The 276,242-nt window shown below is 38.7% G+C and overlaps 8 protein-coding genes and 1 long non-coding RNA gene across 12 annotated transcripts in view; 4 read left to right on the top strand and 5 right to left on the bottom strand.

The window, feature by feature from the left end:
- Positions 1-16,567: 16,567 nt before the first annotated feature.
- On the bottom strand, positions 16,568-24,463 carry LOC137082576 (leukocyte elastase inhibitor-like). Its single transcript, XM_067447841.1, has 7 exons — positions 24,408-24,463; positions 24,072-24,248; positions 20,818-20,991; positions 20,614-20,731; positions 18,980-19,122; positions 18,729-18,896; positions 16,568-17,035 (listed from the first exon to the last, which is right to left on the bottom strand). The coding sequence occupies exons 2-7, from the start codon at positions 24,237-24,239 to the stop codon at positions 16,628-16,630; spliced, it is 1,179 nt and encodes a 392-aa protein (XP_067303942.1). The 5' UTR covers positions 24,240-24,248; positions 24,408-24,463; the 3' UTR covers positions 16,568-16,627.
- An 11,630-nt stretch (positions 24,464-36,093) lies between these two features.
- Positions 36,094-43,138, bottom strand: LOC137082574 (leukocyte elastase inhibitor-like). Its single transcript, XM_067447837.1, has 7 exons — positions 43,105-43,138; positions 41,971-42,147; positions 39,374-39,547; positions 39,170-39,287; positions 38,420-38,562; positions 38,169-38,336; positions 36,094-36,564 (listed from the first exon to the last, which is right to left on the bottom strand). The coding sequence occupies exons 2-7, from the start codon at positions 42,136-42,138 to the stop codon at positions 36,148-36,150; spliced, it is 1,188 nt and encodes a 395-aa protein (XP_067303938.1). The 5' UTR covers positions 42,139-42,147; positions 43,105-43,138; the 3' UTR covers positions 36,094-36,147.
- A 4,446-nt stretch (positions 43,139-47,584) lies between these two features.
- LOC137083487 (uncharacterized) lies at positions 47,585-50,434 on the bottom strand. Its single transcript, XM_067449437.1, has 2 exons — positions 50,287-50,434; positions 47,585-50,196 (listed from the first exon to the last, which is right to left on the bottom strand). Exons 1-2 carry the CDS (start codon positions 50,432-50,434, stop codon positions 47,585-47,587), a joined length of 2,760 nt encoding a protein of 919 aa, XP_067305538.1.
- A 6,806-nt stretch (positions 50,435-57,240) lies between these two features.
- On the bottom strand, positions 57,241-60,397 carry LOC137082575 (leukocyte elastase inhibitor-like). 2 transcript variants are annotated; one of them, XM_067447839.1, is made up of 8 exons: positions 60,302-60,397; positions 59,960-60,136; positions 59,372-59,485; positions 58,779-58,928; positions 58,575-58,692; positions 58,271-58,413; positions 57,997-58,164; positions 57,241-57,713 (listed from the first exon to the last, which is right to left on the bottom strand). In XM_067447839.1, exons 2-8 carry the CDS (start codon positions 60,125-60,127, stop codon positions 57,315-57,317), a joined length of 1,260 nt encoding a protein of 419 aa, XP_067303940.1. In that variant the 5' UTR covers positions 60,128-60,136; positions 60,302-60,397; the 3' UTR covers positions 57,241-57,314. The 2 variants fall into 2 exon arrangements, with proteins under 2 accessions (XP_067303940.1, XP_067303939.1); XM_067447838.1 differs by having other exon boundaries at positions 58,779-58,931.
- A 6,513-nt stretch (positions 60,398-66,910) lies between these two features.
- On the top strand, positions 66,911-73,242 carry LOC137083548 (uncharacterized protein C1orf232). Of its 2 annotated transcripts, XM_067449506.1 has the most exons (5): positions 66,911-67,031; positions 67,331-67,513; positions 70,384-70,461; positions 70,785-70,888; positions 72,209-73,242. In XM_067449506.1, exons 2-5 carry the CDS (start codon positions 67,433-67,435, stop codon positions 72,558-72,560), a joined length of 615 nt encoding a protein of 204 aa, XP_067305607.1. In that variant the 5' UTR covers positions 66,911-67,031; positions 67,331-67,432; the 3' UTR covers positions 72,561-73,242. The 2 variants fall into 2 exon arrangements, with proteins under 2 accessions (XP_067305607.1, XP_067305608.1); XM_067449507.1 differs by lacking the exon at positions 66,911-67,031 and having other exon boundaries at positions 67,290-67,513.
- A 1,035-nt stretch (positions 73,243-74,277) lies between these two features.
- On the top strand, positions 74,278-141,861 carry LOC137083551 (uncharacterized). The gene is made up of 7 exons (XR_010906517.1): positions 74,278-74,470; positions 88,416-88,610; positions 93,377-93,541; positions 96,460-96,581; positions 96,694-96,771; positions 134,268-134,327; positions 141,622-141,861. It is a non-coding gene; the product is annotated as an uncharacterized lncRNA (long non-coding RNA).
- fam110d (family with sequence similarity 110 member D) lies at positions 97,861-117,871 on the bottom strand. The gene is made up of 2 exons (XM_067449508.1): positions 117,721-117,871; positions 97,861-101,997 (listed from the first exon to the last, which is right to left on the bottom strand). The coding sequence occupies exon 2, from the start codon at positions 101,352-101,354 to the stop codon at positions 100,074-100,076; it is 1,281 nt and encodes a 426-aa protein (XP_067305609.1). The 5' UTR covers positions 101,355-101,997; positions 117,721-117,871; the 3' UTR covers positions 97,861-100,073.
- A 24,571-nt stretch (positions 141,862-166,432) lies between the features above and the next one.
- slc9a1a (solute carrier family 9 member A1a) lies at positions 166,433-239,190 on the top strand. The gene is made up of 12 exons (XM_067447842.1): positions 166,433-167,451; positions 204,127-204,587; positions 209,026-209,276; positions 222,972-223,189; positions 223,541-223,743; positions 228,411-228,500; positions 229,644-229,714; positions 230,292-230,468; positions 232,523-232,637; positions 233,633-233,731; positions 233,952-234,030; positions 235,224-239,190. The coding sequence occupies exons 1-12, from the start codon at positions 167,184-167,186 to the stop codon at positions 235,529-235,531; spliced, it is 2,340 nt and encodes a 779-aa protein (XP_067303943.1). The 5' UTR covers positions 166,433-167,183; the 3' UTR covers positions 235,532-239,190.
- A 12,198-nt stretch (positions 239,191-251,388) lies between these two features.
- LOC137082578 (mannosyl-oligosaccharide 1,2-alpha-mannosidase IA) overlaps positions 251,389-276,242 on the top strand; it is a 312,430-nt gene continuing 287,576 nt past the window's right edge. The window contains exon 1 of one of the 2 annotated variants that reach the window (XM_067447843.1): positions 251,389-253,367. In XM_067447843.1, coding sequence (XP_067303944.1) covers positions 252,819-253,367 — 549 coding nt within the window. In that variant the 5' untranslated portion in view covers positions 251,389-252,818. The remainder of the gene's footprint in view (positions 253,368-276,242) is intronic. The other variant, XM_067447844.1, reaches the window with a different exon arrangement.

The raw sequence follows: 276,242 nt of genomic DNA on the forward strand, positions 1-276,242 counted from the left end.
ATTATTAACTTTTAATGTGCTATTTCTATTTTATTTATTTATTTTTATTTATTTGGTGTAACTTAGTTTTATATCAAATAATTATTTAAGCCGTTAATTCAAAAGTGTCTGCATTGAGCACATTTTAGTCTTTTTTTACAGTGCCATCTTATTAAAGCCTTATTTACCAAGAAATACTATTACAAGGACAGTTAAATTCTTTAATATAATATAATATAATATAATATAATATAATATAATATAATATAATATAATATAATATAATATAATATAATATGAAAAAAAGCAGTTACACTGAGATGTTTTTGTACAGTCAATTATTGGCGACAGGCAGCATTAACCCATCAAATTTAAATGTTTGTTTGTTGCTTATGAATTTCTAAGATTTTCAAAGGGGTTTTTCAAACTTTTTAATAGCAAGGATCCCTAAAAAGTACATTTGTGAGATCAATTCTTTATTAGGCTTACAATATAATATAATTACTTTAGCCTATAATGATGATTGACAGGACTGAATGTTTTAGGCTCTTCCTGAACCTTGACTCCATTATGTGATCAGGGCAGCAGAGAGGAAATGGCATAAATCTAAAAACAATACTGACCTTGCTTTTTATAAGTCTCTTCTCTCTTCTTTCTCTACAAATGTCTCCACTGCTAAAACAACATACTACCACAACAAAATCAACAATTGCTCTGACTCTCGCCAACTCTTTAAAACATTCTCCTCTCTCCTTTGTCCTCCTCCTCCCCCTCCTTCATCAACTCTTACAGCTGATGACTTTGCATCATTTTTCACCAACAAAACAGCTCTCATTAGCAAACAGTTCTCCTCATCACTAACTGACACGCACATCTCAACAACTAACACGAACACGCTTCCATCCTTCTCTCCACTCTCCGAGGCAGATATTTCTAAACTCATCCTTTCCAATCACCCTACTACCTGTCCACTTGATCCTATTCCCACTCACCTCCTTCAGGCTATTTCTTCTTCAATCACTCCTGCACTCACTCACATTGTCAACACTTCTCTTCACACGGGCACCTTTCCCACAGCATTTAAGCAGGCTCGGGTGACCCCACTGCTTAAGAAACCCTCTCTGAATCCAGCACTTTTAGAAAACTACCGACCGGTATCCCTTCTGCCTGCAAAGACCCTTGAGCGAGTTGTGTTCAATCAACTCTCTATGTTTCTTGAACGGGACAACCTCCTAGACAACAACCAATCCGGCTTCAAAAGCGGCCATTCGACCGAGACTGCCTTGCTCTCGGTAACTGAGGCACTGAGACTGGCAAAAGCAGCTTCCAAATCCTCAGTGCTCATTTTGCTGGATCTGTCTGCTGCTTTTGACACAGTTAACCACCAGATCCTCCTGTCAACACTTAAGAGGACGGGGATCTCAGGATCTGCTCTCCAGTGGTTCAGGTCTTACCTCTCTGGTAGGTCCTACAGGGTGTCATGGAGAGGTGTAGTGTCTAAGTCACATCATCTAGCTACTGGGGTTCCACAGGGCTCAGTCCTTGGACCACTTCTCTTCTCCATCTACATGTCATCATTAGATTCTGTCATTCAGAAACACGGCTTCTCCTATCACTGCAATGCTGATGACACTCAACTCTACTTCTCATTTCAACCAGATGATCCTACAGTCAGTGTTCGTATCGCTGCCTGTCTGACAGACATTTCTGACTGGATGAAAGAGCATCACCTTAAACTCAATCTTGCAAAGACAGAATTACTTGTTTTCTCAACCAACCCAGCACTTCATCAAAATTTCTCCATTCAGCTTGGTTCATCGACCATAACTCCATCAAGGACAGCAAGAAACCTTGGAGTTGTGATTGATGACCAGTTAAACTTCACTGACCACATTACTGCAACAGCCCGGTCCTGCAGATTTGCTTTATACAACATTAGAAAGATTAGACCCTTCCTATCAGAACAGGCTGCACAACTCCTGGTTCAAGCTCTTGTTCTCTCCAGACTGGATTATTGTAATGCTCTTCTGGCTGGGCTTCCAGCATGCACTATCAAACCCTTGCAGCTGATCCAGAATGCAGCGGCGAGAGTGGTCTTTAATGAGCCGAAGAGAGCGCATGTTACGCCTCTCTTCATCAAACTGCACTGGTTGCCAATGGCTGCTCGCATCAAATTCAAGGCACTAGTTCTCGCCTACAAAACAACCACTGGCTCTGCACCAATATACCTAAATTCACTTGTCCAGACTTACACACCCTCCAGAAGCTTGCGTTCTGCGAGCGAGCGGCGCCTCGTGGTTCCATCCCAAAGAGGCATGAAATCGCTCTCACGGACATTTTCCTGGGCCGTTCCCACCTGGTGGAATGACCTGCCGATCTCAATTCGTGCTGCCGAGTCTGTAGCCATTCTTAAAAAACATCTTAAGACACATCTTTTCCAATTGCACTTGACCAATACAGAATAGCACTTACTGATCACCACAGCAACGACCAAAAGCGCACACTCCTGGATCATATCGACGTCTCTCATCCAGATTTGTGCCTTCAGGCGGGTATGTTACATAGTTATCATAACTATCAGAATCCAGTGTTCTGTATATTGCGTACGTGAGTTTTTGTTGTAGATGGCTATTGCTGCGCGTTTAGCTAGAATACAAAACCAACCCATTTGGCCACTGAATCTGCATTAACGACAACAGCTGGGGCAACAGCCTTAGTCCTAATGGGTTGTTATCATAGCTATCAAAATCCAGTGTTCGGCACTTTGCGGACGTGAGTTTTTGTTGTAGATGTCTGTCTTTAAAAAAAAAAAAAAAAAAAAAAAAAAAAAAAAAAAAAAAAAAATGTTGTGTATTGTGCTAATTAATTGAGATTTCTTACAGCTCTTACAGGTTTTTGGCCTTGTCTGTTCCGTTGCTTCTATTACTCTCCCCTTTTTTGTAAGTCGCTTTGGATAAAAGCGTCTGCTAAATGATTAAATGTAAATGTAAATGTAAATGTGATGAGTGATTTTTTGGATATGTGAAGAGCAGGAGAAAAACGAAGCAAGTGTCTCACAGCAAGACGGAACTTGCTGAAGTGAAATGCATTGATCTAACAGCATCTGATGAATGGCATTGTGAGTGGAAGGAGTACAGTGAGAAGTGTCTGGTCCCCGCTTACCCCTTTTCCACCAGAATGGTTCACGTTCTGGATCCAGAGCCTGTTCTCGGCCAGACAAACTGGAGCCTGTTGTATGTTTACACAGACTTGAGCAATGAATGTTGACGTAATGCTGCCAGTGCACATGTTGTTTACCTGACTATAATATAACCAGTTTAAAATCAAACCGTTCATGTGCTGGTTCTGTTTTGCTGTTCCGCGAGTGATTCTAGCGTACTAGCGTCTTGTATAATCTCCTTTTACTCTTCAGAGATACTGTTATTTTTGAGTGGCACTAAAATCTGATATGGTGCAAGAATTCGTTTTACTGCTAAGACAAAAAACTGAGCATAAAAAATAAATTAAACTAATCTGGAGAGAAGATCTCACAGGATGAGTGTAGGACACGACCTGCCCAAACTTCTCCCTCCTCCCTTCTCTTCCCCTGACGATTTGGGATCACAAGCCATATCAGCTTTAAGTGTATACAGAACAAGCCAATGCACATTGGAGTGTGAGATTTGCATCTTGCACTCCGCCCCGCAATACGGGTAATATGGAAGCAGATGCAGCGCACATTTGTCATTCACTTCAGAGACGAATGTTTGCGCTGCTGAAGAGTGTTGCTGTTAAGAGAGAGAGAGAGAGAGAGAGAGAGAGAGAGAGGAGAAGAATTTGAGTGTTGTGAGGAAGAGCATGATCAGCGAGGACTGCAATCTCACTGAGAGATATAAAACCGTTTTCACATCATTCTCTGTTGCTTTAGTGAGGGTGTTCCTGTTCAGTGAGTGCATACACAGGGCTGCACTATCTCCCTGTTTTGCCACAGTAATCTCTCTGGGTGCTTCAGCACATTTAAAAGAGTTTTTTTCCCTAAAAGAGTACCCGGGTGTGACACTACGTATTTTTCAAGATGTCATTTCACCTGTGTGTTTCTGGATGCGGTCTTTGTCCCCAGCTGACAGTCACAATCTCTGTCTTATGATGGGCATTCAGCATGCTGAGGCAGCGTTTGTGGATACACTGTAAAAAAAATAGGGCACAATGTACTGTATATATATATATATATATATATATATATATATATATATATATATATATATATATATATATATATATATATATATATATATGAATTTTCTGTATTTTTTTTTTTTTTTTTAACAGGTGTTTTTTACAGGTTTTACTTATTGTATTTTGAATTATACGTTGCATTAGTTTGCGTTTTAAGGGTTAATGGAAATTTCTTTAAAATTACTTGATAATGTACTGGCAGAAAATTACCAGTACATTTTCCGTTTTTATTTTTTACAGTGTAGTTCATGTACCCACTTTGGAAACATGACTATCTCTGCGTTTAGTTGAGGTCGAGACTCACCTACCTCCGGGAAGGCGGAGTCCCCTTACCTATACCCCGATCTAGAGCTATTCCTTCTGGAAGGCAGAATATAGCTACTTCAGCGAATTGCCAGGGTGACCTGAGGATCACGGTTAGGGCTACCCCGCCGAGGCAATCTCCATGGGCCGCTAATCCCTCTGACACGCCGCAGCCGGTTGAGTTACTGAAAGTGCGCGCTTGGCCCCACCCATGGGGCTCCAGTGGTAACTTTCTGAGCTCCAGCAGATGACAGCATCGGAGCGGGAGCTTCAGTCATCTGGGGATGAAGACTCGGTTGCGTTGCCTCCCTCTGAGAGAATGCCATTGCCCAAGCCGGACCCAGAATTTGCGGCTATGCTTTCCCGGGGCACCGAAAAAGTCAGGCTCGTGTGGAATCTGCCACCATGTCCCAAACATTCTAGGTTGGATGATTGGTATCTCAGGGTGGCCTGCACTGGTTCTCATTGCCCCGCCCCAGTCACCACTCGATCTGTCATGCGATGTCCACTATAGTGGTCCTGGAGTGCCATCTCTGGCTCAACCTGGCCGATATGAAGTAGGCTGATAAATATTGGTTCCCAGGTTGCGGTATATAGCAAAACCGTTAAGAGCTTCACCCAACAGTTTTCGGCCGCCCAGAAGCAAACAGAGGCCATCAAACATATCCTGCCCCGGCAGGCTGCTGCTGTCTCCCTCCACCCTCAAAGTGAATGTTGCCGCTATCGCTACACATCATGATATAGTTGATGGTAAATCCTTGGTGAAGCTTAATCTGATCGTATGGTTCCTGAGGGGAGCGTGGAGACAAAATCCAGCTTGCTCTTGCTATATTCTATAGGGACTTGCCTGAGCTTGTGTTATTGATCTGCACTAGTTTATATGTCTTAACTCTCATACGGACAAGCTATATTTTAGTCATTTTTTGGTTTTGGGGTGTATAACAATATCTGTTAATTTAACAATCTTTCACTGTAAAAAAAAATTATTTAGAAAAAAAGTTACCTGGTTGCCTTATAATTTTGAGTTCATTGAAATAAATTTTTTTAGTAAATACAATGAACATTTTTTGAGATTAAACAACATTTATTAAAATATTATTAAACGATTTTGTAAGCATATTGGGTAATTGTGTGTGTTTTATTTCTGATGACGCAGTGAAACATGCCAAATAGTGCATTTTTTATGTGGTTCAGATACAAAAATATTTTGAGTTTCTATTTATTAAGCAAATTTCCTTCATTGTATCAACTCAAATGTTTAATTTCAATAAACTCAAAATTATTTTAAGGCAACCAGGTTACTTACTTTTTTAACTTAAACCAACAAAACCCAACATTTTTTTTTACAGTGTAGGAGTAAAATATTTTTAGCCAAGAATCCATTTCATATATGTGACACCTTAAAAATGAGGAAAAACATTGCTGGGTTTAGTTATACCTCCGGTAAGGGTATCTCACAAATCTGGGGGCATTTTCACTAGGCTAGTGGTGCTTATTGCACTGCAGGGAGTCCTTTGAACCATTGCAGTCAACAGACTTGAACATTTTACTTATGCAGGGGGCACTTGAAGTGGCATAAGCCGTGGCGTTTTCCATTGGGATCCCAATTCGTTGTGATGTCCAATATACGTTGAATGTGACCAACTGAAAGGTAACGTCTCTGTTTGGTATGTAACCCCCATTCCGTAAAGGAGGGATGTACTTCCCATCGTCACAGTTGCTGTACCATCACTGCACAGCGGAGTCACTAGATCGGCTCCTCAGTGAAACACAAATGTGCGCTGCATCCACCTGCGTATTTATACCCGTGCTGTGGGGTGGAGCGCAGGCTGTACATTTTGCACACCATTGGCTTGTTCTGTATACACCTAAAGCTCATAGGGCTCAGAGAAGTGATCTCAATTCCTTCAGGGAAAGAGGGTTACATACATAACAAGACATTTTTTCCCTTTAATGTTTGCTGTCTGTTTAAATGTCTGCGATTGGTAAAACGTCTAACGTTCTGTTCTCCCTTTTGAGTGGTCTCTCATCTAAGATATCCTCTCCCCCAAAACCAGGTGTTTGTGTAGCAAATATTTACAATCCTTTTGTTTTTTGTCTAGTTATTTAAGAAGGGGAGCAGAGCTGCCATTTGGTAAATTTTGTAGCCAGAAACACCCATGTAGTGCTCACACACTGCGTGTACTGTGCCTTTTCAAGCTGGATAATAAGAAGAGACAGATTTTTAAATGCTTAGTTTTATGATCAAATTTGTTAAAGCAGATTAAAGCTTTGACTTTAATTCTAAATAATTTTCAGTAAAACGATAACATTTTAGTATGTTATTGATAAGGGGTTATTGAGCCTTATTGATGGGCCTGTGGAGGTTGGGAAACACTTGAGCAAAAAAAAAAGCAACAAATGAAAGATGACATGAAAAATCACACCAGAGTAGCACATGCATTTTATAAGATACATTTGTGGAGGTTTATGTTAGTCTATTTTAAACTGTTCAAATTAAAGCCTCAAGTTGTTTCTCTTTTTAAAGCACAAACACATCAACGAGTCATATTCAATTGTATTTATTATCCTAGCCTGTAAAGGCTCAGTTGATGTACCATAATGCACCAATGGTTTTGAAAATTATCTTATAGGCCCCACACCGCAAGCCTTAATGCTCAATTCTGTTTTTTTGCTCAGATCTGATTTTTTGTTTGGCTGTTCACATTACCTTTTAAAATGTGGCCTAAATCTGATTCCAGTGTGAACTGTTTGAGGTAACCCGCATGTGCAGAAGAACAATATCAATGACATCAGACGCAGCATGCTGTTGCACTAAAGTTCGAGAGGTTATGGAGGAAGTAAGCATTTACGCTTTTATTTCAAAATGTTTGTGTAATGGAAGCCATAACATTAATGAGCATGTGATGAAGAGGGGAAGAACGAAAAGAAAGAGCAAAATTGGTTATTTTGGCCTTTTGTCTCCTTCCTTTGGCACTGATGCCACATTTTTCTGTGTCCCCGTTCTTCCATTTTGTGTGCTATTTTTTTTTTTAAACGGAGCGGTTACGGTAGGATACTTCTAGTTTAGCTTGAACTGAAGAATCTCCCCATATGCTAATTAGGTCTAACACCTCACTCTCCCTCCATTGACTCGCTCCATCGCTGTTCTCCATATCAAGTTTTTAATGTTACTGTCTGTGTCTGTTGTGTCTACAGCAAACTCACCGGTGCATAATTGTGACAAATGTTGACATAGATTGACGTAAAAGTCGCATCAAATCTGCCTTGAGTGTTCACACTGTGGCCGCATTGAAAAAAATCAGATCTGGGTCTGATTCAGGACCACATATGTATGTGGTGTAAATCTGATTTGAAAAAATCAGATCTGGGCTAGATTTGAGTGTTCACACTACCTCTGAAGAAGTCTGACCTGGTCACTTGACCCCCCAAAAAATCAGATTTGGGCCACTTTGTCGTATATGGGTGCAAAGGGTAAATTAAATTAAATCGCTAGTTAATACCACTATCAAGGCTCAAAATAGCCTCACACTAACACGGTAGCATTATGAGGGTCTCTGCATGCAAACCGAAGGATTGAGAACTTTGTAAATGTACAAACAGTTAGAGAACGATCTACTCGGTAACCATCTGTTAATTACCCCTAGGTTAATTTCTCAACGGAATTGTCCTTTAATACTAGTTACAACATGAAATAAACATGAACGAACCTCTGAAGGTATGTTAAAAGATACAGTACAACTTACCGAAATCAGTATCATGTCTCATGTAATCGCTCAATCAGTGTTTCAACCGCGGAAAGACATCAGTAAAACAGCTTTTTAACACGTCACATAACGTCACATTTACCTCAGAAAAAAATATTCATTGACCATATACTTGAAATTCAGCTATTAAATTAATTTTAGATAGGAGCATTTTGCTAAATATATGAACCATATAACATATTCAATATAATTTTGAATATTCTTCATTGTATAATGCATGTTTGAATAAGTCTGTCACCATTTAAATGTTTAGGCCTATATTTAAAAAAAACAAAAAACTAATTGGAGTATAGAAATATACTATGTAGGCTAATTGTAAAGATAGTATATTAACTTTATTATTTATATAAATGTCCTTGAGTGTAATTTAAGTGTTTGTATACAAATCAGTTAATATTACTCATTAATATTATAGTAATTTAGTAGTAGGCTAACGGACTCCCATGTATAGCTCACAACAATAGTTTTGCAATAGTAGTGCAAAAAATCTGGCATGCTGTATCTGAGATACAGTATATACAAAATAATCAATATCGAATCGAAAGCTGGGATCGAAATCAAATTAGATCATGAAATTTGTGTCAATACCCAGCCCTAAGTTGCTTCAGTCAAGTAAGTGTTAATCAAAATAATATAAAAGTTATTCTATACTCAGTGACAGTTCAAAGACACTGCACAAAGTTTTATTTATATATTTATTTATTTATTTATTTACTTTTTACAAAAATGCCTTTTATTTACTAATACATTTATAATCTATCAATCATATGATAGTTTGCATATAGCAGATTGTGTGCAACACATTTTTCAGCTATTTTAAATTTAGCTCATCTGGTGGCTTCCTTTGGGAATTTCTTCTCCCAGTTTGCCTTGAAGTAGATGGCGTTCACCAAGACCAGTTTTGTCAATCCAATGACGCCTCCTGGGGGCAGCAAGTCCTTGATCTTCTCTAAAATACAAATGACGTTGTTCACTTTGAGCAGTGATTTAAATTGATTTGCATATGCCTAAATGTACTAATTGAATCTACACTAATAGTTGTTTTGTAAAAAAAAGAAAAAAAAAGTTAATGGTCAAATAAAAAATGTATTGATTAAAGTCCAAACTTTATAGCTCAACTCAAGAACCCATTTTGCTGAACTTAAAAAGCAGCAAAACCACGAAGAATACGTTTATGCTGGTTTTCACCTTGTGTTTTTTTCTCCACCCATGTGTTGATGTTGACGCGAGCAGCCTCTGATTTGTTCTTGAAGTCCACCTTCTCCAGTCCGGCTTCATAGTATATTTTTGCGTCATTAAGGAATTTCTGTAACATAGCAAACCGATTGAGGTGAAAATGATATTAGATCTGAGAACATTTCCAGAACCTTCAGTGAATAAACCGAGTCTTACCTCAACAAACTGGTAGGATTGCTCTCCGTAGAGGCGGTTGGCGGTACTCAACGCATACGGGACTCCTGGTTTGTTCAGCTCACTCATAAACTTCTTGAAGCTGGAATGAATTTCGTCCACATGATGTTCTGGTGTTGCGATGTTGGGTTTGGGAGGGTTTTTAAAACCCAAGTTTGGGTCAAATATTGACTAACCGTAACCATTGGTTTACATTTTTTTTATGACATTTTTTAACCCAACAGTTAACCCAAACATAGGTTGAAATAACCCAGAATTTTCAGTGTATTATTAAAATATGTTTAGGCAATCCTTAAAAATATTTTGGTTTGCAGTAACAGTAAAACATTTTTTAAAAAAAGGGTCGGTAGGTAGGTCAAATTTTTTTTTTTTACATTTTAATGAAAAAAAAAAAAAGTACATTTTTGGTGATGGTGATTACGTAGGTATGAATTTAAACTGACTGGGTCTTCAAGCCGTGCCTTCGGGCGTATAGGCTAGTTGCAGGCTATATAGACAACAAACAAATTGAAATATTTGTCAAAAACATGTTTATTGCATAAATTTCAGGTGCATTCATTAAGAAAAGGTTCCAACCACCGCTAGCTGTCATTGACTCAAAGTCTTCCAACCCTCCCTTTTTTTCCGGGTTTCTTGGGTATTTTAGCTCTTTTCCCGCTGTCTTCCTGTTTTAGTATTTTCCAGTGATATGTAATGTATATGATATGTATAAGTATTCATATTTTTACGCTCGATTGTGTTATCTCAGAACACGCAACTATCTGTGTCTCTGAAGTGGCTTGCACTTGTTGCTAAACAAACGCATCTGGTGATATAGACTAGTGTATTTGAATATTAAAAAGATTTTTTTATTTTTATGAATTCAATTAATTAAAGGTGCACTATGTAGCTTTCTGTCCACTAGAGGGCGCCTATTCAAAACAAAGGCGTAGTTTGATGACGCAAAGTGTGAGCGCAGCATCTTGGGAGATGTGGTCTTCTTATCACAGCCGGTGGAAAATAGGACTCGGGCAGAAATCACGTTCATGCATGCGGTTATTAACGTTACTGTAGTGTAAAGCAGAGCAGGACCGAGTATTATGGACCTGAGCACAGCTGCTGGAGAGATTGTTAAACAAATATGCGCCTCGCGAATACCGGGACTTTTATTATGAAGGGACGGGACACATTCGCTGGGCGCCTGCACTGATCCGCTCTTCCGGTTATGATTTTGAGGTAATGTAGCTCTGTTTATCATATTAGATACATTTAAGAGTGTTTAAAACGATGTTATGACTTTACTCCGTGCGCTCACTTGTTCACACTGCTAAGAGTAAAGCGCTTCTGCCAAATAAAAGCCGAAACCGAGGGTAACGCAGATATGACGCGATTGACAGGCGACTCCGTCAAATGCAATGCTGACACGTCCCGGTCCTTAGTTAAAATAGCAATTTTCTCACAATTTACAAATAGTTGGAAACATCTGGGATATTGTAGGTACTCAACTGAACAAAATATATAACACTGGCCTAGTGATTTTTGGATATTTTACTGCAAAAAAACTACATAGTGCACCTTTAAGTAGCTATAACCTACTGTTTACTGGTAAATATTACAGTAAACAAACATCACAGACAATGGCAGACCATTTTTTTTCAGACGTTATTTTATTTTTGTAATATTATGTATTCTCTCAGTTTTTTTGAAGAGACACTGCCCCTCTTTCCTCCTTCTTGACAGCCTACATTTAGAATAATAGCTTTGATTAACATTAATGATGAAAAAGGTTTAAAAATCGTGATTGATTGGATTGTTTTTCCTGCCGTCGAGCCACAGCCATTCACTAAATCAGTGTTTTCCAACCTTTTTTCAGTCATGGCACCCTTTGAAAATGTTCTAATTTTGTGACACCCCCATACATATGTTACACTAGAGGTGTAATTGCTCACGGCTCGGTTTGTATCACGGTTTTAGGTTCACGATTTCAGTAAGGTTTGGTATTTGGTGGTGGTGGCTGAGGAGATTCCCCCCTTCTATATGTGAAGCGCTTTGGGTGTCTAGAAAAGCGCTAAAAAAAATAATTAATTATTGTTATTTGCCATGCTTAGGGAAAGAAAGAACTACTGTCAAATAAAAATAAAGAAAATAAGAACAAAAAACTTAAATACAAGCAGCAAAGATACTAATAAAATATACAATGCTTTTCAGATTTTTTCAGGCAGGTCTAACATTAGTTTTTAGGTAGAGAAATTGAATAAATGAATGTGTAAAGCAATATTTAAGTATGACTTGACGGTATATTTTTTAATATAAATCAAAAATATAAAAGATGTGCATGATAGACGACACCTGGATGATCACTGTACAGTTGGATTTATGACTGTAAATTATTCCATTCAAATGTTATTGAGCTCTAAATTATGACATATTTATGTATAAGCCAATATATAGTAGTGAAAAACAGCAATATTTAAGTATGATTTGACAGTGTATTTTAATATAAATCAAAAATATAAAAGATGTGCATGATAGCCGACACCTGGATGAACACTGTACAGTTGGATTTATGACTGTAAATTATTCCATTCAAATGTTATTGAAGTTTGAAACGTGCATACCAATGCCGTATGCAACTTTAGAGACGGTCCCTAAATTTGCGAATATCAAACGTCTAACGTCAAACCAACTTCATGCCAGTCCTGACTCCTGTCACAAAATGCGGCGAAAGCTCCGACAGGGCTTTAATAGTCTAACATTACAGTGAATGAGAGAATGAGCCGAAACGAACGCACGTGCAGGCCATAGACATCCGTTAACCTTAGTGTAAACATAGATGACGTCACGGGTTTTTCTATAAAATAAAGAACGTAGCCTTCGTTTGTATGTAGACCCAGGCAATTTATATATTTATAATACTTACTAAAATATATTTCATATTATTTTATTACTTTTGTATTAGTTGTTTGAAGAGTAAAAAAGAAATTGGTCGGTCTTAATGCAAATTTTCAACCGGCAAGTCGGTCGGACTAAAAGGAAAAAAAAAAAAAAAAAAATTCAGTCGACCCTAAATTGACAGGGTCGGTCGGGTTACGGCAAACAAGAATATTTTTAAGGATGGCCTTATGGGAATTTCTGACCATTATTCTCAAAGCGCATTTGTGAGGTCAGGCACTGATGTTGGACGAGAAGGCCTGGCTTGCAGTCTCCGCTCTAATTCATCCCAAAGCTGTTTTATCAGGTTGAGGTGCAGACCAGTCAAGTTCCTCCACACCAAACTCAAGCATTCATGTCTTTATTGACCAACGTTTTGTGCACTGGTGCGCAGTCATGTTGGTATGGAAGGGAGTGATCGCGCGTTGAAGGCTGTTTGACATACATAGTGAGCAGATAAACATAAAATGTTCATTTTTGGGTGAACTATGCCTTTAAGAGTTCATTTCACTGGAACTAAGGGGCCAAGCTCAACCCCAGAAAAACAACCCCACACCAGAATCCCCCCTCCACCAAACTTTACACTAGGCACAATGCAGTCAGGGAAGTACCATTCTCCTGGCAACCACCAAACCAGACTCATCCATCGGATTGCCAGACAGAGAATTGATTGTGATTTTTCACTCCAGAAACCCATTCCATGAAGCTGTACTGTTTTTGAGCTAATATGAAGGCCACACGAAGTTTGGAGGTCTTTAGCTATTGACTCTGTAGAAAGTTGGTGAATTCTGGGCACTGTGACCCTCAGCATGTGCTGGCTCTGCTCTGAAAAATGTTACGTGGCCTATCACTTAGTGGCTGAGTTGCTGTTGCTCTCAATTGCTTCCACTTTGTTATAATCCCACTAACAGTTGAGCGTGGAATATTTAGTAGTGAGGAAATTTCACGAATGGATTTATTGCACAGGTGGCAACCTATCACGGTACCACGCTTGAGTTCACTGAGCTCCTGAGAGCGACCCATTCTTTCACTAATGTGTGTAGAAGTGTCTGCATGCCTAGTGCTTGATTTATACACCTGTGGCCATGAAGTGATTGAACACCTGAATTCAATGGTTTGGAGGGGTGTCCCAATACTTTTGGCAATATAGTGTATTTTATAATATGTCCATTGTTTTGTATCAAGATGCACATCAGCAATGTTTATTTTTTAAGGCATGTTTATAAAAGCTTTTTAGATGTACTATTTAAACTAAGGCCTAAGCCCTCTGTGAAACCAGACCATAATTAGTCATTCTCTTAATCATAATGTGTGTACAACCCAATAATAGATTAACTAGTGACAGTTGAAAGTACGTGTCGCTGTGAAACCTTTACAAAACAATAAAACATAATAAAAGAAATGATCCTCATCACCACACACCCAAACTACAAATGCTTGTCTAAAAAATGTTTAAAATACAATTAAGATACTGATTAAGACGAGGTCAAGACAAGGTCATATGTTGTGCATACGTGTATTATGAAATGCCTTTTCATACGTGATATAATGATATCATAAACTGAACAATTTATAAATGCAGCAATTTTGTTTTTGCCCCCATTTTCATGAGCTGAACTCAAAGATAAAACTTTTTCTATGTACACAAAAAAATGCCAATTTCTCTCAAATATTGTTCACAAATCTGTCTAAAACTGTTAGTGAGAACTTCTCCTTTGCTGAGATAATCCACCTCACAGGTGTGGCATATCAAGATGCTGATTAGACAGCATGATTATTGCACAGATGTGCCTAAAGCCGGGTGCACACTGTGCGATTTTGGCCACAATTTGGCCGTCTGAGACAAATTTAGCAAATCCTAAAAGATTCCTCTGATCCTAGGCTAAAATCTGACGTCTTTGGTTGTTAGTTTGACATGTTCACCAGCAGACGATTAATGAGCGCTGCGATCAAATTTTACCTCAGACGAAATTCTGGCAGTGTCAGAAGATTTGGCACACAATCCTGCAGTGTGACTTCTCCTACGACAACAGTCAAATATCTCCGTTTTTCAAGACAAACTATGACCAAAACGAGAGCTAGAGATTTCTTTGTAGCCAGCATTTCAGTCCCGCGTGTAATGCAGCTCACTGTTACCGAACGCGTCATTCATTGATGATATAAAACTCCGGGTGAGTTTTCTTGCTCGCGTCCGTTTTTAGCACGCCTTCACTATCGTGCAGTCTGACATTAATGTCAACTGAGATTTTACAGTGTGACATGGTGATCATGTTCGTACAGTCTGACAAGGGACATTGGCAAAGGATTTTGAAAAATCGCACAGTGTGCAGGACCCATAAGGCTGGCCACAATCAAAGGCCACTCTAAATTGTGCAGTTTTATCACTCAGGAAGAATGGGCAAGTTTAAGGATTTAAGTGAGTTTGACAAGAGCCAAATTGTGATGGCTAGATGCATCTTCAAAACTGCAGTTCTTGCTGGTTCTGACAGAAAGGTGTCAGAATACACAGAGCATCTCAGTTTGTTGCGTATGGGGCTGCATGGCCGCAGACCAATCAGGGTGCCCATGCTGACCCCTGTCCACCACCGGCAATGTGCATGTGAGCATCAGAACTGGACGACAGAGCAATGGAAGAAGGTGGCCTGGTCTGATGAATCATGCTTTCTTTTACATCACATGGATGGCCGGGTGTGTGCGCGTTGCTGGGGAACACAAACCATAAGGATGCACTATGGAAAGAAGGTAAGTTGGCGGAGGCAGTGTTTCTGCTGGGAAACCGTGGGTTTTGCCATCCATGTGGATGTTACTTTGACATGTACCACCTACCTGAGCAATGTTGCCGACATGTTCAGCCTTTCATGGAAACAGTATTCCCTGGTGGCTGTGGCCTCTTTCAGCTGGATAATGCTCCTGCCACAAAGAAAAAATGGTTCAGGAATAGTTTGAGGAGCACACCAATGAGTTTGAGGTGTTGACTTGGCCTCCAAATTCCCCAGATCTCAATCCAATCGAGCATCTGTGGGATGTGCTGAACAAATAAATCTGATCTATGGAGGCCACACCATACAACTTACAGGACTTAAAGGATCTGCGGCCATCATCTTGGTGCCAGGTACCACAGCACGCCTTCTTGGGTCTAGAGGAGTCCATGCCTTGACAGGTCAGGACTGTTTTTGGCAGCATATGTGTGACCAAGACAATGTTAGGAAGGTGGTCATAATACTTCAATATCAAAAGTGAAATGCATTGATCTAACAGCATCTGATGTATGGCATTGTGAGGGGAAGGAGTACAGTGAGAAGTGTTTGGTCCCCGCTTACCCCTTTTCCACCATGGAAAAGGGGTTCACGTTCTGGATCCAGAGCCTGTTCTTGGCCAGAGGAACTGGACCCTGACGTGCATTTCCACAGACTTGAGCAAGGTTTGCGTCTAGGTTATTTTGCTGTTCACACACACTACAGGGAGTGATTCTAGCATACTGGCAGCTTGCATAAACTCCCAGTACTGTCATAGCTCCTTTTCAGAGATATTTACATTTTTCAGTGGTGACAAAAAATATTATAGGGACAAATAATGCTGAATTAGTGAGAGAGTTTTGCTTAATATTTCATGAATTCACACACCATTGTGTGATGTAGGCTAATACAAAATCTTATATTAACTCTATACATTGTCCCATGGTCAAAATCTTTCAGTCGACAAGTATTTCATCTGACTGTAACACTTTTTGTGGGGGATTTTGTGTAAATAAAGTCATCATCCAAGAGTTAAACAGAATATATGTGAAAATGTGTTGTGAACTCAATGCCAAGTACGGTCATTATACTTAAAGTTATGGAGGACAGAACCATACACAAGTATAGCATACAGAAAACTAACTGTTAAACAGATAAATCGAAAAATAATCTTTGTGCTCTGTTCCATCAGGAATCTTAAATTACTTTGTTAAAATAAATGCACACAGACAATTTAACTACTTATTAGTGATTTTATTAATCAGAGGAACACAGTCGTCTAGAATAATCACTTCATCATCACTATCTTCAAGGAGAACAGAAGCGTCCATTAAACAGAATGACATTGGAGGGATTATGCCGGATGAAGAAAAGGAACGGGTGGTCTGCGTTAAAGGTTTTTGGGGGTGAGGTTGAAGGCATTGCGGTTAATGACATGATGGCGGCGGTGGCTGCAGCCGCTTCGGTTCCTTCCTCGTTGACTTCAACAAAGGCTTTATGAATCACCTTTGACACCACCAGGTCTTTGGTGGAGGTCATGCCTGAAAGGTTCACCTTCTTTGGGTCAAAGACATCCTCCATTCCCATGCTGATCAGAAGAGTCTTCATGTCGTATTTTTCCTCCATCTTGAATCTGGGCAGAGACACTTGAACCTCTTGTTCAAGCATATTTTTGGTCCACTGCATGAGCATCTCATTTGTCAGTGCCTTTTCAAGCTGGATAATAAAGAGAGACATGTTAAGTGTGTCTATTTGCATAAACTGGGGTCAATTTGTACAGCATCATTGATGTGATGATTTTTTGTGTGTGTGTGTTTGAATCGGATCAAGACATGAAGACAGTAGGTGTTTCTCAATGTCAAGGATGCTTCCTTGGAAGGACTGATCCTTCCAAGTCACTTCCTTCAGAGGCTAGGCGAGGCTCCTCATTAGGATTCGAAGAACACGCAAATGGAACAGGCTAGCAAGTGCACGTCATTGCGTCATTACGTCAGTGAAAAGGTCCGTTGGCCATCAATAACATTATGTGTAACGTTATTTGTATATATTTTTATATCAATAAAGTAGTAATTTGTACTGGCATTTAAACGTTAAACTTTACGTATATTTACTACGGTTATAACAAATGTTTGGTAACGTAAATAAAAGCATTGTGGCAATCAGCGAGGTGAGGGACCGTGAGAGCCGGCTGATGGAGTGATAATGAGCGGCAGCTGATCGCCGCCACACCGGTCTCGGCTCACGGCAAAGTGATTGGAGTATAAATGTGGAGCGTGGAAGACGAGAGAGGACTAGGCCTGGAGTTTATGTTATTATGTTTGTTTATGTTTTATTATGTGTGTGCGGGCAGTCGCCCGTGAGGGTTTTCCCCGTGTTACTTTCGTTTTGTTTATTATTTATAATAAAGTTGTTGAACGTTCGCCTGTTCCCGCCTCCTTCCTTCCCATCTACAAACTCCGATACAAGCATATTTGCCCCGTTCACGCTCCGACTCGGGGAACGTCAGAAGATAGCGAAGCTGCGCGCATAGGATTGTGGGTGATTTGAGAACGCGAAGTGCGCGAAGGCTACTCATATGCATCCTTTTCTGTATATGACATATTTTTCGAACGAAGGACTCAGTCCTTGGTTGAAATTCGAGGATCCTCGACATTGGAACAGTCCTTCGTCGGATGTCGATGACGTAGCATCCTTAGAATTCTGGCTTCCGAGGATCCTTCCTTGACATTGAGAAACGCCTAGTAACTTGAATACACTTCCTCTTCGGTGGCATAGATGTATGTAGTATTAACCCTGTAAAACCTGATACATTTAAATGGAACAGTTTATTTACATTTAGACAAAAAAAATGCATCTAAAAATCTAAAAAGTGCAATGCATACGTGTTGAGTATCATATTTGATACATCAGATGTTTAGGGTTATATAGTATATGAGAATATGAAGGAAAAACAGCTAAAAAAGTTTATTCACAGGCCCAAACTGAGCAAAAATATGCTATTTGGGGCAGATGCTGAAATTTATAAGGCCAAAAAGATGAAATTCTGATATCTTGGAATGTTAATCAATGAGATCTTTATAACAATATAACAGACTACTGACATAAAATGCATGTAAATATATGTCACTACTCTATATCTGCCAATAATATGTCTTTTTAAGTTGATATTTAAATGCTTTGTTTTATGATCAAAGCTCTGTAGCTTTAAAACATAATGCAATGCTAAAAATAAATGCTCATCAAAAGCCTAAGCCTAATGGATCATATTTTAATACGTTTGATATACAATATATATATATATATATATATATATATATATATATATATATATATATATATATATATATATATATATATATGTACTGTATGATATATATATTGTAAAAACTATCAATCTGTGCAGTCTCACCTTCTGAAGGCCAGTGGTGCTGTCTTCAATCTTATTAGGAAGGATGATCAACATACTGAGATTCTTCTTTTCATACGGTAGCTCCAGAACCTGACTGTTCATCTCTGGGATGAAGGCGAGAGGAAAGTGGTCTGTTTGATGCATCATCTTCACTGGTTTAGTTTGAGTCTTCAAAACATCAGTGGAAACACTTTATAACTGCTATTTTCTAGACTGTTAAAAATATTTTTAAAAAGAGCATGAAATCACACCTTGTTCAGCTTAAACTGATCATCTCTGGTGGCTTCCTTTAGGAATTTCTTCTCCCAGTTTCCCTTGAAGTAGATGGCGTTCACCAAGACCAGTCTCGTCGTCGCATCGACGACTCCCTGTGGCAGCAAGTCCTTGATCTTCTCTAAAATACAAATGGACATTGTTTACTTTGAGCAGTGATTTAAATTGATTCTCATAGTCCTAATTAATTTATTGAATCTCTAAATTATGTTTAATTAAGTTCGAGAGGAGTATTTTCAGATTTTTTTTTCAATCTACCCAATCAGCGTGAGAGGAGGCTTATATATAAAGCCAAATTACCTCTCTCCATGACACACTGATTTTCCAGCATTTTTCTCCTCTACCCCAACTCCTCTCTACCTCTAATTATTCCCATCCCAGCCATGGATAGGAAGGAGTGCTCTGAGTTTGGGCCAATTTGTAAACTTCCAAAAATATGCCACACATGCATATTTTATACTAAATCTGATTATATGTTAGTGTCAACACTATATTGGCACTTAAGTATAAAGAAAATGTCTCAAAGTCCAAAGTTCGTATGTCTGAAAACCGGGGGGATGGGGGGGGGGGGGGGGAAATGCTTTTTCATGCATACTGAGCTTTTTACACTGTTAAAGACTTGGATTCCCATCCTAAACATAGACAAAGTTTCAAAAACTGCATTTGAACCGATTTGAACGCAGAAATGACGGGAAGCTTCACAACATCGCTTCAGTCGCGTCGCAAAGTGGATTTCCATGGTCACTGCTGTCAGGACTTCACCAAATCATACCAAAGAAGTGTGTTTTTGACGGAGCGGTCCCAGCGATAAAGGTTCACGGTCGGTGAGTAAAACTCCTTCAAATGTCTGTGCTGTCGGCTATCGTTGCGTGAGTAAACATCAGTAAACGACACGATTGCGTGCTTCGTCATTCAAATGCGCTAACGGTTAGTCCATTGTTGTTCTATGTATAACGTTACACTAGTCTGACGTGCAAAAACGTTTTGCTTGCTACTGCTAATGTTTAGTCGCATACAATAGTCCATAAACCGAATCATGTCCTCATAAACTGCGAGTAAAGACACACAAATGTTGACAGGCCACTAAATACAGTCCATACCAGAGAGACGGACGTCCTGCTGTTGCTGTTTCTCCTGTTCAGTTTATTTCAGCCTCCGAATTTGATTCTGGATCATTATATCTATTAGCTGAGAATCGATAGCCAAGGGTTTCTCCACGCTTGAGGACGTCACCGCTTTGTGCTCGTCATTCTTTAGCTCCGCCCACACGATACGCCTCCAGGCACTCGGTTTTTTCCGGAAAGACTTGGTACAGCCTATATTTATTTTATAAATATAATAAAACTAAAGACTTTTCGAAGATATGAAGGATGCAATACTACTCTATAGGTACTCAAGATTGACATGAGATTGACTGAAACTGAGTGTTTCACTCCCCCCTTTAAAGTTCTTATGGAAAAACTTAATGGCCAAATAAAAAGTGCATTAAAGTCAAAACTTTAACCTCCAAAGAGCTTTATAGCTCAACTCAAGAACCCTTAAAGCTGAACATGGCCCTTGATAAAAAAGATGCAAATAATTATTTATGGAATAAGTTTATGCTGGTTTTCACCTTGTGTTTTTTTCTCCACCCATTTGTTGATGTTGACGCGAGCAGCCTCTGATTTGTTCTTGAAGTCCACCTTCTCCAGTCCGGCTTCATAGTATATTTTTGCGTCATTGAGGAATTTCTGTAACATAGCAAACCGATTGAGGTGCAAATGATATTAGAGCTGAGAACATTTCCAGAACCTCCAGTGAATAAACCGAGTCTTACCTCAACAAACTGGTAGGATTGCTCTCCATAGAGGCGGTTGGCAATACTCAACGCATACGGGACTCCTCGTTTGTTCAGCTCACTCATAAACTTCTTAAAGTTGGAATGAATTTCGTCCAAATGATGCTCTGCAGTCACGGAGTGGGGTTTGCTAGGGCCTCTAAAGCCCAAGACCTACACAGCATTATCGTGGGTAGAATTAATAAAGTAATAAAGTTCAATGATAGTCTTAAAATACAGAATATAATATTTTAAAATACTGAACATGATGTGAAATATACACATAGATTATAAACAATACAGGACAATAGTGTTGTCACGATACCAAAATTATGACTTTGATACGATACCAGACTAAAATATCGATATACCGATACTAAATCGATACCACAGTAAAAAAAAAAAAAAAAAAAAAAAAAAGATAAGATGCTTAATATGACAACTGACAATTGTTATTATTCATTGTCATTTTTTACTAAAAATTAATGTGGCCAGCATGTTTCTTAGGGTTGGGCATCGTTTTGATTTGAACAATTATTGATCAATTGATCAATTACTATTAAAATTATCTCATACATTTTTGCTATCTCAATGTATTTTTTACAAGGGGTAATTGTGTTGCAATAGCTTACACACAGCACAAGAAAGCTTGATTTCAAATGGTAAATTGAATTTAAAAAGACGAGTAAACAGTAATAAAATAAGAACAAATAAACAGATTACAAACAATAGCACAAATAAATGCAATAGAATAGAAGATACAAATTAAATAGACTGCTTTATTTTTAAAGTAGGTCTAACATTCAGATAAGAAACTGAATAAAAAAATGCATAGTAATTACATTAAAAAAAAACATTGGATAATGTTCTTTGTAAAAAATTCAATAGCGTACAGATGAAACTATTAAAACTACACAAGTTGATCAGTCAAGAGCAGTGTGTGATCGTTTGTCTTTTTGTAGTTTGAATAACAAATGACTGCGGTCCCTTTAAGACTAACAAACGCATGGATCCTAAACACTGTTCCTGTTACTCATTCTTCATTTCTTCCTGTACTTTTTGCGACTGTGTTTACGTTAATACTCTTCCAGATTATTACAGCACTGATAATTCTTTGAGTGTATTTGACCAATAATAAGCTGGAAAAAGAAGCAAATGTTTGCACTTGTATCATGTCAGAGGGGGCTTTATTACGGTACACTGTAAAAAATTATTTAGAAAAAACGTTACCTGGTTGCCTTAAAATTTTGAGTTAATACAATGAATATTTTTTGAGATTCGACAACCTTTATTAAAATATTATTAAAAGATTTTGTAACCATATTGGGTAATTATGTGTGTGTTATTTCTGATGATGCAGTGAAACATGCCAAATAGTGCTATTTTCATGATTTATCACATTTTTTATCCAGGTTACTTACTTTTTTAAGTTAAACCAACAAAAACCACCACAATTTTTTTTACAGTGTAGGCTATGTGTGTGCGCTTCAGATGTGAGCAAGAAATCTGCGGGGATTAGTAGAATTAATTTATGTGAACTTCACTCACTGGAACGGACTCTGGGATTTCACTCACTGGAACAGGCTCTGGGATTTCACTCACTGAAACGGACTCTGGGATTTCACTCACTGGAACAGACTCTGGGATTTCACTCACTGGAACAGACTCTGGGATTTCACTCACTGAAACGGACTCTGGGATTTCACTCACTGGAACAGACTCTGGAATTTCACTCACTGGAACAGACTCTGGGATTTCACTCACTGGAACGGATTTGGGAATTTCACTCACTGGAACAGACTCTGGGATTTCACTCAATGGAACAGATTTGGGAATTTCCCTCACTAGAACGGACTATGGGATTTCACTCACTAGAACGGACTCGGGAGTGGACTCTGGAGAGGAGCTCCTGATGGTAAGGTCCGTGGAAAGGTTTGAACGCAGGCTAGGGGTTATCTGGATTGCCCAAATGTTTTTGGGATGGGACTGGATGATGACAGGTAATGTCCTCATTAATTTCCTCATTAACAAAATCAGAACCTTTATCCAGATAACAGTTAATATAATCAACCAATGATTCACTGCATTTACCATGAGAAAGAAACTATTGTTGATATAATTCATCATCCAGTCCCTCCTGAAAACAGGCCTTAAGCATATGAGTGCTCACCAGATGGTAGTAGGGGAGAGCAGGGCACAACACTTTTTTAACTTTCTTAGTTTGTTTAAATCCATTTGGAGTATTTTTTTTTCTCACATTAATTTCACACGTCTAGTACAATTATGTGGTTTTGTTTCATTAATACAGTGTATACTTTATCTTGATTTACCCTGAAAGAATGGAAGTGGTATGTGACAACATGCCCCATAGGTGTGATACATTGTAACATGTGAGCGGCACATTGTAACATTGCCATATGCCAGCTAAAAATATTATCTGTTATAATAAAAAAAAATATTCGAGACAAACTAAAATATTTTGTCAATAAAATACGTTTATTAACGTTTTCAAATAAAATAATTGCATTTTTATCATTAAAACTGCAAATGTTTAAGTTTGACAACAAACACACTACAAAACACAGCTATAAAGCATAGTTAAAAACATAATAATAATGAATTATTTCTGAACATTGACTCTCACTGTTTTTTCACCTTTTTCTCATGGTTTACTTCACCGTATCTCTAATAGGGGCTCATTGTAACGCTGTGTGACAGCTTGTGTGTTCTTCTGTTAGATCAGCATTAAATGACTGTATCAGCTGTTAAATAACAGATGTAAGATTACAATTTTTTTTATTTGTCTAGTAAACATAAAACAAAGATGAAAATAAACTTCAGTAATATATTTACTTTTGCTGTGGTTAAATAAATGTTCATTGATATCTTCCAAAGAATATTTTTTCTTTAAATAATGTTAATATGGCAATGAGTAAATACACTAAGTTTCGTTACCCTGGCATGTGTGGAAAGTTTTAAACCATGTTACAACTATCCCCGTGTTAGGTTGTGTCCCGCTCACCCTTACTGCCTAAACTCCTCCACAGTTAGGAGCTAACAAATGGACAAGGTAACAGATGAATGGGACGAATCAATGAAACACACAGGAAACTATAGGTCAAAGGAAAACATTAACTGAGCACAATGAAAACGAAGATAAACCAGAACATAACTCTGTATACATATAGCCTATGTATGCATTTTGAATTGAGAACTACTGATAATAAAACATAACTACATAAGTATGAGCTCACCTTAATCATCTGATCTGCGGTGTTTCCTTTTGCACCGAGCGAGACCATGGCCAGAGCCGAGGAGATGCTGACAGGAGAGTAGAACACATTTCCTGATGCATTTCCTCCGCTGATCTTCTTGAACAGGTTGAGGGAGAACTGTGTGTTTGCTGCAGACAAATGCTCCATTTTCACAAGCTGAACAAGAAATAGAAGTTTGAATAACAGCAGATTTGAAGATCTTCTTCATCATGACACACAATCTAGTTCTATTAGATCTGTTTTAATCAATAAATAATATTACTGTGTAGGTTACCATTTAAACTGCATCGATAAAACTACATCTAAACTCATTACCTAAAGTAGTCGACAGAAATGATGAAGTTTTCCAGCGTGTCTGAGGCGAATGAATCTCTGGTCATGGGTGTCGCTCTAATAAATGCTGCCTCGCCCTCAAACACACCCATGCTTTAAGCCAATCAGCAAATCATCTTGTAACATACCCTGTAATTATTAAACTGATGTCTATCAACCTGATCATGATTCATTCGGCATTTGTTTTTCAGAAGTTAAAAATAAATGTAACTAAATAAAGTAACCTGAACTCAAGATAGCTATTGATAATTATATTAAACATAATGTTATTACAACCCAATAATGGAATAACCGATGCCGGTTGGAAGTTAGTGTCACTGTGAGAGTTTTACAAAACAATAAAACCATAATGAAAATAATGATCCTTATCACACACACCCAAAGGACAAAGGCTTGTCTGAACAACGTTTGAGTTACAATAATTGGCACTTCATAGTGATTGTTGTCTGTAGTTTTTACTAAGGTATTTGTGTCAGTTGGTTACTAAAAAAACTCAGTCATGTGTTTGTGTATTATGAAATGCGAGATATTACACAACATAAAAATAACCCAATAATGATGTATAAGAAATACAGTATGAGGTTGTTTGTTTAAAGTAAATTCGGTTTTACTATACTGTCAACTCACAGGAAAACATTCTACTATGGAATTACTATATAATGCAACTATTAACCTGGGATGTAGTCAAGTCACCTTTATTTATAAAAAATTTTTTACAATAGAGATTGTTTCAAAGCAACTGTACTGTAATTCCACACTAAAATGTTTATCTATCTATCTATCTATCTATCTATCTATCTATCTATCTATCTATCTATCTATCTATCTATCTATCTATCTATCTATCTATCTATCTATCTATCTATCTATCTATCTATCTATCCGTGCGATCTGACCGTCCGTCCGTCCGTCTGTGTCCGTCCGTCCGTCCGTAAATCAGCCATGCTTTAAGCCAATCAGTAAATCAGCTTGTAACAAAACCTATTATTACTAAACTGATGTTTATCCACCTGGAACAGCATCAAATTGCACAATTCAATAACTGTGTTAAGCAATTGACCTAAACTCAAGAAAGGTAAATGATTATTGTATTACAGTTTTTCTCAGTCGCTTTGGTGCATTTCTCACATCACTATTTACATTTGCACAACACTTAGTTCAACCTCCACAACATTTAGTCATTTGTGCACTTTCTCATTCTTTCCAACAAATTGCAAATGCTTTTGGACATGCATCAATTGCTTTCATATTGTTGTTGTTGTTGCTTTTCATAGTCCTCATTTCATTGCTTGAGTCATTACATACAAAACAATCTGTCAAGTTAATTTTACACATTTTTTAAATCTTTGTTCCCTTTCGAAAGGGAACTCGCGCTGGGTCAGCTGACGCTACGGGGGGAACGCCTTCAGCGTGACAGGTGTCTGAAATCGCTATCAAATCACAATCCTACTGACCGTCGGCAGCTGGTGATGTCATCACCGTGCGACCAGGAAGTATAAAAAGGCACCGTGCCGACATGACAACATCCTTTCGTCTTCAGGGACTGTTTTGTCTGGTTCGCTAGAAAGTCTTTCTAAAGTGAAATTAAGTGCACACGTAAATCCAAGGGAGCGTACCGGAAGTGCGCTGATCCGTGTCCCAGGTTTCTCACGCCTGGGGACACGCACACCCTTTGTGTGCTCTGCCTGGGGGAAGAGCACGCGCGGGAGGTTCTCAAGGGGGCTTCCTGCGCAAACTGCGAGCGTTTTCCGACTGAGGACGCTCCGCTCTTGCTTGGCCTTCTTCTCGAGGGAAGAAGAGCCAGCATTTGGGAGCGGTCCCGCTCATGCCGAGGCTGAGCGGCGCCGTTTGTCCTGGGGCTCCCAGATGGATCTGGCTCATCGTCTGGAGAACACAGTGCTCACGGACGATCAGCCAGGTCGCGAGAGCAGGCGGACGGAAGAGGAGTCGGATGGAGACTCCTCCTCTTCGTCAGCCCGTGCTTTTCCAGTCGATCAGAGGATGGCTGTGGATGAGGAGGAAAATAAGGCTGAGGCCAAATCCTCCCAGCCATCCTGCCCCGTGTATGGGGAGCTGCTGGATGTGAAGCTCCAGCCCTGCCATTGAAACCATTAAAGACGACTTCACGTCTTAATGGCAGGGCATACACATCAGCGGGTCAGGCGGCGGCCTTGCACACTATGCTGTGTTGCAGGCTTATCAAGCTGGCCTGCTGAGGGACCTCGATCGGGGGGAGGGCCTACCCCCTGATGCAATGGCTGAGTGGCGCACCACGGATCTCTCTCTCCGGGCGGCCAAACACATAGCAGTCGCCATCGGGCAGTCGATGGCGGCTATGGTCGCCACGGAGAGGCATCGGTGGCTAAACTTGGTGGGCATCAGGGGGGAAAGAAAAGGAAAGAACTTTTCTCCTCGATGCCCCGGTCTCGCCCTCTGGGCTTTCGGCACCTCCGTCGAGGCGGTGGTGGGAAAGTTCAGAGAGGCGAGGGCGCGCTCAGCGGCGTATAGAACGTGTATTCCGCTGAGGTCTGGGGCGGCGCCCAGGCAGGAGGGTGTCCCTGGCCCATCAAGATCCGAGGATCATCAAAAAAAAAAAAAAAAACATGGGCCAACGCAGTAGCGTGGCCTCTCGTGCGCCCCCTCCGTGGAGGAGTAGGACGTGGAAGAGGCGGGACACCCGCAACAGGAGGAGGGACATCGGGGAGAAAAACCCGCTTCCAGCGCCGGAAGCAAAAATGGTGAGTCTCCGCCCCCGAGGGCGCGGAAGTGATGTTGTGTCCCCTCCTTTGTTTTTCTGTTGTTTTTCTTTTTTCTCCCCGGGCGCGCTTTACACCAGGCCGCGCGGGCTGATGATGAGCGGAGGTGAGACTCTGACGAAAGCCTGCCAGGCCGGTGTGTGCTCTGCCCGCACACAGTGCATCGATCTCTGGGAAAAGCGGGATTTCGCGGCCGCCTCCTCGGCCTTACATGTGAGAATAAAGCGCCCCGCCCTCAGGTTAGTGCGCCGAAGCATGCATGTTACATGAAGCGATGAGGCACTGAAGACAGCGGGTGAGTCCCCTTTTAGGGCAAACATTCTTCTTTTCAATGCCGTATGTTTGGACTCTATGCTTCCCTGAGGGATATTTTGTCTACAAAAGATGAAGAAAAGTGTAACAGTTGGAGAAGTGGGCCTGTAGTTCCCCGGTAAAGGTGGCTAGAACGATGTTTGTATAAACACAGTGTGTTTATGTAGGCTGTTTGTTTGCTAGTGTAGCAACAGTTGTTTATAAGGCTGTTTTCTCTTCTGGATATGTGTAATATGAGCAGTAGAGGCCACCGCACATGCCGCGGGCATGTAGCGGCGATATAAACTGATGTATGTTCTCCTGGCGAACTTTTTAGCTGTAGCCACCTCTGGGTAAGCGTTGGCACCTCTGCTAGTGAAATATCTAGATGAATATGTGAGGTTAGGCTAGCGCATGAACTACAGTAAGGTCTGTCCCAGTCCTTTTTAGGGCCGTTGTTTGTGGGATTATCGGACCGATGCTAGTGCATCAAGTTGGCCTAGGCTGTTGATGGGATGACGGTGGCGTCTCGCGGTGGCATACCGGCCTGGCAGTTGCCCCGGGCTCCTGTCGGTATCCCCGCAGGAGCTTTGTATCCCTACCCGGCTTCCCCGCAGTAGGGTCGTCCGGCCAATGCCCACCCCCCTTCTGCATTTGGGGGTTGTTATTAATGCAAAAAGGTGTATAGCAGAATGAATCGCGACTCAGCCAGTGGTCGTGGGGACGGGGTAGGCGTCTCTTTGCGGTGCGCAGTCAGACTGGTTGTGCTAGCCCCGCCCCCCAGAGCTACTACGGCCGCCACTTCTGGGCGCCCCCCCCGGCTTGGTTCAGGAAATGGCCGGTTGTGTGTGTTCAATATCTTTCACTTTTGCTCTGTGTCTTCTGCTTCACCTTTTAGGCTCGGGTCGAGCTGTACTTCGCAACCATCTGAAAGCATCGGTTGGTAGGATGCTCCCCTGGAGTCGAAACACTGTCATGGCTGACGCCCTTGCGCGGACGGCGGACCGCTGGACAACCAGACGGCCGCCCTGGAGGCAGGTGGCGTAAGTTGTACTCCCTTTGCTTTAGAGGGTTCAAGGCGTTTTATGCTGAGTGCACTGCTGTGGGCATTGTGTTTTAGGTCCACGCTGGTAGGCGCTGCCTGAGAGACTGCGCCGTCGCAGAAGGCTGCTATGGGCCGCTGGGGCGGACCGACTATAGAGGGCTGGCTGGCGGGAGACGCCAGCCGAGGCAGTCCGGGCAGTTAACTCTGGGCAGGTGGTAGGCCCCAGTAGGCCTCCCTGCGGGTGAGTCCCCAGGTAGTGACTGGATACCCAGTCCTCATCAGCCAGCAGACAGCCACTGTCAGCCCGACTTTAAGGGCTCGCTGAGTTTCAGCACGCCTCACATGGCGTCCCCTGAGGGGGTGACCTAGGGTTCCGACCATTGGTCGACAGGACCTAGGCCGCTTTAGGCCTCCTGTAGGGTGAGCCCTGGTTCCCAGGTCTTACAACAGTGTGCGTGGGTGCTAGCCAGGCGGCTAGCATAGTCTGCTATCAGGGACGGGCCGCTTCAGGCCGTCCTATGGTCGTTTCCCGGCCCTGCGGGGTTTCCGGTGGGATTTGCCATCGGATAAGCACCGTATGTCACCAATCTAATAGGGAACTGCCATTCGGCAATAGGCCTCTCCGGGCCGCCCTAAAAAGACCGGACTGTACGTAGGCGTCAAACAGGCCTCCCTGGAGGTGAGCCCCGGGGACACAACAGCTCCTGACAGTTTGCACGTTAGCTGGCAGGAAGTAGGCCGCTCTAGGCCGCCTGAGGGTGAGCCCCCGAGCTGGGACGCTCGGTAGGCCAGTGTATTATGCTGTCAGGCCTTTTTGGGCCTTTTGGGAGGGATTCCCGGACCAGGTCTCGGTGACAAGCTAGCTATTAGCATGGGTGGCTTCTGGCGTTATAGCCTCATGAGCCCCTTGAGGAACCAGTAAAGCCATCTGCCTGCAGGCCGCCTGAGGGTGAGCCCCGAGCTGGGACGCTCGTTAGGCCAGTGTATTATGCTGTCAGGCCTCTTTGGGCCTTTTTGGGAGTGGATTCCCGGACCAAAGGTCTCGGTGACAAGCTAGCCATTAGCGTGGGTGGCTTCTGGCATTATAGCCTCATGAGCCCCCTGAGGAACCAGTAAAGCCACCTTCCTGCGGCTCTTAACAGCTAACAGCTAACACTAACGGTGCCGGGTGGAGGCGCCTCATGGCCTCCCTGGAGGGGAAACGGTTCCTTGGAACGGAACGTATAACTGGCTTTGGGCTGACAGCTAGCGGCTGCCCGCCGGTGGGTCCCGGCCTGGGCCGGTATAACTCAAGGGCGGGCTCATGCCCTAGCACAACGAGACTCCGTTTCTGCTGCGCAGTCCCTTCAGGACAGGGGACTGGCTAGCCTACAGCATGGGTTACCTACCAAGATGGCTTAAGAGCTCCCCTCATTGAGGGTCGTCTGCGAGCTTACGGCCGCTTGAGTCTGATCAGACGGGCAGGCCCCCCTCGGGGCCTCCCGGGTAAATCAGTCCATAGGCCTTGTTTAGGCCTCCTGAGCACCCCTGTAATAAATGTGCTCAGTAGATCCTAGGATCGAGCAGAAGAGACTCCCCTCGATGGCAAGGGTAAGAAGCACTAAGCTCAGTACTGCTCTCCAGGATTCCCGTCTCCGAGTTCCGGTCTGAGGAGGACATTGCCAGTTTGCAGTCCCTCAGTCTGGATGCTCATGAGTAAGAGCGATGTCCGGAGGCTCTGTTTTGACAGACAGGGTTGGCCAAGCTGGGGTGTCCCACAGAAGTGATGCCAGGTGAGGCCTCCCTGGTGGCGTTCGGTGAAGGTTTTCCCGAATAAAGTGACGGGCTGGGGCGCCCTCGGGTCCCCTATCCACATTCCCTTAAGGGACTCCTTCCTTCGAAGTAGTAGGTCCCAGGCCCTCGAACAAGCCGAGAGTAGGAAACCTCAGTTAAAACTTGTTTAGGTTCTCTCTTAGGCATATAGCTTTGGCTATGACCGTAGGGAATGATGTCACTGGCAGCCTGTGTGGCTAGAGGGGGAGTGGTTCAGACTTTCCGCGAACACTCGTCCAGGCAGTTCTCACTGCCAGTAAGGGGCGTGCACTCCCCTCAGCATGGCGGCGTGGGTATATCGTTCCCCGTAGCGTCAGCTGACGCAGCGCGAATTCCCTTTTGAAAGGGAACATCCCCGGTTATGTATGTAACCTTAGTTCCCTGAGAACAGGGAACGAGATGCTGCGTCACATGGCCATGCTTCAAGGTGTGCCTGCCCACAGTCCCTTCAGATAGAGCGGATTATGTCATGTTGGCACGGTGCTTTTTTATACTTCCTGGTTGCACGGTGATAACATCACCAGCTGCCGACAGTCAGTAGGACTGTGATTTGATAGCGATTTCAGACACCTGTCACGCTGAAGGCGTTCCCCCCGTAGCGTCAGCTGACGCAGCGTCTCGTTCCCTGTTCTCAGGGAACTAAGGTTACATACGTAACCGGGGACGTTTTCCTGAAAATGTCTCCTGATTTAAAAAAATGTCTCTCAGCTGAATCTCAACTTTCACTGATAAGAAGAGCTGTGTGAAGCATTAGTTCTATGTTTGTTCTGTTCCAATATGTACTACAATATTGTTCACAGTTGTGTGCAGCTCTACCCAAAGGGAGGTTATGTTTGTTGTAAATAAGTTTATATTTCTTCTTTTGCACAATGCTGTGAACAAATTGAAACTGCAAAGAGCATTTGCTGTAGAAATGTGAAACATAAACATATTCAGTGTCTTTTACTCAGTTACCCCACTAAATACAGTAATGTGTAACTTTACTGTATTTTTCAAAATGGCTGTGCAAATAGTATATAGTGAGCATTTTCAGGTAGTGTCACCAAGATCTGACTTTTTTGCATTGGAAAACATTCACAGAGTAAACTGTCATAATGAAAACATGACAAAGCCATTTGACTATCTTCATAAACAATGGTGTCAACACTTTTCATCTGGATGACACTGACACATTCATTGACGTGAATTCTTGCTTTTGAGGAATGAGTGATCCATTTTAAGAAAGTGACACGCCTTTGCAGGTTATCAACTAGGTTTTGCAGTTTGTATTAATTGTTCTTGAGAACTGTATTAACTGTGTGCAAATGTAAATAGTGATGTGAGAAATGCACTAAAGCGACTGAGAAAAACTGTAATCATAATGCGTGTACAACCCAATAATGGATTAGCCAATGACAGTTGGAAGTCACTGTGAGACAACAACAACAACAACAACAACAAAAACAATTAAAAAAGTAATTTAAAATAACTGCCCAGACTACATGCCTCATGGAGGAAATACCTTCAGAGTTGCAGAATGGAAGAACGTGACCCAGAGCTGAGCTCAGGGCTTGGAAACTACAAACCTATTATTTAAGGCAGATTCCTCTAAGGGAGTGTACAAGGCCCTAGGGACCCTAGTCTGTTACTTTCAAGGGGGACCTCATGTCAAACCCAAGCAAATTGCTCTATTTAGCTTTAGCCAACAACCTGCTTGTTCTTTCTACAGTCTGTATAATTAGCCTCCATCGGAGGTCTCCAATGAGAGGGTATTGAAAAATAACAATCACAAACACAACATATTGGATCCCAGAGACAGGCATTTCGGGGAGCAAAAAAAAAATCAACGCATCAAGCCTTTAGCAAGAGGAGTGATATCGCTCATCCCGGGCAGGATCCTCTGGACCCTAAAGAACGTAGTAGTTCTGTTAAAGCTGACCCGTTTGATGGGAACCCTATGAGGGGAGTATTAGCTTTTAACTACAGTAGGTCTCATTGGATGGGTCGAGAAACATTCAACATGATACTATCTTACTTGGCCATATTCTTAGGAGGCCTACTATAATTCAGGCCCAGAGAGCAAAGTTTTCTGCACAATGACCCTCCCCAAATGAGGGGAGTACTAAATAGGCTCAACCAGCCTTTTTCAAAGAAGTGGAGTAATCTTGCACAGAAGTACCCTCTCAAACAAGGGGCGTACTAGCTGCACTCTTGGAAGTAATATTATGGAGGCTCCTACCAAGCCTCACCACATGATACCGATTTGCAGGGTTCTAGGGAGCTGTTAGCACAATTTTTTCAGTTCTTCACTAAGGGAACTAAGCCCGCTCAACCTGAAGCGCTCGCTTTTAAGGAGACGCTGAGAGGGCCAACCACTCAAATAGCGCATCTAGACTCTATCAAGAAGTCCATAAAGTAGACTTCCTATACCAAGCTAACAGCTTGTCACCTATCTCTCTAAAATTAAAATCCTATCTGTCTAAAATTAAAAACTTTCTCTCCCCGAAAACTCTAGAAATGGCTGTTCATGCGTTTGTTACATCGCGTCTAGATTACTGCAATTCTTTATATTGCGGTATATCTAAATCACAAATTGCACGACTTCAGCTTGTCCAAAATGCTGCTGCCAGATTTCTTTTAAAGCGTCGTAAATATGAACATGTCACTCCTATTCTCAGATCACTTCATTGGCTGCCGATTTGTCAGAGAATAGATTTTAAAATTCTCCTCTTCGTCTATAAATCCCTTCATAACATAGCGCCTGTCTATCTATCAGAACTCCTTCACTCCTATACTCCTTCCAGAAGACTCCGTTCTTGTGATCATGCTTTGCTGGTCGTTCCACGCGCTAGACTGAAGCGTAGAGGTGAGCGTGCATTTGCGGTAGCAGGGCCACGACTCTGGAATACCCTGCCTTTAGAGATCAGGCTGGCCCCTACCCTGTCTATTTTTAAGTCACTGTTAAAAACTTTTCTATTTACTTTAGCGTACTGATTACCCTGATGTGTTTGACTTTTAAAAGTTGTGCTTTTTATTTTTTTACTCTCTTCTGGTTTAATTTTTATGTATGTATGCTATTCTTTACCTTCTGTAAAGAATAGCATACATGTATATGACACGCTCTTGGATGGGGTTGGGGGGTTTGTGCGTATAATACGCGTATCATATGCACGCGAAAAACTGCATACCATATGCACGCCAAATACATTCCACGACGCTAAGTTAGGACGATTCTAACAGAGAAACCGCCTCACTAATGAACATCTTGCATGCCTCACAAGGATTGCAACGACAAGCTACAAATACAACATGAAGAAAGTCAAGGAAATGCATGCATGCTTCCGCTCATCCCAGCATTAATGTAATGCTGCTTTTTTGGATGGCGTGAGGCTTCGGCTTCGTCCCGTTTTTTTAATTCTGCGTGTTCTTCAATCCGCAGCTGCGCGGAGCAGAGTGCACGTCAGAAGCAGAGGTGTGTGTGTGTGTGTGTGTGTGTGTATACATCTGAGCCTCTGTAGCAGATATATGCACCTTTTGTAAAAATGAAAGTTAAGACATCTGTCATTTATTTTTCTCTTGTATTGTATATTCAATTTTCTTTTTGCGGCCCAGTTTTATTATCACAAAAATATACAGGAAAATTAATAGGCTAAACTTTTGTCTACTCTAATTTCACAATTTTTAACTGAAAATATGTCTATGTGATTCATAATGTAGGCCTAATTAACAAACAAGAAATATTAACAAAGCCATTTTCATCAGATTAGGCATTTTTAGTGCTATTGTTATCTAATTTTTTGGCCTTCAGATCATCTTAAAATGCACATATGTTGATCATAGAAATCAAAATTTTCTCGGGGGAGCGAGAAATTATGTGTATGTGATGATACAGAGAAGGCCAGGAGCTTGACCTCTTCAACGTCAATCAGTTGAAATCTTTAAGTAGAACTAAATCTCTCCATGTCCGGGAACTTATGTTTGCCGACGACATCGCCTTTGTTGCTCACTTGCATGAGAATATACAGGAAATTATCACTTGTTTTGCCACAGCGGCAACAACCTATGGACTCAAGATAAGTAAAAAAAAAGAAAATAAATAATGTTCCAGCCACCTCCAGGCACCTTTGAAAGTAGCCAGAACATCCAGATTGGAGGTGAAAATCTAGCCAAAGTCAAAGAGTTCAAATAACTTGGGGCAATAGTCACCTACAATAACAAATTAGATGCCAAATTATTCGACTAAAAGAAAGAGTCTGGTCCAACAAAGACCTCACCATAAATACAAAATGTTCAGTGTATCGCGCAATTGTTTTCCCAGCTCTTCCATATGGGGCAGAATCTTGGACAGTTTATATGACCCAAGCACACAACCTAAACACCTTCATAATGAGACACCTGAGACAAATTTTAGGCATTAAATGGTGGCACCATATATCCAACAAAGCGTTACTAGACAAAACCAACACACTTCGTATGTACGAAACATTAATACAGCGCAATCTGAGATGGGCTGGCCATCTATGCAGACTGGACAATAGTCGACTACCAAAGCAGATTATCTACTCCCAGCTCAAAGAGGGGCATTGTGGCATAGGCAGGCCAAAGTTGCGCTTTATAGACACAGTGAGACAAAATCTCAAGCATAAACAGATCCCATTAGGCAGCTGAGATTTGCAAGCAAAAAATAGGACTCTGTGGAGAAATCTAATTCGAAGGAAGTTGTCATCGGACACGATGGACAGCAGTTGAAACTTTTTTAAATGGCTACCTTCAAATGGCCACAACTTCTCAAAATTTAATCTGATTTCCATGTGTTAAACATCGTCGGAAAGCGTGGCGACTACACTTTCAGAATCTTTGACATAACTCCAAATGCCCCAGAACCAACTCATGTCCCTACTTTCCGTGTTTGGTCACATATGACAGATAGATTGTGTGGTTTAGGTATTCTCTACATTATTTTCAATATCGAAAGTGAAATGCATTGATCTAACAGCATCTGATGTATGGCATTGTGAGTGGAAGAAGTACAGTGAGAAGTGTCTGGTCCCCGCTTACCCCTTTTCCACCAGAATGGTTCATGTTCCGGATCCAGAGCCTGTTCTCAGCCAAACGAACTGGACCCTGACGTGCATTTCCACAGACTTGAGCAATGAATGTTGACGTAATGCTGCCAGTGCACATGTTGTTTACCTGACTATAATATAACCAGTTTAAGTTCAAAAGGTTATTTTGCTGTTCACACACTACAGGGAGTGATTCTAGCATACTGGCAGCTTGCATAATCTCCCAGTACCGTCATATGTCCTTTACAGAGATATTTACATTTTTCAATGGTAGCAAAAATTCTAATAGGGACAAATAATGCTGAAGTAGTGAGAGAGTTTTGCTTAATATTTCATGAATTCACACACCATTATGTTATGTAGGATAATACTAATTATAATAATAACTCTATACATTGTCTCATGGTCACAATCCTTCAGTCGACATCTGACCGTAACACTTTTTGTGCGGGATTTTGTGTAAATAAGGTCATCATTCAAGAGTTAAACAGAATATATGTGAAAATGTGTTGTGAACTCAATGCCAAGTACGGTCATTATACTTAAAGTTATGAAGGAGAGAACCATACACAAGTATAGCATACAGAAAATTAAATGTTGAACAGATCAATCCAAAAAATTGTTTTAGATTATTTTTGCTCTGTTGCATCAGGAAACTTAAATTACTCAGTTAAAGTAAATGCACACAGACAATTTCACTCAATTATTTATTAGTGATTTTATTCATCAAAGGAACACAGTCATCTAGTATTATCACTTCATCATCACTATCTTCAAGGAGAACAGAAGCGTCCATTAAACAGAATGACATTGGAGGGATTATGCCGGATGAAGAAAAGGAACGGGTGGTCTGCGTTAAAGATTTTTGGGGTTGGTGGTGGGAGCCTTGCGCAACATTTTTTCATGAAGACGCCGGTGGCTGCAGCCGCTTCGGTTCCTTCCTCATTGAGTTCAACAAAGGCTTTATGAATCACCTTTGACACCACCAGGTCTTTGGTGGAGGTCATGCCTGAAAGGTTCACCTTCTTCGGGTCAAAGACATCCTCCATTCCCATGCTGATCAGAAGAGTCTTCATGTCGTATTTTTCCTCCATCTTGAATCTGGGTAGAGACACTTCAACCTCTTGTTCAAGCATGACTTCTTTCTTGGTCCACTGCATGAGCTTCTCATTCGTCAGTGCTTTTTCAAGCTGGATAATAAAGAGATACATGTTAAGTGTGTCTGTTTGCATAAACTGGGGTCTGTTTGTACAGCAACTGTAACAATAGTTTTTTGTGTTTAATTGGATTAAGTCATGGAGACAGTAACTTGAATACACTGCCTCTTCAGTGACATAGATATATGCAGTATTAACCCTGTAAAACATCATACAGTTAAATAGAACAGTTTATTAACATTTACACACACACACACACACACACACACACACACACACATATGAGTGTATATCTGTAATATACACTCACCTAAAGGATTATTAGGAACACTTGTTAAGTTTCTCATTAGTGCAATTATCTAATCAAGCAATCACATCACAGTTGCTTTAATGCATTTAGGAGTGTGGTCCTGGTTAAGACAATCTCCTGAACTCCAAACTGAATCTCAGAATGGGAAAGAAAGGTGATTTAAGCAATTTTGAGCATGGCATGGTTGTTAGTTCCAGATGGGCCGGTCTGAGTATTTCACAATCTGCTCAGTTACTGTGATTTTCACGCACAACCATTTATAGGGTTTGCAAAGAATGGTGTGAAAAAAGGGAAAATCATCCAGTATGCGGCAGTCCTGTGGGGGAAAATGCCTTGTTGATGCTAGAGGTCAAAGGAGAGTGGGCCGACTGATTCAAGCTGATAGAAGAGCAACTTTGACTGAAATAAACACACATTACAACCGAGATTTGCAGCAAAGCATTTGTGAAGCCACAACACGCACAACCTTGAGGCGGATGGGCTACAACAGCAGAAGACCCCACCGGCTACCACTCATCTCCACTACAAATAGGAAAAAGACGCTACAATTTGCACAAGCTCACCAAAATTGAACAGTTGAAGACTGGAAAATTTTTGCCTGGTCTGATAAGTCTTGATTTCTGTTGAGACATTCAGATGGTAGAGTCAGAATTTGGCGTAAACAGAATGAGAACATGGATCCATCATGCCTTGTGCAGGCTGTGCAGGCTGGTGGTGGTGGTGTAATGATGTGGGGGATGTTTTCTTGGCACACTTTAGGCCCTTAGTGCCAATTGGGCCTCATTTAAATGCCACAGCCTACCTGAGCATTGTTTCTGACCATGTCCATCTCTTTATGACCACCATGTACCCATCCTCTCATGGCTACTTCCAGCAGGATAATGCACCATGTCACAAAGCTCAAATCATTTCAAATTGGTTTGAAACTAAACTGTACTAAAATAGACCCCACAGTCACCAGATCTCAACCCAATAGAGCATCTTTGGGATGTGGTGGAACGGGAGCTTCGTGCCCTGGATGTGCATCCCACAAATCTCCATCAACTGCAAGATGCTATCCTAACATTTCTAAAGAATGCTTTCAGCACCTTGTTGAATCAATGCCATGTAGAATTAAAGCAGTTCTGAAGGCGAAAGGGGGTCAAACACAGTATTAGTAATGGTGTTCCTTATAATCCTTTAGGTGAGCGTATTCAAGTAAACCTAAGTGGCTTCAGTCCAGAAAGTGTTCATCAAAATAATATATAAGTTATACTTCAATTTACTTGATATAAATATGTTTTGATATAAGTGTTTTTGTAGAAACTATCAATCTGTGCAGTCTCACCTTCTGAAGGCCAGTGGTGTCGTCTTCCATCTCATTAGGAAGGATGATCAACATACTGAGATTCTTCCCGACATACGGCAGCTTCAGAACCTGACTGTTCATCTCTGGGATGAAGGCCAGAGGAAACTGCTCTTTTTGATGCATCATTTTCACTGGTTTAGTTTGAGTCTGCAAAATATCAGTGGAAAAACTTTAGAACTGCTCTTTTCAAGACCGTAATTTTTTTTTTTTTAAAGAGCATTAAATCACACCTTGTTCAGCTTAAACTGCTCATCTCTGGTGGCTTCCCTTAGGAATTTCTTCTCCCATTTTCCCTTAAAGTAGATGGCGTTCACCAAGACCAGTCTCGTCGTCGCACAGACGACTCCCTGTGGTATTAAGTCCTTGATCTTATCTAAAATACAAATGGACGTGGTCTATTTTGAGCAGTGATTTGAATTGATTCTCATAAGCCTAATGAATTTATTGAATCTCTTAATTATGTTTAATTAAGTTTGAGAGGAGTATGTTCAGATAATCTACCCAAACAGCACAAGAGGAGGCTTATATATAAAGCCAACTTACCTCTCTCCATGACACACTGATTTTCCAGCATTTTTCTCCTCTACCCCAACTCCTCTTTACCAATTATTCCCATCCCAGTCATGGATAGGAAGGAGTGCTCTGAGTTTGGGCCAAATTCTAAACTTCCAAAAATATGCCACACATGCATATTTTATACTATATCTGATTATATGTAAGTGTGAACACTATATTGTTACTTTAGTATCAATAAAAAAACTGTGTTAAAGCATATGTCTCAAAGTTCTTATGGAAATGTAAACTTAACAGCCAAATAAAAAGTGCATTAAAGTCAAAACTTTAACCTTTTGCTATATATAAAGAACTTTATAGTTCAAGAAACCATAAAGCTGAACGTGGCCCTTGATAAATCATTTTGCTTAAAGAACAGCAAATAATGCAAATAATTATTTATGGAATAAATTTATGTGGGTTTTCACCTTGTGTTTGTTTCTCCACCCATTTGTTGATGTTGACGCGAAGTGCCTCTGATTTGGTCTTGAAGTCCACCTTCTCCAGTCTGGCTTCATAGTATATTTTTGCATCATTAAGGAATTTCTGTAACATAGCAAACCGATTGAGGTGAAAATGATATTAGAGCTGAGAACATTTCCAGAACCTCCAGTGAATAAACTGAGTCTTACCTCAACAAACTGGTAGGATTGCTCTCCATAGAGGCGGTTGGCAATACTCAATGTATACGGGACTCCTGGTTTGTTCAGCTCACTCATAAACTTCTTGAAGTTGGAATGAATTTCGTCCACATGATGCTCTGCAGTCACAGAGTGGGCTTTGGGAGGGCCTCTAAAGCCCAAGACCTACACAGCATTATTGGGGGTAGAATTAATAAAGATAACCGCACTATTCTGATAAGTTCAACGTATAGTCTTAAAATACAGATATAGTTTAAAATATGATGTTGCATCAAACACACAAATTGTCACTTTTGGAGATACTCGAACAGACTTTAATCTAATAAATCAACACCAAACAAGAAAATCTAGGTGAATATACAACTATGTTACACATTGACGATAAACAATACAGGACAATGGACTGACTAAAACTGAGGGCTTAAGTACAAAAAGCAAACAAAAGAGCTAACGAGTTCGATGAACTTCACTCACTGGAACGGATTTGGGAATTTCACTCACTGGAGCAGGCTCTGGTATTTCACTCACTGGAATGGATTTAGGAATTTCCCTCACTGGAACGGACTATGGGATTTCACTCACTAGAACGGACTCGGGAATGGACTCTGGAGAGGAGCTCCTGATGGTAAGGTCCGTGGAAAGGCTTGAACACAGGCTCTGGGTTAGCTGGATTGCCCAAATGTTTATGGAATGAGATTGAATGACGACAGGTAATGTCTTAATTAATTTCCTCAAGAACAAAATCAAAACCTTTATCCAGATAACATAGTTAATATAATCAACCAATGATCAACTGCATTTACCATGAGAAAGAAACTATTGTTGATATAAAGCATCATCTAGTATCATCTAGTCCCAGAGAGACTGCAGGGCTGACACAGCCAGAGATCTTCTGCAGGTAATCTCTGGTTTTAGGCCCCCATTGTCTGTCACTATGGATCCCAGATACACAAAGTTCTTGACAGGCTTTACAGTGTCATTGCCAAGCCGCAGGGAAGGTGGATGCAGTTTGCCACCGACGTACATGAACTTGGTTTTTGTCCAGCTCAACTGGAGGCCAAGCTTCTCAGCCTCTTCACTGTATATGCCCAGAGCATCTCTCAGCTGGCTGTAGGACGTGCTGAGCAGGATGATACCATCAGCATACTCCAGGTCAGTCAGGGTGTAACTGCCGAAGGACACTCCGAGAACCCGCTCACAAACCCTGGGCATCAGATGGTCAATGATGCAGTTGAAGAGGTCGGGAGCAGCCACACAGCCCTGGCGAATGCCACTGGAGATGGGAAGTCAGTCTGAGTCTCTGCCATTGATGTAGACACAGCTCTGAGCATTGCTATAAAGCAACTTGAACAGGGAAATGATCTTGGGTGGTGCTACTAGGATGTGTAGGATACTCCACAGTGAAGTGTGGCAAACGGTGTCAAAGGTAGCCTTCAGATCTATGAACCCGATGTAAAGATTGCAACGGAATTCATAGGTCTTCTCTATCAGCAAGCGAACGGCAGAGATTTGGTCTGTTGAGCTGTTTGGCATGAAGCCAGCCTGCTGGGGATGGCGCCTGCTCGACAATGCTTTCACCGCCTGATTTTAAGCATCTCAGCGATTGAGTTTTCCTGTTGTTAAGTTTTTCCAGAGCGGCTGTCACTTCTTCAGGTGTGACAGGGTCTGTACTGCAGACAGCACTGGGGACTGCAGCGTTAATGGCCGATGAGATGGCGTGATCAGCCGGGGAGGTACCGTGCTGCAGAAGGAGGCTGACGAGTCGAAAGCATCCGAAGACATTGTGGGCGGACTCGATGACACTTTCCTTGAAGGTCTGCCAGTCATTCACCTTGTCGGTAGCCAGGTTATCAAAGGTGGTGTGGATGGCGCAACTGAAGTCTGTGGCGATGTTTGGGTCACTGAGTAGGGAGGAGTCCAGGCGAGGCTGTGTCTTGCTGTGCTGGTTAGCTTGCAGCTTTAACTTGAGCTGGGTCACCAGCAGGCAATGGTCTGTTTTGCCGAGCTCTGCTCCTCTGTACACATGGCAGTTGGTGACAAACTGCATCCAGCGTCGAGAGATGAGGATATGGTCTAACACTTTCCTGGTTCTGCCATCTGGGCTGTACCATGTCCAGTGATGGTTAAGCTTCCGGGGAAACCAGGTATCAGCAATGCAGAGGTTGTTATGGTGACAGAGAAGGAGTAGGCGGTTACCGTTGTCATTTGTGGACCTGTTAGCAAAGGTTGTGGCAACAGGCCAGCCTGTGGACCGATCACTACTAGACAGGGTGGCGTTGGGATCGGTGAGGATGATGGTGATGTTGTGTGGTGAGGCTTGGGCAACACCCTGATAGAGTTAGGCATCCTTCGCATCCTCATCAGCGACATTGGTAGGGGCATAAGCTACAATTACTGCCTTACTGCCTAAACTCCCCACAGTTAGGAGCTAACAAATTAACAAGGTAACAGATGAATGGGACGAATCAATGAAACACACAGGAAAACTATAGGTCAAAGGAAAACAGTAACCGGGCAGAATGAAAATGAATATAAAACAGAACATAACTCTGTATACATATAGCCTATTAGTATAAGTGTGAGCTCACCTTAATTATCTGAGCCGATGTGTTTCCTCTAGCACCAAGCAAGACCATGGCCAGAGCCGAGGAGATGCTGACAGGAGAGTAGAACACATTTCCTGATGCGTTTCCTCCGCTGATCTTCTTAAACAGGTTGAGGGAGAACTGTGTGTTTGCTGCAGACAACGGCTCCATTTTCACAAGCTGAACAAGAAATAGAAGTTTGAATAACAGCAGATTTGAAGATCTTCTTCATCATAACACACAATCTAGTTCAATAAATAACTGATAGTAAATTAATCAATAAATGTTATTACTGTGTGGGTTACCATTTAACCCTCTGGGGTTCTTCGGTCATTTCTGACCCGAATTTTTTTTTGAAAGAAATGTTAAAAATCGTAGCTTCATCTGAATGGTACGAAACTTGGTGAGGGTATTGGTACTTGGTATATGGACAGAAAAAAAAATTGGGGACAGGATTGGAAAAGTCTAAGTGGTCGTAAAAAAAATAGTCACACTCGGGGCCTTCGGGTCAAAAAAGACCCCCATAGGAAATGAATGGGAAATTGGCAAAAATATGAAAATACAGAGTTTTTTGTGCATATAATCTACAAATCAGCCAGGATGCAGAAAAAAAGGACTCAACAGTGAAGGGGTGAATCTCTAAAACATCAAGAGTGCAAAACAGACAAACAAAAACTCACACACACACACACACACACACACAGGTTCTGTAATGCACTATAGTGGTAAAAATGTGCTATTGCGTGATAAAAATGCTCACTGTGTCCACCAGATGGCACCAATCAAATAAAAAAAATGCTTTCATGAGGCCTAGGCTTGACTCTAAAATGAAATACAGCTTTAATAAAAAAAGGAAAAAATAAATAAAATAAAATTCTATTATATTCAATGGGAAAAAATGGGTCATAATTATTGCATAAATATTATTTATAAATCATAAAATTATCTCAAAACACCAAAAAAGAAAAGAAAAAATATTATTGAACAAAAATATATTTCATTGATTTTACTCAATTTTTTTTTTTTTGATTCCCGACCTCCGGGTCCTTTTAGACCCGAAGGTCCTGAGTGTGACCCATAAATGAAGAACCCCAGAGGGTTAAACTGCATACATAAAACTTCATCTAAAAGCATTACCTAGAGTAGTCGACAGAAATGATGAAGTTTTCCAGCGTGTCTGAGGCGAATGAATCTCTGGTCATGGGTGTCGCTCTAATAAATGCTGCCTCGCCCTAAAACACCCATGCTTTAAGCCAATCAGCAAATCAGCTTGTAACATACCCTGTAATTATTAAACTGATGTCTCTCAACCTGGAACAGCATCAAATTGCATGATTCATTCTGCATTTTTTATCATAAAAAAATAAATAACTAAAGAAAGTAACCTCAACTCAAGAAAGATAAATGATAATTATATTAAACATAATGTTATTACAACTTAATAATGGAATAACCGATGCCGGTTGGAAGTTAGTATCACTGTGAGAGTTTTACAAAATAATAAAACCATAATGAAAATAATGATCCTTATCACACATACTCAAAGGATAAATGCTTGTCTAAACAATGTTTGAGTTACAATAATTGGCACTTCATAGTGATTGTTATCTGTAGTTTTTACTAAGGTATTTGTGTCAGTTGGTTGCATAAAAAACTCATGTCATGTGCATGTCAAAGTCATGTGTTTATGTGTTTATTGAAATGCTTTTTCATACTTGATATTATACAATATAAAAATAATTCAATAATTATTTATAAGAAATACAGTATGAGGTTGTTTGTTTAAAGTAAATTGTGTTTTACTATACTGTCAACTCAGTAAAAAATCCTACTGTGGAATTACGATGTAATAATGCAACTATTAACCTGGGATGTAGTCAAGTCACCTTTATTTATAAATCACTTTTTACAATAGCGATTGTTTAAAAGCAGCTGTACCGTAATTCCACACTAAAATGTTTAACAGTAAAAATCTATATATCCGTCCGTCCGTCCATAAATCAGCAGAAATGATTCCATTGTGTCTGAGGTGAATGAATCGACAGTTATGGGGGTCATTGTAATAAATGCTTCCTCACCCTAAACTACCCTGGCTTTAAGCCAATCAATAAATCAGCTTGTAACAAAACCGGTTATTACTAAACTGATGTTTATCCACCTGGAACAGCATCAAATTGCACAATTCAATAATTGTGTTAAGCAATTAACCTAAACAACAAGAAAGGTAAATGATTAAATAAAATATATTTTTTTGCAATGATTATTTCTCATTTTGACTATTGCTTGACTACCTGGTCTCTTGCATGCCCAGCAACACTCCAAACCATAGAAAGTCTCTACAAAAAGGCATTAAAAATATTTGATAAAAAATCAGTATCACATCACTTCTGTCATGTTTTGAAAAAACATAGACTATTGGGTTTTCATAATATGATTAATTTGAAAATGGCCTGTCAGATTTACAAAGTTTTACATTCCCTCGCTCCTTCACCTCTGAAGGATTTTATCAAAACTAAAGATTCTTCACAAAGGACCACGCGAGCCTCCACCAGAGGAGACTTGATAATACCCCACAGGTATACCACCTTTGGACAGACAGTCCTGTCTGTCCCAGGTGGGAACATGTGGAATAGTCTTCCTCTAACATTGAGAGAATGCCCTACATACAGCTTGTTCAAAGTCCAATTAAAAAAATGGTTATGGGCAAACCAAAGTTGCACACATTAGTGAGTATGTTGCGTCGTATTTTAACTTTTGTATTTCGTCATGTGCATATGGATGTATTTCTGATGACTAATTAATTTTTGATTCTTATGTAAATATAGTTTATAGGACATTTGATAACGGTTGTTTTTGTGAGCTATGTGACCTTAGCTCGTGGGACTACGGATGGAAATTAGCCCTCGGCTACAATCCGGCATGTTTACATGCATGTATTCCATGTTGTGTTCATTAACATGCACTGTCCCAATCAAATAAAAACTAAATAAATAAATGATTATTGTATTACAGTTTTTCTCAGTTGCTTTGGTGCATTTCTCACATCACTATTTACATTTGCACAACAGTAAGTTCAACCTCCACAACATTTAGTAATTTGTGCACATCATAGTAGCAGTTACTTAGCCTGACGTGGTCATACTCAATTCTAGTCAGAATATGAGTCTTATGCTCCATTGGGCTGTGATTATGGGGCGTGTTTCAACCGAACCAAGAAAGACCTCATTTGGATAGACCTACAACCAATCAGAGCAACGAAGCGACGCCTTACGTTAGTTGTCAAATGTCAACAGAACTCAACTACACCGTGTTGCCAAGTCCGCGTTTTTGTCCGCGGGTTGTTTTCCATGTCCGCTTGTTGAAGCGACTATTATGGTGATATATAGACCCATGAGTGCGAATTTTAGCCGGCAACCTTGCCAAAACAACACAATTTACCCTAAACAGATTTTTTTTGGAGAGGGTTATTGGGTTATTAAAGGTTATTGATAACATTACTTATAGGCAACTAGTCATCATATCTTCCGCTTCAGGAAACATGTTAATGCTCAGCAGTAGACATATGGTATATTTCCATTGTACTAAAATGCATTCATTTACAATGGGTATATATGTGGCTGAAACAGGTAGCCAGTGCCTCCCAAATTTTTCAGCATTAACATTTGATTAAAACATTATAGTCATTATGGCCTGTAGAAAAATGTTTTTTTGAGGAGGTGGGGTAGTGCACTGGCCCCTGTGGTGTGGCCTAAGCTTTTGTCTTTAATGGCATTTTTTTTCCCTTACATTACTTTTACTTTTATACTTTAAGTAGTTTTGAAAACCAGTACTTTTACACTTTTACTTAAGCAAAAAGCTTGAGTTGATACTTCAACTTCTACAGAAGTATATTTAAACCCTAGTATCTATACTTCCACTTGAGTAATGAATGCGAGTACTTTTGACACCTCTGCCTGCTGCCACGAATGCCCTTCCATTCTTGTGAGATGTAGTCTTTAGTGTCTTAGATGGCTTAGATGGCAGTGTCGGAGCTTTGAGCCTTGATGCTACTCCTAATGAGAGATAGCTTGCAAACATCTCATCAACACAAGCATTGACACATAACCATGCTCAAATATCCTCTTGACATCTGCATAGTTTGCATGCTTATGGTGATGGATGTGAGCAGAGTATGGATTCTACCATGCCTTCTCGATCTTAAAATGGAGATCAGGAAGGAATGAAAGCCTCACGGGAGTGTGTGTGTGTGTGTGTGTGAAAATACGGTTTGTACAGTATAAAAACCATTACGCCTATGGAGAGTCCCTGTAAACCACATAGACCAACATGTGTGTGTGTGTGTGTGTGTGTGTGTGTGTGTGTGTGTGTGTGTGTGTGTGTGTGTGTGTGTGTGTGTGTGTGTGTGTGTGTGTGTGTGTGTGTGTGTGTGTGTACTTCATCAGCACTGGTGGCTGGTAAAAAAAAAAATGTAAGAAAAACGTTAACAGAAGGAAACCATAAAGATTTAAAATAGTTTTTTAAACACATTTTACAGAAAGATCAGGATTAAGTTAATCAAATTCACACTTTATGTATACAGTGCAACAGCAAAACTAAAAAAAAAATTATATTTGTTTACAGTATTTGTTCTTTTTTTATACAAATAAATAACTACAAGTCATTCTGCAATACCAAACAGGACCACATGGAGATGCCAAGAACACTACCAGCCTTGACCTTACAGCAGATATTTACAGATCCATTTTAAAGAATGTTGGTATTCAAATATATCCATAGCAGGGAGAAGAAAAATACAGTGGAAGTCAATGGATGCCGTCAACTGTCTGGTTACCAATATTCTTTTAAATCTATTCTTTTGTGTTCAACAGAATAAAGAAACTCGTACAGGTTTGGAACAACATTAGGGTGAGTAAATAATGACAGAATTTTCATTTTTGGATAAACTATCCCTTTAAAAACAAACATTACACCAACTGTGAACATACTTTTGTCACCATAATCATTAAGACTGCTGTTCTTAAAATACACAACAAGCTCCTACAAGTGCTTTCAACCTTTTTTCGTATTTATTTCTGGGTTCCTTTGTAACGAATTATGTTTTTTTAGTAAACACTTCTACAAAATCCATCAACTTATTTAAAAAGCCATGAGTCAAACTGCCCAACTAAAGGAAACGCTGATCACCATAATGGTAACCAAAATATTTAATTAAACCTTAAACATCTAAACCTCTGTTAATTCTCAATAAGAGCTTCTACATACACCTGGCATAAATAAAGTCAATCTGGTTAGTAATAAGTGAAGCTGGTAATGCTGTTTGTGGAATTGTTTAATCCTCCTCTGCTGAGCTCTTGAGAGATTTAATGTCTTCTTTTCTTCAGTGATTCTGCTCATTATCCACAGGTGTCACCACTAATGATCAAGCATAATTTAATTAATCACTTAATTATATCATTATCTTTAACACTGTTTCAGTACACTGGGGATTTGGCTGTGAACCCCTGTAGTTTTGTTTCATAACATGTCACATTAGAACAGCAAATCTAGTTTAAAGAGAATACAAGCCATATATTCTGTTTCAGCATGTCACATTGTAGAACCTGAAGAGTTGCTGGTTTCAGTGCAGCAGGAAGTAGGAGAGCAGAGAACAGCAGAGGAACAGGAAGCTCTGGGTGACACTCTGCACCCTGTTATATGTGGAGCTCGGGGTGATAGTTTTAGGACTGTTATATGTGGAGCTCGGGGTGATAGTTTTAGGACTGTTATATGTGGAGCTCGGGGTGATAGTTTTAGGACTGTTATATGTGGAGCTCGGGGTGATAGTTTTAGGACTGTTATATGTGGAGCTCGGGGTGATAGTGTTAGGACTGTTATATGTGGAGCTCAGGGTGACACTGTTATTACCGTTATACGTGGAGCTCGGGGTGACACTGATATTACCGTTATACGTGGAGCTCGGGGTGACACTGATATTACCGTTATACGTGGAGCTCGGGGTGACACTAATATTACCGTTATTCGTGGAGCTCGGGGTGACACTGATATTACCGTTATACGTGGAGCTCGGGGTGACACTGATATTACCGTTATACGTGGAGCTCGGCGTGACACTGATATTACCATTATACGTGGAGCTCGGGGTGACACTGATAGTACCGTTATACGTGGCGCTCGGGGTGACACTGATATTACCGTTATACGTGGAACTCGGGGTGACACTGATATTACCGTTATACATGGAGCTCGGCGTGACACTGATATTACCATTATACGTGGAGCTCGGGGTGACACTGATATTACCATTGTACGTGGAGCTCGGGGTGACACTGATATTACCGTTATATGTGGAGCTCGGGGTGACACTGATATTACCGTTATATGTGGAGCTCGGGGTGACACTGATATTACCGTTATATGTGGAGCTCGGGGGGACACTGATATTACCGTTATATGTGGAGCTCGGGGTGACACTGATATTACCGTTATATGTGGAGCTCGGGGTGACACTGATATTACCGTTATATGTGGAGCTCGGGGTGACACTGATTGTTTCGTTATATGTGGAGCTCGGGGTGACACTGATATTACCGTTATACGTGGAGCTTGGGGTGACACTGATATTACCGTTGTACGTGGAGCTCGGCGTGACACTGTTAGTACCGTTATACGTGGAGCTCGGGGTGACACTGATATTACTGTTATATGTGGAGCTCGGCGTGACACTGATATTTACGTTATACGTGGAGCTCGGGGTGACACTGATATTACTGTTATACGTAAAGCTTGGCGTGACACTGATATTACCGTTATACGTGGCGCTCGGGGGGACACTGATATTACCGTTATACGTGGAGCTCGGGGTGACACTGATATTACCGTTATACGTGGAGCTCGGGGTGACACTGATATTACCGTTATACGTGGAGCTCGGGGTGACACTGATAGTACCGTTATACGTGGAGCTCGGCGTAACACTGATATTACCGTTATACGTGGAGCTCGGGGTGACACTGATATTACCGTTATACGTGGAGCTCGGGGTGACACTGATAGTACCGTTATACGTGGAGCTCGGGGTGACACTGATATTACCGTTATACGTGGAGCTCGGGGTCACACTGATATTACCGTTATACGTGGAGCTCGGGGTGACACTGATAGTTTCGTTATATGTGGAGCTCGGGGTGACACTGATATTACCGTTATACGTGGAGCTCGGGGTGACACTGATATTACCGTTATACGTGGAGCTCGGGGGGACACTGATATTACCGTTATACGTGCCGCTCGGGGTGACACTGATATTACCGTTATACGTGGCGCTCGGGGGGACACTGATACTACCGTTATACATGGAGCTCGGGGTGACACTGATATTACCGTTATATGTGGAGCTCGGGGTGACACTGATATTACCGTTATACGTGGCGCTCGGGGTGACACTGATATTACCGTTATACGTGGCGCTCGGGGGGACACTGATACTACCGTTATACGTGGAGCTCGGGGTGACACTGATATTACCGTTATACGTGGCGCTCGGGGGGACACTGATAGTACCGTTATACGTGGCGCTCGGGGGGACACTGATACTATCGTTATCCGTGGAGCTCGGGGTTACACTGATATTATCGTTATACGTGGAGCTCGGGGTTACACTGATATTACCGTTATACGTGGAGCTCGGGGTGACACTGATATTACCGTTATACGTGGAGCTCGGGGGGACACTGAAAGTACCGTTATACGTTGAGCTCGGGGTGACACTGATATTACCGTTATACGTGGAGCTCGGGGTGACACTGATATTACCGTTATACGTGGAGCTCGGGATGACACTGATATTACCGTTATACGTGGAGCTCGGGGTGACATGGATATTACCGTTATACGTGGAGCTCGGGGTGACACTGATAGTACCGTTATACGTGGAGCTCGGGGTGACACTGATATTACTGTTATACGTGGAGCTCGGGGTGACACTGATATTACCATTATACGTGGAGCTCGGGGTGACACTGATATTACCGTTATACGTGGCGCTCAGGGGGACACTGATATTACCGTTATATGTGGCGCTCGGGGGGACACTGATATTACCGTTATACGTGGAGCTCGGGGTTACACTGACACTGATGTTGGCAGCACCGTTACACAGGTTCCCTTCACAACATCTAAAAAATGTTGTGGAATCACAAACCGATTTAGAGACACATCCTTTTGATGACTCTGATAAAAACAAAACAAAAAAAACAAAGGTTAGTTTAAGCTTTACTCTTCTTCCTTCTTCCAATCTTCTTCCTTTTTTCAACTTCTCACCTGCTATGATGCAGTAGTTTTCACTCCCTGAACAGTTCAGTATGTTTGTGCAGTTCTGCCCATCACAAGAGAAACATGTTTTTCCATTGGGGATGGGGACATTAGAGGGATCTACAGGAGAGAGTGGCGAGGGGTATACTTTAATCATATTTTCTGTACAAAATACAAAATATATCTATTGAAATGCCACTCCTTCAGCTGCCTGCACCATTCAATCAATACATGGCAAACAAGCCACACTCTGCATTTTATTTCCTTAAGTGTTGACTTTTTTTAAGGAAGATAGTTTTTTGTTTATGAAAGCACAATACCTGGAGCATCTTGGACGTTACACTGGTCTGTGTTACAGCAGGAGGTATTGATCTTTCCATTGCCTAAGTTCATAGACCAACTTTGACAGTCAACAGCACAACGTCTAAGCATCAATGTGGAAGTAATATCACCTAAAACATAAATAATACAGGAAAGACTAGTTCAACTGCATATTATTTTGATGGAAAATATATTTGTAAGAATCCAAAATAATCAAAGATCTTTGATATTTGACTTTGAACAAAGACATTTGTTTTACTGTGTTCCACCCCCCTCTCTCTTATCAGTGGGGCCGTTTGGGATTCCTAAAGACAAAGAGATGCTGAGGGCCTGTAGGCCAAATGGTGCCACACCTGTAGTACAGTGGGGGGAGTTTGGTCTGATTGGTCAGTTTGAATGTCTCAGGGTTTCAGTCACATGGTCAAGGGATAGATAAAAGAAGATTGCAACTGTTTTCTCTGGCTGTCTCTTCTAGGGGCCTTCTTTGGCTCTTCTCTTTGCTCTCTTTGTCTCTCTTTCTATCTTTTTATCTCTCTCTATCTCTCCCTATCTCTCTGGTAACATTCTATACATCCTGGGTACAATTAATGGTATAAGTTTTTATCATCTCATTCATCTATTTAGTAACTATTTTAAGTGAAACCATAACCGGATTTTGTCATTAAATTCTTTCAATTATAAATGATTTGCTAACTAGTTTTGATTTGGTATTGACTTTGAAGTGTTACCTATTGCAATACAATATAGTCACATTAAAGCAACGCTCTCCCACATATTTTGCTATTGTAACTGCGCTTATTTCCGTCGTTGGTATAAGTTGCAGTGGGTTAGTTGATTATAGACCAGAAATGTACAGTTTTCTACCATCACGCTGATAACGTTTCTTTAGTCGTTCGGCAACCCTGCAGTCAGAACCACTGTAGGTGATCCACCCTTACATATTTATATATACACTAGGGAAGAAAAAAAAACTGGTAAATCCAACAGCCTTTTTCTGCTGAATTAGCAGGGCCACATGGCTACTAATATATATATTTTGTACTTTCGTAATGTACTGACATCCACCATAATAACAAAAGATGCAACTTTGACAAATCAGTTTCGCAAAGTGCTGCTTCAGTATTTTTATATTAATTTTTCACATGTTTTTAGTGGTATACTGGAAAACAATGAGCATTTTATAAGTTTTAAAAGTAAATCAGAGCACATGTCTACAGAGCAGTTTCTCCCATCATATTACTAATACATTTACATTTTTGCATTTTCAACATGAAACCTAGTAGTGTTTCAACAAAAAGTCATTAAAGAGTTTTAAACGCATTGTGCTCAGAAATAAATTTGAATTACTGTATTATTTAGATATGTCAATAACAGATAAACAGAATGATTCTAAATGCCACAAACCAAGTTAATGAAAAGTCACAACAAAACAATAATAATACAATTCAGCTGCATAATTTATTCATTATTTTTTTGCATGCTGTTATCTCAGCCGGTCTCAAAAGATCCTTTTCTGCTCGACTGGCACTTCCAACAACACAACCTTGTTTCTGCAACAACTTTCAGCATGTTTTGTGTATACCAGCGTCTGACGTGTTAATGTTTTAAGTGGCGTGAGAAAGTAACTGGCTATACCACGCAAAATCCAATCTCAGCGATCAGACTGAAACGTATTTCCAGATATTAAATTTGAATAGGATTTCAAATCACAAATCAATGTAGCTCAAAAAGTATGTGTCAAAATCTAATTTCATATGATTTTTGCCGTTCACACTTGCTAAATATGATCGGGGTCCAATGGGATTTGCACAAAAAACGAATTTGGACCAAAAGTGTGAACAAGGCCTTTAACACTGTAGTTTAAAACTGAGGATTTTGATGTGGGGCTGAAGGCACAGATTTTAATATCAGCGAGGCATTTAATGAGTCAAGAGGAAAACCGGAAATGGACCAAGCAGATAAAACAACGATTGCTGAGACCATGACAGTGGATAATGTGACCAAGGGGTAACAAATAAATAATGGAAAGAAGAGGTCCAAGCACAGAGCCTCAATGGACACTCTGAGAGAGAGAACAAGTGGAAGAATTGAATTGTCTATCAGTGAGATGGGATGTAAACCAAGAAAGAACACTACCTGTGATCCTATAGATGAAATCAAGCAAGATAAGAACAGTATGACCGCAAGTATCAGCAGACAGGACAATATATATGAAGTCAAAACTGATCAGGTTTTAGCACAAGGGGATATAGAGTAGATCTTCTAGTGTTTAATGTTCTGTTGGTATTTAAATGGTTTCCATTGTCTGAGTTCTGTGGGTCACCATTGTGCTGAAAAGTAGAGCCTGCATGTGCTTAGGCTGAGGAAAAAAACTGCATGTTGCTTTATTTAAAGGCAATATTACACATTAAGTATTTATTTTAATTATTATTAGTGCAATTTTATATTTAAGACATATGCTCAGTTAGTGGACTCAAAGGAAATAAGTTCACAGTACTAACACTCTAAACATATATAATTTTTAACTCTTTTATGGTTAAAATAATAATAAAAAAGTATTATAAATATATACATTTAATATTGGGATACTTTTTAACACAAATATTGCTGTTAACATAATCAGTCATCTTTACAGAATAATCTGATATTGAATTGGTCAATTCTGCCAGGAGTTACTGTGTGACAAGTTCAATTTCCACAGTTTCAGCACCAGTAAATAATACCAGTATCTCCATCAGTCAACTATAACAGTAGATTTGAATCCATCATACTGGACTTACCATCTTGTAACACAGCTGTAGAGCTCAAGCAATGAGTTGTTCCATTGGAGCATGTTTTCACAATTTGATTTTCACAAGATCCGTTCTGACTCGTGCACTCATAACATCTGAGAGAGTGTCCTTTAGTAATAAAACAGAGAGACCATGAGAGACATCAATGCTCTGCATTACTTCAAAAACATTACAAACACCATTAGTCTTTGTACCTGCAGTGAAAATAATGAACAGAAGAAAAACTGAGATTTGCAAATCCATCTTTGATCAGGAAGTGTGTGAAATAACCTGCCTGTTTCATTTTATAGCTAATCAAAAGGGGAGGTTCTTCATGAGAAAGGTAGACATTTTTTTAAGCAGAAACTTTAGCTTACATCATTTTCTTGCCAGTTAATGATACATAAAGGTTGAATAAGGAAATTACATGTCCAACCTTCTTAAAGTGATAGTTCACCCAAAACACTGTTGACAACTCCGTCTATTGACAACTATCATCTTAATGCTTTTTAAAAGTTCATAAAGAGACCGTAAAACTAATCCATATGAATTGAGCCTGTTTAGTTCAAATATCCTGAAGAGAAATGATTGCTTTATATGATGAACAGATTGAATTTAGGCTCTTATTCACATACATCAACATTAATCAACGAACACATCCGTTGTGGTAAACGGAAGCTCAAGCATGCTCACTTGATGTGCGAGAACCAATGAGGTTCATTCTCGTGTTGGATAAAATTAAACACATTAAATCCATCATTTAAATCTATCACATTAAACAAACTCAAAATCTGCATTACTGTACCAGTTTCACTTATTAGTAACCAATATGAATTATTTCTGACTCTCCTCGTGGATGCATTACCACCTCGCGTGTGCATTATTATCGAATTATTCATTGGCAAATGTCATGTTGTTTTCAGACACAAAACTATTTTACTGATGTCAAAGGCACTGCTGACTACAAGTTTCCATAAGCATGTATTACTCCATGTGTGTTTCTGTACTGTAAGTGGGTTTGTATTGGAGATATGCATGGGCTACATCTTTTAAGTTTGCAGCCTGAAGAATTCCTGTAAGATTGTGTAACATCCTAAAATATTGAAATAAATGTTCATGATTTCAAAGAAAATAAATCCCTGTTTGGGTAAGTTTTAATAATTTAACAATCAACACTACAATACTGATGTGCAAATAGACTGAAAAGATCTTGGCCCTTCTTCTGAAGAACTCCAGAAGTTAGCATGCAACGTTACGTGGGCTGTAAAGTTTACACTGTAAATATGTATACATTCCTTTATAAAAAGAAATACTAATTCCCTTGTCAATAACTGGTTAGTGAATTATGCAGTGTAAATTATGCTAGCTAGCTAGTCTAAACTTCTATTTCAGGAAAGATTTACTAGTTTTAATGAAATGGTTTCCTGTTAAACGTTTCTCTGTTAAAGGTTGGAGGTTTGCATTGTTTTTACTTGCCATTGTTTTTATCCACTCACATCAACATTCAGGTTAATTCAAAATTAATTTGTCACATACATTGATTTACACAATTAGTTTTCACCCATATTGCAATATCATTTGTATTAAAAATGGTTTAAAATAAGCTACATTTGGTGTTTTCGTTGCCTCTTTAAAGCTGTGAGATGAGTTATATGTTTGTTTTTCTCTCTCAGCTGCTGCTTCCTTCTTCGTTATTTTAAGAATTACATTTTCCATCAAAACAATTGGTTGAACTGGACTTACCTGTATCATTCATATATTTTAAGTGATGTTAGTACTACTAAGGCTAAAATTTGTGCTGTTGACTGTCAAATTAGTTCCATGAACTTGGACACCAAAGATGCTCCAGGTATTGTACTTTACTGACCATGCGCAAATGACTATATTTAAAGTCGACACTCGTTTTGTGAAGTTCTAAACGTAATATGAGCGAGCCCATCTAATCTTCCAATCAACACCAGAGTATATAAACAGCTACTTACCTCTCCTCAGTGTCAGATGTTCCAGCATCCCACCACCTCCACAAACTCCACCTTTATCTTAGGTACCTTGCTCTACATAATCATTTAGTCACTGTGGGGGTATATCACAGTTGAAGCCCCTCATCACTGGACAGCACGCCTAATAAGCCTAACCTAAATATTTTAAGATTGTATCCGCAAACAAACTCGATAACATTCAATTGGTGATAGACAAAAAATATATTTATTAAGCTGTGCAGGAAGTGAAGACCACTGCATTACAGCAACAGGTGAGAATCTGGAAAAGGAAGAAGAAGGAGGTTAAAAGTTGTATTTCTATCACAGTGGGTCATATTTGTGAGCATTTGATTCAGTTCACATTTACAGAGCCTTGCAAAAGTACCCCCCCCCCCCCCCTTAGTTTTCACTCACAACTTTCAATTTACACCACACAATGACAAATCAAGGGCCATATTTTTAATAATGTGCAAATGTATTAAAAAGTAAAAAGCTATATAATTAAATTGCATGTGTGAACCCTTAATTGAAACTCTATATGTGTTTTTTGGGGTAAGCTTTGCACATCTGGATTTGGGGATTTTCTGCCATTATTCTCTAAAGATCCTTCTAATCTCAGGTATGTTATGATGGGAAACGTAGGTGGACAAGCATTCTTAGGCTTCTCCAGGGATCAACAAACTAACTGGGGTAGCGCCACCTTGTGGCCAAAAGTAATGATGACATTTCCAAAAATGCTACTAACATTCAATGGGTCATGCAGAGAACATTAGCCATTTCATTCTGATTGAGGTGTTTATATGGAGCATTTTCATTTGGATTGGACTTTTAAACCAATTACAGTGCTCCATGTGAAGGCACCTACAGATACCAATTTTGCCATTGTTCATCAAACTCCGTAACTCCCTTTTCAAACTCCTCCTAGACTGTTTTTCTTATTTTCACCAAAAAACGAATCAAATCATCTTCAGTCCATGCCGGCAAAAAGTTATGGATTTTGTGTATATAGACGAAACCGTTTTCGTATACCCCATCAATAAATTTGATGGCATGATGCCAAAATGACTCTGAGGCTGTATCTATGCAATGCTTTGACATTTTGACACCAAACTTTGCATGTGTCATTGTCACCTCACTCTGACCACAACACATCAATTTGGTCACAGCGCCACCTATTGGTTGAACTTGATTAACTATCAAATCATGGTACTAGCCATTTTGCCTAAAATCATCTTAATATGTCTTTAACTGCTCATTGTTGCAGTTGGTCTGATGCTTCCAGATGCTTCCGTGATGGCATGACTTATTATGCCTTTGTGCTTTGCTCCTTAATTGCTGTTTGCACTGAATCCAGCAACTCTTTGGATTCTACCATCTGAATGTTGTTATATTGGTAAATTGTCTGTTAACAGCGTATATATGTTTGGGTTTGAACCCTCTCTACAAGTAAATAAGGCAAATATTATAAATCTTAACCAAAGGCTACAAGAGGGAGATAGGTGCATACAGTCTTTCCCATGCAATATGGACTTTTTCTCATTGTGTTCCACATTTATGTTTGTTTGCATCAGACAGCTAGCATCAGTAACTCCAACAATACTTTTCAATTGTTTTGCCACTACAAACAGTATCTGAATTTATTGAAAAATTTGATATCACTGTTGGTTGGATGGTAAGTGCCCTTCTGCTTTGAATTAGATTTTTCAAAATAAACTTTTGTCACTTTCTTCCATACAATAAATGTTGCTTTATCCAAATTTAATGATACCTTCTTACTAAATATAACCCTGAGCATGCCCATGACATTTAACATTATATGTAAAAATGTCTATATGCAATTATTATATATATAATATGTATATATGAAAGTAAATACACACAGACAGTTTCACTCAATTATTTACTAATGACTTTATTTATCAGAGGAACACACTCATCTAGAATTATTACTTCATCATCACTATCTTCAAGGAGAACAGAAGCGTCCATAGAACAGAATGGCATTGGAGGGATTGTGCCGGATGAAGAAAAGGAACGGGTGGTCTGCGTTAAACATCTGTGGAAAGGAACGTATTGCGACGATGGCGCCGGTGGCTGCAGCCGCTTCGGTTCCTTCCTCGTTGACTTCAACAAAGGCTTTATGAATCACCTTTGATAGCACCAGGTCTTTGGTGGAGGTCATGCCTGAAAGGTTCACCTTCGTCTCGTCAAAAACATCCTCCATTCCCATGCTGATCAGAAGAGTCTTCATGTCGTATTTTTCCTCCATCTTGAATCTGGGCAGAGACACTTGAAGCTCTTGCTGGCGCATGTTGCTGGGTTTGGTCCACTGCATGAGCTTCTCGTAGGTCAGTGCCTTTTCAAGCTGGGTAAGACAGTCATGTTAATGTATGTTTTACACAACAATGGGTTTATTAAAACCATATGAAACTACATGAATACAAATAACTTTTTTGCCATTAACCAATAATGCATCAACACACCATTTCCCCCCCTAGATATAGGCTCATTTTTGGCATTGGTTCTGTGATAACCTTTATCATCCAAAGTATCTTTCTTTAAAGAACCCAAAACCGCTCTTTTATTGCATTGCTGCAAAAACTCCCTTTTGGAACTCATGTTTAATAGCAGAATCTGTGCAGTCTCACCTTCTGAAGGCCAGTGGTGCTGTCTTCCATCTCATTAGGAAGGATGATCAACATACTGAGATTCTTCCCGACATACGGCAGCTCCAGAACCTGACTGTTAATCTCTGGGATGAAGGCCAGAGGAAACTGTGCCTTTTGATGCATCATCTTCACTGGTTTAGTTTGATTCTGCCAAACATCAATGGAAACATTTTATACCACATCAGATTTCATGACAGTTATTGCACAAACTATTTTGAAATACTGTAGAAAAAGCAAGAGCATGAAAACTCACCTTGTTCAGCTTAAACTGCCCATCTTTGGTGGCTTCTTTTGGGAATTGTTTCTCCCAGTTTCCCTTAAAGTAGATGGCGTTCACCAAGACCAGTCTCGTCATTGCATTGACGGCTCCCTGTGGTACCAAGTCCTTGATCTTCTCTAAAATACAAATGGACATTGTTCACTCTGAGCAGAGATTTAAAGTGATTGGTTTGATATGTTTACTAAATAGGTCAACTCAAGAACCCATGAAGACAAACGTGGCACTTGAAAATCCAATTTTTCTTTTAAAACAAGAATACGTTTATGCTGGTTTTCACCTTGTGTTTTTTTCTCCACCCATTTGTTGATGTTGACGCGAGCAGCCTCTGATTTGGTCTTGAAGTCCACCTTCTCCAGTCCGGCTTCATAGTATATTTTTGCATCATTAAGGAATTTCTGTAACATAGCAAACCGATTGAGGTGCAAATGATATTAGAGCTGAGAACATTTCCAGAACCTCCAGTGAATAAACCGAGTCTTACCTCAACAAACTGGTAGGATTGCTCTCCGTAGAGGCGGTTGGCAATACTCAACGCATACGGGACTCCTGGTTTGTTCAGCTCACTCATAAACTTCTTGAAGCTGGAATGAATTTCGTCCTCAGTTTTTAGTCCAGGTAGAGTAGGACATTTCTGCTGCATTAAAAATAGCAAGATCAACCTAAAACCCCAAAGGATACATGAACCACTACAGCAAATACCAGGGTATTCTCACAAAAATGCGTATAAATAGTACGAGTGTGCAATGTCGTGGAATGTATACGCCAAAACTCATTTTGGAGTGTGTATGGCACGCTGTTTTTCGCGTGCATATGATGCGCATTTTATGGCGTATTATACATACGAACCCCCCACCCCACCACCCTAAACCTACCCAAGCACGTGTCATATATACGCCATAAAGTGCGTATCATATGCACACGAAAAACAGCGTATCATACACACGCCAAAATGAGTTTTGGCGTATACATTCCACGACATTGCACATTCGTACTATTTATACGCATTTATGTGTGATCGGGTTGTACAGCTGTTATTGCCATCATAAAGTTATGAGGTTAAAGTTTTTCATGTACCTTTAGTTCGGCAGGTATCTCAGACTTCTTGGTTTGTTGCGTCATTGAGGGCATCTGGGTTGGATGCGCTGGAGTAGCTGCGTCCGGTTTGTGAGGGTTGGTAAAGCCCAAGACCTACACAGCATTATTGTGGTAGAATTATTTAAAAAACAAATATGCTTTGGCAGTTTAAAATACTGAACATGTTGTATCACAGCCACGCCTCAATTTACTCCATTCACATTTACTCCATTCACATTGGTTATTTATCAAATTAAAATAACAGACTGAGTGTTAAGTCACAACTAAATCCGTAACAACCCAAACAGCCCAACCCATAATGCCTGGCAAGTGAAACTGCATCTTGTCTCTACATGTACAAAACTCATCATCACAGGAAAAAAAATCACACAAAAGTCACACCTCAAAACAGAATTTTGTCAACATTCTAAATGGAGTCGAGAATCCTACCTTGAATTCCATTTGATTAATGCATAATTCCAACACAACAAATATTAAACATCAGTGTTTGATACATTCCATTTATAGAAATCAGTTTTTTTGATTAAAGGAAAAACTGACGATAAAAACATGCATAAGTGAGCTCACCTTAATCATCTGAGCCGCTGTGTTTCCTCTAGCACCGAGCGCCACCATGGCCAGAGCCGAGGAGATGCTGACAGGAGAGTAGAACACATTTCCTGATGCGTTTCCTCCGCTGATCTTCTTGAACAGGTTGAGGGAGAACTGTGTGTTTGCTGCAGACAACGGCTCCATTTTCACAAGCTGAACAAGAAATAGAAGTTTGAATAACAGCAGATTTGAAGGTGGGTGTGTCTTCTTCATCACGATGCACAATCTTGTTCTATTAAATCTGTTTTAATCAATAAATGTTATTACTGTGAGTTACCATTTAAAATCCATACATACAACTACATCTACAAGCATTACCTAGAGTAGTCGAGAGAAATTATGAAGTTTCCCAGCGTGTCTGAGGCGAATGAATCTCTGGTCATGGGTGTCGCTCTAATAAATGCTGCCTCGCCCGTAAACGCCCAGGCTTTAAGCCAAATCCAGACCTGTTGTAAGATTGAAACAGTTTCTGTTATTAATATATTCATACACATGAACACTGACAAATTGAGTGACATGCTATAATTTACACTTCAAGACAATCTTACCAATGCCTATAGCACATCCTCACTGTTATAGCCAAAGGTGTGAATTTTGTAGACTACTGTTTATACAGTACAGATCATTTGTGTTCATTTCACTGGCTCTACTGTCATTGCATATAGTTATCATAAAACAGAGCAATTATTTCACACTTTTTGTATTATCTGACGCGATTAGAAATGATGCATAGTTAAATATTCTTGCACACAAGTGACATTTACCTTGATCACAATCAGAAGCTTTTCATTGACAGTTAGTTGGTAAACAAACAAACAAAACAAAAAACAAAAATTCAAAAAATGTTTAGGTGGAAAGGACACCAAACCTACAGCTTAATGGCATTTGAAAAATAAAATAGTAAGAAATAAATGATGGTATGTTTTCAGGAGAGTTATAATCTATAATAGTTTAAATCTGTTGCTATAAATATGAATCGACCCTGATAAATGTATTCATAACCCACGTATGAGCTGTTGAGACTTCAACTAATTAATGGAAGTCAGCCACAGGGTCACTATGAAACCAAACCAAAATAAATTATAATATTAATCAGCACACACAAAGCACTCTATGAAGTGATCTGTGGTTTTCTCTAAGCTGGTCAGATGTTTTGTTGTTGTTGCGTAAAGCATGTGTTGTGCATATGTGTGTAATTAAATAATTTATAAAGAATTATTTTGAAAGATTTATGTGTGATATGATTACAACAATTATATATTATGATCCACATATTATGATTCTTATGGTGTACATAAGAATTTACTTAAAATATACTTTCCTCTGTGTCTCTTTCCTCGCCACTGACGGTAATTTTCTGGCTATCCGTGTTTTCACTGGTATATGGCAGGGGGCACTATTACACATTTTCTGAAAGAGTTCAGAATCTCCAGATCAAAACACAGTCGAAGAAGAAGCAAAAACAAGTGATAGAAGAATGCTTATGCAAATGTAAAATAATGCAATTACAGAATTATTGAAACATTATAATTACAAGTATGCTTCTAGTAAACTTATATTAGTATACTTACATAAAGTATACTTACAAATATTATTGAACTTTACTTAATTATACTTCCTAAAATGAACTTGAAATGTAGGCCCTATTTGTTTTTTAAGGGATTTTTGTGATTGATCCATTGTTGCTAATGCACTGCAGAAAGGTGGTTATTGTAAAACATCATTACAGGTATTTATTAACAACAGCAGAGCATATATCTGTCTGACATTACTTGTAATGTTATTTAAAGATACTTTGCTTTTTACACATGTGCAGCATTTCAGCCATAAATACAATATTAATGTTATAAATGTTAAATGTTAGCGTATAGTGAGCATCGATGCACCCTGGGTTTTGCATTGCATTGTGGGACTTTTTAGATAGCGAGCATTTCAGGCCCTGTCCCAAATGGTACCCTAAACCCTCAAGGTCTTCCTCTGAGTCCGCATTTTCACTACGTAATGCCGCTTTGACTGCCAGGAAGAAGTCCTCAGCGTACCCCACACCAGCGCGGGCTCGGCAGAAGTGCCCATATTGACCTCAAAGGGGGCGCTCAGGAGCACCCTTCACGTGCACGCTGCATCCAGAGGCCATTGCAAGTCCACAAGACCGAAAGTGCACATGAAGTATACCATTTGATGATTAGAACATTTATCAACAAATTCAACAAATGTTATATATCATTTTCTTTCTAAAATGTGGGAGGATTTCTGTCTCCTTGTGGAAAACAAACACTTTTAACATGAAAATTAGCAGAGGAGCACTCATTAGCTCATTTGCCATTTTCAATTAATTTACAATCCATTTACAATCTCCCTTTTATCAATCAATCAATCAAATTTTATTTATAGTGCCTTACAACAACCTAAAGTAGCACAAGACACTTTCCAGTAAAAACAGCAATAGACAACAGAATGTAACAACATAATTGTACATAAAATAGCAGGCAAGTCCGAGGCTACATGTTAAAAGCTTGTGTGAATCTGTTTTCAACTGTGATTTAAAAATAATCAACACAGTGATGCTTCGTAGGTCTGCTGGAAGTGTGTTCCACAGCTTTGGTCCCAGGACGGCAAATTGACCGTCCTCCAAACTTTTTATACTTCAACTTAGGAGTAACTAGAGAGTTAGCGGAGAATGTAGGCCCTATTTGTTTGAATTCAGAGGAGCGGAGAGTTCTGGCTGGCTGGTAGACCGTTATTATTTCGGCGAGGTACGCTGGGGCCAGACCATAGATGGCCTTGAACACGAACAGCAAATACCTTATACTCCACCCTAAGCCACACCGGGAGCCAGTGAAGCGAGCAGAGTACAGAGGTGTGAACGTTTGGGGGTGTTGGAGAGAAGAAATGCTGCTGCGTTTTATAGTTCTTTACACATGCGTTTGGACTTATTATAAAATTAATAATGTATTTTTTTATTGCACTTAAATATAGCAAACAAAAGAAAAATCACAAAGTCTCATGTCATTTAGATGAAAGTGTAGTAGTAATAAAGTAGCAGTTATAAAAAATTTATAAATTAAATGTGAATTATTTGGATAGGAAACCATCTTGAATTGCTCCTGCATCATGTTATGCAAACCGCATTCATGACAAAGAAGTACACCGATATCATAAAAACCTATCAATAAATGCACACAGGTTGAACTCTGCTTTTGACGCTGGCGCTGGACTGCTATGGAATGAAGAACACACTGGATAATGCAAACTAAAATACAGAGGTGAAGCCTGTGGCCGGTTTCATGTGAGTTTTAAAGGGGATGAAGGCGATCATGAATTAGTGTAGAAATTACAGAGATAATGGCAAATTTTTAGGGGGCTGAGTGGAAATGTAGCCCTTCTAAAATGGACCTGGTGAAGCCCCTGCTTATGGTAGTCCTTTTAGCCAGAAAACAAGTTATATTTAATCTATTTTCTTCTCTTTTAATCCAGTCAGCTAGTGGTTGAATGAGTTTTAAACATCTGGGTGTTTTGCTCACTTCGAGCTTATTTTGATCATTGCCGCAGAAGGATTCACTCTTTGCTTTCAGTTTTTTCCCTGGACATCAAGTGGCAAACCAACACAGAACAATGGTCATGTTACATGTATACCCTGTCTGCTGTGTTTCTTTGTGTTTTCAGTTCAGCTCCTCTCCCGTGAACTAGTTTTTCCTGATTAGTTATTCCCCTTTACCTGTGTCTTGTCAATAACCTCATTTAGCTCTGTGTATTTAGTTCTCAGTTTCCCCTCAGTGTTTGTCCGTCGACGTTCTTGTATTGTGGTGTGTCTGGATGTTCCTGTGATGTTTCAATGAAATGTTTCCTGTTCCAAGTCCTCCTTTGCCTTCGTGAGTTTGACCTACGCATCAAATTTGTAACAGGTCATTAACTTTAGTTAACTACATTAGTTAACATGAACTAATAATGAACTGCATTTATTTATCTTTGTGAATTTGAATTTCAACATTTACTAATGCATTATTAAAATCTTTTTAACATTAGTTAATGCACTGTGAACTAATATTAACAAACTATGAACAAAAAGTGTCTAAAGTGTTACCCACAGTATACTTTAATTGTTTAATGTACAAAAAAGCATTTAAAGTTTATTATTTGTATTTAGCATTCCCACTATAACCCTGGACAACAGACCTGCGGTCCAATTTGCTGTCATGAATCACTATAAATAGTACAAATCATGGATTAAAGCAATGTTTACTCATGAATATCAATCTCTCCAGTTTCGACAGCACTTTTCCCACATTTACACAGCATTTTTAGCCAGGGTGTCATAAATAAAAATCTTCTTGTTTAAATAAAGGTGAAATAATCATCTTGGGTGTTGCTAAGGTGTGCAAATATGAAGTTGTCATTGCTTGATGGGATGTGTGTGCACATAGCTTTGACTCACATTTTGACTTTACAACCCATTCTTTAATATAGTTTCAGGTTTTTTAAGTGCTCCTTTAGTCGCTTTAGTTAATTTTTCCACTCTCCTTAGCTCTTGGTAAAACCATAACTCATCAGAAAGTTGTAGCGGATAACATTAACATCATTCAGAGACAATAAGGATTGGGTTCAAACGGGATGTCAAGGCTGTCAAATGTAACTCTTTTGATATATGTGGAACCTGTGTGGGTGCATATCAACCAAATCATGTTGAATCCTGTCAGTGAAAGGTTTTAATTCACACAGTGTGCACACTTATGTCTGCCCTTGGGTTTGTAGGGCCCCACCTGTAAACTGTCAGACAATGACACTTATTTTACACACACCCCAGTCTAAGGACTTAAATAATGACTGCACTGTATGTTAGAGGCTTCTTTGCAACCACTTCAACCTAATGTTAACAGAATTGTCATGTTTGGGTATAAAACTTATCTAAAGCAGTGAAGCTGGTTTGAAACGACATGCAGATTAAAGTTTGCATGCTTATTTGATTATTGGATGTTCACAGTTGCCTGGGCTGTTGTTGTGATTGGTTGATCTGGTTGCGACAGGAGGAGGATTTGGTTCCCAGGCATGAATAGCCGTGCCAGAGCCCTCTGAATAATGGAAACCAGCGAAACTCAATGCAGCACATCAAAAGCGCATGTTCTCAGAGAGATCTGCCAGTTTTGCATGTGACACGAGTCGCTCCGAGCTACTTAAAAGTTACAGCCACAATGGTTTTCAAAGCCTTGAAGATTCTGGTTTGCATTTTAAAAAAAATGTGGAAGCCACGTAATGGTTTGAGACTTTAGCTTCATGTTCAAATATACTGTCTCAGATGTTATGTGTGAGTAAATGTAAAGCATGCGCATCTATAAACAGTGAAATGAAAAGCTATAAATCGTCCTCCAGTATAAAGTGATCGGCAGCTCTGTCCCAAAGGTAAGTGACACCTCAAAAGCATACATTTTTAATAATGTCTGTCTCCATATATTGCGTTGGATACTCAAGATCAGGTTAACAAGAAACAAGCTACAGGAAACTAATGTGTCAGGTGAAATTACACAACAAACATTATCATTCGGGTAGGTGGATTCTATGCGAAGGCCCTTATCGTAATTATGAAAAAGCAGGTTAGCGACCCCGTCTATCTGAAAACACACCGGGGGTGAGGGTCAACTTTAAACACTCCTCGTTTCAATCTCCGCTTACTTTCCCCCCCTGAAGATTGACTATTGATCTGTGACCATTAATATTTTTTAAATTAAAAGGAGCGAATGGCATGTCCAGGTCACATTACATCACATATAGAAATGTTAATACAAAAAGAGAGAATGAAATAAAGTATTTTGCATAGTGAAGAGGGACAGTTTTTTAGGACCATTAAGATTGTAACATTATTTTAAAGACATAATTTACCCCAAATTCTCTTTATTGTAACGTGAAAAACAACAATAGTGAAATTTATGATATTTTATTTATATGTTTAATATTTATAGATCATGTTACATTTGTTATACTGTCTTTAATTTGATTAAGATAAATCATGTTATTATAATAAAATAATTGGTTTTTATTTTTGTATTATTATTATTTGTATTTGTTTTAATTTAGATTTTATTTATTTTTATTTTATTATTATTATTCTTCACAACTTTACTACTTTAACTCAAACTTATTCCAGTTAGTTTCTAATTAATGCAACATTTCCTTTTTTTTTGTTTAAGTTTTTTATTTTAAGTTTTTCATCTAATATATGTTGCTGTATTTCAGCTTTATTTCAATTAATGAAAAATATCAGGGATTACAATAAACTCTCAAAAGAAAAAATGTGTGCATATGAGAATTTGGGGTAAAATACATCTTTAAAATAAAGTCTGTTCTGATGCATTACAGACAGCAGGAAAAAAATATAATAATATATAATTAATATATTATAATTTAATATAGCATTATATTATATTATATTATATTATATTATATTATATTATATTATATTATATTATATTATATTATATTATATTATATTATATTATATTATATTATATTATAATGCAACTAACATCATGCATAGTTAGCATAGCAAAGTAAATATTAGGTTGTAAAAGTGAGGAATCTCTCATCTTACTGTTCGTTGTTGATGTCACTTCTGCTGCTGTGTATGGATTCACAAATCCAACATATTTCTGATAAATGTACAATAAACCGTGTTAGTGATGTTGGGTCAGAACTGCTGCATTTACAATTATTATATTTATAGGGAGAATGTGTCATAATTCTTTTGCTTAAGCTATATTCTCTTTTTTTATAGGGGGAAACATAACCCAGGCATGTTCACCGGTCAAAGATTGTCTCTAAAACCGCATGCCATTTTGTTGATTGTAAAGATCAATGATTGAATACTTATAGTAATATATTAATATTAATATAATATTTATATCATAACCAAAGATCTGCCCTTATTGCTGTCTATATAGGCTCGTTCTGCAGGGTTAATGTTACACGGCCTGCTCTTCTTCAAACAGCCAACAATGAAGGCTCAACTATTAGCGGAGCTGCCTGAAATATTCAGTAGGAAACCCACACCTGTTTCCAGGTAACCGATGCTGGGCTTCTGAGCCGTGTCACAGTGTGTGTGTGTGTGTGTGTGTGTGTGTGTGTGTGTGTGTGTGTGTGTGTGTGTGTGTGTGTGTGTGTGTGTGTGTGTGTGTGTGTGTGTGTGTGTGTGTGTGTGTGTGTGTGTGTGTGTTCACCGCTGCCCCTTTCATCTACTTCACACTGAACTCAAGGACTCGACTAGCAGCCCGAATGTTCTTATCATTCAAAGTGTCAGCATAAAGACGATGAGGAGAAGCTTGTGTTCATTTTGCACTGAAAACTGACTCTCTCTCACAGATGGAACAGGAATATTGTTAAAGATTTAGATCTAAACTAAGGCCCGGAGGATTGTTTTATGAGTTTTTGCACACATCTGAGGAGTTTTTGAAGGTGTCCGCCATGAATCCCATGTGGAAAGTCTATAAGAGTAAAGTCATGAAGACCCTCAACCCAGATATGGAGGAGGAACCAGTGGAAGAGGTAACTCCCAGAACAGCAGAAACTGGCAATATGGTCGTCAGATATGGGTGAACATGCACTCGAAAAATATTTAAGCCTACTTTCAAGATTTGTACTATGTATTTGCATTGCATATAAGATCTCCATCCATTTGCATTAGAGTGTTTTAACATAATCTAGTACACTTAATGTGATACACTTAGTACACTTAATTTGCAAACTGCATTTATTCATGTTGCTTATTAATTGTGAAAACACTTTTGTATTCAGTTAAAAAGTATGAACATAGTTAAAATACGGCTGTGGAACAAGCAATAGTTGTTTAGTATGAGATTGGAAGAATTTAGATGTATTGAAGACCAATATAAACTGTAGGCTATTATTGTGTGTTTAAAGCGCATTGCAGAAATATTAGCCGTTTCATACATGTATGCCTGACAAATATGCATGACATTAAGTTTATTAGTTTATGTAAAAAATGTGTAGTCCAAACGGGAATTCGGATACATAAATCTTGAATTTAGGCCTAAATATTTTTGAATGTGTTTATTTGGCAACACGGTCACATCCCTTTATTTCAAGTGACCTTAACTTCTATGTACTAACATTGAAATTAATAATTTGATACAATACAGGTAATTGTGTACATACATGTTTAACAAATAAAGTAAAATACCTGCTTGTAATTACATCTATAATGACCTTCCCTTACACCTCCTCAACCCTACCCTTAAACCACCAAACATGTCCCACCTTTGCCGTGCCCCACCTTAATATTAGAAAAAGTGTTTTGCAATACAATATGAACACAATAAGTGCATTGTACTTATGTTTTGATGTAAGTGCATCTTATGTAAGGACACTTAATTAAAAAAATGGGACCGGCAACACTTTATAGTAAATCAAATGAGAGAGAAAAAAATATTAAAATAATTAATCGACAAACATTTAAATGAGAAAAGAACAAAATCCTAAGTTTCACTGAATATTTATGCAGTTTTTCAATGACCAAACCGATATCTAGAAAAGCTAGATTCCCAGTTGTGGATTCATATACATAATACAATTGTATGTATAATACATCAGCCGGTCAGTAAATCAGTCTATTGCTAACACTGGGCCTCCGAGCATGTGATGAATGCATGTTATTACTCAACTTTAGATTTCTCCCAACTTTACCAAAGAAAAAATGTCACAAAATGTCTTAATCAAGCATTTTAAGGAGATTAAGTCACATCAAAAGAAGAGAAATTACATCAATTATCAGTTTATTCTTGTGGATATTTGATCTGTTAGAGTTGATTAGGGTGCATTATAGTCCTTTTTTTCCTCTGTTCCTGTACTCTATGTTGAGTGGCTAGAACATGTGTTTTTAATGCGCTAATGCATGCATTTCTGAGTTTCAGGATGCATTCAAATATTTGAAACATTCTTTGGAGTATCTGATCAAGGGAAACCTTGACCCACTTTTCAAAGGCCCTGTAACTGGATCCACCGGAGTCTGTGAGAGGAGTAGGATGGCATTCCAGTGGTTGATTGGAGACGGATAACAAACTCTAGGGCGTGCTGGACTCGTTGGCAGATTCCCACCAGTTCTCGCCTGTCTGTGCGACCTCTCGCTTACCAGTGAACTTGCATAGTTTCCACAGCCTGCTACAACACACGACAATGCCAAGAGATTACAACATCTTATCCAAGATACAAATCGGACGTGTGCTTTTATTGTCTTTTAGAGCTGATGCATACAGTAAATGCATGACTGGGCATGCTCCATATTCATTGCAGTAATTTAAAATTAAATTTATTTTATTTATGTTTTGCATTGATTCATTAAGGTGCTTTGCTGGCCATCAGGCAGGTTTCCACTGGTTAAGCAGGAGTTTGATGGTTTTACACTGGCAATGATAGTATTATTTGACATGTTTATTGGAAATCACACTTGCATTAAGTTCAGCATGAAGCGGAAATTTCAATACCGGTAATCTGTTCTTCTCTATTATGACTTATTTCCAAGTGAACGCTTCTCAGGCAAGAACAAATGTAGGGCGGGGCTTGATTTAGTCTGTGGGGAATTGATTGGATGCTTGTAATTTGCTATTGGTGTATCTCATGTGAGTGACAGGTTGCCCCGCCCTCGTTATCAGAGAAGAGATGAGATGTTGCTGCAAGAGGAGTCATTTTGTGGAGCACATTCATTAAAAAAAAAAAAAAAAAGCTAAATCATTTACAATAAATACTGCAATATTCCATACAATTTTTTATTTTGACTTCATGGAATTTAAAAGGACCTTGGTGTAGTTTCACTAAACCCCACAATAGTACATGCATGTACTATATATTAGCACTGTAAGAAGTGTGAATTGCAATTGTTTCTTTAAAAAGCTATTCTATCTGATTTAATGCATAAAATTAGTTTTGATGGTATAAATTAATGTAATTAGGTACATTCAGTAATGATAAGTAATAATTTTTACTCAAATAAAACCATTTTGGTCAGTGTACAAATGTTGTAATTATGTAATTCCACCCTGTGAAACTCCCGTTATCCATTATTTATTTTTACCTCACCTTTATTTCTATAGTACTTTATAATCCAGATCATTTCAAAGCAGCTTTATAGTGATGACAGGAAATGATTCGATGATGCAAACGTTTGATTTGGGCTGTACAGCAGCTCTAAAAGAATACAGTCATTGTTCAGTGTTGATTCTGTTCCGTTGTAAAGATCATCAATTATTAAATTTAATCTATAAAGCAGTTGTTGATGTCAAAGCGGCGATGTCATCATCCAGCTCAGTTTAGTTCTCATACAATAGTGTCAGTGCAGTCAAATCAATAATGTTATTAAGTGTCTCCATTATAACTTGGTTTTGAAATATTTGTCTGTGAAGGTCTGTGATGCGGCTGAAGATATAACACCTATCCCGTCTGATGAAGGACCCAGTGCGATGACACAGCTGGCCAAGAGAGTAACTGATATATTATTAATAATTATTTTATTAAATAAATTAAAACATCTACTGCAAACTGTAAGAATGTGCTTCAAACACAGGGGTAGTTAATATTTGTACACAAGCTGTTATACATTTTTTTTTTTTTTAAGAATTATAGTGGACATTTCATGTCAACAGCATAGACACACTGATGTTTGTTGACCTGAGTGTGTGATTGTGTGTGTGTGTGTGTGTGTGTGTGTGTGTGTGTGTGTGTGTGTGTGTGTGTGTGTGTGTGTGTGTGTGTGTGTGTGTGTGTGTGTGTGTGTGTGTGTGTGTGTGTGTGTATTCCTCCTCAGATGCAGGGAGCCGGAGCGAAAGGTTGGAAAAGTGTTTCGACTCTATTCACCAAAGATGATGAACACCAACTTCTGGAGGCAGAGACACAGCCGGCAGCAGATCAGTGAGTGTTGTGATGCTTTCCCTTCAGCTTGGAAAGCCAAGTTTCCAGCTTCCTACTTGAAAAGCCTGTTTTATTCACTAACTGTCCTTTTAAAACTTGCAGCAGAAAGGGAAAAATAGAAGTGCCATTTCACAGTTAGGCTACACAAGAGCTAAAAATGGTCAAGCATCTTTTATTGTTTGTGATTTATGCTGCTGTTCAAAATGTAGCACGATTTTATTAAACAAACATGTTTTCAAAGAAGTCTCTTCTGCTCACCAAAGCTGCATTTCAAAACACAGTACATTTTTGAAATATTACAATTTAAAGTAGCTGTATTTTATTTAAATTTGTTTTAAAATGTAATTTATTCCTGTGATGCAAAACTGAATTTTTTAGCTTCAGTTTTTCACATGACCCTTCAGAAATCCTAATATGATAATTTGCTGATTTGTTCTTAATGTCAGTGTTGAAAACACTTCATCATTTTTGTGGAAACTGTGATACATTGTCCTTTAGGATTCTTTGATAAATGGAAAGTTCAAAAGAACCGTGCTTGCTAGAAATATAGGCCTACATACTTTGTAATCTTATAAATGCCTTTACTGTCACTTTTGATTTACTTAAACGGTTAGTGCACACAAAAATGAAAATTATTTCATTAATTACTCACCCTCGTGTCGTTGGACACCTGTAAGACCTTCGTTCATCTTCAGAACACAAATGAAGATATTTTTGTTAAAAGCTGATGGCTGAGAAAGGCTTCAGAAAGGCCTCCATTGGCATTCAGTACATTCCCACTCATAAGACCCATAAAGGCACTAAACACATCGATACAAAAAAATCAAGATAATGATTTTTGTCTTTCGTGTAGGTCTCGGAGGTGAACTCACGCGATAGCGGCGCTCCTCCTCTTCCAGGTCATGAATCGAACGGCGGATCTGCGTCATATTCTCGTGCATACGTCAATAACTTGGTGGATAAAGTCGTTATTTTTATTTTTGTGCGCACAAAAACTATTTTCGTCGCATTGTAAAATGATTGTACAGCCACTGTAGTGAGATGGACTTTGTATCGACGTCTTTAGTGCCTTTATGGGTCTTGTGAGTGAGAATGTACTGAATGCCAATGGAGGCCTTTCTGAAGCCTTTCTCAACCATCAGCTTTCAACAAAAATATCTTCATTTGTGTTCTGAAAATGAACGAAGGGTGTCCAACGACATGAGGGTGAGTAATTAATTAAATAATTTTCATTTTTGGGCGAACTAACCCTTTAATGCATCCTCTCTGAACAGTAGTTGTTATGATTTTAGCATGTTGATGCCTTTATCGTCCATACAGTCCATTGGCAGTGAAGCCGGAGGAGCCTCCACGACCCAACAAGCGCAACACAGGATTTTGGGATAACTTTGCGACTAAATGGCACCAAGCAGCAGCGATGAAGCAAGCGGAGTCTGCGGAAGCAGGAGAGGATGGTCAAGATGTGGAGAACGAGAGCGGGGCGAGAGCCGACGAGGGTGACCACCAGGTCGGGCAGGAGGCCGAGGAGGGCGACGGTGGTGGCGCAGGTAACAGCTTCTCCAAGTACGCCACACTCGGAGGAGGAAGTGAGGACACGCCGGCCTTCAAGTGGAACTTTGTCACCAGCAAACTGGCTGAGCTGAAGACCAAAAGCATGGCCAAGAGCAACTAGCCAACCGCGGTAGAGAACTAGAGAAGGGTTATCACAGTTCAGACCACAGGGGCCACAGTGCTTCATATGAGCCTTATCGCACAGATGTGATCGCATTTCACCCGTTTAAAAGCATCGACCGTGACCGACACTGTGGCCTCCTCTGGCCTGGACTGGGTGGCATTCACATGGGAACCTCCGGTTACGGGAAACTCGCACAAACGTGTTATTAAAGGTAATGTGTGTTATTTCACAAAACACTGAATCTGAATTTGGGGCAGCAGAAATTGAATGCTTCACCTTTAACAAACACTGTAGAACATCAGGAAATTATGAGAATTAAGTATTAATATCTGAAGCATGTAGAGGAACAGTTTATAGGCTATAGGCTAACTCGATGAAAAAAAAGGGTTACACTTTATTTTAAGGTGTCATTGTTACAGTGTAATTGTATATTTAAGTACTGAGTAATATTAGTTAACTACATACTTACTATAGGGATAGTTGCATGTAATTATGCAAAAGTTACTGTTATTTCTATGGTATGTAGATGTAACGTGTAACAAGGACACTGTAAAAACGTGTTATAGCCCAAGAATATTTGTGATGCAAATTATGCAAGTAAAGGTGAAGCTTATTTAACGACTATTTTCTTTTTGTCAAGTTAAATCAGTTCCCTACAAGCACGTTTAAGCACAATATTAACACCCTAAACAATTTGTAATTAAATTATTTTTTGGCAATTCCATGTGGTTACACTTCAATGTAAAACATCTGGTAATTATGAGAATGAAGAATTAATATCGGAATTTAAAAAAAAAATTGTAGCCTAGAATATGTCAAAACTTTTTTTTTTTTTTTTTTTTTTTTGTCTTTTGAAATCAGTTCCCTAACAGCAAGGTTAAGCTTTATAATACCGTATAGCAATAGCCTAGCAACACCCCATCAACCCTTGAACACCCTAGCAACATCCCAACGACTGCAACTAGCCATGTGATCAGAGAATGACGTCATAATGATGTAAAGAAAAATACTCAGATATAATTTCATTGATTTATTTAATAGGCATAGAAATTGAACATTAAGCCCAACATGTGATCTGAAAAACCTTAAGAAGCGAGCATTCAGATAAATGATTTTGCTATTTTATATAATGTATATCGTATATGTACAATGCTTTTTATGTATTGTATATTTAGCAATGCAATTGGGTAATTTATTGTTTAATTTAATTTTATAGATTTTATGTTATTTTATTGGGTGAAGGTTTACAGAATATGTGTCCGGTGTAGTTCATGCAGTGTTCTGTCTGTTTCATAAAGTTGTTTTGTGTCTAACTCCTGAAGTCTAATGTGATAAATATATTTACACAGTATCTCAAAGGTGCTTTGTGCTTTTCTGCTGTCTGTTCATAGTTTGCTCTGTCAGAATCACACTGATTGATTGAGTTTTCCTGCTTTGATGTTATATTGTATGATATAATAAAGTTATGTTGCACAAACATGTTGTTATGAGATTTGAAGATTTTTGGCTTCTAGCCATTGAGATGACGTTGATGTCCCAATCACCTATTTATCTACCTATTTATGACAGGTGAGTGGTGTGTTTCCCTGCTACTACCACTAGTGAACAGCAGGTGTCAGTGCAGGCCTTAGAAACTAAAGTGTTCATCCAGCTCACTAAAAGAACCGGTTCAAAAGAACGATTCACGCACGAACCGAACATCATCAAAGCTATAGTTACTGGGCTAGTTTAAGCTATAAACAAAACAGCAGCTGTTATATTTTACCAGAAAGCATGTGTTTTATTCACATACTCACAAGATCTGCACAAAGTCTTTTTTAAATAACATCACCATTGTACAGCTCATTTGACCTGGTCAAACGCCTTAAAAATCACAATAAATGTATTGGGCCTCCTTCAAACCGTAGGTAAGTAAACCGAATCTTTCTATCAGTTGGTTTATGACAGCGTTTCCTTAGTTTTATTGTACAAACAATAAACACCTAATATTTTTTAAACTATGGTAAATATCCAGCAGCACATGATAATTTCTCAAATATAATGCCCTCCCTTACAAAAAAGCTTCAAGTAAATTTTATGAAGTAAAGTTCAAGTATATTTTTAAGTATACCTTGTGTAGTAAGTCTATTAATATCAATATACTAGTTGTAAACTTGTATGTGTAGTATTTCAATACTGTTTGGGACTAAATTGACTCACTTTTTAGTGTATGAAAGCATACGTGTAACAGTAGGAAACCTTAAACCTTATGTATGCATGTATGTATGTATGTATGTTAGTAGACTTCTCAGTAAACAACTAGTTTAGTAGTTGTATATGATACATTTTCTTTAATATAAAGACCATAAAAAATATACTTTTATATTTTTTGCACTTTAGGTATACTTCTATGTTCCTATTTAGGTATTATTAGTTTAATTGTGGACTAGCCTACACAAAAATTCAGATGCTCAGAATTATGAACAAATCGGTTTTCTTTATAAATCCAAATTTTCAAGCACTGTAAGTTTAAAAGACTGTATGTAAAACTGTGTATAAAAAGTGTTTAATTTTAAACTTTGTACTTTTAAGTATATATCGGTCAAACGATTGAGTACATATATAGTCCAAACATACTTTATGTCAGTAATCAGCATAAGTCAAGTATACTTTCATAAGAGTTGTGCTTCATGAAGAAGCTCGTCACTTATTGTCTTTAAATCTGAGGCTGATTAAGGCAGAGCCATGAGATGAGACAGACTTGAACTCCTGTTTTTATTGTCTCACAGTAATATAACCCGCTCTAAGACTGTCATAACATACGGCTCCATGCAGGATCTGTAGTTAATGGCCTACAGGTATGTTTTCTCATGCAGGTGTTGTAAGAAGAGGTTGCTGCCGTGCACCAATAACTCATTACAGCAGACACAGATAGTGCTAACCGAATGATATGAGTCTGGATGTCTTGACTTTCAGTTTTACTGAAATTGCCCTTTCAATTTCAAATGTGCTCATGGTAACACTTAGCACTTTGTGTCTAATGCAACCAGTATATCAACAAAATGTGATTTTATGAATTCAGTAATTTTATAGCATAAAACTGATTTGTATAAAACGTACAACCAAAGATTATCACCTGTTTTATAATAAATCATTCACAGGGTATTCTGCACTGCATTTTGGAACTGAAATCACAAATTTTTATCAGCTTTTATGCCAAAAAAAAATCCTATAATATATTATTAAAATGTTATTTGTTGTACTACATTTATGCAGATTGATTAAATGAGCATAATGAAGAATAATGCAAATCACACAGACACACACACACTCACACTCTCTCACACACACACTCACACTCTCACACACACACACACACACACACACACACACACACACACACACACACACACACACACACACACACACACACACACACATGTTGGTCTATGTGGTTTACAGGGACTCTCCATAGGCGTAATGGTTTTTATACTGTACAAACCGTATTTTCCATCCCCTTACACTGCCCCTGCCCTAAACCTACCCATCACAGGAAACATTCTGCATTTTTACTTTCTCAAAAAAAACATCATTTAGTATGTTTTTAAGGCAATTTGAATTATGAGGACATTTGATAAGTCCTCATAAACCACATTTATAGGGTAATACCAGTGTAATACCCATAGTTATACAAATTTGTGTCCTCATAAACCACATAAACAGGCTCACACACACACACACAAAGCCCCTCAGTGGTAAAATGTTTTCATTTGGGGGTTGAATGTGCTTAATTGCCATGAACATATCACAATGCATCATCATTTGTGTTTGCCTACGACTATCATTGTCTACATATTATTATACCACTATTGTAAAGTATATCTTTGAGCTCTGGGAAATAAATTATATTATTTATCTTAAACATATTGCTATTAAAAATAAACTTTATGTTTATCCAAAACAGTGCATTCCTTGCAATATATGCATTTGATATTTTGATTTTAGATTAAATAGGCATGCATTTCATTTTCTTTCAGACTAGAGTTTGTTGATGTCTCTTCTTTTTGTGAGGTAAGGCATCACCACGAGTGAAATAAGAAAACCATAATAAAACGCATACCAGCTCAGCCCAGACTTTAGTCATCCGCACGTAAAACCGCCCTCCGCTGCAGACAGACATGCCTGCCAGCACCTGTGGGTGACAGCGGCCCGTCTGCGAGGGGCTCGTGACTCATCTGTGCAGTAACAGGTCCATCTGGAAGATCTCTGTCTGAGCAGCACCGCATAAACACATGCGTTTGCCTTTTACCTTACACACACAGAGCCTCCCGCCTGAGGCCAGGTGTTGTTTCCCATGATACAAGACACACGCAGACACAAATACAATTACTGCGGAGTACTACGGTGAACAAATGTTAGCTGTGGCTGAGGGAAGTGTTGACCTCCTCACCTGCGTTTCTTCTCTGATGTGGCGCAATTGCCCATTTGTTATCGTTTGATGTCTGAGTGAAAGGCAACTGGACTAAACATGCAGGTCACTCTTTAGAGTCGTTCCTTTCAACTAAGCTGTAGCTGTGATTTTTAGGCAATATCTGAACGTGGGAAGAAAATGTGTTGGTTATTTAGCCTAGCCTGCAGGCCACAGGAGATGTTTCCTGAGAAACTTTCAACTACTTTATTGCTTGTTCATAGATTTCCAGAGATTACCGGCACTTTCATCCCCCCCACATGCTGTAATATACAAGCATAATGCTTATAGAAATTTTAGAAGTGTTGGAAAAGTAAAATAGCCCGGAGGAGCTTATGCATAGTACTTTCCCATGAGTCAAAAATAAATTGAGATTTTCTTATTAAAAGAAAGTGAACCACAAAAGGGAAAATGGATTGTGGGAATGAATGTTCAGCAAATTTTAATATTATTACATGAACTTGTTCATTAGCTGTAAAATATAGTTCTGATTCCAGAGATGGGTGTGGTTCCTTTATCGTTAGCCTAGTTTTGTGGACTCTTTTTAGAACAATATACACTACATTGCCAAAAGTTTTGAGACGCCTGTCTTTCCATGCACATGAACTTTAATGACATCCCATTCTTAATCTGTAGGGTTTAATATGGAGTTGGCCCACCCTTTGCAGCTCTAACAGCTTCAACTCTTCTGGGAAGGCTTTCCTCAAGGTTTAGGAGTGTGTTTATGGAAATTTTTGACCATTCTTCTAGAAGCAATTTGTGAGGTCAGGCACTGATGTTGGACGAGAAGGCCTGGCTCTCAGTCTCCGCTCTAATTCATCCCAAAGCTGTTCTTTTGGCCATCCATTCTGGCCCTGAAGGAGTTTTGTGGCCTTGCCACTATCGTCTTTGACTTTTGGCTTTTTCAGTTGGGGATACCTAAATTTCAGCTATTTTACCAATCTGTCCACATTGATACTATATGATAATTGAAATTGATAGCATCACTTTTCTCCAAAGCAAATGTTGCATTATTTTCCTCTTAACACAGTGACGATGCTTTGAAACAATTGGCATTGTAAAAAGCGCTACTTGATGACTTTTAGGTTGAGGTCAGGAATGTGTGCAGGCCAGTCAAGTTTCTCCACAGCAAACTCCCTCATCCATGTCTTTATGGACCGGCGCTTTGTGCACTGGAGTGCAGTCATGTTGGGACAGGAAGGGGCCATCCCCAAACTGTTCCCACAAAGATGGGAGGATGAAATTGTCTAAAATGTATTGGTTCCATTCACTGGAACTAAGGGGCCAATCCAACCCCTGAAAAACAACCCCACACCATAATCCCCCTCCACCAAACTTTACACTTGGCACAATGCAGTCAGACACGTCCAGTGGCGGCTGCTTTACTCCACTGCATCCTACACTTTGCATTGCACTTGGTGATGCAAGGCTTGGATGAGCTGCTCGGCCATGGAAACCCATTCCATGAAGTCCTCTTGTCCTCATGTTGAGAGAAATCGGGAGTAAGTACAGTGTAAATATGATGGTTGTTGTAGTTCTAGACTAAATGTGAGAGTGCATTTACTCATCTCACAGGCACAAAAAAGATTCAGTATTCCTTAACATGAATAAAATAAAGCAATGCAAAATCGGAGTTCTACGCAAACCTCCAATAGTTAAATATGGTAAATAAAACAAATAATTGTATGCATTTAATCTCACTTTATTGACCAATGTACTTGCTACTGTACTGACCTTTGATTATTCAGTTAAACCACAAGCAGATTTTTTTTTTTGTAATTTTTTTTTTTTGTTGGTGGTGTTAAACTTTCTTCTCCTAGATCCTATTCTTCTGCAATCAAGAAATGCAGGACAGCTGAAGGTTTAGTTTGAGCGCCGCCCTCTACTGTTAACACATTTCCTTTTGATGTAAAAGGGCCTTTACATTTGCAAAAATACAACTTTTATCTTATATAAAACAAACAAGCCCAGCCCGGATGAGAAAAAGTAACGAAATGCATTATAATTTTTTTTTTTAAAAGTCACTTAGTAATGCAATATTATTATGCATTAATTAAAGTAACTTTCCCCAACATTGCTTATAGTTATTGACCTGGGTGAGGTCAATAACTATATATTGAGCCTTAAAGGGTTAGTTCACTTTAAAATAAAAATGATTGCCTGATTTACTCACCCTTAAGCCATCCTAGATGTACTGTATATGACTTTCTTCTTTCTGATGAACACAATCAGAGTTATACACTCTAAAAAATGCTGGGTTAAAAACAACCCAAGTTGGGTTGAAAATGCACTAACCCAACAATTAGGTTGTTTAAACCCAATGATTGAGTTGTTTTAACCCAGCAATTGGGTTGTCTTAAGCAACATTTAACCCAACTGCTGGGTTAAAACAACTCAACCATATGGTTAAAACAACCCAATTGTTGGGTTAGTGCATTTTCAACCCAACTTGGGTTGTTTTTAACCCAGCATTTTTTAGAGTGAATTAATAAATATCCTGACGGTTCCAAACTTTATGCAGAAAGTGGACGTCTGACGTCGTATGACATGCCAGTTATGCTTTATTCGTAAGTTAAATACAGAAGGCAGTCTGGTGGAGGCTAGATATTTTACTTTATGAAGTTTTAAATATGGATATTTTTTTTACAGAACCCCATTGATTCACTGCAGAAGGCCTTTATTATTAAATGCCTGTTCACACCATGGATGATAATGATGATACGGTATAATGATAACAATAAAGAAATTATAAAAATCTTTATAAATTAATAGCAGTCCACACACCACAACTGCAGTAAAATGGGCACAGCGAAATTTTATAATTTAAATATCTTTCTGAATTAATTTTTCCAGCTGACTGATAGCCAATCAGAATCCATCCTGCTTAAAGAAGCTTAAGCATTTAAAATGGCAGACGACAAAACTGTGCGCGCTGAATGGATAAACAACAATATTGTGTATTTTTTCGTGGACACTAATATTGGTATCGTTAGTTATCTTTATTGTTATCATTCTTTACATAAATGAAGAGAGGAAAGTTATAGACTGAAGAACAACTTGCGCAAGTGTGAAGTGGCACAAACATATCCTGGAAAAACTCTTTTAAAGCCTCTGCTTCTCTGTATATGTGACCTAGTTTACATGGAAGGGAGCGACAACGCTTCAAATAGATTTTTTTGGTATGTTATTACTCAGTGTTACTGTCATGGATGATGCTTGAAGGGAAGTGAATGGGAATCATGGGAGGCCAGCTATTTTTCCCATGACACTCATTCACAAATCAATATTGATTTTGTTATTTGTGCATTGCCCATGAACATGAATATTGATGTGCTCTTATAGTTACATGTTCGCTGAGACCTGAAATGTGAAAAATGTCAGTGTTGTTTTTGTTAACTACATTTAAAACTATTTTTAAAAATCTGACTAAAATAAAGCTGAAATAAAATACAATTATATTAGTTTAAAAACTCAAATAAAATATAAAATAAATCTGTTTAAGTTGAAGTTCTAAAATTACTAAAACTAAAATGAATTGAAGATATATTACATGTATAGAACATGTGAACACAAGCTTAAAGCTACGAGATATTCTGCGTGATCTGAATTGTGTTGCATTCTCTGCATTACCTGAAGGGGCGCTATAGTGGGCTTTAAAGCAAACGCTCTTCTTCCATAGTATGTTCTCTTTTTCAGGTCAACTCCTGTCATAGCAGAACAACAGTAGAGCAGAAGGATCGTGCTGATGGCATTTGCACACTTGTGCAAAGTATGTTTACATGTGACCATTGTTTTGTCATGCACTAGTGTAGTGAGCAGGTACAGGAAATGTTGCATGTGTTGAAGTTTGTTGTGTGTTTGTTTATTGTATTTCAGGATGAGAGTGTGTTTTTGACCCTTCTCCCCACTGCTTCAAATCCATGCTGGTGTCCGTTTACTGTTTCTACAGCTGTTTGGGATGTTGTCTTTACTTTGCACCCGTGCTGCCAATATAGCTTCAAATCCCCTTCCCCCTCCTTTCCTACAATCCTCTAAGGCCAGCCTAGAGTCAAAATGAGACCTAGTAGCATGAGTTACACTAGTGACAATGCTAAGATGGCCATTTATATTGCCGCGTTTCCACCGCGGGAGATTTCCCATGCCCGAGGAACTATGGACTTTGGGGTGGTACCCTATATGAAGTTCTGAGTAAAAATGTCCCCCTCAGAAAGTCCCCTGAGGTAGTAGGCTACTTTTTCAATGTTCAGTAACTTTCGGGGTGGGACTTGTGCACTGAACATGCTGATAGTTTGAGTTCATGCAGCATATTTTTTCATCCACCATTTTTTAAAGTGGCCTGACGACGAGGTTCAGGCTTTATTAATTTTATATGCAGAGGACGAAATCCAGTGGGAACTGGAAAGTTATGTTCAGTACATGGCATTGGGCTAATCTTCACTGTACTTTAGACCATGATGGAAATGCAGACAGCAACAGGTCTAGGGGGGAAAAAGTTCCTGGGATAAATTGCTCTGGGTAATTTAGGTGGAAACACTTGACTGTTTCAAAAACTCATTCAGAAACGAAACGATTGGAGACCTAACGGTTCTGTTTCGGCTTTGTTTGGTATTATTAATATTTGGCAAAACATTCTAAATGTAAGTAATTTAATATAAACTTGAACAATATTTATTGCCATTGGTTAAAACTAGATATAAAATAGTGATGAGCCTAAAAGTAGGACAAATGAGCGTCCAGCTCAAGCCTGCACTGGTAGGTAGACATGGCATTTCCAAGACGAGACGAATGGCTATCCTAGACAGGACTAAAAGATTTCTTGATGCTTATATACACCGTACTTGGCAGTGCATGCCTTTAAACAGAGGGAAGATCTCAACTATCAGCCTCTATTTTCACCTATGGCGATCTGTTTAGGGTCAAACATTCCCTCCTGTCCGGACTGTCAGCAACAAGTCATTACAAACAGAGGTCCTCATGAAATTCCTCTGGACATAAGCTCCTGTGTTTCTATTTGAGGTGCCAGCCTGTGCGTGTTTGCGCACTTAGCAGTGAATTAGGGTTACTTTGATATGAAAATCACCTATTGAACAAGTCAGAAGGCAGTTCACATGTGATATACTCACTAGAAATCGCCATAATTAGCTGTTTATGTCCAGGTGTCTGACAAAGCCCCCGCTCAGCGCCTCAGGTGACAGAAGCCTGTTGTATTGGTGCCGTAGACAGATTAGATTGAGATAACAGGTCTTTTTTTTCAATGTGGCTGCTGCCTGCCAGTATGATTGACTTTGAGCTTTTAAGTGTTTGTGGTGTTTTCCCCCACAGGGTAACTGACCCTGAAGTAATACACTCAGAGCTCAGTTTAGCTGTTCAAAGGCGGCTCATTTTACTTGATTACTTGATACTTAGAGACCAAATGCATTGATTATATTTTTTTCTCTCTAATTTTCTCTAACAACATATATTCGGACAATCATACCTCAAATGTACATTTGAAGCTAGTAAATTATTTAAAAACATACACCTACCACAAGGATGTAAATGTATGTGCTTGATGAATTAGACATGCAGCCTACCTTACATTTGAACTATACCGCAGCTTAGAAATTCATGTTTGAGGTTAAAACAACATGAAAGTGTCTTCAAATAATGTTAACCTGAGAAATAGTCAGCTCTGTAAGTAGGCTATAACATTTCTCAGTGAAGTTAAATGAACAAATTCTGTAAAATGGGTCGCATCGCTTCTGGTTCATTTTGTGCTAAAGTTTTTTAGCTTTTAGTGTGGATATTTTAGACTTACTGTTATCTGTGTCCTCCAAAACAGTGACAAAATTCGCATTTAGAAGATATAAGCATTCAAAACTTACTATTTCAATTTTGCCATCTTAAAAGAAGAAAAATAAAAATTACACAACAGCACAGAGCGGATCATGTGATCGAGTCGGTCCAGAGACACGACAGCACAGAGCGGATCATGTGATCGAGTCGGTCCAGAGACACGACAGCACAGAGCGGATCATGTGATCGAGTCGGTCCAGAGACACGACAGCACAGAGCGGATCATGTGATCGAGTCGGTCCAGAGTCACAACAGGACAGAGCGGATCATGTGATCGAGTCGGTCCAGAGTCACGACAGCACAGAGCGGATCATGTGATCGAGTCGGTCCAGAGACACGACAGCACAGAGCGGATCATGTGATCGAGTCGGTCCAGAGTCACGACAGCAGAGAGCGGATCATGTGATCGAGTCATCCAGAGTCACGACAGCGCAGAGCGGATCATGTGATCGAGTCGGTCCAGAGTCACGAGAGCTCAGAGCGGATCATGTGATCGAGTCGGTCCAGAGTCACGACAGCACAGAGCGGATCATGTGATCGAGTCGGTCCAGAGACACAACAGCTCAGAGCGGATCATGTGATCGAGTCGGTCCAGAGACACGACAGCTCAGAGCGGATCATGTGATCGAGTCGGTCCAGAGACACGACAGCACAGAGCGGATCATGTGATCGAGTCGGTCCAGAGTCACGACAGCACAGAGCGGATCATGTGATCGAGACGGTCCAGAGTCACGACAGCACAGAGCGGATCATGTGATCGAGTCGGTCCAGAGTCACGACAGCACAGAGCGGATCATGTGATCGAGTCGGTCCAGAGTCAAGACAGCACAGAGCGGATCATGTGATCGAGTCGGTCCAGAGTCAAGACAGCACAGAGCGGATCATGTGATCGAGTCGGTCCAGAGTCACGACAGCTCAGAGCGGATCATGTGATCGAGTCGGTCCAGAGTCAAAACAGCACAGAGCGGATCATGTGATCGAGTCGGTCCAGAGTCATGACAGCTCAGAGCGGATCATGTGATCGAGTCGGTCCAGAGTCACGACAGCACAGAGCGGATCATGTGATCGAGTCAGTCCAGAGTCACGACAGCACAGAGTGGATCATGTGATCGAGTCGGTCCAGAGTCACGACAGCACAGAGCGGATCATGTGATCGAGTCGGTCCAGAGTCACGACAGCACAGAGCGGATCATGTGATCGAGTCAGTCCAGAGTCACGACAGCACAGAGTGGATCATGTGATCGAGTCGGTCCAGAGTCACGACAGCGCAGAGCGGATCATGTGATCGAGTCGGTCCAGAGACACGACAGCACAGAGCGGATCATGTGATCGAGTCGGTCCAGAGTCACGACAGCACAGAGTGGATCATGTGATCGAGTTGGTCCAGAGTCACGACAGCGCAGAGCGGATCATGTGATCGAGTCGGTCCAGAGACACGACAGCACAGAGCGGATCATGTGATCGAGACGGTCCAGAGTCACGACAGCACAGAGCGGATCATGTGATCGAGTCGGTCCAGAGTCACGACAGCACAGAGCGGATCATGTGATCGAGTCGGTCCAGAGTCAAGACAGCACAGAGCGGATCATGTGATCGAGTCGGTCCAGAGTCAAGACAGCACAGAGCGGATCATGTGATCGAGTCGGTCCAGAGTCACGACAGCTCAGAGCGGATCATGTGATCGAGTCGGTCCAGAGTCAAAACAGCACAGAGCGGATCATGTGATCGAGTCGGTCCAGAGTCATGACAGCTCAGAGCGGATCATGTGATCGAGTCGGTCCAGAGTCACGACAGCACAGAGCGGATCATGTGATCGAGTCAGTCCAGAGTCACGACAGCACAGAGTGGATCATGTGATCGAGTCGGTCCAGAGTCACGACAGCACAGAGCGGATCATGTGATCGAGTCGGTCCAGAGTCACGACAGCACAGAGCGGATCATGTGATCGAGTCAGTCCAGAGTCACGACAGCACAGAGTGGATCATGTGATCGAGTCGGTCCAGAGTCACGACAGCGCAGAGCGGATCATGTGATCGAGTCGGTCCAGAGACACGACAGCACAGAGCGGATCATGTGATCGAGTCGGTCCAGAGTCACGACAGCACAGAGTGGATCATGTGATCGAGTTGGTCCAGAGTCACGACAGCGCAGAGCGGATCATGTGATCGAGTCGGTCCAGAGACACGACAGCACAGAGCGGATCATGTGATCGAGTCGGTCCAGAGTCACGACAGCACAGAGCGGATCATGTGATCGAGTCGGTCCAGAGACACGAACACACAGAGCGGATCATGTGATCGAGTCGGTCCAGAGACACGAACACACAGAGCGGATCATGTGATTCAGTCGGTCCAGAGTCACGACAGCCAGTGCCGTTTCTAGGCATAGGCAAACTAGGCGGTCGCCTAGGGCGCCAACAGCTGGGGGGCGCCAATGAGCCCCCGCCCCAACAAGATTTTTTAGTTATTTCATATATATTTTATTATTAATATTTCGTACTTTTGCTATTTCAAGGCATTATGATTAGTTGCGATTATTGGAGTGAAGTCGCCATGGTAATAGTGGCGCTACTGTAATGAAATGAGATCATGTAGAGGGCGGCAGGGAACGTCGTCATCCGTGGCGTTGTAACGCTTGTGTCCGAGTGAAAATGCGGATAGCTCACTTAATGTAACTGGAGTGGATGCAAACACGGAGGCGATTAACATCAAACAGATCGCACTTTATTCCCCGCTGAACTCTCATCACAAACTCCCTTTCCGTCCACAGCATTACTTAATAAAACAAAATAACTGACTGTTAGCGACAGAAAACAGAAAATAATCCCCACACATGGGAGCTCAAGACTCAGTGCGCACATACACAAAATGCAGACTTCGTTTGCAGGGAGCGCGTGCAACTCTTAAAGGGGCCACACTATATTTCTACTCGTTACAGCGTGCTTTAGTTTCATCATCATGAAAAGGTCAAAGCCATCAGGGGCTCAGTATCGTAAAAAGTAAAAGAGGAAATATAAAAAAAGAAAGCGAAATATACAGGTATGTTAGCCTACTTATTGGTTACTTGTTCTCTACTAAGCTGGTCGCTCTATCATAACGTTGAACAAAACATTACACTGAGTATTAGTACTGGACGGACCACACGCCATGCTCATTTCAGGTGCAGAACATTACAGCAGTTCATTTGAATATATATATTTTTTTTACATCAGAGATAGCTGTTTAGTGTAAATTGATCAAGTAGGCTAATACTGTCATAACCATGGGCGTCACTAGGCCCTTTTTTATGAACTTATGCCTTAGCCCCCCCTAAAAAAAAATGTGATTAACCTTTAAAACATATGTTATATGAAACCGGCGTGAGGCTTCGGCTACGGCTTCGTCCCGTCTTTTAGTCTTTGTGTGACTGTGTTCTTCAATCTGCAGCGGCACCGAGTGACATCGTTTTCAAGCTATTGTTATCTCATTTTTTGGCCTTCAGAACATCTTAAAATACACACATGTAGATCATAGAAATCAAAATTTTCTCGGGGGAGCATGCCCCCGAACCCCCCAACATCTGTGATCTCAGTGATAATAAACCTAGCTACATTATTCGATTAATGCATGTACAATATGCCCATGAAATAAGGAAGTCATATTTACTTAATAAGTTGTAGTTTAAAAAAAAAAAAGGGGGGGGGGGGGCATATGAATCTCGCCTAGGGTGCCAGAAAGGCTAGAAACGGCCCTGACGACAGCACAGAGCGGATCATGTGATCGAGTCGGTCCAGAGTCACGACAGCGCAGATCGGATCATGTGATCGAGTCGGTCCAGAGTCACGACAGCACAGAGCGGATCATGTGATCGAGTCGGTCCAGAGTCACGACAGCACAGAGCGGATCATGTGATCGAGTCGGTCCAGAGTCACGACAGCACAGAGCGGATCATGTGATCGAGTCGGTCCAGAGTCACGACAGCACAGAGCGGATCATGTGATTGAGTCGGTCCAGAGTCACGACAGCACAGAGCGGATCATGTGATCGATTCGGTCCAGAGTCACGACAGCACAGAGTGGATCATGTGATCGAGTCGGTCAAGAGTCACGACAGCACAGAGCGGATCATGTGATCGAGTCGGTCCAGAGTCACGACAGCACAGAGCGGATCATGTGATTGAGTCGGTCCAGAGTCACGACAGCACAGAGCGGATCTTGTGATCGAGTCGGTCCAGAGTCACGACAGCACAGAGCGGATCATGTGATCGAGTCGGTCCAGAGACACGACAGCCCAGAGCGGATCATGTGATTGAGTCGGTCCAGAGTCACGACAGCACAGAGCGGATCATGTGATCGAATCGGTCCAGAGTCACGACAGCACAGAGCGGATCATGTGATCGAATCGGTCCAGAGTCACGACAGCACAGAGCGGATCATGTGATCGAATCAGTTCGGTTCGCAATTCATTTGAAATTGATATTTCGATAGCACTGAATTAATGCTGGATGGAGTGAATATTTACTCTGGATGGAGTGAAAACCTGCAAATGCACCTTATTGTTTCCCGTATTTCTAAACCTATGAATGACTTTAATCTAGGTAAAATATATTTATACTACAATATAGAAAAACAAACAGTGCATGTATCCAAAACACTAAAAGTATCCAGAAGTTTTTAGTTTTTTGCCAAATTGGCTCCTGTGATACATTTAAGATTTTAACCTGCTCTTGAATGTAGTTTTAAACACAATATTTTACATAATTATTAATAATAATACGGTATTATTTAGCTTATTTGTTTATGACTTTGCTACAGTAGCCCTGTGATAAGTTAAAGACAGCTGGTTCTCAGACATACGCAATAATGTACATATTTGCATTTAGACTATTGCCTAAGGTGTGTTGAGCAAATGATGGGTTTTTGTGAAACTAAATTCGAAATTATGACAAAAGCAAAGCCTCATTTCTCCACAGGATATTGTATATTCTTACTCCGACTGCTAATGAATTTCCAAAGGCTTGTGTCTACATTAAGGCTGGACTCAAATGAACTGTTTATATTTAACTGTATATTTAAATGGAAGCATGCATTGACCTGTGATTTTCAAAATGATGCTTCTTAAAAGTACTCAAGTTTGAAGAGCAAGTCACCTGTTTAACCCTGAAGTTTCCATCGTTGAAAGTTAAAATGTCATTCATCATAGCCCAAATGGCACCATGACTCCATAATACAATCATAAGCACGTCCGGATTGTGTTGAAGTGTATTGCTCTAGCTGTCTGCCCTCAGGGGGTTTGTTTGAAGCTCTGCGCTGTGGCGGAGGGACGTACTTCTGTGTCACGCTGACCAGGGTTAAATCCAGAACTGCTCACCCCAAAAACTGTGGGCGAGGTCACACCCCTAACGAGTCTTTGATGCGTCTCTTTTCTCATTTGAGCGCAACAGACGCCGGGAGTGCAAGCAGAGACACACATGTGCACACAAACAAACACAGATGGTATTTTCCCTTAGAAAACATATGGACTTTTTCCAGCTCTTGGAGCTAAACTGGCTAATTCCCCCTATCTCCTGTTCATCTGATTTAACCTTTCCAGAAGTACCTGATCCCAGGAGAAATTCCCTTAAAGCCCAGCAGGACCGGCCTCTAGACTGTGGGAACTGCACTGTTGACTCTTGCCCCATAAAAACTGCTTGCAATTACAGAGAGAAGGACAGCCAGACATAAATTAGACGGAAATCCAGCTGCCCATCACTGCACAGTGCTTTATAATCAAGCTCATCAGACTGAGGTCAGTAAGAAGTGGCGATGCCACTTATTTTCTGTTTCATCCCATACCAGGAGCCATTCTAGGATTTCAATATTAGGGGGGCTCAGCCCTCAATGAGGGTATGATTTAAGAATAATATATTGTTTGTATACTCGGGTAAGCATGATCAGTACAGGAGGTACACAACATATTAAGTCAAGTTAAATGAATTTGTAATCATAAATAACCAGCTAATATTCATTAAGAATATAAACAATTTTAAAATATTTTTATATTTGTTCAACACATTTACTATTTTAAACACTGCTATTGTTACCTACATTTGTGAAGTAAAATTTACTTTAAAGATCTACATTTATAATTTTCATTCATGGAGATAACATGGAAAACGTGCCATGCTTTAGTGGAGTATTTCTGTCAACTGGTGAAAAACAAACACTTTTAACATAAATTACATGAAATGACCACTATAACCAGTAGATGGCAGCAGAGGAGCACTCATTAGCTCATTTGCACTCCCTTTTATAGTTCTTTTTGTGTTTTATTATAACAAATCTTTGCAATTATATTTTACTGAAGTATGATATTAGCCTGGATTCCAGCCGAACTTAGCCCCGCCCACCACATTTTTAGGTCGGGCGGTTCGGTCTGGCCTCGCTCCATAGAGGAGTAATTATCTCCGAAAAAACTGTTCGGACCAATGAAATCATCAGGGCGGGCTTTAGACGATGATGGACAGATGATCAACGGCATCAAAGGGGCTTGGATTATATTTGTTCAAATCCTAAACGGAGAGCTTGTTTGTATCTGCATTCACCTTCACAATTTCTCTCAGTAATGATGATCATGTTGGGTAAGTACTCTGTGTATCATTAAATTCTTTTATTTTTTTACAACACCGGCAAAGATCGTGTATTCCAGCCTGATTTCAGCGTGAGTGCAGACAGGGTTTCCAAGTTACAATAACTTCTTGGGGGGTTCTCCGGAAGAAAAAAAATGGTGTTTGGGGGGTAAAATGTGTTATTTTTGCAAGGTTGCCTGCTAATATTCGCACACATGGGTCTATATATCACATAATAGTCGCTTCAACCCGCGGACATAGAAAACAACCCGCGGGGGAAAAAATGCGGACTTGTCAACACAGTGCAGTTGAGCTCTGTTGACGTTGCTTCGTTGCTCTGATTGGTTGTAGCTCTATCCAATTGAGGTCTTTCCAGGTTTGGTTGAAATGCGAGCCCATAATCACAGCCCAATGGAGCAGTTTCAGACTCAAATTCTGACTAGAATTGAGTATGACCACGTCAGGCTAGTATGATATAGGAAAAGTTACATTCTCATGCCATTTAAATTGAAGGAATTTATAAAAATAAATAAGCCCAGATATACAGTGAATGGGAAACCATCTTAAATTGCTCCCTTATCCAATTATGTAAACTTTATGACAAAGAATACACTGATCTCGGATTGAAGAACATGCTGAATAATGCAGACTGAAATACAAGGAGGAGCCGAAGCTTTTCGCCGGTCATATGAGTTTTAAAGAGGGCCGAGGCGATCATGAATTAGTGTACAGATTACAGAGGTAATCGCAACTGTTAAGTGGGGTTTGTGTCGAACTTTATGGGGGCTAAATTCCTCCTAAAATGGAATTACCCCTGTCCCATACCGATATCACTTTATGTAATATTGAATAAGGATTGATACTTATTTTCTGAATGCTCTTTTACCAAGATGCCCGTGTTGAATCATCACAATTAACATGAAACAATTGCACATATGTTTTGAGAAATCTGACCTGAAACAGTTTGGAAAAGAAGACGACATTTGAAATAGTATGTTCATGGTTCAGTTCACTTGAACACGTATAGTGCGTTGAACACGGAATAAACACGGCACAGCTGTTGTCCTGATGTTCCTCCTGTTTGCCATAGTGTAATTCGATCAGTCTCTAAATCTCCAGCGACGGCCGCGCTCGATCGCAGACCTGCATGTTCATCTGCCTGGTAGCTGAGATCACTTCTTTCTTTTTCTTTTTTCAATCCGGGATCGTATTGATTCACACAAAACATGGAACATAGTAATGTGATGGATTTATTTGTAATGAAATTCCCTTGTTAATTTGCATGGAGAGCTTACACAAACTGTAACAAGATGGCGGTGGGTCACTTGTACAGAGACGTTGAGCATCACGTTACTCTCCGTAACATCAGAGTCTGACTCCAACACGTCTCTCATCTCGTCCAGACTCACACAGCTCTAAACTCTCCAAACTTATGCTGATACCATTATTGCTTTGCTGGTCCTTTTGGTGTTTGTGCCTCCGCAACATGTTGTAAATCAGTTTTTTTGATAAGTAACATTTTGCTTATATATTGTATATTGTATTGGAATAGCTTATTTATACTTATACTTATATATATATATATATATATATATATATATATATATATATATATATATATATATATATATATATATATATATATATATATATATATATATATATAATATAAGTACATGCCTCACAACATATGCCTCTGCAACATATATATATAATATACAGTGCCCAATTATTGGCAACCCTGTTTAAGATGTGGTCGTAAAAAATTCTCCTTTTTTTTAAACAACATAGAACCAAAATGCAAAATAAGAGAAAAATCCTACTTTTCGTTTAAGTATATTACTTTGGTGGTTAAAAAAAATCACAGATTTGGAAAGAAAAAAAAACCTTGAAATCATGTGTCCCACAATTATTGGCACCCCTGATGTTAATACCCCTTTTGCCAACAAGAGATCACTTAATCTTCTCCTATAACATTTCACAAGATTGAAGAACACAGAGAGAGGGATCTTTGACTATTCTTCTTTGCACAATCTTTCTAGATCATAGTGTCATGGGTCCTCTCTCATGCACTCTCTTCTTTAGCTCGCCCCACAGGTTTTCGATTGGGTTGAGGTCTGGGGACTGAGATGGCCATGGGAGGACCTTGAGTTTGTGACTGCTGAACCATTTTTGTGTAGATTTTGCCACATGTTTTGGATCATTATCCTGGTGATGACCACCCATCTTCAGCTTTCTGGCGGAGGCCATCAGGTTTTTATTTAAAATGTCTTGGTAGTTCAAAGCATTCATAATGCCATGCAACCTAACAAGGTTCCCAGGGCCTTTGGAAGAGAAACAGGCCCACAGCATCACAGATCCTCCACCATACTTCACGGTGGGCATGAGGTGCTTTTTGGCATACTAATCTTTTGTTTTACGCCAGACACACTTAGAGTGTTTGTTGCCAAAAAGCTCAATCTTAGTCTCATCTGACCAAAGCACACGATCCCAGTTGAAGTCCCAGTACCGCTTAGCAAATTCCAGACGTTTACGCTTGTGAGTGTTAGTGAGAAAAGGCTTTTTCCTTACATGCCTCCCAAACAGCTTGTTGGCATGTAGAGACCGTCTGATGGTTGTTTTGGAGACTTTGTGACCCCAAGATTCCACTCTTTGATGCAATTCTGTGACAGTGAGCTAAGGACATTTTTTTACTTCACTTACCATCTTCTTACTATGCGTAAGATAAACTTGGGACCTCTTCCAGCCTTGTTTGTCACTGTTTATTTGTTTTAAACTTCTTAATGATTCCTCTGACTATAGATCGGGGAAAGTTAAGGCAAGTGGCTATTTTCTTGTAGCCATTGCCTAACTTATGAAGGTCGACACTCATCTGCCTTTCTTGAATGGTGTGTTTTCTTGTCTTTGCCATGTTGACAAATGGGTAAGAGAAATAGGCCTCTGTGTCACATCATATTTATACCCCAGGGAAGCAGGAACTCATGAATTACTAATTAACATTTCCTAGATACCCTAACCAACTTTAGCAACTACAGAAAAATATATTTAGAAAAAAATAAATTACATTTTTCAGAGGAATTGTTAGGGGTGCCAATAATTGTGTGACACATGATTTCAAGTTTTTTTTCCCCTAAATGTGTGATTTTTTTTTTTTTACCACCAAAGTAAAAAACTTAAATGAAAAGTTGGATTTTTCTCTTTTTTGCAACATATTTTTTGCACGTGTGTGTGTGTGTGTGTGTGTGTGTGTGTACACATTTGGAGCATTTGTAATATAAATAAATATGAAATAAATAAAATTTAAATAAATACAAATTCAATTATAATAATACATATTTAAATTTTTTTATTTATTATTATTATTATAGTGCTAAGTGTCAGATTTAATAAATCTTGATAGGAAGATTTATTTTTACTGTTATTCAAAGTTTTTATTTAAATATAGACAGTAAATTATTTGAAGTTTTAAATCTTAAAATATTGTTTTTAAAAACACCTTTGTCAGGTTTATATGTGAATATTTTTAATTTTGAAACATTTTCTACAGTGAGATTGAGGGTTAAAGACAATTAGCAAAATAAGTCTGTATTATATTATGAATATTTGTATTCTAATTATAGATTATATAAATATTAAAATATGAAATAAATAAATAAAATTGTAGTATTGATATATACCATTATTAAAAAATAAGTACTATAATAGTGCATTATATTACCAATGTCAGATTGATTAACTAAATCATAGATAGACACACAGACAGACATTGGGAGCTGCAAAACTTAAAGTAGAAAAAAGCTTAACTTCTGTCAGGTTTTCCTGTGCTTTTCCACCAAACACTTTCTGACCTTCATTCTCAGGTCTGTCCTGATGTCAGGAGGTCATAAAAAGAGCCGTAATTCACATGCCATGTTCCCACAGCGCCTCTCTCTCTCTGACCCCACAGAAGGGAGGTTACGCCTGAGAGGCTGAAGTGAAAAGGCCTGTCCTCTGATTTATGACCTTCTGCTGCCATCGGATCTTCTCCTGCACCGGGACGGGGTTTTGTGAAGCACCGAAACAGACCCTCCCAGAAACCCCCAAGAGTTTTAGGTTTCCAAAGCCCATCGAAGTAAGTTGTGAAGCTTTCGCACATGTGCAACGATTATCATGATTTCAGGAACTTAATGTTACCCTGAAAAATCATTTGAATATGGGCATTTTAATAACAAGATTTAAATATGTTACAAGAGATATCAGATAAATGCTGTTCCTTTGAACTTTAAATTCATCAAAGAATCCTGAAAAAAGTAAACATTGATAATAATCATAAATGTAAATTATCATATTAGACTGATTTCTGAAGGATCATGTGGCACTGAAGACTGGAGTAATGATGATAAATTCAGCTTTGATCACAGGAATAAACTACACTTTACTATATATTCACATAAATTGGAATAATATTTAACAATATGACTAATTTGACTGTATTTTTGATCAAATAAATGCAGCATTGGTGAACATTTAAATGTAATCTTACCCTCTTATGTTATATATGAATAGTCAACAGTGTCATTTATTCAGTTCTTATGTCAAAAGTCAATAATATAATGTGTCCAAAACAATATTAAACGCTAAATCTCCCTTTGGTTCATGTCTGAGGATGCTTTCTATATAAAACACCTATTTTTAGGTTTCTTTTGCAGGTGCATGTCTCGATTTCTTCCTGTTGTAATTCTGTGCTCTGTTTAGTGTTGTTATTTTACTCCTCCAGCCTTCCTCCACACACTACAACACCATTATCATGCATTATTTTCATCTGGATTATTTTAGTTCTCTTCCGTCCACGGTCTCCCCTTTTCTGACTGCGGTCCACGTCATGTTGTGTAATGTTTATGCCAGATCAGATCATTCTGGCCTGTTATCCGTCCTGACTCATGCACGGCACTGGCATATTGGAGCTGCTGGCCCAGAAGAATTAGGCCAGATTTGCCACACTTCACAACCCCAGCCGGCCCTGATGCACATTCCCTCCAAATGCACGAGGGCGATTGTGAACAGAGTCTCATTATACCACCGTGGCACAATGAGAGTGGAAATCTTGGCACGCTCCTTCTTCAGCAACCCCAATCCTTCTCAGACAGAGTTCAGATGTGTGGTGCTCTTTGTCTGATGAATGCTTTGTAGGCTTCTCAGACTGTATAATTGTGCTTTTACAGTGCTTACAAGACCACCCACGGCACCACAGCATCAAACACCAACCTACCCAAAACCTGATCACTGCTCTCCTGCTGCATGCATCAAACACAAAAGAGATGATTCCTTCAGGAAATGCAAATCTATATTTTCCTCTGCTTTAGTTTTGTTGTTGTTGAGAGAAACACATTTAATCTGCTTTGAAACAAAGGAATGCATGAATGTAAGTGCGTCAGCAGTGTGTGTGCACTACAGTACAAGCATTGGTTTTACTTTAGGAAGTTTCCTACAGGTGTATTTGATAAAATAGATAGGTAGACGGACAGATGGATGGATGAGAGATGATGGACAGATGGATAGATTGATGGATGGATAGATAGATAGATAGATAGATAGATAGATAGATAGATAGATAGATAGATAGATAGATAGATAGATAGATAGATAGATAGATAGATAGATAGATAGATAGATAGATAGATAGATAGAGACGGACGAATGGATAGGCGGATGAATGGATGGACAAATGGATGGATGGACTTTAGGAAGTTTCATACAGGCTTTTGATCAAATAAATAGATTTGATTAGACTGGACGGACGGACGGAGGGAGGGAGGGAGGGAGGGAGGGAGGGATGGATGGATGGATGGATGGATGGATGGATGGATGGATGGATGGATGGATGGATGGATGGATGGATAGATAGATAGATAGATAGATAGATAGATAGATAGATAGATAGATAGATAGATAGATAGATAGATAGATAGATAGATAGATAGATAGATAGATAGATAGATAGATAGATAGATAGACAGACGGATGCATGATAGATGATGGACGGACAGATGGATGGATAGACAGATGGACCGATGGAGACAGATGGATTTAGTATATAAAAAGAAGTGTTGAGTCAATCTCTCAGGGCTAAATCAGTGAATGCACCGCTGACATCCTCACACACAGAAATAAAGTTGGGTAAGACTGAGACAAGCACTGCGAACCTGATCTCTCGACCCGTCCTCCCCGCAGGAGCTGCCCGAGGGGGATGTCAGTGTGCGAGGGAGGACAGGAGCAGCTTGATAACCAAACGTGTAAAAAAAACGATATAGACAGGACCAAAAACAGGATGTCACAGCAGGCTACTGCGTTTGGGAGGCAGGAAGACGACTGCTGTTTCATTCACATGTGCATCTGAACGAAGAGAGGAAAGACAGAGGTGGGGAGGAAGAGGATAACCTGATCAGCCCGGCAAAATGGACGGTGCTTTTTGTAGGATTTAACCCTCAGAAATCCCAACACAGATGATCTATTTAATGCCCTTAAAGTGTTTTTTTTAAGGAGCTAATGGTTGTGCTAATCTTATTCATATCTTCTGAGGGTTCAAATCAACATGTTTACTTCAACACATTCCTGGTGTTACTGTGCACAATTTATTGGTGTATTTTATATAATAATAATTAAGAAAAACAAAAAGAAGTCTTCTTAAGCTTCCATTGAATTTTTTACTTTATTTATATATAGCGGTTTTACAGTGACGATTGTTTCAAAGCAGCTTCACAGTGTTAAACAGGACAATATTGCAACAAAATTTGATTTTGCTGTACAGTCGTTCTGGAGAAAACAGTGATGTTATCAGCTTATTTTAATTTATCATAGAGCGACAATGTTGGCAGATCAGTATCATAGTTTATACAATTAATTAAGACCTAATAAATTAATTTTATTTGTATATTTAGTTGAATAACTTACATCGAAATTTTAGTGTCCCCAAATGAGCAAGCCAAGCCAAAGGCGACATGTAAAAAATGAACAAAATTGTGAATCTCTGAAATGACTTTTCCTTTTTAGTTCTCAGCTCATCTCCTCCAACCACCTGAGTCCAATCCTATATGTAATGACCACTTTTGACCATCCAATCCTGTTGGATCAAAGCCCTGCCCTACATTTCCCACTTGGAAATTTCACATCATGTAAGTAAAATTAGTTGCAAAGACTTTTTTTGTGTGTTCATTTTGTTCATGTGGATGAGGTGCATTGGTGCATTTCACTGAAGTGATTTACATGTTGTGCGGATGCTTTCAGAATAACAGGCACTTGAGCTTCAGCGAGTAATGAGCTGTGTGCTGGAATGAGACAAGAAAATGGCAGGATTTCACTGAGGTGAGGCTCAAATGTACATTTATTGTTTCCCCATTTTGCAAAAAAGTTGTTTAGCAACCGTACCAACACTGAAGACCAGAGATAAATCTAAGACTGACAAGTGTGCAATCATCAGCTCTGTACGAGCATGCAGCTCTCACTTCACAGTGCTTTGATTTATAGCATTACACATTTGGACCGTACAATCATTTTTATTTCCACTGACATCATCGACAGGGTTTCCTCACCTTCCACACTTATCTGGTTTGGGAAATATGACGCAATCCATGCAGGCTTTTGTCTGTGGTCATTACTGAATAATGATTAAAAATATTCGTTTTACAAACGGCACTCTACAAGAGCAATTTCTAAGAACCAAAAGTTTTGAGGGTCAGTAAAACTTTTCAATTTTAATTGATAATAATATTCAATCAAAAAATCTATTTTAATATTCAATCAAAGTAATCCATTACTATATGTAACGACCACTTGTGATGTCCAATCAAATCCGCTTGAATAAAAAAAAAAAAAAAAAGCCCTGCCCTACAATTTTCACACTGAATATCCTGTTTCTCTTGGAAATGTCACATTATGTATGTAAAATGTGTTGCTAAGAGTTTTTTTCCCCATGTTGCATTACAAAAAATATATTTTAATGAAATGCTGTTCTTTTGAATCTTCAATTCGTCTGAGAATTCTGAAAAAAATGTATTGCAGTGTTCAAAAATATATACATTTTCAACGTTGATAATAATCAGAAATGTTTCCTGAGCAGGATTATGTGACACTGAAGACTGGAGTAATAATGCTGCTTAAAAACTCAGCTTTGATCACAAAAAGAAATTATCATTTAAAACATATTCAAATAGAACACAGTTCTTTTAAAACATAATATTTTACAATAGTTTATTTTGATCAAATAAACACAGCCTTGGTAAGCATGAGACTACTTTTAAAAATATAGTTTTTACAATATAGTCATCTTTAATGTAGACTTTTAGACTTGGAAATATATCTTAAAATTCCCAGATATTTATCCTGCACACAGCAGAACATAATTCCCTAAAACAAAACACAACCAACTATAGTCATTCAGAAATAGGACTTTATTTGGATTTTATCTGTAATAACTCTTTGGGTTGAAATCTAAATTCTTCTTTATAAACACATACAAACTTATATGGCGTGTAAACATGCAAGAGAGAGATTTCGGGTGCTCAGGAAGACGTTGGGGATGAAAAAGTTGAGGAATTCTGGGCAAAGTTGTTTCTCTGCTGGCCGCAGTGTGACCTGTGCATGCCGCAGCGGACCTCAGCTTCATTTATCAGTGGTATCATAGAGACTGATTCATTACCACAAAGCAGAATCAGTGTCTGATTGATGGTTAGACGGGGAGGCGTGTTCAAAGGTCTCCGTCCATATGAGAAGCACATCTGGGAGTGAAAGTCCACCCGGCTGACCTCATGCTGTCATGTCTTCCTCTTCTTTGCAAAACACTGAACTTTTTTGAGTTAAACACCAAAGCAGCATGACCAAGTGCACACTGAGGAATGCTTTGCCACAGGAACAATTAGTCATTTGCATTGAAAATATGAGGCAAATGTGCAACCAACCACAATTTATCATCACAGTAATCAAAGTAACACCAATATTTACCAAACATGGGAATGAAATTGAGCAATTTACATGTTTTAGTTCTCGGTGAAAGACCGTAAGGGGTAAAATAATGGCTGTTCCAAACCATAGTGAGCTGCCTACCTAGAGATTGCTGTTTTTTAGTGTCTGATTCTGATCTTACAATCAGTGCATTTGGTCCCCCTTAATAATGAATATTTAGAGCTTGTTTCCGCCACAGAATGAAAATAAAAAACTTTTTATCTCGCAATTTAGACTTTTTTAATCTCAGAATTGCATGATATAAAGTCAGAATTACGAGATATAATTCTGGATTAATCAATCAGGGTAATGCTGACATTACAACACGCAATATGTTATGTTGTAAATATCTGGGAATTTTAAGATAGAGTGCCAAGCCTGATCAAGTCTAAAAGTCTCCTTAAAAAATATGAATGTTAACAAGATTTTTTAAAAGTGATCAAAACTGATTTTTTAAGCAGCATTACTTATTAGAGTTTGTGAGATGTAAACACACAGTTCTTAGATAAAACTCACAAGTATCTTTTAAAATATTTTATTCTGTGACGGAAAAACAAACTTCCATAGTTTAGAGCAAAAAGACAATGCTTTGCAAAAATCTGATTATCACAACATGCATCCTTTTCAAATAAGGTAATTGCATTTGGATGAGAACAGGGAAAAAAAATTAATCTATCTAAATATATAAATATATTGTGTACTATAAAAAGCCATTTCAACCAGTATTTACAAACTTATTAGATTAGCGACATGCTAATGCCAAACTCATGATTCTCTCTAAGTAGCTCGATAGGGTTTGGAACATATCGTACATCAGTACGCAGCATTTCTTTGGCATACATTAATGAAACTCAAAATCAGGTTGTGTAAGGCCCTGCTTATTTATTTGCATACACTCAGACAGTGTTAAAAATACGTTTCATAGCAGTATATATAGCTCTCGCTCCATCTCTCTTTCTCCAAATCAGTGCATTAATATCCCCACAGGGGTGCTCTGCTCTGTGTGTTTGTTCCAACGCCTGCGTTTAAGGAAAAAAGGCAAACACAGAAACTAAACTGGGACAGTTGGGAAATGAGGTACACATGGTTCATTTAACACTCATGCATTGGGTTTCCCAGCCCCAGAGAAAAGCTTAGTGGTTTTCAATGTTAAATTATTCATTAGATGACACGTTCTTTAAGTTACGCTCAACAAAAAATTCAGTCTGAACTGAAGTAACAGGACGGACTCATGTCTTTCTATATACAGAGAACAAGAGATGACATCACTATCGCTCTTATATCCTTATACAGTGCACTAAAAGATCAGAAACCATAGTGGACACTATTGAGTGCACTCATTCAATCCCACAATGCACTGCAATACCAAGTGTACAACCGATATACACTTAACGGCTAGAGATGAAATGCAAAGTAGTCCTTCAAGTGGACTATATCAGTGAGCTAATAGTGAATGAGGGTATAAGGGGGCGATTTCGGACATAGCCACAGTGTAGGTCATGACAATAAGTGTCAGTATGTGGCTGACACAAAGTAACATGAATGTTCTCATACTGGCTGTGAAAAGCAAAACAAATCTCTTAAATACAAATGTCCCACATAAAATAAATACAGCATAGTTTTCCGTATTGGAACACGGCTCCAAAACGTCTCAGTTACTGTGATAATCAAACAGTAGACTCTTTAGGGCCCTCCTGGGCTGCGTTCTTGCAACCGTAGAGCCACTTTATGACACGTGCGTTTCTCTCGATAATTGAGACACCTGTAGGGATCTGCTCGGCTAGTTCCTCCTGGAAAAGCCCCTCCCCGGAGTGTCGGGAAAACTCGCTGGGCTCCGAGCCGCCGCCTCCGACGCTCCTCAGCAGCAGCGAGAGCGTGTCGATTGAACTGGCCCCTTTTAGAAAGTTCTCCGGTCCGAGCCTCTCCACCATATCCAAGTCCAATCCACAGTAGTCGAAGAAGCGTTCCTGCTCGGACATGGCTACCGAGCAACGTAATCGCAATTCTGACTTGGAGCGTTTCAAATCGGCCCGCATCCGAGGAACGACGGGCTTCCACGGATCCATGTCATTATTGTTGGGGTTCCCCATGCTGTTTCGTAAGCTGTTTATAATGCTGTTCTTCTCCTTAAATCCAGCGTTGTTGTTTTGTGTCTCCGGCGTTGAGTGCTCTCGTTCAGATTTGCTCGATCGCCTGGTCTCGTTTCCACCGTCCACAGTCTCTTTGTCATTGGACCAGGACATTCGCGAATCCCCATCTCGAGAGGAAGACGCCTTCTCTTCATTAATCACCATTTTTTGAGCCTCGTTCCTACTGTTCTTTTCACGCATGGATCCCTGGAAGAGCCGTCGCACGAAACCGTAGCCCTTGACCTCCATGTTGGTGTTGTTTTCGCCCCCACTGTCGGGACTCTTGCACTCTTTCTTTTGTCTGTAAATGACCAGGGAGTCTGGACGCAACAAGCGCTTGCCGTTGCTCCTGCGCATTATTGGAGCACTACGTGGGGCGACTAATGGAGCAATGATTGGAGTTCTTGGGGATGGGACGGGAGGCTTATTCGCATTGTTGCGATTGTTGGTTTCCACATCGGTTTCATTCTGACAGTTCTCTTTCCTGGAGTCATCCTCATTTTCATCCCTCACGAACTGCGGTGCAGAAAAAGGTGCCATTTGATTTCGCGGGGGGAGGATGGGTGTTGAAGGAGTGGACACTGTGAAGTTTCGACGGGGCACCGGAGGAGGGGTTGCACAGGGCACTAACACGGGCTCCTGTTTGGTGTTTATGACCTGTTGACTCTTGACGTACTTCGCCTTGTCTGCTTCCAGCCGCTCTACAGCGCTAATGGAGCGACCCCTACTTCCGGCATCCATCTGCCTGCGAAGGTAATCGGGCCCCTTGTTTAGGAGCCGGAGCGGAGAAGGTGAACCAACGGGAGTTAAGGGCTTCATTTTAGAGTTCTGGAAAACTGCATCCAAACAGAAAGGACAAAGCAATCACTTTGCCCTACAAAGAGAAGGAAACCCTCTGAGAAACGACCGTTTCAATGCTTCTTCAAAATCTGACGTGTCTCAGAATAGTAGCAGGATTTTGATCCATTTATAGGACCCCTATAAATGTAGATTTTTAGGCATTTTGAGAATCTGAGAGATTTAAGCGACAGAGTTGGCTGTTGGGCTTCTCTATAATTAGTCTCTTTACTGGGCGCTTTTGGAAAAGGGACAAATCTCCATGCAGGATTTACACAAATGGGCAGGGCATGGGGAAATCCTTTTACTGCAATCCAAAATCTCAAATCCCAAATGAGATGTTCCCTTCACCACAGAGTATCAGAAATATCCACCGGTCCTCGTTCTCCCTCCCTTGTTTCGTCCTTAACTTCCTCTCTTCTGTTGATCTTTTCAGAGAAGGTCGTCTTTGGGGAAGAGCGCTAATGAGCTTGATTATTTGCTTTTTGATAGCCGTCTAAGGTCTTTGGGTTGGGCTCCTATTGTCCTTCGATGTTACGGTTGGGTTGACCTATACAGCTGGCACCGGGGCACTTCAGAGTTTGATAGACGGAGGTCCTGTGCTTCTCCCTCTATACCTGGAGCCCTGTGAAAACAAAAACAGTAGAGACACAGTTTAGTCTTTTTCGCATTTCTCAAGAGAGATCTGATCTCCTGAGGCGAGGGCCATATGGCAGTCCCTGTAGCTTTTTGTGATTTGATGCAGTTGGCAGAAATGCATGTCTGGGGCCGAGGCAGTGCCATTAGCTCATGCATGGACTAAGTTGACTTCCCAATGCTTGAACTAGTCCTAAATAACCGTTCACTCGTATAAATCTGCCGTCCCACACAAATTTAGCACATTTAGCTCTAAATGACTATGCATAATACATGACATTGACATTATAATTTTGCTAGTGGAATTTTACCATTACCATCAGATGCATTTAGAAAGTCTATTAAAGGAAACCGTGACCATGTGCATACAGACTGCAGAGGTAATGGCCTTCACCATCAGCATTAGCTTAACCCACATGCCACATTTGCATTCCTTGAGGGCTTTGCTAAATAATGCATGACTGTCCATATTTCAGAGACCCCAAAATCAGCTTAAAAACATTTCCTTTAAAGATGTAGTGGGGCCATTTACTGCATTTAATTTTGAACACACTGCAGTGCCTTTTACATCTCTTCAAAACTCTACATTCCTGCTTACTAATAGAACAGCAGACTATGATTGCAAAGCAAGAATTCTAGCTTAAATAAATTTTAACTGCTTGGTTGGTTTTGAAAGGGAAGACATGATGCATCAAAGTGCTATTTTTGTACCCTCTTGCAGAAAAAAACAGCATTCTCAAGTGAATAAGTCCTTGTGACCTAATAAATGGGAAATAACTGAAGAACTCTCTTTGTTTGCCAGTTTCACTATGATGAAAAGTCATTTACTGCAACTAAAAACAGGTGTGCGTGAACTATTTTTCAGACTTAGGGAAAACGAAAATCCACTACAAAGACAAAAATCTGAAGTGGAAAAAAAGTCCCTAAGATAAAAGAGACCTCATGCACTTAAGATTACTTTCTACCATATAAATATAGCACCTCTCATGTACCTCGAACCCCCCCCTGTAGCCCTTCACCATAAATCCAGTCAAAAGGGGAACTGCAACATTTTCCAGATGTCAGACAGTCCGGGAAAAGCAGCCATTGTTTGGGAAAGTTCCGGGAAAGAATTCTGAACAGGTGTTGAGAATGAGATGGATCTAGATTTAGGGACTTTCAGAAAGTGGCAAGCAACAGGGGGTCTAAACTCAGAAAACGGCACTTGTTTAGTCAGTTGGGCTGAGCAATACAGCTTAAACAGCATCAATATTTTTCACCCTTTTGATTTTATGACATTCAAATATATATTTGCTCTAAAATGGCTTAAAACTGATTTTATTATATGAACCTTTAGTCAAACAGACTCAAAATGTTTAATGCAAAAACGTAATCTAAACTAACTTGTAATTTATATACATAAATGCATTTTTAATGCAAAATGTATAATAACAACCAGCATTTTAATGCATGCTTTTAATGCATAATAACAACCAGCAATATTTACCATCCTATATTTTTCCTAAAACATTCTAATACTTTAAAAAAGTCACAGGCAGTGACAACCGTGAACATATTTAAGCGTTAAGAACATATTTAAGAACATTACGTTTTTGAATGTATTCAGTAAAACAGATATGTTTTAACCAATTCATGGGAATTGATTAAACTTACAAACTCTACTTGTTCTTGCTGAAATTTAAATGAGACTGTATTCCCCTCCTGGGACCCAAGAGAAATTATATTTGAGAGGAAAGCATGATATGACATTAGTTATTATTATGACTCCCAATTATTACTCCCATTATCACACTTATTTACATGTTACTGACACGTTTCCCCAAGAACACATTAATTTAAAAAAATTAGATACAGGGATACATTGTATTGAATGGAAACCCCAATTGCATAACCCAATATTGCAAAAAGTAAAAGCAAAATGGTATATCTATTCATTCCATGTCTTTTCATAAGATAGTTAAGAATCACCTTAACATTGATCCCATTGCATACAATCTACTTTGTTTTCCATTTGTTTCTTATGCTCTATCAATCTAACAACATGAAAAATACTAAATTCAAAACACTTTTCAGGAGGTTAAAATATCTGTCTTATATACTTACAGGTCAAAAGAGTGTGAGATACATTGTGAATATTAGATATAATGCACAGCCCATTATGAGTTGCACATGGTTAATCATCAGGATAACCCATCAGGTCATTGTAATCGAAACACCGTGCACAAACTACTACTCAGTAGTATGTCTCATAATTATCACGCACTATTATTAGCCGAGTCTATATCACTCTCCACTCAAGGCCATTATTGGCTTGTTAATGCATTACATCAGTAATATAGATCTTTCCAAACCAGCGTGACGGCTATTTGAGTGCTGGATCGCCGTGTTTAGGACAGAAACAGGGCTAATAATAGCCGAGCAGAGGCTTATGCTATCTCTGTGAGATTTACTGACAGATAGAATAAATCGCTGGGAAATTCTCTTTCAGGCACCAAAACAAATAATAAAAGCGGGCATCCAACAACTTTCCAAACAATGGAACAAGGTTTTAATGATTCATGACTCAATCGGTTCAATTGATTCATTAAAAAGAATCACATTAATCATTCTATTTGTTCATGATCTGCATTACATATTCACATCTCAAGCTCATAACTCACCTTAAACAGTGTGAGACTAACTGAAAATATGAAAATAAACTAAGTTGCATGAGTTTGGACATTTAAAAGAAAGTTTCTGATCTACCGAAGGTCAAAACATCAGTTGCTTCACACCATCACCCAGAGCGTCCGCTCCTTTACAATGGCCTCGATTACTCTCTAAAGAGGCAAATTAGTGCCCTGAACCTTGGTCTGTGCTCCTCTCTCTTTTGAGGGCTGAACTTTGGCTCGGCTCGCGATGGCTTGTAATTAACCCCTGCTAATCCAGCCTCAATGGCTTTCCTTGCGTCTCAGTGAAGCTGGTGGGCAGGTCGTCTGCCTGCAGGGGTGGCGATAACAGCCGTCCAACAAGGTCAAAGAGAAACCAGATGTTTTCTGTCAAGCTGCATCTGAGCTATGATCAACTAAAGACTTCACGCAAAGCAGGAACGCAACCATGAAAAGGCCTCATGTCTGTTCTAGTTGAAGATTATTTAAGGGCAGGAGTTTGTTAATGTGTTGTTTGGTACAGTTTGGTGTAAACCAACCCTTAAATGATGTTCATTATATAGGGCTGCTCAATTGTGGCAAAATATAGGCCAAATTTAAAATTATGATTATTTAACAGGTTCACTCTGTGGCAATGGGGGGAAAAAAACATGCATTTACTGTTAAATCATCTTTTCCTTCAAATGAATATAACGACTAATAAACAAACAAAAAATGAATAAATGTAACAAAAAGAGTTTATGAACCCTCTGTAAACTTATCCAAAATATTTCATAAGTTTCAATGACGACAATTTAGGACAGGACTTTTTTTATTCATCTGAAAATGATTGGATAATGAATATATATATATATATATATATATATATATATATATATATATATATATATATATATATATTAAAAAGGAGAAATCACTTGACTGTTTGTATAATAAAAATAAATATTGAGATACTATTATGTTTATATATATTTTCAATTGGTTAATATTTTTCAGTTGAAGTAAAAATTGCAGTAAAAATTCTTAGTTTTTGTATTTTTTATTATTGTTTTTTTAAAGTCTGTATAGTTTTTTTTACTTCAGTTTTAGTTATTTAAGTACATTTTTTTATTTTTTTTATTTCAAGTAACAAAACGTGTTTTTTTGTTGTTAACTATAATTAGTCGGATATTTATAATAAACAATAACAATAATAATATGCAAAACTTTTTAAAAATTTTCTTCTTCCGACAGAACATATTAATCTCAGTGCCTGTATGGATTACATTAAAATGTTTTGTGAATAATGTAGTTCCAGACTATATATGAAGCCTCTGCTGTGAATTGAAATGGAAAGTTATTGCATCCAGTAGATAAAACTTTAAAGCTTGTAATCAAAAGTTTCCCCAAACGCGCCTGTCCCACCCAGTCTGAGCAGCCCAATTACACACAAACGTCCCGTGTTGGATATGAAACTACAAAAGGTCCAGGACGTCCATCACGGACCAGATCCTGCATTATTTATGGCTGTAGACAATAGACCCCTCTGGCTCTGGAGATGAGAGGCTGGACTGAATGCCGTGGCTCATTAGTAAGAAAAACAGAGCGAAAGAAAACACACGACAATAAAACTCAACAGACACAAACACTCTTCACAACACAAAGGCAGAGCTAGCATATATCTCCTCACACAGACCGCTCTTGAGAGCCATTATGTGGTTGATGTATGATGGGTGGGGTGATGGACTGGCATACAGGCCACAGGAGGGTCACAAGGGAGATCTTTAAAACATAACAGACCCCCCTAAACCCTCTCCAAATGATGTGGTGGACACTTAACTGACCCTATTGTCATTCAAACGTGGCCAATGAGTCGTGGATTGCCGGAGACTTTCGTGGGCTTGTCAAATGATCACTGTTTACACCTGGCATTAACGCCCGTCTCGGCTGATCCGATCACAATTGCTCCGCGGTGAATACAGGTGTAAATGGGCCCTGCCTGGGACGTCCTGAGATCCAATCACTCAAACTGTGTTATTTTAGTTTCAGGCCTAAAAATAAAAATCGATTCATCGCACGGCCCTAGATCATTCCAACATTTTTTAGAAATTATTGGATAATGAAAACTGTGTGACATTATTATATTATTATTATGATATCCCCCCCCCCCCCTTGATTTTCTTCGGGACAAATATAAATTGTATTTTTATTTATTTTATTCCAATGGAAAACAATGACACCTCACTGTTATATATGCTTTATATTTTAGTGTCATTGAAATATTATCACTTTATTATATTATAAATTTCTATTGTTTTTACTAATTTGAATTTATTTATTTATTTTAGTACAGTTCAACTAAGTGAAACTAAGTTCATTTTGGTTACTACCTAAAATAAAAAAAGAAAGAATAAAATAAGTTTACGTTTTTATTTAGAATTTTATTTCAAGTATAATTTTTAATCTCAAAAGCCATAGCCTATAATAATAATTATAATAATAATAATAATAATAATAATAATAATAATAATAATAATAATAATAATATATATATTTAAATATTTTTAAATGATCATAAATTAAACTTGAGCACCTATACTTTAACTTTTCATAAATGAAACAAATTCCCCTCCAAAGTTTTTATTATTGTAAAAAAAATATTCCCATTATATGTAAATCCATAGTTAAAATGCAAATGTATTTTAAAGGTGTTTTGACCTATAAAGTAACCATTGAGCTAAAACAGTTTCTTTGGTCTTGTAACTGAAAATATCTGCGAATCCTCAAATCATTAACACAGAGCTCAATGTGAATGTGTGAATGAATTACAGGTGTGTAGTTCTCAAACTTATCATCTATTCAGACGCTCACACCAGGAGAAAATCAATTTAAGATAAACACTACTGTAAAAATCTGTGTGTAGGAAAAACATGCTCCTGTTGTGTGTGGTGCATTTGTTCAGCACGCTCGCCTTCTGCCGATGTGTCCGCTCTATCTTATCACATTTACTTGCTTTAATTAGTCGTCTGTTAATGCAGCACTTTCCATCTCTCCTCACTTAAGTCGGATTCAACAACCGTAACAAGCCAAATGTAGGTTCTCACGGTCATTTACCACTCTCACTTTGACACTTTGAATTTTTTGATTTAAATAATGTAATGTAAATAAAAGTATTGAATCCTTAATTTTCCAGAAGAGTCTTTAGTTTTATCAGCTGTATAAAAGACAGATATGCTGTACCGATTCTTTCAGAAAACAACAGAGAAAACACACACACACACACACACACACACACACACACACACACACACACACTGATGTTTTCGTAGTCTAAAAACAAAATGACAGCGCCGATGGTGGCTCCCCTAAACCGAACAAAGCTCTCTGATGGACAGCTCTCGTTCTCGCTCAAGGAATCCCGCCCTTCATGACGTCATACAGGGCCATACTAAAAAAAACAACTTTCAGAAACTTATACGAATCCTGAAAGAGTGTTTTTGGCACAGAAATACTCATTCGTCCAACTCGTTTTTTAAAATATTGCCATATTTAGCATGAGAATCAACTCTTCAACCGTGTAAATAAGGCAGAATACTAGCCTAGAAATCTAGACGCACCCTAGCGGCAGCAAATTTAATTTGCCCGCGAGTGTCGTCTAGGAACTCTCAATACCCTTCTGAGCTGTATTCCTCACAATCTGGACGGGCCAATCACATCGTGTATAGAGGGCGGGGCCATAATGACGACGGCCGAGTTGCGTTTGCGTGCTTCTAGTAAACACAGAAACTGGCGAACGGCGGTCTTTCGAATCAGCTCTGACCGCGACTCTGGAAGACTTGGAGTTAAGCTTTTCTCTGAGAAAAGAACAAAGAACGGCACTGAAGTCATTCTTAAAAAGGGAAGATGTGTTCGGAGTTTTGCCGACCGGATACGGCGAATGTTTAATCTGTCAACGAGCGCCGCTTCACCTTCGTTGCTCTGGTTGGTGTAGCGCTATCCTATCGCGTGCAGAGGGAGTTTGAAAGACAACCGTTTATCCGCCCCTCAGATTGAGCTGTCTATGGTGAGTTTCCAGACCAAACATCTTGATGTGGGTCTGGCTTGTCAGGCTAGCAGAATACATGAAATGGCATTAGACCCCCATTTAACTCACTTTGGATGAAAGTGTGGCTCACGTCTTTTTGCTGTGAAATCTTTACTGATTTAGATCCAGTAAATATCGCTTTTATATTGGTAGTAATATAGCAATGGACATTTATTGGACTGAAGCAGCTCAGGTTTACTTGATTATCCATACATATGTATATTTTTGTAAAAAACCTGTATCAAATATGATCGTTTGGTTTTTGAGGAGCATTTATTTGTTCATCTCAATCATCATTGTATTGCATTGCATTATATGTTATATGATTTATCATAAAACTAAGAATTTAAATATCATTTTACTAAGACATGATTGGTAGATGTAGAGTGACGACTGATAATTGATATGATTTTATGCGAGTAGTTTTTGTCCATATGAATATCAGCATCTGCACCAAATTGCGTGTTTGTTCAGTTTAGGACTCTGAATTAAATCTGTTTTTCCCTCCATATTCTCACTATATCATATGACTCCAGCCAATATCAATTATGACATACAAAACATATGCAGATCATTTTTTTAAATGGAAAAAATATTTAATGAACTGTTTAATTCCATTTGGACTATTATCTCGTATTTCAGGCATTACAGGGTTAAGATGCAGCGTAAAGGCGTTAACGCATCACATCAGTGGACTTTACCCTGCTTTTCCATTAGTTACGTCATAAACAGCTTTGGGTCTGTTTTTTATGCCACACAAGCCTGATAAAGGCGCTATATATTTCCCCAGTGTAACACAAAAAACTCCTCTGAGTCTTCAATAGGAGCATGAGACCTGGACTCCATCCAGCTCAGTGCCGGAAAGTTAAGGCAGGAAGTGAAGGAGTTGCCTTGAGCCATGAGTGAGGTGCTAAAGGTTGTGCACGTCTATTACAGCCCAGGAAAAACACAGAGGCATGGGCACGTCTTGCTTTTCCTGAGAGAAAAGCACAAGTTTTGTGTGTGCAAAATGAAAGGAAAGGCGAGGTTAATGGCTGCACGATATTAAAATGAAACGGACTGCAATATTCTGTTCTTCTGAGATATATATTGCAATATATCAAACAAATGATTTTGTTTAAGAGTGCATCTGCACAGAACATACAAAATAATTTCATAATAAGAACCAAAAAAGAAGATGTTTCTGAAGCACAAAACACTTAATGAATGCTTTGGGGGGAAATGTGGGTTTTCATACTTGGGTTTACTCTTTACACGAACCAACTCAAACTATAAAGTTAACAGTTTTTAATTTTACATTTTAAACTCTTTCCATTTGAGTTTTCATAGGCCACATTCACAGTTTTTAACCAGTTTAATATGACTCAAATAATAATTGTTATGATTTTACTGTATATTAAAAAATAAATATATTGTATTGATACTACTGTACTATAAAATAAAAATGGATTCATATATATTCTTTATTTTATGGATAAAATTACAATATTAATATTTATACCATACTTTATTTTCAAAATGTACTTTCTTTAATTTATTATGTATTATATATATAATGTTATATACGCTATATATAACCTTTTTATTTTACTGTAAAATTACAATAATACATTTTCTAAAAAAATCTATTTTTTTAAACGTATACAGTGAAGCTTTTATTTTAGTGAAGCCAGCAAACAAATAAATGCGCTGCCCGTTTGTCGTATGTTCATTTACACGCGTGCCGCTAACAGCTTCCCAGAACGACTGAAAATGATAAACTGTATGATTACATGTAAATGTAACATTGTAACGCGCTTCACTCTGAAACCAGTAGCATATATATTTACAATCAAACCAAAATGCATTCAGACACCTTCAACGTTTTCTCACATTATTACTGTTTATTTGTTTAAAAAATGGTAATAAAATATGACAAAAACTCAGTTAAACTGTGTCAAAACAAATGTATCTTGATAATATCAGATCACTGATAGATAGTTATGTAATGGATTACAATCAACCAATCAGCTGTTAAATTTCAGATGATACCAATTCAGGTCAACCAATGAACAAGCAATGCTTCATTTTGTTCAGTCTGTGGTGTAAAAGGTCGCATTAGCAATTAAAGAAAAAACACTTCAGTAAAACATGGTCACCTCTAAGTGTCGAAATGATTTTGGTCCCAAATTATTATCAGTTTTACTGATAGTCACTGTACGAGGTATTTTTAGGTATAACATGTCACAGTTTACTTTATTTTGCAATCCTCACTTACACACTTTAAAAAATGCTGGGTTAAAACAACCCAAGTTTGGTTGAAAATGGACAAACCCAGAAATGGGGTTGTTTGAATGGGTCCATTCAATGGGTTCAAACAACCCAATTTCTGGGTTTGTCCATTTTCAACCCAACTTGGGATGTTTTAACCCAGCATTTTTTTGAGTGCACAAATGAACTATAGTGTCCTGCAAACACTTTAAAAAATGATATCTGGTGTCTTGAATCATTTTTGGTTTGACTGTACTTCTAAAGTATTTGATATATAGCTAATGCATACTTTTTTCATGTCTAAGTCAGCGGTTTGTGGCTAGAATAAGATAGACATTGTGCTGCAAGAGACTAACTTTATCCAAACTAAAGCTAGAGAGTCTCTGCAAAGGACTGCTGTCGGAGATTGTCTAAATTATTAATATCTGAATCCAGTCCAAATATTCACTGCAGAATTGTAAATCTGCCTAATATTACTATGCATATAAAGTTTACACAGGGAGTTTGGTTCACTTACTGTGCCCATAACAAAGGTTTGCCATATGAAAGTTCTCTTATAAAAAGCACCTGACGTAAAATACTAAGTTAATATATTCTGGGCATGTAAAGGTGAAGCCATTTGATCACAGGCTGCCTTTTACAGACTGTCAGTGAAGCAAGGGGTAAAAAAAGAGCTATTTAAATGCAGTATTTCAGCTGATCAGATTACATTACGGATAAGTCTTAACTTGATTGACATGATCCAGAAAAAACTGCTCTCATGGGATAAACGTGATAAAAGTTGTTCAGTTTATTCCTCCAGAGCCTTGTTTTCTCAGATAAACTGGCTGTGTTTTCACAGCACTTGCCAGACACATGTTAAAGTCACCGCAGACCCAAGTGTTAACAGCAAAGGTTCAAACAAACGTGACTTGTGATGGGGTCAGATGGTGATGGGCTGATGGGGGAGGGATCCAGTCCTCCTGTCTAACAACAAGCCATCAAATGGGACACAACAATTCTGAACCCTATTATCGCTCAATGACAGCAAACACAAAACACAACCAGTGATATTGCATTGATTACCCATTGTGTTTACAAGAGTGACCTGAATCTAACCTATAAAAACTCTAAACAAATCAACAGATGCACTATATTGCCAAAAGTTTTGAGACGCCTGCCTTTACATGCACATGAACTTTAATGCCATCCCATTCTTAATCTGTAGGGTTTAATCTGGAGTTGGTCCACCCTTTGCAGCTATAACAGCTTCAACTCTTCTGGGAAGGCTTTCCTCAAGGTTTAGGAGTGTGTTTATGGGGATATTTGACCATTCTTCTAGAAGCTCATTTGTGAGGTCAGGCACTGATGTTGGACGAGAAGGCCTGGCTCTCAGTCTCCGCTCTAATTCATCCCAAAGGTGTTCTATCAGGTTGAGGTGCAGGCCAGTCAAGTTCCTCCACACCAAACTCACTCATCCATGTCTTTATGGACCGGCGCTTTGTGCACTGGTGCGCAGTCTTGTTAGAACACGAGGGGGCCGTCCCCAAACCGTTCCCACAAAGTTGGGAGCATGAAATTGTCCAAAATGTATTGGTTAGCTGAAGCAATATGAGTTATTTTCACTGGAACTAAGGGGCCAAGCCCAACCCCACACTATAATCTCCCCATCACCAAACTTTACACTTGGCACAATGCAGTCAGGAAACCCATTCCATGAAGCTCTCTACACACTGTTCTTGAACCAATCTGAAGGCCACACAAAGTGTGGAGGTCTGTAGCTATTGACTTTGTTGAAAGTTGGTGACTTCTGCACACTGTGACCCTCAGCATGTGCTGATCCCAGTCTGTGATTTTACGTGGCCGTACACTTCATGACTGAGTTGCTGATGTTCCCAACTGCTTCCACTTTGTTATAATGCCATTACCAGTTGAGCAAGGAATATTTAGTAGTGAGGAAATGTCAGGAATGGACTTATTGCACAGGTGGCAGCCTATCACGGTCCCACGCTTGAGTTCACTGAGCTCCTGAGAGCGACCCATTCTTTCACTAATGTGTGTAGAAGTGTCTGCACGCCTAGTGCTTGATTTATACACCTGTGGCCATGAAGGGACTATACACCTGAATTCAATGATTTGGAGAGGTGTCTCAATACTTCTGGCAATATAGTGTGTGTGTGGGAGAGTTAATATTCAAATAAAAGCAATTCTATCTATACCTATACTTCTCAGACTTTGCTCTTTCATACCTTAGAAACTACATGAAGTAATGAGTTTTAAGTTTGGTATGAATTTCTCCTCTACTAAAAATAAATCGAAATCCAAGCTCTCAATCACTCACAAAGGCCATGTGATTCACTGCCATTTCTTCTTGCTTCATAACCTCCACCGAACCTGTCAGCTGTCTTTTCTCATTAGCCGCTAGTCTGGCTCGTTGGCCACAAACAGGCCCAAAGTGCCACAGAAATAGCCCCTAATCTCCCCTCAAGCCCCCCCACCACATCAGCAAAGCCAGCGTTGAGTTGAGGGAAAGATCATTGGTTACCGGCCCTGTCAGAACAATGTCTTGTGAGCGTGACAAAGGATACAAGCCCCTTCATGTGCGATGAAGGATCCGGGCGGCAGCGCTAGGTCTGATTGGACCTGGCAGGACGGCCGTGCGACCTAGCCGAGCCGAGGACAATTAACGAGATGTGCGACTATGAGCGACCCGCTCACACAGCTGTCGGTTGGACCGGCGGGGATGTCCCATGAGCATCGGGATTCATCCATTTAATATTTATTCTAAAGGGAGTAAATAAATCATGAAGGGAAAAAAGAATAGATGACTATAGGGAGTGAAATGCATCAGACAGCCCATTAAACACACATAAATATGGAAGATTGTTACCACCACAGAATAAAACATTTTAAAAGATAATTGCAACTTTTTATCTCACAATTCTGACATTTTCTCAGAATTGCAACAACTTGCAATTGTGAGTTTAAAGTCCAATTCTAAGGGGAGGTTTTTCGCAGAATTTTGACTTTATATCTCAGAATATTTATTTGATATCTCACAATTCTGACTTCATAACTTGCAATTGCAATTTTGTATTTTTGTATTTTATTTTTTTATTCTGTGGCGGAAACAACCTTCTATATATTTCCGCCATGGAATAAAACATTTAAGAATAATTTGACTAAATCTCACAATTTATATTCAGGAGAAAAAATAACTCAGATATGCGAGATATAAACGAAACAAAAAGTTGCAATTACCTTAATAGGTTACCACTAGGGATGAACCGATATGAACATTTTGGCGACAACCGATAATTCTTTATATTTGAAAGTCGATAACCGATACAATGGCTAATAAATCGAAATCCAGATTTGTATATATTTTTCTGAGAGCCTGATTATAAAAACAAAAGTCTCTCCATTAAAAGCCATGTCCCAGGCAGACAATATTTTTGTTATAATTTTATTTATCCTATATGACAGATTTGCGCTGCACGTTACATTGAACTTTTTTTTTTCTTTTTGAAGTGATTAAAATCATATCTCAAGCAATTAAAAACCATCATGGTGAACAGTGCGCATCGGAAGTGTCTCAGCTGAAGGAAATAATACATACTTTATTGGCTTTTATATATCGGCCAAATGTTCTTATTAGGCTGATAACAATAATATTAAAAATAAACGTATATCGGCCGATACCGATATGGTGGCCAATATATTGTGCATCCCTATTTATAACTTATAAAAGTCTGATTTATGAGATATAAACTTTTTGTTTTAGTTCTGTGGAGCAGATATACAAATATAAAAGGTGATGTCAAAATCTGCAGGACCTTCAGCCTCTAATTGGTAACCTGAGCTTCACGCTGTTAACACACAGCCACACATTAGCGCTACAAATGCGAAGTTTCCTTTTGGGGAAATGACTGTTTACGTGATTGCACTCAAATGGCTGAAAGAAGAGCATTTGGCTTTATGGAGTTAAAAACATAAAACAAAACAGCTGCTGCCTTTCCGTCCTGGACCCATAAAAGACATTTGCGGGATACAGTATCACAGGAATTGAGACTGATGTGGTCACACTGGTATGATTATGTGTTTTTTTGTGGAATCTCTGAGAAGGAAAAGGCCAGGAAAACAACTGGTCAGAAGTGTGTTCTCTACATAGGGTTCACTTCCAGTCAGTAGGGGTTTACCGCATCAGCCGGAGTGGCTCAGCACTCGCATACAATCTGACAAAGGTCATTGTACGTGGCCCGTGGGCTTCTCTTCTGTGTTTTGAGCGTCCGCCCCAATGGTGATCTAAGTCCTTTCACATTTATTCATCTCAAAGTGGTTGTCAGCACCTCAGATGAGATGCAGCCAGCTCAGATATGCTACTATATATAGTAAAAATATATAAAAAATGTACATGTATATAAAAAAAACAGTCATAGTGAACATTAAGATCTGCGGTGGTGCTGCCACTAAGCCAAAGAGTATGGAAGCTTTTTCCACCACAGAATAAAATATAAAAAAGGTAATTGCATCTTTTTATCGCACAATTCTCATAATTGAGTTTGTATCTCATAATTCTGACTTTATAACATGCGTTTGATAAATATAAAGTCAGAATTGTGAAACGTAAACTTGCAAAGGCAGTAATCTTTTCCCTCTGAATTGGATTTATATCTCATAATTGTGAGAAAAGAAGTCATTGCGAGATATTAATTCAAAATTGTGAGATAAAAAGTCAGAATTACAAGAGATAAAGTCAGAATTGCGAGATAAAAAGTCACGATTATCTTTTCATTTACGTTTTAATACGTGGCGGAAACAAGCTTCCATAAGAGAGAGCCGTTGACATGAAACAGCTTCACAAACAGTCTTTTTAACCACAGAGGATTATTATTTCTGTGTTACAGTAATTTAAATGATCCCAGAAGTACTGTGATAAAAGTTTGGATTTAAACACTGATGTCTACCGTGAATCCTGTCTCTGATCATAAAAAGCATGTATTCAGTGCACTTCTGGGCATGGTTTGGATCTAATGCATTCAGCAACACTGCAAAGAGTTTGTGTTAGTTTGCCAGTAGATACTGGACGGCAGTGCACCCTACACCATCACAAAACATCTGCAGAGGAGCGTCGTAGCCCTCAGCATCATGCTGGTGTTTACATTTTGCATGCATCTGCACATCACAGAGATGACACTGCCTTAGACACGTGTTGATCCTATTTTGGGCTTTAGAAGACAATACACCAGTATGAAGAGACCTCACTTATGGTTCAAGGACAGGTGAAATCCCTGCGTTTGGTCTACTTCGTTTGAGTGTTTAGACTGCTTGTGAGTGGTTAATACTGCTGACCTTGTGGAAAGTTAGTGCATGGTCTGTGCACGTAACCCAAGTAAAACCCTTTGGTGGGGTAGGGTTACGAGCATTACCATATCCATTTACACGTAACAATGCATTAAAGCCTCTTAATTACTAGGAAAATTGGATTTGTGTCCATTTTATTAGGCTACTGCGTCAGCCATTTCCAAGAAACACATGTGGTCACCTCACTTTCCTCTACCTGAAGTAAGTTCATTCTTTTGTTTAAAGCTTGTCCTACAACACCAACTCCCCCTCATAACTCTCTTGCGATGTGCAAATCTAAGGTAATAAACTTACATAATTTCCCATTTAGTCTACATGAAAGCAGAGGTCATACTCCAGAATGCAGAGACAGTTCCCTCTCTAAAAATTATGTATTTCTGAATTTCCAAAAGATAGAACTTTCTCCAGTATTACTTTCTTTTTTCTCTCTGTTTAATGCGCAGAAATAACCGTGGCTCTGTTTCAAAACCTAATGAGCGGTTTTGGTGCCTTATAATTGCATCCTCGCCGACTGTATGAGTGGACCTCAGAACCTACAGTCATGAAACACTTCCTTCTTTTTCCAATGCAGTAGATGACGGTATGGGAATTTAGTATCAGCTAGTCATTATTATTGCAGTTAGGTTTGGTCCCGCTAGAGGCGCAGGAATTGTTAGCTTTAAAGGGATAGTTTACCCCAAAATCATTATTTACTCACTCTCAAGTTGTTCTAAAACCTGTATTAATTTCATTCTTCAGGCCAGGGAGAGTAAATGATGACAGAATTTTCATTTTAGGGTAAACTATCCCTTTAAGAATAAAAATGTAGCCTATTCTAGAACACGTTTACATAAATACATTTATATTGAGTAAATTATCAACCAGACTAACGAAGCTATAACAGAGATTAATATTCATTCATTTGCAGACTAAATAAAAATCAGTCATTAAAATGTACAGCCTATAGTTAATTATAATGTAAACGCGTTCTACTTTACATATGCAAATTACATTAAAGCACCAAAACATTTCGTTTTCTAAACTGTCAATATTATTAAACTCATGCACTAAATAGTTTCTGTAAACTAGCTATATCTCATATGGTAGCCTATGAGAAAAAAACGGACCTATTAATTTATTTATCTTTCTTATCCACTTAAACCTCAACGAAAGCTGCAGTGACATCAATTATTTATAGAAAACAAAAACAACAATTCATACCTCAAACTGGACTTAAAATATGTTTTAAGATCAATGTCCGTTTATATTGAATAAACACAAACTCCGCTGTTTGTTTACACAGACTCCTGACGAACACGCATTTATGCCAAAATGACTCTGTGAATTAAAGTCGCAATAAATGCTGCATGAACATTATCTGATCGGATATTTAGTCACTACTCATACATTCAGGATTATTTGCGCTCACCGTGTGTTGTGATCCGTATCCACATGTGAAAGCTCCGGTAATCTCCGTGTACTGTCCAGCACGAGCGGTGTCGAGCGCGGCTCATTGGTCTGTGAATCTGAACTGAATGCCGGAGGAGCGTTTGTGAGCCTCGTGGATGTACCGGGATCATCCCACTGTGGGCGGGCAGGTATGAGTGTAAACTGACCCCACCACAAACACGACAGCAGAGAGATTGTTTGGTGGATTGATCTGCACTAAAACGCAACATTCTTGAGACATCAGTGTTTAAATAGATTTAGATCTGAATACTGGCGACAAGCACTGTCATTGCATTAGATATCAAGCCACAATATCAAGTTTTCACAGTATTTCTCAGGATGAGGTTCACAAACCTTAAAAGCAACTACAAATGTGTTTCTGAACCTTTCCCTGCTGAAAAACAAACAAATAGCTAAAACCAGCCTCAGCTGGTTGGGTGGTTTTTAGCTGGTCAAACTGGGAGACCAGTTAAACACCAGTTTGGCAAGCCAATTTAAACCAGCTATTTTTTAGCTTAAACCAAATAAGACCAGCCTAGGCTGGTTTTAGCTGTTCTCCCCACCCCCAACAGTTCACAAAAAAAGGTACACTAATTGCAAGCAATTGTAAAAAAAAAAAAAAAAACGTTTGTATCTCAAAAGTTTGTATCACTGAGAAAATAAGTCAGTATTGTGTGATATAAATTCACAATTGCAAGAAAAGTCAGAATAGGGAGTTTACAACTCATACCTTTTCTGACTTTAGTTTATATCTCACATCTGACATTACATCAGACAATTCTGACTTTATACCTTGCAATTCTTACTTTATAACCTGTCAGTTTTTTTTCTGTGGTGGAAACAAGCTTCCATACTACCATACTTGTCCTTAAAAAAGACAGAGGTTAAAAGATAGGCTACAAGCTCATGTTTTTGTAAATAGCTATTATTGGGTTTATAAAATGGAATGATTAGCCTAGTTTGTGGGCAGAATTCTCTGAAATCTGATTTTGAAATGCTAAAACAAAACATCTAGAGTTGAAAATGATGGCAAAATGTATTCCACCACTTTGTGTTTGTGGTGTTTTTGCGAAAAAAAGAAAAAAGAAAAAAAAATAGTAAGTTTATGCAGGCATCCTCCTAGAACTTGAAGGGGAGCAGACTTCATATATCCTATATTACGAAGATAATCAATTACACTCAGCAAAATTTCATCTATCATCTAAATACTGTTTTGTTTTGCAAAACAGTATAACTGGTAGATAACTGGATGGTGAATAGATAACTGCAGATAAATGGATAACCATGATAAGCTATCAGCAACGGCTCCTCCTCCAGAAAACATTACTCAGAAGAAGCTCAGCGCTGGGTGTCCGTCTACGTCTGAGCATGCTGTTCACACAGTAATGAAGAGAAACGTTAAGATTAGATTAGTCTTCAGTGTTTGCTGAACCTTGCTCCATAATGTTTTTGGGAATGAGATTGCATAAAGGTACCCTGCAGGGATCGTCAGGATTATCAGTGGTGGGAGACAGACAGGTCAAAGTGGGAGAGGACAGAGACTCAGAGAGTGCATTTACACATTTATAATTTCATAATTCATTCCTAATGGAGGATACACGGGTTATAGTAACTATAACCATAAAAGCATTTGCGTTATTTGAAATAAAATAAACATTAACTGCGCTCCATCCACACAGAAACTCTTAAAGGCACAGTATGTAATTTTCGCTAATAGAGGTCGTTATTCAAAATAAAGGCATAGCTTGATGACACCTTGATTTCACGGGATTATGAGAGATGTTGTCTTCACCTCTACAGCTGGTGGAAAAGAATCCGATGGGATTCGGGCAGAAATCAAATACATGGATGAGCTAATATATTGCAGATTTATTAACGTTACTGGGGCTGGAGAGATTGCTAATGAGAGACTAATGTGAGCCTTCCCGAAAGATGTCACAGACCAGCGCTTCCACTTCTTCCGCTTGTGTATGTGGGGTAACGGTTTTATCAGATTATATACATTTGAGTGTGTTGAAAGATATGTTTTAGTGCTACTCTGTGCATTCGCTCTGCACTACGAGACTGTTCTCACTGCAGTTAGAGATCGATATTCGGCATGGTAAAACATGGTACTCGCGGTTAATCAAGAAACAATAAGATTACCTGTTTTGAGCTGTATAACAATGATTCGTTTTCTGTCGATAAATGATCCAAACAGTTGCTCACCTGTCTAATAAAACACATCACATATTAAAGCAGCTTTGGTGTTTTCATGGTTTCTACAAAATAAAACCATGGAAGTATGGCACTCATGTCTTTTGAACATGATCAAGCGTTCTAAAAACACACACTCAATTAGTATTTCTGTCATGACGACTCTTGAAGTGTTTGGCATGGAAATGGATATGATAATGTTAATATGTTTGGCTTTGATGGAATAACCTTCTGTTGGCATGCAGATATGCTGATTCAATACAAACCCAACAGATCACTCAGATCAGCAGGATCAAGTCAGTTAGAAATACCAAGAGTTCACTCAAAGCAAGGAGAGTCTGCCTTTAGCTATTATGCCAGCCGTAGTTGAACCAGCTTCCTGAACAGATCAGATGTGCTCCAACAGTAGCCACATTCAAATCCAGACTCAAAACGCACTGTGCCACTGTACGTCCGACTGATGGCACCCTATCTTATCTGTTTATTATTTTATAATTCTTTTATTCTTTTATAATTGCTTTAGTTTACCTTTGTTCTTATCTTTGGTTATTGTTATTTTATATGATCATTTGAGTTAAATATGATGAGTGAAAACTGGGTTTGATGGAAATAGTAAGTTAAGGTCTGAGTATGTGTAAATCTGAGGAGGGTATGATGAGCGAAAATGGGTTTAACATGAAGGTTCCTAAGTAAAAATCAGGGTAAAGTGATTAAAATGGATGTTATGAACGTGTTTGAGAAAGAAATGAAGGATAGGTGTTCATGTACATGTATGTAGGCTGTAAACTGAAGGATGTTTTATTTTTATTTCAGACCACTATTGTGGATCTGACCTTTGTTTTATTTATTTATTAAAGGGTTACTTCAGCGATTAGCATATGGCTTTGTATCAGTAGAAACCCTGGAGAATATTCAAATTATTGTGCTTTCCCCCCTCATATCTCCCTGAGATAAGAGATTTATGCATTTTATTTCTGGAAAAATTCCTCCTATGATGCAAAATGACGATTTTTGCATCATAGGAGGAATGTTTGCCCAGAGGCTAAAGACTACAGCCAGCAGAGGGAGCCATTTCTGCATGTTTTGAATCCAGCATTGGGGGATGGGAGATAACACTCAGCTTGCAGGGAGAGCTCAGCTTGCAGACAGGATCATTTAAACGGAGCTATGGTGAGCAATGTAAGTCTTTTAACTTCTCAAATTCATTTCTATTAAAGTTAAGCTTGCAAAGGCATGAACTGAAACGCGCCAGATTGAACTCGAGTTGTGAATGTATGCCGCGAGTGTAGTCGCGATTACCTCAGCTCTCATCACTCGTGCAGTTAGTGCTCAGTGCTGTGAGACTCGCGCGGTGACTCATTATATTGAACAGACACGTTCAGTTTTTAATTGTAGTGTCTTCTCTAACTCAGTCACTGTAATGAAGTTGGTGGTGTTGGGAATGGCCTCACAGGGCAGCGAAGCATTCTGGGAATTGTAGTCTTTCATCCCCATGGGACAAAAATACATTTTCTGTCTTTTCTCAGTCTAGAAGACACCAAATTCAAAAATAATTTCACATTTCTACTGCATTGATGACCCAGTTTAAATACAGATTCATCTTCCCAGCGCTGAAGTACCCCTTTAATTATATTTACAGCTGTTTTAACTATCCTTGTTTTTAATTTTTAATTCTTACACATTGTATTCTTTTTTTCTCATGCATATTTTACCACTATTTTAATGTAAAGCACTTTGAATTGCCATTGGGTATGAAATGTGCTAAACTTGCCTTGCCTTGGTTGCCTTGGTAAGTACTACACTGTAAAAAATTTGTGGGGTTTTTTGTTGGTTTAACTTAAAAAAGTAAGTAACCTGGTTGCCTTAACATTTTGAGTTTATTGAAATAAAAAATTTGAGTTGATACAATGAAGGAAATTTGTTTAATAAATAGAAACTCAAAATATTTTTCTATCTGAACCACATAAAAAATTTGATAAATCATGAAAAAAGCACAATTTGGCATGTTTCACTGCGTCATCAGAAATAACACACACATAATTTCCCAATATGCTTACAAAATATTTTAATAATCTTTTAATAAAGGTTGTCGAATCTCAAAAAATGTTCATTGTATTTACTCAATTTTAATTTCAATGAACTCAAAATTTTAAGGCAACCAGGTAACTTTTTTTCTAAATAATTTTTTACAGTGTAGGGTTGAACAACTTCAGATGTTTTAAAATATTTCATAACTAAAACTCGTTTTGTGTTCACCGGCCCTTACCATACATGCTTGCAACTTAATAAAAGCTCACTGAGATGAAACAGAGACCAGATATCTTTACCAACTATCTGAAAGTGAAAAGCACATAACAGGCATAATACCGGTATTTAATTTTAGTTCAATATGCATCACATGACTAAACATGCATCGTCGTTTTCAAATACCTCCGTTTTCAGTCCACACTACAGAGCGAAAACGGCATTTTCAGGAAAAAAACAGTCTCAGTGTGGAAGGCCAAAACTGAGAGAAAAAGATGCGTAAAAACGCATTAGGGTATGTTTACATGATAAAAATGTACTAAAAACAAACATTGTCAAAACTATCCCCGCTCATACAGATCTGCAAAAATGACTAAAAAGGCTGTATTATGCATGCCAGGCCAGTAGTTGACGATGTTACTTTAAGAAACACCCCGCGATTATGTAATACACATGCGCATGACGTCACTGTTTTCACATATTCCCGTTTTTGTTTTCATGGAAATGCAGTTTTCAAAAACTTGTGTTTTCATGCCCCCAAAATGCCATTGTCGTGTAAATTAACTGCCAAAACGCATATTTTTTTTCCCATTTTTAGTTAAAAACAGCGTTTTGTAAAGGAAGTCTGAACTCTTTACAATATGCATCACATGGCTAAACATGCATTGTCATTTACAAATACCTACATTATTAAACAGTCTACACTACAATGTGAAAACAGTGTTTTCAAAATTATCCACTTGGGGAGAGCGTCTTCAAAAGCTCAGTGTGGACGGACATAACATAACTTATGTTATGTAGACTGTAGGGATGGTCAAAACGCATATGCCATTTTCACAACACCTCTCGTTGTTCAGATCAGAGGTCCAGTTTCTCTGCAGCATCTCAGTGCATCTGACAGAGAAACCCAACACCGTTTAACCCAGGTCCTGATACCACTGACCCTTGGCCTAAACCCGGGGGACCCTGGAAACCAGACTTCCTGTAGGCCACCGTGTGTGTGGGGTGCCAAGGCCCTGACCTGTTTGACGCCATCACTGGCGTCCCTCCCTAAGGGATTGAGTAATCTTTTTAACGTCAGTCTTACACAGCAGGTGACGAAATGCTAACGTAATTTGTGGTGCCAGACAGCTGTTTGGTCTCTTATTATCGAGCGGTGTTAATCTCTTAGACTCTGTCGTGATTACGTAGGGAGGACGGGCCGGTCCTGAAGTCTCAGAGAGTGGCCTGACAAGCCAGACCCACATTAAGATGTTTGGTCTGGAAACTCAGCATTGGCAGCTCAATCCGAGGGGCGGGATAAACGGTTGACTTTCAAACTCCCTCTGGATCCGATAGAATAGAGATACAACCAACCAGAGCAACAAAGGTGAAGCGGAGCTCGTTGATAGATTCAACTTTTGCTGTATCCGGTCGGCAAAACTCCGAACACATCTTCCCTTTTTAAGAATGACTTCAGTGCCGTTCTTTGTTCTTTTCTCAGAGAAAAGCTTAACTCAAAATCTTCCAGAGTCTCAGTCAAAGCTGATTCGAAAGACCGCCGTTCGCCAGTTTCTGTGTTTACTAAAAGCACACAAGCACAACTCGGCCGTCATTATGTTAAGCCCCGCCCACTGACTCTATACACGATGTGATTGGCCCGACCAGAGTTTGGCGTTTACAGCTCAGAAGTGTATTCAGAGTTGCTAGACGACACTCGAGGCAGATTAGATTCGCTGCTGCTAGGGTGCGTCTAGATTTCTAGGCTACTCAGAGACTCGTTTCAGAATAATGTTTGACTTTTGAGTGGACACAATTAGCTGATAAAGTGGTAACTGCACTCTGTTTTCTCGTTATATCCCAATAGGCAGATATTGATAAGATTATTAGTCAAACAATATGATATTTTCAATGGCTGATAGTGATAATTATATCTAGGGCTGTTTACACCTGGCATTAAGATGCGTTTTGGTCAATCAGATCATAAGTAGACGAGGCAGACACATTTCCGTTTACACCTGGTGTTTTACTACGTCTTTTTTGTCCACTTTTAATCACTTCTGTCCTGATTTCATCGAGGGGAGGGTAAATGGCAGGTAAATGTATGGGCTTTTTTCAAACCTTTTGATCTAATGAGCAAAATAAGCTTATGCAAATTACATATGACCGGGATCGGAGATGACGAATTAAAACACGAACATTGTTCTTGGGACGTTTTTCGTCTTCAAACCAAACTTGGTTCTCCATCCGACAAAGTTTAAATCTGGCTAGCGCACTTCCAATAATGTCTACGCATTCGGTCAGTAGGCAGAGAGTATTCGTATTTTAGTGGCTGTTCGAACACATGAGCGTTTACACTATGAAAGCAATCCGGTTGAATGTGTTTTTAACTACCTCTGGAAGTGGTCAAAAATGGACAAGCTCAAAATGTTTTAGACATTTACTGCTGTATTTAGCGTCGTGTACTTGTGATCCGATCGACCAAAACGCATCTTAACATCAGGTGTAAACGGCTTAGAGAGCAAGGTGCCTGATGGCTGTTATAATGCAGTGAAGTGCTTTTATTTAGCATTTTTAATGCACTTTTTTGTTGCACATAAGAGCAGATGCGGCCATTTGTAACTTGAATGTATCCAATGTATAAAACATTCTGATAGAATGCAGTATAAAATGATCATATTATCTTGGTTCAAGAAATCGAGAAATAATAATTATTTTTTACCTATCCCTATTTGATTATTGGTTATTGGTTTACATTATTGATTTGTAACACAAAGAATTTTACTGTTAAGTGCACTTTGTTATTCTTACTTCTTTCAAAGAAAATTATAGAAACTTTTTTTCCACCACAGAAAGCAATTCTGACTTTATAACACACAATTGTGAGATACAAATCAGAATAGGGAAATATGAACTTGCAATTGTGAGACAAAAAGTTGCAATTACCTTAAAAAATGTTTTATTATGTAGTGGAAACAAGCTTCCAAAGAAAATCGCTTGCTTCCACTAATACCAAAATGTTGGATAGTTTCAGTAAAATCATTTGAGTGACAGTGAAATGAACATGAATTTGAGAATGTCTTTGTGCCTGTTTTGAATTTCTAAATTGAAATTGAGATGATTTGAGATGACCCAAGAGCTTCAGTGGAGCTCTGTATAATACAAGTTAATAATGAGAAATTTGCTGAATAGAAAGCCTAATTTCCAATGTCTTTACATGAAGGTTTGCAGTATATTGACATGGTTGTTGGTTGATATTGTTTGCAAGATTTGTTGGCTAATTGAATGATCTCAAAATGGCCAAACGTGTGATTTATCTACTTCAATAATATATCAGTCTGTCACTCGATTAGGCAAGACAATTATATGAATAATGTACACTTTTGTGGATTTGTGCTGTGAACATGCACGCATGCACACACTCCGTTCAGGTCAAGATTAATGACACACCTCCAGGGTAGGAAGTCACAGTAAACCCAGCTGCCTGTCTGAGCGCTGGGGCCATTTACATCTTTGCATTTGAGGCCCCGTACGTTTGAAGCTTGGGATGGTTATTAGAGGATCGAGCATGTGATCACACAGACCGATTGATGATGTCCGGATGGGGCTCATTTACTTCTGCTAAACAGCCTTTTAATCAGCCAAACTGACTGTCTTACCTGAGCCTGTACCCGCTGCTCCGGATCTGTGCTTACACCATCTGTAACTTTATAGATTTGGTTTGGAAATGTGCCAGCTAACTTGAAAAATGAATGACTTTTTCTTTCTAACGGCAAAGTTCTCCTACAGAAAGGTGGAAACATGCATTCTGTCAGATTCAATGTGTTTTAGATGAGGGGAATGAACGGAAACCATGTCACATTTCACTCCAAAAAAAGAAATGTTTTCTGCACATATTCTTATTTTGTTCTTTTGATTTTAAGCTCAGTTTTGTGAGATTTACCTGGACAGTACTATAACATTTATAATATTTACTGGTTGGACTCTGGACTCTTTGACCTTTCCCTTTGCCCTGACCTTTGACCTCCCACACTCCCTACCGACCCCACCATGACTCTTTTGTCTAGAGTCTACATCTGGTCTGGAGCTTCGCATGCCCTCACGTTTTGTTTAGCGCTCGTAGTAATCTCTCAAATGAGACACGCAACCAGAAGACAATCCTTCCTCCATCTATCTATCTATCTATCTATCTATCTATCTATCTATCTATCTATCTATCTATCTATCTATCTATCTATCTATCTATCTATCTATCTATCTATCTATCTATCTATCTATCTATCTATCTATCTATCTATCTATCTATCTGTCTGTCTGTCTGTCTGTCTGTCTGTCTGTCTGTCTGTCTGTCTGTCTGTCTGTCTGTCTGTCTGTCTGTCTGTCTGTCTGTCTGTCTGTCTGTCTGTCTTGAGTATGACCCTGTATGACATCATGAAGGGCGGGATTCCTTGAGCGAGAGCGAGAGCTGTCCATCAGCGAGCTTTGTTCGGTTTAGGGGAGCCACCATCATTTTATTTTTAGACCACAAAAACATCAATGTCACTAAAGAAGTGTGTTTGGTTGTGAGGGAGAGAGAAACTTGTTCAGCTTCCCAAATAACCCAGCGTTATTTGGGAACAAGGAAACAGTGGATGCAGTTTGTTTTCCCGGAACTCTGCAAGTGTGTTTGTTTGTTCCCGGTCACTAGGCCAAACCGCAGGCGGAGAGTGAAACTGCATTAATTCTGCAACTGCAGTCCATTGTTGGCAATCTAATTATTTGATGTGTGTATACACTTATAAGTGCAAATAATATGAACAACACCAATGTACAGTAATTCAAAAGTTTTACATGGATAATGCCATGATGTATTGTGTGTGTGTGTGTGTGTGTGTGTGTGTGTGTGTGTGTGTGTGTGTGTGTGTGTGTGTGTGTGTGTGTGTGTGTGTGTGTGTGTGTGTGTGTGTGTGCGTACCATGATTTTTTTATCTCCGCTTTTCCTCATTTGTAAGTTGCTTTGGATACCAGCATCTGCTAAATTATTATATGTAAAACTGTATCTTGCGTTTGTCTACACTTCACCTCAAGATCATTACTTTTTGTTTTTGAAATAAGTTTTTTTATGGTCAACAAGACTGCATTTATTTGATCAAAAATACAGTACAAACTGTAATATTGTGAACTATCATTACAATTAAAAATGTAAGCCTTCTATTTTAATATATAGTGAAGTGTAATTTATTCTCAAAGCTGAATTTATCATCATTACTCCAGTCTTCACATGATCCTTTACTAATCATTCTCATATGAGGATTTACTGCTCAAGAAACATTTATGATTATTATCAATGTTGAAAATGTGTTGTTGCATCAAAAACATTTTTTTGTGGAAACTGCAATATTTTCCCCCCAGGATTCTTTGATACGTATATAAAGTAGAAATCTTTTGTAACATTTTACATTTCTTTCCTGTCACTTTTTATCAATTTAATGTGTCCTTGCTGAACAAAACAATCAATTTCTTTAAAACTAAATGAATGAATAGGCCCATTTGTCACACTTTTACTTCAGTGTTTCTTAGTGCAGGTTTATTGTTAAACTCAATTTCGTTTTATTCACACACTACACACAACACTTTTTTAGAATGGACTAAAATACATTATATATGTTTTGTTAAAACCAAATATTTTTTAGGTTGCTTTATTATTGCCATTCTCTGCTCTTTTTATAGGGCACATATTGTTTTCTAAAAGAATTGCTACAACTTTGCCAACTCAAAGTCTGCATCTGAGCTGTAAACTTTGATAAACTGAGCACGCTTGGCAACACATAAAACAGACATCAGAAGTGTCTTTATCAGAGATTTAGTTTTCTTTCTCTGTTTTATGAGAATACCGTAACGTATTACTTCCACAGGACCACAATCTCAAACAGGCTTCTATGAAATCTATTTGTAGATGTCTATGTATCTTACATTTACATTTAACATTTAATCATTTAGCAGACACTTTTATCCAAAGCGACTTAAAAAAAGAGGAGAGCAATAGAAGCAACGAAACAAACAAGGGCAACAGCCTGCAAGTGCTGTAAGAAGTCTCAGTTAATCGAGCACAGTACACAACCCCCCCCCCCCCCCAAACAAACAAACAAACAGAAAATGTAATTGGATGTGATCACTTTATACACTGTAACTAATGTGCTAAAGTTATACTACATGATGTGTAATGATATGCCTGAATGATGTTTCACTGTGTCATTCCTAAATTGTCTCAATAATGGCCATTAAGGGGAGTTTTAAGGCCACAGAGTCGTCTCTGTTTTCCCGCAGTCCAGAGAAACAAGCAGTAACCTGTTAAATATCAGTTGTCCGGTTCTGATGCTTTAGCATGCAATATTTCAGAGCAAAACCAGGTTTAATCGAGTGTAACGTGTGCTGCAGTTTATTTAAATAATGCGGTTGCCATTAGTTGTTTTCAGTGAATCCCCCCTGTACGTTTAGACGCTGGTGGTCTGTCTGACATGTCCCATTGTCTTGTCTTTCTCCGGTGGCCTCTCGTGGTCTTTGTGCTGGTCAGGAAACACATCCTCGGCTTCCTTTCTTCCTTTCAGCCTGATGTTTAGATGTGGTTGTGGTCAGGTGAAACCCCTCGGAGAAACCTCACCACCTGTTGCATTTCCAAAACATGTTGCTAAGTGGACCGGGCTTGTAAGGACAAGAGATCAGGAGATTGTCACTTGTTCTTGTGAATTTGTATCCAGTTTCTCCTTTTCTTTCACTGGTGCATGACAAACTCCCGCCTTCATCAACATTTGGGACTGAATGACAAGGACCTGGCCACAAACACAGGAATGCTGAGTGTTATTATAGGGTTGCATGGCTCTCTGTCTCTCGAATGGTTTTTGAGGTTTATTGTGATGTTTTTAATACCATAAATTGTTGAAGATTCATTTAAAGGTTAGCATGAACTGTAAATTGTGTTGATATTTTTCCCTATTCGAACGTTTATCTGAGTGATACGGCTTCTCGAACCATTTGCTTTTGGGTGCATACATAAAATAAAAATAAAAACGGTAAAAGCCTGTCAAAATGTTTCCTGTTTGCTCAGTCAGATTGGCCTTGATCTATCTATCTATCTATCTATCTATCTATCTATCTATCTATCTATCTATCTATCTATCTATCTATCTATCTATCTATCTATCTATCTATCTATCTATCTATCTATCTATCTATCTATCTATCTATCTATCTATCTATCTGTCTGTCTGTCTGTCTGTCTGTCTGTCTGTCTGTCTGTCTGTCTTCTATCTGTCTGTCTGTCTGTCTGTCTGTCTGTCTGTCGGTCGGTCGGTCGGTCGGTCCGTCCGTCCGTCCGTCCATCCATCCATCCTATCAAGGTTCAGTTTGTGAATGACTGCTGTTCAACTTGTGTGGAACTCATGCCCTGTTCGTCATGTTCACGTCAAAGTTTCGCAACACTTTTAATTCTTTTGTTTTGCTTTTCACGGACACATTTATTCCATTCCCAGGCCTTTTAAAGTCTTAATTATAATCATATGAAACATGTCTTTTATTTTTGCCCTGTAGGGTCTCTGATTGAAAGCACGCAGTACTACAGCCGTCACTGGGGTCAGAAAGCCGCTGCTGACTTTGAAGTGCAGTTGCTCTCGTCAGAGGTTTTAATGGCCTCAGTCATGTGAGTGTGGACTGGGGTTTGTGGCTCAGGCTGACCTGCGTCCGGGGGTGAAGCGGGCCGTCACTCTGGCACCATTCTTACATAACCTCAGGGCTCGCTGTGACACGCTGGTTAGGCTTTGCGACCACTGTTACCCTGCAGGAGGGGTCAATTTTGACACCGTGGCCCACCACACTGGTGCCCTTTATGTGTTCATTACAAGGCCTGTTGGTCAACGTCTGTGTTGGACAGTTGACATAATGGGATTCTTTGATGGACCTTTAGGGCCGTATTAAGCCAACAGGTCACAGGGATTGACCGGTCTGCGGGGGTAATGGTGTGTGACAGCGTGTCCGTCATGCTATGGATTACTCTATTGGCCTGCAACATGCTTAAGGGAATAACACACTGGCCCTTGTGGTTTCAGAATGATTTTAGAGTGACCAGAATCTGTTTTTCTGTTTCAGTCCAATGATCCGCCCATCCGTCCGTCCATGTATCATTCATTCAGTCTGTCTATCTTTCTATTTATTATGAATTCACTCTGTCTATCTTTCTATCTGTCTATCTTTCATTCCGTCTGTCTGTCTGTTAATTTATCATTCATTCATTCAGTCTATCTGTCTATTTATCATTCATTCATTCTGTCTGTCTGTCTGTCTGTCTGTCTATCTATTGGTCTGTCTGTCGATCGATCGTTTGTTCGTTCGTTCATTCTGTCTGTCTGTCTGTCTGTCTATCTATCTATCGTTTGTTTGTTCGTTCATTCTGTCTGTCTGTCTGTCTATCTATCGGTCTGTCGATCGATCGTTTGTTCGTTCGTTCATTCTGTCTGTCTGTCTGTCTGTCTGTCTGTCTGTCTATCGTTCGTTCGTTTGTTCGTTCGTTCTGTCTGTCTGTCTGTCTGTCTGTCTGTCTGTCATTCATTCATTCATTCATTCATTCATTCATTCATTCATTCATTCATTCATTCATTCTGTCCGTCTGTCTGTCTGTCTGTATGTCTGTCTGTCTGTCTGTCATTCATTCCCTCTGTCTGTCTGTCTATCTGTCTGATCGTTCGTTTGTTCATTTGTTCGTTCGTTCGTTCATTCATTCATTCATTCTGTCTGTCTGTCTGTTCATCTGTCTGTCTGTCATTCATTTATTCATTCCGTCCGTCCGTCCGTCCGTCTGTCTGTCATTCAATCAATCTGTCTGTCATTCATTTCATCTGTCTGTCTGTTTGTCTGTCTATCCTTTATTCTATCTGTCTGTTGTTCATTCCTTCTGTCTGTCTATCATTTATTCCATCTGTCTCTCTTTTATTCATTCCCTCTGTCTGTCTATCATTCATTCTGTCTGTCTATCATTCATTCTGTCTGTCTGTTTGTCTGTCTATCCTTTATTCTATCTGTCTGTTGTTCATTCCTTCTGTCTGTCTATCATTTATTCCATCTGTCTCTCTTTTATTCATTCCCTCTGTCTGTCTATCATTCATTCTGTCTGTCTATCATTCATTCTGTCTGTCTATCTATCATTCATTCCCTCTGTCTGTCATTCATTTCATCTGTCTGTCTATCAGACAAAGAAGATTTATTCTTTTTGAAGAAGATATATTGCTTACTTTTTTGCCTTTTCATTTGTTCATTTATAAACATATTACATATTATATATATATATATATCTAAACACATACAATAGTTATTGACATTTTGGGGGGCATCAGATGTCAATACTTATTGTAGAAACTACAAGAAAAACAGGTTAATTATCAGGAAGACAACTGTGGGAAGGAGAGCAGAAAGACACAGCAGAGAAGTCACCTCTTGATAAGCATGCATGTTGTAACCACCGTACTAGTCAAAAGCACGAACACTCAAACGTCTCATATTTGAAACTTTCAGTCACTGTCTGATTGGTGATTGGTGTAATCCTCTCGTCCAATCGCCATCTGCAGGTCTGCATTTGAATCTGACCCTGAAAGAACAGGACAGCATAGGGTTGAATAAATATAACACATCCGGTTCTGGAACCAACCCATTAGGGGAAATAACGGCACACATCCTGTCCTTTATGAGCTCACTTCCTGTTTGGCCCAAGTAAGATTAGAATTTACTGGTATCAGACTTTTATTCAGTTCCCTGAGTCTGTCACCACACAGAACAATAACACTGATTCATTTACTGAAAGCAGAACCGAACAAAACATCTGACTAGTCTCTGTGAATTTCTTAACCCTTCAACTGATTTCTCAACCGCACGGTAGACCTTACTTTGAGTGTTAAAAAATGCAGTCAAATGAAGGAGATGAGACAAAATTCTTCTACAGCTCTATTGCTCTACCCCCCTGTCTGATATTGGCATGGAGGGATCAGACTTTTCACTTCAGTCAGTCACACAAAAAATTAAGTTGCTGATCGGTCATCAAATAATAGGGTCAAACAAGATATCAGTAAAGTAGGGAATCAACCCATAATTATGTAGTTAGTAGGGTGGAGTCCAAACAGTAAAAATATGGAAAAATACAAAAAAATATATACATAAACACCTGTTTGCTAGCCTAGAAATCTAGACGCACCCTAGCGGCAGCAAATTTAATCTGCCCGCGAGTGTTGTCTAGAAACTCTCAATACCCTTCTGAGCTGTATTCCTCAGAATCTGGACGGGCCAATCACATCGTGTATAGAGTCGGCGGGCGGGGCAATAATGACGATGGCCGAGTTGTGTTTGCGTGCTTCTGTTGTCTAGTAAACACAGAAACTGGCGAACGGCGGCGGTCTTTCGAATCAGTTTTGACTGCGATTCTGGAAGACTTGGAGTTAAGCTTTTCTCTGAGAAAAGAACGGCACTGAAGTCATTCTTAAAAAGAGAAGATGTGTTTGGAGTTTTGCCGACTGGATATGGCGAATGTTTAATCTATCAACGAGCTCCGCTTCACCTTCGTTGCTCTGGTTGGTGTAGCGCTATCCTATCGCGTGCAGAGGGAGTTTGAACGACAACCGTTTATCCGCCCCTCGGATTGAGCTGCCAATGGTGAGTTTCCAGACATCTTAATGTGGGTCTGGCTTGTCAGGCTACCAGTTTGCCATAATTTTCCAAAAGTATGCATGACCGTACGGTTGATATGTCTGTAAAGGGTTAAAGGAATGGAAATAGTTTTCATTATTTTTTATTCACCCTCATGTTATGTCAAACACATATGCTGTTACCTTTTTTCTGTGGAAGATGATTTTGATATTTTTCTTGCCCAAAGCTGTCATTAATTCAAAAGACTTGGAATATAGTTAGGGCTTGACATTAACACTCACCAATCCGGCAAACGTGTGTGTATTTCAGCAGTGGCATTTGACGCAGACGCTTTGGCGGGTTAAAATTTCTATATAATGTGTACATTTTTCAAATGTCTTTTAAAATGGCATATGTATATCTAAAACGCATCCAATACTCATTTTCCACAGAATATACACACGATACCAGCTGCTCTCTCCCTCATCTCTCCGACCGTGAGTGAAACACAAACCTGCCTCCGCTCACTCACTCGTTTCATTTGCTCCAGATGAATACTGTTGGTATAACAGGGCTTGAATTTTGCATTGGATTGTGTGTTTCGCACATATTTTTACTTGTTCTCACAGATTTTATGTTCACACCCAAAGTTGAGTAATTTTTCTTAACCCTCATCCTGCCCTGGGTCATTTTGACCCAAAACTTCAAATTCATTGGAGTGGTCCAAAACCCAAGGACTTTTGTTGCACTTGAACCATGAATGCACAATTTTTTTTTACCGGATTCGAGGTTGAAATTTTAAAAAGTAACAAACCCTTCCTCAATTTGACCCCCTAAGGAATTAATGGATATTGAGGGGTACTTCAGTACACATAGAGAAACCTAAAAATACTCAAAATTCAAACTAAAAGTGCCAAAAAATATTTGTATAATGTCTACATGGGTACCTGAATGCATACCGAAGAACTGACTTTAGGACCCAGTGTACCTTATAGAGCTATAAGGCCATCTATTGGCAGGAGTCATGAAATATCATCAGTCATATACACAATATTGTCATAATGCCGGTCTTGGTGAGTGTTCACGTAAACACAGTCAGTTATGTTTTAAGTGAACGTAAACTGTTAGGAAAGAAAACGCATGTGTAACAGTATAATGGATCCATACGTCATGTCTTAAAGTGACAGCAGCCTAATATACCTGCTGCCAAATTATGAGATAACATTAAAATATCTATATGGCAGTTTCCCCGTTTCAATGTTAAAATCGTGGCCAGTGAAAATGAGTGGCTAGTAACTTTAGAAAACCACCAGCCAAAGTAACTGGTGAGCACAAAAGTTAATGTCAAGCCCTGAATATAGTGCACACGTCACATGAACTGTTTTATGATACCTTTGCTGTGTTAATGTATCATTTTTGATTCTTAACATCACCTGTCTCTATTCTTTCTCCTTTTGTGGACCACAGATGAAAATTGGCTGGTTCACTTGGTCCTGTGACGATGTGGATTCGAGCTGAATAAGAGAGGTATGTTTATTGCATTTGTCGTACGTCTGTAGTTTCAGTTTTGCTTTAAATCAATTTTTGTGTAGGCTGGCTTAACATAATAAATGTTGTTTATAATGATTACCACTATAACTGTTTTATACTTTATATTTTTGAATACCATTGAATTTAAAGAAGTTGTTGTTGAGTGAGGGAACTAAAATACATGGTTATAGTGTTTATAATATTTTATTTACTGATATTTTACATTATTGTTTTATGTAATAGCATGTGACTTTCTTGTGATACCAATGCAATGTTGCTGTTTTTTATTTTCTCTCAACAATGCAATGTAATTTCGCCTCGATGTGACAGTCAGGTGCAGCTTATTTTCCAGAAAATATGGTAATTATAAATATAAAACTATTATTAAATTACTTTTAGACTAATTTTCTTTTATACAAACATTCCTAATGAATGTGGTCATGAAAACTGCATGGATAATAATTATAAAAGAAATAGCAAAAAGCATTTAATGTCATCTTTCTCTTAATAAGCCTTTATAAGATAGTAAGATAATAAGCCTTTTCGTCTTGTATCTAAACATATATTCTCTCACACTACAAAAACGAAAACATTTGGAACAATGTGAGGGTGAGAAAATAAAGAGAAAATGCTTGTTTTATTCGGGACAAACTATTCTTTTAAGAAGAATGACATGACATGATAATCCCGGCTGTGAGTATTCATGTTCTTGTAACACAAAAAAATCACAGAATAGATGTAGAAAAAGTGCTTGGCTGAGCAGATTGAGCGTGTCACGCTCACACATGGAGTCTGTTAAAGTCCAGGCCTGGATTCACAGCTGCATCAGCACAGGGAGAATAATAGGGGAGGAACAATAAACCAGGGATCAAGGAAGATAAGGTGGAGGGGAAAGGAAATGCAAGGGTTTGTTTGTGTTGGACTGTCCCTTCCTCTCCTCTCTGCTCCAGTCCCTGAGGGCTCTGGCGTGAGGGTCTCCGGCGGTTCCTCCTGAAGCAGGAAGGAGTCGCCGCCTCAGACACGGAGCTGTGGGCTGCTGAGTGAGGAGTTTTACCTTTTATTAGCTTTTATGGGTCTGGAGCGACGCTTCCCACTGAGGCACTGACTCCACTGTAGACTCTGATCATGTGTTTTGAGCTCCTTTCTGCAAAAAGGACAAGAACCACCATAAAATAATCTGTATGACTCGTGCACCTTTTTCACTGAAAACTCTACTGACGTATGCCAGTATGGTTGTCTCAAAACCAATGTTCATTTATTTTATATATCATATTTTTATTTGCAAAAACAAATTAAATCAATTATTTGTATAGAGACAATACTTTTTACAGTTGACCTGTTCAGTTTGACATCAGACATTCTCAAAAACATCCAGCCATAGACGAATCTGATTAGTTAATCATTTAAAATAAATAAATAAAATAATAATAAGAATGTATTTAATGTTTTTTTTACAATATGTTTCTTGCATTTAGTGTATGCAATTTGAGTGAAAATATTTTCTAAGTAATTTTTATATATATTTTATATATTGATGATGTCATTGAATTGATATATATATATATATATATATATATAGAGAGAGAGAGAGAGAGAGAGAGAGAGAGAGAGAGAGAGAGAGAGAGAGAGAGAGAGAGAGAGAGAGAGAGAGAGAGAGAGAGAGAGAGAGAGAGAGATTTTCAGTGAATAATTTGTATTTGACCAACGTTTTACCCAAAGTAATTTTTTAATGACCCCGTAACCTTGACTCCGGTAGCACCATCCTGTACTCAGTTTTGGCCTATTTCTCACACAAAGCTATATTGTATGACTTAAAAAATAGATTCAAGAACTATCAATAAAACAAAGTTTGAATGGAGTCAGGAATGGTTCAGGAACGCTCAATAGGGCTGAATACTTAATATTCAATAAGTTGAATGTGTGCAGAAATGTTTGAGTTAATATCGAGACCTCTGACTTTTGAATGCAGGATTAAGACTTTTGGGAAAATCTGTGATCAGTTTGAGAACTTTATTTTCCTGAAATTTGCTCTTGATTTCATCTAATTGCTGTCTAGGAGAAACAAGGATGCCAAAGATATCTGTGATGTTTCTCTTCTTATTGACTGTTAAAGCTACACTGTGTAACTTTTTTAGTTTATTCTTAGCTAAAAACACTTAGTTCTTTCAAAAATATATGTGCTCATTAATGCATATTTACTTCTTTCAAGTAATAAAGTATTCTCGTAAGTTTATAATATGCCATTGAAAATACATACGGGTGAGGGGTTCGAATGCCGGTCGCCATGTTGCTCCTCCATCTTGAAAGTACATTAGCCAAAGAGGGACATACCCGTAAATTCAAGCTTCGCCTTTCGCGTTTTAACACTCGATGGCACCGTGTCGAATGTGAAGAGGGGGATTGCCATGTTAATCTTGGACTAAATCGGCCACCGTAGGAGTTAAAACGAAATCAGAATTGAGAGGAACAGAAACTAATATTCGCTGGATGGTCATATACCTTTACACCACTAGATGGGGGAAAATATCACACAGTGGAGCTTTAATATTTTATTGGGGGGGTAAAACACAATTTCACTTTTCTAACTTTAGTTAGTGTGTAATGTTGCTGTTTGAGCATAAACAGTATCTGCAAACGCTCAAAGTTTAAAGCAAAGGGAGATATTTGCATTTAAAGAAATCATTTTCTAAGGACTACAGCAAACGGCCGGAAGGGAACTACAGCCTTTTCCTCAACTCTCACTGACATCAGCAGCTCCAATATTTACATAAACCCCTCCTTCGAGAATATTAAATAAGGGGGGCGAGTCCATTTTTATTGCTGTGGAGAAGAGTATAGGCTGGAGTGTGCTAGGCGGTTAGCCAATCACAACACAGCTGGGCCAATCTGAGCCAATCTGAGCCCATTGCGTATTTTTGAGGGACTGCCTTCATAGAACCAGAAACCATCAGACCGTTTTTACAAGGAGAGACAGAGCAGTGTACAATAAAGGTCAAACCCATGGTAAAAAATAATGCATTTTTTTACAAACGAAGCATGAACACGTTATGGTGTACCCCAAAAACACAATCAAGCCTTTGAAAGAATGTGTTTTACCACCCCTTTAAGGAGCAAGCTATAAAGAGACATCGACCTGAGGTTTTGTCAGCACGCGTTATTAATCGTGTGAGCTGAGATGACACACGTCATCCAGCTGTTCACACGTGTCTTTGGCAGCACACAGAATGAATGTCCGTTCCTCCAGCACCGCTCTCGTGATGTCTGGAGGTCTGTGAACTGAAAAAGCCTCTGTAAATATAGCGCTGTGGCTCTCGTGGAAATCTGACCTAGAAAAGGAATCCTTGAATAAATTATTTTGGGAAGTATTTTTATCCCAGCAGTGACAACCCATGAACATGCTCTCAGTCTGCTGCCCTAGTCATGCAAACCCCTTTAAATTGACACTTTTAAGACACAATGACAAGAGAGACGTAAAGCATGATCGTTTGGAGTCATTCATGTTGCATTTGCCATCGGTTGACCAGTTCAAACTAACTGCTGACTGAACATCAGCCTCAAAAATCATAATCATACCATATTGAGATCATGATTATTTAACTTTAACTACTCACTGATGTTGGAAAATCTAAAATAAAACCAAGTGAAGTGCATAACACTGATTATCTCTTCATCACGGCCTGTTAGTGGGTGGGATATATTAGGCAGCAAGTGAACATTTTGCCCCCAAAGTTGATGTGTTAGAAGCAAGAAAAATAGGCAAGCGTAAAGATTTAAATGAGTTTGACAAGGGCCAAATTGTGATGGCTAGATGACTGGGTCAGAGCATCTCCAGAACTGCAGCTCTTGTGGGCTGTTCCCGGTCTGCAGTGGTCAGTATCTATCAAAAGTGCTCCAAGGAAGGAACAGTGGAGAACCGGCCACAGGGTCATGGGCGGCCAAGGCTCATTAATGCACGTGGGGAGCGAAGGCTGGCCCGTGTGGTCCGATCAAACAGACGAGCTACTGGAGCTCAAATAGCTCAAGAAGTTAATGCTGGTTCTGATGGTGTGAGAATACACAGAGCATCTCAGTTTGTTGTGTATGGAGCGGCATAGCCGCTGACCAGTCAGGGTGCCCATGCTGACCCCTGTCCACCCCCGAAAGCGCCAACAGTGGCATGTGAGCATCAGAACTGGACCATGGAAGAAGGTGGCCTGGTCTGGTGAATCACGTTTTCTTTTACATCACCTGGATGGCCGAGTGCATGTGTGTCGCTTACCCGGGGAACACTTGGCACCAGGATGCACTATGCAAGGCAAGCCGATGTAGGCAGTGTGATGCTTTGGGCAATATTCTGCTGGGAAACCATGGGTCCTGCCATCCATGTGGATGTTACTTTGCACGTATCACCTACCTAAGCATTGTGTCAGACCATGTTCAGCCTTTCATGGAAACGGTATCCCCTGGTGGCTGTGGCTCTTCCAGCAGGATAATGCTCCTGCCACAAAGCAAAAATGCTTCAGGAATGGTTTGAGGAGCACAACAACGAGTTTGAGGTGTTGACTTGGCCTCCAAATTCCCCACATCTCAATCCAATCGAGCATCTGTGGGATTTCCTGAACAAAAAAGTCTGATCCATGGAGGCCACACCTCAACACTTGCAAGATCTGCTGCTAACATCTTGGTGCCAGATAATAATATAATTGATAATATAATAATATAATTGATATAATAATAATATAATTATATTAGCTATTTTAGTTCTTGGTCTTATGCAGGCTTCATGTATCCTTGTAACCTCGATTGTATTTGTGAGATTAATGCACATTAATGACCAAAATGTTGCTCAGGAGTGTTGAAATGTCAAGTGTTGACATGTCAAAAATCGTGGTGGAAATAAATTGCAATTGTGAATGCTGACCGTGCTATTAATGCATTTGTTGTGCTATTGATGAAGAAGGGCAATAAAACTTGGCAGAAAACACTTATTTGTCAATAAGAACTTTTGTGACAAACATAACACCTTTCCACACCTAATGCTCATCTTTGCACTTCATTTTGTTGCATGAGCTCTCCAAAAATGAACTGGTTTAAAAGTAATAAAGAAAGAAAGTATAATGCGCAACATGTATCTTAATTCTTTTCGAGAATCATTTAAACACTCATCACAACTCAAGGGGGTGATAGAGTTTCCTTCAAATGTCTGTGCCATTTAACCCGATTTCATTCAGGTAGCAGCACTAAATGTGTTTAACTGAGCTGCTCAGATTGTCTTCTGTTACTGGACACTGATATCTTTAAATGCTGTCAGTCTGTGATTGCTCGAGTACGTGTTTGTCTTTGTCTTCTAACACACACAAAAACCAGACACAAACAAACACGATGACAAAAGGCTCTGTCTCCCACTCTTCACCGTGACGTCACCGCACAATACTTCACATTTTCCTACAGAACAATACAGATCTGTTCACTTTTTTTTCCTGCTGTTGGTTTTATAACCGCACAAAAGCATGACGGTGGCCGATTGTACTTGTCGTTGCTGTGCTCTCAGCCACATATACATAATTTTGCCAGGTTTTGCTTCTCACATCATTTGAGTAATGGCAGTCATCTAGAGAGATGTTCCTTTAATCTTCTTTGAGGTCGTGCAATTTGGCGCGGCGAAGCTCGTCTAGGAGAACCGGCTGAGACAATGTGTGCATTGTGAGCGGTTCAAGTGGACCTGGGGATATGATGTTTTGGGCTGGAATCTAAATATGAGGGAGAGATTTGAGGTCAATCATCTCCTTCTTTGTGATGACAGACAGACGGAAGAATGTCTTACTCTCAGCCGTACAGCTGTTCTCTCAGTACACTGGTTCTTACTCATATGTGTTGGGTCTGACCGCGGTGCTAAAAGCAGAGCAGCTTGACTCAAATCTGAAACGTCCTCTGTGATGTGTCTCATTTCTGCCAAATGCGCCCTCAGCATCTTCATTTCCTCAAACTCCTCGTTTTCTCACTCATTATGCCATCATTGGTAATCACTGGATGTACTAGGGATTTCCCTCGATAGAAATGGCATGCAGGCTTTAACCCATTAGTGCCATTAAAAGGCTAGTTCACCCCAAAATTTAAATTGTCATCATTTACTCTCCCTCACGTTATTCCAAACATGTATGAGTTTCATTCTTCTGCTGAGCACAAAAGAGGATTTTTTGAAAAACGTGGGGAACCAAACACCCATTCACTTCAATAGTAGAAAGAAAGAAAAAAAATACCATAAACCCATCAACTGCTTGGTTTCTGACATTCTTCAAAATGTCTTCTTTTGTGTTAGGGAAAGTGTTAGAGTGAGCAAATTTCAAAATATAATTTTTATTTTTTGGGGAACTATCCCTTTATTAGATACTTAGATACTTCTTAGAGTAAATGAGTAAATCCATTCCAAGAGTTTTAATTTAACGCTTCCATATTTTGCTAAAGATATAAGTAGCAAAGAAAAAAAGAGACAATATACTCTGAAAAAAAAGGAAAACACACATTGTCCAATGTACTTAAAGGGTTAGTTCTCCCAAAAATAACATTTATGTCATTAATGACTCACAATACATTTTGGTCCAAAAATAGAAAAAATGACTTTATTCAGCATTGTCTTCTCTTCCGGTATTTTTTCAGTCCTCAAATAAAGATTCAATCAGTTATGAATCAGCGGATTGATTCCTGATTCAGATCGCCAATGTCACGTGATTTCACAGTTTCGCAGTTTGGCACGTGATCCAAATCATGAATCAATACACTGATTCATGACCTAATGTTTGTTTTACTTAATTTATTCATGTGAAACCGATTCATGTAAATCCAACACACACTTTTTTTCAGTGTATATTTTATTTTATTTTTGAACAAAGATAAAAAACAAAAAACAAAAAAGATTTTTTTTTGTGGTATTACACAGCTCAAATCTTAAATTATATTGTATTATAATATAATACTTATTTAATTAAATGTATTATTTTGTATTATACTATTTTTTTATGATTTTCTTTCAAATATTCAATAGTTTTTATATTTATATTGTAAGAAACGCACACAGGCGCGCACACACACAGGGCTGAGCTGTTTTGTTCTGTTTGTGTGTGTGTGTGTGCGTGCGTTTTATGTAAATTACAAGTGTAATAAATAAAATGTATTTTTTATATTATACTATTCATTTATATGTGTTAATATGTATTTATAATATAATTATTATAATTTTAACCATATGGTTCAATTTAGTTTATTTTTAGAGACCGATATTTTAATGAATAGTTTTGCTATAATGACTTGGCAGGTCTTCAGAGTCCAGCTCCTGGCAGGAGGACAGATTCTCTGGCCGTGGTTTTGGAGAGCGTCCAGGTCTCCTCCAGATCCTCTTCTCTCCAGCGGCTCCTTATCATGTCAGAGCAGAACTGTTGGCCTGAAGAAGAGCTTGTGGTAAACCACAGAAACATCTGAAGTTCGGCGAGTGATAAGTGCATCAGTGAGTTGTGTTTTCCCCTGTTTAACAAAGGAGATCATTTGTACCAACATTTAGAAAACGATAATTAGCTAAATGATATTGCTGAATACGAGCAAGACGTTATATCATCACGCTATACAATCTTCTTAATCAGTATCTTTGTCTTCATTAAAATTTAAAATATCTAAGAGAAAAAATATGGATGGATGGATGGATGGATGGATGGATGGATGGATGGATGGATGGATGGATGGATGGATGGAATGATAGAACGAGATAGAACAATAGATAGAACAAAATAACGATAGATAGAATGATTTAATTATAGATTGAGCGATAGATAGATAGATAGATAGATAGATAGATAGATAGATAGATAGATAGATAGATAAATAGATAGATAGATAGATAGATAGATAGATAGATAGATAGATAGATAGATAGATAGATAGATAGATGGATGGATGGATGGATGGATGGATGGATGGATGGATGGATGGATGGATGGATGGATGGACGGACGGACGGACGGACGGACGGACGGACGGACGGACGGATATAGATAGATAGATAGATAGATAGATAGATAGATAGATAGATAGATAGATAGATAGATAGATAGATAGATAGATAGATAGATAGATAGATAGATAGATAGATAGATGGACGGACGGACGGAAGGACGGACGGAAGGATGGATGGAAGGACGGATGGAAGGACGGACATGGATGGATGGATGGATAGATGGATGGACGAACAGATAGAATGATAGAATGAGAGAACAATAAATAGAACAAAATAACAATAGATAGAATGATACATAGAATGATTTAATTATAGATTGAGTGATTTAATGATAGATAGATAGATAGATAGATAGATAGATAGATAGATAGATAGATGGATGGATGGATGGATGGATGGATGGATGGACGGACGGACGGACGGACGGACGGACGGACGGACGGACGGACGGACGGACGGACGGACGGACGGACGGACGGACGGACGGACGGACGGACGGAAGGAAGGACGGACGGACGGATATAGATAGATAGATAGATAGATAGATAGATAGATAGATAGATAGATAGATAGATAGATAGATAGATAGATAGATGGATGGATGGATGGATGGATGGATGGATGGATGGATGGATGGATGGATAGAACAATAGATAGAACAAAATAACAATAGATAGAATGATACATAGAATGATTTAATTATAGATTGAGTGATTTAATGATAGATAGATAGATGCAGCGATGCAGCTGGACGTTAAACCCTGCACTGAGGACACACAGGAGGAGAGCGTGAGTGTCCTGAGAGATCGACGTCTACAGGCTTCGGAGCGGTTTGTGCTTCTAATGCAATATTTAAATGGCATGTGTGTCTGACGCTGTGTTGCCGGCTCCCGCAAGCCATGTCTTTCCCCATATCCGTCGGTTCGGATGCACGTGCCACATGTGCACTCATCCCTGCTGATGTGCAGCGGAGCACGCTGGAAAACATCGCACAGAATCAGCATCTTCATTGTTTTTCAGTAAACAAGCTGAAGTGTGCCATTGTTTTTCAAAGAGATAACTGTAAGTCATGTGTGGGTTCATTTGCCAATTGTGACTGATATTTCCAGTCTTTGCTTTGTTTGACCAATGGTTTTGGGAATCTGTGTGAACACAGTCATGACCATTGTGCAGAAATTACACACTAACTTTAAAACAAGATAAAATGTGTACTGTATATACAGTAGTGAACAAAAGTGACCTAGGAAAATAGACATCTTGATTTAACTTTATTTAAATATTATAAAAAATGTTGGACCAACTTAATTACACTTCATTGCATGAATTAGTTTTTATGGGTTGAGGCTGGATGGAAAACCTGCCCTCAATACAACTGAGTTTATCCAATGAGTCTTTTTTTTAAATGTAGTTTTATTTGTGATAATAACGAGATGAAACATATGTATGCTTTTTGCGTTTTTTTCATTAGTAAAATAAAACCTGTAGCTGTGGTTTGCCTCTTAATGGCAAATAATTTTGTCAGATAAATACATTAAACAAGTTTAGTCCTTTGTACTTCCTTATATACAGTATATAGTACTCATGTTTTGATTATTTATTTGAACATAAAAAAAGAAAGAAAAAAAATACCATCATGGGCGTCGGAACCATTGTGTGTGTGTGGGACAAGACCCACCCACTTTTTAAGACCAATGATATTGGACCCACTCACTTTTATCATCTCTAATTCAGCACATGTCTGCTTACATTGACTACCCCTTAACCGAGAAACTTATTAAGAAACTTATTTTTTAAACACATGTTAAACGCTTTATTTCCCCTTTTCTGATATTTGCTCTTTTTTTCATTGAAAATAAATACCTTTCCGATCTGATATGTGATGGGGAAAGGGAGAAGAGTGAGTTTGGCAAAAGGCGGATTCGAACCTCTGATCGATTTGTGTCAACTTGATGTCGTGCGTCTCACCATTACTCTATAGCCACGGTAAATAATTCAGTGATTTCTGTAATTTTGTCTGGCCTAATCAATCATTTAGTAAACGGCACTTTTTCTGTCTGGACACGGAGCATAAAAAACATGCAACTTGTTCATTATCATTATCTGTGAAACTGTTGATTTCTATGGCAGGTACAGGGGGGGTGAAATGCTGTTTCATGCATACTGATCTTTTTACACTGTTAAAGACTTGGATTCCCATACTAAACATAGACAAAGTTTCAAAAGTTAAGGTGGACGTTTGATGGGAGTATTTCTTTGTCAAAAATACTACTTCCGGTTAGTCATAAGTTTCGGCAAGTTTTTTGCGATCATGCGTCCCCTTTGACGTTAATGGGGGCGGAATTTCCTTGTATGGGCCTTACGGACAATTCTACCGGAAGAGCGTGAGAGAGAGAGAGGGAGAGAGCGAAAGCAACAGGCTACGCCCATCAAAGCGGGGCTCGTAGGCTGCTGCACAGGTGATGTGCACATAACAATGTCACCAAAAAAGTGCGTTTTTGGTTGCCAGACCAAGACAGTCCTGCACAGATTCCCCAAAAACCCCGCGTTAAGGCAACAGTGGATGTAATTTGCTTTTCCGGATCAGCAACTGAGTTGCGCGAATGTTTATATCTGTTCGCTGCATTTCGGTGCCGACTGTTTCATAAACAAGGCCCAGCTCGACGCCGGATTTTCCCGATCGCCAAATGCTGAAGGATGGAGCAGTCCCAACGATAAAGGTCCCAACGTTAGAACCGCAGGCGGTGAGTGAGACTGCTTCAAATGTCTGTGTTTTTGCCTATGCCCATCAAGTAGCCCAAACATGATCACGTATAGTTAATTAATCAATGGAGCATGCGATGTGCAGTGCGTGTACATTTGTTTAGCTGGCCACTATATGTGTAACTTTATGTTTGTGTATTGTAAAAGCACTCCAAACAACAATACACAAAGAGTGGGGAAATATGTTGAACTAAATAAGCACGCTTCTTCATTCAAATGCGCTACTATTTCGTGTCTTTCTATGTAAACACTAACATTAACTTAGCCTGCCGTGCAAAACCAGTCCGCTTAATAACGTTACAATTGTCTACACAAACCACATGTAAACACACACACACACGTGCACAACTGCACTTCCCACATGTACACCTTCAAAGACAAAAATACGACGATATAATTCAAGTATAAATATGTAAATAACACAAGCCGCTAAGCGTATTATATAGTTAGTGTATAACTTGTACCACATAGAGACGTCCTGCTCTAGTGGTTTTTGCTGCTGCTCCTGTTCAACTGCAGCCTCTGGGTCTGATTCCGGATCATAGATGTATGGCTGTATCTGATTAAAAGCCATATTTTTATTTTGAATAAAGTTTTTTTCCCGCTGTTAGGGATGACACAGCTTTACGACGCACTCGACTCAACACAATAGCAGCAGCGCGCACACGTCATTATTTAGCTCCGCTCACACGACACGCCCCCACCCGCTCGGCTTTTTTCGGAAAGACTCGGAACAGCGCATCTTTCTTAAATAATTATAAAAAAAATAAAGACTTTTCGGAGATATGCAGGATGCAATGCTACTCTATAGGTACTCAAGATTGACATGACACTGACTGAAACTGAGTGTTTCACCCCCCCCTTTAACTGAATATAGCCTTTTTATTAGACTATTGGTATTGACTAGTTTGAGGTCTTTTTTGGAAAGGGATATGGCCTCAAACACACCATAATGCAGGAAATCACATCTATGAAATCCTTTTTTTCCTGGGGGAGAACCCCCAGACCACCCGCAAAACAATTTCCCCACCTATCATATTTTGCCTTAGCCGCTACTGACCCACCCACTTTTTATTTGCTTCCGACCCCCATTTTATATATATATATATATATATATATATATATATATATATATATATATATATACTGTATATGATTAGTTAATTAATTTAACTACATTCTTTGAACTGTTGTCCTCTTCAGTCAGATCACATTTTAAAGGTGCCCTAGAATGATGTTAAATTGTTCTCTGATATCTACATAGAGGGTATGTGGCTTATTTAAGGGCAAAAATTGTCCAGACACAGTTTAACAGGTCCATTTACAACCCTATAAATTGTCCCTAGGATGTAATGCTCTGTTTTTGCCTTATTTGGAAGAGTCATGAATATTAATGTTGAGCTCTGCTCTGATTGGTTTATTTCAGCAGCTCACAGCAGTTCAGTGAAGCGGCTTGTGAGTCTTGACCATCCTAACAGAACACAGACCGACTGAATGACACTTTAAGCAGAACATCTCAAATGGAGATTGATAAAATGCAGCCTACTTGTTTATTGGTGTTTTCAGATCATCCGTGCGAGAAAGACCTCGCTTGTTTGCGGCAACCGTATGCACGCGAGCTCGCTCTCTCGCGTGGATGATCAGAAAAGATCAAGTAAGCTGCATTTTATCAATCTCCATTTGAAATGTTCTGCTTAAAGTGTCATTCAGGCAACTTTTTAGACTTTTTTCGTCAACGATATTGCATGTTTATATAACGTTATTCACAATGTAGGCTAACGCAGTCATTCCCAAACTGTGGTCCGCGGACGACTAGTGGTCCATGAGGGTACTGCAGGTGGTCCGTGGAAAGGCTAAATAAAATAAAATAAAATAATATTTTTTTAACTTCATTTTACCAGGAAATTCCCATAAAAAAAGTAAAAAGAATATGTAGGCCTATATTGATATAACATTTGTATTAAATTCAAATTGTCAAGTTATTGTGCGATTACTAAAATAGCCTAGTGGCGCTCGGCCATGACGTTCAAGTTCAGTGCCGTTATGGATCGGTGGATAGCAACGGGTTCTCTGAAGAGAAAAGAGACAGAGGCAGAAAATACAAAAAATGAAGAGATTGACAGTGAGTCGGATGCATCTATGAGCCAGATTCATCATAAAAAAAAAACAAAGAAAAGGAGTGTGAAGAGAAAATACTGCGAAAGCTGTTTAGCATTAGGGCGCTTGAGTAAATGAATAAATTAAATATGTGGCAGCCGTTGTGTGCAGTATTCCTTTACCACGCCTGTTGTACTGATGTGATGACTAGCCATAGTTTTAGTGCTAGTAAGCCTTTTTAGAGGTGCGGATTCATTCAGGCAGGACTGTGTGTAGACATATTTTATTATGTGTTATGAGGTGGTCCGCAAAATGTTTTGATTATAAATAGTGGTCCACACACACAAAAAGTTTGAAAACCCCTGCGCTAACGTTACGCAGTGACTGTGATGTAGCCTAATCTGAAATACAAGCATGCAAAAACATCATATGCCTACTTCAGTTCTCAAAAATATAAATATATAACTTATATTTTTACAAAATGAATAGTCTTGTCAAATGACTATCGTTTTAACTTAGATGGTGGAAAAGGGGACGTTTTTGCTAGAAGGAACGATTTGTGAGCAATGTATCTACGGTTGTATTTTGTAATACAAAATAATATTAACCTGTCATTAGACACACTATTTGTCATTAGTATGGTACTTGGAGTTTCCTATTGTTACTGTACTAGCATCTTGCGTTATCTAGATAATGCGGTCTCTCTAAGAAACTTTCAATTTAATCAGAAATTGTTTAAACAGTCAATAAGTGGATAAATCGCTACTTACTCCTTGCAGGAATACAGTTGCCCTTTTCGTCAGTTTAAGACGCTGAAGCTTGCTTGAAATGGGCCGAACAAACGAACGATTTGTTGTGGTATCTGATTATAATAAACCTCAACCATGACTGTAGACATATGAAAAGTCCTCACGTCTCCTGCACAGCCTAAACATGACGTGTGTCATGAGAGCCGTTTTCGCTATCCTCCAGTCATTACCTGCAGTCCCAGTTACCGTCAGTTCTGCCTGACAATGAACATGTTTGGACAGATGCAAATGTTGGGGGCGTGCATATAAAGATCCCCAACGCTTGCGTCACGGTTGGGCTTATGTTGAGAAGCACTTTTTTTTCTGTGGTGTTTTTGATTTACGAGATTTACATAAGAAGGAGGAGGCGATGGTGTTTGAGACTCACAGTATGTGATGTCCATGTACTGAACTCTTATTATTTCACTATGGCAAGGTTAATTCAGTGTTTCATTCTAGGGCACCTTTAACCATATATCAAAAGGACCATTATTCAGAATCATTATTATTATCATTATTATTGAATTTATTTTCATTGTGGTATTCTTTGAATTGCATCATGATTAATGTGACTTTTGCAGGTTCTTGACAGGTTTCGTGAGACTCAGTTGATACAAATACTTTGAAATCTCCTAAAATCACCTTAATAATATACCACATACAATAACATCAATAAAATAATTTGTAATATAGAATGAATGGTAAACACAAACCATCGTCCTTTAAATGGAGTCGCCATTGACCAGATTTTCATTCTCGCATTAATATATTGGTAAAAATTATTAGTTAATAGCTTTTTGAAGTTTTAAATATGGATATTTTCCTACACAAACCCATTTGCTTCAGAAGGCCTTCATTAACCCCCAGAGCCTTATGGATCACTTTTATAACGGATGGATGCACTTTTTGGGCTTAAAATGTTCGCTGCCATTCACTGCCATTATAAAGCTTGAAAGAGCCAGGACATTTATTAATCCCTAAATTATAAATGTATTAATAACTCAGACTGTATTTGTTTGCACGAAGAACGTCATATACATCTATAAGGATGATTTGAGGGTGAGTAAATCATAGGATAGTTTTCATTTTTTGGTGAACTATCCCTTTAATGTTGTCCTGCACAGCATTAGCCTTTTGGCCCAGTTGAGTGTGTAAAGCGCAGAGGCAGGGCTTTACTGTGTTTTATTAGTGTTTAGGTTACCCATAAACAGCAGCCTGTCCGCTCAACTCATAGGTAACGTGTCTTCAAACCTTTTGGCCTGCTGAGAATGATAGGCCCGTCCCGGTCTCGTGTCTCTTATAAACAGCTCTCAGTAATCCTGATGTCCATGTTCGACTGTATAAAACATATCTATAAACCTCGACCTCACCCTTCAGCACACATTCGGAGACAGTCCTCCAGAAATAGAAATCCGCCTCTTTATTTTACCTTTCTATGTTTAGAGGATGCCTCTGTTTAGATTGTGGTCATCTTCTGATGCAGAGCGCAGTTTTAGCTCTCGTCTCTTATGTGGGCTGTCAGTGATGGCAGACTTTTGGGATCTCTGCGGCCTTCGTGGTGCCACTTTCACGGGTGGAACTCAGCAGTGGTTTGATTGAAAGCATCCCTGCTCGCGTCTGATTGGCTGCAAAGCCAAAGCTCTTGCAGGACTTAACGACTTCCAGGCTCGGCTCCAAAAACATAGTGAGCTGACTACATAGGCTGGATTTTAAGACATCATATGGCAGCTACAAATGGTAGGCATCTTAATTATGCTGACTTTGTGATGACCATATACAAAGCCTGCATGTCAGTCCCATAATGCATCGTGACAAGCTTACAGAAAAGGACAAAAAAAGTATATATTTACATCATACATGTGGTTTAATTGATACAATACAACTCAATGCGTATCAATTAGACAAATGCTAATAAAAATGCACAATTTTAGTGCACATATAAATATATACAGTCCCTGACAAAAGTCTTGTCGCTTATCTATTTTCTAGAAATACCTGATATTAACCTGACTTTTAATTAATTCATTGGTGTTAGAAATAGCTCATATGAAAAGCTAAAACTCTCCCAAATGATGTTTAATGCACTGAAATAAATAATTTTTTACAGAAAAAATATTTATCATTTAATCAAGACAGAAAGGTCAAATTTTGGCAAGACAAAAGTTTTGTTGCCTATACAGAAATTGAACAAATTTACTGCAAATACAAAAATATCTCAGCATATTAAGTTGTGGGGCTGTGAGATCCAAATTTAATATCTTGTATGACTTCCATGAGCTTGAAGGACTGCATCCATGCGGTTTGGCAAGGATTCATACAATTTATTGATGAAGTCATCAGGAATAGCTAAGAAAGCAGTCTTGCATGCCTCCCAGAGTTCATCAATATTCTTTGGTTTCGTCTTCCATGCGTCCTCTTTCATCCTACCCCACATATGCTCAATGATGTTCATGTCTGGTGACTGGGCTGGCCAATCCTGGAGCATCTTGATCTTCTTCGCCTTGAGGAACTTTGATGTGGAGATGGAAGTATGCGATGGAGCACCGTCCTGCTTCGGAATTTGGCCTCTTTTATGGTTGGGAATATAAGAGGTAGCTAAGATTTCTTGGTATTTTAGACTATTGATGTTGCCTTCCACCCTGCAGATCTCTCGCACACCCCCATACTGGATGTAACCCCAGACCATGATTTTTCCGCCACTAAACTTCACTGTTTTCCGGGTGAATCTCGGATCCATTCTGGCTCCAGTAGGTCTCCTGCAATATTTGCGGCGACTGTGGTGTAATTCAACAGAAGATTCATCTGAAAATCCACCTTCTGCCACTTTTCCAGCGTCCATCCTTTTAGCAGGCTGTGGGCCTTGGCAAATGCCACACGGTTTTTCAATTGTCTTTTGTTTAGTGCTGGCTTCTGGGCACTGATTCGACCATGGAGGCCATTTCGAGACAGAATCCGACAAACTGTTCTGGTTGACACAGGGACTTCAGGTGACCAGGTCTCGTGGAGCTCTGCTGCAGTGGAAAATGGGCTGGCCTTGGATTTTCGAGCCAACAAACGGTCCTCTCGAGCAGTTGTCTTGCGGGGTCTGCCTGACCTGGGCTTGTCAAAAACGTCTCCAGTCTCTTCAAATCTTTTTTTTTATCCTCTGTACTTGACGCTGAGACACATTGAAGGTGTTTGCCACATCAGCAGTGGATCTGGTCTTCAGCCTCTTGATAATCAAAACTTTAGTCTCAGGGTGAATCTTAGGCATGTTTGCAGAGGTCTAGTTGCAGTTGATGTGCAGGTCTAGTGTACTGGGGTTCTTTTTATACACACTTGAGACCTAATTGATCCAATATTAGTCACAGGTGAAGCTCATATGACAAGGTGACAACACTTATGTCTTTGCAAAAATTGACTCAATGGGCTTTACCAAGCTGTGAATATTAGAATACTTTTTGAAAGTTTAGTTTTTCACTGAAACATTATCACAAAAGCAGGTGGGATTAAAATGAGCCATTTCTTGTAAAAAAAATCTTGATTAGAAATATATTTCAGCGGCACTTTAGGTCAATTTGTACACAAGCGACAAGACTTTTGTCAGGGACTGTGTGTATATATATATATATTTTGTGTGTGTGTGTGTGTGTGTGTGTGTGTGTGTGTGTGTGTGTGTGTGTGTGTGTGTGTGTGTGTGTGTGTGTGTGTGTGTGTGTGTGTGTGTGTGTGTGTGTGTGTGTGTGTGTGTGTGTGTGTGTGTGTGTGTGTGTGTGTGTGGTGTGTGCTCATTCTTTGGAATAATGAAAGCAATTAAGCTAAAATTCAATAATTCATTCTTTAAATTTATATTTTCATTATATACAAATATAATTTTTATAAATATAAATTTGCTTAAAGCTGAAGTGTGCCATTTTTCCCCAGAGAGAACTATCGGCCATTGGTTCAGTTTCAGTGTATACCGGTATATCCCATAATTTTATAAAATATGTTTATATGTAAATGCTTGTATCATAAAGCAAGGCAGCTCGTCAGGTTTTGGAACAAAGCCCCAGTGTCTAATTTCATTTTAAAACGAACGCAGGGCACTGCTATATTTTGTGGTGGTAAAGCATCTTGCCAGCACATAAGCGGATAGTAAGTTAATTGTTATCATTGTTCCGAACAATGAAAGAGCACCAATAAGTTCCCATATGAGCTGTTCTCATGCTGCGTTTGCACTTTCCTTTTTAGATCGCTGACGGTGCGGCAGCACAGCGTCCTTCTGTTTTACACGCTTTCTTTGCTGCTGCTCTAAATGAGAGGTTATTTCATTTAATAATATATGGAGGAGCCACTTTTGCCCCTGTGAATTATATATGTGCACCTCAGCCGTGACTCAGAGCTCCAGCATGTGGAGGTGCATGACGGTACATCGGTTCACATCAGCACACACATGAGGAAGCCTGCAAACCTGTCTCAGGCCTTCAGTGCTGATAGAATTAAACAGGTAGAGAAGAAGATGGGCATCAAACACTTGGAATATACTGGCATGGAGTCATATAGGCTAGTTTTATATTCATTTTATGTGACATGGCCACTAAATTGTTATATATACACAATTGTTATATTGCCTCCTGTATCAGTCCGATAAGGCATCAAGAGAAGCCTATGGGAAAACATTTTCATACATATATATATATTATTCTATAAAATAATTTGTCAAATGTATCGTATTAAAAAAAAAAGTATATGGGGTTTGGAATGACATGAACAACGAGTAATTAGAAATAATTTTCACATTTGGGTGACCTGTTTCTTTAAAACTCAGCCAAAGATAATACAGCTCTGCAGACTTTAACAGGAAGGTCCTCTAGTGGACATCTTCAAAACTACAAATTCATTTTTTAATTAATATTTTTTTATATTAAAACAAACAAACGCACGTTTGCAATTATTATTAAAAAATTTCCAGCCTAATAGTTCCCTCTGATTTAAAGCTGTATTAAAATGCCTATGAACACACACACACCTGAGACTGACTATAAATTCTGTATTATATTACTAAATTGCTACATTGCTTGTCAGCCGTAAATAGTATACTGGATGAATCGATTATTATTGATAATTAATTATTAAAATAGAAAATTAAATGAAGGAAATTTTATTGTTTTACATATTTATAATTTCGTACATACACTCTAAAAAATGCTGGGTTAAAAACAACCCAAGTTGGGTTGGAAATGGACAAACCCAGAAATTGGGTTGTTTGAATGGGTCCATTCACTAAGTTCAAATTATATTACATTGTGGGCAAATGTCCCCATAAGAATAGTAAAACCTTAGATCACCCTTTTCAAAAGGCTTATAAATCATACAGGATGAGTTTTAAAAAGAAAGTTTAAAAGTTTCAGAAAGTTTCCTGTGATGGGTAGGTTTAGGGTGTGTGTGTGTGTGTGTGTGTGTGTGTGTGTGTGTGTGTGTGTGTGTGTGTGTGTGTGTGTGTGTGTGTGTGTGTGTGTGTGTGTGTGTGTGTGTGTGTGTGTGTGTGTGTGTGTGTGTGTGTGTGTGTGTGTGTGTGTGTGTGTGTGTGTGTGTGTGTGTGTGTGTGTGTGTGTGTGTGTGTGTGTGTGTGTTTAATCGGCTGGATTGACTTAATCATTTTTGTCACATTCTTATCTAGACCTTTTCTGATGTTTTAACATAAAACTGACGTGAACAGTTGAACAACAGTGTCTCTCACACACACACACACACACACACACACACACACACACACACACACACACACACACACACACACACACACACACACACACACACACACACACATGTTGGTCTATGTGGTTTACAGGGACTCTCCATAGGCGTAATGGTTTTTATACTGTACAAACCGTATTTTCTATCCCCTTACACTGCCCCTGCCCCTAAACCTACCCATCACAGGAAACATTCTGCATTTTTACTTTCTCAAAAAACATCATTTAGTATGTTTTTAAGGCCATTTGAATTATGAGGACATTTGATATGTCCTCATAAACCACATTTATAGTGTAATACCAGTGTAATACCTATGTAGTTATACAAATTTGTGTCCTCATAAACCACATAAACAGGCTCACACACACACACACACACACACACACACACACACACACACACACACACACACACACACACACATACACACACACACACACACACACACACACACACACACACACACACACACACACACACAGCCCCTCAGTGGTGAAATGTTTTCATTTGGGGGTTGAATGTGCTTAATTGCCATGAACATATCACAAATCATACAGGATGAGTTTTAAAAAGAAAGTTTAAAAGTTTCAGAAAGTTTCCTGTGATGGGTAGGTTTAGGGTGTGTGTGTGTGTGTGTGTGTGTGTGTGTGTGTGTGTGTGTGTGTGTGTGTGTGTGTGGATGTGTGTGTGTGTGTGTGTGTGTGTGTGTGTGTGTGTGTGTGTGTGTGTGTGTGTGTGTGTGTGTGTGTGTGTGTGTGTGTGTGTGTGTGTGTGTGTGTGTGTGTGTGTGTGTTTAATCGGCTGGATTGACTTAATCATTTTTGTCACATTCTTATCTAGACCTTTTCTAATGTTTTAACATAAAACTGACGTGAACAGTTGAACAACAGTGTCTCACACACACACACACCCACACCCACACACGCACACACAGTAGAGTGCATCAGGTCCTGTGCCACCTTCAGTGTGTTTTTCAGACTTCAAAGGATTTTCTGGCCCTTTCCACAAGGACCAGATGTGTTCAGGCACCTTTCATCATTATAAGGTGAGTACTGTAGCTCACCCTGGAGCCCTGGAACAAAGAAACACTTTCTGTGTGCTATTATTACCCGGCGAAAGACGATTAATCATTACAGTCTACCAAAGCCTCCTCCAGACTCATGTGAGTCTCGTGTGTTCATTCTGATGAGGTCTGTTGACTCTTTTTGGCTACTCAGAACGTTATTGTTGATTCAGAAGTTTATTTATTAGTAAAAGTCATATGTAGAAGTAAAATATGAGTTGATTTGGAGCAAATATGGTTGTAGAGCGATCAGAGAAAGCAAAGTGCTTCAGTTTGGCTGCTGGGAAGTAGTCAAGCGGCTGGATTGACTTATATGCAGGACAGCTGAACATCATCTGACTCCCGCAGATACACAGCGCCATCTGCTGGAACACACACGCATAACATGTAAGTAGATTATGAGTCTCTATCTATCTATCTATCTATCTATCTATCTATCTATCTATCTATCTATCTATCTATCTATCTATCTATCTATCTATCTATCTATCTATCTATCTATCTATCTATCTATCTATCTATCTATCTATCTATCTATCTATCTATCTATCTGTCCGTCTATACTTATGTTCGTCCATCCATATATCTGTATCTGTCCATCCGTCTTGTCTGTCCTTCCTTCCTTCCTTCCTTCCTTCCTTCCTTCCTTCCATCCATCCATAATTCCATATGTCCATCCATCCACCCATCCATCTATCATTCCTTCTGTTGATCCATCCATCCATCCATCCATTCATCCATCCATCCATCCATCATTTACAGTCGAATACAATTGCAGTTATATTACAATTTTTCTCAGTCGCTTTGGTGCATTTCTCACATCACTATTTAGATTTGCACAACAGTTAGTTCAACCTCCACAACATTTAGTCATTTGTGCACATCATAGCAGCAGTTTCTCATTCCTTCCAAAAAATTGCAAATACTTTTGGACATGCATCAATTACTTTAATACAACTTTCTGCAGTTTTATAACATTTTATTTGCTAATGTCATGTAAATCTAAATTAACTATACTTGTGAATGCTGAATAGTCATGCCATATAAAACTAATAGTCCTCATTTCATTGCTTGAGTTATTACAAAGATAACATTTGAACTACACTGTAAAAAAAAGGGAAATTTTGAACTTTTGCAGTACAAACAATTTGGATGATTAAGTTATTTCCACTTAAATTATGTTAAACTGACTTTAAAAAATGAGTTACATCTTCTATAACTAATAAAAACAAGTTTAACATAACTTATTTTGATGAGTTAAAACAATGTAAAAACATTCGTTGTAAGAGCCATATTCAGTTTTTATTATATGTAATTCTGTCATATGCCACTAGGGGGCACTAGGTATGTGCTTTGGCTCAGCTGATCTCAGGTCAGCCCGGGTATGTCATTTAACTTGGAGGAAATTCAGAAACAGGTGTTGCTGATTGGGAAGCAAACAGTTTTCGACTGTGTCATGTTGTGTCTTACCTTTATGGTGAACAATAGGGTTTGTTGTTTTGGTTATGTATTATGAGTTAAGATATTGCCTCTAAAATATGTATTGGAGGAGAATAAACTAGCTAGATAATATAGTAAAAAGACTGAACTCTTGATTTGTATGAGACCACATTGGCACACGTCTGAACTTAATCCTTTATATTAGCAACCAGTATTAGACAAAAGCCCTATTCGGACTGGATTAGTTTAACATGGGGACATAGGGGGGAAAGTCAGTTTACCTCAGGACGTCTGTAATATTAATGGCCAATTCGCACGGGATAAGACATCTCAGTAAAACTAGCAGAAGTGGGAGGAGTAACTCGCTTTACGCACCTCCTTGACGTCATGTGCGTATGACTTTACCGTTATAACATGAGCAATCACACAACCTGAGCGCCAGTCTGAACTCCGTCTCCAATATGTGTTTTAATAAACAGTTAGGTCCAGTCTAGCGATTCTGATTGGATTATGTTGGTAATAGACACTTTCCTAGAGCTAAAATGTGTTGTGCCTCTAATAAGTGCTTTTGATCTTCTTTTTACTTTAAATGATGTGGAAAATACTGGACATTTTCCACAGATTTGTCCCACCACCTACAACGCAACCGAATGCTTCAAGCGCCTCCAAGGTCGCAAAAAGTGCTCTTTTTTAACTTTTAAACAGGAAATGACGGAATTTTACTATACATTTTGACAGCAGGTCTATTCGAACGGGATTAGTATTACCTTAGGTAATTTTTCCGGACCTTTTTACAGAAGGTAAAAGCCTCGGTAATCTTTACTGACATTGTCCGTAATGATTACCGAGATGGCACATCTGGACGGGACTAAAATCACCGAGAACCTCTGGTAATAATTACTTTACCCCCACGTCCCCATGTTAAACTAATCCAGTCCGAATAGGGCTTTAGTTTAGGACTTAGTCAAAACATACGTTGTCATAACTTATTGAACTTATAATTTTTTACAGTGTAGTTGGCAAAATCTGTCAAGCTAATTTTACATTTTTTAAAAGTCTTTTTTGTTTTCCTGGAAATGTCTCCTGAATTGAAAAAAATCTCTCAGGTGAAAACTTTCACTGATAAGAAAGGGTGTGTGAAGCATTAGTTCCTATGTATGTTGTATGTTCAGTTCCAGTATGTACTGTAATATTGTTCACAGTTGTGTGCAGCTCTACCCAAAGGGAGGTTATGTTTGTTGTAAATAAGTTTATATTTCTTCTGCACAATGCTGTGAACAAATTAGAACTGCAAAGAGCATTTGCTGTAGAGATGTGAAACATTTTCATACATATTCAGTGTCTTGTACTCAGTTACCCCACTAAATACAGTAATGTGTGACTTTACTGTATTTTTCAACTGTGTATTGAGCTTTTTTTTTGCATTGGAAAACATTCACAGAGTAAACTGTCATAATGAAAACATGACAAAGCCATTTGACTATCTTCATAAACAATGGTGTCAACACTTTTCATCTGGATGACACTGACACTTTCATTGACATGAATACTTGCTTTTGAGGAATGAGTGATCCATTTTGAGAAATTGACACGCCTTTGCAGGTTATCAACTAGGTTTTGCAGTTTGTACTAATTGTTTTGAGAACTGCATTAACTGTTGTGCAAATGTAAATAGTAATGTGACTAAAGCGACTGAGAAAAACTGTAGTACATGTCCTGGCTCTTCCAAGCTTTATAATGGCAGCCCAAAATTTGAAGCCCATAAAAGTGCGTCCATCCATTATAAAAGTAATCCAGACTTCGGTCAGAACGCCTACTGTATTCAACTCAAGCAGAAAGTGTAACGTCTCGCAGTTCAAAACACTCACCGCTACATCTGACGTCATCGTCGTGCCAGTTATGCTTTTTTCATAAGTTGAATAAGGGAAGCAGTCTGACAGAAGCTAGATATTTTACTTTATATCATTTGAAATATGGATATTTATAGCACACAAACCCATGGATTCGCTTCAGAAGGCCTTTATTAACCCCTGGAGCTCTGTGGATTACTCTTATAATGGATGGATGCATTTTTTGAGCTTCAAATTTTGTGCTGCCATTCACTGCCATTATAAAGCTTGGATTAGTCAGGACATGTATTAATATAAGTCTGATTGCATTCGTCTGAAAGAAGAATGGCATAATATGGCTTGAGGGTGAGTAAATCATGGGCTAATTTTCCCTTTTTTTCCTGCAAGTGCATGTTGGATGAATGTGAAGCACATGACAGAGCACACGGTATCCCACAATGCATTGCACTCAACACAACCTTCTTTTTCTGTTGTGATGAATGAACTTATATTTGTTGATCATACTGTTAGATGTTAACATATTTGAACACAAAATAAGGCAAAAAATTTAATCCTGACTTTACTTTAAGCATACAGTATGATGGTCAAGGATTCGAAACATTTATCATCGCATACTCGTTCTGCATTAAAAAAGCTACAGTATTAAGTGAAACCATACAGCCCTGTTTATAATTGCACAAATATCATCCGATATGCCTCAGTGCGCATATGAAGTCATGAGTTGTTCATTCAGACATTACAGCATGAATGTATTCCTGTTATCTGTTATTATCAGAGACATTTGTCATAACTGTCCCTGATGTCATCAAAACACTTTGTTCCAGGACAAAATTAGTAACTATTTTAAATATGCTGATAAAGGTGTGTTGAACACACATCATGCCTGTTGACGCCTTTAGTTTACGTGTGTTTTAATTCATGTTGTTCTTGTTTCTGCACAGTGGTGAAGAAAGTCAAACCATTCGGCGTTTACTGCAGATCACCGTGGTGAAAACGCACTTCAAAACAACCATATGGGTCAAAAGGGAAAGGGTTCACACACACTGCTGTTTTAATCTTACAGCTCTCAGATGATGAGGGTTTTAGTTTGTTCTTCAGGATCTAAATGCTACTTGCAAGTCAGTCAGTATTTGTCCTCAGTAAGACAAAGTTCAACCACTCTTTAACCACAAGTGCAAAAGCAAAAAAGATCAAAAGCTAAGAAATATTGCACTATGTATTCTGAAATGAGTCGGCAGCACATTGCAAAACCATCTCATACTATTAGACATGCAAAACATTGCACAAATCTCACGACATGAGATCTAACGGAGTTCAGAAGTTTCTCATAGCTAATGTCACATGGACGTTTCTTCATTTCCTTTAGCTAACAGACACCAGAAGGCCTTTTAAACACACACACACACACATTTCTTCTGCATTCTCCACGTCCCCGAGGGTCCCGTCTCAACCCGTTGTGGTCCTTTAAATAGAAGACTTTTTTGTTTTATGTTACAAAAATGCAACTGTGGTCTTAGTGCTCAACTATTTAATGTGTTTAATGTTTTTCATAATCATTTTTAAAGTAGGTACAAACACTTTTTTAAAAAACTTCATTATAACCAGACGTAAATATTTTAGTTAACAACATTAACAAAAACAACGATGATGATGATGATGATGAATACACTGCTGATGAAAAAAAATCACCAATGTATTGATTACAGGTCTCTGAGAATGGAATAGATGATGAAATTAAATAATACAATTATTATTTTATTTAATTAAAATAATGATATAATTATAATAAAATATTTTAAATATATCACCAAGTTATTGATTATAGGTCTCTGGGGATATAATAGATAATGAAGTGAATATAATAAAATAATTATTTTACTTAATAATAATAATTAAACTAAATCACCAATGTATTTATTACATGTCTCTGGTGATTTAATAGATGAGGAAGTGAAAAATTTACAATTACTATTTTATTTAATTATAATAACAATATTACCTTCCCTTATAAATAATAATTTCTTATAAATAAATACTTTAAAAAAAAAAGTTATTTCTCTGCTCTACCAACCTCAAACTAGTGTTATTTTAGTATCATTCATATTGTACACTGTAAAAAACAAAAAAAACAATAAATATAAAAATAAGGCACAGTGTACTGTATAAATATGAATGTTTTTATTTTATTTAGGTGTTTAACCTGTTCTTTGAATTATGCATTGCATTGTGTTGTGTTTTAGGGTTAATGGAAATTATACTCCCTCCCAACAAACAGAACCTGGATAGAGCTGCACACAACTGTGAACAATATTACAGTACATACTGAACTAAACATACAACATACATAGAACTTCACACACCCTTTCTTATCTGTGAAAGTTTTCACCTGAGAGACTTTTTTAAATTTAGGAGACATTTTTTCAGGGGGAAAAAATGTGTAACATTAGCAACTCAAGCAATGAAATGAGGACTATTAGTTTTATATGGCATGACTATTCAGCATTCACAAGTATAGTTAATTTAGACTGACATGACATTAGCAACTGATAATGTAATAAAACAGCAGAACGTTGTATTAAAGTAATTGATGCATGTCCAAAAGTATCTGCAGTTTGTTGCAAGGAATGAAAAACTGCTGCTATGATGTGCACAAATGACTAAATGTGGAGATTGAACTAACTCTTGTGCAAATCTAAATAGTGATGTGAGAAATGCACCAATGTGACACACACACACACACACACACACACACACACACACACACACACACACACACACACACACACACTCACTCTCTCTCTCTCTCTCTCTCTCACACACAACACACACACACACACACACACACACACACACACACACACATATATATATATATATATATATATATATATATATATATATATATATATATATATATATATATATATATATATTTGTAAATTCATCTAAATGAAAATAAGAAATGAAGCCAACATTATTTTATATCTTTTATTTTTGTTAATGTTTATTTTATTTCAAACAATTAAAGTTTTTTATGGTTTTAGTTTTAGCAATAATAACCCTGCCACAGGCCGTTAGCTGTGTTCCAGTTTTCCTGTAATGTAAGGTTAGGATTGTTTTGTCTTTCCTTTGACATTCTGGGTTGTAATGCAAGACCTATAGTCCTTTGAATTCAATATAATAATCAAGTCACCAGAATAAACCCGGCATACATTTAAGACTTGTGTTCAGTAAAATCTGCCGTTTTTCCTCTGACCACTTCAGATTGTGTCTATTTATTTTCTGTGTTTGGTGCAGCTTGAAATCGCAGTGGAACTATTTTAGCACATGAAAAGCTCAAGCAGCCACAACAGAAAACAGACAATTGCAGGATACAGAGAACCCTCTTAAATGCTGAAGTCAAGGTCCACATATTCTGGCTGTAGGTTGAGTACGAGGTCAGCTATTTTTGCCTGGCATTTATACACAAGATCAAATTTAAAAACAACATGCACAGTATGGCATTTAAAAACACACTGATTGAAAATTAGTGTCTCAGAATAAAATGATAAAGGGCGGTCTTTGAGTGAATCATTGAGGGTCATGGGCGGCCACGGCTCATTGATGCACGCGAGGGCCCGTGTGGTCCAGAAGGCTGGTTCTGCATTTAACTGACTTAAAATTAGCTGAATCTCATATAACTTATGATCTTATTGATCATGTCATTTTTACAGTGAATGAGAAAGAAAAAAAGAAAATGTTGGATTCTGGCGTCAGATGTGACCGTAACTTGTTTTACTAAAGAATTGAATTTGAATTGAAGAAAGAATTGAAGATTGAATTACTCAAGTCCTCTGGAGTTTCTGACCTTTTGATAATGTTTGTGACCTTTTGCCTCTTCAGGTTTCTGTTCCCATCGGTATATATTAATTCTATTGTTTATTCATTCAGTTGTGTTTTCTTCAGGGAACACACGAATCACATTAGGAAAGATGTGACTGGCTTTGTCTGAACACGAGGATGGAATACAGTAAGCGCAGATCATGTTGCTTTATATTCACAAATATATATATAAGGGATCATATACAGTCATCTTATAATAACATGCTATCTGCATGGGTGAATAAACACATGGGTAGCCAATTGTTAGGGTGTCTAAATGTTGCTAAACAATGCAGGTACAAACATTAGATCTTTTGTACAGCAGGGAGTCATTTGAACTTCTCCTTCCTCATGATTATAGTTATCTGAGTTGTTTACTTGGTTCCACATTGGTCATAAGACAACAGGAGGATTATGAAACTACTAGTTGGCCTCATTTGGCTATTTTGGTTTATTTTAAAAACACTTATGTCATATGTCTTAGATTCAATAACAGTAATTTAGACACAAAATTCACTTTCCTGGCCGAGTGCCGACCTGCATTGCAGTTTTTTGGGGGGATCTCTTGAGTCTCCTTCAGCTGAGGATGAAGGACAACCAGCTCTGTGCAGTGAAACTGCTGTACGATGTACGGACAGAATGAAGGGAGGGAACCACATGGATTCTTGAAAAGCACCACAATTAATATTGTATGACTAACATTGGATTAGGTAAACAATAAACCATGAGTTTGTTGAATTGACTGAATCATCCTGTCACTGTGAACAGGGTTGCCAGATCTGCTTGACAATAATAGCCCAATACCAAAACTCATTATACACCGCCTACAAATTAAAGGTAGGGTAGGTAATTTTCTGAGTTCACTCATCTAATCATTGCATTGAGACCAATTTTAAGTTCAAATGCTTTCCACAAACAATATGCACTCATCTGGCCAATTTGATTATTTCTTCATCACGGCACCTGTTAGTGGGTGGGATATATTAGACAACAAGTGAATATCTGACCTCAAAGTTGATGAGTTAGAAGCAGGAAAACACACCTGGGAGAGCATCTCCAAAACTGCAGCTCTCTGGGGTGTTCCCGGTCTGCAGTGGTCCGTATCTATCAAAAGAGCTCCAAGAAAGAAACAGTGGAGAACCGGCCATCGGCGGCCAAGGCTCATTGATGCACGTGGGGAGCGAAGGCTGGCCGATCGATTGAGGCGTTGACTTTGCCTCCAAACTCCCCAGATGTCAATCCAGTTGAGCATCTGTGGGATGTGCTGAACAAACAAATCCGATCCGTGGAGGCCACACGTCACGACCTACTTAGATTATTCTTGCACTTACTAACTAAATAAGGTGATCAGCAAAAGAAAATAAGCAGAAATAGAGTCTGATCATCAATATTTACAACTTAGGCCTGTGTTACTTAAATTCATTTCACCTGAGGTACATTTTAGGGGTTGCTCAAGTAATATAATAAAAAAGTAAATATTACATGCGTGACGAATTGCATTAAACAGATTAAGCAACTGTACTCTTTGCCATATAATGAAAGGGAATAGGAAATTAGAAAAATAGCACCTTAATAACAGCTTAACCGTCTGAAAGCTTTGTGTGATGAGCAACATTTTTATTTCCTGAAAATTTTTATATATATATAAGGATTCATGTTTCACAATCATTAATGTCTAATCAGTTAACTATGCCATATTTGATTTGAGATCAACAGCAGAAGGAAGGTGTCTTGTAAATACAGACTTGTTTATTCAAGATATCACACGACTCATAAGTCATGCAGTGGTTTACTACTATGATTGACTAATATGGGGCTTTTTTTGTAATTTCAAAGCTTGACAGCTCCAGTCTCCATTTACTTTCAATAGGATAGGTGGAAAAAAAGTGACTGGTATTTGGTTTTGTTGAAGAAAGAAAGTCCTACGGTGAAACTATATGAATTGTGAGTAAATGCAGACAGAAATTTCTTTATTTTTTTATTTTTATTTTATACTTACTCTAACCCCTGCTTTACCACAACTGATGTGTGAGTTGATGAATGTTTATATGTGAATAAAAGCCTAATTCAATCTGCTCATCATACACGATATTACCAAACATTTTGGGATGCCTTTCCATGCACATGAACTTTAATGACATCCCATTCTTAATCTGTAGGGTTTAATCTGGAGTTGGTCCACCCTTTGCAGCTTTAACAGTTTCAACTCTTCTGGGAAGGCTTTCCTCAAGGTTTAGGAGTGTATTTATGGGAATGTTTGCCCATTCTTCTAGAAGCTCATTTGTGAGGTCAGGCACTGATGTTGGATGAGAAGGCCTGGCTCTCAGTCTCCGCTCTAATTCATCCCAAAGCTGTTCTATCGGGTTGAGCTCAGGACTCTGTGCAGGCCAGACAAGTTCCTCCACACCAAACTCACTCATCCATGTCTTTATGGACCGACGCTTTGTGCACTGGAGCGCAGTCATGTTGGAACAGGAGGGGGCCGTCCCCAAACTATTACCACAAAGTTGGAAGCATGAAATTGTCCAAAATGTCTTGATATGCTGAAGCATTAAGAGTTCCTTTCACTGGAATTAAGCGGCCAAGCCCAACCCCTGAAAAACAACCACACACCATAATCCCCTCTCCACCAAACTTTACACTTGGCACAATGCAGTTGGACACGTACTGTTCTCCTGGCAACTGCCAAACCCAGACTCATGCATCAGAGAAGTGTGATTCGAACACGTCTCCACTGCTCTAGAACTTCAGCCCCATAAGCACAGCAACAGTAACATGCACAAATTTCTCTGGAACTCAAACTTTAAACTTTAAAAAGTTCATGCAGTGTTGCTAAACTATTTACACAAATATATCCTTCTCAGGACGAATTATGAAGAGGTATGAAAGTTATGATAGCTAACGGCATCAACAGTTGATCATAAACTTCCAAGAGTGCAGCTTTTCCTGCATCATTTGGAACTGTGATAAGTTTTTCACTCAGTTTATAAGGGTGGATCGCCTACAGTGGTTCTGACTGCAGGGTTGCCGAACGACTAAAGAAACGTTATCAGCGTGATGGTAGAAAACTGTACATTTCTTGTCTATAACCACCCACTGCAACTTATACCAATGACGGAAATAAGCGCAGTTACAATAGCAAAATATGTGGGAGAGCGTTGCTTTAATGTGACTATATTGTATTGCAATAGGGAGCACTTCAAAGTCAATACCAAACCAAAACTAGTTAGCAAATCATTTATAATTGAAAGAATTTAATGACAAAATCCGGTTATGGTTACACTTAAAATAGTTACAAAATAGATGAATGAGATGATAAAACTTATACCATTAATCGTACCCAGCATGTATAGAATGTTACCTGAGAGATAGGGAGAGACAGAGAGAGATAGAAAGATAGAAAGAGAGAGAGAGCAAAGAGAAGAGCCAAAGAAGGCCCTAGAAGAGACAGCCAGAGAAAAAGACAGCGTCAGAGGAAAGAGACCCCCAGAGAAAAAGAGACCCCGAGCAACAGTTGCAATCTTCTTTTATCTATCCCTTGACCATGTGACTGAAACCCTGAGACATTCAAACTGACCAATCAGACCAAACTCCCCCCACTGTACTACAGGTGTGGCACCATTTGGCCTACAGGCCCTCAGCATCTCTTTGTCTTTAGGAATCCCAAACGGCCCCACTGATAAGAGAGAGGGGGGTGAAACACAGTAAAACAAATGTCTTTGTTCAAAGAAAAATATCAAATATCTTTGATTATTTTGGATTCTTTCACAGTCAAGTTTTTTTTTAAACATACTCAAGGTTTATGTTTGCTTTCTGTCATCTGGTGTGTTGTGACAAGTAGCGTGCGAGAGCAGTTTTTTTGTGATTTTAATGATAAAATAAATAAATAAATAAATTATATATATATATATATATATATATATATATATATATATATATATATATATATATATATATATATATATATATATATATATATATATGTGCATGTGCTTTCTCTCTCTCACATGCTCTTTTGGTCATAACACAGCAAGCAGGTAAAACACGGCACGCAAACTATGTATAGCCGATTTAGTTTTTCTTAGTTACAAAACCAAACCCGACCCGAACCCAAGGCTGTTTATTAAACATTAGCCTGAAACCTGCAAGGTTTTCAGGAACCGTCAGGCTCGGGTCGGGTAGCAGGCCTCTAATAATGTATAAAGCAATAGTGTCGAAACTGCTCAATTCCTATGGATTAGTTTTACAAACTCTTTATTGTCTATTTGAAGTATCAAAGTGGCAGTTGCGTAGCGGTCAATGGAAGGACAGAAAGGACTCAGATTTAATCAAAAACATCTTAATTTGTGTTTATAAAGATGAACGAAAGTCTTGCGAGTTTGGAGCAACATGATGGTGACTGCTTCTTTTTAGGTGAACTGTCCCTTTAAGGATTCCTCATTTCGCCGTGTCTTGGCAACCCTAAGGGCAAGTATCCAACGGCCCACCCTCCTCTCCACTGGATGCCGCTGCAGTCCAAGAAAGAGACCCCTCCCATTGACTTTTCAAAACCTGCCCAAAGGGTGTGTTTTTAGGGCTGTACGTATATTTGGTCTCCATCACGCACTGCAGACATGGGAACAGGAGTCGGTGTTTGGGAAATGAGCAGTCGAATCGCTAAAGGACATCGAATAAGTTCTTTGAGGAGCGCTGAAAAGCCGTTGTGACGCTACCACGAATACAGCAACGTCATTCGTAGTTGAAGCAAGTCAAGCGACTTTTTTTGTCGTCCGTTGTCGGGACAGGACAGCAGGTTGAGATGATATCAGAAGGGCAAACGAGCAGCATGAAGAAAACGTGATTTGAGCCTTTGGACAGTATCGAAGAGGAGTGTTTTGGAGTTGTCATTGAGTGTCCTTTTCCACGCTGTGTGTCTGAGGGGCTGATGAGGATGAGGATGTTGGAGGACGAAGAAACTGAACATCAGCTCTTTTAATGTAAATGCTTCTAACAGTTCATCTTTATCTGAGCATATAAACCCGCATATATTTCTTGGTTTATATGCAGGTATAGTCCCCACACACATACAGGTCTACATTTCCTGGTTTCTCTGTCTACACCTGGAGAGGGTGCTTTACAGAAGTCAGGAAGTAGGAAACCCAAGAGCATTTTAGAAGTCAGAAAATGAGCAAGGAACTTTTTAGTGGGTTAAAAGGAAACTTCTCTATAGGGCTAGTTAAAGCATCGGTCAGATAATATTGTGCTATTCGTGTACACGGTGTACCCTCTCATCTTCTGAAACGCACAACTATCATGGAGATGAAGATGTTCAGCATCGTCTTGGTGCTCCTGGTGGGCAGTTTGATGCCCCTCGGAGGGGCCGCCAGCTCTCCAGACGTGGGCACCGGTCACGGGAGATCCCAGAACAACCAGGATCACGGGCTCCCGGGTCACAGAGACGCGGATCACAGCGTCAATCACACCAAGAAGCTCTTCCCGGTTCTGTCTTTTGATTACGATCACGTCCGGCTGCCCTTTGAGATCTCCCTGTGGGTGCTGCTGGCTTCCTTGATGAAATTGGGTGAGTGTTTATAATGTTATATTCAGTGGCATGATATTTTTTCTGTTCGTGTCTGTTATTGACACCCCTTAAAGGGATAGTTCACCCAAAAATGAAAATTCTGTCATTAAAGGCACAATATGTAAGATTTTTAGATTCAAAAAAATAGTTGAATGGTTATATTTTGTTGACTTGTGTACATTATCTTAAATTTAATATTTTAGCCAGCATTTTATACAGATTAATTTTTTGTATAGAGTTACACCCTCGAGTTCATGGAAACACCAAAGACTCTTTTATCTATGATTTGTTTTATTAGACAGGTGAGCAACTGTTTGGATGCATTCATCGAAAAAAAAAATCTAATCATTGTTATACAGCTCAACAAAGTTAGTTTTATTGTTTAAATCTGGTTTTCTTGATTTACCACAAGTACCATGTTTTGCCATGCCTAATATCATTCTAGCTCACTGCAGTGTGAACAAGTCTCTCGTAGTGCACAGCGATCGCACAGAGTAGAATTATAACATAACTTAATCAACATACTCAAATATTTGTAATTAGGGATGCACCGATACCATTTTTTGAAAACCGATCCGATACCAAAAATTCAGAGCATCGGCCGATACCGATACCAGCGCAGTTTTATTTAAAAAATTTGAATTTCTATACCTCAGTGCTGAACCGATAATCACTCCTCTGCGTGTTAAACACAATCTTCTTAATATAGACAAATTCATTGTAAAGAAAAACAACTAATTAAAAAATACATAATCATGACAAAAATACTACTATAAACTAGATGGTGGATAAACTAGATTTAGGTTAGTGGATAATTTAGCAGCAAAAGTGCACAATAATTGTATAAAATCTAAACATTTAATTAAAAAAAACTTTTAGTGGGGAACAAATAAAAGTGAATAAGTGTAGAACTAGATCTGGTAAAATGTTACATGTTGTAAAATACATTCATGAAAACCAAGTACTATATTTATAGAAATAGGGCCTATACCAAGAAATTAAAATACATTTATTTTAATTGCATTTATTTTTAATGAGGCAGGAACATATAGATAGAGCAGAACAAGAAAGGCTATTAATAATCTTTCATTGCGCAAAAGTATTATAATACAAACGGCTCCAATACAGAGCGGCACAACGCGCTTATGCACATCCTGTGCGCAGGATGATGATGATTCCGCATTCAGAAGCTAAAAACACGAAGGGAAGATATATCGATGCGTTGGGTATATATCTATGCAATATTTTATTAAGTCCTTTCTTTTCACAGTTTATTGTGTGAAGAACAATACAATTTTTAGTAGATCAGTGTTGTGATCTAACCCGGTAGAAATGAACACGATTTAAAGCAATAAACTCCAGCTAAATTTTATGCGAAACCATAGAACGCTATCTAAAGATCAAGCATAATTACAGGAACATTGAATAATCTTTGAGTTTCATCGTTTTGACTGTCGTAACTGAACGTGACACTCGATTTAAAGCTGAATGGCATTAAACTATGGAATGGCTTCAGAACACTTATAATATAGTGCACAAAGTGTTGATGATGCTTTATAATGTTTCCGTGCCTTTTGTGGGACACTGGGGCTTAACAATAACACAGAATATTATACGCACATAATGAGATTTGGATCGGCCCTGTCTGCATGTGTTTTGTGTAATATGATAAAACAGCGCTGTTTTCGCCCACATACGCATGAGCAGAAGACGCGGCGACTGTGCCGTAATAAAAGCTCTGCAAAATCAAGGCGTTTGCTTTGAATAAGTGACCTCTAGAGGGGGAAATTACATATTGTGCCTTTATGCTGCATTCACATGCTCTCGGAAGTTTCCTAGGTAAAAATTGCCCTCCCATTTCAAAATGTAATACATTACGAACCCAATTTATTTCAACACTGCTAATCGCTTCATAGAATTGACCACTGGAGTCACATTGATAACTTTTAATGATGTCTTGCATGACTGTCAATGGAGGAACAGAAAAGTAACAGATCTCATGAAAAAGATCTTAATTTGTGTCCTGAATATGAACGAAAGTCTTACGGGTTTGAAACGACATGTGTGAGTAATTAATGACAGAATTTTCTTTTTTTGGGGGGTGAACTATCCCTTTAAATTACTCTCTGCCCAGGGGGAGTTTCTTCTTTGTTCTCACGCTACTCCATTTACCAGCGTAAATATTCCCTTTTCACTTTGTGTGTACAGTCATCAGAACAGTGTTTCTCTTTTGCTGTCAGTGTAAAGTCTGGTCCTGATGGCAGTTTATCCCGAGTACTAGTGGTACTCTGTGGGCAGCATCAGTTTTTCTATGCATGCATCAGACTGTCTGTTAGTGTACCGTCTGAGACTAGAACAATGGTGACATGAGATTCTTACAGGCCTTGCCTTTGATTGGTACCTTAGTGGACAGTGTCACTCAGTTAGACACCTGATGTACTGATAATTACATTACATACTGACCCAAGTGTACGTACTGCACTGGGCGTAATATATAGTTCATTAAATGTTTTACTGCCTGAGTGAGTTATTATTGGTGGGGAAATGAATGTGACATTGTGCATGAGGTGCTGATTGTTGTCAAAGGTTGAGTGGAAATAAAGAATCATGATGTTTTGGGGAAATACAGCAGTCGTATGATACATGAGGAGTGAAACATGCTGGCGAAGAGGGAAGATGAGGTCAGGTATGTGCACATGCCGCTGGCTTCTTCCTGTTTCAGAACGTGTTGTAAGCGAGAGATTATTTGCCATGACAGTTTCTAACTTCCTGACCCTCCTCTCAGGAATCTGAAGCAGTCTTCTCTTCAGCTTCGCAGTGTTGTTTTAGTGACATCTCAAATCTCATTCCCAGCAGGAACGTATTTTCATTGTGAGGCGTCTAGAACTGCACAAATCATGATTTTATTGAACTAGAGATCACGATTTTCCCACAATTCTGAACAGGGAACTAAACAAAATAACAGTATTATGCTCGAGGTTCTGACAAAATGGTAATTGCTGCAGACAATCTAGTGAAAGTTAAAGCTGCTGTTCATAACTTTTTTTTTTTAGTAAAAATTTGGGCAGGTGCATAACTAGCCAGTGTTCAAAACTGTCTCCTTAACCTGATTTACTATGGTAAACTTGTAATAAATAATGAGTTAAAATTTGAGTGGTACTGGTGGTTTCCACTGGAAATTCGAGCATTTCGGCGCCGTTCGTCATAAAGAAGTAGTCTGGCTCGCATGTGAGGATGCTGCAGGTGGCGGATCATTTATAGCCTTTTCGCACAGCAGCTGGAAGAATTAAACAAATAATTTAGATTGTGTATAATCCAGAAAGGTTCAAATGACAATCATCATTGACAACTGGAGATTCACCCTTTGTCAAAAGCAGAAGATTAGAATGTACAGAAACTGAACTCAACAGGTAACACTAATACACACTAAATACACAGTCACGCAAAGCTGATCTAAGTATCACAGTAATAATCATTTGCACGGTTTGATGTGATGTGAGCTAAGCGATGGTTAGATTTAATCACTGTTGGTAGTTTGATTTATTGTCATGCTTTGTTTCTCAGTCTCAGATCAAAAGTTGAAGACATGTTACTCACTTGTTCAGATGGTTTCCCGTTAAATCCTTGTTTTGGTCCTACTCCCAAGATGTAGAATCTGTGAATCTGAAGTACAGTCTCCACACCGGTGCGGTGAATGATTAACAGCCACACACACTCCTCAAAACATTAGATTCATCCGCGCTGAGGAGCCGTGCCGATGCACAACCCACGTAAAGATGATAATTCCACAAATAACTGCAATTGCTGGTTTAAAACAGAGATGGCGATAGAGAGGAAAACATACAGACTGCAGCTTCATTTTTTTAAATTTATTTTAATTAATCATTTTTCAAATTGGAAAATTCAATGACTTCTTGTTTCATTACTGGTTGAATTAGTGTTTTTGAACAAATCTCTTGAATTTATGAATGATTCAATGACACATAATTATTTATTTATTTATTTTTAAATAAAAGCAAGGGACCCACTTTATATTAGACCTTAACTACTATGTACTAACATTGTAGTTACTCATTTGATACAATGCACTTATGTACATACATGTTTTTACATTGTACTTACATTTTAAAAATACCTGCATGTAATTACATCTGTAATTTCTGTAGTTATATTTGTAATTACACAGTTGGCACTTCCTTTACACCTAACCCTACCCCTAAACTCACACACACACACACACACACACACACACACACACACACACACACACACACACACACACACACACACACACCACCTGTCCCTAACTCTACCCGTATCCCACCTCAATATCAGTAAAAGTGCTTTGCAATACAATATGAACACAATAAGTACATTGTACTTACTTTATGATGTAAGTACATAGTACTTAAGGCCACCTAATATAAAGTGGGGCCAAAGCAAGTAGCAGTTCAATAATAAATACATTTTTAATAGTCTCTTGTTGCCACCGGTCAATGCAATGATACAATCGTTATTAAAAGCACCAAGTTACTTTCAAAAGGGGATTTTCTCTATTTTGATCTCTACTGTAGACATCAGTGTTTACATCTGAAGTGTGTTTCGTACTCCTGTGATCATTTGAATATGTGTAACGGATATAACCATGCTGTGCTGTTGAAAGCTGTTTCCTACCGATACATGACATCTGCTCTCTCTAGCTTATGAACACAGATTTAAATGTTCCGGTATGATTTTATCAAAGGTTTAATAGACACACACACACAGGACAATCACTCTTTTAGGAATAAGATGGCATCATAATTCTTTCATTTGCTTCTCCCTCATGTCATACCCATGTGCTATTATTTATTTATTTTTCTTTATGAAGAATCTTCACCCATAGGCCAGTTGCATCAACTGCGAAGACTAGTATTACTTATAGTTTTTGTTCTTTAAGACTGTTTATCTCTCTCTCTCTCTCTCTCTCTCTCTCTCTCTCTCTCTCTCTCTCTCTCTCTCTCTCTCTCTCTCTCTCTCTCTCTCTCTATATATATATATATATTTATATTTATATTTATTTATATTTAAATCTGAAAATTAAGACTTATTACCCCTAACAAACTGTTAGTATGTCCTGTTAGTGCTAGAGGTTTATGTGAGGAAGAGAAATGTGAGTAATTATTCACTGATATGATTTAGCAATTTAAGGTGACATTATTGCTGGCTGTTAATTTGGCTTTATTTATTTAGAAGAAATCTTTCTCAGATATTTTCTGTACAACAAGTCATAGTGTGCACATGACAATCGTAAATGAGTCCAGAAGACTCATGCACTATATTATATAGTCTAGTCTTATAAAGTTGAATAGGTTTATGTGAAGAAGAGAAATGCAAGTCATTTAAGATTATTACTTGTCCTGGCTACATTTTTATTGGGTGGTTGAGCAAATTTATGTATGTATTTTGAGTATCAGACTTAATTGGCTTAAGCTCTTTGGTTTTTCTTTTGACTTTGTCAGTCTGTATTTGGTCTGGCTCCTCTCCTCTGCTTGTCGGCTGTAGCTTTGTCATTTCTAGTGTTTACATCGCAGTCCATCTGTCCAAATACACTGGCACCTCTGCGAGGGTTAAGCATTAATGTTTCAGAGTCTCCTCATTATTAATAAATGCTCATCATGGGGAGTGAGTGCCAAGTCTCAGGGCTTGAAGACAGCAAGGGTCAGTAGTTATTACAATAAGGACTCAATTATAGATCACGCTCAGGACTAATTGTCATGGCAGAAACTGAAAGCAAACTGATATAGAGGTGGGGTTTAGATGAATTAATCAGCTCCTGTTCCACTTGGTTTGATTGCAGTAATTGCTCTGGTGTTTGTGTCGATGTTTAGCAAACATGAATTCAATCATGTCAATCATGGGACCATGTCAAATTCTTTATCTATAGTGACTGGAAAAAAACGCCTTTTCTGCTGAATTTTGCTAAAATCTAAAAGCTTGTCCATTGTCTCTTTTGTAATTTGCGTTCTTTCACAAATTCTTACATTAAAATGTGTGACCTCAGGCTGTGAAACTGGTTTGGGCTGTGGTGTAGTATCGGTTTAGGTTAGTGTTTTCACCAGACCACTGCCTCTCATTAGTTTGATCATCTGATTAGAGCTCAAACCAGATTGAGATCCCACCTGACCAGGATAGCAAGTATCCACACTCTCTGGTTTCGAAATGCTCTGGTCATTAATATTGAGTCATTTAGAAACTCCTTAAGGGTGTATTGTTCACACGTGTCGTGTGTAGTTCCAATATGGCACCGGTATCTTTATAACCGGCATGGATTTCGGTGCCACTTAAATTCAAACATGGTTTTGAGCCAGAGATGGACACACTCAGGGCTTGTTATATATCACAACTATTCAGTGTTTTTAACCACATGATGTTTATTTGACGTCGCCATGGAATTAAGACGATACGAATTTAAAATATTTTTCCAGAGAAGGTAATATGATCATATTTCTGCAAAAGAATTGCTAAAGCTTGAATCCTCGCAGCAGATCGCAGTGTATCCTCGCAGCAGGTGTGTGTGTGTGTGTGTGTGTGTGTGTATAAAAGATGATACATATATTTATTTAAGATATATATATATAAGACGATAAATATATATATATATATATATATATATATATATATATATATATATATATATATATATATATATATATATATATATATACATATATATATATAATATTTATAATATTTATTTATATATATAATATTTATTTATATACAACGCCAATGTATGTGTGATATAATTATTATTTTTTTGGTTCTGTGTTAAAAATGCCAGTGTGTTATTTTCTTTTTTATTGGTCTGGACCAAAATAACCATCAAGAGTGTGAACACACCTTAAGGAATCTCAGACCTTAACAACTGTAAACCTTCTGTTGATTGAATGTTCCCTCTGACTGTTTGACTTTGGCTGAGACTTATTAATTATTATTCTGTGTTTGATCTTATCTGCATTAATGGCAACCAGAATATGTGAACCTAGTTTGACCTTTCCCATTTACACAGCTCTTATGCCATGGCATTTTTTTTTTAACATACCTTGTAAGTACTACACTGTAAACCCGAATAAGCTGTCAGAACCATGGGGGTTGGAACCATTGAATATAGGTGGGACAAGATCCACACACTTTTTATGACCGGTGATATTGGACCCACTCAATTTTATCATCTCTAATTCAGCACGTCCTTTTACCTACTCCTAACTGATACACACTTATTATTAAACACATTAGAAGCTTTATTTTCACTTTTCTAATATTTTCTTCTTTTTTTATTGAAAATAAATTGAAAATAAATCTGATCTGATATGTGATGGGAAAAGGGAGTAGAGTGAGTTCAGTAAAAGGTGGATTTCGACTCTCTGCTCGATTTGCGTCAATTTGATGCAGGCGTTTTACCCATACACTGTAAAAAAATATGGCCGTAGTGTCCGTGATGTCACCCATAGGATTTCGAGAAACCACTCTGAAGCTTAAAGTAGAGACGAGCTGACCGTTGCCATCTTGCTAGTACGTTATCGCGTGTCATTCCTGGATAACAGAAAATGGGCAAAGAGGCGTGATGTGGGCGGAGCTTGACGCAATGACTAAATGATAAATGGCTATCCACCTGTCACTCAAAGTAACCACGCCCTTAATTATGCACAACTTTTAATATATACTTTAATGTAAATTAATGAGTTATAAAAAAATTCACCCCCTCACAGTTGTCATGAAGGGCAAAATTAGCCGTACAGGCCAAAAACACGATTTGTACCAGGCTGTAAACATGTTTTTTTTCTGCTGTAAAGTTAGGAATTTTAACATGGGGCTCAATGAGATTCTGCTCCTCCTCGAGCCTGCCCCTAGTGGCCAGGGCTGCAGCTATCCATTCTTGTTGTAATCGATTAATCGAGCATTTAATCGGTCAATTAATCGAGCATTTAATCGATCGATTAATCAGATAATTTTTACTTTTTCCTTTATTAAAGAGAAATGCTAAATGTATATGAGAAAATAAGACTGGTATCTTAAAATTAACATCTAATTTGTTTTCTTTTTTTAGAAAAGTTGTTTTATCGCTGAATTTGCATACATTGATAACTGTGAAACTAAACAATTTTAATGCATACAATTTACATAGTTATATAAAATATATTTAAATTACTTTAAAAAGGTAAACATACTTCAATCTAAAACTAAACATACAATCAATAAACCAAAATAATAGTAATATTAAATAACAATAATGCTTAAACATTGTATTTATGCACTGTAAAAAATTATTTAGAAAAAAAGTTACCTGGTTGCCTTAAAATTTTGAGTTCATTGAAATTGAAATTTTGAGTTAATACAATGAACATTTTTTGAGATTCCACAACCTTTATTAAAATATTATTAAAAGATTTTGTAAGCATATTGGGTAATTGTGTGTGTGTTATTTCTGATGATGCAGTGAAACGTGCCAAATAGTGCTATTTTCATGATTTGTCAAATTTTTTATGTGGTTCAGATACAAAAATATTTAGAGTTTCTATTTACTGAACAAATTTCCTTCATTGTATCAACTGAAAATTTTAATTTCAAAAATTTTAAAAATTTAATTTTTTAAGTTAAACCAACAAAAAACAACCAAAATTTTTTACAGTGTGTTGTGCAAATTAACTTTCATGGTTCAGCTTCAGCTCAGGCATGACATAAGCATACATACCGTCTTCTGGAAGCTTTGTGGCTTTTTTAAGAAGCTAAAAATATTGGACAGGAAGGACACTTGAAATAAGAACAAGAGTAGATGTGGACATACTCGAGATGTGCGGATCAGCTCTAATGTCACCGGATCCTAAAAACAAACCCTCCATCCTCACCCGATCGGCACAAATTCAAATCCTCAGTGTTAAAGGGATCCCCTGGTGTTGAGACTTGTATGGCTTAATATAACATAAATGATGTCTCTTACTGAATTATGTAGTAGAAAACCCATGAAAGATCTACGTTATTTTAAAAATCGATTTTATATTTGGACCATGGGCGGCGCCATTTTGTTTGCGGTCTAGGTTGATGACGTAGAGTGGTTGAACTCCTCAATCAGCTGGCATTACCCGTAGCTATTTTTACCACAACGCAACTCGAAAATTGTTTCAGAGTTGAACAAAACCAATGAATTCCTTTGTAATTATACCTAAAACACACTCAAACATACATGTGCACACAAACTCACCTACACAAGTCACAAACAGATCGGCGGGCGCGCACACGACAGGCTCTGTCTCAATCGAGATGTTGGGCTGCTCAGTCTCCACGACAGGGGCTGAATCTGAAATCGACCCTATACCCTTAAATAGGGCATTATTTGAAGGGACGGACATTTGTAGTGTTGTCCGACACCATAGTGCATGTTCGAGTGCAGTCATTCAGTCTCACGTTCCACCGCAATAACGAGTAAAGCCGATTTACAAACAGCTGTCCGACTTCACGCACTCAAACATACATGTGCACACAAACTCTCTCTCTCACACAGACTCTCACACACACCCCAACAGATCGGCGCGAACACACACACACACACACACACACACACACACACACACACCCCAACAGATCGGCGCGAACACACACACACCCCAACAGATCGGCGCGAACACACACACACGCACTGCGCGCGCATACATAACCCTCAATCTATTCCCTGTGTTGATATCCTGTTCAACACATCCTGTTCCCTAGATAGACTGTTGATAGTAGATTAACTATAATGCCTAATGTGACCAGCAGAGGGAAATATCTAGGTAGGACGATGGGATAAAGTAACGTGAGGAAGAGAGGCAGGATGTTTTGGTGATGATGCATGCGATTGAGACAGAGCAGTCAGGTGTGTGTGTGCGCGCCCGCCGATCTGTTTGTGACTTGTGTAGGTGAGTTTGTGTGCACATGTATGTTTGAGTGTGTTTTAAGTACAATTACAAAGCAATTCATTTGTTTTGTTTAACTCTGAAACAATTTTCGAGTTGCGTTGTGGTAAAAATAGCAACGGGTAACGCCAGCTGATTGAGGAGTTCAACCACTCTACGTCATCAACCTAGAACGCAAACAAAATGGCGCCGCCCATTGTCCAAATATAAAATCGATTTTTTAAATAACGTAGATCTTTCATGGGTTTTCTACTACATAATTCAGTAAGAGACATCATTTATGTTATATTAAGCCATACAAGTCTCAACACCATGGGATCCCTTTAAGCATGATGTTTTCGTCACATATTAGCTACACTGAAGTAGGTTGCTTAAAAAAAATGTATTTGGCGAAATTACATTTCTCAACCTAAATCAGGGTTGACAATACATCACATGGAGGAGCAGCCGCTGGGACATGAGCAAACGCGAGAGATGAGTTTGTATTCAATTCAGACAAAGTACATTGCACATACAGATGTACATTTTGATCTAATCATTCATTGTAACACAACTTGTTTTCTTAAAGGTCCCATTCTTCTCGTGTTTTCGAAGCTTTGATTATGTTTACAGTGTGCAATATAACATGAGTTTATGTTTCGCGTGTAAAAAAACAGTATTTTTCACACAATTTACTAATCTGTATACCGGTGTTTCCTCTGTCCTAAAAACGGCCTGATGATTTCCTTGTTCTATGAAGTCCCTCCTTCAGAAATACGTAACGAGTTCTGATTAGGCCAGTGCTTCCCGCGCTGTGATTGGACAGCAGCTTAGTGCACGTTGCACGGAAAGGTCCCGCCTCTTAGGGTAGATACGCGCACTCAATGCTATTGCAAAAATGTCTATATTGCCTTATCAATTTTGACACACACACACACACACACACACTACAATGACGGTGATCAATATGCAAAGCTGCAAACTCCATCGCTTTCATGTGTGTTTGCTCTTATCTCCTCAGGTGACACGCGAACTGCCGCAAATGAAACAAATGTTCAGCATTGCATCCTGAAGCTCAACACAGAGTTGTCTTCATTTTAAAATAGCGAGAGTAAATTATATTAAAAGTGTTGATGCAGCTCTCTCTCGCATTGTGGTCTTTGATCTCGAGCTGAATGATGAGCTGAAATAGGGCTGGACGATATGGCCAAAATTTATATCACGATATATTTCTTAATTTTGGTCGATACGATATAATTTCGATATCGATATGAACTATATAAAAGCTTTAGAAAAACTACCAAGAACTGCCACAAAGGATTTCTGTACCTACAAACTTCTGACAAATTAATTTGCCAAGTCTATGAAACCTCCTCCTATAAAACTATATAATATTTTAGAAATAAAAACGGTACAAATAAATTAATGTTCACCTTTTATTTGTATTTAGCCTTTATACGAACAAGAATTGTGAAATCACCATCAAATAAACAAGACTCTCACTTCGCAGACGCAGTTTATTGAGCATTTTCTTTTAAGTTTTAAATTTCAGTGAAGAACGATTCATAGCGCTATATTCTCCTTTTATGCAAAACTATACCTTTATCTACTGATGCACAAAAAATAAATAAAAGAAGACTCAATTCAGTGGCCTATTTGTGCTCTGTTTGAGAATAGTGCACGCTGCTTTTTGCAAGGCTTTAAACAGGAGAAAATTATACATTTTCGTGAAGCCATGTCTGACCGTCTTTCACAAGCTTTGAAAGGTAATTTAAACGAGAATGAACGCGTTGGTGTTAATACATGACATTGTGTGCAAATGTGGAAAGTATTAAAACAAATGTGCCACTTGCCTCTTACATAGCCTAAATAGTCTACATTGATTATTTGTAACGCTTGGCATCGTATTGTTAGACATTAGATTGATGCATCTATGTCGATGTATTGTTACACCCCTAGTCGGCACCTCTCCGGCACAAGTTTAATATCAGCCCCATTCGCACGGGATTCGTATTATCTGGGGACCTCTGGTGATTTGTAATAATTGCAGAGAATGTCTGTGATCTTAATCCCGTGCGAATCGGCCATGTCTGTAATTTGTAAAGTAAAAATTCCCCCGCAAATTAGCCTACCTACCATATTTCGCCGAACACCGAGGTCCTGTGATAACATTAGTCCCGTGCGAATCGACATCTCTGTGATTTGGCCAGGATTAGGCGGATTGTATATACTTTTTGCAAGCTTTTTTTCTCCCTGTGAGCATTTCTATCTTCATCTTTCACGAAGAATAAAGTCTGCATTCATAATGCGCACCGTTCAGTCACGTGCAGCCGCGCCCACACGGATTATACTTTCACTTTAGAATGAGTATCAATTTGAGAGTAATCTGATTGAATGGTGTGTTTAATATTAACATCAATACTGTTCTGAATGAAAAACATAACAGAACAGTATAGTACAATGACAATCTTGTTTAAATAGGCGCTTTTACATTTAGTTTTGAAACTGAATCTTCCGCCGTATATTGTCAGCTTCCTACTCGTGATAAATGAAATCTGATTCCTGCCGCTGGTCTGAGCTCAGTTCATGGCGTCTGTTCGCTAACTGAACGAAATTATATTTATTTATTAGGCTACTGTAAAATAATCAAAACGATATCGATGCCTGTTTATGATTTCATACAGCTATCTATAACGAACATCATATCCGGGAGAAGTCAGTAAATTCGAGTAAAATCACAGGCTTTGCTTATCCCGTGCGAATGCGCCACGCAAAACTCAGATGTGGAGGAGTCATTTCTAAATCACAGAGGTCCCTAGATAATACTAATCCCGTGCGAATAGTGCTTTAGATAGACGAACCACTTCCACGCCACTAAAGAAAGTTAGTCTTTCTTCTCTTATCAACTATTTCTTTCTCCTTACTTGTGGAAGCTCGTTCAGTCACATTTGTGTTGCGGTCAGGGAAACTCTCTTTTTTATAGCTAAAACGTGCCGCGTTGGATCTATCAGCCTACTACTGCTGAGCACTGGCTGCGTGTCCGTGGTGTAGGCCTACGTCATCACGCAAGAAGCCAATCGTGTTCTGCTCTTTCTGATGGCATGCGCCCTGAACGTCAGTCATATCGAAATATCGGAAATGTGTTTAAAAATCATATCACCGTTATTGAAAAAAATTATATCGCGATATATATTGATATTGAATTATTGTCCAGCCCTAAGCTGAAAACGAAAGTTAAGAACGACACACATTCGTTGCGTTTTACCGTGAAATAGAGTTCCACGTCTTTATTAAAATAAACACATTAATGATTTAACTCTCATCCACCTGCAGTTTTTGGGATGTTTACCCACCTGAACCGCCGATATAACCGCAATCTGCTCATACTCCGAGTCCTTACACAAAAAATGTCTTTCTGCTACATCCGTGTGTAGTTAAATGGACTAAACGAAGCATTGAGGCAGATGATTTTGCCTCAGGGATTTTAATTTGATTAACTTGAGTTATTTGATTAATTGTTTCAGCCCTAAATTGCAGTTTATGTTACTTCCGTATTGGCTTCAAGAGAGATCACGGGAGGTTGCCGCTTGGTCTGGCTCTTACACTATTGCTGCTGTAAACGATAGTTTGTTTTCCTTCGTTTTGTCTTTTCCAGGGGTCGGCAACCACAGCTCTTTCATCCCTCTGCAGCGTCTCCCCCTTGCTTTAAAAAAAATATATTGGAATCAATATATAAAAGCTATTTTATTTAATTAATTGATTTTTTTTCAATGGTATACCTTTTATTTTTAAGATCGAAGTGATCTTGTTACATTAAAAATTTGTTTTTTTATAACATTTTTTTAATCAAAATGTGCGTCACATCCCATGTGCACCACAGTGACAGGACTCGTCACACGCTGCTGCATATCATCGCGCACAACAATAATTGGGATTTTTCGATTCCCGGTAATCTAACAATGGATAAATGTTTAAAAAAAGGAATAGTTTCTGAAAGAAATAGAATATTTAATGCTTCATGGACAGATTTGTTTGCCTTCACTGCGGACGATGCTGGCTTACCCGTGCGCTTGATATGTGGCGAGTAATTCGCAAACAACAAAAAATGTAACATAGAAAGAAATTTCCAGAACAAACACACAGCATTTGCTGCAAAGTACAAAGCTGGAGATGAACAGAAAAAAAGGGCAATTTTGGAACGGCTGCGGAAAGCTGAGCAGAGCAAACTTACTTTCAAGAATTGGATTAAGTCTACAAACTCAACTGCTGCTAGTTTTGTGTGTTCTCAGGAGATAGTCAGGTGTGTAAAGCCATTTACAGATGGAGAATATTTCAAAGAATCATTCATTCAAGTATCAGAACATCTATTCTCTGACTTCAAAAACATGATGAAATTGTTCAGAAAATTAAAGATATGCGCCTCTCTCTGCAAAAAACATCAAGAACAGAACCATAAAGATGGCAGCAAACATCACCGGTCAACAAATTAGGGACATTAATTTAGCTCCAGCACTCAATCGCCTGTTATGCGTCAAAAGATGTAAACCATATTAAGCAAATTGCATTGTTCTGCTGATACTGAACTCTGCTTGGCCACAAAAAGAGTAAAAGCAAGTTGCTAATTTTGGAGATTTTTGCTGAAATAATTTCTCACAAGAGTTTTCAAATGACTGATTTGATGTGATGATCTTTGTTGATTAATTTACTAATGAACAGTTGTGCATTCCCATTTTATAACCTCAAAACTTGCATAATTCATTCTCGCGCAATATACCCGCGCCAATATCAGACCGTGTGTTATCGATTTAATATCGGTATTTCAATATTAGATTGTGGTACATTGATTGTGCAAAGCCAAAATTGTGGTACTGAGTCATCCCTAATGTCTGGAACATATGAAAACTTTCCTGGAAAGCAAAGAACTCAAACCAATCCTGAACTGGAACAGCCAGATTGGCTGGATAAGCTGCACTTCATGGTAGATATGACAGGGCACTTCAACACGCTGAATAAAGGTTTTCAGGGAAAAGGAAGTACAGCCCTACCCATGGTGGAGGAGGTTTTGGCCTTTGAGCGCAAACTGTCATTGTTTTCCAGATATGTACGCTTTCTCATTTCCCCTCTTTAAGAAAGTTCATAAAAGAAAATTACAGTTATTTACAACGTGTAATAATCGCAATACAAACTGCATTTGGGAAAAGATTCGGTGAGTTCAGAGAGGAAAAAAACACATTATCCTTTCCTGTCACTCCCCTGAACGTCGACCCATCCCTGTTGAACATGGCTGCGTTTACAGGCGCAAGTCAACAAGATCCTGAAACTGAACTTGCCGACATGGCTGATAAAGACGTATGGGTGTCTAAGTTCAAAAGACTGACAGCTGATCTTTTGAAGACGTTGCGTGTCAGAAGGCCATTCTTGCTCCAAATCCCAAATGGAGCGATACTGAAAACTTCTCAAAACCCAACCAACTTGTGTTTGACACATGGAATGCAATTCCCGACACTTATGAACATGAAAAACAATGCATTTGGAGTCCTTTCGATCTTTGGATTCGTAGCTTTTTTCCAGCATGAACTACATAAAAAGCAAATATAACTCGCACCTCATGGATGACAGCTTGCATTCCTGTGTGAAGATCAAAGTCATGCCTTACAGCCCTGATATCGAGAAGCTCTGCAGTGGTGTTTTAGGAACACAAATCACATTAATTAGGTGAGAAGGCTATCTTTTTTAATATGCTATTATTTTGCTAATTTGTATCTTGGACCCTGAACTTATGTAGTAGTTTTTTATGTTCAGACTCACTCGTTAATCGCTGTAGCTATACGTGACGGGAAACAAGAGGATGACAACTGACAACTTCGGTCATAATTAAACCATAACCTGGCAGAATTTTATGCTTGCTCTTTCTAATATGCTGCTCCTATGTTTTATTTTTATTTTTAAAGTGGACTGCTTTTTGTTTTTGTTTTTCCACAAAAAAGGGAAGGACTCAAACAGCCATGTATAATGCATTGTGTTTGAAAGTAACCCTACGTGTGCCAGTGTTTTTTTTAAAATAAGAGTTTTTTTAAAATAAGAGTACCCTTCTGGTCAAATATTGCACTGCAGACATTAATAACAGCTTTAAGTCATCAATGTTATATTAGTTGTCAAAAGAGCTGACTTCTTGTAACCGAGTAGCTCCTTTTTAGGTACCAAATCGTCATCAGAGGCTGACATGCTGCTCTTTGGGTATACTCTTAGACAGGTGGTGTTGTTATTGTTGTGCGCACTAGGGAAAGTAAATGTGCCATACGTCATTGCTTTGCTTGCTATATCATTGATATCGCTAAATGACCATAGACTATATAAAAAAATGGATGTAGTGTCCTAACATCACCCATAGGATTCTGAAAAGCAGTTTTGAAGCGTAAAGTAGAGACGAGCTGTTTCCATCTTGGATAACAGGCAATGGGCAAAGAGGCGGGATGTGGGCGGAGCCGAGGTGACACGATGACCAATAGACATCGGCTAAAGGGAAATCCACCTGTCAATCAAAGTGGCCACGCCCTTAATTATGCAGGAATGTAAGTCTTTATATAATGTAAACAAATTAGTTTTTTAAAATGTCACCCCCTCACAGTTGTCATGAAGGGAAAAATTTGCTGTATAGACCAAAACCACAATTTGTACCAGGCTGTAAACATGTTTTTTTGCTGCTGTAAAGTTGGGCATTTTAACATGGGGCTCAATGAGATTCTGCTCCTTCTGGAGCCTGTCCCTAGTGGCCAGTCGATGAATTTCAGTTTAAGTCACTTTCGTATTGGCTTCAAGAGAAACTGGGGGCGGTTGTTGCTTGGATATAACAATTTTTTTTAATCATGTAAAAATGTATCCCAGTATTATTGTGGATAATATTATATGGCACAACAAACCTATTACTAAATCTCCCTTTACATGAATCTTGCACAAAAATTATATACAAATTAATTTTAGCATTTACTCTCCCTTTCGAGTGCCAGGGGCAAAGCATGCTGGGAAATACAAAATCCCATCCAGTTTCAGTTAAACTTAAAGCTACACTGTGTAACTTTTTTTTGTTTATTCTTAGCTAAAAACACTTAGTGCTTTCAAAAAATATGTGCTCATTAATGTATATTTACTTCTTTCAAGTAATGTCCCATTGAAAATTCATACGGGTGAGGGGTTCGAATGCTGGTCGCCATGTTGCCCCTCCATCTTGAAAGTACATTAGCCAAAGAGGGACATACCCAAAAATTCAAGCTTCGCCTTTCGAGTTTTAACACTCAATGGCACTCATGGAACGAGGAAAATCGGCCCGTAGGACCGTAAGAGTTCAGATTTGAGAGGAATTGAAGAGGAACAGAAATTAATATTCACTGGATGGTCATATACCTTTACACCGCTAGATGAGGGGAAATATCACACAGTGTAACTTTAATAAACTAAAGTAAACAAGTTCATACAACTGAAAACAATGAAACAGTTCAGTTTACTTGAAATATGTCAGTGCTATGAACTCAAAAGAAAAATAAACATCCCTAAAGTGCCGAAAAAAGTTACCGTTGGGTACCAGCACTGAATTTTAGGTCCTGGGACTGGTTAAAATGTGAATGGAACCCACACCACCACACATTATACAAGATCAGATATTTCTTGATGATGCTCAGTCAGGATCTATTGCGCACCAAAATCCTCATATTAGAATGATTTGTGAAGGATCATGTGACACCGAAGACTGGAGTAATGATGCTGAAAATACAGCTTTGATCACAGGAATAAATTACATGACATACATTACTATATATTCACATAGAAAACTCTTGTTTTAAATTTTAAGAATGTTAATGTTACTGTTTTTTTTAAACTTTTTTTATCAGATAAATGAAGCCTTACCAACATCAAACTTTTTTTTTTTTTTTTGGTTTAATAATTATGAATTTTTCCACTGCTCTTCTTCCACTGTCTCACCGTCTTTCTGATGAGACGTTTAACTGAGGTCCCGACTGTCTGTGGTCGTTAAAAATCCCAGGATGTCCTTCGATAAATAGTAGGGGTGTAACCCTGGCATCCTGGCCAAATTTGCCCTTTGGCCCCTGTCTATCATGGCCTCCTAATAATCCCCATATAATGATTGGCTTCATCACTCGGTCTCCTCTCAACCAATCAGCTGGTGTGTGGTGAGCATTCTGCCGCAATATGGCTGCCGTCGCATCATCCAGGTGGATGCTGCACATTGGTGGTGGTTGAGGAGATTTCCCCCTTCTATGTAAAGCGCTTTGAGTGCCTAGAAAAGCGCTATATAAATGTAACGTATTATTATTATTACTGCTTGTTTCTGTCTTGGTAATAGTTTTTGTCACAGTCTCTCACTGAGATGCTGTTTTTTGTGACCAGGGTTGATGTGACTCATTGGTGCAGCAGTTACAAGCACCTTTAGTGACCCTGTAATCAGAGGAGCGTAACGAGCAACAGAGTCTTCTCATTTGCATTTCTTGTCCGTTTACCCCTGCGATTTACATGCCAGATGTTTGTTTAGCATGTTCCATCTGCCAAGCCAGAAATTTGACTGACTGCTCCAACATCTAAGGCGTAATGCAATGGGGAAAAAAGTTTGCCTGGTTCCAAATTACATAGTTTGTTTTGCTGTTTTAAATGCAGATGCAGTCAGTTCTTTGCCACTCTCATGTATAATGGGAGGGTGGATGGGGGGTCTAATCCTATTTCATGTATTCTGCCTTATTTATACTGTTAAAGAGTTGATTCTCATGCTAAACATGGCATGTTTTCAGAAACGAGTTGGATGTATGACCGAGTATTTCTGTGCCAAAAACACACCTTCAGGATTCGTATAAGTTTCAGAAAGTTTTTTTTTTTTTAGTATGGCCCTGTATAACGTCATAAAGGGCAGGATTCCTTGAGCGAGAGCAAGAGCTGTCCATCAGCGAGCTTCGTTTGCTTTAGGGGAGCCGCCATCAGCGCTGTCATTTTTGTTTTTAGACCACGAAAACATTAATGTCACTAAAGAAGTGTGTTTGGTGAGGGAGAGAGAAACTTGTTCAGCTTCCCAAAAAAACAGCGTTAAGGAAACAGTGGATGCACTTTGTTTTCCCGGAGCATCATCAGAGTTTTGCAAATGTTTTTGTTTGTTCCTGGTCATGAGTCAAAACCGCAGGTGGAGAGTGATACTGCATCCAATGTGTGTGTTTTGTTGGCAATCGAATTGAAATGTCAAAAATCAATTGGCATGTAACTGTGCGTACGTGCGTGCGCGCGTGTGTGTGTGTGTGTTTAAAAGGGTTTGTGTTTTGCTGAGGCATGCGGATATTTCCAAATATGAAAGCTATCTAGTTTTACTCTTAGCTCTGTATAATGCTTGAAGAAAAAGTTGGTCTCTATTTGCACTTTGAATATTGAGGACTTTGATTATGGTTCTTGTTTGCACTTAATATCTATGATCAATTAAGGGGTTCAGTCAGGACAGGAGGTCAAAAGAAGCTTGTGTGCAGTTTCTGAGGTCTGAAGAGACAATCATACAGTAAAGAAGCCAGGCAGTTGAGTTTTTGGCAAAACCTTTACAGTGCTTGATTCATTTTACTGCATATGATAATTCATACTCAGAAAGTAGACCTGACATTACATTCATTACAAGATGAGTTAAAATATTTCAAATGCATCATTGAGGATTTTTTAAAAAGACTGTGTAAAAATCCAATCTCCTGTCCCGTCTTGTGAGATAAGTGTCTCGTCACACCCCTATACTCTTCGGAGAAATGAAGGATTCAATACTACTCTGTAGGTTCCCAAGATTAACATAAGATTGGCAGAAACTCTGTGTGTTGTATATCCTTTAAGTAAATGTTTGCACATTTCTACCATAGTAAGTATCGCCCCAGCCCTATAGACTCTAAAGGAGTCCTGGTGCAGGTAGGAGAGATCTGACATTCTCGGTAGCTTCCTGGAGGTTTGATGTCCCAAGTTGTCTGCCAGGCTACTCCCATTATTACATTCCCCACAGGCAACCATGTGTTTCACTGCAGCTGGATGCCTGGCGACGGGAACAGCCTGCAGACTTCACTGTGCCCTTGAGAGCAGTCTATCTCCAATAGTGATACCTACTAACCAGGCCGAAGACACGGATTGACTTAGGACAGTGATTGTAGATAGAATCTTGAACTCTTCAAATGAAAAAGTAATCAAAGTTTTGGAAGGTGAAAAATGGCATTATAAAAGTTTCAAGGGTTCTCAACTCTGGCATGCAAGATCCAACCCAAATCAAACACACCTGAACAATCTAATCAAAGTCTTCAGGATTAGAAAGTTATAGGTATGTGAGTTTGATTGAAGGTGCCCTAGAATGATTTGAAACAATATGTTAAATTGTTCTCTGATATCTACATAGAGGGTGTGTGGCTTATTTAAGGGCAAAATAGTCCAGATACAGTTTCAACTCAAGAAATTGTCCTCAGGATGTAATGCTCTGTTTTTGCCTTTTTTGGAAGGGTCATTAATATTAATGTTGAGCTCTGCTCTGATTGGCTTATTTCAGCAGCTGTTCAGTTGTTCAGCGAAGCGGCTCGTGAGTCCTGACAGAACACAGACCGACTGAATGACACTTTAATGCTACACTGTGTGACGTTTTTAGTTTATTCTTAGCTGAAAACACTTAGTTCTTTCAAATATATATGTGCTCATTAATGTATATTTACTACTTTCAAGTAATAAAGTATTCTCGTAAGTTTATATGCCATTGAAAATGCAGACGGGTGAGGGCTTCGAATGCCGGTCGCCATGTTGCCTCTCCAAAACATGTAGAACATGTGCATGATAGTGCACTATAAAACATGATAGTGTACGTGTACTTTTCACAGAAAAGGTCTGATTGGGAATTTAAATGACTGAAATCTGGCAAACACAAACGATCCTCTTTTTCCCCCGACAAAACTAAACTACATTTTAGACTTTCATCTTTTTGTCTTCACTGACTTTTTCGTCAGCAAATTTTACAAAATGAACAGAAGCCTTGTCAAATGACTATCGTTTGAACTTATATGCTGGAGAAGGTGACGTTAGCTAGCAGGATCGATTGAGCGATCTGTAAGCAACTAAACTAACGTAGCATGACATGCGTATCTATGGTTGTATTTTGTAATACAAAATAATATTTACCTTTGTCATTAGACACATTATTTTAGTTTTGTATGGTACTTGTAGTTTCCTATTATTACTGTAAGCATCTTGCGTTATCTAGACAATGCTGTCTCTCTAAGAAACTTTCAATTAATTCAGAAATTGTTTAAACAGTCAATACGTGTATAAATCACTACTTACTGCTTGCAGGAATACAGTTGGAATTGCCCATTTCTTTCGTTTTAGACGCTTAGTGACGCATGATATTGTCCCAGGTTAGAAAAACTGTCCGCGGTGAAATGGGCCGAGCAAACAAAGGATTTTGAATTAAATTGTTGCGGTCTCCAAACCATGACTGTTGACATTTTTTATCTGTGGGAAGGGTATGAAACATCCTCACGTCTCCTGCACAGCCTGGAACATGACATTTGTGTCCATGAGTTGCCATTTTCGCTATCCTCTCGTCATCGCTATCGCTTGTTTACCTGCAGTCCCGATGATTCGGCTGCACAGTTCCGCCTGACAATGAAGATTGGCTGATATGCACATTTTTGGGGCGTACATATTAATGATCCCAGTGATTGCATCACAGTTGGTGTTATGTTGAGAATCACTTATTTTTCTGTGGTGTTTTTCATGTACGAGATTTACATATGAAGGAGGAGGCAATGGCATTTGAGACGGTATGTGATGTCCATGTACTGAACTCTTATTATTTCACTATGGCAAGGTTAATAAAATGTTTAATTCTAAGGCACCTTTAAGGTTGGAGTGAAACTTTGCAGGATAGTGGACCTTGAGGGCCAGAGTTGAGAACCTCAACATTGTACGATTTTGGGATGTCCGTGTCTGTGGTCGTGGCTCCTAAACGGTGGTCCTATGTCGTACAGTGAGAACGGTTCAAAAATGGCCGTTGTCACGTTCTTGAGACCAAAGATAGCCTGCAATCATTTTCTAACAGTATCCAAAATGTGTAATGATCATTTTGCAGCGTGTTTGCTGCTATGACCCAAGTCTAATGTCTAGCCAATAAAAATGCAATATGAAGTGGCCAATTGATCAACGCAACATCACATAGATGTTGAGTTGGCTGATTCCAACAGATGACTGATAGTTATTTGATTATACACTAAATTTTCATTAATTATCCCCCATTAATTATCATGTACTATAATGCAAAAAAAATGTCATTATTCGCCACTATGAATAAGTTTAAAAATTACAATCAAAATATTTTCAAGTGACTGACTGACTATTTTCAGTGACTTTTTTATGTAAGCATATTTAAATATAAAATATGGACTCTTCACCATTTAGGAATAATGGAAAATACATGCATGCATACACTCATACCAATTCCTCTCAGGTAAATAATGTAAAGCACTCCTGTTTACTTACAGCTGCAAACATATATTGCATAGTAAAATGGATTTTTGCAATACCAGTAATTGGAAAATGTGCTTAATTCACATGGAAATGTCACAGTGCAAAAAAATCTAAATGATCTGTAAAATAGGCTTTACTTTCTTTATACATCATTTAATTTCTTTTCTTTTTTTTTTTATGACATTCACTCATTAATACATTTATTTATTCAGAGCTGGTCTATTATTTGCTTGAACACAACCTCGAGTGGGTTTTTTTCCTTGGTCTAGGGGCTTAAGTGTCATGCAAACCAGTAACCACAGTAAGGAAATATGGGATTCAAGCAGAGACCACACACACAACCTCACTGTCAGGCTAAAGCAAGACTGGCCAACCCACCTGACACACTTTTACATCAGTTGGTTGATGAAGAATAGCCTGTTCTACAGGTCTGAACAAACAATACCCCATAGATACACACTTCACCCACTTCTGAATGCCTTTTTTTCTGAATTCCTCTCAGGTAAATAATGTAAAGCAGTCCTGTTCACTTACAGCTGCAAACATATATTGCTGTCTACCGTCTATAGAAACATGATACAGCAAAATCTCATCAGCTGATGCTTTGCTACCCCCGCAAGGTGTATATCGTCGCACTGCTTGGCTCTAACCTGATGGGTAATTTAACATTCTGTACATGTCCATCACTAGTGGTTTGCAGAGGCAGTCGTGATGACTTTGTGGCTTGTAATTATGGGCTGTCACAACCATTCTCTAATGCTGGCAATTTATTGCAGTCTAATGCTCCCTAAAGAGCTTTGTAAGTGTCATGAAAATGCTTATGAAATCTGCACGGTCACATCTTTGTACAGTAGATTATCATGCAAAAGATTTGAGTCTAAAATTCTTTATAAGTATGAGAATGCAAACGCTGCTTATTTTTTTTAACACTTTCACATCTTTTAGTAAGGAATAATTATCTCTGGTCCATTGAATTAAAAGAAAATAGTGCACACCCGAGGTGGTAATGCGTAATGTGCAATATTTTCTAATAATTCAATAGACCGGAGTTGATTATTCTGGTTATGCTATGGTTACCACACTTCAATACATTGTTCTAATGTTGGTATGTCAAGACATTAGTCAAGTTTTTGTTCTTAAAACACTTTTGTGTGTAGGACTAATTTTTTACTCATCTCGTCCCAAGCCTCCGTTATTAATTCCAAAACTTCATTGATAGCAGACTAATGCAGTTATTAATGCAGTTATTAGAGGGAGAGAGATATTAAGCATCTGTGCGTCTCTTAACAGTGTTCACAGCACCGTCTCTAATAGTGAAAATGTAGTTTTGTGACAAAAAACATAGCAACATAGCAAAAACAAGCAAATAATTTGTTGTTTTTATCCTATTGTGTACTATGACTTGCTTGATCAGTCTTGCTGTGTGTTTTGCTCTTTTGCTGTTGTCAGCTGTAAGGACATTTTAATAAGGCCATCCTTAAAAATATTTTGGTTTGCAGTAACAGTAAAAATTTTTTAAAAAAGGGTCGGTAGGTAGGTCTATATTTTTTTTTTTCAAATTTTAATACAAAAAATTTTTACATTTTTGGTGGTGGTGATTACGTAGGTATGAATTTAAACAAATTGGCATATCGTGACATCACTGACTGGGTCTTCAAGCCGTGCCTTCGGGCGTGTAGGCTAATTGCAGACTATATAGACAACAAACAAATTGAAATATTTGTCAAAAACATGTTTATTGCATAAATTTCAGGTGCATTCTTTAAGAAAAGGGTCCAACCACCAGCTAGCTGTCATTGACTCAAAGCTGTCAACCCTCCCTTTTTTTCCGGGTTTCTTTTCCGGGTTTTCCGGGTTAGCTCTTTTCCCACTGTCTTCCCGTTTTAGTATTTTCCCGTGATATGTTTCTTATTTTTATGCTCGATTGTGTTAACTCAGAACACGCAACTATCTGTGTCTCTGAAGTGGCTTGCACTTCTTGCCAGACCAACGCATCTGGTGATATAGACTAGTGCATTTGAATATTAAAAAGCAAAAAGTTGTTTTTATGAATTCAATTAATTAAGTAGCTATAACCAGCTATTCAATCAAGAGCAGTGAGTGAGTCCTTATCTTTTGTTTGACAGACAGCAGTAAAGGCTACTGCCCCTTTAAGACCTAATACAGAGATATGCATCGTCTTTCTCAACTGTATCCACCTTTTTCCGGGGGGCGCTACTGTAAAAAAGAACGTGGGTACAACTTCCGGTGAGACAGCGGAAGTAGTATGCCAATGGTATTTTGTGTGCTAGTTAGTGACGAGGCTACGTTTTTATTTAATTATTCGGATCATTGTTTTAATATGTAAAGTCGCAAACCTTTAAGAGAGATGTCGTTGCGGGGCTCAGGGACAACATGTGCTGTTCGCGGGTGTACAAATAACCAGACTAAACTAATTCAGTGGCGTAAACGTGAGTGTTTTGAACATAACTAAGTCAGAGTGTTCCTGCCAACGATGGTACAGTTTCCATCGTCTCCCAATAGACGACGAACCAAAAAGAATATGGTTGAAGAACTTAAACTTAAAAAAAACATCCAAACATCTGTTTGTGTGATCGTTTCACTTCGTTGACAAGAAGCCAACACAGGATAACCCGTACCCAGCGCTTTTTCTGGGTTACGAGAAGCCACCGGAGAAGAGACGCCGACCCAGGGCTAGACATGCTAAATTTATTTAATTAAATGTTCTGGATACCACTGCTAACTGAATGTGCAAGTAAAAAATGTTTTGATAATTACTGTCTTTGTGTATTTATTTCTTCAGAATATCCGTGGACTAAAACTGATTGTATAGTGTAAACCAGGGCTATTCACATCTTAGGCTTTCATTGTGTTGTTGGCAAGGCTTCAAATTTTAAATTTGTACTTTTTTTTTTTACCAGATTGTGCCACAAGGGTTAAGTGAAAGTTCCTGTGAAGCAACATATGCAGAACATGAATGAATGACACACACTAAACATTTCAATTTAGTATTTATTAGTTAATTAATTAATAATCACTTTAATGCAGCAGCGTTACGCCCGTTTCACACATACTCCGTCTGCAGTGCGTGTGCGTTGCGTATTTTTTTCCGTACCCATGTTAACGGATGACAGCGTTCACTGCACGCGGATGCAGTCCGTCAGTCCGTTCCAGGAGCGTTGGGTCTGCAGCAGTGCACGGATCGTTTTCGTACCGAGTCTATTTTTTGCTGCGCTGCGCTGCGTTGCGTTGCTGCATTAAAGTGATAGAACATTTTTCGCATTTAAATAAACATGTACTGACGCGAAAATCTAGTAATTTCAAATCGGATGCATATCATTTAAAATATACTCGTTTCAAAGTCAACACATGGCTTTTTTTCTCAAGTAAAGCAACAAAACGACACCTTACCTGGCATTGAGGTAAAAAAAAATGTACCATAATGGAGAGCACTCGTACTTTCTTGGAGGTGAAAAGCAAAGTTATTTTTGACCTGCAGGATTTCTTTTAAAAGGGTGTAAAAACGAAAGAAAAGACGAGAGTCGGCTGTTTTTGAATAGACTATTCTAAGTTTCTAATTTAAAATGTTTATGATTTTAGGCTATAACCTATGTTTAAATGTTTTGCCTTTTGTGTGAGCTAAATCTAAAGTATATTTATATATAAATATGAATTAATGAATTGAAAAAATGTTGTTTAAATGTAGGCTTGTAGCCTACATTAACCTGTCTACTCAGAAAGATTAAACAAAGAGAATTGCAATTCTGATGAGCTATGATCAGTAACAACTTCTGGATTTTAAATAAAAAATCATTAATAAATGCTGTGTTTGTGTATGTAAAAGCGGATCAGTTGCGGACTGCAAACGCAGCATATGTAAAGCACTACAGGGTGTGGGGCTCCTGCAACGCACACGCAACGCAACGCGCACCGCACCGCACACGCACTGTACACGGAGTATGTGTGAAACGGGCGTTATGATGGGATACGTGAAGGCTCTCGCTCGGCTCAACGTCCGCTATTAGATAAACTAGGTTGTTTCCAACATCCTTAAATAACACCCGACCGACTTTATCACTATGCAAATACTGATACGCCTCTGAGCTTTTCAAATTGCTCATTGCCTTACCATCACAGGCTACTGAATCAAGAAAATACGTGATACGAGGCCACTTTTTTACGTCATCTTCCCAACCAACTACAGCGGAGGGTAAAGGTACTGTTGTTTCACCATTTTTAAGTTCGTTGAGGTTGTGTTCCCACATAGTTAGCACGTTTGGATAGCTTGAATGACTGTCAATTGTTAAATGTCAATGTCGTCCCGCTTGTTTATTTCGAACCGGAAGACGCGCCCACTTTTGACGCAAGTGTTCATGGGGCGTAGGAAACTTGTGGATAAAGTTCTCTTAAGGCATATAGACTGTCTGATGGATACTCATCAAGATCGACATGTTGACATACTTTTTGTGTGAGTTTATCCGTTCAAACCAAACGCAAGACTTGAAAGAACTCAATATTTGCGCGCTGTGAGACGTGCGCGCGCTGCGCACAGAGACAGATCTTCTCTCACTGCAGAGGGTTCTCATTCGCGTCTTCTGGAGAATATACTGAGTGATGACGGCGAAAATGACTGGTCATACGGCAGCACTCGCATGCATTGAACACAGTTTACAAATATAGACCGTTTTGCCCATGTTTTCTTTTATTATCGCTGTTGTAGTGCACGTGTATCCATCGACAGAACCATACATAAAGCATTATTTTTCAAGTTACAACCAGTGCCGCCGCTCCCACCACGCGCTGGGGTCGAGCAGAACACACGCTACCCATAGCAACGCGTTATGACAACGACATTTCAGACTGACAGAGACAAGATAAACGGCTTTTCCGCCATTTGTTACTGTTTTGTACACTTTGTTATATTAATTATAATTCAAAATCTGTTTTATTCGCCACAATATAGTAATGATAAATGTTGAGAGCGGCACTTTTGATTCATTTTCAAAAAGGGCAGGGGCTCAAACTAAGCCCTCCCTTCTGCAGTGCACTTGCCCGGTGTGTGTAACGTGTCCATGGTCCTGACTCCTGTCACACAATGCGGCGAAATCTCCGACAGGGCTTTAACAGTCTAACGTTACAGTGAATGAGAGTATGAGCCGAGCCGAAACGAACGCACGTGCAGGCCATAGTGTGACATCCGTTAACCATAGTGTAAACATAGATGACGTCACGGGTTTTTATATAAAAGAAAGAACGTAGCCTTCGTTTGTATGTAGGCCTAGGCAATTTATACATTTATAATACTTACTAAAATATAATTCATATTATTTTATTACTGTTGTATTAGTTGTTTGAAAAGTAAAAAAAGAAATTGGTCGGTCTTAAAGCCAATTTACAACCGGCAAGTCGGTCGGACTAAAAGGAAAAAAAAATAAAAAATTGAGTCGGCCCTAAATTGACAGGGTCGGTCGGGTTACGGCAAACAAGAATATTTTTAAGGATGGCCTAACTTCAACCTGCTGGAACTAGTTTAGCCGTGTGTCTCCCTGAAAATAATTGCACACCTTAGAACATTCGTCAGCCAATCAGATTCAAGCATTCAATAGCCCTGTAGTACAATTTCAATTGATGTTCTTTGCATATTATTTCCCAGTAACATTAGCATGCTAAAAACTTCCAACTTTACCTGAAAGACAGTCAAACCAGTTGTTGTCCAGGCTGAACTAGAACCGGTTTAGAAACTAATTTAAATCACCAAGAAAATCCAGAGACCGCATTTCCCACATGCCAGTTGCCGCTTCCTGCTCTCCTCAGTTGTAAGTCGCTTTGGATAAACGCGTCTGCCCACTGCATAAATGTAAATGTAATGCCACCTTAATTTATGTTTGTTTTATACTTGCATTTTTCGTTCTTGCTCTGGTCTGAATACTGTTTAATTTCATTTAAAGGATTTGTTGCTAGGAAAATAAAATGTACATTTATATTGTTTGTTAATGTTTCATTTTATTTTCCAGTATTATTACTAAATGTAATAATTAAATGTGACTTCTACACCAATGCGACTTATGTGATTACATCCTAGTGATTATTCATTACAAATTTAGCATTTTATTAATTAAGGCAACGTTATACGTACAAAATGCGATCTCACACCCAATTCATATGCATGAGGTGGCTAATTCATGCGATTACCATTCATACCATTTGTCTAAACTGCAGTGATGACTAGGGCAGGGTTGTTGTAAGTCATTAGTTCGAAATCATACGAATTGGGCAACTCGTCAAATACGTACATAAAAAAAAGCCTCATAAGTGAGGTTGTATGAATTATCCACCTTGTAAAATGCATACGAATGAGATTGGCAAAAGAGATTGATATTTATTAGCCTATATGTTTAGTAGGGGTTAGAGCAGCATGATTAATTGTTAAAAGTTTGCAATCTTGATTCAAACCCCCCTGCGATCTTATTTCTAAATGACGACAATTACCATGGCTGTTTCACTCCACGTGTCAGTGGAGCGTGAGCAGCTCGTAGTTTTTGTTGCCCTTGTAAATGAATGAGAGTCGGCCATTACGCTTCTGATGTGAACGTTGTCATTCTTTACTGTAGGCAGCGAAAACATGTGCTGAATCAGGCTTTAAACCAAAGACTTTAGGGACTTTGGTTACCCCTTTAAAGTATGATCATCGCACTGCAACATTCAAATCCGTGTTCACGTTGCCGCTGATCAGCTTGACACTTGTATTAATTCAAGTCATCGCTTATCGCAACACTAAGGGTGCGTTCACACTTGTAGTTCAGTTAGTTTGGTTCGTTTGGTCCGGACCAAAAAACAAAAACAAAACATAGTCCTGGTCCGATTAGCGTTCACACTGGCATTTTTAACAGCGAACCCTAAAGTTACCGAACCAAAGGCTCAGGGGGACGATCGCAACCTGATTGGTCGGCACGTGACGTAGGAGCTTGCTTACCGAACATTCAAAACAATGCATAATCATTTTATTGCTGTACATATGGCATTATTTTTACCCGCTGAGAACTCATGATTCAAAACAGAACCAGGATTTCCTCCGTTGTATGCAGAAAAGAGACGGCAGTTCTGTTGTCTGTACTGTCAAGTGGGCAACACAGGTCCTTTGAAGAGAAGAACCGGGTAAGCTTTTTGTGCGTTTTTTCAAGCATTTTCGAAACATGCTCGTCGGACCAAATATTGATAAGGCGCTACCTCGTTGCTCTACATTTGCCCTCTAACGTTATTCATTTTGAATACACGATGGCACGTCGTCAAATCAACTGACTATGCGTTGCATCTTGTGACATTATGTCCGGTTTTTGGTCCGTTTACATGTCTTTGGTCCATGTTGTGTTCATATATCAATCGAACCGCACCAGAGCTCGTTTGGAAGCAGGCCGAGACCCATCTTTTTAGCGGTCTCGTCCGCTTGTTTGGTGCGCACTAGGGTTCGGATGCCAGCGTTCACATATGTTCAAATGAACCGCACTAAACGAGCAATCGTACCAGGGTTCATTTTAATCGAACCAAACATGACAAGTTTGAACTAAGTTAGTCAGATTCTTCTTCAGTATGTGGAACCCCTGGCGTTTTAGCTTGTATGTAAATGTGTGGTATTGTGGATTTTTTTTGTTTTTTGTTGCGTTTATATTGGTATTACTGTATTGGTTTTATGTTTGTTTTTTGGACCGTGTGTGTCCTGAATGAAAGTTTTGATTCATTGATGGTTGATTGATTGGTTGATTGATTGATTACGCCAGGAGGTGGCGACAAGAAAAGTGTTTGTCATTGAATCCTTCATTCAAGAGATTCATTCACAAACGCTGATTCATCCAATAATGAAGCAAGTCTTTATTAATGAGACAAGACTCCTCCGTTCAAATTAATGTATTTATGCCAGAGCCAGGAATTTACCAGAATATGCCAGAAATGTATGTCTAGTTGTCTACTGTTTTCTTTCTCTCTTTCTTTCTCTCTCTTCTCTCTCTTTCTCTCTTTCTTTCTCTCTTTCTTTCTTCCTTCCTTCCTTCCTTCCTTCCTTCCTTCCTTCCTTCCTTCCTTCCTTCCTTCCTTCCTTCCTTCCTTCCTTCCTTCCTTCCTTCCTTCCTTCCCTCCCTCCCTCCCTCCCTCCCTCCCTCCTTCCCTCCTTCCTTCCTTCCTTCCTTCCTTCCTTCCTTCCTTCCTTCCTTCCTTCCTTCCTTCCTTCCTTCCTTCCCTCCCTCCCTCCCTCCCTCCCTCCCTCCCTCCCTCCCTCCCTCCCTCCCTCCTTCCCTCCTTCCTTCCTTCCTTCCTTCCTTCCTTCCTTCCTTCCTTCCTTCCTTCCTTCCTTCCTTCCTTCCTTCCTTCCTTCCTTCCTTCCTTCCTTCCTTCCTTCCTTCCTTCCTTCCTTCCTTCCTTCCTTCCTTCCTTCCGACCGACCGACCGACCGACCGACCGACCGACCGACCGACCGACCGACCGACCGACCGACCGACCGACCCGTGGGAGAATCGCAATCTCAATTTTAAACACAAAAATCGTGATTCTCAATTTATCCAGAATCATGCAGCTCTAGCATCAGCCAATAATCGTATCGACCAATAAATGAATTATTTTCACATTGGCTGATCAGCCAATTTGTTTAAAACAGCCACTGATCAGGGCTGAATATATTCTGTCAATCAAAAGGGGGTGGAAAAAAGTGTCAGACTGCAACCCATACTGTGTGTGAACTGTGCAGAAAATGTCTTGTGTTGAATTTAGAGCAAGTTAACACGACAATAAAGCATTAACGGTTAAAAGCAAAGTTAAAGCTGGATATGTTGTTGCCGAATCTTGAGCAATATTTAACCTGTCCGGCAATGTGCCAAGGTTACATCCACCTCTGGGATGCTCGGATCACAATGTTATTCATCTGTTACCAAAATATAGGCAGCTATTAAAGAGGATTAAGCCTGCCGTTCAGCATGTTTAAACGTGGTCCAGAGATTTGGCAGAAGAGCTAAGAGGCTGTTTTGAGTGTACTGAATGGGGCTTTTTTTTTTAACAATGACTGTTGTAGTAATTATGAATTTTTGAGTGATACAATAACCTGCTATGTCAATTTCTGTTTAAATTCTGTTGTTCAAACAAAGAATATCAGAGTCTACCCAAATACACTGAACAAAATTATAAACGCAACACTTTTTTCCCTGTTTTTCATGAGCTGAACTCAAAGATCTAAGACTTTATGTACACAAAAGCCTATTTCTGTCAAATATTGTTCACAAATCTGTCTAAATCTGTGAAGTGAGCACTTCTCCTTTGCCGAGATAATCCATTCACCTCACAGGTGTGGCATAAAGATGCTGATTAGGCAGCATGATTATTGCACAGGTGTCCACATGGAGACGTGTTTAGCTGTGTATGTTAAAAAATTGTACCATATTAGTGTTTCGTCCAGACGCATCTGCATTTTAGCAGCCTGAAACCGGGTCCCAGAGTGGATAAATCTGAAACGGACACCCCTGCGTTTTCGTGTGTACAGTCAATCCGTATATTTTGTGAAACGTTGATGTCATCATACCACATCCCGCACAGTAAAGACTAGAAGGCAGTTCAACTTACGGGCACAGGGCATGCGCACATCAATATTGCGTAATTTAATTACCGTATGTTTGCATTATTGTAAGGGTATGGTTTAGAGTTGGGCCAGGTGTAGGCGTTAAAAAAACACATTCTGCTAAGTAGCAAATAAATGTATTATTTTATCGTGAGATTTTGCCTCACTTCCGACTATTACTGTACCCCTTCTAGCCACGACTCTTCTTCTCCGTTTTTAGCTTATTTCTGTGGCAGAATTACAGCGCCACACACTGGTCTGGCATGTATACCACATTGTTTTGAGTCGGTTTCAGTGGTTTCGTGTGTACGCAGATATTTTTTTGAGATGAGGGGAAAAAAAAGATTGGATAGGGAACACTCTAGCTGGACAAGGCAGACCCACATTAAGATGTTTGGTCTGGAAACTCACCATTGACAGCTCAATCCGAGGGGCGGGATAAACGGTTGTCTTTCAAACTCCCTCTGCACGCGATAGGATAGCGCTACAACCAACCAGAGCAACGAAGGTGAAGCGGCGCTCGTTGACAGATTAAACTTTTGCTGTATCCGGTCGGCAAAACTCAGAACACATCTTTCCTTTTTAAGAATGACTTCAGTGCCGTTCTTTGTTCTTTTCTCAGAGAAAAGCTTAACTCCAAGTCTTCCAGAGTCGCGGTCAAAGCTGATTCGAAAGACCGCCGTTCGCCAGTTTCTGTGTTTACTAGAAGCACGCAAACACAACTTGGCCGTCATTATGTTAAGCCCCGCCCACCGACTCTATACACGATGTGATTGGCCTGATCAGAGTTTGTTTTTTACAGCTTAGAACTGTATTGAGAGTGGCTAGACGGCACTCGCGGCAGTTTAGATTCGCTGCCGCTAGGGTGCGGCTAGTTTTCTAGGCTATCTAGCTTGTGGATGTGGCCTAAAATGTGCAGTTTTATCTCACAGCACAAAGATGTTGCAAGCTTTGAGGGAGCGTGCAATTGGTGTGCTGACTGCAGGAATGTCCAACAGAGCTGCTGTCCATGAATTGAATGTTCACAGTAGGTACTTCCTCTATATATAAACCAGTTTTCATAAAAGTAGAGTAGATCATAACTTAGAGTAGATCCATAAAAAGTCAAGACAACTTTTGGCTCGTCTTATGAAACTCAAACCTCAACAAAAAAAATGTTAGCAAAATAAACCTCATTCATTTTAAGGTTATTCGGGTACATTCAGATTTCTGGTACAAGAAACCTTGACTAACATTGTAAGTGCATCGCAGGGAAAGGGTAAAAAGTCCTTTTAATTAACATCACATCGTTTTCTCATCTCTTTGGCTATTAACTGGAAAGATGTGCAAAAAAAACACGAACATGTGAAGTCAATGAGTTCTTTAGATCACAGCTCGTATGAAGGCTTCATTTTTGTAGCAATGTGATGTTGACATTTGGTATGCGCTAATGACCGGTTTTAATTGGTTGTGCTCAGTGTGTGTTGGCGCTCTGAACGCAGGTAACATGTTTACACTATCAGGCCTCACACTGTTTTCTCGTCTCTCGACACGTGCCAACATGCCCATATGCCTCGAGACGCGTGGCACTCTGAATAATTCACAGCCTCTCCCGGGGCACATTGTTTGGTGTTTGAGGGCCTTCACAACGGGCACGGTGCCAGCGTGAAGGTTAAATGACCTCATAAAAGCTGAGGGAATCTGGCTCTGCTATTTTGAGTCTTTTTATATAACACTGATATAGGGATGGGCCCAATGAGCACAAAGTAATTCTTTATCACGGTTAAAGTAACGCAGTAGTTTGTTTATATATATATATATATATATATATATATATATATATATATAATATATATATTTGTTTTCATGATCAAGTAAAACTAAACTGAATTAAATTATGTTTGTATTTATTTGATGATCTAATGAGACTAAATTGTAGTGATTTTTAGTAGTAATGTTTATTATATTTTAGTATAATTTTGATAATCCAGTGAAACCAAGCTAAAATTACTTCATTGTTTATTTTTTTATTTGTTTGTGTATTTATTTTAATTTTGATATTCTAGTCAAACTAAGCAAGTTACTCATTTTTTATGTTTATTTATAATTTTTTGATAGTCCAATGAAACTAAAATTAACTTATTTAAAAAATATATATAAATTATTTGATAATCCAAAAAATATTTTAATTTGTTTTATTTACATTTTTATAATGTTTTTTTTTTAAATATTAACACCGAGGCTGTCAAACAATTAATTGTGATTAATCACATCCAAAACAAAGTTTGTGTTTTGTGTAATATGTGTGTGTGTATTATTTTATTACACACAGACGCACAGGCATATTTTTGTATTTGTGTTTGTATATAATTTATATTATATATAAATATAAATATTTCATATATGAATATAACACATTTGTTTTAAATATATACATCCATGTGTGATTATTTATGTATACATAATAATTATGCACAGTACACACACATATTGCACAAATACAATTATTTTTTGGATGTGATTGTTTGACAGCATTAATGCACCAAATGTAACCAAACACAGGGTTTAAACGACTTTTAACTTAACATTGTCTTTGTGTGAGATGCTAAAAAGTGTTTTTGTAAAATTGCATATAATTGTAAAAATACTAGGCTGTATTTGAATGTTTGTCAGTGGAGAATCGTTCCCATTTCCTCCATTATGATGTAGAGCTGGAAGTGAAGGGTTGAGCTGGATTAATGGATCTTCCTATAATGGCTTCGGTCCTCCATTACTTCCTTGTAGAGCCTTTCGGGCTCGAAGAGGTTTTAATTCAGCCTGTCTCCAGGGTCTTTTATCTGATGACTGTGCTGTCGTGTCACACAGAGCTGCGTATGTGGTTATGAAGATGACGTCAGTCTTTAAATAGACCGACTTGGGTCCGGTTTCACCGACAGGGCTTCGATTGAGCTAGGATTAGGCCTTAGTTCAATTAGGGCATTTAAGTAGCTTTTATGCACATGCTTTGGAAATGAACATTTATAATGTGCATCTTGAGAAAAAACAATGACACTGACGTATTTTAAGATATGCTTTCAGTTAAAATAGCTCAAATATTCATTTTAGTCTGGGACTATCTTAAGCCTTGTCTGTGAAATCGGGGTTAGTCTTAGTCATGTTTGACCATCGATGAACAGATTTAATAAATCAGTCATGGATGTGTTCGTGTGGTGTTTCTCAGAGAGTAATTGTTTGTGTGTCCTTTAACAAACTCCTCATGTATCTTGTTCTCACTCTGGTATGCTGTCCGACTTTCCACGAGTTAAGCCGTGTGTTTGTCTCCTGAAATCATTCAGCTGTCAAAGCGGGGCCTGACAAATCCACTCTAAATACCTGAAGCCAGCTGCAACAAACCCCTTTAGTCAAGAAAAGCTTTAGTGATAATACCCTCACAGTAAAACTAAAGCTTATGAAAAACCAAAGATGATAGACTTGAAGTCAATAGTTTGTTTGAGTGTTTTCAGCTCTCAAGAAAACAGCTTGACTAGAGTAATGGATAAATTGTGACTTTTTTTGCAACTGTGCAGTGTTTGTGACCCTGTCATGATGCTCTGATGCTCTTGGCCTTATTCTGCAGCTCTGAGGTTCACACCCGATGACAGCAGAACACCGTTTTCACCGCTGTGCAACAGAGCCACGGCTCTACACAGAAAAGAGAGTTCTTTTATTGGGTTGCCACATGGATAGTTCCTTTATGGCCATGAATAAGCTATTGAAAATTATAACATACTTAATTGTCATAAAATCGAATTTAGATGAGGAGAGGAGGCATTTATATCCAAAAGCTCGGAAACCACACGGTGAAGTCGGACTATAACATTAATCGTCAGATTGACTGAACATAATGTGTTTGTGTGTCTGTCACTTCCACCAGTTCCCTTCTTTATAAAATGTTGATTCATAAAAGCCTCTATTAAGAGAATATTTTTCTAAACTGCATTATTACGTTTTAAACCTGTTTAACATGCATTAAATCAGCCCTATTTTTATTTAATTTATCTTTTTTTAAACTTATATTATTATATATATTATATTTATATATCTTTTAAAACTATATACATTTACATTTTATTGTACATTTTTGGTTTATTTATTATATTGAGTCAAAAAAGCATGTATTGCAAAAAAAAATGTTTCTAAACTTTATTATAATACATTTTAATAATTTTGTTAAACATGCATACAAATTAGGATCAACCTTTTTTATTTTATTTTATATTTATTATATTACATAATTAGTGACACACTGAAATTTCGGCTATTGAAAATAAATATATATATCAAAAATACCTTTTAGTTTCGGCAATTTAATGTCCATTACTAAATAAAAAAAACATTTATTTGGTTTTTGGTTAAAATTAGTTGCGATGTCTTAGTTAATTGATACGTTCGAATAAATCTTTGATTAAAAACAAGTTTTTATTACAGCCGCCATGTAAATGTTTAAATTTCAACATTAAAAAATTTATATCATTAAATTAGTGTTGATTACATTTTTTGTGTTTTCAACTAATTAAAAAAACATTTAATTTGGTTAAAATGAGTTGTGATGCATTGCTAGTTATAATAATCATGAGTGAATGCTGTTCATCTGTCTTTATCCATCCTTTGTTCTGCTTCCTCTTTTAGGGTTCCACCTGATCCCTCGCTTGCCCTCTATTGTACCGGAGAGCTGTCTACTAATCGTGGTGGGCCTGCTGGTCGGTGGTCTTATGAAACTGGTAGGCGAGAATCCTCCAGCGCTGAAATCCGATATATTCTTCCTCTACCTGCTGCCTCCCATCATCCTCGATGCGGGATATTTCCTACCCATACGACCCTTCACGGAGAACCTGGGCACCATTCTCATGTTTGCAGTGGTGGGGACCCTCTGGAATGCCTTCTTCGTTGGTGGTCTGCTGTACGGGGTGTGCCAGCTGGAAGGCGTTCATCTGGGGCAAGTGGACCTCCTGTCCTGCCTGCTGTTTGGGACCATCATCTCAGCCGTAGACCCTGTGGCCGTGCTGGCTGTGTTTGAGGAGATCCATATTAATGAGCTGCTCCACATTCTGGTGTTTGGGGAGTCTTTACTTAATGATGCTGTCACTGTGGTGAGTACACTAAACGTACAAAAAGAAATGGCTGATATGTGTGGTTTATGACAGAGAATTCTGCACAGAGCGTTTCCCACTAGATCTCGCAGTAGCAATGTTATTAAAGGGTTAGTTTACACAAAAATGTCAGTTATATCATTAATGACTCGCCCTAATGTCGCTCCACACGCGTAAGACCTCCGTTCATCTTCACACACAGTTTGAGATATTTTATATTTAGTCCGACAGCGTATCTGTGAATGAGTATATATATGAATATAGTGTGAATAAGTGAATGCGCATTATACTGTCCATGTCCAGAAAGGAAATAAAAACATTATCAAAGTAATTAACCCAAAGTGGGTTAATTAGAATCTCTTGAAGCATCAAAAATACATTTTGGCCCAAAAATAACAAAAAGTACGACTTTATTCAGCATTGTCTTATCTTTCGCGTTGGTTTTCTAACCTCAAATAAAGATTCAAACGGTTATGAATCAGCGGATCGATTCATGATTCGGATCGCCAATGTCACGTGATTTCAGCAGTTTGACACGCGATCCAAATCCTGAATCAATATGCTGTACAGCATACGTAAACACACACACACACACACACACACACACATGTTGGTCTATGTGGTTTACAGGGACTCTCCATAGGCGTAATGGTTTTTATACCGTACAAACCGTATTTTCTATCCCCTTACACTGCCCCTGCCCCTAAACCTACCCATCACAGGAAACATTCTGCATTTTTACTTTCTCAAAAAAACATCATTTAGTATGTTTTTAAGGCCATTTGAATTATGAGGACATTTGATATGTCCTCATAAACCACATTTATAGTGTAATACCAGTGTAATACCCATGTAATTATACAAATTTGTGTCCTCATAAACCACATAAACAGGCTCACACACACACACACACACACACACACACACACACACACACACACACACACACACACATTTGTTTTTGTGAAATGTGGGGACATTCCATAGGCATAATGGTTTTTATACTGTACAAACCATATTTTCTATCCCCCTACACTGCCCCTGCTCCTAAACCTACCCAACACACACACACACACACACACACACACACACACACACACACACACACTCACACTCAAACTGCTCCTGCCCCTTAACCTTTCCATCAGGAAACATTTTGTGTTTTTACTTTCTCAAAAAATCTCCTCCTGTATGATTTATAAGCCTTTTGAAAAGTGGGGTAATGTCCTCATATTTCCCCCTCTCCTTGTAATACCTGTCATACCCATGTCAATTTACACATTTGTGTCCTGATATTTCACAAAGACAAACACACACACACAGAAAAAGTGGTTTTATCATGCAATTATAACTTTTAACTTGAATTTTGCCATTTCAGTTTTATTTGAAATCAGTTATATTCTTTATTATACCGGTAATATAATATAATATATGAATAAAATCAAGCAGTTACACTGAGATTGTTTTTATTGGCGACAGGTAGCATTAAACCATCAAACTTAAATGTTTGTTTATTGCTGATGAATTTCCAATATTTTCTTATATTGGAATATTTTTCTTATTTTACTTTTAAATGGCAAGGATCCCTAAACAATCCCCTTGTGAGGTAAATTCTTTATTAGGCTTACAATATAATATAATTATAACAGCCTATAATATAATATATAATATAATATAATATAATATAATATAATATAATATAATATAATATAATATAATATAATATAATATAAAACGAATTGAAGCATTTAAACTAATATAGGCTATTATATCAGTTTAACTTCTTCGATTTGTAAAAAAAAAAAGTTAGTTATTAAATAGTGTGTTCAAGGGAACATGTGAACTATTTTAAAGTTATCTAAACATCTCTGAAACCCAAACCACACACATCTATAAACTCATGTGTTAGTGGTGTGTATATACAGTTCAGAAAAAAATTAAGTGACCACTTTACATTGAGAAATGTATGTTAAGTGGTCTCTTAATTTTTTTTTCAGAGCTGTAAATACACATATACATACACACTGACTTCAGGACGATGGATCTGGAAGTGGTAAAATGTGTTTTAGGCGCATATATATATATGCATTAAATAAGTTCTGTAGTGAACACAAGCTCAAGATATTTTCATGTTTTATTCTACAATATAAAATGCAATATAATATCCTCTAATGTTTATATATATATATATATATTAAAACTCATGTACTCACTAGTTTGCTTTCACAGCCTTGTTGTGTTTATAATCACGCACTTGTAAACTATTATAATTCAAAATTTCAGGAGAATATTTTTTCTAACAAACTCTGAATGAGCTGACTGAAGCTGACTGTGGTGTAGTTCGTTTATACCCACATTTAGCTTTTGACTTCTGCTTCAAAATTCCTAAAAGTTGTGTTTATTTATGAAGACTATCATGTTGAACAATCAAGAAACAAGAATCAAAAATGTATATTAGTCACAGATATATTTTCTGCAATAATCCAGAAGCCAATGGAAAAATCCTATTACTTTTTGTCGTAGGAACCAGGGTGACACTAACTTCTGGGTTGGCCTAAAAAAATATGCCATCCCTGCGCCAATCATATCAGTCTGTCACTAGTCACTATATGGGATCATTCCAGTCCTTCAGTCTCTGTGAGAATCCACTGCACACTCACCGCTCCATTTATCTGGTGATTGAGCCCTTTTGAAGAGGCGTCTCGTCTCCAACTGTTTTTCATCAACGGTTTGATCTCATCCTTTGAATGAGCTTCTGTCTCAAGTGATCTATGAAACAAATGACACTTAGAAGGTGATCAATGAAAGAAGTCAAACATGATTGAAGGCGTTTGGTGAAGTCCATCTCCACTAATCGAAGGAGTATTTGTAGCCATCTCAGCTGGGAAGTGGTAAATTAATGTTTATTGATACTATTGAATGCATTTCATAAGGAGTCTAATCCTGTGTAGCTCAGTATAAGAAAATAAATACTAAATGTGGATGTTTACAGATAATAATAAATAATAGATTTGATTTATAATGCACTTTTCATTCCGAAGAATCTCAAAGTGCAACAATAGAAAAGGGAAAAATAACCAAAAATGAATAAAAAGTAAAAATATAGAATAATACAAACAATCAACCAACACATAAAAAGCTTTTCTGAACAGAAAGCAGAGCTGATGGTGGAAGTCTTTGTAAGTTCCAAAGTACACTGGGAAGACCAACTCTTATATATATATATATATATGAAAATTATTTTATTAGAAAATTACTTTGATTGCATATTTTCATATTTAAATTTTTGTATTGAAAGTATGGTACATACTGGTAAAATGTACAAACAATTACATTAAAAAATAAACACTTCTAGACATACCATACAAATAAACCTGTAGCCCTAAAATTTCATGAACAGTAGAAGTGAAATCTGGGTACCGTCTTGCTTTTTAAAGTCATGTATGTTGAAAGTTTGGTCCCGTCAGCGAGGCACGCAAACATGAGTCATGTGGCTCTTAGATGGTAAGCTTTTCTTTGACATTCGTTCAGGCATTTTCAAGACCGTCTTTTTGCGCTCGCAATTTTCTAACATTAATAATAATAAGAATAGATTTTATTTATAATGCACTTTTCATTCTGAGGAATCTCAAAGTGCAACAGAGGGAACAAATAACAAAAAAAAAAAAAAGAATAACAAGTAAAAATAAAGAATAATAATAATCCCGAGGGAGACCACCAGTGAGTAGCCGACACCCAGAAGAGAGAGCAGTCGCAGCGAGCAACATGAAATGTCCTTCAAACCAGAACCAACCTCAACGGTTCAAACATAAACATTAGAGAAGCGGTGGAGAACGGCGAACAACGTCCTCAGTGGCTGCCTGCAATCAGCAACAGTCCCAATTGTAGATCTGACTGTTAGACTAGTCACAAGCATAAGAAAATAAAATCTAAATCTAACTGTACAGTTAACATGATTTGTGGGTGGAGAAGCGACCCCCCACGTTGCCTCATTACACTTTGACGGCGTGTTTCTTGCCACACTTGTTTCACGTGTATTCGGCGCCACCAATTGTTATTGACATGTTAAGTTCTAGATCGTGAATATAAGACACCCATTTTTTCAGATATATTTCTAAGAAAAATATATTCGAAACATCATGCATCAGCGCATCCTCCATGTTATGTGTCTATGCTTGACCTCAATTCATAAATCCTCTCCTGTGGCCTCACGGGATAGTAAAGTGTCCATCGAATGTGGAAGTAGTAGTACACTTTTAATGGACTTTTCGTCTGCTGTTTTTCAAATATTATGTCTTTGGACATACTATTACTCTTAATTAATCGCATGATATATACTAGGGAAGTATTTATTTCATGTTTTTGTTAATCTGCCTGTGGTTTTGATGCTCTGGATTGTTTATTTCTGATGCACACTTCCTGTTGTTCTTCTCTGTAGGTGCTTTATCATCTGTTTGAGGAGTACTCCAAAGTGGGCACGATCACTGTCTCCGATGTCTTCCTGGGTATCGTGTGTTTCCTGGTGGTGTCGTTGGGTGGCATCTTGGTAGGCGCCATCTACGGCCTCCTGGCGGCCTTCACGTCACGGTTCACCTCACACACTCGTGTCATCGAGCCTCTGTTCGTCTTTGTCTACAGCTACATGGCTTACCTGTCCGCGGAGGTGTTTCATCTGTCCGGCATCATGGCGTGAGTTCTGTAGAGCTGCTTTATAGTTTGTTTCATAATTGTACTAAATTGAGCTGAATATTGACTTAGGGATTCACCAATAGGATTTAGTTTTTTTGTACCCATACTGATTTTAAGTTATTGGCCAATTCTAGTACCAATATTGTCACTTGCTCACTTATTTGAACTTTTATCACTAAAATAGATGACTAGATAAAGATTATCAAAGCTAATGGATTATCAAAGTTCAAAAACACATGAATCAGGTATACTTGCTAGTTTCTCTAGTTTTTTTGTCATATTGAAAATATTCAACAGATCAACATTATAAGAGAGGCACAAAGTAAGAAAAAACTGAACATGAAAACCTTCAGAGGTTATTTTTTAAATCTATAAACTATATATTTTGTACAAACTTTTTTTTTTGTATTTAATTATCTTACCCCCAAAAAATGTTGAATGCAACAGACATTATTCAACTATACATTTAAGATACAGTGCCTTCACGCAGTGAATTAATAAACTATTGGTCTGTTATATTGGACTTTTCATCCTATATCCGATATGCTGATGGTTTTAAATTGATAAAAAAATCGTCCAATAAATATCAGTGGCTGATGTCCCATAAATACAGCTGAATTCTTATTATATTTTAAACATTTTGCACAATTAATACTTTTATTTTACCGTGAAGTTCCTTAATTTTTCTGCAAAATGACAGACGTTTTTATTTGAAATAACATGCACAGATTTATCATGCATAATGTGCAAGCAACACGCATTAAGAACATAAATTATATTATATATATATATATGTATATATATATAATAAATAATATTTCATGTTGATTTAAGCACTTAATTTAAATTTAGTTGTAAGCGTCGGGAGACTGAATTGCACAAGCATTTTCTGTTTCTGACTAGATGATAAAATCGATAAACAGGGCCAGGTGAAACTGGTCAGGGCTGCTATTTCTCAGATTTGAAAGCATGCAGTGATTTAACAGCTTGTCGCCGACCCTTGATATATCGTCAAAACGTGTTTAGACTCACTGCGTCTTCGAGGCTCGTAAGTGAATGCCTGTCAGAGCTCAGTCAATACTTCGATGCTGAAGACGGCTTTTGGTTATGATCTGGTGATGGCAGAGTGGATGATAAAAAGAGTCTCGGAGAAGCCTGGAGACAGAGCAGTAATTCACTATGGCCTGGTTTCACAGACATGGCTTAGATTAAGCCAGGATTAGGCCTTATTCCAATTAGGGAATTTAACTATATTTTATAAACATGGCTTATAAAAAACATTACTGTGCATCTTTTTAATTTATTTTTTTATTCTGTGGCTATGTGAAAACACCCACATGGTCTTTTTGGCTTATCCAAAGTGCTAACAATGCTAATGTCAGTCCCAGATAGACTGCAGGTTTCTGAAACACCCAATGGTGCAACTTAAACACACACTTTCTCACTGATGATGTGTCCAAGTTGCCCCTTTGGGTGTTTCAGAAACCTGCAGTCTATCTGGGAATGACATTAGCATTGCTTTAGCAGTGCTACATGACTTTGATATTTATTCATGTGTTTGCTTTGACATGACTAAAAAGGGTACTTTTCACCCCTTGTTTTAAAAAAACAAAAATCTATGTTATTTTATAAAAAATAACATGAGGCACAAGACATGAGGACACCACACAAGTCTTTAATGGCTCATTGCTTTTATTGCTCTTAAAAGCACATTTATTTTGTTTTTGAGCTGTGAAATATCCTATTATGCAAAACATTACTCCTCAGTGCTGTCACAGGAAGTGTTGTCACTGAGTTTCCCTTTTAAAAGAGGAACAAATGACAGAGGAGGCGCCTCACTAGCACAGAATGATCAACTCTGATAATGTCATCACAATGACCCAGCTCAGTTTAACTGCGTATTTTAGCGGGTCATACATTTAACAGGTGGTTAGCCATTGAATCGCACCTCCTTAAAGGGATAGTTCACCCAAAAATGAAATTGATGTCATTAATGACTCACCCTAATGTCGTTCCACACCCGTAAGACCTCCGTTCATCATCGGAACACAAGGTGTTTCTCAATGTCAAGGATGCTTCCTTGGAAGGACTGATCCTTCCAAGTCACTTCCTTCAGAGGCTAGGCGAGGCTCCTCTCTAGCATTCGGAGAACACGTAAATGGAACAGGCTACAAGTGCACGTCATTGCGTCATTACGTCAGTGAAAAGGTCCGTTGGCCATCAATATCGTTATGTGTAACGTTATTAGGGGCCAAGCACCGAAGGTGCGGAGGCACCTATTGAAATCGTTAGTGTTCCTATTATTAGGGGCCAAGCACCGAAGGTGCGGAGGCACCTATTGAAATCGTTAGTGTTCCTATTATTAGGGGCCAAGCACCGAAGGTGCGGAGGCACCTATTGAAATCGTTAGTGTTCCTATTATTATTATTCTGCTTCTTCTTCTTCTTCTTCTTCCGCCATAGGAGTCTCTGGCAGCCCATAGAACCGTATGGTAAAAAGTTGTGAAATTTGGCACACTCATAGAGGCCAGTCTGAGCTGTCACTATAGCAAATTTGGTGCCTCTAACTCAATCCCTCTAGCGCCACCACCTGTCCAAAGTTTCACTCATATTTATGCTTATAACTTTTGACCCCTAAGGGCTAGAAACAAAATTCTTTTTTCATCGGATTCCTTGGCTCAAGCCGATTCGATTTCACCCTATGATGTCATTTTCCGGTATGCAAATTTTCCCGCCATTTTGAATTTTCTGAAAAACCTACTTTTTCGAACTCCTCCTAGGCCGTTGCTCCGATTTTCACGAAAATTGAAACAGATCATCTTCAGAGCATGTTGACAAAAAGTTATGGAATTCAAGTTGATTCGTCCAATCGTTTTCAATAAACGCACAAACAAATTTTACGTGGAGGTTGCAAAAACACACTAAAGGCTATATCTCCGCAACGCTTTATCGTATTCAAACCAACCTTGGTACATGTCATCACAAGCATGACTTGAAGCAACATGCAGCGTTTCGGCGCAGCGCCACCTACCTGTCCGGAGATACGAAAAATGCCTATTTTGGCTTATAACTTCTGAACCGTTTATCCAAAAATCATAAAATTGGTCTCATTAGATTCAGGGCGTCATGCCGAGTCGACTGATATCCAATTTTACCATGTCGGCCATTTTGGATGTCGGCCATTTTGAATTATGTGCAAAAATGCTGTATTTTATGAACGCATGAACAGATTGTTATGAAACTTGGTATGGGTCATCACCACGATGCCCTGAAGTAGCCTGAGAAGTTTCGAAACAGCGCCACCTAGTGGAGAATTTTTTTTTTCAAACGCTTATAACTTTGGGTGTGGTTGACATATTTTGATGGGAGTGTGTTTTTTGGTCTCCTGAATCCTTGCCGACTCCAACGATACCAGACTTGCCAGGTTTCGGCATATGGTTTGCGCAGAGTTGTAATTTAGTGCTTAAAAAACATTTGCTGATATCTTCGAAACCGCTAGTCCGATCGAGACGAAACCAGCCTCAGAAGTTCGGAAACATAGGTCGATAGCTATACGCTAATGCCCAAATCTCAAAATATTGATAGTAAGGGGTAGTAAAATCCAATCAAAGTCAGGTGTCAGTCATTTTTTACGTGTTTTTTCATATAAATGTCTATAACTCCAAAACAAAATGAAATATTTTCACCAAACTTGACACACATATGTATGGGCTCACTACGAGGACACATAAAAAAATTGGTGGGATTGTGCCTCTTGGTGGCGCTATAATAAAACAAAACATGAAATTCCCATTGACTTCAATGCAGTATTACGGTTTAAAATGCTAATGCTATAATTTAAGAATGCACTAGTGTATCGTTACAAAACTCGGTATGTGTCTTCCGCTCTATGTACCGAAGATATTCAAAAAGTTTCGGGGCAGCGCCACCTTGTGGTCAAAAGTTGTAATAAAATGTACAAAAATGCTAATAACTTTTGATTAAATTAGCCTATTGTAATGAGACTGGTCATAATACATTCATTGGCTCATGCCGAGAAGATAGATACCAATTTTGCCATATTTTGCAAACATATCTGTGCTCCATCTTGTTATTTGTTAAAAATCTACTTTTTCAAACTCATCCTAGACCGTTTGTCCGATTTTCACCAAAATTGATCCGTATCGTCTTCAGACCATGCTGACAAATACTTATGGATTTCGGATTGATAGACAAAACAGTTTTCATATACCACTGCAACAGAGTTGAGCCATGATGCAAAAATTACTCTTGAGGCTGTATCTCTGCAATGCTTTGACATATTGACACCAAACTTTGCATGTGTCATTGTCATCTCAATCTGACTAAACCACATCAGTTTCGTAACAGTGACACCTATTGGTCGAAAGTGATAAACCATTAAACCATTATTATTGACTGTATTTAAAATTTGACTGCTATTTTGCCTAAAATCAACTTAATAGGTCCTTAATGGCTCATTGTTGCAGTTGGCTTGAGACTTCCAGCCATGCTGGCATGTCTTGTCTTCTTCTTTGCGCTTGGCCCCGATAATGGCTGCTTGCAGCTATATTTATTATTCTGCTTCTTCTTCCGCCATAGGAGTCTCTGGCAGCCCATAGAACCGTATGGTAAAAAGTTGTGAAATTTGGCACACTCATAGAGGCCAGTCTGAGCTGTCACTATAGCAAATTTGGTGCCTCTAACTCAATCCCTCTAGCGCCACCACCTGTCCAAAGTTTCACTCATATTTATGCTTATAACTTTTGACCCCTAAGGGCTAGAAACAAAATTCTTTTTTCATCGGATTCCTTGGCTCAAGCCGATTCGATTTCACCCTATGATGTCATTTTCCGGTATGCAAATTTTCCCGCCATTTTGAATTTTCTGAAAAACCTACTTTTTCGAACTCCTCCTAGGCCGTTGCTCCGATTTTCACGAAAATTGAAACAGATCATCTTCAGAGCATGTTGACAAAAAGTTATGGAATTCAAGTTGATTCGTCCAATCGTTTTCAATAAACGCACAAACAAATTTTACGTGGAGGTTGCAAAAACACACTAAAGGCTATATCTCCGCAACGCTTTATCGTATTCAAACCAACCTTGGTACATGTCATCACAAGCATGACTTGAAGCAACATGCAGCGTTTCGGCGCAGCGCCACCTACCTGTCCGGAGATACGAAAAATGCCTATTTTGGCTTATAACTTCTGAACCGTTTATCCAAAAATCATAAAATTGGTCTCATTAGATTCAGGGCGTCATGCCGAGTCGACTGATATCCAATTTTACCATGTCGGCCATTTTGGATGTCGGCCATTTTGAATTATGTGCAAAAATGCTGTATTTTATGAACGCATGAACAGATTGTTATGAAACTTGGTATGGGTCATCACCACGATGCCCTGAAGTAGCCTGAGAAGTTTCGAAACAGCGCCACCTAGTGGAGAATTTTTTTTTTCAAACGCTTATAACTTTGGGTGTGGTTGACATATTTTGATGGGAGTGTGTTTTTTGGTCTCCTGAATCCTTGCCAACTCCAACGATACCAGACTTGCCAGGTTTCGGCATATGGTTTGCGCAGAGTTGTAATTTAGTGCTTAAAAAACATTTGCTGATATCTTCGAAACCGCTAGTCCGATCGAGACGAAACCAGCCTCAGAAGTTCGGAAACATAGGTCGATAGCTATACGCTAATGCCCAAATCTCAAAATATTGATAGTAAGGGGTAGTAAAATCCAATCAAAGTCAGGTGTCAGTCATTTTTTACGTGTTTTTTCATATAAATGTCTATAACTCCAAAACAAAATGAAATATTTTCACCAAACTTGACACACATATGTATGGGCTCACTACGAGGACACATAAAAAAATTGGTGGGATTGTGCCTCTTGGTGGCGCTATAATAAAACAAAACATGAAATTCCCATTGACTTCAATGCAGTATTACGGTTTAAAATGCTAATGCTATAATTTAAGAATGCACTAGTGTATCGTTACAAAACTCGGTATGTGTCTTCCGCTCTATGTCCCGAAGATATTCAAAAAGTTTCGGGGCAGCGCCACCTTGTGGTCAAAAGTTGTAATAAAATGTACAAAAATGCTAATAACTTTTGATTAAATTAGCCTATTGTAATGAGACTGGTCATAATACATTCATTGGCTCATGCCGAGAAGATAGATACCAATTTTGCCATATTTTGCAAACATATCTGTGCTCCATCTTGTTATTTGTTAAAAATCTACTTTTTCAAACTCATCCTAGACCGTTTGTCCGATTTTCACCAAAATTGATCCGTATCGTCTTCAGACCATGCTGACAAATACTTATGGATTTCGGATTGATAGACAAAACAGTTTTCATATACCACTGCAACAGAGTTGAGCCATGATGCAAAAATTACTCTTGAGGCTGTATCTCTGCAATGCTTTGACATATTGACACCAAACTTTGCATGTGTCATTGTCATCTCAATCTGACTAAACCACATCAGTTTCGTAACAGTGACACCTATTGGTCGAAAGTGATAAACCATTAAACCATTATTATTGACTGTATTTAAAATTTGACTGCTATTTTGCCTAAAATCAACTTAATAGGTCCTTAATGGCTCATTGTTGCAGTTGGCTTGAGACTTCCAGCCATGCTGGCATGTCTTGTCTTCTTCTTTGCGCTTGGCCCCGATAATGGCTGCTTGTTATTATTCTGCTTCTTCTTCTTCTTCTTCTTCTTCTTCTTCTTCCGCCATAGGAGTCTCTGGCAGCCCATAGAACCGTATGGTAAAAAGTTGTGAAATTTGGCACACTCATAGAGGCCAGTCTGAGCTGTCACTATAGCAAATTTGGTGCCTCTAACTCAATCCCTCTAGCGCCACCACCTGTCCAAAGTTTCACTCATATTTATGCTTATAACTTTTGACCCCTAAGGGCTAGAAACAAAATTCTTTTTTCATCGGATTCCTTGGCTCAAGCCGATTCGATTTCACCCTATGATGTCATTTTCCGGTATGCAAATTTTCCCGCCATTTTGAATTTTCTGAAAAACCTACTTTTTCGAACTCCTCCTAGGCCGTTGCTCCGATTTTCACGAAAATTGAAACAGATCATCTTCAGAGCATGTTGACAAAAAGTTATGGAATTCAAGTTGATTCGTCCAATCGTTTTCAATAAACGCACAAACAAATTTTACGTGGAGGTTGCAAAAACACACTAAAGGCTATATCTCCGCAACGCTTTATCGTATTCAAACCAACCTTGGTACATGTCATCACAAGCATGACTTGAAGCAACATGCAGCGTTTCGGCGCAGCGCCACCTACCTGTCCGGAGATACGAAAAATGCCTATTTTGGCTTATAACTTCTGAACCGTTTATCCAAAAATCATAAAATTGGTCTCATTAGATTCAGGGCGTCATGCCGAGTCGACTGATATCCAATTTTACCATGTCGGCCATTTTGGATGTCGGCCATTTTGAATTATGTGCAAAAATGCTGTATTTTATGAACGCATGAACAGATTGTTATGAAACTTGGTATGGGTCATCACCACGATGCCCTGAAGTAGCCTGAGAAGTTTCGAAACAGCGCCACCTAGTGGAGAATTTTTTTTTTCAAACGCTTATAACTTTGGGTGTGGTTGACATATTTTGATGGGAGTGTGTTTTTTGGTCTCCTGAATCCTTGCCGACTCCAACGATACCAGACTTGCCAGGTTTCGGCATATGGTTTGCGCAGAGTTGTAATTTAGTGCTTAAAAAACATTTGCTGATATCTTCGAAACCGCTAGTCCGATCGAGACGAAACCAGCCTCAGAAGTTCGGAAACATAGGTCGATAGCTATACGCTAATGCCCAAATCTCAAAATATTGATAGTAAGGGGTAGTAAAATCCAATCAAAGTCAGGTGTCAGTCATTTTTTACGTGTTTTTTCATATAAATGTCTATAACTCCAAAACAAAATGAAATATTTTCACCAAACTTGACACACATATGTATGGGCTCACTACGAGGACACATAAAAAAATTGGTGGGATTGTGCCTCTTGGTGGCGCTATAATAAAACAAAACATGAAATTCCCATTGACTTCAATGCAGTATTACGGTTTAAAATGCTAATGCTATAATTTAAGAATGCACTAGTGTATCGTTACAAAACTCGGTATGTGTCTTCCGCTCTATGTCCCGAAGATATTCAAAAAGTTTCGGGGCAGCGCCACCTTGTGGTCAAAAGTTGTAATAAAATGTACAAAAATGCTAATAACTTTTGATTAAATTAGCCTATTGTAATGAGACTGGTCATAATACATTCATTGGCTCATGCCGAGAAGATAGATACCAATTTTGCCATATTTTGCAAACATATCTGTGCTCCATCTTGTTATTTGTTAAAAATCTACTTTTTCAAACTCATCCTAGACCGTTTGTCCGATTTTCACCAAAATTGATCCGTATCGTCTTCAGACCATGCTGACAAATACTTATGGATTTCGGATTGATAGACAAAACAGTTTTCATATACCACTGCAACAGAGTTGAGCCATGATGCAAAAATTACTCTTGAGGCTGTATCTCTGCAATGCTTTGACATATTGACACCAAACTTTGCATGTGTCATTGTCATCTCAATCTGACTAAACCACATCAGTTTCGTAACAGTGACACCTATTGGTCGAAAGTGATAAACCATTAAACCATTATTATTGACTGTATTTAAAATTTGACTGCTATTTTGCCTAAAATCAACTTAATAGGTCCTTAATGGCTCATTGTTGCAGTTGGCTTGAGACTTCCAGCCATGCTGGCATGTCTTGTCTTCTTCTTTGCGCTTGGCCCCGATAATGGCTGCTTGCAGCTATATTTATTATTCTGCTTCTTCTTCTTCTTCTTCTTCTTCTTCTTCTTCTTCTTCCGCCATAGGAGTCTCTGGCAGCCCATAGAACCGTATGGTAAAAAGTTGTGAAATTTGGCACACTCATAGAGGCCAGTCTGAGCTGTCACTATAGCAAATTTGGTGCCTCTAACTCAATCCCTCTAGCGCCACCACCTGTCCAAAGTTTCACTCATATTTATGCTTATAACTTTTGACCCCTAAGGGCTAGAAACAAAATTCTTTTTTCATCGGATTCCTTGGCTCAAGCCGATTCGATTTCACCCTATGATGTCATTTTCCGGTATGCAAATTTTCCCGCCATTTTGAATTTTCTGAAAAACCTACTTTTTCGAACTCCTCCTAGGCCGTTGCTCCGATTTTCACGAAAATTGAAACAGATCATCTTCATAGCATGCTGACAAAAAGTTGTGGAATTTAAGTTGATTCGTCCAATCGTTTTCAATAAACGCACAAACAAATTTTACGTAGAGGTTGCAAAAACACACTAAAGGCTATATCTCCGCAACGCTTTATCGTATTCAAACCAAACTTGGTACATGTCATCACAAGCATGACCTGAAGCAACATGCAGCGTTTCGGCGCAGCGCCACCTACCGGTCCGGAGATACGAAAAATGCATATTTTGGCTTATAACTTCTGAACCGTTTATCCAAAAATCATAAAATTGGTCTCATTAGATTCAGGGCGTCATGCCGAGTCGACTGATATCCAATTTTACCATGTCGGCCATTTTGGATGTCGGCCATTTTGAATTATGTGCAAAAATGCTGTATTTTATGAACGCATGAACGGATTGTTACGAAACTTGGTATGGGTCATCACCACGATGCCCTGAAGTAGCCTGAGAAGTTTCGAAACAGCGCCACCTAGTGGATAATTCTTTTTTTTCAAACGCTTATAACTTTGGGTGTGAGTGAAAAATTTTGATGGGAGTAGCTTTTTTGGGCTCCTGAATCCTTGCCGAGTCCAACGATACAAGACATGCCCAGTTTCGGCATATGGTTTGCGCAGCGTTGTAATTTAGCGCTTAAAAAACATTTGCTGATATCTTCAAAACCGCTAGTCCGATCGAGACGAAACCAGCCTCAGAAGTTCGGAAACATAGGTCGATAGCTATACGCTAATGCCCAAATGTCAAAATATTGATAGTAAGGGGTAGTAAAATCCAATCAAAGTCAGGTGTCAGTCATTTTTTACGTGTTTTTTCATATAAATGTCTATAACTCCAAAACAAAATGAAATATTTTCACCAAACTTGACACACATATGTATGGGCTCACTACGAGGACACATAAAAAAATTGGTGGGATTGTGCCTCTTGGTGGCGCTATAATAAAACAAAACATGAAATTCCCATTGACTTCAATGCAGTATTACGGTTTAAAATGCTAATGCTATAATTTAAGAATGCACTAGTGTATCATTACAAAACTCGGTATGTGTCTTCCGCTCTATGTCCCGAAGATATTCAAAAAGTTTCGGGGCAGCGCCACCTTGAGGTCAAAAGTTGTAATAAAATGTACAAAAATGCTAATAACTTTTGATTAAATTAGCCTATTGTAATGAGACTGGTCATAATACATTCATTGGCTCATGCCGAGAAGATAGATACCAATTTTGCCATATTTTGCAAACATATCTGTGCTCCATCTTGTTATTTGTTAAAAATCTACTTTTTCAAACTCATCCTAGACCGTTTGTCCGATTTTCACCAAAATTGATCCGTATCGTCTTCAGACCATGCTGACAAATACTTATGGATTTCGGATTGATAGACAAAACAGTTTTCATATACCACTGCAACAGAGTTGAGCCATGATGCAAAAATTACTCTTGAGGCTGTATCTCTGCAATGCTTTGACATATTGACACCAAACTTTGCATGTGTCATTGTCATCTCAATCTGACTAAACCACATCAGTTTCGTAACAGTGACACCTATTGGTCGAAAGTGATAAACCATTAAACCATTATTATTGACTGTATTTAAAATTTGACTGCTATTTTGCCTAAAATCAACTTAATAGGTCCTTAATGGCTCATTGTTGCAGTTGGCTTGAGACTTCCAGCCATGCTGGCATGTCTTGTCTTCTTCTTTGCGCTTGGCCCCGATAATGGCTGCTTGCAGCTATATTTTGTAATTATTTTTATATCAATACAGTAGTAATTTTTACCGGCATTTAAACTTTAAACTTTACTTATATTTACTACGGTTATAACAAATGTTTAGTAACGTAAATAAAAGCATTGCGGCAAGCAGCGAGGTGAGGGACCGTGAGAGCGGGCCGGTGGAGTGATAATGAGCGGCAGCTGATCGCCACACCGGTCTCTGCTCACGGCAGTGATGGGAGTATAATTGGAGGAGCATGGAAGACGAGAGAGGACTAGGCCTGGACTTTGTTATGGTTTGTTAATGTTTTAATATATGTGTGCGGGCAGAGGGGCTTCCCGCGTTACTTTCGTTTTGTTTATTATTTATTATAAAGTTGTTGAACGTTTGCCGGTTCCCGCCTCCTTCCTTCCCATCTACAAACCCCGATACAAGCATATTTGCCCCGTTCACGCTCCGAGTCTGACTCCGGGAATCTCTGAAGATGGCAAAGCTGCGCGCATAGGTGGGTGATTTGAGAACGCGAAGAGCGCGAAGGCTACTCATATGCATCCTTTCCTGTATATGACATATTTTTCGAACGAAGGACTCAGTCCTTGGTTGAAATTCCGAGGATCCTCGACATTGGAACAGTCCTTCGTCGGATGTCGATGACGTAGCATCCTTAGAATTCCCAGGGCATAATACAGTCAATGCCCACTTTACTGTCCATGTCCAGAAAGGGAATACAAACATCATCAGTAGTCCATATGTGACATCAGTGGGTTGATTAGAGTCTCTTGGAGCATCGAAAATACATTTTGGTCCAAAAATATCAAAAACTACGATTTTATTCAGCATTGTCTTCTCCTCCATGTGCCTCCAAAAAGAATCAAACGGTTAATGAATCAGTGAATCGATCAATGATTCGGGTCGCCAATGTCACGTGATTTCAGCAGTTTGGCGCCGAACTGTGTTATCTTAAATATCTTAAACTGTGTTCTGATGATGAACGAAGGTCTTACGGGTGCGGAAAGACATTAGGGTGAGTCATTAATGGCATCAATTTCATTTTTGGGGGAACTAACCGTTTAATAGTTGCTTCACTTTCAAATAAAACTGAGTCAGTTCAGCTAATTGTAAGTTGTTGTGACCTTTTCCACTGGACTGTTGGTGGAATTAGTTCCTCACATGTCGAGCTAAATTATGGTGATTTGAGATGTTTACTTTCAAGGGCATATGCTTATGTATTTTGATTAATTATTGAAAGTTATGCAAATTGCTGGTGTGGTGCAAAATTCAAGGTCCAGTTAAAATGTAACCACTCTTTGACCCCAAAGTTCAACTCTCTGTAGGACTGGGCGATAAAGTGGAATTATTATGAATATAATACAGTAAAATGTACTTGACATAATAAAATATTAATAATAATAATAATAATAATAATAAAATGTGTTCATAAATAAATTGTATTAATAATAATAGAAATAATACAATATAATGTTTTTAATGGTATTAATACTACTACTTCTACTACTTCTACAAATTTTTTCTTTTTACAAATCTATTTACAATTTATTTAAACATTATATTGCAGCATTATTATTATTATTATTATTATTATTATTATTATTCATACCATTTATTAAAACATTATATTGTAGTATTAATATTATGCTCAGTAATTATTATTTTAAGGAATATACAATCAAACTTTTTTTTAAATCTATACAGTAAACATGCTATGCAGCACTTTATTTGACACACTTTAAAAATTACACATCAAATCTTTCATTTGATGACATTTTAAAGCTGCAGTCTGTAGTTTTTCCTCTGTCGCCATCTCTGTTCGAAATTTGCAATTGCAGTTATTCGCGGAATTATAAACTTTGTGAGTTGTGCCTCGGCTCAGCACAGCGTGGATGAATCCATTGTTTTGAGGAGAATGTCACCGCACTGGTGTGGAAACTGTCATTCAGAATCACAGATTCTACTGTTTGAAAGTATGACCGACATAAGAATGTCATCTAAACAAGCAAGTTGCTAACATCTACTTTATTTATAACCAACTAAGGAAAAAAAGCATTGCAATAAATAAAAACATCTTTCTTTTGATATATTGCATGTTCAGATAATTACACAAGATATTCTGTGGGCAATGAAACTTGTAAAAATGACCAAAAACACTGGCGGTGAGTGGCAAAGGTCATGTTTATGTTCTCTTAAGACGTAACCGACTATTAAGGGAACGACATGTCAGATAAACAACAAGACAGGCATTTTGACATTATTTTGTGTGAATATTAGCACGCTGTGAGACGCATGGGCGTACGTTCATTTCGGTGGCATATCTGTGTATAATCTATATAAAATCGGATGACCGATAAATCGGTCGGGCTATAATTTTAAAATGTGTTAATTAAGTGATTTAATTGTAGTTTTAATGAATTTATTTAATTAGACACCATTCTTGATGATAATTTTATTCAATATTAAAACAAAATCAATAAAGATGGGAAACATACAAATTGGCCTTTTATTTATTTAATCCTCCATTAATGGTATGAAATGAACATTTTTTTTAAATATTAACATTGAATGAAATGGAAAAGTAATTCTGTGATCTTTTTGGTCATGTCGCCCAGCTCAAACTGGCTGACCAAAATGGCTGGTTTGTCCGATCAGATCAATAATGAAGTCGAATCTTCTGTTTCCAGGCTTATTGCATGTGGTGCCGTCACGCGCCCCTACGTGGAGGCCAACATATCCCATAAATCCCACACCACCATCAAGTACTTCTTGAAGATGTGGAGCAGCGTGAGCGACACACTCATCTTTATTTTCTTGGGAGTGTCGACGGTGGTCGGGCCGCACCAATGGAACTGGACCTTCGTCATCACGACGGTCATTCTCTCCCTGGTGGCTCGTGTTCTGGGTGAGGAAAGGGACACCACAGTTAGTGTGACCTCCTGAACTGGATTTAACAGGAATTATTCACCAGATTTCTCTACAAGTATAACTCACAGCTCATATGTAGTATATCTACACCATTAACTGGGGTGTGATTGTGTGTTTGCGTCATGGGTTCAGTGAAGGTCCATCGTATTTAAGTGGTTTGGAATTAATTTGGATAAACTACTTTGATTTTAATTAATGTTTTAACCACTTTCCTAATTATTACAGTTTGTCTAATTAAAGAAAGAGTTTTGTTCAATTTATGCCCTAGGGTTGTGAATGTTGGCACACTTTTCAATGCTTTTAATTAAACTTTTTGCTTCATCCAAAGGTGTTATTGGCTTGACCTTCGTAATCAACAAGTTTCGTATCGTGAAACTCACCTGTAAGGACCAGTTTATTATAGCTTACGGTGGACTGAGAGGAGCGATCGCCTTCTCCCTGGTCTACCTGCTCAATTCTGATCACTTCCCCATGAGAAAAATGTTCCTCACTGCCATCATCACTGTCATCTTCTTCACTGTATTTGTGCAGGTTAGTGTCCAGCAGTACGACCTCTTGTCATTAGCTCACACAGCATCAGCATACTTTTCTATATTCAATATGATACACATTGTTGATATGTAGACAATGTGTGTATGCATGTATTTTTTTTTTTTTTTTACATATATATATAATTAGGGACATATGATATTAGGGATGCAACAATACAGTTAGTCCATGGTTCAATACATACCTCGGTTTTTCGGTTCGGTTCGTTTTTTTTGCTATTCTATTCTTAGGCGACAGGAACAGAAAATGGTTAAGGAGAAAATGCAATACTCTTTCTTTATTTTACTTTAAAGACTTGAAACCCCTTACTTAAACTTAACACTTTACCTAAAAAAACCCTTGTACACATTCCCAGTGTATTGCATAATATAAAATAAATATTTATAAAGATTTACAGTGGCAGCTCAGAGATGTACAGTAGCATTGTAGTATGAAATTGAATGAATAAATGAAGGCTTAAATTAAAACTACATAGTCTTCAATATACAACATTTATTAAAGGTCTTTTTTAAAATTAACATCATTTTAGAGGTGAACTGTCCCTTTAAGGACAGTGTGTTTACTAGGCTGCTGCTGTCAATTGAAGACCTGCTCACATCTCATATATAGATGCACGTGATTTTACTTTCACTTTAGACAACCGACTGTGTTTATATGTGAACCTTGTGTGTATTTGACAGTATTAGTTAGCGCAGTAAGACTGTCCAGTAATCACGTGTGTTTGACAGACGTGTAGTGTGCGCGCTCAATGCAAAACAGTGCATGCATTGAACAGTCCATGCCTTGCCAGTTATGCATGCACGCGAATGAAATGTCGGCAAGGCTTTAAAACGCGGCTAAATGCCGCCTAACTTTAGTGCATATGATTGGATATTTGCTCAAATCAGCGCGTAGACTCACAGGCACACTCAAACAGAGCCGAAATAAACAGAGGAATATTTCAAACAGAGGGAAATGGAAATAATTAATTAAATGCAAAACCGAAAAAATGCAATTCACCAGCGCTTATTAAACCGTGAACGCCGTACCGAACGGTTCAATATTATATTGAGTATTGTGACATCCCTTTTATATATATATACATACACTGCCCGACCCAAAAGAGAGATGCACCAATCAAACGGCCACGAACCAGCCGATCAGTCTCACGTCTTTCTGATTCCGAGTCTGTTTTGTTAACAGCGGCACAGGCGATAACATCAGCTGCACGTTCTCACTCACTCGTCTCATTCACTCGGGTTAAATAGAACAATGCTTGTATTGCGCATAATTATACTCATTCCCGCAGGTTTCGTGCACACGCCAGATGCTTGCGCACCACTGATCTATATAAGTGGCGCGCACATATGGCCGCCTCTCAAACAGCTCGCAAGTGCCGTAAGTTTTGAAATAGTTTAATAGTAGAAATGTTGTGTAACAGTATATTAGAACTGTGCATAAGCTCTTAAAGTGACTAATAAACCTTCTACTGTCTGTCATGTTAATCAAAGAACAAAAGACGAAAAGAAAATCACTCACTATTCTTAACTGAATAACTTTTGTACATTTAATTGTAAGCATTAATCTGCATTTAATTTTTACAATGAGGACCATCTAGTGTTATTTGACATCTGATTACTTTTTTTTCTGTATTATTTCTAAACTTATTATTGTTAGACCCACCTGAACAATTTTATGCCGAGTTTATTTCATATTTCTCCTATTGCATTTCTTTGTGCTGTTGTTTGTAATTTGTTTGTTTGTTCTTATTTTATATATGTTTAATTTTTTTATGAATTTGTTTTTTTTGCATTGAAGATTTTTGTTCGTATATGCTGTCAATTAGAAAATTCTTAGAAAAGCCGAAGTGGCAAAAAAAAAAAAAAAATATTGCCAGGTCACACTTACAAAAAAATCTGAATTGGCCAAGAAAATTAATTGAAAGTCTTTGGGATGTGCTGGAGGAATCTTTACAGAGTGCTGTACTCTTGCATTGTCAGTACAAGGTCTTGACTAAAAATGAATGCACCTCTTGATGGAAATAAATGTTGTGATTTTCTGTCATTACCAAGAGGTGCATTCATTTGTGGTCAAGGTATAATGATCCAGTCATAGACTCGCTTAAGCATTTGCTGTTTGGATCTAAATAGGCAACTTTTTTTGGCCAGTAAAAAACATTCTGAACATCATAACATTGATAAAAGTAAAATATGAAATAAATTATAAAAGGGCAATGCACACATAAATTAATGTTATGGATTCAAATGAATGAAATGAATGAAATGGATTTAAATATGATAGAATCAATATCTTAATATGATTATTTAATGGAAATGAGGGTACTATGTTTGTTTGTTTTTTGTAGCAAAATTATTGATGTTAAAATTCTGTTTAAATGATTTTAATATGTGTAATTTCATCTAATTTAAGAACTCTCTGCAGACCAGTCCATTGGTTAATATACAGACATAATTGCCTCAGACTTAATTGAACAGCCTTACGCTCTATCAGTTTTTATTGGGTGGTGGATTATCCAGCGGTCTCATATCGTCTGTTTGCTTTGAGTGTTTTCTACGGCCTTATTCCATCCCTGCTGGCGGCACTTTTGGAGAGCTGCGGGAGCCCTGATGGCTCTGAGATATGCATGAGGTGCTGAAATGGCAATGGTGAAAGTAACCCTCTTCATTTATGTTTTGAATGATTCATACCGTAACGTGAGTCTTTCTGCAGTGCTATAAAAGAGCAGGACCAGCGTGGACTCAGTGTACAGTACACCGACCGATATGGTGAGATCCAAATCTTGCCATGTTTGTGTTGTAGATTTCCTGATGGGGGCTGATTTATGAGTTGTTTTAGCGTATCTTGAGTGGTTTAGGGTCAATGTATCATCAGGTTATAGTGTCGCAGCTCTAATCTCCTCATGAGTGTTTGTGCGATACAGTAAATCCCTCACGTTTTAATGCGTCACCAAAGTGACATAGCCGGGTGTTTGGTTTCTCTGTGCCAATGGTGATTTACTTTGGAGAATTCATTACAGTGGAAGGTTTCAGGAAGTTTCTTTCCATTGTGCAAAAATGTTTGTCTTCTAGTCTTTGTTCTGGTGTTGAGCGGTGTTAGGTTTAACTGGAGTGTGTCTATCCACACATTTAAACAAAGACATAAGGGACAGTCTCAAATTGCGAGGTTTGTGTTACCCTATTTGTGTTTTACGCTCGGGGCGTTTGTGATAATCTGTGTTGCGATGTGTGTGGTCTTCTTGTAGTTGTATGCCTGATATACATTGATCCCAAAAAGTATTTAGACTCTTATGCTGCGCATCAAAATGTTTGACTGTGTTAGATTGAATCAAAATATCAAACTGAGACCTATTTAAAAAGTAAAAGCAAAAGTTTCTTAATGAGAAAACGAAATACGCAGTATTATTATTTTATGTTATAATTTTTAAACTGTTATACAGTTTATCAGCTGTTTTTGCTTCTTTTTTTGTATTTGTAGTAGGTGTACCTATTTAGGGCCACTGTTTATATTGTATTGTATTACAATGCGTGTTGGATGGTCTTCTCTGTCAACACGGAGACTTCAACACTGGTATGTTTTTATATATAAGGCTATTTTAGGTCTTCTTCCATCCTACCTTCTGACCTACATCAGTGTAAAAGATGTTGGGACTTACAATCTTCGGTCCCAGGATCTTGTTCTTCTGTCTGTACCAAATGTTAGAACTGAGCTGGGGAAAAAGGCATTTAACTTTGCTGCTCCCTTTGCATGGAACAAGTTACAGAAACATTTGAAACTTAATAAGCTTGTCTCATTGGTTACTTTTAAGAGGATATTAACTGACTTGGAAGCAGCCACATCTGGCTGTAGTTGTTATGCATGATATGCTAAGGATTTGTGGTTGTTGTATCTGCTATTTTAGTTGTCTTATGTTATTGTGTATTCTGTGTTGTATGTATGGTTGTACTGCTGCCTATCTTGGCCAGGACACTCTTGAAAAAGAGATTTTTAATCTCAACGAGTACTTTCCTGGTTAAATAAAGGTAAAAAAAATAAAATAAAATGCAATGCAGATATATCTAATAAGGGTGCAGAATATTTATTTATATTCATGAGCGTTATCTCGCTGCATTTTTTTTTGTGCTGTTCACAGGAAGTGGAAGATGGAAGGAGTTTGCTGTGTCAGATGTGATGGTGCATTTGCAATTGCTGCTGCATGCGGTGCGGTGTAGCTTGATCTCTGCTAGCCTCTGACCTTGAGGGAAAAAAATCTAAACTGCAATGTAATAAACCCTGCAGTCACAATCACCGTCTCAGCCCCCTATCTTTCACGATTGCTCAGAATAGTATGAAAAATCATGCTATGGACAAGCGAGGACATGCTATGAATTACAGCTGGTGTTGAAGGACAGGAGGTTCCGCCCACTGTGTGTAAACGTAATTGTTCCCTAGTCATGACTTGCAGTTCCTTCAGTGGTCAGGAGGGTTTCCTTTTTCTGGGAATCCAAACTGGAACATGAATTATCCCTAGAACACACACACACACACACACGTTACTCTGCATAGAATGAATGAATGAATGAATGAATGAGTGAATGAAGCTGTATTGTTTGCATTTAAATAAGAGCATCTGTTGGCATACATCACTTTCTCCTCTCGCTTTGTGTTGGCAGGGCATGACCATTCGACCTTTGGTGGACCTCCTGGCAGTAAAGAAGAAACAGGAAACGAAGCGATCTATCAATGAGGAGATTCACACACAGGTTTGAGTTTACTCCCATCTGTGATTTAGAAAGATTTAATGCTGTCTCAATATTCTGCCAGTCCCACCCAGATTCGTACAAACCTGTTCTTAATTAAACAAGCTCAGATTTGTTAGATGAGTTAAATATAATAATTGACTTAGAGTATTTTGTTGACTTGTTTGGATTTGTGTAACATCCAGTACTGTTACTGAAGGTGTCTGAGCACCACCTGCTGGTCATGTGCTGGTACAGTCAAAGTTTCATACAGAAATGCAGCTTGATATTTGTAGAATGACAGGAATCATTTTAAGTGACCAGATGAATCTCTTAAAATCGGTCCTGAATATTTACAGGTCGCCGTAAAAAAAACCACACACAAAAAAATATATATATATATATATATATTTATATATATATATTTTGCATAAACAGGGGGGTACATAATTGCTTCAGTCTTCAGTAAAAAAAATAAACAATAAAGTAATAAACAAAATAATAAATAAAGTGTGATTAATATTATAGGCTAGTTGCATGTGGATTGTGCATGTTGGATTTCTGATCAGCGATTGTGCCATCAGTCTAGCCATCACAATTTGGCCCTTGTCAAACTCGCTCAAATCCTTACGCTTGCCCTTTTTTTCTGCTTCTAACACATAAACTTTGAGGACTAAATGTTCACTTGCTGCCTTGATGAAGAGAGAATCAGTGTTATTTACTTCATCTGGTCATAATGTTATGCCCGATTGGTGTATATATAATGAAAAGATAAATATGAACTTAAATGTTTACGAAGTCTCCATCCTCACGAGTTTAATGTGAATGTTCTTCAGAAAAGGCAGGTTGCTGTTTGTATGCCAGACATGAGCTTGGATCCACTCCACAAAACTCAGTACAGAACATTTTGCCCACAAATTGGCATTTATTCACCACTCATAAAACAGATTGTTGCTATAGAAACACCCATTTGCATGTGCGTCTCATCGGCTTTAATGCTTTGAGTGACTGGCAGAAATCTCTGCTGTCCACTTATTTGCTCCTAGTCAACATCATATTCAGCTATAGCTTCTGTTTGCGATTTAACTGAAAATCTGAGCGTTATTGCCAGATATTCTCCTTTATATTTACTTAATAGATTGTACATTTTAATTTTGTTGTCTTTAGTTTTTGGACCATCTGCTTACTGGCATTGAGGATATCTGTGGGCATTATGGACATCATCACTGGAAAGACAAGTATGTATAAAAAAAAATGTGACTATTTGAATTCTATATGAAATAATAATGACTTCTAATTAAATGTGATATGATTTTGAGTGAGTGACGTCGATGATGTTTGGCCATCGAAATCAGACATGTTTTTAGTTTATTTGGTCGAGTTTTTTCTCATATACTGTTCTAGGAGAAGCACAAATGCTGATCCATTTTAGTGCAATGTTACAAAAACATTCTGAATGTTAAGGGATTCAATTTTTTCTTCATCTTCGTGAAGCTTTACCTTGTTAAAGTGATACTTCACCCTTTCATTTTTTACACACCGTCCTTCTAAACCCCTATTCTGTTATTCTTTTCTGTGCTTTTTTCAAACAATGAATTAATGACATAACGTTTATATTTGTTTGGAACATTAACATCATGATCTGATCGGAAACAGTATGTTCTTATGCATGATTATTATATCTACAGTTTCTATGTATTGATGTTTGATTGAAATAATAAGGTGCGTGTGCCCGTCTCAAGGGGTTTGTTATCTGGACTTGTATCAGTGTTACTCAAATCACACACAGTGTCCCCTTTTGCTTCTCATTTCCAGACTGAACCGGTTCAATAAGAAGTACGTGAAGAAGTGTCTGATAGCGGGTGAGCGCTCAAAGGAACCTCAGCTGATCGCCTTCTACCACAAGATGGAGATGAAGCAGGCCATCGAGCTGGTGGAGAGCGGCGGCGGATCCAAGCTGCCCTCTGCCATGCCGTCCACCGTCTCCATGCAGTGAGTGCCCACCTGACTTTCATCGGGATTTGATTTAGAATTAATGGAATCCAGATGGAATCGTGTAGAAAGTGTGGAATGTGCATTGCATTTAAAGAATGATTATAGCATATTGCATGTGTCAGAATGAAAGGAGAATGTGTGGAATTAATCAAATGTTTGCTTGGAGTGTGTGAAAAATTCATGGAATGTGTATTGAGTGCAAAGAATGTAGAATGGAACTTTTGGAATGTGTATGACATTTAGGCCGTGTGTCCACCATAGCGTTTTTTCACACTGGTGGCTGGCGTTTTCAATTGTTTACAATGGAAATGCCGCGTTTTTAGAACGCCTGGAGCGCACCGAGGTGCTGAGCGAGTATTTCACGTTCAAGCGCTGAACGTTTTTTACTGGTCGCCGAGAGTTAGAGAATGTTCAACTTTGAGTAAAACGCAGCGCTCATCACTGTCACTTTTCACCTAGCCGTCCAATCACAGTGGAGGAGGGGCGGGACAAATACAACACACACCAACCGCCACATTCTGCGCGTACAATTTCAACAGATGACAACAAGCAATAATAATGAAACACAATTATTAGGGCCGGGACTTTAACGCGTTAATTAAGATTAATTACCTACGGGACTTTAACGCATTAATTAATTACGCAAAGAAAAATAAATAACATAATTTTAACCACACTTATTTTTGCACCGCAGAACGTTTTTCAATGAATGAGTTTCGACGGACCGATTATACTGGAACACCGACTAGCGCTCACGCGTCACGACAACAACAAACCATAATGAACATGAACGAAGAAGCTGATGAGACCGCTTTGCTTGGCCCCGTGGATGGGAAATTTTGTTTTAAAAAACGAAAGGATGGAAGCGTCGACAAGAGCATGGTTGTGTGCAAGCTATACAACAAGGAATTTGCATATCACCGCAGCACATCGAGCCTCAAATATCACAAATATGCTTTTGCTACACTTAATGGCAAACATTGCGCTGGTCTGCTGGACTGAAATAAATAAACAATATTTTGTTGATTAAGCTTATGTATTCAGTCATTAATCAATGCTATTCTAAAAATCCATGTGAAAAACTACTTCTCATTGTTCTCAGGTCAAATATTTATATGCAATTAAAATGCGATTCATTTCGATTAATTAATTACAAAGCCTCTAATTATTTAGATTTTTTTTTTTTTATCGAGTCCCGGCCCTAAAAATTATTTAAAACAAGAGCCAGAGCAAATACTTTACATTTGTATCTGCAATTTTATATAGAATCAATACAGAAACAAACTACCTGTGATATTAGTAACACTTCCGAGAATTTTCTGTATTACAACAAGGAAAGAGTCTTAACTGAAGAAAAAAAAAAACGCTGCCTGCCAAAACGCTCTCACGCGGACACAGCGAGGCGTTTTCAGCTGGCTAAAAAACGCTTTGGTGGACACACGGCCTTAGAGAAGGCAATCACCATAAGGTGTGGAATGTGAAATAATAATAAAAAATAATTAATTGTGTGGAATTTATGGAATATATGTAGAATTTGGAATGTATGGAATCTGTAAGGAATTGATATAATGTATGGGGAAAGTGTGAAAGTTCCAGAATATACAGTATTGGCCAAAAGTGATTTTTGAGAGAGTTGTTTTTAATATTTCTACTTTTTCAATGAAACCATCAAAATATGAGGAAATGAGTTTATATTTTTAAAATATTTTAAATATGAGTCAAGGACAAAATGTTACATTTGCTATTTATATGACAAAAGTATTTGGCAAAAAAAGCAAACTACAGGTTTAATTTTTGCCTGTTAATGTTCTGTCTTGTTTTTGCATGTTCTGTTATTGTATGACAGCCTGCCCAAAAATTACATCCATTTCATTGCGTTATCACTAATAAAACAATTGACTCCTAGCAATACTTTGCAATATGCTTACACAATTTTTAATAATATTTAAATCATTTTCCTAGTCCGGATGTCACTTTTGGCCACTACTGTATATGGAATGTTTGTAGAATGCATGTGTCTGATTTTTATTCCCGGATTGACTGTTTTCCAGGAACATCCAGCCCAAGAAGGTTCCTCAGGATCGCGCCCTTCCGCAGCTCTCCAAGGCCCGCGAGGAAGAGATCAGGAAGATCCTCCGCACAAACCTGCAGAAGACCCGCCAGAGAGTGAGCGTCAGCACTTCACTTCAGATTCTCAAACGAGGCTTTGCACTTCATTCAGGGCCCGTATTTATCAAGCTTCTCAAAGTGCAATTTTAATCTTAAGTTCTGAGAATTCATGAAATGTACTCCTACTTTCAAACTTAAGTCTAAAAGCAAGTTATCAAATTTCTTAAAGCTAAGAATCACTCTTACTCTCCCAGTTATTTAAGACAGCTCGAGAGGTCTCTCAGTGTTTAGGAGTGTCCAGTAGGGGCTTGTGATGGTCCTGAGGAGACAGAGATGTGCGCACATCTTTCAATAGAGGGAGAATGTGTTCGAAATGTTTGACGACGAGCAGTTAATCAAACGATACCGTTTGGACAGAGCAGACATCTTCTTTTTCAGCGCTGGTTAATGTTGGGTTTTATAAATAAATAAAAAATGCTGTTCGAGTAATTCAGCAAGCAGTAGCGATCGCTTCTTCCTCCTGCCATTTCGGTTTTCTTTTGGAATCCATGGTGGCTGATTATATAAAAAAAAAATCTAGGCTGTAGGCAGGTCAGTTAACAGCACACCAGTTTAACATTTTTAATTAAGACATGGATGAAAACATGCTTATCTTTCATTTAAAATGTGTATATTATAATGCATTCTCTTGAAAACTCTTTATTGTCAAATGTGTGTTGGATGTAAACTCCTCTTAGGAACCTCTTTATCTGAGAATATTCTTAAATAAGGACATCTATTCAGTGATTGGTTCATGCCTATGACATCATCCAAAATAACGTTTGTGGCACAGCAAAGTGTGGTAAATCAACTCTAAGACTGACACTTAAGATTTAGTCCTACACTTTACTTAAAGTATGATTGGGATGCTTGATAACTAACTTTTAAGCGCAGCTTTGAGCCAAGAATTTTTTTACTCTTAAGTCAATTCTTAGCAGTGTTCTTGTGAGTAATTCGAAGATGTTTGATAAATACGGGCCCTGATCAAACTAGACTGTCTTCTGTGTTTTCAGCTGCGCTCGTACAACAGACACACACTGGTGGACGTTCAGTATGAGGACGGCTGGAACGACATCATCAAACGGAAGAGGATTTTAGAGCTGGAAAAGAAGGTTTGACATTAGCAATCGATTGACTCCTCATTGGATACGACAAAATGATCAGTGTTAGCTGATTAGATCAATTGTGTCGTTTCCAAAATCCATCGATGGCCTTATTAATTAAATTATATAAGTTAATATAAGTTACTGACCATCTCAGTTGACACATAAGAGCCATTGATAGCTGTAATGTGCTTTATTAATCACAACTGAATGTTGTCACTACTTACAGATAAGGATGAACAATCACCTCACTGTTCCAGCTCCGCTTCCTGATTCACCGACCATAGCTCGAGCCCGTCTGGCTTCAGGTAAGCCGGCCATTTATTCTGCTGTGTCACAGATAGATGACTTCAGGATCCTGTTGAGTCACTGAAGTCTTTTTCTCTTGCTCTGAGTGGGTTCAGCCCCAGGTCTTTCCTCTCACTGAATGTGCGGTGAATAGACAATCATTCAGGCTGCAGTTGTTGCGCACAATCACATATTCCTTACAAACACGACCAAGTTATTACAGTAAAATTGTGGTAAACATTAACCACCATTGTCGTCATGAAAGAAATCATCATGATTTAAAGTTGTACAAATAACTCTAGTACTTTGGCATGAACTATGATAATAACAATGGTGCATTTTTGTAAGGGATATCGGATGCTTTAAGAGCAATTATGAGCCATAGAAGTTGTGAAATGTCATATCGCAATAACCAGAACCATCTTGAATCCCTTATTACAGTAAATGTATTTTTACTGCATAAACTGTTTGCAGTGTAGCAAATTCTTTTCTTAATCAGTATTTTTGTCTTATTTTCTGGTAAAAATACTTCAAATATATACATTTTCCTGAAAAGCACAAGATTAGATTGTTTTTTTAGATTGTTAAATAATAATAATAATAATAGATTTTATTTATAACTCGCTTTTCATTCCGAAGAATCTCAAAAAGCAAAAATGATCAATATTGATAAAAAGTTTTCTTGTTTTAAGCATAAACATTATAAAATAGTTAGATTTTTGCTTCCAACAAGAAAAACAACTATGCCAAATAGTTAGGACAAAAACTAATCAAGATATATTTATAGTCCATTGGAAATTATATAATTAATTATTCTTATGCTTTTTAAGTACATTTATCTTTAATAAAACTTTTTTTTACTTCATTATTTATATACTATAATATTTAATTCAATTTGAAATAGGTTTTATTTTAAGATTGTCATTTTAGTTTTTGTTATGTTTTGTAATTTGTGTTCTTTTTTATTTTATTTTTACTTATTTATTTTATTTAGCGTTTTATTTCAGTTTTATTGTTAGTAATTTTAGAACTTCAACTTAAACGTTTCTAATATCCAATGAAATATCCAAGTTTTTCATCTAATATTTATATTTTAGTTTATATCAACTTTGTTTCAGTGAACGAAATGATTTGAATAGCTTTCATTTTTGTTTAATAATAGCACTGGAGTCAAATACTGATTAAGAAATAGATTTTCACTCTTTCATCACAGACCCTCAAGCGTGGGGCATCAAGTCCATGACAGAAAGCATCCCCACCATTAAAGTGGACCTGGCCTCACCGCAGAGCCCAGAGTCCATGAACGTGGTGGACGAGTTCGCCACCAAAGAAAGCAAACCGAAGGACAGCAAGGAGGAGGGCGGCCTGATGATGAAAGCACCCTCTTCTGTGAAGGAGAGAAAGGACAAAGCGACTGACGAGGATGACGACAAGGAGCCGCAGCTTCGGCTTATGCGCTGCCTGAGCGACCCAGGCCCAGCCGCCGAAGAGGAAGAGGAGGATGAGCCCTTCCTCCTCTGAGAGAGCAGAGTAAGGAGGATGAACGAGCTCCGGCCGTCTCCTCAAGGACGTCCTCTCAGACTGTATCTGCTCTGACATGGAGGACAGATTTATATTCTATAGGAAGCCAAAACAAGAACGTCAGGAAAACCAAACTGTTGATGAACCAAAATAAAGAAAATGAAAGGGAGAGATCAAAAATAGCCATTTATTTTTTTCACTTGTCATTGTTCTTTTTATTTTAAGCCTAAAGGCATGTTCACACCAAGCACAATATTTATAACGATAACATTTACAGATTGAAAAATCATTCTAAATGTAAAAGAGTTCACACAACAACTCTAACAATAACGATCGTTAGATGATCGTTAGAATCACTTTCTGAATTATTTTGATGGCTGATAGCCAATCAGACTCTAGCATTTTAAAGAGCTTGGGCATTTATAGTACCAGGCAATAAAACCAACAACACAACATTATTGAGCGCTGCTGTGGATGATAATAAAAAAGTCATTAATCAGCTGAAGATAAAAAAGGAGGAAAACCTGAACCCTTTTTATTATTAAAAATTATATATTTTATTGAATTACGTAGTAATAAAGGTGCACTATGTAAAAAGTTTTCAGTAAAATATCCAAAAACCACTAGGCCAGTGTTATATATTTTGTTCAGTTGAGTACCTACAATATCCCAAATGTTTCCAACTATTTGTACATCTTGAGAATATTGCTATTTTAACCAAAAATCATATCTGCATTACCCTCGGTTTTATTTTGCAGAAACTCTTTACTATAAAAGTCTCGCTGGTCTTTACAATAAAAGTCCCGCTGCTCACAAATCATTTTTTTTTTTTTTTTGGTCATCAACAATCGCTCCAGCGGCCTTGCTCAGCTCCACAACACTCGGTCCCGCTCTGCTTCATAACTACTGTAACGTTAATAACCACATCCATGAACATGATTTCTTCCCGAGTCCTGTTTTCCACCGGCTGTGAGGTGAAGACCACATGTCCCAAGATTCTGTGTTGAATGGCGTCCTCAAACTACGCCTTTGTTTTGAATAGGCGCCCTCTAGTGGACGGGAAAGTCACATAGTGCACCTTTAATACATGCTGTAAAATGTACTAATTAAGTATTTAATAATCATAATATTAATAATAATATTTTGCATTATAATACAATGTAATAATTAAACTATTAATAGAGTTATCATTGTCGTTGTCATTCCTATTATTATTAATAACAATAATGATTATTTTATTTTAAAGAACAACTGTAAAGTTACAGTACTAAGATTTATGGTTGCCTTAATTTCATTGCTTTCAAACATTAAATAAGCTTTTATTTTGGTGGAAAACTGATTTATAAACTATGGAAAAAATGGTCGGCATACATTCTCAAATCGATCTCATCGACTCAAACACACACAGCACTTGCAGAGTAGCATTAACTGTGAACCGCAACTGAAAATGAACACAGTGCTGTGCTTTACTCTGAAACGCGCTGTGCATCAGATTATATATTTATATGATCACAACTGTTGAGATTTAATGATCGCACTAAGCCATAACGCATTCTCACAACCATGCATTGTTAAAATACATAAAATAGTTACTGGGCATTGGGCAACTGGTGAGTAATCGTCTCAAAGTGGATTTTTACCCGCGTTTGGCGCTTTAGCTTACATGCTAATAGTCTCGTAATAGCTTGTGCAGCGCTGTCAGAAGCAATCTGTGCATTAAATCAATATTTTTAAGGTCGGAAAATATGAAAAGATCCCATCCCTGTATAGTCATCGTTATAGTTCTTGTTCTTGGTGTGAATGGGACACCGTGTCCTTACCAGGCATGATGCGAGCGAATCTCATTGGTTTGTTTATTGCTGGTCACGTCGCGCCTGGTTTGGTCTCGTGTCAGCATGCAAATGTTGCCGCTCTGGCATTTACTGTGGAATAATCATATTCCGCACGAGGGAACAGATCTATGCATGACCAAACGCTCGCACTGTTCAGTCTCACTCTATATTCAGGTGAAACACTTCTGTTGTCGTTTTTGTTTGTTCATAAATTTGAGTATCACTAGTTATGTTTTAACTCTAGGGATTCGTTTATCAGGAGCAATATGAAACCGGTCACGGTATGGCCTTTCTTATATTTATCAGTCAGATGGTGCATAATTACTCTGGCTAATTCTAATATTACTCTGGAATATTATTTTGCTGATGCGCTAACCACACTTGGAGGACCATTCAAGTCACGCTCCATTTAAAGTGCACAAAACAAACCTGAGGAGGAGCTAGAGACTCGTGGAGATTGCACAAAGAGTTTTGCATATGTAAAGACTTTATTTTAAACCAAAAAGATGCATGACCAATTTGATTGGTTGTGATCCTGTATTCGGTTTTGTTTTCTTTGCTCATACTTTATATAACGTTAAATAACATTTTTCATTAATCATCTTTTATTCCCTTTAAATGCACTCAAGCGCTTTGGTGACCGCTCTGAAAAAGATCTGGACCATCCTATCAACGCACACCTTGATCTGAAGGAAGAGTTCATGCATATTGTCATTATTTACTCACTCTCATGTCATAAAGCAAACCAAACATATGCTGATTTCAACACCCCCACCCCTTGGATATAGATTTAGTTTTCTTTTTTTTTATTCTTCACATAACTCTTCTCCATAAAAGTTTTAGCGACCTCGTCTTTCTATCTCCATAAAAGTATAACAATCATTGATATGACTGAGTGTCCACATTAAGTTTCAGTGCAAAAGTGGACAAAAATTCAAAATTATGAGACAAAAAGTCATAATTATGACATCAAAAGTCGACACTGACACACCAACTCATAATTGAGATAAAAAGACAAACCAATGATACTCTAAGCCACAATTATGATATTGTAATATATATGAAATGACATAGCAAGCCATAATTGTGTCAAAGTTATGATGTATCAAGTCATAACTGTGAGGTGAAAAGTCAAAATGATGTGATAAAGTGTAAGTTTTTATCCAAAAAAAGTCATTGTGAGAGGCTAAATTTTGAGATGGCCATAATTTTGATAAAAATAGGACACTGACAAAATCAGTTATGATGTACTAAGTCATAATTATGAGTCAAAAATACATAATGGTAGTCTAAAAAAGTCTAAATTATGAATGGTCATAATTATTATAGAAAGGGGAAATTGACAAAAAAATTCATCAAGTTATGATGTACTAATTCATAATGTGATTACAAATTGGCAATTATGAGTTATGATGTAGTCATAATTGTGAGAAGTCAAAATTGAGATTTATCAAGATGACATAAGTTAATAGTATGTCATAAATGTGTCTTTTCATATTGTAATTATGACGTGTCAGAATTGCAATGTTTTTATTTAATTATTCATATTTTCGACTGTTTTTTTGGCAGATATGGCCTTCCATACTAAGCTGCGTAAATGGAAAGGCATGTGTAAAGTTTGCGTGGATTAGTTCTCACATACATCACTGCCAGTGTGAACGCGTGTGATTGTGTCCTGAAAGAACTGTGCAGAGTCTGCAGTTCAAGCAGTGTGATGAATTATTCCCTTTAAAACACCGGAGCACATCCTGCTCCATTGCATATTTTAAAAAGAATAAATAATATATCAAATTCAGAATCTCTTTTGCATGCACAAAGAGTAGATTAGTGTTATTTTAATCTAGATGTGGTGAAATCATAGATATATTTGATGTGAGCTCTTAAGGTCCATCGATGTCCGTATTCTGCTTTAAAGTGTTAACTGCTGACTGAACAGATCTTGTTCTAGTTTGGCCTTAGAGAAGAGAGGCTGTCCTCTCTCCTGCCTTTCTGCCGGACGCGCTCTCGTCTGACGGGTGTCTGCTGTGCTTGACGAATGTTTCTCAGCGTAGAGTCGCCTCGATGTGCGCTTTAATGTAGAACATCTGCAGTCTTCACACGAATGACCTTCTCCATTAAAGAGGAGAGGGCGACATTTAAAGGAATATGGCAGCCGCTAATAAAAAATCTCTCATTATTTATATACTTATTCTGTATAAAGCTGTATGAGGAGCATGTTTTTTTTTCAATTATAGATACATTTTTAATAACATTTTTACTATAGTTAATATTTAGTAAAATTTTTATTAGTACTGTCAAATGGATTAATTGCATTTAACATATGTGTTTGTTTAAATAATGTGTGTTTATATATATATAATATATAATTATTGTTTTTTTTATATATGTTATATGTGTCTGTGTGCTTGTGTACACACACACACACACACACACACGTGTATATATTATGTAAACACAAACTTATGTTAGATGCGATGAATCAATTTGACAGGACTAATTTGTATATTTTCCAGAGGCAATTTTTGATTTTTTTTTACACACACTTTTATGACACAAAAATAGATTTTTTTAGACTCAATTAGTTATATTATGAATTTAAGTTTTATTATAGTTAATATTAAGTTTCATTTGTATTAGTGCTTTCAAGTTGATTAATCAAACATTTTTGTTTGTTTTTGTTTACACAATATATGTGTGTGTGTGTGTATATATATATATATATATATATATATATATATATATATATATATATATATATATATATATATATAATGTTTGTGTGTGCATGTCTATACAGTATACACACACAGACAATTTTTGTTTACATAATATATTATGTTAGATGCGATTAATCGATTTGATAGCGCTCATTTTTATATTGGTTGTAATTATTATTTTATTATGGTTTTGTAATTTTTATATAGTTTTAATATTTTTTTATTTAAGTACATCAGGCTAACTAAATTAAAATGAGATTTTTTTTGTGGCTGAACTAGCTGAAATAAAAAAAATATTTTGACCCTTTTTTAGTTAACTAGTTTGAATGACATGATGGTGATTTAAATAATGATATAATAGATTTTTTGGAATGAAATATTCCTTTAAGCTCTGTTTGTGTTTGACATGAAGCTGAATGCCAATGATGAGAGTTTGTTTTAATGATATTCTGTGTGTTTGAAATGTGCTAGCTTGCATATATTTTCTTTTTTTATTGCTCGGCACTGTTGTGTAATTTTTGACTCATATTCACCATAAAGCCTTTTTATATGATGTTTGGATTGGCGATGGTTTACTTTTGCTTTGCCTTCTGTTGTCAGAGTTTTTTTCATCAAGCACATGGACAATTCTGGGAGTTTACATTATTTTGCCTTTTTTTGTGCATGCTGTACTTGTGTGTGATCATGCAGATTCAGACGGGATTTATGTCTCGTTCTGTTTGTAATCATAAAAGCTTTTTTACGGCTTCAGGTGGTTTGATCGTTCATGTTCTCCTCGTCTTTTCACTGATTCGTATCGTTTCACTCCAGACACTTTAATGTTATTTGTGAAGTGACTAACTAATGTAAAAGACTGAACAGACCTGTTCTCTGAAATGTCTGTACGTGAAGCCACTTTCATGACTTTAAATGACCAGTCAATGTCTTATCTCATTCTGTCTGGTGGCATGGAAATGACTGTAATCTTCAGCTTCTGTTTCAGGGTTTATTCTGAGGTTATTGAACAATTATGAATATTTGACTGAAGAACTGTATCATGCGTACTGTTCTTAAACTCTAAATCAAATGACTTTATAAAACCATTTACTGAAATGTGCATGAATTATGTGCTGTTATTTTTTTTTTACCATAAAGACACCAAATAAGGCAACTCATCCAGATCCTGCTAATATAACCGTGAGCTTTCATCTTCATAACTTCTGTTTCTAAACACAGATCTAGCCGATAGTCTATCCTCATTCAATTTAAGAATCCGTTTGAAGCACTTTATCATGAACAGAACCTTTCAAACAGGATCATTCTTAAATTAAAGCAATAATTAAGCCATTCATTGAATGATTTACTATGGTAAATGCATAGACTTTACCTCTCTGTGTGGTGTAAAGGTCACGTAACGTTAGAGGCGGATTTGAAATGTGTTGATTGGTTTTATATCAGCTGACCTGTCGGGTTTTGAACCAGGTTAACTCATAGAAATGACTATTTCCTGCATATTGAGTCTAAAGTTGTTGAACATCAGCTGCGTTTGTCTGAATGTTATTAATCTACTGTCATATAATCTATTAATGTAATTCAATGTCATTTGATGAAGTGCATCATAATGTATTTGCAACGAAATGTTTATTTTATACAAGACAAAAGTATATCAAAATACAAGATTAATCTGCAATGTCAACGTTTTGAAGAGTGTAGCACTACAAGGATTCACTGTGTTTGTCCAGTCGCCTACAGTTTCAGTGTTTCGCTCTTGCATTCGGGAACTAACATTTATGGTCATCTAAGATACACAAATAAAGTCTTCATTTGCTAAAAGCATCAGTTTTCTGTCATTTGAATGCTCTGTCCGAAATCACATACTCTCTTGTTACTTGTTTTGAATATGTAGCCTAATTACCTCACAAACTTCTGTTTTCTATATTATGAATGTGTGTGGTATGAATACAACTTACCAAAGATATATATATATATATATATATATATAATTTGCCTGTGAACGCTTTATATTAATACAATATAGGTCTAAATCCAGGTGATCAATTACTGTATAGCATTGTTATATACACAATATTTGGACATCTGCCTTTACATGCTCATGAACTTTAATGACATCCCATTCTTAATCTGTAGGGTTTAATCTGGAGTTGGCCCACCCTTTGCAGCTATAACAGCTTCAACTCTTCTGGGAAGGCTTTCCTCAAGGTTTAGGAGTGTGTTTATGGGGATTTTTGAATTTGAAACTAGAAGCGCATTTGTGAGGTCAGGCACTGATGTTGGACGAGAAGGCCTGGCTCTCAGTCTCCGCTCTAATTCATCCCAAAGCTGTTCTATCGGGTTGAGCTCAGGACTCTGTGCAGGCCAGACAAGTTCCTCCACACCAAACTCACTCATCCATGTCTTTATGGACCGACGCTTTGTGCACTGGAGCGCAGTCATGTTGAGACAGGAAGGGGCCGTCCCCAAACTGTTACCACAAAGTTGGGAGCATGAAATTGCCCAAAATGTCTTGGTATGCTGAAGCATGAAGAGTTCCTTTCACTGAAACTAAGGGGCCAAGCCCAACCCCTGAAAAACAACCTCACACCATAATCCACCCTCCACCAAACTTCACACTTGGCACAGTGCAGTCAGAAAAGTACCGTTCTCCTGGCAACTGCCAAACCCAGACGCGTCCATCGGATTGTCAGACAGAGAAGCGTGATTGGTCACTCCAGAGAACACGTCTCCATTGCTCTATGGCGGCTGCTTTACACTGCTCTTTCTCCCATTCATAAGTAATCTACCTATATATGAAGTCTTTGGTATAATTTATTTAAATACATATACTTATTCAAAAACAGTAAAATAATGCACTTGCTACTAATTTAGACTCATTTGCTCCTTTAAAGTCATGTTCGTCTCTCACTAATTTCTCACAGCTTGATTCTGGGGCTCTTAAAAGGGAGGAATTATGAAATCTACCACTTGCCTGCTTGATCATATTCCAATACGTTTAAGTCTTGCTTTGATGTTTTGTGCCCTATACTTTTCTCAGTATAATAAATGATTCATTGCAGTCTGAGTTTGTTCCAACAGCATTAAAAATCCCTGTGTAACTCCTGTACCAAGAAAAGCAAAACTTTTTCCACCCCAGGCAAAAGTACTAGACTGTTGCCTCTCACTTGTATAACCACCTTCAGTCAGAATGTTGTGAAATTTCACAGTACTGAAACATCTCTGGTCAGGTTTGCCAGGGTTGGCTCCTGGTTCTGGCGCTATTTCTATTCTCATCCTTCTTGATTTCAGAGCCGCTTTCTTTCGAACGGTTGATCATAGTCTTATAGTTACTCCTCTTAAACGTTCTTTTGGTGTTTCGGGGACAGATTTAAACTGTTTTAAGTCCTTTTTTACTGACCATTCCCAGGTTTTGTTTGTTTTTTGCCTTAGGTGTGTTACAGGTTCGGTGCTCATGGTTTTCCTCAGGGCTCAGTATTAGGACCTTTTCTCTTTAATATTCCTCATTATTCCTCATGTTGATGATACTCTATATAAACTCTAAACCTGGATGTTTGATTCCTTTCTGATTGTTTTTTTTTTAGATCAAGATATGGATGAATACCCATTTTTTAAAAGTATTAATAATAGTAAAACTGAAGTTAGATTCACTCTATCATCTTTCCGAAGCTGGTTCAATGATTCTGTTGATGGCTGTTTTGGAGAATATTGAGGAACCTTGGAGTAATCTTTAATGCCAGTCTTACATGTGATCCTTATGTACAAAACACTGTTAAAACATCTTTTTTACACCTCAGAAATACTGCAAGATTGTGTCCTATGCTAACTTTTGTTGTCCATTGGATTGACTAATGCTGTTTTAGCCGGAGTATCTGAATCTACTCAACAAGATGCAAAGTGTCTTGGCTGAAAAAGTAGCAAACACGTGGCTGCCAGGATCCGTGTTGATTTTAAAACCATGATGCTGATAGCATTACATGTCCTCCTTACGTCCCAAATCGTAGACTGCACTCTTCAAACTCACTTAAAATCTATGGGTGATTTTTTTTTCTCTCTTTCTCTTGAATTTAGGGAAGCTCAGACTTCCAGGATATTTAAAGATCAACTTAATGTAATTTTTAGAATAGCATATGCTTGATGATTTTGGTTTTTTATTCATTGTTTCATGTATTGTTTAACTTGTGTACAGCACTTTGAGAAATGAATATATACCCGAAAGAATATATGAATATATTAAATAATAATATATATGAAAGGTAATTAGCTTATTATTATTATTAGGCTACTCCACGATTGCTTAAATCACATTCTATTTAGTATGAATGGAAGATTGTCATTTATCATGTGAACTACTATAGCTTTGTCGCTTCACTGCTATCATAAATCCTCTCCTGTGGCCTCATAGTAGTTTCCATTGAATGGACACAGAAGTAGTAGGACGTCCAGGTACTTTTTGTCTAATCTTTTGTGAATACTTTGAATTCAGACATACTGTAGGCTTCTCATACAGTAAGGAGACATGCTAGTGAAAAGGGGTGTTTATTTGGGCTGTTGTAGGCCACAACCCACGCCGCACACACCCCGACTTAAACAGTGGTTCCGTGTTTTTTTTCCTCTAAGCTTGGTTGTATTTATGGGGTGCAGTATAACATGTCTTAATACTTCTTCTTTTTTTTTACTCTGTATTTTTCTTCTATTCTCCCTTTCTTCCACACCGCTGTCTCCACTGTCCTTAAACGGCTTGTTTGCTTCCTGCTTCTATGAAGCCCATCCCTCCGAAAAACGCAGTGGTCTTAGATTGGTTAGATGGCCAAATGTAGTTTCCTGTATTTTTATTGGCTGAAGTGCCAAGCACAGGTTGCCGGAAATGCCACGCCCCTTACCATTACGGGCAGAAGTCACATCTGCGGAGACTACCAATGGGTTTATGATGTCACCAAACCAGGAAGAAGCTCGTTGTAGTCCAAACCGGACGCTTTTGTAGGCAATAAACTGCTGTAACTTTAAAAGACAATATCTCCGTTTGTAGTGAACTTTCAGCGCTGTAACTTTGCAGATACTGTTTATGCTCAAGCAGCAACATTACACACTAACTAAAGTTTAAAAAAGGGAAATCGCAACCACCCCTTTAACCTGAACCTCCAATAACAGGTAATGAAGTTAATGATAACAGTCCCCAACACCAAAATTAATAAAGTGCCACATAAACATTAAACTCATTGTCGACTACAACACAATAACATTTAGAACATATTATACTACTTTTGTCACGTTTTTTGCCTACTATAGTCGTATGTGATTTTGGATGCAGCCTTATGCCCTGTCCAAATAGCCTATCCACACTTGTGCTCTTTAATTCCACTTGACCACTTGTCTATTAATGTTCTACTAAAGACTGCAAGTGATGTAGAACATGATTACCCGATGGGACATGCTTAAAAAAAATGAGCAAAAAAAAAAAAAAAAAAATGCAAGTGTTTTTTTTTTTGCATAGCTTTTTTTATTTTCAGTAGCCTACTTTGCATTTTAAAATAAACTTCTAAATGTCTGTTTAGTAGTCGTTATGTATTCCAAATGCCCTACCTACACAATACACATACCCTACTCATCTTTGCACCAATAAAATATGCAACACTTTGCCCTGGACCGGTATTCGAGAATGTGCTGGATTCGCGTCCATTAGGGGCACTGATCTTTGGCATTTTTAGGACATGGGGCAGTCTTGCGCACTTCCTGTTTAGTGCACGTGCTCTTAATGTTGGCAAGACCGCAAGTGTGGATATTTGTACGGGGCACTTGTCTACTTTTCTGCGAAACACTCAAAAATATGTAGCTTTTCTCCACAAAAAAGTACATACGTTTAGGACGTATACGTAGGCGGATTGGGACGAGCTTTAGTTGACACACTGAGATGCACACGCAGGACAGGACCAGCAGAGGCCGCTGCTGGTTCAGAAATAACATGGCTCTTTCTACAGCTGGAGTCCAACACAGGTCTGAAACTCTTTATAATATGATCAAATGTCTAACCATTTCAACAACTCATCAGTAAAAACAGGCGCTTAACCTTTGAGAAATGTATCATCCACTTCGAAGGGTCAAATTCATCATTTCATAAGCTATATTTTCTTTTTATTTTATTATTTTGCAACCATGTTGTTCAAATGCATTGTTATACCTTGATTTGTTGAAGGGTGGGGGTTGCTGTTGTTGGTTAAATTGCCTGTGATCAAAAAAAGGGCACTTAGATGAGCTACTCGGCCATTGAAACGTTGGTCCAGGAGGGCCACCCTCTCGCAGAGTTTAGCTCCAACCCCGAAAAACCCTCACCTGCCTGTAACTTCAGTAATCCTGATTAGCTTCAGGTGTGTTTGATTAGGTTTGGAGCTAAATTGCGTAAGAGAGTGGCCCTTCTGGATCAACGTTCCCCACCCCTGCTCTACCCTGTTCTTGAGCTCATCTGAAGGACTCAGAAGTGTGGAGGTCTGTAGCTATTGACTCTGCAGAAAGTTTGTGACTTCTGTGCACTGTGACCCTCAGCATGAGCTGACCCCGCTCTGAGATTTTACATGGCCTATCACTTCGTGGCTGAGTTGTTGTTCTCAACTGCTACCGCTTATAATTCCGCTTATAATCCCACTGACAGTTGAGCAAGGAATATTTAGTAGTGAGGAAATGTCAGGAATGGACTTATTGCACAGATGTCAACCTATCACGGCCCCACGCTTGAGTTCACTGAGCTCCTGAGAGAGACTCATTCTTTCACTAATGTGTGTAGAAGCGTCTGCAGGCCTAGAGCTTGATTTATACACCTGTGGCCATGAAGAGACCGAACACCTGAATTCAGTGATAATGGAGGGGTGTCCTAATACTTTTGCCAATACAGTGTATACAGTAGGCCTATATATACAGGGTTAGGGTTATATATAAACAAATGGTTTTCATTTCAAAGAAACCTGGCATTTGTGCGTCTGCTGAACATGTTCCAGCTATTTGTGGAAAGTATTTGAGTAATCGCTCTGTTTTATCATTTCATATTCTTTTGATTAAGGACCGTGACACTGAAATACATTTATAATCCTGGCGTTTTTCTGATAATGCCAGCCTGCGCTCGAGATCCCGCCAGTGTTTATTTACTCCGGTTTGGATGCTGTTAAACTGCGTTGACTCACTGCTCTGGAGAAGCTGGCGAGTGAATCTTGATATGGTTGGTGAGATTATTGTGACCTATTTGCATCACGATATGCTTATTTTCCCCAGATCGTTCCTGAGTGCTGGGATAAGTGTCTTTCTGTGATATTTAGATCCTATCACTGAGATATTCAAATGATGAGTCAGACCGTTGCATCTGTGCCAATAAGCCTCAAATTAAAGTGAGTTAATGCTTCATTTCTGCATTTGGGAAACATTATCCAAATTCATGCCCAGGGGGAAACCCTTTCCGGTTAGACATTTTTAATTTCAGTTTTTTAAACATTCACTTATATTATTTGCTATCATTTTTGAGGAAGGATTAATATGCAGTGACTTTAGTGACATATGCATTGTATTTAGATGAAAAATCACTATCTATATATAAAGTCATAATGCCAAAGAGCGGCTTGTGCACCTGAGAATGTGAAGTTAAAAATCTCCTCTCCAGAATATTTGCAATCAAAGCCTCACGTTGAGGTTTTGTAATGAAGGTCATTTACACAGGATCTCCTATTCATCTGAATTAAACCTCTCGTGTTGGGAACAAGAGTACACTTCCCATTAGGAATGGCCAGTAAACAGCCGACCCGCGAGACCGTAACAATCAGCACTGAATGGAGATTTTCTGCTGCTGCTTGCACTATACTTTTTTTCTTGACCTTTCCTTTAACTAACTTTGTTTCTGCTGTGGTTGGATGTTTTTTTCTTAATGATCAACCATGGATTAATCGGGACCATTCGTCTTATTTTGTTCCAGGAAAACTGCTCTCTGTCTCTGTCCAGTTTAATTGGAAAATCTGTTGAATTTCTGTATTGATTGCTGCCAAACTTGTGAATCGTATTGCTTAGCTTAAACAAGTTAAATCTAGACAAAACGCCAGTGTTGTGATTAAACATACTCTCACAACAGCAGAACGTCAGCAACGCGACGCTCTCTGAAGAAAAGGTTCTGTATAAAGGATTCTGTCGGGTAGGCTACTTCTTATAGAACCTTTTATTGATTTAGTTTTAATTGTTTAATTAGTTTTAATTCATTATTTTATTAAACAGCACTAGAAAATTTTTTAGTAACCCAGTAAATGTGAAATTAATTACTAAATACATTTCATCTACAACCTTATAGGCATAAAAGCTTCTTTAAAATGGAGGTCTATATAGAGCCTTTTCTTCTGAGAGTGAAAATGCAGGCCTAAGATAAGCAGAATATGCTAAATGACTCCATTCAAACATATTTTTAAGATTAAAGTTGTTAAAGGAAGAGTGAAGAAGGTCAACTGACTGAAATGATTTATATTTTCTATGATTAACGTTTTAAAATCTCCCACTGACGATGTTGTAACCCAGGGGTCCCCGATCTCGGTCCTGGAGGGCCACTGTCCTGCAGAGTTTATCTCCAACCCCGATCAAACACACCTGAACCAGCGGATCATCAACGCCTTTATAGAGGTGTTTGATTGGGGTTGGAGCTAAACTCTGCAGGACAGTGGCCCTCCAGGAACGAGATTGGAGACCCCTGTTGTAAACCATTTTTATGGAACTATTTAGCCAATCTGAGAGCACCTGCGCATGCTCATTAGCCTAGAAATCTAGACGCACCCTAGCGATAGCAAATCTAATCTGTCCGCGAGTGTACTCTAGCAACTCTGATCAGGCCAATCACATCGTGTATAGAGTCGGTGGGCGGGGCTTAACATAATGATGGCTGAGTTGCGCTTGCGTGCTTCTAGTAAACACAGAAACTGGCAAACGGCGGTCTTTCGAATCAGCTTTGACCGCGACTCTGGAAGACTTGGAGTTAAGCTTTTCTCTGAGAAAAGAACAAAGAACGACACTGAAGTCATTCTTAAAAAGGGAAGATGTGTTCGGAGTTTAGCCGACCGTATACGGCGAATGTTTAATCTATCAACGAGCGCCGCTTCACCTTCATTGCAGAGGGAGTTTGAAAGACAACCGTTTATCCGCCCCTCGGATTGAGCTGTCTATGGTGAGTTTCCAGACCAAACATCTTGATGTGGGTCTGGCTTGTCAGGCTACATGCTCAGGTTTGCTGTCACCTGATTGGCTGATATCATTTTGAAGGGCGATCAATGCTCACTATATTCCCTTAATTGAAGTTTTGAAGTGCGAAACATAAATCACTTGAGCCGACTCACTACACATAACGACACGCGGTAGATGTTTTAGATGTATTATGGATTACTTTTATGATGGATGGATGCACTTTTTGGAACATCAAAAACTCTATTCACTCATATTATAAATCTTGAAAGAACCAGGATCCGTAGATTTGACTGGTTCTTCACAGCGCCATAGATGCCAATAAAGAACCTTTATTTTTAAAGTCCCATAAAATCAAAATGGATGTTTTTTTTGGCTTTTAGTATGAATATTTTAGTCTTACTATTATCTATAAGCTAATGTCCTCCAAAACAATGACAAAGCATTTATATGGATCAATGATTTTGATGACATCCCTCTGCACTTCAGCTTCTCATCAGATGTTCTGTCCAATCAAATGCTCTCTAGAATCTGAAGCCCCTATCTAAAGCCCCTTCGTCCTAATCTCTAACCGTTCCTCCTTCTGATCTCCTCCATATCGCTTTAAAATACTGCAGTCAGTGCACAGTCCGATAAATGATCTGGTCTGTGGTGACTCGATCACGTGATCCGCACTGTCTGATCGTTCCCTATGCACTATATAGTGCTCTGTCTGATCGTTCCCTATGCCCTATATAGAGCACTGTCTGATCGTTCCCTATGCACTATATAGAGCACTGTCTGATCGTTCCCTATCCCCTATATAGAGCACTATCTGATCGTTCCCTATCCCCTATATAGAGCATTGTCTGATCGTTCCCTATCCCCTATATAGAGCACTGTCTGATCGTTCCCTATGCACTATATAGAGCACTGTCTGATCGTTCCCTATGCCCTATATAGAGCACTGTCTGATTGTTCCCTATGCCCTATATAGAGCACTGTCTGATCGTTCCCTATGCCCTATATAGTGCACTGTCTGATCGTTCCCTATGCCCTATATAGTACACTGTCTGATTGTTCCCTATGCCCTATATAGAGCACTGTCTGATCGTTCCATATGCCCTATATAGTGCACTGTCTGATCGTTCCCTATGCCCTATATAGAGCACTGTCTGATCGTTCCCTATGCCCTATATAGTGCACTGTCTGATCGTTCCCTATGCCCTATATAGAGCACTGTCTGATCGTTCCCTATGCCCTATATAATGCACTGTCTGATCGTTCCCTATGCCCTATATAGAGCACTGTCTGATCGTTCCCTATGCCCTATATAGAGCACTGTCTGATCGTTCCCTATCCCCTATATAGAGCACTATCTGATCGTTCCCTATGCCCTATATAGAGCACTGTCTGATTGTTCCCTATCCCCTATATAGTGCACTGTCTGATCGTTCCCTATGCCCTATATAGTGCACTGTCTGATCGTTCCCTATGCCCTATATAGTGCACTGTCTGATCGTTCCCTATCCCCTATATAGTGCTCTGTCTGATCGTTCCCTATCCCCTATATAGAGCACTATCTGATCGTTCCCTATGCCCTATATAGAGCACTGTCTGATTGTTCCCTATCCCCTATATAGTGCACTGTCTGATCGTTCCCAATGCACTATATAGAGCACTGTCTGATCGTTCCCTATCCCCTATATATCGTTCCCTATCCCCTTTATAGTGCACTGTCTGATCGTTCCTTATCCCCTTTATAGTGCACTGTCTGATCATTCCCTATCCCCTATATAGAGCACTGTCTGATCGTTCCCTATCCCCTATATATCGTTCCCTATCCCCTTTATAGTGCACTGTCTGATCGTTTCCTATCCCCTATATAGAGCACTATCTGATCGTTCCCTATCCCCTATATAGTGCACTGTCTGGGGGGCACTCTAGCTTATATATAACAGTAAGACTAACACATTTATAATAAAAGCCAAATAAAATTGATTTCACGTGGACTTAATGGCCAAAATGAAACCCCGTTGTCAAACACGATACCGAATCTCGCCGCACGGTGGATGTATCTGCGCGCCGTTGCGCGGTAATGATCTCTCCCCCTCACCGCTGCTGCTGCTGCTGCTGATCAAAGGCGTTTGCAGCAGACCGCCCAGGATAGTCGGAGAGTCACTGAGCTCTGTTTCTCCTTCTGTTCGCGGATCATAACGGCTTCATTTCAAGGCGTTTACATCAGGAGAATATCGCGCGGCGATCGGCTTTTATCTGCGTTCACATTCTTCCGTCTGTCTCTGGTGATAAACCAGGCGAGCGCGGAAGAGAACGCGCAGTAATGGGAAGATACAGCGTGCTTTCATTAGATTACATTTCCGAAGAATGAGCTATCCATCTGTCGATCACGTTTAACGAGCACAAACATCATTCTTCATGCATTGGACGTAGACTTTCGGCGCACAGAAGAGTTGAGAGTGTGCACGGCGCATAAAGCGAGGAAAACAACAGTTTTTACAAACACTTGGACCGAATTTCGGCGTCTCATCGGTTCGCGGACACTCTTGATTTGATCTTTGGATGTATTTTCACAGCCCTTGATGGAGTGATGTGCAATGTGCCAAACGCACATATATTGTGAAGTAACCTATGAGGTTGCAATTTTGGGGGCTATCAGCTGAGATGCGTTTTATTTAATTCACTAAACTTGCGCTGTTTGGCCACGAGTCTTCCTCACCATCATTAGAAAGCGGTTGCGTGAAAGCACGTTGATGCTTGGCTTTTAATATAAGGCGATTCCATACGCATATCGTGACGCTTTCACTTTTTTAAAGTACGCTTTGTCAGCATCGACGGTGTTTGTAGGGAATTCGCTTGTTTTGATGAAGGCGTTGTGATAGATGTTGGGTGTGCATGACATTTTAAGTCATTTAAATGCTGCTTAACTTTTTTAAAGTAGGTGTGATCATCTTTAGAGTGTTTGCTGGCACTTTGCTCGTCTTTTAGTGTTATGCATTTAATATGTGATGCATGTTGGCTGTGCATGTCATTATAGACCACTCAACTGCTGCTTTAACTTTAGGTTTTGCATTTAGGTTTATAAACGCCTAATTTCACCCAGTAATTGAGTCATTTTCAGAGAGCAGTGTGTTTGCAGGCACATTTTAATATGTGCTCATGTGATGACTAGACATTATATGCGAATTAGATTGCATCTTGATGAGCATCATCACCATTAGAAAGCAGTGTGTGTGTTCTTTTGGCTGTGCGTGATATTTTATCTCGATTTGCCATCTCGGATGAGGTGTTGCATGACTGCTCTGAAACTTGAGGGAGCTGCAGTGAGCGCACAGTGATGCGCAATGACGCTCTTGCTGTGCGCAAATGTGCTGACGCCACCTGTGGTCTCTTAAATCGATTGATTCGGAAAGATTTAGGCACTTTGACCAGGAGAGAGTTCAGGTTGCACAACAACAGCCGTGTCTCGTGTGATTTCTAACCTCCAGACAAGAGAAGTTTTGATCGCACATAGTGTGTATCCACAGTATAATCGTGACGCGTAAGCTGAGAGTTTAAATGGTGTTCCGAAAATTACCCGGTGTCTCAGCATCGGGAATGGGGCTTCGTCTGTCTCAGAAATTCGTCTTTCTGCTGTTCCTGTCGGGGTTGGTAACTCTGTGCTTCGGGGCTCTTTTCTTCTTACCCGACTCGGTGCGTCTGAAGCGCATCTTCCTCTCCAAGAACGAGAGTCCCGCGGTGACCGTGGGCTCCGACAATGAGCTTTCCAAAAAGGTTCCCGTGGATCAGGAGCATCAGCGGGCGGGTTTGAAAGGGGCTGAGGCGAATGTCAAACTGAAAGTGAGCCGCAAGCCCTCGGTCACCCATGGAGCGAGAACTGTGGAGAGATCTGTTGGGAGTAGAGCGCAGGACGAGTGGAGTCCGGCGAGGGCGCACGAACCGGCGGCCAGGGACGAGCGAGTCACCTCGGCCGCGCTCAACGGCCAACGCGGCAGCGCTTTCAGCTATGAGACGTTTAAAAAGTGCCTGATGAAGCCGGCTTTGGGGAAGGACCGGGGGAATCCATCCGATTCCGAGACGCTCCAGCGGAGGGACAAAGTCAAAGAGGTGAGAATCATGCGTGCATGGATGCCTCTTATCGCTGTGTATGTGGACACAAATAAATCCTTTGGTAAATCATAATCAGACACAGTCACATTTCTTGGATAAAAAGCAGGATAAAATGGCAAAATGATGACACTTTTAAAGTCGTAAAAAGTCGAAATTGAAGTGCTGTCATAATTTATTTATTTATTTATTTATTTATTTATTTATTTTGAAGTGCTGTCATAATTGATACTGATGAAAAGTCAAAATTATGAGACGTTATGGTATAGAAAGTCAACTTTTCATGTGGTAATTTCCTAATTTTCCTAAGATTTGAGGTCAACTCAATTTTGTGAACTTTCTGCACTGGACATTTTCTGTTGGTTCAATTAAAGAGCGTTGTTAAAAGACCTTCAGTTCACAACTTCACATCATTTAATGGAGCTTAATGCAACATTTCAGTGCAGCATGTCAACGGAAAATTGAGTTTTTGACCTCCAAGATCTTTGGCTTTTTAATCATGGCTTATAAATGTATCATAATTATGATTTACCAAATCCAGATTTTCTTCCATATTGTGTATCCTAAAGGACTGTAGGTTTGAATCTTGTCGGATTGTGTCTGTTATAAGTGCCACTTGGGATAAACATGATGTTTGTTAAATGATAAATGAGTGTCTTGGATCTGAGGCGAACAGAATCATTCATGACTGAGATGCCTAAAGCTATGGGGCAAGTTGTCACATTTATTCCAATGAAAGTCTATAAATAATTTGGAGTAAGCATAAACATAACATATAGCATATGAAGAATAAAAAATATCGTTCACTGAACACATTGAACTCTACGGTGGGGCACGTTGTCACACTATTGTTCTAGCATAATAAATGAAAAATTCAACTGTGAATTTATGAAATGCATTACAATTCAGTAAAATATCAAACCATTGACCAACAAAGCTGCCTATTAAGCACATGTGACATCTTCCCCTGAGATATAGCCAATGTGACAACTAGCCCACTCTCCCTATATGCCCTTCCTCCCATATCATAACCCATACATCCATATCTATACATCCGTATGAGCAGATAATTACTGATGTGTCACTTTCCTAGCTGACACTTATCAGCGAGCGCTCCGGCTTCTTTTCTGCTGCTGTGTTCTTGTGACGGTTGTTTGAAGCTGCTGGTTTGACTCCAGATTAAAGGAACCTTTTGTCTTGCAGTCAACTGATATGCTTTGATACCGGGAATACAGGCATTGCCTGTGCTATGGTGAAGGTCTGTTGTTTCTGAATCTGTCTTGGTGAATCAACGATCATTAGAGCTGTTTCTGGTGTGCTAGTGAAACCTCTTGTATCACAACCTCTTGTACACACCCCCCCCCCACCCCCCACACACACTTTTAAACATGCTTATTGTATTGAGCTGTTTGCTTCAGTGCTTGTTTTATTTAAACATTGCTAGTGTTGTCATTGTCTTTACACGCTGACGTTTAATGCTCAACACATTAAATCAGCACTCTCACAGTTTGTTCTTCAGATATGAATGGTTCCTCAAATCATGTGTTGCTGAAGAGAGGTGGGATTTTCACCATAGAAAGCAAAAATACATGGATTTTTTTTGCCTTGGTCCAGTAAACAAACATCCCAAACCCCTTAGCAATCACATGGCAATATGCTGGAATGATGGCAGAGAGATTGGCATGTGCAAACGCCACCATTTCCTCAAGTGTTGAAAACTAGTTTGGCGTTTATATGAGTATTTGCATTTTTATTTCCAGTTTGTATTACAATTATTCTAGAAACATTAAACTTTCTGTAGTAGCACATATCAGATGCAAAACTACTGTTTATTTCTGTGTGAGTGTTTAAGGAGTCTTGACGTGTCTCATTTTGAAGAGTTATATTAAAGAATATCCTGGTTTCTCCTAGCTTTATAATGCGAGTGAATAACCTTAAACTGTGAAGCCCAAAAAAGTGCATCCATCATAAAAGCAATCCATATGAATAAAGGCCTTCTGATGGAAAGCCATGTGTTTTTGTAAGAAACAGATCCATATTTAAAAACTATAATCACTGGCTTCCGGTAATGGCTGTATGTGAGTTGACATCCGGCGGAAGAGTGACCTCTGACCTGACGCATGACGAGTGACCTCTGATCCGACGCATGACGAGTGACCTCTGACCCGACGCATGACGAGTGACCTCTGACCCGACGCATGACGAGTGACCTCTGACCTGATGCGTGACGAGTGACCTCTGACTTGACACATGACGAGTGACCTCGGACCTGACGCATGACGAGTGACCTCGGACCTGACGCATGACGAGTGACCTCTGACCTGACGGATGACGAGTGACCTCTGACCTGATGCATGACTTGTGACCTCTGATCCGATGCATGACTTGTGACCTCTGATCCGACGCATGACGAGTGACCTCTGATCCGACGCATGACATGTGACCTCTGACCTGATGCATGACTAGTGACCTCTGACCTGATGCATGACGAGTGACCTCTGACCCGACGCATGACTTGTGACCTCGGATCCGACGCATGACCAATGACCTCTGACCCGACGCATGACGAGTGACCTCTGACCCGCCGCATGACGAGTGACCTCTGACCTGACGCATGACGAGTGACCTCTGATCCGATGCATGACGAGTGACCTCTGGTCCGATGCATGACGAGTGACCTCTGGTCCGATGCATGACGAGTGACCTCTGACCTGACGCTTGACGTATTGTTGAACGTGAAAGCGTAGAGGATAGAACAAAACAAAACACCGGTCAACAAGGTTTTTTAAATAGAAATATGGAAGGAGCTTGAGTTTGTCGCCCAGCCCTATTTGTTTGAACCCCGAGAGGCGTTCAAGAGAGCTTGCGCTACTCCTACATCTGACGTCATGTGTCGGGTCAGAGGTCACTCTTCCACTGGAACCAGACTCGTGTACGGCAGTTATCAGAAGTCAATGATTATAGTTTATAAAGTTATAAATATGCATATTTTTTAACTAATGCAAAGTGTCTAAAGACTCTGAAGTGGAGGTGAAGTTTATCACTGAATAATGGCTTACATTTCCATCTGTTCCTCATATCAAACAAAAAAGAAGTCTAGGGAAAAAGTGCACAAGTTGTATGCATTAATTTACTGGACTCATTTATGGACTTTTTTTTTGTGTTGTTATTTTGGAGCTTGACACATCAGTTTCGTTATTTTAGGATATTCTTAGGAATTTCATCTTTATGTTTGAAGGAAAGGAGAAGTCATTGTGTTTTGAAACCACACGTATAGGAAAGAAAATGATGACAGAATTCTCATTTTGGGGTGAATTTTCCTTTGAAATGTCAGAGTGAACGTGCTCTTTGCTCAGGTTCATATTGTTTCCCGATTGTTCAAGAGTAAGGTCCAGCTCGCTGGCATTATATTGATTTCTCTAACTTACTGAAGTCAGACTTTGTGAAATGAATAACTGTAAAAAAACAAAAGTACGTTTCCAGACCGTACTGAAATGAGTGTTATCTGTAGCTGCTGAGCTTTCTATTGTTGTATCATATTTCACAGTGTCAGGCGGGCTGGATGGTTTTCAAACCCGTGGGGTATTTTTATTGTGCTGTGGTGGCAAAACCAATATTCTTACCTTGCTGTAGGCAGGAGTCGAAAATGAAGGAAAAAAGCTAAAACATAATGTTTCTGAGTGAAACCGGATATTCAAAGACATATGTGGGCGGGGCTTTTTTTAAGGCTCAGGAATTGATTGGATGGTCAATATGTTAGAGTCGAGTCAAGTCTCCTTCATTTGTATAGAGCTTTTTACCATACAGATTTTTTCAGCACAGCTTTACAGTGGTGAAAGGATAATAATGCAACAAAATTTGTTTCGGCTGTACAGCCGCTCTGTATCCTCGATGCGAGCTGAACTCAGCCCCGCCCATAACATTCAAGCTCGGGCAGTTCGGTCTGGCCTCGATCCATAGAGGAGTGATTATGCCTGAACAGAAACTGACCAATGAAATCAGGGCCGTACCCAGGATGTTCTAAATACCGAGGTCCAAATATGAATTTTGGAGGGTTGAAAAAAAACAATTTCCCTCCTTTACATATGCATTTTAAGACATAAGAAAATCAAAGAATCAGCTAACTGTAGCTTTAAAACCATGTCAGTGTGCAGTATAAATTATTTTAAGAAGACAACAGATTTGAATCTGTGAATTATCTTAAGAAGACAAATGAGAATCTGGTTAAATTTTGCAAAAAAATTAGACTCCAAATTAGAAAATCAGAAAATCTGTTTTTTTTTTTTTTGTTAATTTGAGCCACAGACGACATATGTGTGACTCCGTCTTTGAAAACCTAGCTAAAGTTAATTTTTGTGATTTACATTATGTAAAGAACATTATTTGAACATATAACCTTGATATATTTAATGTTGAATGGGTAAGATCATCTCAAAGATAGAAATCAATGTGAAAATATAACCAATGAGTGAAATCTAAATGTGATGCTCCTAATCTCAATATTAGATGATGAGACTTTAGCCTGGATTTCACAGACAAGAATCACTTTATGTGTAACCATTACGAATATATTGTAGGCTAATGCTTTTTCAATTCTGAGCACAGTGGGCTACCTGCTCTTTCTGTCTCATCGCCATCATCTTCTCTCTTTCTTTTTTCCCTTCTCCTTCTCTTGTCCTGTATCTTTTCTCTTTACAAAGCTGAGCTTTGTTTGAAGCAGTCTTTTCATTTTCATCTGTATCGTTATTAGTTTGCATCCCTGATTATTAAGCGCTCTTGCGGTGTTGTGATGTCAAACATCAGTCGTTGTTCGAAGCGCCGGTTGGTGGTTGTGGCTTTTGTCCCGCCTCTCCTCCACTGTGATTGGACATTGATGTTCACCCAACGTTTAACTGTGGACGCTCAACGCGTAAAAATGGACAAAACCTGCCAGCTGTTGGCGCTATTGAAAAGTGCGGCGCATCCATTGGAAACAATTGAAAACATACGCCAGGGGAGGCGAGAACACCTGTTTTGTACACGCCGCCTTAATAGGCTATTATTTTGCAACTTCTATTATGTACACCTCGGAGAATTACCGAGGTCCGGACCTCGTGGGACCTCAATGGTGGGTACGGCCCTGAATGAAATCATCAGGGCGGGCTTTAGATGAAGATGGACAGACAGATGATCAACAGTAACGTAATCATGCACGTCATCAAAGGGGCTAGCCTTGGATTGAATTTGGAGAGCTTGTTCGTATAAGCATTCCCCTTCACTATTTCTCTCTGAAACGATGATCATGTTGGTAAGTAACTGTGTATCCTTAAATTCCTTTTTTTACAACACCGGCAAAGATCGTTTATTCCAGCGCGCGTGCAGACAGGGTTGCCAAGCTTTTACAACAAAACATGCCAACTACTAGCCCAAAATAGTAGGGTTTTTGTTTTATTTGGGGTGGGGGTTGTTATTATAATGTGCGTTATTTTGGCATGGTTGCCTGATAAAATTCGCCTTCCTGGGTCTATATATCACAAAATTGAGGTTGCTTCACCCCGCGGACATGGAAAACAACCTGCAGATAAAAAAAACGCTGACTTCGCAACACAGCACATTTGAGTTCTGTTGACATTTGGCAACTAACGTAATGCGTCGTTTCGCTGCTCTGATTGGTTGTAGGTCTATCCAATTGATGTCTTTCCTGGTTCGGTTGAAACACGCCCCATAATCACAGCCCAATGGAGCATCAGACTCATATTCTGACTAGAATATGTATGACCACGTCAGGCTAGCTCTGGAGAAAACAGTGATGTAATTGTCCAGATCAGTGCCAATGGCTCCTGTCATTGAGGCCTTCCCTTCTCTGCCAGCGCTTCAGGGCTGAGTTGTGGTTGTGTCTAGGCGCTTAGTTAGGTCCTGCATCTGGCTGAGTACAGTAAACCTCGGGATAAACAGAGAGACTTACGTCTATTAGCGTAGATTCTTCTTATGATCTAACATGAGTACATCAGGGGTTATAGGACAGGTTCCCGGTGGTAAATGCAGCCTAAATAATCATTTAACTCATTTGAATAATAGAAATTGATCATTTGAGATGCCATAGTAAAGAGATGTTTTTATTCTAGATGTAAGTGACAGAGTGTGTCTGCTTCCCAAACAATGCTAGGAAGACTGTTCCAGAGTTTAGAACAGGAACAGTGTTGAACAGGAAAAGGATCGACCTGCAGTTGATGTAGATATTCTAGGTATTATCAAAGAGCCAGAATCTTGAGACTGCAATAGACGTGATGGACTATAAATGGTTTATCTCCCCAGTACTTGAGCGAGCTCTTAACACATTAGTGCTTTGTAAGATTTTAAAATGTATGCGATGTTTAATAGGGAGCCAGTGCGGTGTTGACAGAACTGGGCTAATATGGCCATACTTCCTGGTTCTAGCTGCAGCGTTTTGGACCAGCTGGAGTTTCTTTATTAAGCGAGCAGGGCAACCACCCAGTAGAGCATTACATTAATCTAGCCTTGAGCTCATGGAAGCATGAAGTAACTGATCCACATCTGTCGTTGAGAGCATATGTCATTGTTTCGATATTTTTTTTAAGAAGGAAGAACCCGCTTTTATGGATGCTAGAAAAATGACTTTCAAATGAAAGATTGGTATAATATTGAAAACAGTCAGGAAGAAGTGAGAATCTGCGGATAAGATGTTTCAGAAGTTAGATTTTGATGTAATATGAAAATAAACCAATTTATTCAAAAGGTTGTGCAATGAATCATTCATAAAGACCAGGATTGTGGCGGATTTTGATTTAGTTCATTTCTTGTCTATTTGTGGACCTGGCGTGATGTGTATTAACCTGCGCTGACCTACTTGCATGTCATTTTATAGAGGCTTTATACTGTTGCTGTTTAAACCACATGCTGAATGAACTATTTACGAATAGGCTGTTTGTGCTGTTTTTACACGGAGCGCCTGCACGGATGCCTCTGGCTTCCCCCTGTGCCGCCTCCTGTCAGAGCCATGCATATTCATATCTGACCTAATCATGATAAACAGCCTCATCAAATAATAATTCGGCAGACGAGAGTCTTCTGAAGATCAGCTCTTCTAGAGAATGGGCCTTTTGAATACCATGGTATCTTCTCTGTCAACCAAAGTTGCAGCATCTTAATCTGTCTGGCCAATATGACCACATTTGCATTCAGCAGGTGTTCGGCGCTGTGTGCTTTAGGCTTGATGGGCTTATAAACACGAACTGACCTTACATATGTTCTCCTTCACTATTGGTTGTTTAGTTGTTGCATCAACCGTGGCTGTGAGAGTCAAATATTGAACTTCTAGCTTCACTGGTCCGAGTTGCAGTGTATCTTGGCACAGGACTGTCCGCTAAGACAGGATGGGATGGTCTGTCTGACATGAAGTAAACTACTATCTGTTTCTCTTGTGTGACATTCATGGCTGAGCTAATGTGAAAAGCAGATCAACTAGTCTAATCAAACACGTTTTGAAAGTCAAATAATGTTGATAGTAAGTGCTTGAGCGCATCATTGTGGCAGCACAGAATTATACTGCCTCAGCTCAATTAAAAGACCATATATTTAGGAAAAAAAGAATAAAATAAAGCCTATTTAGGACCATTATGATGGATTGCATTGTACTGTTTTAATATCAAAGCTATTTTTCAAACATAAATCAATTATTATTTTGAATAAATATGAATACATTTTGCATAAAGAAAGTGAAGCTTATTTCAGGGCTTACTTTATGAATTTAGCATTGACAATATTTTAATAATATCAGTGCTTAATAAATCAAGCATAAACCATTATGCAAACATAAATCAATGCCTTTTTGTTGCATACATTTCAGCTCATTGTCTATTTCATGTAGTCTATTTTATGACTATTGTGATGTTTTGCACTGTGCTGTTTTAATATTAATGCTTATTTTACATAAATCAAAGCTTATTTTGTTGAAATCAAACATAAGTCAATGCTTATAAAATATATCAACATATTTAGGGTTTTACTTTGTTTTTTAACCTTTTTTGCATTGTGACAATTCATTTTAATATCTGTGCTTAATAAACCAAACATAAATCATTGCTTGCTTTAACCATAAATCAATGTTTAATTTGCATAAATAATAATAATTATCCCATATTTTGCATAAATAATAACAATATATTTTGCATAAAGAAAAGATTATTATTTTAGGACCGTTATAATTCATTTTAATAGTGCTTAATAAATCAAACATAAACCATTTCTTATTTTGCATAAATATAATAGGGCTGTTTCGAATGCCATTTTTTGAGCTTCGAAGCTTAGGTGGCAATCAATATCGAATATTCAAAGCTTCGGTGGGTGGGGCTAAATATATAATAATAGTGTCGGTTTGCATTTTTATCATCTTTCACGACTTCACGTTTCACTCTTCGGCATCGTAAATGTGTTGCGGCAGACCCAGTGGAGTGCAGTGTTGCATTTGGTGCAATATGATCAGGTGGCACACATTCTTTAAATATTAATAAACATTTAATAATCTTTTAAATAGAACAGTTTCTGGTACGCATTACACGGGCAGGTTTATGCTCCGAAAACGGACAGTGCACAAGTGATACAAAACACAAGTCTGTTGAGAGCAAGAACTTTAATAAGGTATTAATAACGAACCTTTCTTTAAAACAAATGAATCCCAAAACAGAAATTAAATTAGTAACACACAGTGATTTCAATGAACTGTAATAAATAAAGAACACGGTAGCATGCTTATAAACAGTTGAATAAGAATAAATGAATTGTTTTTAAAATGACACAAAATTTAATATCTATTTTATTCTATATAAGGGATTTATTTTGTCTTTATTTTTACGGAAGTCACGTGTTGAAAAAAAAAAAAGAATATTCGAATCTCAAAACTGAAAATCGAATGCCACCTCAACGAACGAATATTCAAATATTCGATTATTCTAGTACAGCCCTAAAATATAAACATATTTCATGAAGAAAATGAAGTCTATTTTAGGATCATTATGATATTAATTGTTAATTTTGTTAATATATGTGCTTATTTTGCATAAATCAGACTTAAATCAATGCTTATTTTGCATAAAGAAATAAATATATTGTTTTGCATTGTATCATTTTGGATCACTGCAGAAAATAAGGTCAGTGGCTGATGTAAGCTTATGATTATTACATGTTTTGTTCATTGTGATAATCTTCAAAAGGTAAAGACGATCGGCAGAACTCAAGTTAAACGTGGACTATAAACGAACTACACTATGGTCACATGATTTCAGCGTCACCATCACTAGGCTTCAGTCAGCTCTTTCAGACTTTGTTTAAAAGCGTTTCCCCTGAAAGTTCGAGTTGCACAGTGATTATAAACACAACGAGACTGTGATTGGCTGGAGAGGAGAGGAGAGGAGAGGAGAGGAGAGGAGAGGAGAGGAGAGGAGAGGAGAGGAGAGGAGAGGAGAGGAGAGGAGAGGAGAGGAGAGGAGAGGAGAGGAGAGGAGAGGAGAGGAGAGGAGAGGAGAGGAGAGGAGAGGAGAGGAGAGGAGAGGAGAGGAGAGATTTCCCGTTCCTGGGAAATTTGTCTTAGACATCATGACACGGCCAGTATACAATACAACGCAATACATTCATAAAAAGCCTACACTCTAATATATGAATTATCTCAGACATCAGATTCTCTATTTAAGATTTTAACCGCAGTTGGTACTAAAAATCTTTTGTAACGATTTGACTTGCACTTCAAAACCCTAACTAACTCGTCTCCTTGATGGTAACCCGTAGTAGATGAGTTTACCTGCAGTATAAACGTGAACATTTCTTGATTTATTTTAGGCATTTATCAAATAACCCATTGATGTTGGGACTATAAAATGTTAGCTCGTTACTCCAGGTTTTGGCATGCAAAAATACGCCATTAGCGTAATGTCTGAGCTGGGGGCAGGACTTATCTTTTTGGTATGTTGGTGTTTATCAAAATATAAATGACACGGCTGTATATAATCTCAGCCACTGAGATTATATGTCCGAAGCTCCTCTCCTGGTTTGAAGCGTTTTTTTTTTACAATCCTCAAAAAGTCTAGAGGAATTTGCAGTTTGCATCCGCGAGCATGTGAAGCTTGTCGAGTCTATGGCCTCTTATTCATCACTGCCTCCCAGCTTTTGTCACGGGGTGCCGACTGGAGGGTTTATCCCCTGTCGGGACATGCTGAATGGGCGTTCACCGCTCTGTGAGATGGATAGAGTTACAAGGAGCAGCTTGGCAGCTTTCGCCCGAGGCCGGGTGGAAGCGAAAAGAGAGGAGCCGTGCGCTTTGAGCGCTTCCTCTCAGGAAAGCCAAGATCCTGTTCCACTTCTCAGCGCGGAGGAGGACGCTGCAGGCCTCTGAGCTACTGGTGAGGGGGCAGGAGAGTGCAATTTGCTCCTGGCTATTGAAACGGGGGATGGAGAACGGCCGCTAAACGAGTCATGATTACAGCTTCTGTTCTTCTGTTATAGTCTGCGCCGCTGAGATTGCACTTACTCAATATCTGCAGAGTTTTGCAAGCCTTTGTAAACTAAACTTAATGTGATTACTTGACTATTTTTGACTGAAAGTGGGATTGACATATTGAAGAGGCTAATCAATTAGTAAATATATGGAGTTTGTTAACATTGAGGTTTTTGAGTTCCTAATTTTCCGCCATCCAGCATCCGCATCATCTAAAAAAACTACCAACCACCAAATGATGTCTTAAGGAGTCGTTCTTGCAATCCTTCTGTTCTTTTTTTTGTACACATCTGCATCTCTGTCCTTTTTAAGAGTAGTAGTTAAAGTACTCTGAAGTAGCAGTATTAACTTAAAGACCGCAGCACTAAAGTGCGCAGCACTATTCAATGTTAATGTGATTTCCTCTCAAACAGGACGAGAGGGCGGGGCCTATCAATCAGCACCTTAAATAGCCAATAGCGTTTAGTTACTATCACAGCGTGACCGGAGCCATTGAGCTAGATAAAGCTGCAGTTTCATCCTAATCTCCTCCATATCGCTTTAAAATACAGCATTCTGTGTACAATTTAAACAGGACTGATACGTTTTCTGGTCTGTGCCAACTCGATCGTATCTTTCTCTGACACTAATTCGCCCCAATGAGAAGCATATTTACATTCCCTGTCCCCTATATAGTGCACTACGTGCCATTCACCCTGCACTGAAAAAAGAGTGCAGAGTGATGTCATCAGAATCCTTGATCCTTATTGGTGGAAGTGAGAGACTGTACATTTTGAATGCTTATTTCTTCTAAATGTGAGTTTTGCCATTGTTTTGCAGCACACTAGCTTATAGAGAACAGTAAGACTAACATATTCATACTAAAAGCCAAAAATCTTCAAAATGTGTTTCCATGGGGACTTTAAAAGTAGTTCCATTTTAAATGTGCATCCACATTTTTTGATAGATTTTGCCTGATTCACCTTGACCTTATAAGTTGTCTTACCTGGAAAAGGATTTGTGTCATTCACACAGTATTAGTGTTTTTACTGTATTTTTCATTAAAGGTGCACTATGCAGGATGCGGTTATTAATGTTACTGTAGTAAGCAGAGCAGGAGCGAGTGTTGTGGAGCTGAGCACGGCCGCTGGAGCGATTTGTTACACAAACACACACAATGCAAGAAATGGGACTTTTATTATGACGGGACGCAGTCGCTGAGCGCGTGCACTAGTTCCGCTTTTCCGGTCATTGGTATGAGGGGATGCAGCTCTGTTTATCATATTAGATACATTTAAGTGTGTTTAAAATGATGTTATGACGTTACTCTGTGTGTTCGCTCTGTGGCTGCTGTGACACTTGTTCACACTGCTAAGAGAAAAGCGCTTCTACCAAATAAAACCTTAACTGAGGGTAACGCAGAATTGACAGGCGACTCGCTCAAACGCTATGCTGAAATCGCGGGGGTCATTGGTTAAAATAGCAATTTGCTCACAATTTACAAATAGTTGGAAACATTTGTGATATTGTAAGTACTCAACTGTACAAAATATATAACACTGGCCTAGTGGTTTTGGATATTTTACTGCAAAAATACTACACAGTGCACCTTTAAATAAATGCAGTCTTGTAGAGCAGAAGAGACTTTACTATTCCAAGGTTTGTGGAGGGTAAGATTTACTTACTTACTATAGGAATTTGCATGACTTTTTCAGCCTCACAAATCCTCACAAGATTTCCCTAATGTATCCAGGTTTTCCATGCAACCCTGTGGCACGTCATGCTAATGCGCTCCATCTGGCTGTTTTGAATGCAAGTGTGGCCTGTGTGAACGGCTTTTAAGTGTACTTGCAGTATAATTTGATACTGTACTAAACATCATTGTGATTGTGTGCTGTAATATAACCAAGAAAGAGAATGCATTAAAATGTCTGGTTCATATTTGTGTGATCTAATTCTAGTTGCTCTATTAAATCGACTGCGCCTCTTTCATCCTCGGTAAATTAGGCTATATTACAGTGTTTTTCTTTCAGGGAAGATTAGTGTAAAAATCTTCTCAAAAATGTCATTTAATGCAAAACTATTTGAGATGAAGCATTGTGATTCTATTATATTTATGCAATTGCAAATAATGTGCATGCAAAACTATTGCAGTGGTTACGAAATGCCAAAGTTTAGAAACAAGGTCAGTTAAATCAAATGATTTACCAGTTGTTTAGTCTCTAAAGGACTCATTTATTTGTGTTTCTTGTTGCGTCAACCTCCATGTTTGCTGTTTTCATTTACTTTGCATCAGATTCCAGTAAGCAGACGCGGGTGGACGTGACCTCTGCGCTCTGCTCCGGGCCAAACGCTCTGCTGGGGACGGGAGTTTTCCACTGTGCACTCAGAACTATACAGAGTTCACATTTTAGGTTTTAAGCTGGCGGTCTACTTCACTGCATTGCTTCGACTTTGAAAACCTCTGCTTTTTTTCCACCGCACACTGGCAGTGTAATTATGAACATGCTGATTATAGAAAATCACACGCTTGAGCAAGAGACAATGATATTGGCATGATTCTGTTCAGGGTTTGGCGGTATGACATTATAGAGCATGCTACAGTAGAAACGTTTCAGCTGGTAGAAATTTTCTTGTACTGTTTATATTGTGGAATATATATATAAAAAATAGGACACTTGGTTATTAAAAGTGCCCCTGTTATGACATTTTAAAGGTTTCTAAGTTTGTTTTGGAGTCTCTTACAATAGACTCACATGCATTCAAGGTCATAAAACACTTTTCCATTGCACATCACCTCATTTCTCAAAGAGTCTGCAAACGGTTTGTCTAAAGCAGGGGTCTCAAACTCAATTTACCCGGGGGCCGCTGGAGGTAGACCTTGGGTCAGGCTGGACCGCATCAAGTATTCCACAAAAAAGAAAAGAAAAAAAAGAGCACAAGTCTTCTCAGTCTTTATTATTAACAGTTCTTCAACATGGATGTTTCTTCTGAACATGAGCTGTCCCTCTGAATTTGAACAATCCTCTCTGAACATGAATGGTTCATATAGGCTTCTCTTGCCTGCTCAATAAAAATAAATCAATAAATAGCCTACACAAATTAAATCATTATGTAATAATGAAATAATGAATTATTTAAATTTTATTGAAAATAATAGAGCTTATTCAAAGCAAGGCCGTAACCAGGTCAAACAGAGCAGGGAACAAAATTCTAGGTCTAATTCTAGTTGGGAATCTATTTGGGACCCTTTCCAAACAATATTTGCATTAATTTTGCATCAAATATATTATTAGTCATGAGATTAGTCTATATTTGAGAGTGATTAAATACATAGATCAGCTATTTTAATGTTGTCATAAAATGTAATGTAAAACGTAAAAATGTTTAGCAAAATGTGGTTTTATATAATATTATTACTTATTCGTTTTTGGACTTTGATTTTTGGACATTTTCCTTCAGGTTAATCAATCTTCAGAACTTAGTTATACCCGTTTATGTCTGTTTACTAGCACATCTCTCTTTTTTCCCTGTGTTGTTCTGTCATTTGTAGCTCATTGCCGTTGTCCATTCGTGCGGTCCTTGCCTTTGGCTCTCCTCTCTATGTAAACGCATAAATAGCAATTTATAATAGTCTTTGAAGATGTTATTGCTAAGAAGCTCTATCTGCAGTTTAATCCACTTCCCTAGATGAAGTCTCGACAGAAACAAGATGTGTTTTTGTATATGGATATTCATGTGCACGATTTGTACCTTTTTGTTTTTGAAAGCATGCAAAAATTTGCAGTCACGACAATTACAATGAACGTCTACTAGAAAAAAAAAATTGAAACGCATTTTGAAAGTAGATTATTAACTCTGTAATAAGGTTCCATTTGTTAAAGGTGTCATGAACTTTTACATACTGTTGTCTGAGGTCCCCTAAAGACATTCATGTGTTTTTTACATTCAAACACATCTAATAGGCTATTTTCTCCACTGGTTTTGAGGCTCTCTCCTGAACGCTGGTTTTTGATGGGCGAACTGAAGACTTGGAAGTAAACGCCCACGGCTAGGATTGGTTAAGATTTGCATATTTAATGAGCTTCAGCTGCGCTGTCAGTTCACATGACGGAGGGATTGTGTTGAAAGCGGCAACTAGAATGATTCTCTCGATCATGGCTCCTAAACGTCTTTATCAAACAAACACAATGATTTCTTTCTCATCCACTCACGATTGATTGGAATATTATTTTTGTGTTACTAGGCTCGCTCGATCAATGGATATAAGCGCAAACCGCGAGCACACACACATGCATGCCCAGATTCTGTTGAGAAGGCTGTTTAGGCCGCTACGCGTGGGTTGTTTTTTCTCCCATGTCTTTTATACTTTCTATCATGAAATAGCCAGTTTAATAAAGGCTTTTTATAATTTTCTAAAGAAGAGTGCCTTGGATTTCCTTCTACTATATTCTACTGAATTCCCGACCCCAAAGAGCACCTTCAAATAATCCTTTTCTAACTCCTTGAGCACCCAGGACACTTTTTTCCTTCCAATATTATTTCACAATTTGAGATTCACCGGCCTGCTGACGGGCGTACGTTTTGGTAGCCCGTCTGGAAAACACAGCCCCGGGACTAATATTACATACAAAAAAGACGTTTTACTCACTAAGTGTGTTTCACCATTCCTGTTGGATCCGATATAGAAGGCATAACATTGTGTTTTAATCTCAATATGTCTGCAAATCCAGCTCGACCTGAGACTAGTTTAGAAATGATTCCGCAGTGAAATGAAGCGAACACGCGTACATGTCTTCCTCACCGGAGCTGGAACTTCATTAAAAATAAATGAAGTAGCACAAATCCCTAATATTAGGATCCAAAGGAAGCTTATCCGGCGACTGTGTTCTGCCACAATATCTTGCTGTCTTCTTCAATAGTTTATTGCTTCTGGCTAGCGTGATCCGAACAGCTCCATGAGTCTCTGGGTGGGGATACTGAAACACACGTGATTATTATTCTGTAGAGGCGGTGTTTCCTCGCGCGATGAGGTGAAGATGGGCACACGATTGTTTTCTGGGCCTTGTGTCTATAAAAGCTTTTCTTTGACTAACATCTCCATTTTCAGCTCTGAAACTTACAGGATATTCTTATATAACCATGACCTTTCATATATCAAGGGAAAAGGGAAAGTTAATTTCTCAATTCATCACCTCTTTAAGATCTGTCAGAGATTGTGATTTGATGTCACTTTGGAAAACCAATATGATTTTTTGGGGGGGATAAATGGTGTCCTGCTGGACATGTTTTATACCATATAATTTGAGAATCATCATCTGCGATTATGTCCGGGAACATAAACTAGTGGAGAATGTATTCTAATGTCTGAATTTGTGATCTGATTTCATCTTTTCTATTAAATTTGTTGCCTGAGACTCTGTGCATTATATTTTCGAGTTATTCTTCATTCAATAAAGATCAGAGCAGGTATGCAAATCAAGCAAGTAGCAAATTTCACAAATATGCTGTTTAATGCAAAACTATTTAAAATGAAGCTTTGCATTTCGGGCGCCTTGACACACTTTATCAATATCATATTCTGCATAATTTTACCGGTTTCCAGTGATTGCGAATGCCGTCTTCGGTTTAGTCAGGCGTTGTAAGTGATTTTCCACTGGGGCGACATTGGTAGAAATAGTTTTTAATTATCTGGATGTTCAGCGCGGTGCTCTGCTTTTGAGAAGGGTGTATTGTTCATTACCAACACAATTAGGCTGTTAATGAAACAGCGGTACACAGAAATCATTACAGCCCAAAGGACTTGAATAATTTCTCCTGTTTAACGTGTGTGGGAGTGACAATATCTGCCCACTTTGTTTACAGAAAGAAGCAAAGAGCAAAAATGTTGCAGTCTCGTTTAATGATCATTCATCAGTGCGTTGTGGACTTGAGGATTATCGTAAAACAAAATTACAATTAAACAAGCATCGCTTCAGAAAATGCCAAGCTTTCCTGTTCTGATTGCTGAGCGACTTTTCATTATTATGATAGACCATCTCTCTTTCTAGTTAGATGTATCATGTACATTTTTTTCCCAAATATGTGTGTATATGGTGCTGTCAATCAATTGAAAAAAACTGAATCACTATTGTTTCTGTAATTAATCAGGATTAATCACATCATATAATTTTACATAATGTGTGTCATCATATAACGTGTGTCCACAGTGTGTGTAAACAACCAGCCTTTAATGGTAAAAATCCACCTAATACTTTTTATAATCCCCATCAATAATTTTCAGTCACTCATAACACGCTGTTTCATATTTCCCCTTCCTCCTACATAAGGCCGTCTGTCTGCCTCGCTGTGAGCGCTTGAGAGCGTTCTGGCATGTTTTTTTTCTCAGTTGAGACTCTTTGCTTGTTGTGATATGGACTATCTGCTGAAGTGTTACTAGTATCTCATTTCACAGGTAGTTTGTTTCTGTATTGTTTCTATATTAACATGCTGAAGTATTTGCTCTGGCTCATGTTTTAAATAATTTTGTTCCATTATTATGCTTCTTGTTTTCATCTGTTGACGTTATACATGCTCATTATTGCGGTTGGTCCGTGTTGTATTTGTCCCGCCCCCTCCTCCACTGTGATTGGACGGCTGGGTGAAAACTGACTGTGGTGAGCGCTGCGTTTTACTCAAAGGTGATTATTCTTCAACTTTCGGCGAGCAGTAAAAAAACGCTCAGCGCTTGAGCATGTTCAGCGCCTCGTTACACTCACGGTCTTCTAAAAACGTGGAGCTCCCATTAAAAACAACTCAATACACCAGCTGTTTGAAAAGACGCTTTGGTGGACACACAGCCTAAGAGTAGAGAAACCCCGCCCATGACTATTGATGATTGGCCCTTTTAGCACAGACACACCCCTGACTGAAATGCAGACTAAACGCCATTTCTGTTTACTCGCTGTATCAGCACTAGAGTATTACTATGTGTGCCCCCCAAAAATATTACAAGTTTTCTGTTATTGACTTTACCAACGAACATACATCCATCTTCATAGAGGTAGGGAGGCATCACATTTGCATTTAAAGGGACACATACACATACATTCTTGCTCACACCCAAATAAGGGCAAATTTGGCAAGCTATACTAATTGATCTAGGTGGTATTTTGAGCTGAAACTAGAGATTTATATTATATGATAATAATATACGATTTTAATTGATGTTTTCCCACCTCAATTTTAGCTATTAATTATAAAAATTATATCAAATCATTCTCTAAACATTTTTATTTATTTTTTTACAATAAATTTAATTTACAATAAACAAATGCGAAAGAGAACTGAATTCAGTACTGGCGAGCTGAAGCGCTTGAGTTCTGTTTTGCGTCTTGTCACGTTAAATGTTTTACAATTGCTTAAATGAATGAGAGCATGATCATATACTGTAGCGCTGTAATGCTCCAAAGGTCGCAGGGAAAAAAAACGCATACCGTGTTAATTGTGTAAAAAAAATAAAAAAAATGTCTCCAATTGAACATTTTCTAGTGACTGATCACATCTACATTTTTCAGTTGGCTGAATTGAGATTCTGTGAATTAATGCAATTTAATTCACATAAATTCAGTTCGGCCAACTGTGGGATTAGTCACTTAAAAATGTTCATTTGGAGACCTGATTTTTTTTTTTTACAGTTGTTACTCGGGTTGTTTAATTCAGTAGTGTTTATTTGTATAGTATTCCTCTTTTTAAAATAATGTAGAGTGTGATAAAATCTGAACTGAATCTGAAAATTTTGAAATCATTCAAAACATGTATATCAGGTGGAAACGGTCAAGGCATCTCGGATGACAACTTCTGATTGAACCCTTAAAAACGCACTGGAAACAGGGCTTCTCTTTCTCTCGTTTGCTCAATCACAGAACGTTGTATATAACTTGCGGGCATCGGGAAGTTGCTATCAATATGCGGGAGACTCCCGGACCTTCTGGGAGAGGTTTGCTTATTAATGTATTTTTATCTTCTTTTACTGGTTTTTAGGTTGCGTTCACACAAGCTCAGTTTGACATCAGAGTTTTGTTTGGTTGAAAACAGCTTTCTGAACTAAGGGTGCAACTATACAGTTAGTTCACGGTTCAATACATACCTCTGTTTTTAACCATGGTTTTCGGTTCGGTACGTTTTTTTGTTATTCTATTCTTAGGCAACAGGAATAGAAAGAGGTTAAGGGGATTTTTGTTAGTGCAATACTCTTTCTTTATTTTATTTTAAAAAATTTGGAAAAACCTTACTTAAACTTAGAACTTTACTTAAAAAATGACCTTGTACACATTCCTAGTGTATTGTATAATATAAAATAAATATGTATAAAGATCTACAGTGGCAGCTCAGAGCTGTACAGCAGCATTTAAGTATGAAATTGAATAAATAAATGAAAAATTAAAACACTACATAGTCTTCAATATAAGGTTATTCAGGAGCAGTGAGTGATTTTCTCTTGGTCTTTTGTTGTTTTATTAACATCATTTTAGAGGTTAACTGTCACTTTAAGGACAAGTGTTCACGACCTGCTCGCATCTCTTATACAGACACACGATTGTACTTTCACTTTAGCTATAACCGACTGTGTTTATATATGTTAATCGTGTGTTTATTTGAGAATATTAGCGCAGTAATACTACTTAGTCCAGTAATCACGTGTGTTTGACAGGCCTTTAGTGCGCACGCTCAGTGCATGTAAAACTGCTGAAGCGTTTAACCGGCAAGGCTTTAAAACACATGAAATGAACTTTGGTGATTGTGAATAACTATGTTCTGTGAGTATAACTCTTTGACACCAGCATTTGGCTAAACACCCCCTAAATTTAGTGCATATGATTAGATATTTCCTTATATTAGCCTGTAGACTCACAGGCACACTCAAACAGACCGAAATAGAAATAATTAATTATTAAATTAAATGCAAACCTGAAAAAACCCGCAAGCGCGTATTGAACTGTGAATGCCGTACCGAACGGTTCAATATTATATTGAGAATCGGGGCATCCCTGTTCTGAAGTCTGGCGCACCTGAGTCCACTTGTAAAGCTGGTCTGGCGTGAAAGCATCCGTTCTCTCTCACAGAAGTGAACCGTTACTGATGGTGTTGTATCAGTTGTATAATGCATGTGTCATTGCTGCAAATTCTCTTCAGAGAGCTGCTCTTATTCTTCACATCTTATGCTGTTTGTGTAAAGTTTTGGTGGTAAATCCAAAGGGATTAACACATCAGTAACCGTGAAACTGGTGTCTTCTCTTGAGGCTTTGCTGTTGCATTAAGTAAACAGCTGCTAGTACTCATAGTGCTCATTTTAATGACATCGACCTCACTTACTACAGGCTGGATCTAAAGGTTCATTGTGAAAATAGAGCTGCAGGTTGACGAGGGGGATTTGAACTGTCTGAACCAGATGCGAAAACAGCAAAAATTCATTAGAGTGCTTAATATTTCAGAATATTTACTTGTACTGCTGTGCTGTTATCTTTATATCTTTATTTGTGTTGGTTTGTAATATGCCTGTTCTTGAATTAGTTAAATATTGTAATGTTATATTTTATGAAATTAAATAATATTAAATGTAAAATGTACATATTAAAGCCCCCCTATAGTTCACCAAATTACATATTTTTTTCTTTTAAATAGCTTGACTCTACACCCTGCTTCATTTAGTATTAACCGTTCTATGAATATGCAAATTAGCCCCACCTCCACTCACTCGCTCCAGCTCAGAGATCCACTTGTTCACGTGATTGGTTACAAGGTAGTTTGTGACGTCAGAAACACCAGCGATTTCAAACCATGTCTTTGGTTCGCTAGCCTGACAAGCCAGACCCACATCAAGATGTTTGGTCTGGAAACTCACCATTGACAGCTCAATCTGAGGGGCGGATAAACGGTTGTATTTCAAACTCCCTCTGCACGCGATAGGATATACACCAACCAGAGCAACAAAGGTGAAGCAGAGCTCGTTGATAGAGTAAACATTCGCCCTATCTGGTCGGCAAAACTCCGAACACATCTTCCCTTCTTAAGAATGACTTCAGTGCCGTTCTTTGTTCTTTTCTCAGAGAAAAGCTTAACTCCAAGTCTTCCAGAGTCGCGGTCAAAGCTGATTCGAAAGACCGCCGTTCGCCAGTTTCTGTGTTTACTAGAAGCACGCAAACGCAACTCGGCCGTCATTATGTTAAGCCCCGCCCACCGACTCTATACGCGATGTGATTGGCCTGACAAGAGTTTGTTTTTTTACAGCTCAGAAGTGTATTGAGAGTTGCTAGACGATACTCGCGGCAGATTAGATTTGCTACCGCTAGGGTGCGTCTAGATTTCTAGGCTAACAGCACCCTATATTGACAGAAAAACAGAATTGTTTACATTTTTGTAGATTTATTAAAAAAGAAAAACTGAAATATCACATGGTCCTAAGTATTCAGACCTTTTGCTGTGACACTCATATATTTAACTCGGGTGCTGTCCATTTCTTCTGATCATCCTTGAGATGGTTCTACACCTTCATTTGAGTCCAGCTGTGTTTGATTATACTGACTGGACTTGATTAGGAAAGCCACACACCTGTCTATATCAGACCTTACAGCTCACAGTGCATGTCAGAGCAGAGAGATTTCTAGGCTATTGGTTCGCTGCAGTTTTAAAGAGAAAATACTCAGCAATGGTGTTGGCATGAATTTGCACATGATTTTTCTGAAAGCATATTTAAAACGCAACATAGACATATAAACAACATTAAAAAATATATATTTTAATATATATCTTAAAATATATTAATTTATTTAATAATGATTTATTATTAAATGCATTGTTCTAAATTTATTTTATGAATTATATCATTATATAATTAAAATAAATTATTAAAATATGATATTTGCATTTAATAATAAACTTAATGCAATTTAATATTTGTGTACTTTATTTGTATTTGTATTTTTTTTGCTGCTTTTCATATTAAACTAACTGGTAGCAATTTCCAATAAAGGGGAAAAAAATATTAGTTAACTACCATTTTGTAAGGGGACCTTATTTTAAAAAGTATTACCACCTAAATGTAAACTCTTGTTATTATGGTGTTTTCACACACAAAACACAGTTTGACATCAGAGTTTGGTTGGTCAAAAACAGCTTCCTTTCTGTGAAACTGAAATTATGGAGAATTGTGAGGAGTGTGACTGAGAGATTGGGAAGAAACCTATCTGCCCAGTTGCCTTACGCTTCTGGTTTCATTGCGTCTGCAAGCTTTCATGTGACCTATAACCTCTGCTTATATCTGTGTGCCAGTCACATGACAGAAACGGCAAAACGGTTTGCTCCAGCAGCAGATGCAACAAGTGCTTCTGAAAGGAACGCCCTTTCTGCCTTTAACATTTGGTTTCAGAGAAGCCAAGAAACAGGAAGTATGTTTGCAGGTGTGGTTGTGCTCAGAAGCAAAACCCAGAGCCCATTTGTGTTAAACTTGGTTAGCCAATACATCTTGGGCAAAATAGTAGAGATGTTGAAGTTGGTTTGTTGTGTCAGATTGAATCTGAAAATGTTTCCTGTTCACTCCCTTCCGTTTTCACACATGCAAATGATTCTGGGCTTTTTAAAAACAACACAAAATGCCACTTTACATCTGTCATCTATTACAGGATATTCATCAAGAATATTTTTTGGGGAGTAGAAGCATTCATAGAGAATCATAAAATCTAATGCAAATGTATTGCATTTAAAATAGTTGACTTTAATTTTAAAAATTTTGCAATTTAGTACTTAATTAAATTGAATGTATTTACTAATAGGCTCTGAACTTACATCGACCTCTGACTTTAGTATAGTAATTAACTATACCATATTGCCAAAGGTTTTGGGACGCCTGCCTTTACGTGCACATGAACTTTAATGACATCCCGCTGAGGTCTGGACTCTTTGCAGTCAAGTTCCTCCACACCAAACCTGCTCATCCATGTCTTTATGGACCGACGCTTTGTGCGCTGTGCAGTCATGTTAGAACAGGAAAGGGCTGTCCCTTAACTGTTGAAATTGAAATAATCAAAAATGTATTGGTATGCTGAAGCATTAAGAGTTCCTTTCACTGGAACTAAGGGCCCAAACCCAACCTCTGAAAAACAACCCAAACCACAATCCCTCCTCCATCAAACTTTACACTTGGGCACAATGCAGTCAGATGAGTACCGTTCTCCTGGCAACCGCCAAACCTAGACTCGTCCGTGGTATTGCCAGACAGAGAAGCGTGATTGGTCGCTCCTGAGAACACGTCTCGCTGCTCTAGAGTCCAGTGGCGGCGTGCTTTACTCCACTGCATCCCACTTTGCATTGCACTTGGCATTTAATAGCTTTGTTGCCTGAAAGAACAGGACTCATGGAGGAACCCAGGTTTA

Source organism: Pseudorasbora parva, chromosome 7 (assembly GCF_024679245.1).
Source record: "Pseudorasbora parva isolate DD20220531a chromosome 7, ASM2467924v1, whole genome shotgun sequence".
In the NCBI taxonomy this organism is placed as follows: domain Eukaryota; kingdom Metazoa; phylum Chordata; class Actinopteri; order Cypriniformes; family Gobionidae; genus Pseudorasbora; species Pseudorasbora parva.

Coding starts and splice junctions, on each gene's coding strand:
- LOC137082574 (XM_067447837.1), bottom strand. CDS start 42,138: ATGGAGCCGTTGTCTGCAGCAAACACACAGTTCTCCCTCAACCTGTTT. Junction 39,288..39,373: donor AATCCTACCAGTTTGTTGAG/GTAAGACTCAGT, acceptor GCTATGTTACAG/AAATTCCTTAATGATGCAAA. Junction 38,563..39,169: donor GGTGGAGAAACAAACACAAG/GTGAAAACCCAC, acceptor TTTGTATTTTAG/ATAAGATCAAGGACTTAATA.
- LOC137082576 (XM_067447841.1), bottom strand. CDS start 24,239: ATGGAGCATTTGTCTGCAGCAAACACACAGTTCTCCCTCAACCTGTTC. Junction 20,992..24,071: donor CCGCAGATCAGATGATTAAG/GTGAGCTCATAC, acceptor AATGCTGTGTAG/GTCTTGGGCTTTAGAGGCCC. Junction 18,897..18,979: donor ATCAGTTTAAGCTGAACAAG/GTGTGATTTCAT, acceptor GATGTTTTGAAG/ACTCAAACTAAACCAGTGAA.
- slc9a1a (XM_067447842.1), top strand. CDS start 167,184: ATGGAGATGAAGATGTTCAGCATCGTCTTGGTGCTCCTGGTGGGCAGT. Junction 228,501..229,643: donor ATGAGGAGATTCACACACAG/GTTTGAGTTTAC, acceptor TGTTGTCTTTAG/TTTTTGGACCATCTGCTTAC. Junction 230,469..232,522: donor CCGTCCACCGTCTCCATGCA/GTGAGTGCCCAC, acceptor ACTGTTTTCCAG/GAACATCCAGCCCAAGAAGG.
- LOC137082575 (XM_067447838.1), bottom strand. CDS start 60,127: ATGGAGCCGTTGTCTGCAGCAAACACACAGTTCTCCCTCAACCTGTTC. Junction 59,486..59,959: donor CAGCGGCTCAGATGATTAAG/GTGAGCTCACTT, acceptor AATGCTGTGTAG/GTCTTGGGCTTTACCAACCC. Junction 58,414..58,574: donor GGTGGAGAAAAAAACACAAG/GTGAAAACCAGC, acceptor TTTGTATTTTAG/AGAAGATCAAGGACTTGGTA.
- LOC137083487 (XM_067449437.1), bottom strand. CDS start 50,434: ATGATTAAAGTATACCCCTCGCCACTCTCTCCTGTAGATCCCTCTAAT. Junction 50,197..50,286: donor AAACTACTGCATCATAGCAG/GTGAGAAGTTGA, acceptor TGTTTTTATCAG/AGTCATCAAAAGGATGTGTC.
- fam110d (XM_067449508.1), bottom strand. CDS start 101,354: ATGAAGCCCTTAACTCCCGTTGGTTCACCTTCTCCGCTCCGGCTCCTA.
- LOC137083548 (XM_067449506.1), top strand. CDS start 67,433: ATGAATCCCATGTGGAAAGTCTATAAGAGTAAAGTCATGAAGACCCTC. Junction 67,514..70,383: donor AGGAGGAACCAGTGGAAGAG/GTAACTCCCAGA, acceptor TTGTCTGTGAAG/GTCTGTGATGCGGCTGAAGA. Junction 70,462..70,784: donor TGACACAGCTGGCCAAGAGA/GTAACTGATATA, acceptor ATTCCTCCTCAG/ATGCAGGGAGCCGGAGCGAA.